Here is a 288,358-nt window from a genome sequence, read left to right as displayed (position 1 = left end):
AAAACAGGTCTTAAGTAGAAAGAACAATTCTTCCCAACAATTTCTAGTTTAACAGTTCTTATTAGTCCTCAACAAAGTCTGCTAGAACAAATAGCTGAATCTATGCTGCAGATATTTGTCACTCTTTAAGAATTCCAATCCCCTGTGCCTCAACCAACACATGGCCTCTTACCTGGAGAAAAAACAAAACGCATGTGCTAAGTTTCCCTGCTGTAGTCACAAATACAACTATGAAAATAAACCCTTGCAACACAGAAATTTATGGGGATGTATCACATGTCACTAATGGACCAAAAGTGTCTTCTGTAAGACCTTTCTTAACAGGGAGATTATTATTATGGACATTTGGATAATATGATATGGATCACTTATGCCTCTCCTGTCTGGTTGATTTTACTGGACAGCAATTGTTTTCAGAACTTTTGCTTCTTGAAAACTCTTTGGTGATTATGATAGACTGCATCAAGCTGAACACAAATATAACTTAAGATGTAGAAATATGGAGAAACATGAAATTTACTTTTATCAAATTTAGTGTGTTTAATTGCTTAATCAGGCTGACACATTGCATTAGTTCACGAATCTATAACAACATGCTTGTATGACTTTGTATGCTTGAAGTATGCCAATAACCAGATGGACGTATTTTGATGCTTTGTAGTTTCCAAGGACATTCTCAGCAGCATCCTTAATTGTTTTTTTTGCAAATTCTTCCAGCCCTAAAAGCAGATCTGGAAAGCTGTAGTCATTGATGGCATGGGTGGTTTGTAAACCAATAAAAATGCCTTCCTTAATCATGTGTCACACACATGCGCATGGGAGCAGCTAAAGGGCCTGAATGAGAGCAATTCCATGCCATACCAGGGGTGGTGGAGTGCACTAACTCTTTCTCTCATTTCTCTGCAGACCAGTTACGGGAAATTCTGCCTTGCCCTGATGACTCCACTTCTGGTTCCAGGCCCATTGATGACGTCACTTTCAGTCGCGGGCCCAATGACATCACTCCCAGTTTCAGCCCTACTGATAACGTCACTTCCGGCCCCCACCCCAATGACACCACTTCCGGGTCTGGCTCCAGTGATGACGTCACTTCCTCTGCTCTTCCTTAAAGCCGCCATCTTTGTGCAACCAAATCAGTTCAGTTGTGGACTCGAACCTGTACAAAACAGTACCTTACAATTATCCTTGCAGCCAGGAACAATTTATGGGTCGCTGCCCCAAACCTTTTTTTAGTGTGACTCTTTGTTGTGCTTATGCCACATGGTATTATTTCTGGAAACACCAGATACCAAAATCCCTCACCTTACTAGTATATCGCTTTCACAAAATTTTTCATCAGTACAAGTTTTACAGTCATATGAAAAAGTTTGGGAACCCCTCTTAATTCTTTGGATTTTTGTTTATCATTGGCTGAGCTTTCAAAGTAGCAACTTCCTTTTAATATATGACATGCCTTATGGAAACAGTGGTATTTCAGCAGTGACATTAAGTTTATTGGATTAACAGAAAATATACGATAGGCATTATAACAAAATTAGACATAATGTATAAATTTGGGCACCCCAACAGAGATAATTACATCAATATTAAGTTGAGCCTCCTTTTGCAAATATAACAGCCTCTAGACAACTCCTATAGCCTTTGATGAGTGTCTGGATTCTGGATGGAGGTATTTTTGACCATTCTTCCATACAAAATCTCTCCAGTTCAGTTAAATCTGATGGCTGCTGAGCATGGACAGCCTGCTTCAAATCATTCCATAGATTTTCGATGATATTCAAGTGAGTTGACTGTGATTGCCATTCCAGGACATTGTATTTCTCCCTCTGCATGAATGCCTTTGTAGATTTCAAACTGTGTTTTGGGTCATTGTCTTGTTGGAATATCCAACCCCTGCGTAACTTCAATTTTTTGACTGATGTTTTCACATTATCCTGAAGAATTTGTTGACATTGAGTTAAATTCAGTGGGATGGCACGGTGGTGCAGTGGGTAGTGCTGCTGCCTTGCAGTTAGGAGACCAGGGTCCTCTCTGCGTGGAGTTTGCATGTTCTCTCCGTGTTTGTGTGGGTTTCCTCCAGGTGCTCCGGTTTCCTCCCACAGTCCAAAGACATGTAGGTTAGGTGCATTGGTGATTCTAAATTGTCCCTAGTGTGTACTTAGTGTGTGGGTGTGTGTGTGTGTATGTGTGTGCGCCCTGCAGTAGGCTGGCGCCCTGCCCAGGGTCTGCTTCCTGCCTTGCACCCTGTGTTGGCTGGGATTGGCTCCAGCAGACCCCCGTGACCCTGTCGTTAGGATGTAGCGGGATGGATGATGGATGGATGGGTTGAATTCATCTGACCCTCAACTTTAACAAGGGCACCAGTTCCTGAACTAGACACACAGCCCCTGTGTTCTTCTTTCTCCATGCAAAGCACTTTTTGTTATGGCTAAATAACTCAATTTTTGTCTCATCAGTCCAAAGCACTTTGTTCCAAAATGAATATGGCTTTTTTAAATGAGCATTTGCATACAACAAGTGTCTCTGTTTGTGGAGTGACTGCAGAAAGGGCTTCTTTCTCATCACCCTGCCATACAGATGTTCTTTGTGCAAATTGCGCTGAATTATAGAATGATGTACAAATAAACCATCTGCACCAACATGTTCTTGCAGGTCTTTGGAGGTGATCTGTGGGTTGTCTGTAACCATTGTCACAATCCTGTGCATATGCCGCTTCTGTATTTTTCTTGGCCTGCCAGACCTACTGGGTTTAACAGCAACTGTGCCTGTGGCCTTCCATTTCCTGATTCCTTTCCTTACAGTTGAAACTGATAGTTTAAATCTCTGAGACCGGTTTTTGTAGCCTTCCCCTAAACCATGATACTGAACAATCTTTGTTTTTAGATCTTTTGAGAGTTGCTTTGAGGATCCCATGCTGTCACTCTTTAGAGGAGAGTCAAAGGGAAGCACAACTTGCAATTGACCACCTTAAATACCTTTTTCTCACGATTTGACACACCTGTCTATGAAGTTCAAGGCTTAATGAGCTAATCCAACCAATTTGGTGTTGCAAGTAATCAGTACTGAGCAGTTACATGCATTCAAATCAGCAAAATTACAAGGGTACCCAAGGTTTGGCACAGCCAGTTTTTCACATTTAATTTAATTTCATACAACTTAATTTAATTTAACTTAATACTGATACTCTGTATGTTCAATTCATCACAATAACTATTCATAGTGGCTCTAAAATCCGTACTGACCCCAACTCTCTCTTCTGTTTCTTTTTCCGGTTTCTTTGTGGTGGCGGCCTGCGCCACCACCACCTACTCAAAGCATCATGATGCACCAACATTGATGGACTGAAAGCCAGAAGTCTACGTGACCATCATCATCAGGTCCTTCGATGAAAACGCTAAATACAAAGAGGACTGTTTGACTTATGTTAGGTAGATTGCTCAGAGGGGACTGGGCGGTCTCATGGTCTGGAATCCCTACAGATTTTATTTTTCTTCTCCAGCTCTTGGAGTTTTTTTTTTGTTTTTTCTGTCCACCCTGGCCATCGGACCTTACTTATTCTATGTTAATTTATGTTGGCTTATGTTTATTTTTTATTGTGTCTTCTATTTTTCTATTCATTTTGTAAAGCACTTTGAGCTACATTTTTTTGTATGAATATGTGCTATATAAATAAATGTTGATTGATTGATTGAGCTAAATACTGTTTCACTAAAAATCTTTCTTTAGAAAACACCCCAGTACTCAGATGTTACTAGGAAATGAAAGACATGTCACTGTTATCTTTTTTGTTGAAAGTAGAGTAAATTATTATGCAGGCTGAGCGGGGTCCCCAAACTTTTTGATATGACTGTATAGCAAGTGAAAAGGTGGAAAAAATGATCTTTGTTGTAATTTATGTGACACACTTTTTTGCCTGGAACCAAATGATTATGGAAGTGCCACTTCTTTTTAATGTAACAAAACTCTTTAGCTTGGCTGCTCCATTCGCAAATGAAGCAACAGTACTTGGTATAGCCGAGCTGCATTTCTAGTGGATCATCATGGACCATAGATGTTCCAGGTTTAGTTGTTGTACTGTTTTTGGATAATTATGAGAGATAATCACAAAAATAGGTGATTATAATAAAACGATATGTGAACATTTAATAGTGATTTTTGTTATCAATGAGCCAAAATCCCTAAAGTTCTAAAGTTCTCAGGAAACAATTTCTTTGTGAATTTTAGTTTAAGGATAAGTTCAGCATTTGCCAACTGAAATTTTGTTACAAAGTTAAGCGCTTTCTGTAAATTAAAAAAAATATCTTACAATGGAGGGTGTTTGAGACATACAAGAAAAGCTTAAAAACTTACCAAATACATACATTTTTTAATCCAAGGTATTTCAAATTGCCTTTGTGTATTTTAACATAAATATGGAAGTTAATCAAAACAAAACTAAAAACGTGGTACGTAAACTGCACTTTAATTTTGGTTTTTCAAGAGAAAACCTCCCCCTGCGGGGAAGTGAAAGGTTGATGAGCAGGAAGACTAAGTCCCATATTTTGCATACAGGTGGTCTTGAATGAATATATGATTAATATAATTATCATAATATTAGTTTTTGCACAAAAATGTATAAACTATTTTACAATGTGTGTATGTATTTTCAAGACGCGGATCAGTACTTGACAACTGTCTAGGCTTAAAAAATGAATGTATTTGGTAAGTTTTTATGCTTTTCCTCTGTGCCCCATAGTCTACAATGTAAAGGCCCAAAGTGTGGGCAAAATATATTTTTTAATGAATGGAAAGCACTTAACTTTAGAAAACAAGTTTGTGCAGAAAATGATTCATATATCATGTTTGTGAAGAAATAACTTTGACTGGAAAAATACTGAACTTGTTCCTTTAAATTTTAATGTCGAATTTTTACTAACTTCTCCCTGTACTGGAAACAGAATGAATAAATGTCATTACAGCTCTACATCAATGTAAAAAGAAATTGACAAGCAGATCACAAACTGCCTATAAATCGGTCAAAAAGTCCAGCATAATCATTAAATCTGGTCAATAGTTGTTGTAAAGGTATATCTTAATAAATAATACTATTTTGTTATGAAACTTAAACTCTGTCTAAATTTCCAACATTACAGCATATCATAAAGTAAATGTCAAGTATAAGAATGGATACTTTTGCTCTTTACATGGCTCTTTAGGTGTCTCTGTATCCTTAAAAGGACTGCTAGTCGTTGCCACACTGTTTCCGACATTGAAGGCTTGCCATTTTTATAGGTGGCCCTGCAGCTGGCTTTTAAGCTGCTCATTTGCATGATGCAATGTTAGCTCATAAGGCTGATGACTAAATTCCTGGCTTATGTTACTTGTCAGTACCTTTATAAAATGAGCTTTAACAAGGTCAAAATTCAGAGCTAAATTTTTAAATAAGCTACAGTTATGTGGATGGAACAGATGTAGTGATCATAAAGTGATCACTGGATCAGTTCCATTCAACTGATTAATCCATCCATCCATTTTCTAACCCGCTGAATCCAAACACAGGGTCACGGGGGTCTGCTGGAGCCAATCCCAGCCAACACAGGGCACAAGGCAGGAACCAATCCTGGGCAGGGTGCCAACCCACCGCAGGACAACTGATTAGCAGTTTTTAAAATTTTGAGGGGCTAGGTTTACTTCTTCAGTTCATTATTTTCTCAGCCAAGATATGTCTAAGAGCGTTGGTATCCTTGCAGAGCTGAAATGCTGAAGAGTTGACAAAATAGCATGAAGGCACATAGCATAGAACTGGTGTGCCATTATTGACGTACATCTACCTTATTTTAAGGATAACTCTATATGGTGTGTCACACACATGCGAGTAGGAGGCAGCTACAGGGTCTGAGTAAGTGTAATAAAACATCCAACAAGGGGACGGCAGAGTGCGCTGACTGTCTTTCTCAGTTTCCTACAGACCTTTCCAGGGAAATCCTGCCAGGTTCCGGTGCCTCAGAAGACATCACTTCCGGAGCTGGCCCCTTTGCTGACATCACTTCCGAAGCCGGCCCCTTTGCTGATGTCACTTCCGAAGCCGGCCCCTTTGCTGACATCATTCCCGAAGCCAGCCCCTTTGCTGACATCACTTCTGGTTCTGGCCATTTTGATGACATCAGTTCCTCTACAGGCCTTTAAAGCCTCCATCTTGGGCTACTATAGTCAGTTCTGTTTTGGACTCTGTTATATGCACACCGTGCTACTTATTGCAACCCTTTTGCAGCTGGGAAAAACAATATACAGGTGGCTGCCCCAAACCTTTATGATGTCTTGGACTCTTGATTGTCACAGGTATTAATGCTAAGAATACTGAAACAGTCAAACAGAAAAGTTTACATGAATTTATCTTAACAGTGCTTTATAAAGTACAGCAATTGTAATATGAAGTAAAAGTCTCTTCCAAGCCAGGAGGCTCTTTTGAAACTTATACACTATTTTAATTTGCTTACCACAAGACTAGAATCCATTGACATGGATAAGTTACAGACAAGCATGACAAAACAGGAATATTATGTCAAAAATAATATCATATATCTTGCAGTGTGTCATTTGGAGTGTTGACTGAGATGCACTAATGGTATATCATTTCTTTTACAAAGCAGGCTTAAATAATTTAGCACAAGACAGTGTGCTGTACATTTTAATAAAAGTCACATTATGTGTCAGTATCTGAAGACTGTTTTTCTTTACAGACACAAATGTCAGAGCTCTCTAGTAAATTATTCTGGTAAGTAGTTTATTGAGGAATATTTACATTTATAAATTTAACTGATCCTTTTCTCCAATTGACTTACATGTGCATAGTGCAGTTGCTTACCCAGTCCCACAAGCATATCACCTGCATGTTAAGTGAGGTTAAGTGACTTTCTCAGGGTCACGCAATCAGTTTCTTGGAGGTATTGAATAAGTAGCCTTGCGCTTTACAGCCCAACACCTCAGTCACAAGGACACTGCTAACGCATTTGCTTAATCTGACATTACTAAAAGCTGTCAAGATATTCTTAGCATTTGCACGAGTATAAAAGAATCAATCTTATCTCATTAATATTAAATATTCATTTGAATGAAAAAAAAAAAATCTGGGAATCCAGCTGCTTGTCAAATAATTCAGAATGTTAGCAGTAGATGGGTGAAAGTTTGCAAACAGCAGCATGCCTGCTGAACTGGTGTTCAGTAACTGTTAAACAACAAAACAATCTATTTTCATAATGCTTAATATAACAAGGTGCCTGATACAACATAAAGCAGCAGACATTGGTAACAAATTACAAGCGAATGGTTCAATGCTGTTTTCTAAGTCCTTTGTAAAATATTAATTTGTGTCAGCAATTGTCAACTACAGCAAATAAAACCAATGTATCAATAAATGTAGTAAAACAATGCAAAAATACACAAAAACAACAAATCAAATAAATAATGGGTTAGTGACAATTTAGTGTACATTATTTATAAGTGCTTAGATGGATCAGCAACTTGTTCCGTGTGATGGAATATATATGGTGGAGAGAAGTACCATTCATTAAACAATGAGCTGAAAAGAATAATTGAGAAGGCATTTGAGTGCTGATGGGAAGCAGAATGTGCAATCTCAAGTCATTAGACAAATAAGACAAAATTGATGTAGTGCACACTTACATAAAAGAACTGGTGTGAGAAAAGAAAAATGGCTAGGATAAATTACAAGTAAATTACAGCGGAAAGTGGAGTGTTACGGGCACAGACAATTTTAAAAGGACATGCAAGAGATTCATGGAAGAACTCTATTGCAAGAATAACAAACCTGAAACAGACGAGGGAGTAACCTCTTGAACACTCAAAAAAATGTCTGAGCTCTGGAAAGGACTGTAGTCTTACAGTAATTTCTATACTTTATATACTGAACATCCATTTTGTGCCCTGGTATCTGTCCTTGCTTGGTGTTGGCAGTCTATAACCCAGTAATGGATAAAATGGGATAAGGAAATGGATATGTGGATAGTTTCCTTTAGTAGGTAATGTAAGGCTTGCATATTAGTATCAGTTTATCATTGCCATAGTGATGTTTTTTTATGTTAAAATCTTTGCAGTGCTTTGTGATATAATAATGAGAAGGGTATGGAATGAAATTAGTTTGGAAAAGGAAAAAAGTATTGAGAAGATAGATAGATAGATAGATAGATAGATAGATAGATAGATAGATAGATAGATAGATAGATAGATAGATAGATAGATAGATGATATGCTAAAAGTTAAAATAGTGTCAGCAATAAGGCATTTACAAATGGGTAAGGCATCTGAGTCCATACTGTAAGTGTGCTAGTAAAGAAAGGTCATGAGATGATGGGTAGGAAAATGACAAATAAAATGGAGGAGCACACTCAACAGCTCCTCAAGACACCACTAGTGAATCTTGAAAAAACAAAAACAAAGCAGATGCTATAATCAATTTAAAATAATGCTCAGGGTGCTGCTTATAAGATAGGACAGATACAAGCTTACTAAATGGAAAAACACAACTTGAACTAATGGAAAGATGCAGAAGGATGGAATCTTGAATAAGGGATTGCTTTTATATTTTGAAAATGCATGGAACACAGTGGAGATGAAGAAACTAATAGTAAGGCTGAACTAAAGAAGGATACATTAGCTATTGATGGTGCACAATGGTTAGCACTGCTCCAGGAGGATGGAATTATTTGTGGGTTTTTTTTCTAATTTTCCTCCTGTATCAAAAAATTTATATTAGTTGGGGATCCTAAATTGGCTGAGTGTGAGTTAGTGAGGGTGTGTCCATAAGTGTGTCTCGTGATGGGCTGTCATTCACTGTAATGGTATAACCTTCTATTTACTCTTAATTGGATTAAGTGATTTATTATTATTTTATGGTTATTTAGCTGATATCTTTACTTAATGCAACTTATAATAAGACTGTACATTAAAACTGTTTATATACATGTTTTGCTATTGGAGTGGGTGTAGAGCTACTTCATTACACATATGTACAAGTTTTAAAAAAAAAAAGATTTTTCAGTTGAAAAAACAGAAAATTAGAGAATGTGAAATAAACAGACTCGACACACTCCAAAAAAAGGTTTGTGGCAGCCACCCATATAATATCCCTGGCTGCAAAACGGTATGCAAATGGCACTGATGTGCATAGGTTGAAGTCTACAATTGAACAAAGTCAGCTTTAAAGGCCAGAACTGGAAGTGACATGGCGGAGCAGGAAATGACTTCTTCGGGGCACCAGAACCGGAAGTGACTTGTTCGAGTTGCTGGAACCAGAAGTGATGTTCTTCGGGTCACTGGAACCGGAAGTGATACCATCAAGGGTCAATCATGCAAGTTTTCCCATTTTTGGACTGCAGAGGCAACAGAAGGAGGTTTAGTGCACCCCGCAACCCCCTGGCCTGGTGTGGAATTACCTTCTCTTGGTCCATAGAGCTCCTTCCTACTTACACGTGTGTGACAAGACACAATGTAAAACCTTAATAAGTTGTGAACAAGCCACTACACCACACTGTCTGGATTTGGAAATGGATGGATGGTTGATTTAGCAGTAAGCTACCCATATAACAGAAAAAGAGGGATTATACCAGGAGTAGGGAAATTGGGACTGTAGCATGATAGCCTTGCAGATGTTAATAACCAATGGTAATGGTGAATGTCGCCATGGAAGGACGTAAGAGCTGAGCTTAATTAGGCAGACAATAATGTAATTATAAATAACTTTGAGCAATAACTGCAAAGATTGAATAGTGAGGTAAGTATTAGAGGTGCACTCTTAAAAATAAAGGTGCCAGAATGGTTCTTCATGGACATGCCACAGAAGAACCATTTTTGGTTCCCAAAAGACCCATTTACATGAAAGTTTCAGAGAAAAAAGCAACTTTTTTTTTTTATTAGATCCACAATAGGCTCCCTACAGTAAATAACTGAATAAATGGCAACAGATTTGTGAATTACCAGCGGGTCACGATTTTAGAAGGACTCTTGCTGCATACGTACAGTAACACACACTAAGTCCAGGTTTTCTTAATCTGTTAGTGTGCTGCTAGGCAGCCTATCAACATTATAGATTTTGGGTTGTTTCTCTATTTATTAGAAAGATTTTCAAAGCACAAAGAACCAACTCCTTATGCAAAGAACCAATACAAAATTAAATGGTGCTTTGTCAAGCAATGGTTCTGCGAGGAACCATGCAACCCTGTAAAAAGTCATAAAGTGCATTTAAAGAATCAAGAATGTATGAAGACCAATATCAAGAAGACAAAATCTATGAGTTTCAATGAAAGGTGAAAACATGTAGTCTTAACAGATGAGAGAGAGAAAGGGCTGAGCAGAAAGAGATGTTTTATAATTCAGTGTTCTGATTTTCATACTTCTTTCAAGCGCAAATCAAAATGGCCAAAGATGCATTTAACAGGAGAAAAGATCCATTAACTAAGCAATACAAATTATTTTTATATACAATACAATAGAACACTTCCCCATGGGAATCCTAAAATGCTATACAACACATAATAACATACAACAGAAACACAGAATATCATGCAATAAGACAAACATACATACAGTATATCTTGTAGGGTTAGTCAAATGAAACCCTTAAAATTGCAACCATAATTCTAAACACTGCACCATTGTCATGTAAGTCATTAACAATGACATCAAGAGTGTTCAGTAGGTGGAAGAATGGCACAGACGAGCTAAATGGTGTCATAGTAGTAGTATAACGATGCCAGTACCAAGGAGGAGCAGTCTTCTGTCATTCTCGTCATGAGCAGTGAAGGGTGAAACCCATCGAACTTCATGAGCAATGGTGATGCATGCCTGCCACTCCAGCAAGAGTACAAGTGGAGTAGGAAGCTCTGAAATGGTATGAGTCATGTGCCAGACTATCCTCGATGAATCAGACACACCAAGTAGTGACACAAGAGTAGACTGCAGAAGTTGATTGCATCATGATGGAAAATTGTCAAGTGATGGTGAGTGAAATAGCCACACGTCTGGATATTAGTTATGGTTCAGCAGACCAAATCATCCATGATGTGCTCCACTTCAACAAAATGTCTTCAAGGTGGGTGCCACAGCAGCTGACTCCAGAGATGAAACAACAACATGTTGATGCCTGTCCACAGCTTCTGTGGCACCTTGAAACAGAGGGTGATGGCTTCCTAAAAGGAATTGTCAGTGTGGATGAAACCTGGGTTCACTACCAACAGCCAGAAAGCAAGAGAAGCAAGAAATGACACCATCCCTCATCATAGTGTAAAAATAAGTGCATATGCAAAAAACAGAACCAAAAATAACTTGAAATGGGAGTTGCTTTACTTTTTTTTTAGAAGACTTGACAAGATCTCTTGGAATAAGATAAATAATCTTAAATATAAATTTCTTGAAAAGTCACTAAATCTCACAATAAGGAATACAGTTTAATGGCTTTATATAAATTTTTTCACTTGCTTAAATTTAATGTTTTGAAGTATACCACATCTTTGCACCACTCAAAGAGCCGCTAGGTGAAAAGTCTTTCAAATTAGATGAAGGGGGCAGAGGTTGTGCACAAGTGGCAGAGCATGAAGCCAAAATTATTTTTTTTCTAGATGAATCCATGCACTTTGTGAGTGCTGTATGACTTGATAGAGAATATGTAGAAAAATTACATAGTTGAATGACACCTTTGCTACAATAAACTTTGCAAAAAAAATCAAGGATTTCATTTGACTCACCCTAATACGTTTATAGGCATTGGGGCTGGCGCAGTCCTACTACATTTAGCACCTCTGACTCACAGATGCAGTGTTTTCGGTTCCGCTTTCACACACAGTTATTATTTGTAGGAATTTTCTACATATTTTTTTTCTCATGTCCAAAAGACGTGCATGTTTTGTTGAGTGTTGATTCTGAATTGTCCCATTGTGCATGTGCGTCAGTGGACTCGGTGAAGGATGGTGCCACACATGTGCGAGTAGAAGGAAACTGAGTGGACCAATTGGAGGTAATTACCCGCCAGGCCAGGGGGTGGCGGGGTGCACTAATCCTACTTCTGTTATCTCTGCAGGCCAGATATGGAAAACCTACCTGATTTATCATCAACTACAACACTTCCGGTTCCAATACCAAGAATGATGTCACTTCCAGTTCCGGCACCATGAAAGATGCCACTTCCAGTTCCAGCCACAGATGACGTCACTTCCGGTTTCGGCCTTAAATGCCGCCATCATCTCACGATTTGCTCAGGTTAGTCCAGGACTCATAACAATGCATATGAGTGCTTCTAACAAACCTTATTGCAGCCAGGGACAATATATGAGTGGCTGCCCTAAACTTTTTTGTGTGTGTCGAGGCTTTTCATTTCACAACAGGTATCCTGTCCAGTGCTACTTCCTGTTGAGATAGGCTTCATCCCCCTCAATCCTGAATTTGATTGAGCAGAATTGAGAATGTTATGTTATAAACGCTGTTTTTATTTGTTTTTTATGGTTTTTAATAGTAATAATACACTTAAATGGAAGATTATAAATATACTAAGGTAACGACAACTGTCATGTTACATACCAGTTCATAGAGATTCCTGTTAGGCCCAATTGTCAAAGTGTGCTTCACCTTGGTCAACAGACACTCCCAATTCTTCACTTTGTATAATATCTTGCAGTGAAAGAAGGTGTTTCTGATTTTCGGAGTGGATGTTGTGGAATCAGAGATTCAGCAGGACAACTTGAGCACTATTTATTTGGAGAGCAAAAGACAAATGGCAGAAAAAATGGGCATCACAAGTCTTTAACAGTGAAGAAGGACAGCCTCTCTGCTGATAAGATTTTAAACAGTGCAGACAGATTTTTACAATAGTTTTGAAATAAATCATAACACATTTCTTCCTGTCCCGACCCTCAGCCTCATATCCTTTTATGCAGTCACCCATGTCAGCCTCAACCATATCCATATATTTATTCCATATGGGACAGTCCTGCTTTTATGCAATGCCCTGCTTTTGAAGCTCACACCTAGTCCAAGTTATAGGTGTAGTTTGTACACATCTGTAAAGGTTCTCCAGCGGGTACTCCAGTTTTCCTCAGACATATTCAAAGGCATGAAGGTTAGTTGGTAATTGAACCAATGTGGATGTGTGTGTGTGAATGAGCCCTGCTGATATACGTGATGTCACTGAAAGAGGTTCCTCCACCTTGAATATGACTAAGCTGATTTGAGAATGCCCTTCTATGTTAATGACAAATGCTGGGTTGTTCGTTCTCTTGGTAATTCTTTCTTCACTCTGAGGGCACAATCCAAGGCCAAGGGAAATGCTTTAGAGAAACCACATGCCATTATAGGACACAAAAATGGAGGGGAATGCAGCCAGTCCCAATGATTTTCATTTTTTAAAAGGCAACATGAAGAGGCTCATCAGCAGCTCCAACTAGACAAGGCCATGATAAAATAGTGAGATGCCTGCTTTGATTTAAAGGCTGATGTTGGTGTAGCATTGCTCACACTGACACCTAGACCGTTACCAAAATCAGGGGCCATTTCACTAAAGGCACTGCCTCTCAGAGTAGCTTTTGTATCCTTTACAATTGTTACAATTGTAAAAAGGCTTATACTTTGTGATCTGAGGGTAAGAGAAAAAGTTTAAGATTTGGCAGATGCCACTTTTTAATCTTTCGATTTTGACAATAATTTCTTGCATCAGTAATGTGTTTGCCATTGTATATATGACTGTATTTCATTGTGTTGAATCACAGATATTGACAGCTTATTCTTTTGGCAAGATGTAAAACAGTTTAGTCAAATGGAAAAAATGTACAACTGTGTCTTTCATTTTGCTATGAGTCTACTAATTTAATTTTAAAGCATTTCGCTTTCAGTCTTTTAATTGAATGGCTCTGCTCAAGTTTGAAACAGCAGTGCCAAACCAGAGGCCTGGCTCAACAGGGTACTGAACATTTGTGGCTTACCAAATTTGCTGCTGGGAATCCAGAAATGTTCAGACCATTCAATATAGTTTAGACTTTCCAATTCTAACAAGAAGGAAGTAATACCAAAATCATATATAATCCCTTTGATGTGGCTTTCCTGGGTATATTTCTTTGATTTACCTGTTTATTTCAATATTTATTCATTGCTAAAATATTCAGACAGACAGTACTTGCTTAGGGAAAAATGTGCATGAATGCTGATCATTAAATGTGTTTCTTGTGTTAGAAGAAATAATTACTAGATAATTACGGAATTTAAATATCTTTCAGATTACAGAAAAAGAAATTACTGTGCATTTTTAATAGGATGACAAAATGTAAGAACTCAGAACAATTACAGTGAATACCCAGCTGGAATGTCATTCTCCTCCTCTAACAAGGGAATAATGTCATGTTTACTTGTCACTCAGGTTGCACAGGTACTGCCACATTTTGCACAATTAGAATGCAAATGTTATTCCAACATGATATTTAGATGGTTGTTGTCTATGTTGCGTGTAATGCAATACGTAACCAATTCTTTTTTTTTTTAAACTATACCTTTGTTATGCTAAAGTTTGAAACAAGTACTGTATGCATTCTTTATTTATTTATTTTGCCATTGTTGCCATTTTTTTTCTTTTAAAAATAGATCTCAGAAATATTTTAATGGAAGAAAAGGCGTTGAACACAACAATGCTGAGTGCCTACTGGGAAATGAAACCACATGCCACTGCTGAAGAGAAATGGACAGGAAATCAGATAGCAGCTTCTCAGACAAGAATACTTTTATGTCACAATGTTCAAAATTAAGGGCCTAAAGAGGCATGGATGTGTGGTTCTACACACGCACATAGTTAAAGTTCAAAATATCCATCCATCCCTCCTTTTTTAGATCTGTATAACTCAGTCCATAATACAGTGATAACCTAGATAGATAGATAGATAGATAGATAGATAGATAGATAGATAGATAGATAGATAGATAGATAGATAGATAGATACTAATTTAATCCTGAAGAAAATTGCAGAGTTTCAGCAGCAGACAAAAAGGCACAAATACACAATGAAAACTGTCATTTTCACCATTCAAAGGTGAGAGGTTGGTACTATGCTTTGATTGGTGGATCGTTGGTAGACGGGACATTCACAGTCACAATTTTGCACATCTATGAGCAAGAGGAATTGAAAGGCAAGCAAAGTACATGGTCTAATTTGTGTGTGTGTGTAAGTCTATGTTGTCAGACATGAGTACAACAAAAAGTGGCCAGAATTACTACACAAAGCAGTTACTTTAATTTAAGAAGCCCTGAATTCATTATCCACTAAGATGCCTGCTTATAAATGTGCCACTTGATGACCAAAGTTTTATATGCACTTTATCAACAATTCACCAATCAAAACACAATATATTCACTATTTCATTATTATTTTTTTTTTCAGTCCTCCCTGGCCATTGGACCTTACTTTTATTCTATGTTAATTAGTGTTCTCTGATTTTAATTCTTACTTTTTCTTTTTTCACTTTTTTCATCATGTAAAGCACTTTGAGCTACATTATTTGTATGAAAATATGCTATATAAATAAATGCTGTTGTTGTTTTAAAGCTCACCCTCTCTCCTTATGTTAGTTGAATAAATGAAGAAATAATTAAATACATACATAAAGAAATAAGCAACAAAAACGTATTTCCTGGTACATTTAATTATGTATGCTTGCATATCATCGTGTTTCTATCTATTTTTTGTTACGTTTTACAATACTTTTTTGTAGGTTATTTATTTATCTAATTTTGCCTGAAACTTTCCTCCTTAGTGAGTTAGAAAATCTAATGTTGGCGACATTTGTTTTTCTTTACTAATGGCAGATCAATGACTGATTCTTCTGATTGCTCGTACAGAAGGAAGGTAGCCAAACATGTGTGTATTGTATGTGTCTTTTATTATTGGATGCAAAGAATGTATAGACTATTGTGTGTTTCCCTAATTACCAGCAGTTCACATGAAGTATGTTAATCCCGACACAAATTATTGTTTTGTTAATATAATATGCGTTATCAACTGAGCTAATGTAATTAAGGTACGGTATTAGATTGTGTGTGATGTCTGATATATACAAGTAAACATTAACATTTAGCTGAACAGGACCTTTTTTTATTTGATTTTACTATAGGTCTGTTCTGGTGGGTAGCAGGGTAGAAGGGAAGGCCCAGGGTCCTGTGGTTTTGGGATCTGTTCCAGCTTCTACCCAAAGAAAAAGAAAACATGCAGACATAGGGAGAAGGTGAATACTACATAGGGACAATGTCCTGGTGCAGGATGCTGGATACATTTGGAGGCAGAGGCATCCATTGAACCAATCTTCACTCTATAATAATAGAAATGAAAATAATAATGATAATAAACAAGAAGGAACTTACAGTGGTAGAAGAACATGAACTATTTTTGTTAAACAACCCAGACTTTCCATATTAATTAAAAAAATGCTATAAAATCCCCTTGACCTGCACATATGGTGACTGGGATTTCCCATACACATGCCATCTATTTTGAGGTCACTGGTCTGCAATGATGATAGCAGAGAATTATTTTTACTACTGAGAGTGACAGTGATGATATTTTTAACCATATTGTGGTAAACACCTATTAATAACAAAAAGCTATAGAAATTTTTGCCATCCATGGGTCAATACTGTTGATACAGAGGATGAAAGAGAAACTTATCAGTGCTAATGAGCCAGATGACTAGCACATGGAAAGATCAGAATTAATTAAATTCTTTTTTTTTGAAGGGTTAATTTTTTTAGTTTAGGAAACATATTTCTGATAAAAAAAAATTCTGATTTCTTTTCAAACAGAGCCTGGCACAGTATTGTGAAAAAGTAAGGTACTTTTGTCACAACAGTTAGGCTCTAGCAGGAACTCAGGGACATGATGTACCAGGACCAAGAGTCAATGAGACAATAAGGGAGGCAGACCCAGTATACATAACAAGTAAAATGGTGAATTTATTGCAAAATGTTCATTGGAGACAATATAAAAAATGTACTCAAATGGTGAAATAATTAATTAAGATGAAAAAACAAGCCAGATAAAGGAATATTTATTAAAACAAATAAAAAAATTACATTCTTCACATCCCTCTTTGCAACTTCTATATTGGGAGTATACTTACTCTTCACATATGGTTTCTACTTGAATAAAAATTACAAAGTACATTTTTTGTGTTGTTTAAAATTTAAAGTTATATGGTCAGAACTTTAATTTAACTTTAACAGGCCGCATTAATTACAAAAATGAACATGTTAACTTACCCAGGCCTAGTTTTTATCTATTTACTAGCTGATTACCCAGTGGCTTTGCTCAATGGGTGCAAGGGAAAAAGATAAAATGTAGTATATAAATTACTAAATAGTAAAACATTAACATGTAATAAGTAAAGATACATTGAGCAGTACTGGAGTGCTTTCAGGTAAAGTACATTTTAAAGGCGCTATAACACAACAGGTAAGTAGCACTAACAGCAGATTAAATGTATTTGGATCATCTCTCGGTAGGAAAAGCTTGTAAAAGGCGCTACACGACCGCTGTGGTAAAGAAATAAAATTTTCTATGCGACCCTGCAAATTTCTGCCTGACAACCTTGCACTACATGCCTGTGATTTAAGAGAAAAGTTATTCTGAGAAATGTGGACGCTGCCCTTCCGTGCTTAATGGGCAGAAGATCCAAACAATTCCCAAGTCCAAAACTTAACATGAAGAGGTCTTCTTAGATGTAAACCCTCCATCTTCTTAAAAGAATTCATCACAAAAGCAACCTTGAATGTTGCGGGGTTTTAGTGACCTGAACTCACCTTAAGGGACAGTAAGTAGCCGTGCAGTGCAATTTACAAAGAGACTTTTGCTTCGATGGCGCCAATCACACTCATTCGCAAAAATTTCCAGTCTCCCAGGAGCCGACAGGGCACTCGAAGTGTCACAAACAATGCAAGAAAAGAACACACCGCCCGAAACTGCGAAGCTCTCGACCCGGCAGAGCAGCCCAACATTTTGTGCCTCTGAGCGTCCACTTTGTTCTCACGACCCCTCGCTGCTGAAGGCAATGTAGTCTTCACATTGTTTACAGCTCGGCGCAGTTAAAAAGTAGAAAGACGCAAAGCTGTTTTCCTCATCTCTTCTACTATCAAGTACTGCCAATTAAAAAAAAGTTATAATGTGGCAGTTTCCACGACAGTTACACGAACAAATAAATAAAACCTCTCTGTCAGAACGTGCCTGGCGGCGGACAGCTGAGCGCTGGAGTCCAGAGAGGAGGGCTGGGAGAGGGCGACACGGGGCGTACTTCTATGGGATAGATCGTGGGCGTGTTTGTATAGTATAACTCTCACACAAATAATAAAAATTCGTAAAGACGATATAAAAATGGTGTTCACAAGTGAAGTGATTAGATCGATCCTGTATTATAATATGTTCTGTGGTCATACATAATTTCCGTTTTGCGTGGTCATACATAATTTCCGTTTCAAAAGTGAAAAGAATTTTATATATATATAGATTGTTACATTTTACAATATTTTCAGTATTTTGTGAGATATTTATTTATTTGGTACTGTGTCTCTTTGGAGAATCCTTGGGTACTGCTGGTTTGACTTTGTTTCAAATTAGCGGATGCTCATGGAGTCCCAAAAGAGGCACATTACCTGCATTATGAGCAAGTGTCAGTTAAGGCACTATGGCTATGTGGCGTGATTCCCAGAGGGTGATTCGACTCACAGGAACCTCATTGTTTAGGACCCAAGCAGCTGGACCAGGTCAAGTGGACACTCATGAAACACCTGGCTGCAGCACATAAATAGTCATTTCCACAGGGTAGAACTGGACCACATGTCTGCCTGGGGGGGTTGCCAACCAGGATTTTGAGCTGTTTTGTCATTTAGGGGGTGTGGCAACGTGCTGTGCCAGTGTATGCTCCCCAACCTGACCTGACCTGTAGGAACTGAACACTTTAATTATGCCCTGATAATGTAAAACTATGGACAATAAAGAGGATGTACTTTCTCTACCAAATGTCTACATATCAAGAGTTGTTAAAGCTAACAAGAGGCCATTCTTTGACTTGCAGTTCCTTTGCTAAAGAAGGCATTGACTGGCTGCCATGTGATTTCCAGCTCTTTTATTTCCTTGGTATAAAGAGGAAGCGGCAAGTGCTTAGTTTATGAGCTCTGATCTTTCACTTCAAGCTTACTGTTAGAAATCTAGCTATAAGTATGCCAGACCCCTGCTTTAATATTCTGACTTAGATTTTTTAGCAGCTTAAAATACTGCCATTACCTGTACTGTATATGTTCAGACTGTAGCTCATGCAGCCCTGAATCTGTTCTCTCACAGAAAATTAAAACATCTCAGTCCAGTCTACTGTACTGTATTATTTGGAAGGCAAAGGTAGACCTGATCTCTTTGACCTACTTATGTGGTTCCCCTATTGGATATGACTTTAAGCTGATTTACCTTCTAATTAAAATATGACAAAGTCTGCCGTTTTTGCCCCATGGGCCAGGGGCTAATCTTGACTTTGATATCTTTAATAGACATGCATATTATTCCAATGGAGTGACAGTGCACTTGTGTTTTACAGATGAACTGGCATTCAAAGGCATATCAGCTTTCTACACTACACATACAAATTGCAAAGAACTGCTAAATCACAAGCCAATGTGTACACTGTAAATGATAACCTCATGCCTTGGGTGTCAGTGTTAGGAGAAAACGCCACATTGTAAGATAAGATCAGCTACATCTGAGGTTAATCTTGTTTTGTAGAACAATGCTGAACATAATTGGAGCACAACAACTCAGGGCCAGAACTCTAGACTAACTTATTTTCCAAATATGAAATATTTACACAATTCAGAAATGACACACTTCTGTAGTTTTTTTTTTCTTTAGTGAGTCCACATTTAGTCAAAGCTGTTAAGACCAAATTTTATTTGATAAAATAAAATGTCTTCTGTAATTGACAGGTGACCCACTAAAAGCTAGTTCCTTTCTGTCATGATGCATTATGCCTTCACACACTCCTAAATATGACAATTCATGACTGAAAATGTATGGATAGAAAATAGTGAAACACCTAAAGATGCCTGATTTCTTCCTTCTTACTGTTTCAAAATCATACTGTGCTACTCTAGGGAAATGCGAATTCAGCCTGGGACACCTGTGAAGTTATTTGGTTCTTAACACTAAAGTCCAGACAATTGGCTAACCACCTTTTTCTTCTTTCCTTCCAAAGTTAATTTTCTTTTTTGGTCAATTTTTTTTAACTTGATCCTTTATTATATCTTCTGTGATGTTCTGTATAATTAACACTACATACATGCATATAGCTTTTCATTTGTTACTGCAATGTTCATTGACTTCTAAATGGAATATTAGAAGCAAAGATTGACTGAGATGTATTGAACAAAAAAAGCTGTGTGATTTACATTTGTTGTATGATAACGTGATGTGCACATAGAAATGCTAAAGTATTTAAACATAAAAGCTGGGAGTCTTATATATTCTTGAGGTAAAAAAATGTAATAGAAATTCACCAGCAGATTTTCTGTTGTGGAATTGCTATACAGTATACTGTATTGTAGTTGTTTATGGCTGGGAAAGCATCTCACATGCAGTAACCTAATGACATTTTGCAAATCTTGCAGCAAACTGACCAAGATGATGTGGATATGAATTACTGTTAATTATAAACCATACCCAAGACTATTAGCTCAGTTTCTACCAAATGTTTCTATCTTGCCTGACGAAGGGGCCTGAGTTGCCTCGAAAGCTTGCATATTGTAATCTTTGTAGTTAGCCAATAAAAGGTGTCATTTTGCTTGGCTTTTCTTAGCACTCCATGCGAATTTTCACCTTTGCTATTCCTTCGTATGCATAGTTGCACCACAACGCACTTGCAATTCTTTTGTAGTTTAAGTGATCCTCTTCTGGCAAGAGTTGGTGCTTATCACTTTTCAGAGTAACTTATGTGGAGTACATCAAACAACACTAATATAAGGCAAGCATATGGAAAGAGCATATGTTCATCCATCCATTTTCATCCACATCCAATTCTGGATTTTTACAAGGTACACAGATGTTATCATATGTAAACTTTGGTTGTCTGAAGCAATGACTGGCTGAAACAAGGATAAATTTTGGGGTCCTAATCTGGCCGTCCCTGTTTACTTAACGGTTTATACTAAAACACTTGATGACATGGAAATGAAACATACACTGCTGCCACCACCAGAATAATATGACTAAAATAATAAAGACTGTTTCATCTGCCATCACGTTAAAGAGGAGCTCATTTGCTCTGGTCGATTGTGTAAGAAGTGACACCTGATTTTATTCCCCAAGGACTGAAAAGAAGAAGACAATACAATTAGTCTCAGTACCCCCTCTCGATTCGAGTGTATACTACATACCTGACTCTGATACACATGTGTGACAAAACTCACACTTAGTCATACAGGAAGAAATCCCCAATTAACTTAACATGGGATATATGGGTAATACAATGGAATACCTGGAGAAAAACTATTAAAAGAATGGTGAGAATGTGCAAACACCACCCAGGCGGGAATTCATCTAAGATTTGAACCCAGTTTCTTGGGCCTTTATTCTTTTATAAGACACAGAAATACATACATACTATACATATTTATTGTAAAGGAGGCTGTTGATAGAGTGGCAACACGGCTGGCATGGTTTGTGATAATATCTTGGACGGAAAGCCAGTATTGTGAAGGGGCAAAGTAGGACTGCCTGTGAGAGCAAGATGTTCCCCCAGTAATCTGGGTGACAGCATACCTCGAGCATTGCTCCAGTTTAGATTCCTTCAGTGCTGTATGGGAGATGTAGTTGAAGTGAACATCCCTGTTTGGAACCTCCATATTTGCTGGAGGAAGCTCTTTGGGAGGTGACCTTTCTGTCCTTATCCACTTTACTACCACTTTCCAAAGGTGTTTTACTAGATCTGGATCCAGTGACTAGGAACATCATTGTACTCATTGTCATGTTGATTAAATTTTGTGACAAAATGTATTAACATGCTGAAAGTAGCCATTAGAAGATGGGTGACTTGTGGCAATGTAGGGATGCACATGGTCAGCAAAAATACTCAAATAGGCCAAAGAGGCACTCAAAAAATTATAGGTTAGTATTAACAAGTGTGGTAAGAAAACATTCTCTACAGCATTACAGCCGCCTCCAGCAGCTTGGACTGTTAACACAAGGCAGATTGGATGCATGGATTCATGCTTTTGCTGCCAAAATCTGACCCTACCGTCTATGTGTCTCAGCAGAGGTTGAGATTCATCAGAGCAGGCTATGTTTTGTCCAGTCTTCAGCTGTCCAGTTTTGATAAGCATATGCCCACTGCAGCCTCACCTACCTGTTCTTGGCTGACAGAAATGGAACCCAACATGGTATTCTGCTGTTGTAACTCAACCACCGCAAGATTCTGTGTTGTGTATTCTGAGATATTTAAATGCTCATCACAGTTGTACAGAATTCTGCCAGCTCAAACAAGTCTGGCCACTCTCCTCTCATCAATAAGGCATTTCCATCCACAGAATTGCCACTCACTGGATGTTTTTTGTACCTTTCTGAATAAACCAAGAGTCTATTGTCGGTGAAAGTTACAGAAATATTCAAACCAGCCTGTCTAGCACCAGCAATCATGCCATGATCAAAATCACTGAGACAGGATTTTTCTCAGTTCTTGTCTTTGATGTGAACATTAGCTGAAGCTACTGACCAGTATCAGCTTGATTTATATGCATTATGCTGCATTTATAATTAGATAGTTGCATGCATAAGCAGGTGTACCAGTGCCTAATAATTTTCTCAGTGAGTTTACATATACAGAACATATATGTACTTTATATTGTATGTACACACACCTATATATATATATATATATATATATATATATATATAATGCATATTATTGTATAATATCCATCCATCCATTTTCCAACCCGCTGAATCAATATGCTGTATATATTTCTTATATATATATATGTGTGTGCGTGTGTGTGTGTGTACAGCAGGATCACAGGAACCAGGACTTATCCTTGCAAATTTGGCTAAAAGTGAGGAACCAAAGTTTGATGGGGTTATCAGTACATCTCAGACCGCACTCTTACTCACATTTACAGTTACTCCAGGCTACAGTGCATAACGTGTATCTTTCAAAAGTAGAAAGAAACCAGGGTACCTTGCAAAAGCTCTTTACAGACAATAGGAGAATATGGGAAGACCACCCAGAAAGTGACTAGACTCTAAATTTTATCTAGATATAAGGTGTCTGCATTAACTACTGTGGCATTATACAGGCCATACAACACAACTGTATGCAAATGTATTTTATTTAGTGTGTGCTTGGTGTGTGTGTGTGTGTGCCCTGCGGTGGGATGGCACCCTGCCCAGGGTTTGTTTCCTGCCTTGTGCCCTGTGTTGGCTGGGAGTGGCTCCAGCAGACCCCCGTGACCCTGTAGTTAGGATATAGTGGGTTGGATAATGGATAGATGGATGGATATATATATAAACATTTATTTAGATAGATAGATAGATAGATAGATAGATAGATAGATAGATAGATAGATAGATAGATAGGATATATAACTGATAGATAGATAGATAGATAGATAGATAGATAGATAGATAGATAGATAGATAGATAGATAGAAATGAAAGTCACTATATATCTGATAGATAGATAGATAGATAGATAGATAGATAGATAGATAGATAGATAGAAATGAAAGTCACTATATATCTGATAGATAGATAGATAGATAGATAGATAGATAGATAGATAGATAGATAGATAGATAGATAGATAGATAGATAGATAGATAGATATGCAGCTATAACAAACACAGTTATACTTTATTAAGCCTTTTTATATCCAATATCTCACAGCTCTCTGGTTTGATTTCTGAGCACGCCTTTCAATTTATTTGCTTCTGCTCTCCAGTGAACCCTTCATTCATTTCCTGAGTCTGCTTTTTAAATTTCTCACAGAGAGCCTGAGACCGGGACAACCTCCATTGCAGGGCACACTCCCACACTCACTCAGTTTGTGTAACATGCACATATATGGGATGTGGGAAGAATGCGGAGTGCCATGTGAACATGGCGAGAACTTTGAATTTGTACACAGTGACATGACCAAGATTTAAAACCAGATCCCTGACGCTGTGAAGCAGCAGTGCTAATCACTGTGCCACATTGCTGGCAATCAATCTCTTAGAAAATTCTACAAAAGCTTTCCCTTGCTGACTAGGTCCTTGGTGTAGGTTTTTGTAATTAGTAGGCTGTAAACACTCAGATTCCTGAATATATTAATGCTGCATAGGTTCAGACAAAGTCTGAGACTTAATAAATAATTTTTCATATGTTAATGTAGTAAATGTTCCTCTGGGAAGTTTAGTTCGGGTGAGAGTTACTCTTCTTTGATGTTATAATTAGGGCATTCCACTGTAAAAGTGTGTGTGCGTGTGTGTGTGTGTGCGCATGTTCATGCAATCTGAAACCAATATAAACAAGGGGGGCTTATAGTAAAAAGGGAGGATTACAGTATGTTAATGCCTCACTGTATTTATTACTTTCTTTAGCACACATTATAACTTATCTTAAAGAAATAACCATTTAATTTCTCATACTACCCTTGTGTTGCATGTTCATTAGCACATGCAAGTGAGAATTTCATTGTACTCTGCACATATTTCAATAATGAAGCTACAAACCTTTAAAGCTATGTACTGTACATTTGGTAAACAAATTTAAGAAGATTAAACTTAGCCTGCAAGAGGCTAACACTCTGAAATGCCAAATATTCCGAGTATAATGTGTGTGTTTCAAAATGCAGCAAGACACAATGCTAAGATATCTTTATATATTACTAAACAAAACATTCTGTAATGTGTTATTGCTCTGTACTATATACTATAGGCAGTGTATAAAAACACTTATTTCCCCTTGCATTTTACACAAATGGCACATCTTTGTAGACAGAAAATCCTTGGCAAAAATGTTGTAAATTATGTACCTGTTTTGTAATATCCTTCATTAGATAAATAAACAAAGCATGGCTTTCTCAATGCTGATGATCATGCAGCCCACCCCCTCTTTGCTTATTCAATATCATTATCACATGGTTCTTAATACATTGAAAGAAATGTTTTTTTTAATAGTCCATTTCCTGCTCTCTTTATTAAAGAAAACATTTGTAGTAATCTAAGTGACCTGAGTGTGATGAACCACTGCTAGACAGGACAGCAAACCAGGCCATTTTCTTTAAAAACAGCATTAAAAGTGCCATTAAGAACATAAATGAAAAATAAACTAAACCACAGAAGAGCTGTTTTTGTTCTTTAGACCAGTTATCCCATGGTAAAGTGGGTCTTTTTTCTCATCCATTACAGAACCTGCTTGTTCCAAATCAGAGACACAAAGGAGTCGCTGCCATTGTGTGCAGAGAAAGAAGCAACTCTGGATGGGGATGCTGGTCTATTGCAAGGCACAAGCATATACGCAGCTACACTTAACTCACTCCAATCCATTGTAGAGTCATCTTTAGAATCTGGAAGGACAACCACTTTTGTACATGTAAAGTGAAAAAAAGCAAACTGCAGATGACTCTGAGTAAACAAGTTGTGAGTCACTGTCCTTTACTGACTTGTTTTCGGTTTAGAACGCACCTCTAAATTCCTTTGCTAACTAGAAGCCTCCACCTAACAGCAGAAAATAAATTCACTAAGATTGAAGATAAATCCATAAAACATCACAAAGCAATTAAATGAGAACTTAGTGCTAATTTTGTGAATCAAACTTTATATCATATAGCACACTTCATAATGCGGAGTGTCACATGCACTTTAGTGCCATCTGAAGCCATAAGATAAAAACAAGAATGAACAGAATGTGTCATAACACTTACAGAATCCAAGGTGACCTTAATGTTTAAGACCAACAGCAAAAATACTGGATTACATTATCTTTCTGAAATCACAAACTATTCATAAAACCAAACCAATCACTATTAGAAACATGTTCTGTTTTATTAAAGTATCACTAAGCAAGCAATCGGTATGGGTCATGATTAGATACAAAATGCCACTGGTTTAATGCCCACCTCACTATGTAGCTTTATTTTTTGCTCATGATTTACATTTAAGAATGCGCTCTTCTTTAATCTCTGCTCTAGTGAAAACTATTTTAGAATGAATCGTATTATGTCACACTACATCAAGCACACAAAAAAAGCAACTGGTTACTAAATAAACCCCTATGCTATACAAGTCTAATCTGTTTTGTTCATGTAATTTAAGAGGTGTTTTCAGAACTTCTAAATGCATATCAGAAAGTTATCTTCATTTAATTTAAGTACTAGTATAACCCCATCATATGTACAGAGTGTAACATGAAAATGAATGTGTTCTGTTGATGGTAATGTAATCCAGGAGAGCTCAGTTTAAATTCTAATCTTGAACAACCCACCCATTGTTTAGTCACGTCTGGAAACATCATGTTAACATTTGTGTAGCAAGCCGATATAATGCCAACTTGAAAAATTAATTTGGAACCAAGAGAGTGATCAAATGTCAAGGTGTGAAACTCGGCGATGTTGTCTGCTTAGCAGGAAGACATAAACTTGTAAAACTTCACACATCCTTTCTGTTAAGCACAATGTGTTATACTTGGGGTCCACTGCGTAAGCAATCATGAGGAAGCATTATAGAAACTCAATGTTTCGTAACAGACTAGAGAGTGACACAAAAAAAGAAAGGAAAGTTAACTTTTTTCTAATCCAAAGGCTGCTGTAATCATTATAACTAAATATAAGTCATTTTAGTGGCAGAAAGTACATAATAATTTAGGAGAATTTCTCTGAAATCAGTTTAGGCAGCACATAACATTTCAGACATCAGACCTGGTTTAATTTAAACATAACAGTTTATTAAGAATAAGTGAAACTTGCGTGGTTTGTTAAGGTATAAAAAACTTTAAAAATACATATCATTTTAACTCGCCCATGGAGTGTACTAGATTTTTATTTTTCCAATTAGATTTCTGATCTCATTTTCTTCCACCTAAGTAAGAAGAGGAAACAAATTACTGTACATGAGCTTATGTGCAATGCATTTTATCAAATAAACCTACACAAAATCAGCATTGCCTTCCCTGGCTTCAAATTCTGTTCATTTGATGGATTGTCAATCTTTTTAAACCATCTGTGCACAGTACACGTTAAACACTGAAGGATTTGTCACTCATAGAGAGGCTAGAGATGCCATTCTGGGTTGTGAAAATAACACAATTGGTGGTACATCACCAGTATAGAAATCAGATAATTAATTTAAGGTGTTCAAGAATAAACACAATGGCAAAGTAAATGTTAGCGTGGACAGAATGCAATAATGTAGGAGTTGGACTGACATACCTGATGGGTGCTGTCATAACATTGTAGACTACCATGCTTCATCAGGATTCACATAGTGAGAAAACTGAAATCTCAGAGCTGCATTCTTTAAATAACATTTTTATAAAATGAAAGCAGCATATTTAAATGGTAATGTATAACTGAAAATGCTGAAGAAATAAATAACAGGAAGAGTCGCCTGGAGTGGGCATCCTCACAACATGCCCAAACAACCTCAACTGGCTTCTCTCAATCCAGAGGAACACAGACTCTCCTCTTAGGCTCTCCAGATTGGCTAGGCTTCTACCCCTACCACGAAGTGTCATCCCAGTGTAACAGGTGTTTAAAATAATAAGTTTAGTTGTTTGGAAATTCACCAAATCCTGATAACATTCTTTGTGTTGTATGATTTGCCGTTGTGTTCCTGTTATATTCCCCTATTACGTTTATTGTGTTAACATTACGTCATCAGCGTGAGCCTCTCCTAGAATTCATTGTGTTACTGTGAGAGGAGGAGGAGGAGTCACAGAGATTGAATAGTCATGTGTTATGTTCTCTGTTTTAATATTTCAGAGAACATTAAGAAATAAAGGGTGTTTGCATTACTCCTTCGCAGCAGTTTGTATACATATCACAACGCAGGAGTTTTGAGGGTTAACCGGAACCAAGGCCAGGACGCAGCAGTACAGCACGTGCGATGGAGAACGGTTGCATTGGCCTCCCTGCAAGGAATCCTCAATTCTGCAGTTTGAACTTGTGATCTCTTTCAGCCATTAACCAAACATTATGACCATGGTGAGAAGAATTAGATTGAAAATATATAGTTTTGTCTTTAGAATCTGCTTCTGCTTCACCACCACAGACCAGTACAGCCTCTGCAGAACAGCTGCCACAGCTAAAATCCACTTGTTGAACTCACATTCCCTTTTACTATCATTAGTGAACAAGATCCCGAGATAATGTAATTTCTCCAATAAAAGCTACTGTTCTTCTCTAACCTAGAGAGAACAATCCACTCTTTTCCAAGAGAGAACCATGACCTTAGACTTTGAGGTGCAGATCCTCATCCAGGCCTCTTCGCGCTCAGGCAACAAATTGCTTGAGTGCATGCTGAAGGTCACAGTCAGATCATACAAAAGAGGGCCACATCATCTCCATAAAGCAACAATAGCATTCAACTGCACAACCTCAGATCCTCAGATGTGTCTTGATATCTTGTGAATGAAAACCACAAACAGGAGTGGTGACAAGATGGAGCCCGACTTCAACAGTGAACAAATTTACAAATTTGACTTAATGTGGAGTATTCTGGTACAATTTTCACTTCACTCATATAGGGAATGCATAACATACAACAGCGGTCCTCTAGCCCCAATACCTCCAGCAAGACATGCCAAGGGACACTGTCATTTGCTTTTCACTAAATACTCTTCTGTATTAAAACATTGAATTTTCAGTAAGTCTAATTATTGGTCACCTTTCCAAATGTCCATGCACAAGACTAAGAGTTATTTATTGTATTTAGGTGCAGTCACCCTTTGGTTGCAATCACTAACTTGGGATGGTGATTGATGACCAAGTGTATCTGAAGGACCATGTTGCTACAGACTGTAGGTCTTGCAGATTTACTCTGTACAGTAGTCATAAGATCAGACCGTATTGACAGAATATGCAGCACATTGCCTGGTTCAGGCTTTGGTTTTGTCATGAATGGACTACTGCAACTCCCTGCTGACAGGAGCACTGGTATATATCACCAAGATTATTCAATATTCAGTGGCAGGTCTAGTGTTCAACCAGCTGGGTCACTTACATGTCATTCCTCTCTTCAAATCACTTCACTGGCTTTTTTGTAGTGGCACAAATTCAAATCCTTGATGCTGGCCTACAGAATAGTCAACAAGTGAGTGCCTATATATTTAAGGAGACACTTGTGAGGTCCAGTGCTCTTTCCCAACCACTCAGTTCTGCTGATAAACAGCGTCTGGTAATGCCACATCTGGGTGGTATCATATTTCAGTCCAGACTCTTTTCTTGCATAGCTCCTGGTTAGTGGAACAAGCTGACCACCTCCATCCAAATTGCTGACTCCTTCATTGTGTTTAAGAAGTGTTTGAAAACTCTCTTGTTTGGTGAATTTCCGTGTAACTAATGTGAGCTGTTAGGTTTTATAATCTAGACATTGTAACTTACTTGTATTTTATTTCTGAGCTCTTCACATCTTTACTCAATTATGTTGAACTCTTTGGATAAAAGAATCTACAAATCAAATAAATATAAATGAAGTTAAGGTTTACTTTCAAAATTAGACCCCTCCCACCATTTTCAAACATGTTCAATTGAGTTTAGAGAAACGGGACACATAGTGCATCCCAGTAGCAGTGGTTTAAGACTGAAATCATCCATCGACTGTGGTCCAGTCAAGAAAAACTAGTAAGAATTGATATTTATGTTAGAAATTTACTTTACTGCACCATAACAATCTTCCCGGTCTAGCTACAGTATATAATTTACAATTAGCTGGCTCGTTTTTTAAACCTACAACATGAGTCTGCATAAAGAACTCATATAAATAAATCAATCTGATTCCACCTTGAGTGTCAAAAACCAGAAGACAGCAGATTTAAAAATCATTCATAACAAGTTCTGTCCTGTTGAGTTGCTCCTGTAACATTAGTGCTGGGACTCAGACTAACCCTTCAAAATTAACCTCTGTAGGTGTGCTATATTTGTAACTTCAGACAAAAAGGGAATGTGGCACACCTTATTCTGCTCACTATAATCCAAATTACTAACATTTTGTGCTCCAGAGTTACAATCAATAAAATGTTCCTGGATACCAATACTAATCTTTTAGCTGCATAAATATTTTCAAGTTCAGTAAAAAAAAATCCACAAACTCTATAGATTTGAGGCCATTTTTAGAACCAAGCTAGATGTACATTATGATGAGCGAGGCCTCTCATTGGAACTCTCCACACCAGTGTTATTTTTGGCATGACAATTCTGCTGGGGCCATGCCAGAAATTTACTTTAAGTTTACAACCTTCTCTAACATTGTTAACATTAGCAGACCTAACTAATAATATCTTTCCATGTTTTGCTAATGACTAGCAAGACATGAAAGTTCACAAACCATTTGTGTCACAAAAAAACAAGCTATGGGATACATGTGCCCAGTCTGTTTCATTTGGCATCAGATCAATGTGGTGCCCTCTGACATCATCATCCTCTTCTAACAAAATACAGCAATACAGATTTAAATGTTAAATGAACTTCGTAACCATCCACTGACCAGGAAAATATTTTGGCTTTGAATTGCCTAAAGTAAAACACCAATGTTTCGTGTTTGGAATTGAATAACTTTGAAGTGAAAACAGACAAGCCACAATAACACGGAAAGAACACATAGACTACATACACTGCACAACTCGGACACAAGACTCATTGATTGTCTGGTAGCAGCACTAACCACTGTGCAGCCTGGTGTTAGCTGTTGTCACAAAAAAACAGATTCAAGAGTCATAAAATGGTTTGTGGCAGCCACCCTTATAATATTTCCTGGCTGCAAAAGAATAAATTGTTCACACTGATGTGCTCAGTGTGGAGTCCAAAACAAAACTGATGAGCTAGGTGGCTTTAAAGGCCAGCAAGGGAAGTGAGGTCATTCAGGGAGGAAGTGGAAGTGTCCTCATCCATATGCTTGGACCCGGAAGTGACGTCATCAAAAGGTCCGGAACCGGAAGGCTCTTCATTCATAGGGTTCCCACCTGAAGTGATGTCCTCAGAAGGGTCTGGACTAGAAGTGACATCATCAGAAGGCCCGGAACCAGAATTGACGTCATCAAGAACAGGCGGAATTTCCTGTGAACGTTCTGCAAGAAATTGAGAAAAAAAGGTCAGTGCACTCCACCTCCCCTGGTCTGGCGTGGAATTACTCTCATTTAAATTCTTTAGCTGCCTCCCATGCACACGTATGTAACACTGTACAGCAAGAGGCCAGCCAACAATTGAAAATTGTTCTTTCCACATCAGATTCCATGCTTCTTTCCTTGAAGTGCAGGCATTTTCAGAAACAATGCTGCCAGGCAGTCTTCCTCAGCACCGGCTGAAGAATAAGATGTTGCTCAGCCATATTCTGATCAGTACAATGTATTGTGCCCAGTGCATTCCTGAAATCAATCTGCTTTTTAAAATTATCCTGGCCAACCTTAATGGACCAATGGGTGCTGGACCTTTGGAACCTCTTTGCAGGTGTGTGTTACATACCCTTGACTAAAAAGCTCAGACTGGAACAGTAGACACACAATTAAAGAAAAAAAGGTTGCATACACATAAGGGTGAACTTAGAACACTGCAGGGCCAATGCAGCTAGCCCTATCAGATGGAAGCAGGCTTGCAGCAGCCAGCACAAAGAAGATTTTATCTTCTTCTTCTTTCGGCTGCTCCCGTTAGGGGTTGCCACAGCGGATCATCCAAAATTGTTTTCCACATATTGATTTGGCAAAATTTTACACCAGATGCCCTTCCTGATGTAAACCTCCCCATTTATCCGAGCTTGGGACCAGCACAAAGAAATTCACTGGTTTATGCAACCCCTGTGGCTGGGTTACAAAGAAAACTTTATATACTACAAAAAATAATATTTATCTAGATAAGAAAAGTGAGTTTATGATGGAATATTGGAAAAGCAAATTGCTTAGGAAGACAAAGTTGAGGGTTGTCATAAATACTTTTATAACAAAAAACCTTATTACTTGTTTTGTTCATCATCTGGTGTGGTTGTGGCCTGCTAACCGTTTATGCAGAAATGCCACTGTGTTACTAACAGTATAAATGTCAAGGAAGCCAAAATAAATACATTCATCAAAACACATAAGAAAGATAACATAAAGGGAGAATGCAAAAATAACCTATGAATGTACTGACCCACTGTCTACAAGGCAGTGTGGCTCACATCTCAAGGACTGCAAAAGTATGCAGTCGGTAATAACCAGAGAATGACCACAGCAATTATTTACCTTAAACAGAAACACTACCCTTCTTTTTTTAGTCTATCAGGAGGCATTTTGCCCTTCTTCCAACATGCTAAGGACTCTGTTATCCTTTACATTGAGGGTCACTTGTCCTCATGTATTCTGCAGAATTTTAGCTGCTTCTTTCCAGCTCTCACTTCCCTCTTCCCTTCTTTGGTGTCTCATCTTGTTGCCTTTCAGAGAAGACCAATACATTTTCAGAATGTATTACCCTTGAATTAACCCTACTCTGAACAATGGCATTAAAGTCTTACATATTCTTTTGACTTTCCTAAGTCCTTGTTTTGCCCTATCTCTGCCCATTAAACACTCTGAGCTTTCAAAGCAAATCATTGTACTACTACTTAGCAAGGCTATCTGTGACTAATTGAAACACTGTCTCATGAAGTTGTAAGTACTGCTTCCTTCAGCCAAAATACCATTATAAAAACTGTATAACTGAAAAATAAAATAAAGCTTTATTTCACAAAAAGTACATTTAAGGAAGTTTAGTTCAGTGTTCCTTGTGGCAACAATCACGACGACATTCAGTTTCCTCTTTACCTCCTGACCTCTATTCTGTTTCATTCACCAGCCATAGAATCAGTTCCTCCTACCAGCATGTTTTCCACTGAGTCAACAAACAGACTTTTGGCAAAGCTGGTTCTGAATACGAGAAAACATCCCCTTTGCCCAAACTATTAGCATTTGTCTTGAAATTTATCAATATGAATGTCTGAGTAGTATATTAGTTCAGTTCCATTGAAACTGCTCTGCAGCTTTTAAAATCATTTCACTCCTTGCTGTGATCTGGTGCTGGTTTTCAGTACTGTTTTGCTTTTAAATTTTAAATCCAAAAATAAATCATCACCTTTATACTGAGATGATAAACGTATCATTCTTTTACCCATAATTAATGCCAGATATTTTTTAATTATGCATATCAACATAGATCAAGTCTAGGCAACATGGTAAAGCAACTTAAGGGTCCGTGGCAATGCAGGAATTTCAATAAAAATAGTGAAGACTCAGATTGGGTGGGTGTGAGTGTGTGCCACTGGAAAGAAGTGTAGTCGCGGGGTGTGCAATGGGAAAATTGGCTGATTGCTCGCTCACGTACAAACAAAGCCAGTTTCCATTGATCTTCCACAGTCTGTTAAGCAAAGTACCTACACCCACAAGGTATTTAAGGATCTGACTAGGGCAGAGAAGGAATCGAGAAGGAGAATTAGATAAGAAAGGTGAAAAAGAGATGGGAAGGACAAAGTGAGGTGGATAGGTGAACAGGAGGCCATGTGGTGAGTGAGAGGAATGGCATTTCAGGGACGGGTTGCTCTTGTTGAGCATAGAGGGAACAGGAGCAACCAATGGCTTCACAAATCATCCTTTGGACACCAATTCATGGTGTTTGGATGATGAAGCCAGGCTTTTCTTGTCCCAGTGGGTTACTAACTGAGATGGCTGGGACAAAAGTCATTAATCGATGTCCATGCTTGAGGCTGGCTCAGTGAGAGGGGGAGACAAGTAAGAGAGTTGTACAGAGGCTTGCAGGAAGACAGAAAGAAATGTATCCCAGTTTAAAATCTATGTTTTTAAGCGTGATTCTAATTTTAACATTCTTTTTTGACTTATTTATGGATATGTTGATTTTAACTCCCACAAAAAAAAAATTTTTTTATGGATTATTCATTTATTTATTGGTGAAGATCTAAACTGCACTATTTATTTTGACTGTTTGGGAATAAAATAAAGCACCTTTGCACCAACTTGTTATTTGTGTCCTAATTGTACTAGTACATCTTCTGATCCTGAATACTGATGTCCTGGGAAATGGGTAATGCCAAGGCTGTGGGCACCTGGACCATTTCACTCAATGCATACATTATTATGAAACTGCCAGTGTCTTGTCTTGCACAGACTAGTGACAATAGTGCATTACCAACAACAGGCAATCGGGACAAACACACAGAGTCAATCTAATGTTAGGAGTGCTGATGCTCCTCTATCATTTGCTAGAACAGGAGGGAGGAAAAAAACTGAACATGCAGTATGGCTGAGGTCTTTGAGTTATCCCTTTTTTAAGCATCTTGTTTTAAGCATTTTGTTCTGTATGTCTTGGGCAGAAGAGAGCTGTTCACCAGTGACATTCTGAACAAAATTTAACATATGTCAACGTGTTGTAATGTCCTGAGGTGAATACCAGAGGGTTATACAGTGAGATTGGACATCACAGTGAAGCTGTAAAAAGATGGTGATTATTGACGAAAGCTCCTTGGCTTTTAATAGTTGTCTTTGCAAATGAATGTGTTGGAGAGCCTTCAGATCTCTGAGAGGTTTTATATCTCCTTCAACTCACTAGTAATGTTAACTCCAAGAAACTGAAACCTGCTGACCCTCTCCAACACATTCAATCCAGTGTTGATTTTTTCTGACATTAAGGAGCATATTTTTGTTTTGGTACAATGGTGTTGGTATTGCATGCATTTACAGTACCCTGAAAGAGTGGGCCAATCCGGATTTATTTATTTTTTCATATTATGGCAGTAAAAATGATCATAGTTTTGAATCAAGACCTAGCATAAGACAAGAAGGTCCCCAACTGAACAAATAATACAATTTACACATTTAAGAAGGTTGTAAAATACCAGCTAAACATTTCCTGTTTCATTTGATCAGCATCTGACAGATGAATGAATTTCAAGCAAGAACTGCTTGTTTCAGGCCTTGTTTCATATCACAATATTTTATGGCAGTTTAGGTCTGGGCTTTGATTAAGCCATGTTTTGTTTCCTTCACATTTTCTGACATAGACTTGTTTGTGTGTTTAGTATGACTGCGTGTGTTTCAGTTTTCTGCTTAAAGACAAGTGGCCTAACATTCTTCAAAATGATCACTTTAATACTGGCAAACCAAGACCTTATGGAGAGCAATCATACTTAACCACTGGTTGGAGGTTCTTATGATGGAATGCAATGTTAACTTTTCTCCACATCATATTTAACTAATCTGTCCTATTCTAAACCTCTGACGTTTATTTAGGTGTATTGTGAATTTATGCATCATAATCTTTTTGCTAGTAGTAATTCTTCTGCCACTCTTGTCAAATGTGAAACCAGGAATAATTAGAATTCAATTTTTTCCAATAGTTTGTTCTACCACAGATTTTGAGACACGGTATGACTTTTACAGGTGTATCTATAAGGGTTTAATAGCCTTAGTGCATCATGGAGTATGCCAGTGTGTCTTGTTGAAGTAGACGTGTGTTTTTTTGTTGTCACTGTTAGGTTCCGTTTGGTCTCTGCATTTTTGTTTTGAGTGCTATGTGAGTTTAACTGGTGTTAAGTCAAATCAATACTGATGAACATGGTGCTCCATTAAGAATGAATCTGGTCTCTCATCCTGTTCCTGATTTACACTGACAGCCTTTTCCTTATAATATTGCTTAGAGTCTTGGAGGAAATCTGTTTTGGAGACCTGAATTTCTGCTGCTTGCAGATGATGTGGTCTTTTTGGCCTCATACAACTCTGATATTTAGTATTCACTGGAGAAATTCACATTCAAGTGTGAAACAGTCAGGATGTGACTTAGCAACTCCAAATATGCAGTCAGAGTTTTCTTTGTGACTAAAATGAGAGCTGGTGTCCCAAATCAAAAAGTTTAAGTACTTGTGCATTTTCCTTCTCATTGAGGGTAGCTAATGACCAATAAGTTAATGTTGGCATTGTATATTGACCAATTTGCATTGCCCTTTTCGTCTTTAGCCATGGGCTGTGTGTAGTAAATTGTCACAGGAAAAGTATTATGTGCCTGGCATTGCATGCCTCCAAGGCCCTAACATAACAGTCACATCACTACATAGCTGGCTTAAAAACTAGGACGTAATTTTTCACAGATCCTTGTGAGTCATGTGTTGATCATTATTGTCAGAGATGGCTGACTCTTTTAGAGGCACTGGTTAGATGAGCTCAGAAAACTGAGATTTACTTGTTTAACTGTCACAAGTCAGCCTGCACTCAGCTCAGTCAATAACATCCACGTCTATAATGAATGTTGAATAATATACATTTTTGTTATTGCTGATCGCAGTTATTTATGGTGTACTGTTTCAAAAAACATATGTTTCCAAGCTTTAACATTAGCTGTATGTGTTTTGCCTTTGCATAAGACAAATGCTAAACTATATTATGTTGCTCGGGTTGGAGAATCCTGGTCAGCCGTGCACCCCTCTAGATGTAGATGGAATATTAAATAAGAAATAAATGAAATGATGTTGCTGTAAAATAGTCAGAAATCCAGGCTTGTCTATCTGTCTGCCTGTCTGTCTCTTTCTGCTGGTGTAATGGATACCTTTTGCTTGTACCCAGGTTTCCAGCTGCTCCAGAAAGTTCTGGGGTACAGGAGCAGACATTTGTATGACCAACCTGACACCAGCCTCCTTTAGTTACCTTTTTTTTTTAACCCCCAAGAGGAACAGATTCCTTATTCTAATTCCAGATCATAAGGGTAAAATGTAGGCTTTTACATACAGATACAAAAAAAAAAATTAACCAGCTCAATTTTATCATGAATAGTACAGTTTATTTTGGAAATTTAATTTGCCATCCAAAAATTATACTAATGAATAGCGGACTTATGTGCTTCTAATAGTTATAACTTGTATCTTTATACGTTTCACAGTATTTTAGACTGAAATTCTGCAAAATAATCAAGGCAGGCTAGTATATTATATTTTTCATTCCTGGGACTAAAAAGAAAAGTGTGACACTTCACAGCAAGAGATCAACAGATCTGCTAACCTGAGCATTTACACTGTGTGTGTTCAGATCAAAGTCAAGAAGAAAGACCTCACAATAACCACAAAAAATGTTGGCGGCTTAAGAAATTTGTACAGCGACGCGTCTGTTGATTTTGAAGGAGGACTTAATAATCTGATAAACATTTGAAAAGGTCAAACTGTCTCCAAAAATAATAATTTGATTAAAAACTAAACCATGAAGGTAGCATTTTAGAGACAGACTCTTTTTGGTGGTGCTGATTATTTTTCATTCTTTAAGATTTCAGAGTTCTCTATGCACACACAATTACAGGGCCTCATTAACATAAAACATAGCCAAAGGAAAATATACATATTTCTTTACATGAAGGCTGTACAATACTTTTTAGTGATTGTAGATCATCCATTGCTAACCAAGGACAAAGTATTTGACAGATTATATTTTGTATTGTTATATATTCTCATTAATCTTGAAAAAACTAAAAAGCTTATTTTAGTTTGTCCCTATCTAATATCTATCCAAGCCATATTCATAAGATACACTGTCATCTGGCTTTCCTTGTGCAACAACTTCTGATGGGTGTATCTTATTAAGGGAATTAAATAAAACCAAGTGATTTAAACAGCAATGACTGGGTGCAAACCATCAAAGAGTTTATCTCAATATCACCCATCAAGACCAGAATAAAACTACAAATAGTTTACAGCAGATAACAGAGTATATAATCATTGAAAGAATTAACGACACTGCCTTAGATGACTGTATATTTTCATTCAGATTAGGTAAACTAGGCTTACTCTTTATAATAAGTGTAATGAACTAAACATTTATCATCTAGGCACAGGTTCTTGAACATACCATCTAAATTAAAGATGAATTGTTGTACAGTGGAACCTCGGTTTGCGAGTAACTTGGTTTACGAGTGTTTTGCATGACAAGCTAAAATTTTTAATACATTTTGGCTTGATAAACGAGCGAGGTCTTGTAATAGTCGAGTAGTATGGATATGCTTTGTCTGCTGAGCGTAATGTGATCACAACTTAGCTGATGGTTCTTCGTGTGTGTGTGTCTGTGTGTGTGTCTCTCTTTCTCTTGCGCGCGTGTGTGTGTCTGTCTCTTTCTCTCTCTCTCTCGCTCTTGTGGGCAATCGTCTCCTATTCTCCGTCTGAGTCGGTGTGCCTCACTTATATAGTCAACCTCCATACGAGCCTATACTGTTTACTACAGCGTTGTGACTGTGTGTGTGTGTGTGTGCGCGCGCGCACGTGTGTATGCTGTGACGTGCAAGTCCCTGTCTTGCACCCCAAAACACCAAGCTGAGTCTCAGTACTTTAACAACACCAGCTTTATTCAGCTTGAAACAAAAACAGCGCAGTTATTTATTGTAGTGGGATCTGCCACTCTCCTGTACACAGACACAGCAGTCAGGCAGAGTCGTGGCCAAGCAGTACTGTGCCCTGTGCATTTATAATGTTCTTTGTTCCTTGTATCACCCATTGACGGCAGGCGCTTATAGCATGTCAGCGATCTTTACAGATTCGTTTTTACGGAAAACTGCTACAGCGCTGGGAGACTGCAATTGCTTTGGGACGCTCTTCCGCGTGTTGTCCTGTTGGGTGGAATCCCACAAGAGTTTAGAAACTCCCTCACACCAGCCATGATTCTTTTCAAAGGTAAAGTGCAGGGTAATTTGTTTTACACATTTTTACTTTATATTTTGTATTAATCATTTTTATATAAATAGTTTTGGGTTGTGGAACGAATCATCTGAGTTTCCATTATTTCTTATGGGGAAATTCACTTTGATATACGAGTGCTTTGGACTGCAAGCACGTTTCCAGAACGAATTATGCTCGCAAACCGAGGTTCCACTGTACTTCGGCATTGTGTTGTCATTGTGTTTACTGAGTAGATTACTAGCAAGTTATCAGTGGCATACTGTTTTTCTTATTTTTTTAATTGTGGTTCTTAAGAAACAGAAACATTTAAAGGAACACATCCTAACAAAATGTTCTTCCTTGTTATATCAATATAGCTTTTTTTATATATTTCATATGCCTTTCATTTAACTGTTTTGACAGAGCAATATACGTAAGTACAAAAAATGATTTATTTTTATTTTATCATATTTTGTATATAGGTTGCCCTTTGGTGCTTGTTTTTTATTAACTGTAAAAAAATGCACCAGCTCATGCTAACAATCATGCCAAATATGGATAGATTTAACAGGGAAGTCTCATTTTCCCAAGTATACATTTGAAACTCTGTTTCATCTTTGTGTTCTATTGAATTTATACTCTTGCCCATGATCATTATAAAAATCAAGGGCCTTATCTTCTCCCAATCTCTGAAGGATCAGCAATGCCACTTATGAAAAGGATGTTAGCCCACAATTGTAACAAATATTCTCATATAAGCCATACTGAACAAGTGTGTTCAGGATAACCAAACTGCATGTTGATAGTTTCTGAGAGGCACATATCTTTGGTAATTGGCAGAAGCAGTGCCTCTTACACCACTCCGTAAACATCACTCTTTGTTCATATGATACTAAACGTATGAGACAAGAAAAAAATAAAGGCTGAAAAATCAAATGACAGGAAAGAACAAACACATTGATAGCTACGGTGGATGCAGAAAGAATTCAGACCCCTACACTTTCTGCAGACTTTATTATGTTGTAGATTTAACTTTAAATAGGTAAATGTTCCATATATGCCCCCAAGTTTACACTCAATGACCCTTTTTTAATTTATTAAAAGTCAAAAACTTAAATCACTCAAAGTATTCAGCCCCTTAATCTTTGTAGACGTTCCTTTGGCAGTAAATACAATCTTGAATATTCTTGGGTTAAGTCTCTACAAGTTTTGCACACCTTGATTTGGACAGCTTCAAGCTCTGTCAGATAGGACAGGAAGTGCCTGTAAGTTCTATCTTCAGGTTTCTCCAAAGATGTTCTATAAGGTTTAAGTCTCTGCTTGGGCTGAGTCACTCAAGGACAGATAGTGGCTTGTCTCAAAGCCACTCTAGCATTGTCTTGTCTGTGTACTTTGGATCATTATTATGCTGAAGTACAAATTCAGTAGTTTGATGTTACGCTAACTCTGGAGCAGGTTTACTTCATGGGTCACTCTGTGTTTGGCTGCATTTTTCCTTCACTCAATTCCGACCAGTCCCCCTGGTCGTAGAATGCACTCCCGTAGAATGATGCTAACAGCACCACGCTTCACCACAGGGATGGTATTAGGCAGGTGATGAGCAATGCCTGCTCATAGACAGAGATTGTACATGGAGTTCTGCCCAAAGAGTACAAATTTTGTCTCATTAGAGCATAGAATCTTTTTCCTCATGTTCTTACAGTCCTTAAATGTAGGAGTTGGTCTGCTTTAAACATCTGATCAATGAAATAGCTATCCTTCCAACAGGACTACTGAAGCTCTGTTAGAGTGACCATTGAGTTCTTGGTCACCTACATGAACAAGGCCCTCTTGCCCAGTTACTCAATTTGGCCAGATCGCCAGCTCTAGGAAGGTTGTTCCAAAGCTCTTCCATTTCACAATTATTGAAGTTTCTGCTCCTGGAATCACTCAAAGTTCTATCTCTCTATGCCTCACCACAAATTTACCTTAGAAGTCTACAGAGAGTTCCTTGGACGTCATTAGTTAGTTTTTGTGCTGAAATGCAGTGTGAACTGTGGAACCTCATATACACGCGTGGGCACCTTTCTAAATGACATTTAATCAGTTCAGCTTGCTACAGGTGGACTCCAGTCAAGTTCTACACACACCTCAAGAATAAATAAAGCAAAAAAGGATTCACCTCACCATAATTTGGCATGCCACAGCGAGAGGTTTGAACACTTAAATAAATGAATGATTTCAGTTGTTGATGTTTAATAAATTTACATATCTTTCCAAAAACATTATGGGTTACTGAGTGTAAATAGGCAAAAATGGGAAATTTGTCTATTTAAAATGTAATTTACAACATGATAAAGTGTGCAGAAAGTGAAGGGGTCACTTTCAGAATCCACTGTATGACACCAAAGACAGCTCTAAATACAAATAGGTAATAGGTGCTACGATTTGTGTCTGTATTCAACTCTCTTGACCTTTGCTTTGCCTTTAGATCTTAGGCATGCCTGATTTTTTAACTTTCACTTTCCGCCAGTGTTGCTCAATCTTGCATGTCCAGTCTTACTTCTGTTTTTGTCTTGTTTGTAACAGTCTGTGTCCAATTTAAAAATTAGGCATTCTGTCTTTCATTTCAAGGATCAGTGATTCAGTGACGTTGCTTTTATGAAGCAGTTCCTAAAGTCATGTCAAGCAAGAGTTTGAAAATTTACAAAGAGCTTTTTTGTACTATTGCAGCAGTTTTTTTTAATAATAGAGAGATATAAAAAGACTGTGCTGCATTCAGTAGGCATTAGCAATATATTTGACTTATATTAAAAAAATGGCATTTACATTTACGTTTATTTACTTTGCAGATACTTTTATCCAAAGCGACTTACAACAGAGGTGAGCATACTGTAATTGAGTTACATTACACTAAGGCTTGTTTGTTCAGCAAGTTTAATAGGATAGGTAAAAAGACTTGATTGCCAGAAGTGAAAAGAGGTATTTACTAATAATTTATAGTCATAGATTATGATTGAGAAGACAATTATACTTCAACACCAAACTAACCAAGAATATAAAAGATTACAGAGCAAAGTGTTTTGTTTCCAATCAATTAGCCAGATATTCACAGAATAGAAGGGTCTTCAATTGCTTGTTAAATACATTGAGGGAATCAGCAGAATGGATGGAGGTGGGTAGGCCGTTCCACCAACTAGGAACTACACAGGAAAAGAGTCTGGATTGAGACTTGATACCACACAGTGGTGGCATCACCAATCACTGTTCCCTGTGAGACTTGAGTGGGTGAGAAGGAGCATAGCTCCTTACCAGTGTCTCCGTATGCTCAGGTGCTGACCCACTGACTGCTCTGTAAGCAAGCATCAGAGAATTGAACTTAATGCATGCTGCAGCAGGGATCCAATATAGCGACCTGAAGAGACGAGTGACATGTGCCCGTATCAGCTGGTTAAATACAAGACAGCTGCTGTGTTCTGGATCATCTGCAGCAAGTTGATAGCACACATGCGTACTCCTGCAAGAAGCGAGTTGCAGTAGTCCAGATGCGAGAAGACCAAAGCCTAGACCAGAAGTTGTGCTGCAAACTGTGTCAGAAAATTTCTTATCTTGTGGATGTTGCACAGTGTGAACCTGCATGAATGAGAAACAGTAGAAATGTGGTGAGAGAAAGATAGCTGCTCATCAATCACCACCCCAAGGTTGCGTACAGACTTGGAATGTGTTAGCAGCAGTGAGTCAAGCCTTACAGAGATTAGGAGTTGAATAAACTGGCTGGTAGGGATCACAAGAAGCAAGGCTTTGGCCAGGTTGAGCTATAGATGGTGGTCCATCATTGAGGTTGAGATATCAGAAAGATATGCAGAGACTCTAGCTGAATATTGTATTGTCCTCTGGAAGGAATGATAGGTACAACAGTCTATCATCAGCATAACACTGATAAGAAAACCCATGAGATTGGACAATGGATCAAAGCAAGGTGGTGTACAGAAAGAAAAGTAAAGGACCCAGCACTGACCCTTGGATACACCTGTGCATGTCTGGTATGCATTTGACAATTCTCCTCACCAGGACACACTGTAGGATCTACCCGAGATGTAGGACTCAAACCATATGAGAGCAGTTCTGTGATGCCAAGGTCAGAGAGGGAGGCAAGAAGGATGTCGTGGTTGACTGTGTCAAAGGCAAAAGAGAGATTTAGAAGTATTAGGACTGATGACATGTTGGTAGCAGTAGCAAATCGTAGCTGGTTGACCACCATTAGTAGAAGCGCCTCAGTCAAGTGGCTCCTGTTGATGCTGGACTTTTAATGGCATTTATTAAATTAATGACATTTAGTACAGGAAATGCTCATATATGGTGGGTGATGTCATTAGCTAAGTCTCTCCTTTGGACTGCTACTATATGCAATTTACATGTTAACGTAAAGATGACTCAATAATTGCCCTGTGGGAATGAGTGGAGGTTAGTATGTATCTAAGCCCTGTAGGTGACCAGCACCCTCTTCAGACATGAACCCACCTTGCCTCAATACTGCTAGGAAGGGCAATGGCTCTCTAAAACTCCTAAGTGGATAAACAGGCTGTAGAATGAAAGAGTCTTTCATTGTTTTGTGCAACTAAAGCTGTCAACTTGGTAGATGACATCGAAATAGCAATCATACAAAAGCAGCTAAAATTACGAACACATTTTGGAAAATTTTCAGAACAGCACAAGTAATTGAAAAATGCAAGATTATATAGATTATTACAACATGCAAAACATAACCATAAATTCAAAACAGGAGATGTAGGAAACAAACTTTAAACTGTTTGAAATGTCCAACATTTAGACATTGTGCAGAAGGAGTTTATTAAGGAAAATACATTGTTAGGTTATATAATAAAAACCACAACATATAAATCTAGCAAATGCACCATCAATTTTTAAAAGCATGCAGCTGTCCATCCATATTTTACTAAAACTACATTGCCTGTTTGGAGTTATGGGAAGCCGGTGTTCATTGCAGCAATGGAAGATCAAGTTGGAGGAGACACAAGGTCTTGGGACATCTCAGACGCACAGGGATTCCAGCTCGGCTATCGCCTCCAGCCCATGGAGATGCACTCTAGTCAACTGCTAGTGTCACTTATTCCATGGGTCATCTTTGTATGAAACTACACTGGAAGTAATTTTAGTTTTGTGGAAGAAAGACGACACTCAAAATCCATTTCAAAGACACCTTAGCTGAGAAAACTGAGGCCAATAGAAGGTGAGGTAGGAACACAGTGTGAAATGGCACTGCGAAGCCCCACTGCACTTGTGACTTGACACAGGATAAATTACAAGCTGATGTTGAAACATTTACTCTTCATAAGTGAACAAGATTTATTTAGATAATTTTAAATTTAACTTATGTAAAAGTTTAAGTGCAAACAACACCAGCTTGTCAATTTCCTAACAGACAGATATTATTAAATATGCTCAAGGTGAAATGTGCCAGAAAGCAAAAGGTGAATGACTGATTAAAACCACTGTTACATAACAGAAGTAAGACAATGTCATAATTATCCATAATAATGTAGGAAATAACACAAATGAAAGCAGTTATGTAAACCATGCAGAATCTTAAAAGAAAAGAGGATAAAGGACAGTTTTGAAGTAAAATTGGAGGAAGCATCTGTATGTGACACACTTTTTACTCCATTCAGAGGTGAAGATCTTTTTTAAACTTTGACATTTAGATTTTTTAAATAGTTTACTTGTCTTATGTTCTGATTATCAGTGTTTTGTCAGCTGACTGACATTCCAGAGTAAATAACTACAAAATCTGTGAAAATATTTAAAAAGACCCACATTAAATTGGACTTTTAAAGATACAGCATATCTTTAAAAGAGTAAGGAATACCTTGTGATTTAGAATAAGGAGTCATACTGGGATTCATTTACAGTTTTAAGACAGGCTTTTAAAACTAAAGGAAAAAATGAAGGTTGAGTGGAGACCTTTAAAATCCTTAAGGGGCTTAATTAAGCAGACTCAAACTGCCACATTATTGTTAGCAAGAGGGCATGAACAAGTTACATTTGTCACAGACTGAGAAAGACATGTTTACAAAGCAAAAAAGTGAAAAAGCGTCATGTCTTTTAAATGTAAGTGATAGTGCTATGAAATTTCCTTCTATGTGCAATACCAACGCATTGGCACTGAAAATGCAAATAATCAGCTTGTAAAGATTAATGAAAATGAACATGTAATCTGCTTTCTAAGCCCTCTTTTTATCCACAGGTAGTCAGAGCCTTTCACAGAGCCATATAAACAGTAACCTGTCCTGGACAGGAAAGCATTCAATAACTTAAAATTTGATTGAGAGATTCCAAATGGTTCAAAATACAGTACTTAGATTTATTTTCAGAATATGCTGATGTCTATTAAATGTACCACTTTGTATGGGGAAAGAAACTAATCCAACCAGAAAAATCCACACCAAAACAGAGGAAAACACACATAACTACATACACATACACTGAAATTGTTGAGACTCAAGCATTTCTCACTGATGCTGTGTAACATTCTGTTTACTACTGTATTCTACCATTCATTAAAGGCTTTAATAGTTAATTATATAATTACACTACAAAATAAACATAAGCCAAAAATAGACAAACAACTTTAAATGGGATAGTTGTTTTGCTTTTATTTAGCAAAAAAAAAAAAAATCTGCCAATGAGGTAAACAAAATTTACTTGACAAAATTTCTTAAGTTAAGCTAAATAATCATAAATACAAGAAAACAAGATTTACTGTCATAATATAAATGCTTTTTTTCACTTGCTCAGATTTTGTTTTTTGCAGTGCATGATCCATATTTTTTCACATTTTTCCCTCCTTCAATCATATTCTCTATTGAACTTTTAAAAACAGTTGACATACACTCACCTAAAGGATTATTAGGAGCACCATACTAATACGGTGTTTGACCCCCTTTCGCCTTCAGAACTGCCTTAATTCTACGTGGCATTGATTCAACAAGGTGCTGAAAGCATTCTTTAGAAATGTTGGCCCATATTGATAGGATAGCATCTTGCAGTTGATGGAGATTTGTGGGATGCACATCCAGGGCACGAAGCTCCCATTCCACCACATCCCAAAGATGCTCTATTGGGTTGAGATCTGGTGACTGTGGGGGCCATTTTAGTACAGTGAACTCATTGTCATGTTCAAGACACCGCTTTGTGACATGGTGCATTATCCTGCTGGAAGTAGCCATCAGAGGATGGGTACATGGTGGTCATGAAGGGATGGACATGGTCAGAAACAATGCTCAGGTAGCCCGTGGCATTTAAACGATGCCCAATTGGCACTAAGGGGCCTAAAGTGTGCCAAGAAAACATCCCCCACACCATTACACCACCACCACCAGCCTGCACAGTGGTAACAAGGCATGATGGATCCATGTTCTCATTCTGTTTATGCCAAATTCTGACTCTACCATTTGAATGTCTCAACAGAAATCGAGACTCATCAGACCAGGCAACATTTTTCCAGTCTTCATCTGTCCAATTTTGGTGAGCTCGTGCAAATTGTACCCTCTTTTTCCTATTTGTAGTGGAGATGAGTGGTACCCGGTGGGGTCTTCTGCTGTTGCAGCCCATCCGCCTCAAGGTTGTGCGTGTTGTGGCTTCACAAATGCTTTGCTGCATACCTCGGTTGTAACGAGTGGTTATTTCAGTCAAAGTTGCTCTTCTATCAGCTTGAATCAGTCGGCCCATTCTCCTCTGACCTCTAGCATCAACAAGGCATTTTCGCCCACAGGACTGCCGCATACTGGATGTTTTTCCCATTTCACACCATTCTTTGTAAACCCTAGAAATGGTTGTGCATGAAAATCCCAGTAACTGAGCAGATTGTGAAATACTCAGACCGGCCCGTCTGGCACCAACAACCATGCCATGCTCAAAATTGCTTAAATCACCTTTCTTTCCCATTCTGACATTCAGTTTGGAGTTCAGGAGATTGTCTTGACCAGGACCACACCCCTAAATGCATTGAAGCAACTGCCATGTGATTGGTTGATTAGATAATTTCATTAATGAGAAATTGAACAGGTGTTCCTAATAATCCTTTAGGTGAGTGTACATTTATAAGTAGACATAAAAAATTGTCTATATAAATAAAATCATAATGCGTAATGCTTTTTATGATTTAAAATGTAGCTTCATTTGTTGAGGAATTCCAAATGGCCCAAAATACTTGAAAATGCCAGCTTTCAGCAGTTAGCATGATTTGTAGTGCAAAAAAAAAAAACTCCATAGTCCAACTCTCTTTGTTTTTAAAAATTTTAATGGAGTTCAAAGCAAACAGTTCACACAGCAAATAAAGAAGATAGTTAATAATGCACACACAAAAAACTGGGAATGGTCTCCCCTTGACTTTCTCGTATACTCAGATATGAGGATGGATATTTGAGGAGTAAACCACAAGACAATGATTACATTTTTATATTATGAACATTAAAGAACCACCAGCAATAAATCAAATCAAATTAATAATATATTGAACAATTATTTTAAAAGTAAAGTTGAATAAATCAGACTCTGCTGCTGCATGAATAAAAGGTAAAGTACCACATCCGATTAGTGGAAATAGCCCAAAAGTTGATATAAATCTACGTTTTGTACCTAGTCCTTGTATGCAAAATTTGGTTGACCTAAGTGAAAGCGTACAGAAGTTATCATATTTACATACACATACACACACACACATAGACATAATTGATAAATTATCAAAATCTCGAAATGGAATTTTTGGAGGATTCCAATACTTTCCCAATACTTCATATACGAGAAAGTCAGGGAAGTCTAAAATGACGAGAGTCATCAAAATCTAAACATTGAATCTTTGAATGATTACTATACTTTCCCTATACTTCATATACGAAAAATAAAAAGAAAAAAGTTCTTCTTAAGACTTAAGCATCCAGGTTAAATATCTTCTCTTGACTAACGAAAAAGGTGAGGAGCATAGTGCACTTTTAATGGGTAAACCAAAACTGACACTATTGAAGCATGTCACTGTTCTGAAACTGTAGTTTACAGCAACAGTTATGGCAGTCAAAATGGATAAAATGCTAAAAAGGGAACTTCAAATACTCCTGCAACAATCTGCATTTTGGTCTGATGGTACCATAGTGGTACGTGGCAAAAGAAAACACTGAATTCAAAACCTTTTTTGGCAACAAAATCACAGTAAGAAGAGATCATTCATGACCTTCATGATGGAAATATGTCACATCTGCCATAAATCCAGCAAACCAAGCATCAAGAAGACTGAGCATAGAAAGCTTCATCAAAAGTGAATCATGGACACAAGGCCATAGTCTTCTACTGAAACCAGAATATGAGTGGCTGTGACGACCAGATCAAATGAATGATTCTCTCACTGAGGATGATCCAGTGATCAAAGTCTGTGCAGTTAACTTAACAAATATAAAAAAAATCACTGAACCTGTAACTAAACTTGTAACCCGTAGCATAGTTTCTTAAGTTTAAATAAATACTAATGCACTTAAAGGATGAAATAAATTTCAATTTGAGGTCAATCTGAATTTCAATCTGAAATATAACTCAGCAAAAAAAGAAACGTCCTCTGACTTTCAACTGTTTTTACTTTCAGTAAACTTAATGTGTAAATATTTGTATGAACACTAAAAGAGTCAACACCATAAGACATAAACTAAAATGTTTCACAATGTGTCCCTGAATGAAGGGAGGCTCAAAATCAAAAGTACCAGTCAGTATCTGGTGTGGCCACCAGCTGCTTGAAGTACTGCAGTGCATCTCCTCCTCATGGACTGGACCAGATTTGTCAGTTCTTGCTGTGAGATGTTACCCCACTTTTCCACCAAGGCACCTGCAAGTTCCTGGACATTTCTGGGGGGAATGGCCCTAGCCCTCACTCTGCGATCCAACAGGTCCCAGGGTGCTCAATTCCTCTGTGATAAACACGAATCCGTCCATCACCCCTGGTGAGACAAAACTGTGACTCATCAGTGAAGAGCACTTTTTGCCACTCCTGTCTGGTCCAGCGAAGGTGGGTTTGTGCCCATAGGCGGCGTTGTTGCTGGTGATGTCTGGTAAGGACCTGCCTTACAACAGGCCTACAATCCCTCAGTCCAGCCTCTCTCAGCCTATTGCGGACAGTCTGAGCACTGATGGAGGGATTGTGTGTTCCTGGTGTGACTCGGGCAGTTGTTGTGGCCATCCTGTACCTGTCACGCAGGTGTGATATTCGGATGTACCGATCCTGTGCAGGTATTGTTACACGTGGTCTTCCACTGCGAGGATGATCAGCTGTCCTTCCTGTCTCCCTGTAGCGCTGTCTTAGGCGTCTCACAGTGCGGACATGGCAATTTATTGCCCTAGCCACATCAGCAGTCCTCATGCCTCCCTGCAGCATGCCTAATGCACGTTCATGCAGATGAGCAGGGACCCTGGGCATCTTTCTTTGGGTGTTTTTCACAGTCGGTAGACAAGTCTCTTTAGTGTCCTGCGTTTTTAGAACTGTGACCTTAAATGCCTACTTTCTGTAAGCTGTTAAGGTCTTAACGACCATTCCACAGGTGCATGTTAATTAATTGATTATGGTTAATTGAACATGCATGGAAAACATTGTTTAAACCCTTTACAATGAAGATTTGTAAAGTTATTTGGATTTTTAAAACATTATTGTTGAAATACACAGTCCTGAAAAAGGGACGTTTCTTTTTTTGCTGAGTATATTTATTACGGAACACATGACAAAATATAAGTTGACATTAAAACCAAACCCAATTTCTTCAGATGATTTGACTAAAGCTGAAACACAACTCATCCACCTCAGTCAACAAAGGAAATATTGGCTGTAAAAAAATGTGTGTGATGGTGGGGTCCCCCAAAATCATTGCCAATGTGTGGAATACAAGTCACTTCAGGCCGCAGCAGTAGTGTGCTGGGGCTGACGGGAGGATGCCTTTTTGAAGTGTAGGACATTTTGTACTAAAAGATCTCATCTAAGACTGCAGATACAGCATTTTCTTCTCCACAAACCTGAACTGCAATTATATTGCCTTACTGGATTACATACCATTTTTCTCACAGTATGTCTTTTTGTATAAATGTGGGTTGTGTTTAGCAATGTTACATTTCCAAAAGGCATTTTATATTCACCTAGACCCTTTTCTAAGAGAATATACGTGTGTCCAAAAGAGGAGTATGAAGTTGCCAAACCCTTAAGGTGCAATGGTCATTTCTTCCTAAAAAAAAATTTAAAACTGTACTATGACCCATTTAGTTAGTTTCACTGTTGGGAAATCACATGCAAAAAAGATGTTTTGTGCCAATTTTGCAAAACTGTATACTAAAGGAAACTTGGTTGTTTGACTCATTACTACCTATTATACTGTGATGTTATATTTTACTTAATTTATGGCAGGACGTTTTGGTCACCAGCCAAGGGTAGTAGCAGTAGCAGTGTGGTGTATGTTAGTCAAGCAGGCAGATTTAATTGCACACATTGTACACATGACAATAACTCTGAAATGAACGGATGGCACTAAATTTTTTATCAAAGCAAAACCTAACATTTTATGAAAAAGCCATCACTATTACACATCTGTGTAATGTTATTCTTTAAACTTACTTATTGTATTATTATTTTTCTCTGCACAGCTCCATATCTTTTAATTTCTTTATCTTTATACTCTTACTAGGGCAGGAAGCCCCCTGGCACCTTTGGCGTCCAACCCCCAGTTGCAGCCAGAATATTAGTAAAATCTGTACAAAATAAAAATTATCATTTATTGAAGTCAAAATCATGAAATTCTAAAAATATGTAAAAGAAAAATGAATTATTATTTAACGGAGTAAATATCATAAAATAGAATAAAATATTTACTCTCTTACAGATTGGAGTATTCCCGTTAAACTAAGGTCCACTATGCTCGAAGAGTATTTATGAGACAAAATAAATGATCCATTCGTTTGAAGTGACATTCTTAAAGATAAAAACAATTAGTTAAAAAAATGACTTATTTAAATAACAGGAAAATCATGTGAAAACGGAAGTGGTGTGCAATGGGTCATTGTAACTTGACCTTCAGCTAACTAAATAATTTAAATACAAACAGTGGTGTTATGAATAGACAATTTTTTTTAATAGTTTGTTCTTGTGAAAGAAAGTTTACTCGACAAAAAATAAAAACCATGACTTTCTTGATATTTTTGTTTATAATTTAAAAACAGAATAAGTATCTGAAAATCTAACATCACATTAAAATTCGATAAATTGTGAAAAGAATGTTACCAAACACATATATGTAGGTTTTAAAATAAGCCGATTTAAAGTGTGACAAAAACCGCAACATAGAAACGTGACATAAAATCGTTGCACAAAATCGTTGCACTTTTAGGCTTAGAATTTTATATAGAGAGAGTAGATTAACACTAGAACTGTCTCTGCCTTAGCAAAACATGAATTTGAATTTGAATCTTGATAAGGCATGCCAAGTTGCTGATCAGAATATGGTAGGAGACTGAGGACACCATTAGTCACTTTTACTGTCTCTTGATGGTCGACATTTCTTCAATTACTTTTTATGACAAGACAGTTCTAATTTAAGGGTTTAATGCCAGTAAAGAGTCTAAACTGTATCAATTTAAAATCAACTTTGACTTAATTAACTTTGAATCACCTTTATAACGTTATCAAATACCGCCACTGGTACTATCTACTGTAATAATGTAGAGACCTGCAGCAATGTCTGTGAACTCAAATTTAACCAGCTGTTTATTTATTTTTTTAATCTGGAATTAAATATCTATTCAAGAAGTCACAATAAATCAAAATATACAAAAACAGTTGCATTATTGGTTTGAACAAAGCAAGGAGTTATAATGTTATGGTAATGGAGAACACAGAGAACAAATGCTTGATTCATGACAACAGAAAAACTGATAGCTATCAGAAAAGTAGTGTACCTCATGGATGGAACGCATGCTTTTGAACCAGCAATGACAAAAGAATTAACATTTAAAAAACACATAAATATTTACTTTCTTACCTTGACCCATTATACAAATACACTTGGGAAAATCTAGGAACCTTCTGTAGTGTGTAATATTCCAGTTATAATTTTATAAAAATGTAAGTTAAATCAAGGATTAATAGAATGCTTAAAGTAAAGAAAAATAAAATCAGTACATTCCTAAATAACATACTGTTATCCTCTAATAGGGCAGCACAGTAGTTAGTGTTACTGCCTTACACACACACACACACACACACACACACACACACACAAGCACATTCAGCATTCGGGGTTAGAATCCCACACTTATTCGTTGTCCATGTGGAATTTGTAACTTCTCCCCATGCCACTCCTAGTGACCTTCTGGGTACTTGGTTTTTATTTTTACATACACAAAGACTTTCAGGCTGGATAATTCATGAGGGCAAAGTAGTCCTACATGGGTGTGTTGAGGAAACCCTGCAATGGAAGGTGAAATAGTCAGGGTTTGTTACTGCCTTGCACCCAATGCTGCTGTGATAGCTTCCAGCCCCTCTGCAATCTTAAATTCAATGAAGCCAGTCTGAGAATGATGTTATTTTTGTAATCGGCACTAAAATAAATATTGACATTTTATTGTTCCTTTATCACAGCTTGATTTTTCATAATTTATAAGCATTATTATTTAATGGCTATTTAACTCAGTTGTTTGCAATACACATACAAACACACTAAATGTTTTGTGTTTTACAACAAGCACTTGAACAATTTAGTTATATTTATTGTGGTAATTGATATAATAATAATAATAATAATAATAATAATAATAATAATAATAATAATAATAATAATAATAAGGGGATTGGAGCTTGTCTTAGCAACACAAGGTAAGTTTTGCACACAAAGAAACACAGTCTCATTGAATACATTTTCACTTAGTTCGGTAGAAAGTAGGACTCTAGTGTCCTTCAAAACTCTGTGTTACTTTGGAGAAAGGAATAGGACTGGCAAACTTTGTTTTGCCAAATGGCCTGTTCTCATTGAAATTTTTAAAATGTTCATATTTGGATGGGACAATAGTACATCACATGGCCAATTTTCACACACGCTCACACTTTTAGAGAAGGCCAATTAGAATCACCAAATAACCTAGCATGAACACCTTTGGGATGTGGGAGGAATACTAGAATACTGGCATTACGTTTTATTTCTGATAACCAAAGTTGAAATACATGATAATGCAAAAATGAACATTTGACATGCTGGAAAAAATTAAGGTTATGCTGACCTGATGACAGTACCTGTAGATTGTAGGATGGGAGGCACAAAGACAATTAATTATTAAAGCCCAGGTCTAGAACAATGGGTCTACTACGCACACTGAGGCGGGAGAGGTAGCAACGTAGCACCCAAAAAAGGTGTAAGGTAATTCTAGCAAAAGAATTGAAATTAAAGACCTCTATTTCTTAAATGACTGACTAATTAATACTTAATTATATTTTAACGATGTAAAAAACCTGTCGGGTTTCTCTGTGAGCACAATGCAAGTGCCCACACATAACCATGCACTAATAAGGTTTTGATCTGACAGAAAACTTCTCTGAGGTGAAAGACTTTTATGTCAGTCTAGAGGTCATGCACTTTGATGTTTTTTCTAGTTTTCCATCTTCTGCGCTTCTCTAGCTTTTTTAATACTCTGTAACACCGGTTCACTTTACAGTTGTTACATCTTTAGAGTTTCCGGTTTCTTCTGTGTGTCACAGATACCTTATTATTATCTGAGGTGAGTGACATCTTATTTGTATACAGTTAAGTTGCAAACATATGTCGAAGGTTAGGATCTGAAGTCTTTAAATTGCTCCAAATAAAAACTAAACATAATTTTTCATGGCAGTGCAAGAACGCATTGGTTAAGAACTACTAATGTAGGAAAACAGTAACAGTTACAGATGTAATTGATTGAAAATATATGTATTTTTTAATCCTTTATTGAATAATACTAAGAATACTTTTACAAAAAAGATGTTTAATTGTATAAGATAGATAGATAGATAGATAGATAGATAGATAGATAGATAGATAGATAGATAGATAGATAGATAGATAGTGTGACGGACAGCCGGATCCCATGCCCGGCTGGGACGCCTCTGCTGCATACGTCCCGGGGGAGCCATCATGGACAGTCCCCCGGGCGCTTGGGGGCAGTCTCCCTGGCCGTGGATCCCTCCTCAATCTCCCCCATGGCTGCATGGGACATGGAGTCCACCATAGCCCGGTTGGGAGATGGGGTGGCCGCTAGGGGGTGCTGCGGAGAGCCAGCCGCCTCAAGGGACGATTTACCAGCCCCACCTGGAGGTGCAATTAAGACCAGCTGGTCAGGCACCTGGAGTACTTCCGGGTGGGCTATAAAGCGGGCCAACCTCTCTTCATTCTTGGCCAGAATCGGGAGGAAGAGGACGAGGTTGCCTGGGAGGAGTGGTGGTGGCAGAAAGGTTTGTTGGGAGTTTGTGTTTTGTGCTTTTGGGACTGTGTTGGGCTTGTGGGACACGGGGAAGACGTGCCCCCAGGCACCCCGGGGAAGGTATTGCACTGTCCATGGTGGCTCCCCCGGGACGTATGCAGCAGCAGAGGCGCCCCGACCGGGCATGGGACCTGGCTGTCCGTCACAGTATATATATATATATATATATATATATATATCCATCCATCCATTATCTAACCCGCTGAATCCAAACACAGGGTCACGGGGGTCTGCTGGAGCCAATCCCAGCCAACACAGGGTGCAAGGCAGGAAACAAACACCAGGCAGGGCACCAGCCCACCACAGGCCAAACACACACCAAGAGACAATTTAGGATCACCAATGCACCTAACCTGCATGTCTTTGGACTGTGGGAGGAAAAAGAAGTTCCCGGAGGAAACCCACATAGTCACGGGGAGAACATGCAAACTCCACACAGGGAGGACTCGGGTAGCGAACCTAGCTCTCCTAACTGCGAGGCAGCAGTGCTACCCACTGCGCCACTGTGCCGCCTGCATATATACAGTATATATATTGTGATGTGTGAGTCCCTGTCGTGCACACCAAAACACAAGGCTGAGTCTCAGTACATCTTGGGGGAAACTTGCGAGTGGCATACCTGGGCCAGACCGATAGCCATTGTTTGCCCAGGTGGGAGGTGACACTTCCGAATCAGATGTCCCAGTTGATCACAGTGAAAGCAGCTGCATTTAGTCCACACTATGGTGTTTCTCTGCATTACAGCATCATTCATTACACAAAGTTTTTTCCCAGCAATCAGGCAAGGGTCATGGTCATGTTAGTGGCCAAGTAATACTGTTCTCTGCATTTACAATATTCCTTGCATCACCCATCGATGGCAGATGGTCATAGCGTGGCCACGATCTTTTCAGATTTGTTTTCATGGCGAGCTGCCACAGTGGTGAGAACCGGCTGTTTCCCTGGCAACCGACAGGCTATCTTCTATAGACACGGCGATTGCACTTTGGGACGCTCCTTGTGTGTCATCCTGTTGGGAACATGCGCACACACATTATTGTCTGAACACACACCAGAAATGACTAAAAAGCAAAATTAATTAAAAAGAAATGAAACTTCTGACTTGGTAGTCACAGCCACAGTGAGGCATTATGTTGGTGTTTTGACGTTGGTATAAAGAAGCCCCAGTAGGGTCCTGTTGAATGATTCCTTGGCTGAAAGTCATCAGTATTAGTGTGTCATTTAGATCATGTGCCGAATTGTTCATAATGAGACTCAGCTTTGTATTAATTTTCTTCTTCGCTACTACTTTCGGGGTGCCCAGAACTGAGCTTGCCCTTTTAATTAGCTTGTTGATTCAGTAGGCCTCTCTTGAAGTGATGTTACCAGCACCCAACACACCACAGCATAAAAAAATTGCACTGGCCACAGAGATGTAGAAGATGTGAAAGACATCACTTCGCATATTAAAGGAACATAGCCTCCTAAAGAAAAAGAAACTGCTCTGGCCTTCCTTATATAGCTCCTCTGTGTTCCAAGACCAGTCCAACCTGTCATTAATGTGGCCCTTCGAATACTTGTAGGAGTGGACCACCTCCACATCCACCCCTTGAAAAGTGACTGGACATAGAGGCTCTTTGGAGTGGCGAAAATCAATAACCAGTTCCTTGGTTTTGCTTACGTTAAGATACAGACAATTCTCTTTGCAGAAAGAAACAAAGTCCTCTACCTGACTCCTATACTCTGCCTCATCTCTTTTAACAATATACCCCATAAGTGAGGATACGTAAGCAGAATTACAAATGGCATTATGACAAAAGAAATTGTAACATAACTTAATAATATTCTCTAATCCACAATAATCTAATTCAGTGCAGTGGGGGGTAAAGCCTAACCTGGCAGCATTGGTAATAGGGTAAGAGGCACCAGTCCAACACACACAGAGCATGGCTATACCAATAAAATTATAAAAGAAAAAATTTAGAAATGTTAATCAACACATATGACTTTGTTATTGTTGGAAAAAGACCACATACATTAAAAAACACTGAGACACAAGGAAAAGGTGCAAAGCCCATATAAACCGAAACTGGTCATGAAATTTGAAATCAGGATATTGGATCTATGAGGTAGAATTAACGGTATTCTTAGCAGAAAAATACAGAGATTGTGTTAACATTCTCAAAAACACATTGGCTCAATAACGTTACTGAAAATGTAGAAATTACAAATGCCTATCCTTGTAATGAAAACTATTTCATGCAACATTTAAGTGAACGATGAGAGAAAGCAATTCACCGATCAGCTGGCATACCTCTCTTCTTCCAAAGTGAATGGAACAGTTTGTTTAATTGTCACCCGTCTATGAAAGAATAACCAGTATAGCTTAGTTATTAAAGACACGCTTATCCATCCTAAATACTCAATTGCATAGTTTCACTCTCATCCTTAAACTATTAGTAACCAAAAATACTTGCTTCTTAACAATTCTTTCTCTGTATTACATCATCATTCATTACACAAAGATGTTTCCCTGCATGATTTTATAAAAAGCTGCCTAGAAGACACCCATGTCACATTCATGACAGTGGCCGACATACACGCATTACTTCTTTAAAGAAAATAGCTTTTCATTTGAAAGTAGCATTCAAAAGTGACATTAAAATAGCCTCAGCTATGAAAGGAGAATGCTATGTAAGTGAACAATTTAGTTTGTTTCTGTGACTTTTAGGTTTTATACTCAGCTGCTTAGTCTAACTATTTTTCAAAATGCCACCTACCAGTCACTAAAGCGCTGGTTGTCACCACATTACGCATTGGAGGTTTACCTAAATATAAGTTTGTATCCCATTGTCTAATTAAATTATTTGGTAAATAGACAGTTTAAGTTTACCACTTGCACGTTCCTGTCCTGCCATATTACCTGGACAACGTAAGCTTGAAAAAGTATAAAACATATTCATACTGGTGTAAATTTTGCCAGATACTCAGTGCTCACTATAAAACGTTTATTCACTTGTTTATATATTATTTTAATTTTAGAGGTGTTAGTTTAATGCCAATGTGAACACCAAGCAGGTAAAAAAGAGATAAAAGCATCATTTTTATTTAATGATGGCATTTCAATTTTTACCATTATTAAAACATCTTTGATTTCATGGTTATAGCTACAGAGAATATAAAAAGTCATACACATGAAGCAGCCCCAAACCATAGCAGGGCTCCCAGAAATGCATACAGTACCTGCATGCACATACACAAGGCAAGTTCGGTTTCATTGTTCAACATACTAGTGAGTCTTTAAATTTTGTAAACTAAACAGAATCCTCAGTGGAAACAAACAGTATACATGCATAAACATTTGATGCAGAAGGTACAGTAGTCTTCATTCAAACTGGCATTCAACCCCGTGAAGTAGGAAATGGGACTTTCTGAGCTACCATGCAATTTGTGTTGGATCAAGGGTACAGATCTCTCTTGATCCTCCTTTTTGTGGGTATAGGCTGCTTCTGTAAGAACCCCAGCTTAGGATCACAGACTTGGTATAATGAAAGGCTGTTTGCCTTCTATAAAATTAAGTACACTATGAATAATACAGTATATTTTAATTATTTGATCCACATCTTTGGAATCTTTACATGGTAATTGTCTTTAATATATTTGATTCATAGTCCCAAGGGTAACAGTCAGTTCTTGGCAGTAAACATTTCTGGTTGAGCAGAAGGTTTGGCTTTTAATGTAAATCCTACATAATAAGTAATTCCAAATGCCAACAGAGCTTGGGGCCTGGTTTGGTGCCCGGTTTTAGTGCCTACTGTATGGCATTTACAAATTCTCTTTGTGTTCACATGGGTTTCATCCACAGACTCCAATTTCCTCCCACAACTCTACTGAAACACTGAATTTAAATTAAGTTTATTTGTATCTGTGTATGTTTGCATCCAGAACTACAGTTTCTTGTTTTGGTTCCATTGCTGCTAGGTTAGGCTTTATTTTCCTCTTCCTGTTATCCTGATGATGTGCCCCTTAATATGGCTAGAATGAAAATGAGTGAGACGACAGCGATAAGACTAATGATGAAGTATGCAAACAACAAATCTCCAGTGTCACCCTGCTTATATATTCACTTTTTCATATCGTCTCTCTCTGTCTCTTTCTTTCCCTTACACATATATTATATGTGTGTGTATACACAATCAAAATAAAATATTTATATGTAATTAAATATAAACTGCTCAAAAAACTTAAAGGAACACTTTGAAAACGCATCAGATCTCAATGGGAAAAAAATCATGCAGATATCTAATTTGGACTAGGTAATGTGTTAGGAACGAAAGGATGCCACATCGTTTAATGGAAATGAAAATTATCAACCTACAGAGGGCTGAATTCAAAGACACCCCGAAAATCAAAGTGAAAAAAATATGCGTCAGGCTAGTCCATTTTGCCAAAATATCATTGCAGAGATTCAAAATCGTACTTAGTAGTTTGTATGGCCCCCACGTGCTTGTATGAATGCCTGACAACATCAGAGCTTGCTCCTAATGAGACGACGAATGGTGTCCTGCGGGATCTCCTACCAGATCTGGACCAGGGCATCTTTGAGCTCCTGGACAGTCTGAAGTTCAACCTGGCGGCATCAGATGGACTGAAACATAATGTCCCAGAGGTGTTGTTATGTATATGTAAGAAGTTAAGACTAAATATAAGGTCTATTTAATGTTACAAATAATTGCATTGAATGTGTGATGTGCCTGCACCTTGGTATTAAGGCGCACGTTACTGCTGGAACTGTGTACAGGAGTTCTATTGGATTTAGGTCTGGCGAGTGAGCGTGGGGACCAGTCAATGGTCTCAATTCCTTTATCCTCCAGGAATTGCCTGCATACCCTTGCCACATGAGGCCAGGCATTGTTGTGCACCAGGAGGAACCCAGGACCCACTGCACCAGCATGGGGTCTGACAATGGGTCCAAGGATTTCATCCTGATACCTAATGACAGTTAAGGTGTCATTGTCTAGCCTGTAGAGGTCTATGCGTCTCTCCATGGATATGCCTCCTCAGACAATCACTGACAACCCACCAAACCAGTCATGCTGAATGATGTTACAGGCAGCATAACGTTCTATGCGTCATCTCCAGACCCTTTCATGTCTGTCACATGTGCTCAGGGTAAACCTGCTCTCATCTGTGAAAGGCACAGGGTGCCAGTAGTGAACCTGCCACTTTTGGTATTCTATGGCAAATGCCAATCGAGGTCCATAGTGCCGGGCAGTGAGCACAGGGCTCACTAGAGGAAGTTGAGTCCTCAGGCCGCCCTCATAAAGTCTGTTTCTGATTGTTTGGTCAGAGACATTGACACCAGGGCCTGCTGGAGGTCATTTTGTAGGGCTCTGGCAGTGCTCATCCTGTTCCTCCTTACCCAAAGGAGCAGATACCGGTCCTGCTGATGGGTTAAGGACCTTCTACGGCCCTGTCCAACTCTCCAAGAGTAACTGCCTGTCTCCTGGAACCTCCTCCATGCCCTTGAGACTGAGCTGGGAGACACAACAAACCTTATGGCAATGTCTCGTATTGATTTGCCATCCTGGAGAAGTTGGACTACCTGTGCAACCTCTGTAGGGTCCAGGTATCGCCTCATGCTACCAGTAGTGACACTGACTGTAGCCAAATGCAAAACTAGTGAAGAAACAGTCAGAAAAGATGAGGAGGGAAAAATGCCAGTGGCCTCCACCTATTAAACCACTCCTGTTTTGGGAGTTGTCTCATTGATGCCCCTCTAGTGCATCTGTTGTTAATTTCATTAACACCAAAGCAGCTGAAACTGATTAACAACCTCCTCTGCTACTCAACTAACCAGATCAACATCCCAGATGTTTCATTGACTTGATGCTATACTCTGATTAAAAAGTGTTCCTTTCATTTTCATCTGAGCCGTATTAGATAGATAGAAAGATAGATAGATAGATAAAAGTCAAATTAAGAATTTTAATCAGTTAATACTATTTGCATTAATGAAAAAAATTGGCTGTTCCTTACTTTTTTTGGATACTTACTGTATGATTATATCTGATATTTACAATCTTTTACATAGATAGATAGATAGATAGATAGATAGATAGATAGATAGATAGATAGATAGAAGCACATTAAATAAATACACACTCACACACACACAAACACACACATACTATTGTCTGAACACACATCAGAATGACTAAAAAGGAAGACTTCTCTTATATGACCCTGTTGCATACTTAATAATATTTACTGTTATAGAAAAGTGCTTTTGCTTTGTTTAGCAATGGCTTATTGTGTCATGTACTATACTTTGACTGTATTTTTGAAGTTTTGTGCAGAGAGGACTACCAAAAAGAACCTTTCACTGTTCTGTAAGATATAACAATAAATTCAATGAAGATGAATGGGATATAAACGTATTAATTTTATCATTAGAAAAATCTGTTATCCTAAATAGTTAGCATTAAAAATGAAAATTACTTATTTTTGTGTGCTCAGGTTCTTCCTTTCAATTTATTTCTGAAATGTGACATACTGACTCTTGAATGTTATTGACCTGCTATTTCAATAAGGGGATGAGGTGAAGTAAACATGTAAAAATAGGCATTATCAGAAGTACTTTGTGCAACTGATGCAAAGGGTTACCATATTTCTTTTAGTAGATTTATTTGTCAAGGATAGCATTTAAAAAAAATCCAGGCAGCAAAATTTCATAGGTGAAAAGATCTCATGCACAATTAAAGGTCTAGGCACTTTAGCCTGTGATTGGCAGTCAAAAGCTTTATCTTGTACTAGACTTCAGTGTGTGGAGGCATGTTAAAGGATCTTATAAGTTCTTCTAGTCATAAAGAAGAATTCCTGTGACAGGTTGAAAGTCTGTCAATTGGTTGCCAGGGGCAAGGCCACAACTAGAAATGTGGATAAACCCACATTAATTCTATAGGAGAAAGAACAGAGATATATAGACAGCTGGAAAGGTTGTCATGCATATGAAAACATGTAAGCATAGGCACCACTATGGATAAGAACATCTTGTGAGTGTAATACATGTCTGGAGGCGCCACAGGAAACAAATATTACATGATGTCTATTCAAAGCGGACATCAAACCTCATAACTGAAGTGGCTAACATTGATGGTCTGTAATACTAGTGCTGCACTATGTGCCCCATGTCAGCGCCTCTGCCTCACAGAGCTGGTGCTACACAAATGCTTTCCTGGTATAGCAAGTTCATCCACAATCTTGACACTTATTTTTTTCATTCTGTATTGGTATGTAAAACATGATATATCAGAAAGACAAGCCACTTTTCTGTATGCAAAGACAAAACATCTGAACTACTTATTCTTTGTAGCTGCATTATATACATTGTACATTCAGCTGGGTGCTCATTGGTTCTCAGCTCTCACACACACATAGCCTGCCTTTACGACATGCATCAAAGTAAACCTTCTACAGACTGGTTACACTAAGTCTCTGCACGTGTCAGGCCACATGACTGGAGATTACAGGAGCATGCCATTTCCTGCTTCTGACTTAGTAAGATTATATAAATGAAGCTGTGACTGAAAATTGCTGGAAAAGTTAAGTAATGTGACAGGGCCTTTAGACAACCCATTTGCCTTTAAGTAAGCTAGAAGAGGTTAATGTAGGGCTGCTCTTGACCTGTGAAATTACTGCATTTCATGATGGAGTATAAAGCTACTTCCTGGGGATTTGGTTTCCTCAATTTCTTCAACATGGACACTTGAGACATCTGCTTACCCAACTGTCCTATTTTAATTTCATTTTATTTACTTTTTGGGATATTCTGCTTTTGCACATTATAGTAAGGATTCATATAAAATGCCACCATCCCATGCTGTTTAACTGCACTTTATCCTGCCATCACTTTGCAGTCTTTAATCTCCTTCAGATTGACTCTTCTGCATGGGATATAATCTACCTGTGTGCATCTTACTCAACTCTTCTACGTCACCTTATGTTCCTCCTTCATCTTAAAATACGTATTCACCACAGCCATGCCCTTCCTTTTTGCAAAATTACCTATCATCTGATCTTCTTTATTCCTCTCCTTGACACCATACCTACCCATCACCTCCTTGTCTCCTCTGTTTCCTTCACCAACATATCCATTGAAATTCACTCCAATCACCACTTGGGTACACTGTCCATCACTTCATCCAACTCACTCTAGAAATCTTCTTTCCCATCCATCGCACACCCAACTTGCAGGGCATATGCACTAACAACATCCATCATCACACCTCCAATTTCCAGCTTCATAATTATTACTCTGTCTGACACTCTTTTCACTTCTGAAACACTTTTGACATACTGTCTCTTCAGAATAATCTCTATAATCCCTACCCCATTTCTCCTCCCATCCATACCATGATAGAACAATTTGAATTCACCTCCGATCCACTTGGCCTTACTCCCCTTCCATTTAGTCTCTTGCATGCACAATATATCAACCTTTATTCTCTCCATCCTATCTGCTAACTCTCTCCCCTTACCAGTCATACTGCCAACATTCAAAGTTCCTACCCTCAGTTTCACTCTCTTTAACTTCCTCCTCTCCTCTTTCCACTGGACGTCTCCCACCTCTTCTCCTTCTTCAGCCAACAGTAGCCCAATTTCCGCCAGTACCCTGTTGGCTAGCAGTACTGGTGGCAGTCGTTGTTAATCCGGGACTCAACCAATCCAGTATGGAAATCTGTATTGTTGTCTGCATGTTGATCTGGCAAAATTTTACACCGGATGCCCTTCCTGATGTAACCCTCCCCATTTATCTGGGCTTCGGACCGGCTCGAAGAAACACATTGGTTTGTGCATCCCCTGTGGCAGGGTTTACTAATTTTAATGAAGGTTTAATTAATATTTCTAGATTGTAGAAACACATTTGAAGAATTTACTTATAGATGATTTTAGAAAAAATGGGAAAAGAATTTCAATTCAATTCAGATTTGTACATCACTCACAACCTTTTTGATAAACTTGGAATGCCACAACTTGACACAACCTTGTATACATGGGGCTGACAAGAACTCCGATGCTTCCTGAGATTAAAGATGTTATCACATTTTTACTGAGGGGAAAGCCTTTTGGCTCAGATGGATACATAAAATAATTTTTTAAAAGTACCAAATAGATTATTACATTAATGCAGTTATGTATGAACAAGGTAAAAAAAACTCTTCTTAAAAATGAAAGCAGGTCTTCCCAAAAAACTCAGAATATGAATGCTGCAAATTAATCTCATTATTGATAAATGATGCTATGATTATGGTGAAGTCCATAACAAGAAGAACTGAAAAATCCATTCTATCTGTAATTTGCAATTTCAAACAGGAATTGCTAATTTAAAACAAAAACTATTACTCCTTTAATGAATATTCCATTGTAATATATTTTTCTTCTTATAAAGGTCTTGCTATTTTTTCATGCAGAAAAGTTTTTAGGACCCACCTTATAGTTATGGTTTAAACCAGATTGTCAAATCAGTTTTATTGATAGCTAAAAACAACACTTTATATACCCAATACCAACCAGACTTTATCAACAAACAACTCCTGCTGCATTTTCTTTACAAATATAGGTATCTCTCTGCTCATCACAATCGTAAGTTTTCCCTCATGATTCTTTTGGAACTGCCTTTCCTCTTTATCACATTTTCTGTTCTGGGACATTGCAGTGGGATAGGAAAGCAAACAGTGGCCATGGGACTAAAATCAGCACTGATGGAAAAAATTCTTTCGATGCAGGAAGTCAATTGATGGCTGCAGTCCAGAAATTTGTGACATTGTGAATTTTTTTTGTGTAGTTTTGAGATTATACAATTGATCATTAATATACAAATTTGTGCATAGCTAATGTTTATAAAAATGTACTGTACCTACAATAACTTCCAACTCTGCTTCTTCACATACAGTATACTGCATGTGTTATTAGACTTTACAGGGAACCAGAATGGAATAAAGCTGTAATGGCTTAATTAGCTATGAAAAGGAAAACCTGAGTTTTAGCTCCTCTTTATAGCCTTTGTTTATTGTATTTACTACTACTAACTACTATAAATTAAGTAGGAGTCTGGTGGTTCAACATGCATTGGTACCAGTGTTTAAGACATTTTAAGAGTGAAATGCTACTCTCAGTTATGCCCTTGCAGGGTAATTAACTTTTCCAATTGTCCTTAAGCTGCAACATTTTCAGCACAATGGATATCTTCAGCATTATATATTAATTTGCATAATTTGAACGCTTGGATCTCATATTTAATCTTCCAGTAACTCATTTCTTCTATTATGCTAAAGTCAGAAATTTTGTTATAAGATACCTGCAAGGCTTCTCTAGGCCTCCTTCAAAATCAATGGTAGAAACTATACTGTCTTACAATAGTGACTATATTGAAGATACACACAGTATTTTCCTTGTGCTATGCTCTTTTTAAAATAATTTACTACTGGATGATCTGAGGAACCATTAGGAAATTGACCTCTCAATTAGAATTTGTGGTAAAGAATGTAAATCAGCCATTGACATGAAACAGTCCTCACCAGATTGTTCAAAGCATTGTGTACATGCTTTTGTTGGCTTCAATAGTCTAAAAGTACCCAGGTCAAGACTGTAGTTATGAGCAATACCATCAGATACCTGCTTGGCTTGGTCATCTACTTTGAGATTCCCCCACACCAAGACCAAACTGTGAAAACATCTTTGCCTATCTGTCACCCAGTATTGGAGTGACTATTTCCCTTACAGCAGTATTTGGAATATCAATGGATGGAATGACATTGTGTAGTGAAAAATGTGGTAAGATATTTATTTTGCTTGCTCGGCACCTTATCTCATTCAATTACAATTCAATTACAAAATCCTCATTTATTTCTACTATAACACATGGAAAAACAGATGTGACATTCCATTTAAAATTTCAAAAAATTAAATTTTCTATTTGAGGATCTACCGAAAACGTCTTTACAGTCCAGCAGGATGTTTAATAATGTTGTCATTAAGTAGGCATATTGGACCTCTGTTATCCTATTAAATGCTTTAATAGCATGAGTTGATGATTGAATTGACGTTGAATTTTGATATGAAATATGATTTTTATTACATGCCCAGAAACTTTTTATCAAGGTGGTAGTAAATCTGACTAATAAAAAATTTGTATTAATTAACTGAGATTAATTGAGTACAGACTCAGCAGAAATGTGTACTGTAAAAAAATAAATTTACAGTAAAGTACTGGCAGCTGTGGTTTCCAGAATTTTACCATAAAAAAGAAGGTGACAATAATTTTAGGTCTATGGTATAACTTTGTAGTAAATAACTGTTTTTCTTTACAACATATTCCAATAGAAGTGATTGTTTAACCATAACCTGGTATCCATGCACTGTAATAAATATGCCAATCAATAAACCATTATAAAATACTATCAGGATCAAACACCAAGTACACAGTTTACATCAGTAAAGTAACAACAACCAATAGCAAACACAGTATTATTTAATTATATACATTGAAAAGAATTCAATGTTTAAGGAAGTTAGGGCACATTGTCTGGTGGAGAAGTAAAGTTTGCTTTTGTGGAGTATGGTGTCCTACTGGTGTGCTAGCTTACTGAATACAACCCACATTAGTCCAGCTTCCATAACCTCAAAAAACCTTTGGCATGTGGGGAAAAATAAGTTTGTTAACTTAGTTTAAGTTTTTTCTACTTACTGTTCAAAGCTTTGTGTGGTTCACCAGGAACAATTCTGGTTAAAGGGGGTGTGTCCTTATGCAAATTTTGTAACTTCAGTGTTACTGAAGCAGAGCTTTACCGTTTTACATTTTACAGTTGTTTACCTTTGTTGTTTAACAGTTTTACACTATAAAATTTACAGAGATTTTCAGTGTAACTGTAATGTATCAGATAAAGGTATGTAGCATATTTTGAAGGTAGAAAAAATATTGCTTTTACAGAACGTAGATATAAAAATAATGTAATGTATTGTTTAAGATATACAGGTAATTTTCAGTAGAACATAAGATAACATTCCTATTTTTCAGAAAAGGTATTTTACTTTCACCATTTACAATACGTTTACATTTTTTACAGTGTGAGCACAAACTTAGTGAAAGGGGGCTACAATCTTGAAAGAGCTAGAAAAAGACAGGAGATGAGAATAGGAAGGCTTCGCCATAATTCTGCAGTGGGCAACTGGACAAACCACATATCGGATACACAGGGGTTTAAGACCTGTAAAGAATGAGCCAGAGGGGCATTAAGTTTTCTTTTTGTGTACCTCAGTTGAGCATTCTTCTTAATAATGTTGCCACTTTTCATATATTTCTGTCCCTCTTTTTTCACTTCTGGCTGTATACAGCTGGCAAGAGTGTTTACTTCTACCACATATGTGTTAAAAAGTGCCAGTACACATACTGTTACAATGTAATTTTGATATGGCATGCCAGACGTTCTACATAAGGGGTAAATATAATCTAAATATATTTAAAAAAGTGAAAATCCAAACATGAAAAACCTCTTTATCGCTTTTTTTAAACAAGTAATAACAAGTATGTAAGATTGTGTACATTAGTTTGGTTTGTTAACTACATTGAAATGAATGTTGCAGATTCTACACTGGCAGTTGCCAGGCTATTATTTAAAACCAGGACTCAGAAGCTATGGCTCTATTGTAGCCAGCAGAAACTATTACACTGTGCCATTTATATATTTATGCTGATAATTAAAAATTACCGACCATGATATAACACTTAGTACTATCATTGCAGTCATTGTATGTTTTTGAACAGTGAGGAATTGAATATTAAAAAATCAATAAATAATGATTACATGTTCAAAGATTATAATTTGCATTTCATCCATTTTCTGAACACAAGGAGAACAGAATCTACAAGACAGGGAACAGATGGAAACTGCCACAGATCCGTTGACCTCATGAGGCAAAACCATGCATCTATCTATCTATCTATCTATCTATCTATCTATCTATCTATCTATCTATCTATCTATCTATCTATCTATCTATCTATCTATCTATCTATCTATCTATCTATCTATCTATCTATCTATCTATCTATCTATCTATCTATCTATCTATCTACAGTATGTCTACCTTAATCAACTGGCATCTGTATGGGCTAATAAAAAAATACCATAAATAAATATTGCCTGGCATCAAATGTTGAGAAACATCAGGTCATAGAAATATCAGCAAGAAGTACAAAGAGCAAAACAAATGAGTAATTTCATCTGAGATGTTGTTAGAATTTTATTCATTTACACCAGCAGAGAAAACTGTTCACTGATTGTAGATGAACAGTGTGGAAAGAAACAGGATATTCTGCTGTCCACTTAAAGCTCTAGCTGAAGCAAGAACCGTAAAAATAATATTTTTTTTGGCTGATGGCCTCTGTAAATCTACCAGAGAACAAGGCCTTATTCTAAGTCTAGAATGAGTGGTAGTGTTTTCAGCTAGTCACACCTTAGTATTACCAAACCTAAATTAATCTGTACTTTTGCAATGTAATATAAAAATGTCAGATTCCACTAAGATCAGTTACAGCACAAGGAGCTAGAGCAAAAAAAAAAAAAAAAGGCTATCTGGTTTCTGCCATTCTGCCATTGCCTTTGTAACCTGTTTCTATCAGCTGTCCATCCATTACCACATAGTTTCCCCTCATACTGAAGCTATACTTACCCCTCGGAGGAATGTGCTTCTAGGAGTTGAATGAGAAAGACATAAAAAATTTCAAACCCCATTTTGACAGTATGCTTTTTAAACATCCTAAAAGTTCAGAAACTTTAAAGTAAAACAATATTTTTTTCAAGAATCTTTGAAATTATTTATTTCAAAATCCCAATGGCTAGCCAAGCTGGGAACATTGCACACCCACTCATTTTGCCATTTGGGTTGAGATACTTCCGTTTAATCATTTTAAAATTTCTTTTATTTTCATATATGAACAAAAACTGTTTATGGTTTTGGGAATGAAGGACATTTTTCTTGGACAGATGGTTAGGAAGGCTGTGTTCTTGGAAGGTTTTTTTTCTGTCTTATGAAAGCAAATTACTTTCCAATGAAGTGAGTTTTGGATAAGAGTGAAGATTCGTTTTTTCCATTTGGATCACTGTGTGCTTTTAGGGGCAATGATCCTGGATTTGCAAGCCAGTACTGACAAAGGTCTGCCTGTTAGTGATACCTATCAGTGCTAAATATACCACGGAGTGACAAGAGCAGGTGCTCGGGGGCCTGCCAGACACTTGCGCGAGCAGATCACAAATCTTACAGGTCAACAACTAAGTGGGGGGGAATAGAACTTCAGTCTTCAGTGTGGAGAGAGATCTGAGGAAAAACACAACCCAAATTGGGGGTTTTCTCTTCAAAGCCAGCTGGTCTGGCTTTATTTCTGTAGGATTTTTTTACCTGCTAAAGTGTGATCAACCGAACCCACAGCAGGTGCTGTTGGGTAAAACTTCCTGGTGAAGGCAACACTGGCACTGGTAAGTTTTGGCATGCATGGTCGCTTTTGTTACAGACAAAACAAAATTGGCAAAAAAAAAAATATATATCTCTTTGTAGCCCTTGCACATCAGCCTTTACGTTAGAGTTTTCTTTTTCTTTTTTTCAGAAAGTACATGAAGGCGCATGGGTTTGTAAAATGTATCAATAAATACTTTGAATGTATTTTCTTATTTTTCCTTCTTTAGAACTGAGATGCAACACTTTGAATTTTATAATATCTTAGTAACTGCAATGAGTGCACATACTTTGCATGTATATATACGCTAAACATACAGAACCATACTGTATATATATATATATATATAAAGCTATTTTTCATTTTCATGACCCATTGCTGTGGAGATTAATTATTTCTATATTCTCTCTAATGTCATTTTCCTTTTGATCAGACAAATGATTAAGACCACCTTACAATGTGCAGTGATCTGTTATTAAAATTTGTATGTCAAAATGTTGCTTGCTTTCAAATGCGCCTACCCCTGAGGTATATACCTAAGTGGCTACAGCAGACTTCAGCTTTAATTTATGTCTTGTAACCTACTGCTTAAATATGGCATTTCCAGCTGTGTAGTCAAATAGAAGAAACCTTTTTTAAAGTAATAGACATAACAGAAGCATGGAGAGACGTTTATTTTAAAACAAAGGGACTGCCAAGTAGGACCAAAAATCAATCATAACATTTATTCAGATGTCGGGTATATAATTTTTGTTTTTTTTGAAAGCCTAAAATCTTTTTTTGTTCCTTCCCTCACAAAATTTTATAAAGAAAATAGGCAAAACCTAAAGCATTAATACATTCTATATACCGGAGACAAATCGGTTTTATAGTGCATCTCTTTCATTTGCTTACTGATGGAATACACAATTGTCTTTAGAAAGGATTGTCGTGCCCCAGTTAGATAGAAGTTAGATTGGGAGAAACAAAGGCTTGCAAAGGTGGAATGTAAAATATAGCTGGGGGGAATATGTTAATTATTTACATGATTGAACCCCCCTTATTATAAACCTTAGGGAAAGAACATCTTTTTGATCTGAGAAAGATTAAAATATAGATTATGGGGTAGGTTTAAATTTTCTCTGAAGCATTCTTTGATTGAGTTTTGACTATGCAGGAGTTACATTTGAAGCAGAGTGGTAATATTAATACTTGGAAAAGAATGCATATCTTTCATTATGTTAGATACTTTATTAACTCAATTAATCTAACTAATGGACTGCAACCCTTCCTGGTAATATTGTACAAAATGCAGAAGACAACCATGAATGGTGTATTGTACCATATTCTGGTAAAGTCACTTCATGATATTTTAACTACAGAAAGCTCAAACCTGCAGAGTGCAAGAACAGTAATGTAAATGTCTTTAGTAGGTACAATGCATTTAGCTATTCTCGGCCTTTCACAACACTACAATTGCAAATATTTGAAGCATTTTTAATTAATTCAATTTATCTTAAAAGCTCATACTATATATCTCTAATGTTTCCATCGAGAATATCAAAATGCACTGTTTCTACTTAAACAAAAATCAAGTCTAGAGGAAAACAATCTCAAGCATTGTGTATTAGTTGAATAGACCGAATGCTGAATTTCCTGATATTCAAAACAAGACTATTTAGAAGTAAGCCATTGTTGAGCTCTAATATTTCCACATACAGTGCCCTTTTATGAACCTTCAATCTTTCAAAAGCATACAAAAAAGACAATTAAACTTACATGGGAACTACATTAAATCACAAGGGGAAACACATTTTTAAAAGACTAGTTGAAAGTAACTGCATTGCAAGTTACACTTTATAGCAACTGTTTCTTTATTTACTATTTTGTTGACTACCAGAGTTCTACAAACCTGACATTTACAAAATGTTTTCTAAATAAATTAATGGCAGCAGTCCAAGATAACAAAAGTGGACGCACAAGCAGCATGAACACTAGTTGCCAAGTATTAAAGATCAAAATGTTCAAATAAAGTTTAGCCATGGTTGCTTTTTGGCACTTTTTTTCATAATTTTACATTAACTGGGCATAACATTTCACTGTTCAATGCATAAAAAAGCATTTTAATAAATGTTTTGACTGTATTTATTTAGAAAACATAAATATCTTTTAATTAAAAGTAAGAAATGTATACAATATTCTAGACTGTTTGCAGACATTACTAAATTTAAGTTAATTTGCAAGTTTTTATTTGCAATTGAATTTTATGACACAGTGGCAGATAAGCAATTAACTATATAAGAAAATGCAATATAGATAATGTGCCAGAATAATAAAAATCAGTTTCCACTTGTAATATGATTATCTTACACTTGCAATAAAACTGTACTTACCATCCCTTTATTGTTATATTCAAAGTAAAAAAGAAAAACATTATTGCATTAGCTAATTTTTTCCTAACATAATGAAACAAAAAGTCAAAAATACCATTAAAGAAAATGAGATTTATATAATATTTTCAATTATTAAAAAAGTAGATACAGTATATGCTTACATAAATAAATTTACATGTACATATTGTAGGGTGTTTTGTTTCAACATTATTTTTCATGCTTTTTTACAATACACTTAATTTTTTAATTTACTTATATTGTAGTTTTATTGTGAGCTGAGCTAATAATTGGAAGTTCGCTTCATTAAAATAATTAGAACATGATTAAATATTGCAAACTTAATAGCCAAAAATTATTTACTGTGTATAACAGTTCTTATATTAATTGTACAGAATACATTTTTTATATAATTTCTGTAAATGCCAATACATGTAAAATCTTTAGAAAGGCATTGCAATATCTATACATTGTCATTAAAAATGTTTTGTTGTCTGTTGGACATCTGCCAGGCAATTTTAAATTATACATACCTTTATACGTTCATTGCAAATATGTCAATTAAGTATTAGGAGCAAATTCTTTTTAGAAAGAAAGACCAGAAAATGAATATAAAATGTCTGTCATTGTCAGAAAACATTACAAAATATCAAACTGTTAAGTCTTTCCTTAGACATTAGCTGCAAAGCCTCCTCACATTCAAAGATAAGCTGGAAAAGCTTAATGAGTACACTACAGAACAAAAAAATACAGTCATAGGTTTAGTGATGGAATGTATTTCAAATAGTCTGTTTACAATGTAATACATCTGTAATACAAAATCATAATATTTAAATGGTCCATTAAATGCATGTGATCTTCATGGGTGTAGATGCATAGGGGTCAGTTAACTTTTAAGAATTCCTAGTCCTATGACTTTTTGATGTTTAAATTGCATTGGTACCAGGAGTTATCAATTGTTCAAGCATAGTGTGTTGTTTGTAAAAGTTCTGCTACATTTGGAAAAGAAACATAAACAAAAATAATAAGAAGAAAAAAACTATTTTCAACATGCAGTATGATGGAAAAATATATTTGGTTTTGACTTATGAAGAATATGATCATTTTGACATATTTCATCATCTTGTTCAAGGTTATTTGTCCAAACTTAAATGAACTTGTGTCCTTATCCATATTTTGTCATACTGTTCCATTTTGTTCTTTTATAATCGTCAAAAGCATTTTCTGTCTATAGTAGCTATCACCACACATATCATATTTTACTTGTATTCAAGTGTATATTCAACCCCATGTTAGATGCATTTACTGCTGTTTAACATACAGTAAATACTAAAGTAATTTTCATTAAATACACAAAGTGTCATTGAGAAGTTATTTAGAAGATTAGAAGATAGCATGTCTTTAACGCATACTGTAATTGTATCTGCGTTAAGTGTGTTTGTGTATATATTTTATATAATACAATACTGGAGATACAGGAGTTAGATGTAGAGTTTCAATGAAAAAGCTGTATCTAAAACTGGCAAATAGAACCAAAAGGTCAAAACAGCAAAAAGTTTGGAATCATGAAGATATTCAACCTCTAATAGCTGTGTCCATAATTCTATTTTAAAATGCCCTTTTCACTGTTGGACACTAGTGTTTGCTGTGTAAAGTCCTTTATCTTGGTTAGATCTAATTAGCCCTCTTCTCTCAAGACAGTAATGGAAACATTTCTAGGAAGTCTTCAGATTGTTAGCAAACTGTCACTTGGAATAACATTCTGTTCAGAAAACAACAATAAACGGATGTTTTCCTTGAGAAAGCTGACTGTTCTGACCATGTTTGAATGAAGAATTGAACTGCACTAATGCAGGTAATTCTGGTAGCATCTGTAGTGATCCTGAGCTATCCTCACACCCTAGTATTACAAAGATGGGATATCAGAACAGGGTGAACACCAAGTACAACAACAAAGGAGGATATTGTGAAATACCTAATACACCACAATTACATACAGTACTTATACAAACAAATGACTCTAGCTACAACGTGGGGTGGCTAGTCCACTTTCTTAGATGTATTTTGACTATATTCCTTTATCATTTTCTTTAACGTAAAGCACCAAAACACCTTTTCCACACCCATACCTGTCTTCTTTTGTTGTTTGAGCCCTTACTAAAGAGTTACCTCTGAAATCTCCTGGAAGTTTCCCTTGTTTTCTTAGACAGTCAAGGCTGGGGGGCTGTTAAGTGGCAGGCCTGTTAAAGCCCACTGTGGCATTCCTTGTGTGATACTGGGTTATACAAAAATAAACTGTATTGTATTGTATTGTAACTCTTACTAGCACTATAGCTATATAGGACTGTAAAGTTATAGTCATAAACTACATATGTGTTTATTACAAGGTCCCAGGTGTTGACTAGAAGCCCATAACATTATAGTAAAGCATATATGGATCACAAAAAGCCATCCACCCCAACAGAACATCAGAACTCTAAAATATTACCTTCTAGTGACTTAGGGCAGCGTTTCTCAACCTTTACGTATTTGCGACCTGAGTTTTCATAACAGTTTTAATCGCGCCCACCCCCCCAACATTTTTTGAAAGGAGCCCACTAATACCAATTTGTTCTTTTTTAATTAATGATATATCATAGATGCATATTTTATTATACCTACTTAACTTTTATCGACATTTATCTAACTATATTTATTTTTCTAGTATCACAATGTAGTTTAAGTTAATTTGTTTTGGTTTCAATAGATGTATTTTTCATATTTTCAATTCTTTTTCACATCTTCGTGCCCCCCTTTTTTGTTACTTCGCTCCCCCCTAGGGGGGCCTGCCCCACAGTTTGAGAACCACCGACTTAGGGAATAACTGATATACCTGTGAATGGAAGTTACTCACTGACTCTTATTACCTTGTGCTCAGCTTTGTAAGGCCATATGTTTATCAGGTAACACTCATTGACTCATCCAGGCCAATGAAATTAACATGCATGTCCTTATGATGTGGTCAATAATCAGGATACCTCAAAAATGCACACAGTAACTGATGCCTTTTAAAATAAAGTAAGTCTAGGCCAGGCAATTTATATTTAATAAAGATAGTTTCCATTTTGCTAATCATATTATTGTTCTTTGCAAAGCAAGAAAAAAGCAGCAAAAAGTACACAGCATTAATATAACTGCGGCTTCGGATACAAAATGGAGAGAGTTTATTTAATTTGCCTAAATAATAGCCGGTTGCCTTGTGGGAAAAGTAGACTGAACTTCAAAAGGCAACAGATAGTTAGTTTGCATGATCACAGAACATATATATCTCAGACTTCCCTTACCCCAATATTGCCATTCTCCTTGCTTTCTTCTTGTTTTCACAGTGTAGACCTGTCTCTCAGTCTAGGTGTCTTTGTAAGATTACTTTACCTCAACAATTACTTTACTTTACTAGTTTTATTTAAAGTTCCCAGTAAACTTTTGCATTAAACTACTTTTAATAGATGCTCAAGTCAGTCTAAATTGTCTCTGATGTAGCTCTCCAAGAGTGTGCATCTTTATGTATATTTTAGGGGTGTAAGCTTCTATTCTTGGTGTAATTTTTAGGTAAGGGTGTGGGTTGGTCAATATGGAAAGTCCTACGTATATGCTTTTAGCTTCTTGACAGCTCTTGTAATTCAAAACCATAAATCTGTTAACATTTTGTTTATAAAAGTAGAAGTACAAAAGTGAATCTCAGCTAATCATTTTAATACGAAAGTTAAAAAAGCACACATGCCATGGGTGAAATAGGATTAAAGGACACATCAAGACAAAAGAAAACCCAACAGTCCATGTGAGCCTGGCTATAACTGGCTTGTGGGTCCTGTCAAGCAGGTGCAGTGGTTCATTTATTTCCTCACTTGGAAAGTACCAGTAAAAATCTTTCCTCACTTTCAGTTACTCTCTGTTTCAACAACCCAGCCTCTTCCTTCTGGCAATGAGCTTTTAACCCAGATTTTCTCCTAATTTCTGAGACAAAATACCATTTTCCTAGACCAGTCTTTAAAATTCACCCTTGGAGTCACTTCTCTATGAGTCCCTTGAATTAAATGCAGGAACAGGATCATTCTGATTTAGTTATAAGAACATCAAGCATAAGCTTCTTTTGCTGGCTCCATGACACCTGCGTCCCTTTTCTCTGTATAACCCAATAATGGAAGATACAAGTTCCCTCTCTCATGGGCAGCAGAGTTTCTTCTGCAAGTATTCTACTGCCACCTGTCAGCCTTTGGATTTTCCGGTCTCTAGCTACCCACTCCACAGCCCCTTATTCAGTAAAGAAATACGACAGCTGCCACCTAAGAGGTAGTTTCTTTTACCAGCATGAGTTTCTACTTAACAGACTATTGTTGTGGCCAGTTGGGCATACCATTACATGGTCTAGAAAAATTCCTTTCTAGTGACAATTGACAGATTAATTTGGCATACTGAAAGAACACCAAAATGTTATATTAATCGTAGCATGAGAAATAAAAATGGTGCATAAAAGGTAAGACATACTGTACACATGGTGTTATGGACACTAGAACCCCTAGGCATTTTCTTCACTATTACTCTGGATTATTGCCATTTTTTGCATTCTGTTTCCTATTTTAAACAAACCTTGAATGATGACAGGCGAGTTTCAAGAGAGAAGAATATGCATCATTACGTGGAGTAATAACTATTCAAAGAAGACACAATTCTTGGTCAGTTAACTGAAAGAATTCAAAGTATACAACTCAAAAAGTCAGTAATCAGCAGCTGCTGGCCTGGCTAACATTGTACTGTGTAGTTAATTCAATCTAGAAGTCACATAGGAGTAAGCTGTTCCCTGGCAACTAAGGAACGCACCAAGTACCATCTAATTGGCTATTACTCACTCAGTAATTGACAATAATTCACACAAACTTTATCTTACCAGACACAGACTATAAACAATTGAGCAAATGAAATGATTAGTTATTTCACTGTGTGTTTTACCCTCAAAGAATAAGAAAAAATCATGTTTGTCCCTAATTATTAAAATTCATTATGACTAAGCTTATATTAAATACTAGTCTATGCATATGGCCATGGTAAATGCAACAATTTTATGTTTATATAACACTATTCACATGATTACATGACTCAGAACATTGAAACAGAGAGCTAAACACAAAGACAATTATTCAGTAATGTATTCAAGTTAAAAGTGTACAAATAAGCAATAAAGGCACAAGAATTATTCATATGCTGAACATTCCAAACTAAATGGCACCTAAAAAGGAAAAGAAACTATCCAGCATGATCTAAATGCAAGAGAGAAAGAACCCCCTATAGACCCCCAAGTCTTCCCATTAACAAATGATGGATAGAAATAAGAGAGGTGGCTATTCACCCTTCACCTCCATGCCAGAATAACAAAATACAGAGACTATAAAGATAATGTATCCAAAATTGTATCTTAAGAGTAGGGGTCTATTATTTGACACTTTATAAAGCACTTTGAGCTACATTTTGTGTATGGAAATGTGCCATAGAAATAAATGTCCTAATTTACAAAAGTATTTTAAAGCTCTTACACATCATAAGATCAATCAAATAGGTAGAAGTTTTCAGGAGAACCTTCTTATTTATTAGTAATTAGAAATGTTTCATACATGGAGGTGTGCTCACAATTATTTCACAATTGGTAGGAATCACTTAAATTACGTAGTGAAATATATACTTTATAGAATTTTATCATAATTTGCCCCAGAAGAAAAAAAAAAATTACAAACCAGAACCTCACTTTTTAATCCACAGAAACAGCAAAAAAGTATTGCAATTCTCAGAGAAAAAACCAAGCTTAGGGACTATGTGTGTAGGAAGCCTGGGGTCGTTGGGGTCATTAATCACAAACTGCAAATTAGAAATATCCATCCATCCATTATCCAACCTGCTATATTCTAACACAGGCTCACAGGGGTCTGCTGGATCAAATCCCAGCCAACACAGGGCTCAAGGCAGGCAACAAACCCCAGGCAGAGCGCCAGCCCACTGCAGGGCGTGCACACACACACACCAAGCACACACTAGGGACAATTTAGGATCGCCAATGCACCTAACCTGCATTCTTTGGACTGTGGGAGGAAATTGGAGTACCCGAAAGAAACCCACACAGACACGGGGAGAACATGCAAAACTCCACACAGGGAGGACCCAGGAAGTGAACCCGGGTCTCCTAACTGCAAGGCAGAAGCGCTACCCACTGCACCACCGTGCCACCAATTACAAATATTTTAGAGAAAAAAAACTTTTGTAAGCATAAATATATATTAACTAACTGCAAACTCTTTCTTATGTCCACATACATCCATTTTCCAAAAATAATGAATCTATGCAAAACAATTAGAAAAACGCTAGACAGTATCAGGCACACAACTATGGAGAACTATCTGTGCCAGAATTAAATCTAATCTTGCTTTCCATGAGCATGCTGTACATTTATTGTTTTCATGTCGTATTTAAAAAGAAATGAATCATGAAACACAATGCAATGCACTCCATGTAGACTTTAACTGAAATGAAGTAACTTTGCTTTACCTTTAGTTAAGGAACATTCAGTGCTTGATCTAATGGACATGAATTACATGTAACAATATACTACAATATAAGTTTCTATTGAATTTCAAATTGACATATATATACTGTGCCATACTGAGAGCATGAAATATTTGATCTCTTTGTAATTAATTAAAAATCAGGCTAAACTTAAATACCTAAAACGAATATGCTTTGCATTTTAGTGTATTTTACATGTTGGATTGCATTTCATTTTGGCATGTATAATCCATACAGAACTGAAATCAAATCTGGTGAAATATTTATTACAGAGCACACTGACTCACATAGATACCCATACTCACTCATATCGGACCACCTTACGTAGAATGTGGATGAAAATCCACAGCATTCAAACACAACACCATGCAGATGTGAGAATAACTTACACTCAAATAGTGCTCAGGTCATTCTGAGCCTACTGGTTCCTTCTGTTTGTTTTGATACGTATCAGCAAGAAATACTAAACCTACTTTAAAACAACTGGGAAAGCTGCAGTCATTTTAAGGTTTCCTGGAAACACTAGCTGGTACCTACAGTTCCGTGTAGTACTCAAAAAAGCCATAATGGCACCAAGGCATTTTTTTGCTTTATAAAATAACTTTTTCAAAAATAAAGTTATTGTACACATATTAACTAAATTACAATGAATTATTTTCAAGCTTTTGGTGAAAAAGCCACTTTAATTTCCTTAAAAAATAGTGCATTGTATATGAAGAATAAAAACACTGAACAATAAAGACAAACAAGGGAAGTATGGAATGTTGGGGTCACATAATAGTTTTCCCCTTTAACATATATGTTTGTGTGGTATAGATTATGAAGGATTCTGCTTGTTAAGTCATAGTGTAGAGGCTATTTATCTTGAAATCAAATCTGTAACTGTTAGAAGTGCTTCCTGATTTTCTTGTATATACAATATCCCAGTCATCTTCTTTGAAAAATGTTTGGGATTGTTTTCACAGCACTCTTAACAAGGGTGTCATTAATATTAAACCTGTATGCATTTTAATATTATTTTTGATTATTTTAATGATTAATAATCTAGCCAAAGTAATAATGTTATGGTTGTCTTAGCCACATAATGATATGCCAAGAAGCACAATTTCTATATTTAAATTAGAGCGGGTTTCAATCTCATATCCTGGAGTTTCAGATTTTAATTCCAGTGACTTTCTCGTGTAGTAAACAATGCCTGCTGCTAGTGGAACACACTTCTCTTGCCTTGATTTTAATTGACTTGTTACTTGACTCTTTAAGATTCTGAATCCTAAATTATTTATTGTTACCTTATCCAGCAGCCAAATAAAAAGAGACAAACATTGAGCCAACAGATGACCAGCTAACTAACAAAAGAAAGCAATGATGATCTGAGAAATATTGATTTGCTTTGGTTCATAATAAATGTTGATTATTTTAGAAAAAAGAAAGTCAGCAGTTTTGGATATTTCTGGTGTAGTACAATAAAAGTACTAACAAACCACAGAATTAAATAATGTGTTTCATTAACAGAAAGAATTGGCTTCTAAAAATTTGTTGGCGTGAAAATGGTGGACCTTGAAGAGATTTGAGTCCCTGTGTTAGCTCGGTATTGTTGCATGCTAGTCAGTAACATTGCAGTTTGGCCCTTATTTGCTGGTGGCTTGTCCACAAGGCCAGGTGAAAAAAAGCATAAGAAAGGGAAAAAAGATGGAAAGAAACAACAGTATGAAAACAACAACAACAAATAAAACTTTTCTGTTATGGTTATGGAAGACATTAGATGATGTATCCTTTGTTTCCCTTTTTTGGAGTCAGAAATCTGGGGTTGGGAGGCATGGTGGCATAGTGGTAGCGCAGCTGCCTTGCAATAACGAGAATGAGATTTTTATCCTGGATTCTCCAAGAATACAGTTTGCATGTTCTCCACAAGGGTTTCCCCTGGGTACTCTGGATTCCTTCCGTAGTCCAAAGACATTCTGGTTAGGTGAATTGGCATTTCTAAATTGTTATTAGTGTGTGTTTGTGTGACATTGTGTTCACCATGCAATTGTCTGGCACCCTGTCCACGTATTGTTAAAAGCCTTGCGCCCAATGCTTGCTGCAGCTTAGACTCTGCTCAGGATAAGTAGGTTTATAAAATGGTTGGATGAATGGATAGAATCTTGGGTTCTGGATTGAGTCAGAGATACAGAAAGATTAAAGAAATACTCCACCAATTTAATAATATTCATTTCATCAGTTACTCAACCTGTGTAATTTGTAGTTCTGTTCAAGAAAATTATTAATCTTATATTTTTATAAAGAACAAAGGAAACTAAATTGGCATCTATGAAAACATCCATGAGAAAAGGTCAGATTACGCATGTTGTATAATCCACCTGCCACCTGCCAGATATCCAGTTTTACAGTAGGCTCCAGATATGTATTTTGGCTGAAATATTGTTAAACAACTACTTCTAGAAAATGTGTTTACTCACACTGAAGATAGTTAAAACAGAATTAAGCTTTTGAATTGAAGACCCACCTATCTTCTCATTAGCTGGTTGTTACGGCATAGTTTCAATACATTTTTATTGACCATTTGTGAAATTATAGCAGGGAATTGATCTTCTGTTTATTGAAGAATCTCAGATATACACAAATGTGATGCATATTTCCCACATGATAATATGTTTAGTCACTTTTCTTTAACTCTTAATCTCTAGTTGTACACATCGGTCTGACCACATTCCACAATACTAATGTCACAGGAACATGCTGTTAACCGATAAATACACTCTTTCTGACCAATGAACGAAAGGATGAGGAAGGTCTTCAATTCAAAATCTTGCTCTCATTTCAGCTCACTCCATTCTCAGGCTGAGAGGATTTTCCAAAAATGTTTAATTTACCAATATTTTAGCAAGAATATATATGTTTGGAATTAAGTAAGCATATGACTGAATACATGACATGTGGGTTACACGACTGGAGCAGCTTGAGTTTTTTTTATTGACATTTTGGTATTGTTTACTGTTGTTCAGCATTGGTCACCATTGATGCCTATGGTATCAATAACTTTGTTACTTTTATTTGCCATCAAAGCCATAAATACAAACAACCTGGTATAAGTACCAAATAAAAAAATGTATCTTGTTGTTGTGTGGAGTATTTCTTTAAGCTGTATGGCTTTTCCTTTTATGTTAGTGTTTTTTCAGTGCATGTTCTTTGTGAGCCATAGATCATCAGTTTTGTTTGATTCCTGTTATACTGAAACATTCTCAGTAACAGAAAGTTGTTTTTTTCTTCCAATATAGACATCCACATCACGCTAAAGTTCTGTTGTCCAGTTCTTCTGAAGCCCATTACGTAACTCTGTAACTCTGTATGTCACCTGTTCAGTCAGGATGGAGTTAATTTTGTATTATTTTCCTATTTAGCCAACTATTTAACACCCAGTGCTATCTTCTTGTTTTACTTTACAGTTACTTTATAGTTAAATAAGCCCCAGTTGAGTTAGCATATACTCATACTGCTTTGCTTTTATCTTGTCTGTGCTAACTCCAGCTATCACTTGTGGTGTGCTATCTACTTCTTTTTTGTTTGTTTGTGCAGCCAACCCTCTCTTAATGAATCAGGGTTTTGTTTTTTTTCTGTCCAATTTATAGTCTAGTTTAAAGACATCACATGTCCTGTTTGTCCAACTAGTTTATTGTTGCTTGCTTTTTATATTCTTGGTTTTGACCCTTCTGTCCTCTGACTGAAAGTCTGGGAGTTTTGTTGATTGTTATTAACTTTGTCTTTTCATTTTATGAGATTTGCTGTTTTTTGAGCAGTATACTTAATTCAGCAGGTAAACACAAAAGTTTGTTGTATTTTTTTCATCATGTTGGCTGTGTAAAAAAAGAGGAAGGATACAAAAGACAAATTTAGAGCACTTATTGTGATGTACAATCAGAGCACTCATCTACTGTAACACGCAGCTTACTTTAAAGCTAATTGATACCCTAAGCATAGCCCAACAATGGTGCCCACGTGGCCATTCCATTGCTTAACTGACAAGATATTAAGACTCCATAAATGCTGAAGATGAAATAACAGATTAAATCCTACCTTGTTTATGCCAAAATCAGTAAAAGAAATAATAAAATAAAGAGCTGAAGGATTTGTTACACAAATCATCTGATGAGTTAAATGCTAGCCAGACCCGGCCAGCTGTGTTTACACTTGATGGAAACAAACTCTTGCACCATGAGAAGGAAACAAATGTGATATCTTGATGGCACCTTAAAACCAAAGTTTTAAACTTGTCATTCACCATGCTAAAATGTTTTTTAATAAAGCAAATTAAAGTTAAACACTGCAATTATAAAACATTGGACTTGAGTCGAGTGTGGCATTGACAAGCATAAGAGCATAATAACCAGAGGAAAAAAACCCTGTGTTGTTCCCCTTCCCTTGGTGCCTTAAACGCACATGCTTGTTTTGGTTAATGGTTAATTCAGGGCTGGCAACACAGAGTCTAGAACAGTCAAGTGAGACAAACTTACAAACTACCCCTTACTTAATGAGACAGAGATGGAAAATTAAACCCAGAACAACTTTGGTTATTTAAGTGTATAATGCTGTAGACCCATTAATACTTTCAGGGGGAATTTTACTGTTTTTGTTTGGGGGTGGGGGTGTGTGTGTGTATTATTCACATGGGAATGCATTTGGAGGACATTAGAAAAATCACAGGTTTAACTCTTTGAGGGCAGAATATTTTTTTTTAAGTTTTCTGAAAATCATGCAAACCGAGGGTGTCACACATAAATCAGCATAAAACGTCTGCTGCTGCGCGAGACGCCTGTCTTGCTCGACGGTCAGCAGGGATGCACAGTGGGCCGGCTGCCTTGCTGTCTTTACGTGGAAGGTGGGTGATAGTGCTAGTCACTGTGAGGTGCAATTTGTCATTGTAAGCGGCTGTCCTGAAGGCGCATCAGCTACATGAAGGTGTTCTGCACCACAATGAGCTGGGGACTGATCAGCTGATGGTTTTCTTTATCCATCTCCAGATCACTTGCATCAAAATCAGTGATAATCTCCAAACCTCGTCTGCCTAGTATTTCACTTTGGTCAATGTTGTTTGAGAGGCTGTTTGCTGTTTGCTACTCTTTTAACGTGCAGGGAATCGAGGTCAGGGCAATGAAGAGAACGTTCCTTCTGACAAAAAGGGTCCAACTAAAATGTTGTGGCGAATTTTGTCAAAATTCCTCTGCCCCTGAGTGTTGACAAAAGTTGACATCCGCCCTGAAAGAGTTAAAATATTTGGGTTGGAAAACCAACAGTAGACTAAGAAGTACAACTTTATATACAATATATTCTAAGTATTTTCAATAAATACTTCTGTTTACATCTCAGCAGCATTTTGAAAACCATCATTAGAATGCGGGTATGGTTTTGAAATATGGGGTAGGAAAGCAATTCAATTGAAGCAAATTTAGATAAATTAACTATTCAGTTTACAAGCCCACTTATCTTGAGCTGGGTCAAGGGAAAGCTAAAGCCTGTCCCAGCAAGCATTGGGCACAAGGCAGGGACAACTCTTGGACAGGGTGCCAGTCCATCAAAGGGTCAATACACAAACCAATTTACCAATGCCAGGTCACTTAACTGGCATGCCTTTGGACTGTGGGTGAAATCCAGAGCACCCAATGGGAACCCACACAGACATAGAAAGAACATGCAAACTACACACGGTTAGCACCTGGGACAGGAACTCCAGTCTCCTTGCTGCAAGGCAGCAGTGCTACAACTGCACCACTGTGCCTCCCATATACAGACTATTTACCAAATATTGATAAAAAATGACTGTTGTTAGTATATAGAAATACACAAATAATATAACACAGTTTCTTACTTGCATTTTTATAATGACTTTGTTCATCTGTCTTCAAAGGGCTTCATTTTATTTCCTTGTTATTGGTTAGATGGATTCTTGTTTCTTTATTGATTTCTTTCTTGCATTTGTTATGAAGTAAAAATCATATAAGTACTGGCAAGCAGATCACCTCAAACTTCTTTTTTCAGATAAAACTTAGAAAAATGAATTAAAACAGCTGTTGATGGGCAAGTAATTTTTATACCCAACAGTTAGATTGCAAACTAAAGTGTTAATTAACAAACTGCAATATGGTGTGAGCTAGTGACAAACATATGGCTGATGACAGTGTTGAAAGAAGTTGTTATATGCTAGTCAACTTTATTGAAAGATCAAACTTTTCATTCACTCAGATTGGAGTGGAGGCAAAACTGTGTGGCTTTTTTCTCTTATGTATCATGTGTTCTTTATCTAATCAGCAACTGCAACAAGGCTTCCCATCCTATGGGTTTTAAGTCTCTAGAGAGTGCAGCACACGGGTAAAAGAGGTGCAAGACCAGAGAAACAAAACTTCAAGGTGGTTACCGAATGTATATGTAGATTTTTAATATGCAGGTCTGATATAAAGACAGAGGGAAATGAGAATAATTACATACTGTAGTATATATATATATATATATATATATATATATATATATATATATATATATATATATATATATATATATATATATATATATATATATATATCTCAAACCTGCTTAATAAAATTTAGGAATGTGGGCCTTTAAAAAACAAGATTAAAACAACAGGAGTATCCTGAGAACAATCCATTGATATAGAACACTGAGAAAATACAGTAGCTATATATTTATATACACAGTTCATTATGCCTGGCTTTATTTCAATTCTTTAAAATTTAGATTTTTTTGTTAGTTAATTTGCCTAGTTATACATTTCTAAGCAGTGCCAGTGTCCTAGCATTTCACACCATTAGATGAAGTGGAATTAAAAGGTTAGAAAACATTTTAACAATGTATTATTTAGATTGTTTATTTAAATAAATACATTGAACAAGAAAAGTAAAATATTTACAAAGCATTTTGAAAGAAACTGTAAATGCCATTTAAGTATGAATGTGTTCATTTAAAATGTATATTAGTGCAAAGACTCAAATACTAATTTGATAATAGTTTGTAATAGAGATACTGCGACTTTCAGTATGGCACTGCACTCTCCCCATTTATGATCTCATGTAAAGTGTACTGGCAATAAATCTATAGGTTCAAATGAAAGCTCACATTTCTCCACTCCAGCCATAACCCTTTTATACTGATACTTAAAAATACTACCATATATATCTTAAAGATTATGCACATAATTTACAAATATACAAATGACAAATGTTTTCTGAAGTCAAACCTGTAAATTCTGTTGTTTGTTGTATTGTCTGTTCCCGTAAAGCTGCCTCCGTATCTTTTCTTCATGTACTTTGAAATATCTACATAACCTGAGGACTAACATTCTGTGCAGATTTGTTTAATGTCTTGTGCACTGTGAAATGATTGGTTGACTTGAGAGTTTAAATAGTCGGTAAAATGAAGAGTCTCAATAATAGGAGCCTAAAAAAGCTTAGATGAGCAGAGCAATGTGTATTAAATTAAAACGAGAAAGGTTTGAAAGCAGAGCTTTTCTTAGTCAATAGCACAAACACATAGTTACACATAATGTACAAAAAATAACATTCAAAGATGCAACAACATATAAATGTATACGTACATACAGCTGACTGCGTATAAGCAATGGAGTCATTTGGCGGAAAGTATGCAGCGTGATTTCAGGAGCTATATGCACTGAAGAACTTGCAGCCGGAAGGCTAAAACTGAACAGTTTGATTTTTGAGGGCAAAGGCACTTGAGATTCTACAGCTGGGAGGTTTGAGTACCTGCAACATATTATATGTGTGTAAAGCAGTATTTACATTAATTTCTGTATGCAATTCTTTTTATATTAAGGCAATGCAGTTGTTTTTATTTTAGTGTCCTTAGACATTGTACAGGCTGGAGTTATGCACTGTAGCCATGCAGTACAGTGAGCCCAATGATGCTGCAAATTATTTAGTCCAAAGAGGAAAGCTCTTCCTCACCATGTATTTGTTTTCATGTATATTTTTAAGTATTACACATCCTTTTTGCATTTCCCATTAAAAAGGAAGACATATAGGCCTAAGCTCTCAGTGGACTGTTGTGTATTGGTCTGACTTCAAATTTTGAAAAAAGTCTCTTTCTGAAACCTTGCAATATCATTAAAAACAGAGCTCTCTCTTTTAACAAGTAGCACTTATTCAAAGTAATACATTACCAAGAAACGACCCTGTTCCAGCTTGTTAACCCGGACAGCTATTATTCAATTAACGGGTCAGAAAAAAATATTTTCTTTGTTTCCGATATTTGATTTTATGGGTCAGTTTGTATGAAGATTTAAAGGGATGAGTTTAATTTCCTATGGCTCGAATCCATCCATCCATCCATTATCCAACCCGCTATATACTAACTACAGGGTCACAGGGGTCTGCTGGAGCCAATCCCAGCCAACACAGGGCGCAAGGCAGGAAACAAACCCTGGGCAGGGCGCCAGCCCACCGCAGGGCGCGCACACACACACACACACCAAGCACATACTAGGGTCAATTTAGAATCGCCAAGGTTAAGAACTACTAATGTAGGAAAACAGTAAGAGTTACAGATGTAATAGACTGAAAATATATGTATTTTTTAATCCTTTATTGAATAATACTAAGAATACTATTACGAAGAAGATGTTTAATTGTATAGATAGATAGATAGATAGATAGATAGATAGATAGATAGATAGATAGATAGATAGATAGATAGATAGATAGATACTTTATTAATCCCAAGTGGAAATTCACATATAAATAGATAGATAGAAAATCTCTAAAATAATAAATACATAAATATATAAATATATATGTGTGTATATATATATACATATATATATATATATATATATATATATATATATATATATATATATATATATATATATATACTGTGTATATATATCCATCATCCAACTACAGGGTCATGGTGGTCTGCTGGAGCCAATCCCAGGGCGCAAGGCAGGAAACAAACCCCAGGCAGGGCACCAGCCCACCGCAGGGCACACACACACCAAGCACACACTAGGGACAATTTAGGATCGCCAATGCACCTAAACTGCATGTCTTTGGACTGTGGGAGGAAACCAGTGTACCCAGAGAAAACCCACACAGACATGGTATAACATGCAAACTCCACACAAAGAGAACCCGGGAAGCAAACCCAGGTCTTATGGCTCGAATGGACATCTTAGTATTTTTTAATTACTGCAATTATGGGGCGGCATGGTGGCGCAGTGGTAGCGCGCAGCCTCACAGTTAGGAAACCAGAGTTAACTTCCCAGGTCTTCCCAGCGTGGGTTTCCTCTAGGTCCTCCGGTTTCCTCCCACAGTCCAAAGACATGCAGGTTAGGTGCATTGGCAATTCTAAATTCTGCTTGGTGTGTGTATGTGTGTGTGTGCCCTGCGGTGGGCTGGCACCCTGCAAGGGGTTTGTTCCTGCCTTAAGCCCTGTGTTGGCTGGGATTTGCTCCAGCAGACCCCCGTGACCCTGTGTTAGGATATAGCGAGTTGGACAATGACTGACTGACTACTGCAACTATGTATGCACACATGATGTAAGTGAGGCTGGTATTTACATAATGAACTTAAGTTTGATACAACTGGTGGAAACATGTTTACTTGCAAATAATTTATCAACATTGCAAAAGCTAAACTAACATACTAATGATGAATGAGAAGGCTGCAGGGTGAAGGGACAATTCAAGATATTTACAGAATAAAATTATTCCACCTTATATTTAGAGGAAAACGATTTATCGTATGAACGGCAAAAAGTGTATAGATAAGAGTGTCACCCTGTGCTACTCTGTGTCAAGTAGGTTCCTCAAGTCACAAACGACTTCTTTGTAATAAATCACTTGTTTAGGGAGCCATTTTATTTTTATTTTTTATACTTTATTCCCATTATTCAAGTTGACTAAGATTGTATTTTTGATTAAAATAAATCCAAAAACATGGTAATCGTTACGCTTTAAAAAAATTGCAGATTCTAGTATTGTCAGTGTTGTGCTGAAAATGTCTTTCTTTGCCTGTTTAAGTGAATCTTACATGTGGTCTTTGCTTTTTTAATATGTTTTTCTTACCCTATTGATTTTTATTTAATCAAATATTTCTTTTGCGTCCATCTCTCCATTTTCTGTACTTGTTTTTATTATGTTTGGTGTTGCTAGGCAATGTTTTTTTCAGCAGCAATGGTGAAGCACTGTTGAAACTAGCACTATATGTGAAACTACTGTACAGCAGGGCCAAATATGTATGCATGAAATAATGAGATTGTGGGAGCGTTCATAAAGGAGGCACCTCAATAGGTAGTTGAGTCAGGTCCTCTGTAATATAATGTGACAAAGTTATCTGTGACTCACTCACCCCAGTCTCCATTATAAATAACCACGTAAAAGACTACTATCAAAAATGCACACTAAATTTGCCACTGTGTCACATCAGTCTATTTCATAACCATATAAACTGGCAATAATAATCTGCAGAATGTCCACTAACAAATATTTTTGATGTACTCTGTTCGTGATGGTTAAAAACATATGATTAAAGGGAGAAACAAATACATGGAAACATTTATAACTGATAGGATGACATTCAGTGTTCACGCTGTATCATTCATTTAGTTCTTAAAGTTTTTTGAAATTCACATTTCAGTTTTACTGCTGGTACTCAGAATCTTTTTTGGAAGGAAGGGCTTACTCATTTTCTGTTTTGAAAAGACTTCTTGCACTCTGGTCCTATACCTATGAGGAGTTTGAACATTCTCCCTGTGTCAGTGTGGGCTGTGGACTGTTATCTCTCACATTCTAAAAGTGTGGAATGTTAGGCTAACAGGCAATTCTAAATTGGCCCTATGAAAATGTGAATGAGGACATGTGTGTGAGTAGGCCATAACCGAAAGACACCCATCCAGAGGTGGACCTTCCCTTGCACCCCCTGTGACCCTGAATTAGATGATACAGGTTTGAGAATGCTATGTTATATTTGAGAACTGTGAAGAACTTGGTATGGTCATTACAGAGCCCTATACTCCTCCCAGCTGAAGATTTGAGATAATCAGCTGCCTTTTTTGACAGAACAGGACATGACCTTTCATTCTTAGCTGGACCTTGGCGGTCTTCTCTGCTGAACTACTACAGCTGTTATGCCTTGTGATGCATAGGGCCCATAAATGTACATAATGTTGATAATCTGGCCTAACTAGAACAATACAGAATTTGAGCACAATGATATTTTAATTGTATTCAACACATTTTACCATAGACGGGGCAGTGTTTAATGTAGTTTGATTGTATTATTGGAGGGAATGTGAAACATATTGCAAGAGTTAAGTCAAAAAGGCAGTCTCATCCCATGATAATCAATTTCATTGTACCCGCATAAATTCACAAAGCTAAAACATGTCTTAAACTAATAGCTGATCATGATAAAAATAAGGAATCTCTCTTAGATCAATGAGTATTTCCAAACAAAAACAGAACGAAAGTCAGAAGTATTACAGTAAATACACGCAGTACTTTGTGTTAATATGAACATTTACAGGCTACAGTAACTCAGTTACTCCTGGTAGCTTTAGATCTTACAAACGGGATATGAGACATGTATAGTCCCCGTAAAATATCCTCAGAACTGTAATTATTGCAAAGCCTTTACATTGCCTAAGAAATACATGACGACTGAGCATGTGTTTTAGAAATCCTGGCATTGTTACCTTTGTGGATTCGACCCGGACACAGACAGGCGGACATGTTGTTCTTCACTACAACACATTTTATTCACAATAATATTTACAATAAATGGTCACTCAGACCCAGTCCAAATAGTGCACAAACTCCAACACACAGTCCTGGCCACGCAATGCCTTCTTCTCGGGCAGCCTCCACTCTCCTCTCTTGCCTTGTCCTCTTCCACCCGACTCTAGCTCTGAATGAAGGGAGACGGCCCCTTTTATATTCTCCCGGATGAGCTCCAGGTGATTCCCGACACTCCTTCATTGGCCACGCCCCAGCGTGTCAGAAGTGTCGGTTGTTCGCCCGGCAGCTCTCCGGGCACCCTTTTAATTCTTCCCCCCAAGGCATTGGGCCACCTCCTGGCGGTGACCACGGGCCCCTACAGGGTGGGTCTTTCATGCCCTCAACCCGTGGACCCCAAAGCAACCAGGAAGGCGGCCCCCACGTGATCCAGGGTGGGCGTAGACCCACATGGTAAATGGTAAATGGCCTGTATTTGATATAGCGCCTACTAGAGTTCAAGAACCCCCCTAGGCGCTTCACAACACAACAGTCATTCAACCATTCACACACACATTCACACGCTGGTGATGATAAGCTACTTTGTAGCCACAGCTGCCCTGGGGCGCACTGACAGAGGCCAGGCTGCCGAATCCGGTCCCTCACGGCGTCCCGGCCAGGTCGTTGCCCCTGGCATCTCTGACACCTTTCTCTTAAAAACTGTTTTGCCCTTTAGCTGTGTAGTGCATGTTTAATAAACTGTTTTCTTTCTTGAACTAGATTTAATTTTTATGTCATTATCAAGCATGGGTTATCTGGGAAGCACATTTGAACATGCTTATTTTCAATTTACTTGTGTGTAGTTTTTCTTGCTGAGTACAAATCCAAAGTTTAGAAATCTGTTTACAACTAAATGCATAAACAATAAGTAAATAAATCATTCAGCCTTTATTTATACTTAATGTAAGACACAGTAAAGCAGAATTAATCTAATGGTTACAATATACAAATTGTGACAATCTAAATTTTAATTTTACTTTGAACCTGAGTAATGAACATCCAAACAGGGCAAGCACTGTAGATTTTTTTTAATAGAGGAAGAGGACCAGGATATGGAAGGATCAGATGATGCTGACAGAACTGAAGTCAAATAAATAAGACGAGGTCTGAGTACTAAGAAGAGCTAACTATACTGAACATCAAAGGCAAATTACAAAGCTAAAGTCTTGGTCGGAAACAAAGTCTTACTTTGTTTTTCTGTGCCTCTAACTAATACTAATAAAGTTCTTGTTTAGATTTCTTTTGTGAGGTACAGTAGCTGGGCATTGCAATTTTAAATAGCCATGACGCAATAACATAATGTGTCATGTGATGTCCACATCACATTACCATCAATAGCAATCATAAAAAGTATTACTATGACCTACAAAAATAATCCAAAATAGTGACGGTTTCTGCAGCACAACCCCCATTCAAAATGGCAAGGTGGTGACCTCACTCGAAATAACAAAAAATAAACAAACTGGTGTAAAAAAAATTAATGAGTATTCTATAAATGTAACAGATTAAGGAAGCACGAGCATCTTGCTCAAATATGTATTAATCGATAATGTCTCTTAGGTAAACAGGCCTCAAGACATTTAAAACTTTTCGTGCAATGCTGTACCGTGTTAGCCATTATGGATGTAGTGAGAAGTCAGGCATCATGACACCTTTTATTGGCTAACTAAAAAGATTATAATATGCAAGCTTTTGAGGCAACTGTAATCTTTTCAGTTAGCCAGTAAAATGTGTCATGTTGCTTGACTTCTCACTACATGCTAGAAGAAGGAATTTGATATCAGCCCTCATCTTAACTAGAAGCCAGTGTAAACTCTTAAGAAAAGAAGTAATATGACTGTCTTCCTACTTCTAGGAAAAATCCTTGAAGGATATTTTTGAATTCACTAAAACCCAAAAATAGAACAATGCGAGCAGTGTGTAAATAACACATTACAGTAGTCATTTAAACAAATACAGTAGTCATTTTCTCTGTATTCTTCATGATAATAAAGCCTTCATTTTTTGTATTCTTTCTCTACAAGATGTTGATTTTGATATAGTGTTGTAATGTGTGGGTTAAACCACTGACTGTTGTCAAAGACAACTCCTAACATGTGTGATGAATCAATTTAAACTCAAGTTTAGTGGATGAACTGGTTGCTATCATTCAATCAAGTAGTAATATGTCTGTCTTTATTTATATTTAATTATTCATCATTCTTCCAAATTTAACACATTTTTATTATTAATTAAAGTTATTAGGTTGTACGGAATGATGCATCCTGCAACTGAGTATTATCTGCATACTGTTTTTTAGGTATTTCTGCCAAGTAGCATGTACAGTCCCAGTGCTGAGTCCTGAAAAGTACTATATGTACAGGGCATTCGGATAATAGTTAAAAAGATTTTCTTCAGAAAGAGTACAATACACGTATACAAAGTAGTGTGGTATGGAGGCTTATAAAACTGTTTTTGAAAAAAATTAGGCAAACAGACCAATTGGAATGGTAGGTTTTAGTGTACTAATGTTGGAACTGAGTGATCATGTTTTTCTGTACATACAACATAAATACTGTAAGTATGAACTCAACCACACAAATACATTGCCTGACAATCCAACAGAATTTTAAAGGTTGCATAATAGTATAGTGTGTTCAAAAGTGTCAAAAGCTGTGATTAAATCTAGCAATATAATAACTGTAGCATTGCCTCCATCAAAAGACATTAGAATGTTGTAATATGACTAGGGCAAAAGCTGGAATGAAACCTTAGTGATAAGTTGTTATAAATAAAGTGAGACTGAAGCTGTGATCATATAACATTGTCAAGCACTTCAAAATGAAGAGATTAGATTAATCTTTAGTTTAAACTTTATGTGAGTATTTGAATATCTGAAATCTCTTCTGATTTTTTTTTTTCAAAAGCGATCTGACAGCCAACACTTTCAATGCACTATGGACTATGCCAGTCAGTAGAAGGCTACTGATAATTTTAAGAGCAGGTGCAACAAGAACAATGATTGAGCTTTTCACTCATTTAGGTTGAATTGGGTCTGAAGGACAGGTGGTAGGTTTCATTTTAAAAACAGAAGTTATGATTTCCTAGTTTGCTATGCTGAAATTACAAAATCAATTTTCACATAGACCACTAAGGATTGACACTGCGATACTATTCTTCTCTGATTACTATACTATACTATACAATACTATATTACTATGAAATATTATCTAGAGTTGGTGAAGGTGGATGATACTTGGGATCAACTGTACAGAGTAATGGGGATTGTGGAAGAGAGGTGAAAAAGAGAGTGCAGGCAGGGTGGAATGGGTAGAGAAGAGCATCAGGAGTGATTTGTGACAGACGGGTATTAGCAAGAGTGAAAGGGAAGGTCTACAGGACGATAGTGAGATGAGCTATGTTATATGGGTTGGAGACAGTGGCACTGACCAGAAAGTAGGAGACAGAGCTGGAGGTGGCAGAGTTAAAGATGCTAAGATTGCATTGGGTGTGATGAGGATGGATAGGATTAGAAATGAGTACATTAGAGGAGCAGCTCAAGTTGGCAAGTGACAAAGTCAGAGAGGCAAGATTGCGTTGGTTTGGACATGTACAGAGGAGAGATGCTGAGTATATTGGGAGAAGGATGTTAAAGATAGAGCCTGCCAGGGAAGATAAAAAGAGGAAGGGCTAAGAGAAGGTTTATGGATTTGGTGAGAGAGGACATGCAGGTGATCAGTGTAACAGAACAAGATGCAGAGGACAGAAAGAAGATGATCTGCTGTAGCAACCCTTAATGGGAGCAGCTGAAAGAAGAAGAAGAAAGATCATTGAAAAAGTTCATACATTCTATGCTACAAATATTTATTGGGATATTCCATGGCAGTTTTTGCCATTTATTGATTTCCCATTTGTGCATTTAGCTGCTATTCTAAACAGTCTGTTTTGATCTGGAATAATATTTAGAGCTGGCCAGAAAATGTATGCATGTGAATGTATGCATATATGCCGAAACCATTATTGTATATACAAAATTTGAATATGGAGATAGCAGGCTTTATTTTTTTAATGTTACAACATAATATAAACCCTCCTAATACAATTCAGTGTTGCTGGGGACTGTAGCCTATTCTGACAGTACAAATTAACAAACGGCTCTGGACATGGTGCCTGTTCATTGTAGGGCTTTTCTGGTTTTCTTTAGCTCTCTCTGCTTTACATATTGAACTTTAAATACTGTATCTATTGTGGATTCAGAAAGTATTCAGATCCCTACTCTTTCTGCACAATTTTTTGTTTTGCAAATGTAATTTTATATGGATAAAGTTTATATTTTTGCACATCAATCTACACTCAATAGTCCAAAATGACACAGTGAAAACCTGTTTTCAAAAAGGTTTACAAATTTATTAAAAATCAAAAACTGAGAATTCACATTCATATAAGTATTCAGGACTTTAAGGAAGTTCCTTGGCCAGCAATTACAGCTTTGAGTCTTCTTTGGTAAGTCTCTACAAGCTTTGAACATCTGGATTTGGGCAGTTTATCCCATTCTTCCTGGTAGATCCTCTCAAGCTACATCAGATTGGATGGGAAGCATCTTTAAACTGCCATCTTCAGGTCTCTTAAGAGATGTTTTGTCTGGCTTCAATATGGGCTTTGGCTGGGTCAATCAGAGACTTGTACCCAAGCCGCTCCAGTTTTGTCTTGGCTGTATACTTTGGGTCATTGCTGTGCTGAAAAATGACCTGTCACCTCAGTCTGAGGTTGTGTACACTCTGGAGCAGGTTTTCTTCAAGGTCCTCTCTGTATTTGGCTGCACTCATTCTTCCCTCAACTCTTCCTGTCCCTGCTACTGAGGGGCATTCCCATAGCATGATGCTGCCACCACCATGTTTTACCATAGGGATTGTATTAGACAGTTGAATAGCACTACTCAATCTTTGCCAGACATAATGGTTTGACATCTGCCCAAAGAGTTGTTTCGTCTCATCAGACCAGAGAATCCATTTTCTCATGCTCTGAGCTTCCTTTAAACTATCATTAACCTTTTACTTAAGAGTGACTTCTGTCTACTCACTCTAAAATAAACACCTGGTTGATGCAGTACGACTGAGTGGTCTGCCTTATGACAGGTTTTCCCAGCTCAGCAGACAACTTCTGAAGCTCTGTTAAAATGACCATTGGGTTCTTGGTCACCTTCCTGATTAAGGCCCTTCTTGCCCAGTTACTCTGTTTGACTGGGTGGACCTTTAGGAAGAATCCTGGTGGTTCCAAAATGGTTTTTGTACCCTAGCCCTGATCTATGCCTCACCACAATTTGATCCAACATGTCTAAAGAGAGTTCCTTGGAATTCATGGCTTGGTTTTTGTTCAGAAATGCAGAGTGAATTGTTGGACCTTAAATACTAAGGTGTGCGCCTCTTTAAATGATGTCCAATCAGTTGTGTTTGCCACAGGTGGACTATAGTCAAGTTATAGACACATCTCAAGGATAATTAAAGCAATCTACAATTTGAATGTGTCTGAATACTCTGAATAAATAAAAAAATTCAGTTTTTGATTTTTAATACCTTTCTGGAAACATGTTTTCTCTTTACCATTATAAGTTATTGATTTTAGACTGACGAGTAAAAATGACAAATTTATTAATTTGCAATTGGATCTACAACAAAATAACGTTTGCAGAAAGTAAAGGGATCTAAATACTTTATAAATTCACTGTATGACGATTAAATTATATTCCTTTTGATATTCTGTTCAATCTAATAGTCTTAGCAACATTTTTAAAATGTATCATAATGATATATACAAATAAATATAATCAAATAATTCCAGCAATTATCAAAACTGGACATGCCAGCACAGTAAAGAACAACAATAAATAAATCATATATTATATTACAGAAAGATATCTGCACCAGAATTTATATATGACTAAATAACTTGTTTAACATACATCATCTGATGATTAATAATAATATAAATCTATGAAATTAAAAGTACACAGGCTAAACAGAAACATTCAAAGTGTATTGCAAAATAATAATAGGCATAAAGAAAAAAAAGCACACAATAAGATAAATACCACCATCATTCAAATTCTGACTCAGCCCCATAAAGGAAAGTAACAGGAATATATGACTAATAATGCCCAAGGCTGGCAATGGAAAGGTGCAACCTATACAGCAAACCCCGAAGGCTCTGAAATTAATTATGGGATAAGTTGCAAATATCACTTGCCATACAACACAAGACCTTCCACACCACAGACTGCCGCTTTTAAATGTTGTACTTAATGATCCATTGATCCTCTCAAGTGAAAGTTTAAGAAGGACAAGTGGGAAGAGATAAAGAGGGAAAAAAGTCATTAGATTTCCAGCAGGCGTTGTAGAGGTATCTGTGCAGCAATCATACCCATAGAGACAAACATCCACTGGGTGGAAGTAAACGAAAGTGTAGAGAGGTGCAATTGCTTGAATATTTGAAGCAGGAGAGGGATGGTGATGGATAGAATGGTAAACATGAGGGTGAAGACCAGTATGCGGATACTAGAGGGCATCCCTAGAATATACATAAAAAAAGGTCTGGGGCATTCACAGAGCAAGAGTCGCAGTAGTGGTGTTTAGTAGTATTTATAGCATGGCACTTGTGAGGGGGTGACACATAACTGGATAAACTGATGACTGGGTATTTTTAAAGGAAGTGAGGAGTATTCTTAAAAACGGATTTCTAGGATATAGAGGGTGTAGAAGGAAGGTCTTACTGCCACATTGAGTAAATAAATTGTGTTTAATTGGATGAACTGTGTAAATTTACAGCTGCCACAGATTTCAAGAAAAGGGCTAGAGAACTACAAAAAGTATACAAAAAATGTAATGTCCAGAGCCCATGGTTCTCAGAAATATCCTCAAGAGTCAATGTCTGGGCAGCCCCAGTAAGGAAAGGATATGAATTTGCCACCAATACAAAAGACCAGACTGCTGAATATTGCAGTACAGTACTGTATATACTGTAAGTGCCACATTGGGGAGTATCCCAATTGCTTCTCAACATTATCTCAATATTATATCTCTCTGTTTTATGAGCCTGCTGTTTGCAATACAAGATCATAGGGGTAACATGGAAAGCAAGTCAAGAATGAACTTTGAGTCCACTGCTGGGCACACTCATGAACATATTTGTAATCACTAATGCCACTTAAACTAACACCTGTGTTGCTAAGTTGTGGGCAGAATACCAGAAAATCCTCTGAAAAGGTCAAAACTACAGGGAAAATGAGCTAACTCTACAACCCATTTTCTGGTGCCGTGAACCAGCAGTGTCAAACATTGTGCCAGCCTACTTTTGTCATTTTAGCTCTTCATCTCCATTTTCTTAAGATGAAAAGATAGATCCCCGTCAATTTCTTTCTCATAGCTTGTAATGCAAAATCCTGGAATGTGTGTACTAGTGATGTTTTGTCCTTCATCTAATGTGTACATCAGTCTGTAGAGGAACGTGTTCCACGCAATCCTCAGCATAAATCTATGCCTTTTATAACCATTTCTGTAAAATGTTTAGTTGTGATCAATCAGAACTCCACTAGGATACCAAACCCATTAGATTGTGCTCCCCAAAATCTGAATTTGTCCTAATCCAGTGGAACAGAGATATGATGTTATGCAGATATGAGTAGATACAATTAAAGATAAGTATTTAGCATTTTTTGTGTTGTTTATAGTGATTATTTTAATATCATCTTATTACTGGTAAAAGATCAGATTCTTTTTATTTGGTTTTGTGAATTTTCTTACTTGTATTTATGTGTGGGTTTTCTTGGGACACCTTGTAAATTCTCCGCACTGTTAAAAGAAGCAGAGGCCTGCTTAATCTCTAAATTACCCCTTAGGGCTGTTAGTTGTGTTGAAATGTATTGACACCTCCTCTATGTTGTAGTCCACCTACTTACAGTAAACAGGCCCCTCCAGAATGGAATAAAAAAGCTTATGGTAATGGCTGAATAGGTCTTTGATATTTTCACTTTGCCTAAAGCACCCTGGAAACTGTCAGAAGAAAGAACAAAAAAGTGGAGCTGGCGTTTGTATTTCGATTTATGTTAACTTATGCTTTTGTGCAGCATTTAGGCATATTTTCTCTCTCTCTGCACTCAGTGTGTCCCAGATGGCACAAATTAAATGAGTTTGAAGCACACCAGCAGATGTTGTTCTCCAGATGGTCCCATGGATGCTTAACAGTATTCAGATGTGGATTCTGTGCCAGCAGCAGCAATAGATACAACACATATTATATTGTAACCAAGTGCCATGTTTTCTGTGCTACTAAATTGTTGGCTGCTGAAAAGCTAACTTTTTTTGAAGCATGTTTTATTTTGAATGCAAGGTTTCAGTTCATTGCAGTGGATTCTGGTTAACATTTTACTGACAACAGAATAAATCCATGACACATCCACCTAATCATTAGTTATGAACAAATTGGCTTTTCCATTCCCCTTCTAAAAACTGAAAATACGCATTGAAGAAACCAAAGTTGCAGTAATGGACAAAAATGTAATTTAAAAATTTTTCTTGTCTGAGTAAAACTCTCTAAGAGATGAACAGGTGGTTGAGAGTTTTTATTAAGTAAACGAAAATGTCAGGAACGCTTGCATTTTCAAGCTTTCAGATCGTATGAAGCACCATGAATGTTAAAAGCTCATATTGAAATTAGAAAAACTGTAATGTTTTTCTTTCTTAAGTTGAAAGAAAATAAGAGATGTGAGAATTAAGTTAACATGGCTACTTTACATCAACCAGCACAAAATGAGGCTAACACTGAAACACTTACTTCCACTCCATATTATTCATATAAAAAGTAGAGTAATCAGACATCTCTAGGAAAGTATTTTATTTTTACTACATATGAAGAACAAATTAGGCTAGCCAAAGTACATGATGTGACCTCGGATTATTGGGCAAGTATTGGAACCCTCAAGTAAAGCTTTTCCTTCTACTTCTGCCTGTATAGTTATTATAATTGTTTTAGTCTGTAAATATTCCATCCTAAAGCTGTTTGACAGAAGCTAATTGTACTTTCTTTACCCAAAGTTGCTTTGTACTTTTAATAAATGGATACTTCCATTAATTAAACTAGTTGTTTCGTTTGAATTTTGTTTTTGTTAAGTATCCTCTTATGTGTAAAACCAGCTGTGAGCACCATTGTTGTTCATGAGGGGGAATGCATGTTATTAATGTCTGTTAGGCTCTTCAATGTCTTCAACATACAGCTGCAGAAATGAAAGGATTTCTCATGGAGTAAATGATTACAGTATGTATAAATGAGTGCATTTCACATCCTTCAACTCCTCATTCCTTGGCGTCCCGCCTTGTACCTATCACTTCCAGGAAACGCGCTGGCTGGCTGGCAGTGAACCTCACCAGAAATGAGGATGTATAGAAGATGAATCAACTAATGGATCAGATCTCAGCAGGTGCTTTGAAATCTGGTTTTAATACTCTGATGAATAATTTTGCGTCATGCAAACAACTCCACAATGTTTTCTTTCTATTTGTGTAAAATGCGTGACCTCATTTGGACTGCCGAGATTGCTTCGTAACAAAACAGGTTCTTCTGTAAGGTTTTATTGTATGCAATTTTCCATGTATGAAGAATATTATAAGAAATGATGATATACTGCACAATGCATGAACACCCTATTTGAAATGTTAGACTACTATAATTAATTTTTCTCACACTTACCTATTACTTGATCTTTAATATGTCATACTAATTCTTGTTGGATTTATGTCTTTACTTTGAACATTTAGCTCAAAATTCTGTCATTTGAATTTCAAGTTGTAGACAAACTATTGGCTGAATTAAGCCAAAACAAGATAAAGGTGCTGAACCTGAAAACAATTTCATTATACTTAAATAATCATTCCAGAGGATAACATGAATTCATCCAGACAAATCAGTGTAGTTAACTCAACTAATTTACCTGAAAGCTGAATTACATTCTCTGAAACACAAGCCAGTTCTGTGAACCAGCATTGACTGGACTGACAGTCTGAGTGAGAAAGTTTCGTAGTTACTCACTAAAGTAATTCTTAAAAGAAATCCACTTACAACTGAATGAAATTAATTAAGTTAATGTAAAGTACTAATTTTCATTAATTTATTAGTTAAATTTCCAAACCTTCTAATTTTATTACTGGCTGTTAGAACAAACTCTCAGCCTAAATAAAATAAATAATTGTAAAAATCCTAAAGTTTATAATGAAATAGTTTTAATAAAACTTTATTTTCATGGTACAGAACTCTCTTTCATGCCATTTAATATATAAAGTAATTGTTATTTTAGCTCATTCTAACAACATCACCTTGCCAACTCAATAAAAGAACACCCTAACAACCAAATTTATATCTTTGTTCTTTTTTATGAATTTAGAGTTTTTAAGATTTCATCTTTGATACGGTCGCTTTGTAATACATTTCCACCACAGTTTCACTTATACTGTACTTCATTTTATTCAGTTGTTCTTCATTTTTTATAGATTTGATTCAGAAATGCAGTTTAATTCACAACTTTTTTTATTAAATCAGGTCTACTTCAGCAAATCCATGACATGCTATAGTTAAAGTCACAAAGTGAATTAAATGTATGTCAGTGAGAGGGTTTGAATCAAGTTAGTTGAGTCAAATAAAGAGAATGCAAGTTCCTAACATGTGCCTTATGGATTCTCTTTGAAGCACTTAACAGTATTGTAGAACTCTGTGTTAAATGATGAAAGAATAATATGATACCGCACGTCTCATTATCGCAAGTTCCTTCTGTAGAACTGTCAGAGAATGCTGATTGACCTTGGGTAATCATACCTTGTGGCATGCCTTCATTACAAAACACTCTGAATAACCTATTTATTAAGCACACTTGTCTAGCTGGCTCTCAATTTGCCCTCAAACAGCATCAGATTTTTAGATCATGCAGTACAGACATACTAGTCAATGTCTACCCCAGTGTATTCGTTAGTACTCCACATTATTCATACAATTTCATCCCACAGACATTAGACTGGATTAAGATCTACTGCACAGGGAGGCTAAGTTGTTCTTGCCTTGTAGCTTTGAGCATTATTATGCTAAAAATCACTGGTAGGCAAACTCATACCATAAAAGTGTATTCCTGATCAGTATTAATTTTAATATATCCTGTGCTATTCAGTCTTTTCTCTTCTTGTATCAAGATTATGTTCAAGAGACAAAATTGGTTCTGCAAAGACATATCCAAACTACATGCAACACTCATCTATGGCCATTACAGGCCACAAGACTACTTCTAGATGGATGTTTTGAGTAATGAACCATTCTTGTATATTTTTTCAATTCCAAAATGATAGATGGATACATAGCTGATATATACTGTACATGTAACTCATTAATGGTCACTAAAATGTAATCAATAGTGCAGACTGATAATTAATGTGAATGCTTGAATAACAGTTTAATATCGCGCATGTAAAAAGTGTTACAAGTCTGGTGCTTCTGAGCACCCCAAGAAGAACACTTTGTGTATATTCTTATCGGTGCAAATTTCATTGAAGGATGATTCACTGGCACTTACTTCAAACAGCTGTGCACATACAGTATATAAAGTATATTGTTTTAACTGATTGAACAGTCATTTACATAGAAGGGTGGGCAAACCTAACATGGTACCACTTAAAATATTACACCTTTTGGCAATTAAAATAAAAAATGGGTCTCCTTTGGTCATAGCATTCACATTACAAATTCTCTCCTTGTCAGTGTTTTATATTTTGTCAGAACTTTTGCAAGCTTTACCTGGAACCTTATCTTTCCTCAAAGATTAATTATATAATTTGATTTACATTTATTTACCTGACGGTTGTGTTATGTTTGATTATCTTGTTTATGCTTATTTGTCGAGGTGCATGCTTGCTTTTTTTTTGTGGTTGTAATGGAAAGTGCAACAAAAGTAGACATAATACAGCAATACCTCTCAGGAACAAATTTACCCCAATGAAATGTCACATGGAAGTAGAGGCTGTCCTCAGAGCATTGGGTACAAAACAAGAATCAGTTCTGGACAAGGCAACTGCCTATCACACTGTGTAAACTAGGGATCAATTAAATGAATGGGAATTTTTTATAGTAACATTAAGAATAAGTATTCAGTCAAAAGCAGTCAAACAGACATTTTATTAGTAGGTTGATTAAATGCCAAGAGAGAATCAGGTAATGGAAACAGAGTGCAAACCTGACAGTTAAACTTCAAATGTGCCTTTTTACTCTTATCAATATTACAATTGCAGATTGACTTTGTAGATGAAGTAACTACAGTTGTTTATATATTAGACTACATCTGATCATTTAGAAAATGAATCCTAATAAAACCTCACTAAAAAGAAAAAAAGCAATGAACAAATTAAAAATGAACAGAGAAAAAGTACCAAGTACAGGCATTTGGAAGAGTAATAAAATGGCTGAAAGGAAATGGGCCTGCTATATTTTTTTATCCAAATTAGAAAAACTTTAACTTTTTGTAAAACTTTCATTTTTTTTTCACTGGTGTCTCATCCAGGGTTGCTTTCTGCATTATGTTTACTACTGGAATAAAATCCAGCCCTCAATAACCCTGTACTTGGATTAGATTATGTGAGTTTCTAAATTGATGCATGGATAAATTTCAACTTCTGACTTTTTTATTTTGTTTATAATTCTTACAGCATTGCAGGGACTGTTTTCTTTGGTGACAGATGCTGATTGTCAAACACATACACTAGAAGTGATGTTAGTGTGTGTTGCTAGAAGCATGACAAGTTATGATTAGTGTTATCTCTAAGCAATTGGATAATTTACGTGTCAGCTTCTTCCACACAGGTAACTATAAAGTTTTTTTTTTTAGGATTTTAATTGAGTATGGCTGAGTTATATTAAAATAATAAATTAATTACAAATGAAACACATGTTCAATTTTGCTATTTAAATTTTGGCAAAAGGCTTATAAGTCAAAGAATGTTAAAGCATTCAGAATGTGTGCTTCACACTTACTGGATCTGAACTGAATATTTAAATAATGAACAGGCAGGGTTAACAAATATATTTTTGATAAGAAACATTTAAAATTCTAAGACACCTTAAAATCACACTTAGAAAAGTCATTATCTGCATATTTAAGTTAAATTTACATATGAAAGTTCAACAGCAGTTAAATTAGTGTCATTTGCATGTGTATAAACTGTAAGTGTTTTATATCCAGAAGTTAAGGAGGGTATACTGGTTTTTCTTCCTGAATTTTTATGGCTTTAAAATATTCACATCTGATTAAGCCACAAATGGCCCTGAATTCACAGCTCTATTATAGACAGCTAAATACGAGAAAACACATCTATAAGGGTTGCCCAGAATGTTTTTAAACTGATTTTTTTTATTATAGCTAATTTCTTATAATAAATGTTTAAAGATACTCATCAGAGGACTCCATTTATTTTCTGCACTCCTTGTTTTTTCCATATATCCCCGGATAACTTAAGACTTGGTGACAATGAAAAACGAAGAGCACACATCCTCTTCTTGAGTCAGTCTGAACCAGTCTTACAACTTCTTTAATAGTCTCATCATCAATACCAATGGATGGGATAACTGAGGGCTCCTAAGAGGCAGAAATCGAAGGCAGCAAGATTGAGGTTATAGGGAAATTGGAGAAGAACTGTCCACTTGAGTTTTGTGACTTCTTCTTTTGTTGTGAGTGGTTGTGTGCTGTTATATTAATGGATGATTTTTACCAACATTATTCTGGGACTTTTTAATATATGAATACTTAAATCTGAGTTAACACTTTCACCACGTAGTAGAGTATCTACCAAAATTATCACTTTTGTACCCCAAAAAACACAGTTTCCATGTTTTTTTCTGCTGAAGAAGTAACCTTAACCTACTTCTTCCAGAAATAGGATGATACCACTAAAATGACTGTCTTTTGGTTTCTGGTTCAACATGAGGGATCAATGTTCCATTCCTACAGTTGATCACAAAAAAAGCTTTCATCCCAAACCTTATAATATGACAGCAATTAAACTTCATGGAACCCAATAAGCACACCATTTTGATTATCCTTAGACACCAATAATTTTGTTCTCACTACAATTTGGGACTGAATGCAAAGCTGCAAACATTCCAGTTACAATCAGTAAATTGATTTGGATGACTTCATCAGTACTTTGAAGCCATAGTAAAATGGCTATACATATATACGTGAAGTCTGTACATTTAACATTTACATTTTCTGTTAATTCTAAATGAAGCATTAAAAGGGTATGCGAAAATTTTTAGGACAATTTTTATATTACTAATAGGATAAATCATGGTGTTTGAAATGTGAAATTAATTTGTTTAATTTTTCTTTTTTTTTGCATGAGAATTTCCATCCATCCATCCATTATCCAACCTGCTATATCCTAACTACAGTGTCACGGGGGTCTGCTGGAGCCAATCCCAGCGAACACAGGACACAAGGCAGGAACAAACCCTAGGCAGGGCGCCAGCCCACCGCAGGCACGAGAATTTCTCATTGTTAATTTTTCTAATTGATATTTTAGCAATGGCATTTTTTTCTTGATGTAATATGGTCATTGCCATTGTGATTGGCCAGTTTGGCATTGGTAAAGCAATCGACAGGAAGTGTCAGGCAAGAGAGACTGAGACACACAATGGCAAGAAAAGGCATAGGGAGGGCGCTGAGAGTCACCTTAAAGAGATAAAGTATTTACAAGAATAGAAATTATGTTTTCACAGTAGGTAATAGTGGTCGTCAAAAAGCAGACAGGAGGTGACAAAGGAAATTGAAATGACAGCACCTGAGAAGCAGGATTCACGTGAATACACTCAAGAGAGGTTTAAACACACGTGAATACTGAGAAATAGAGTATGAGGAACACTGAAAGTACACGTAGGGCAAGAGATATCAAATCATAATTATTATAAAATGTATGCTATTACGTGTCATCGAAAAGAGATTTCAAATATCAAATAGTTTCAACTTTATTCTATTACCTGTCTTAGACAGATAACGTGAATAGTGACACTATAAACACCAGTAATGTTGTTGGTATTCATAACCATTGACAAGTTAAATAAAATATTCATTGTTGAGCTGCATATTGAACAAGCTGTCATAGTGCCACAGTGATTATTGCTGCAGCTTAACAACTCCAGCAGACTGAAACGCTGGCCCAGTCAGTGTGGTGTATGTTAGTATTTTCTAGATTAATCTGTTTTCTTCCCACACACACACATTGCAAATTGCTTTGGATCCTGCCTTGTACTGTATATAGTACTGCTAGTATAATCTCTGGTTCCACTAATACTAAAGTGGATTAAACAGATTAAATATTAGATGGACGGAAGGGATTTAGTAAAAGAAAATGTTAATAGGATTAATAGGACACCTTTTTATCTTTTAAGAATGGTCTTTAAGTTTCAAAACAACAAAATACATTAATTTAGCACAAAGCTAACCATTTTAAAAGGAGCTATACAACTGTGCAGCACAGACATAAATCACCTTTCCATTACATTAGTTAAACAATTATACGGTCAACAAAAGATGCCATGTAATGCTCATGGTCGTTCATCTATAATGCATAGAATGCCTTGTTTTCAGTGTTGCTTAACACATGTAATAGTCATAATGAACTACTATTTTAGAACTGAATACATTACCTTGGTGTTTGTTTAGTATTTAGTCTTGTGGGTCACTGTAAAACATTCATATTCATAATAAAATGATCATTCTCTTAATAAACTTGACATTCTTTAAGGATGTGAATTCATATATTATTACAAATGGATGAGAAGTATAAATGTAATATTTTCATCAATTATAAAAAAGAAAAATAAGTCACGATAAACAACATAGAAAATATATTACTTTTAAATAAAAAACGCCTTTGCTTTAAATTGGCTATATTAAACAAAGCTTTGACATCAATTTAAAATTAATCTACAGCCATCATGGAATCATTAACAAATTATTGAAACAAAAATTGTGATATAATGACAAACTTGTCAATGCTAAATACGTACTTAAAAATAAAAAAAAAATAGTGTATATTCTCTTCCTACTAAGGACCCATAGACAACTGTACTCCTTGACTTATTTTCCAGCTTTTTCACACTTTTGTACACTTGACTCACTGCCATTTTAAGTTGCTTTCAGCTGTATTTCTATGTGGCAATAAGAGAGCCCCCTTGGTCTGGACTGATTATTCACTTCACTGGAGCTGAAGACTGGTTATACAGTAGCTAATTTATGAAAATTCAATGCACAGCATATTTTAATGTCTTGCCCTTCATTTTCAGAAAAGCAAATGTATTTCACATACCTCAGTACTTCTCTTGGGATCTCTAAAAAATAGGTATCTAAGGGAAGTGGTACTTTTAAAATGAGACTTTGAATGTTAATGACTCAGGACATGAGAAACAGACATCTATTCACCTGGCTGTGTCAGCCTGATACATAATTAAGGTTACAATAACATTTGAAATGAGAGTCCTGAGTTCTGGTTATCGGGGCTTGGTGGCACGAACATCATATTACATTGAAGCATAACTGATGACAAGAAAGTAATCCTTAAAGAGGTTTATAGTCCAGCCATTGAGGAGACAGGACTATTGTCTTTTTTGCCATATGAGCTGGTCATTTTCCTTCTTGTAGCTCTGTACTTTGGATTACATATGGAGATGAGCAGCAGACCATGCATCCTTTAGTTGTTTTAATACAGTATTTGCAGACAATTTTGTTATAGACAATGCTATGACCTGTAAGTACAGCCATTATACTAACCTCAGCACCTAATGTTTAAACAGATTTTTATTTGTATGCAGCTTGAAGGTAGATGAATGTAGGCTTTATAAAATTAAAAGAAAAAATATGAGTTTGAATGTTTGTAATAAGAAGAATAATTTTTGCTGGATGCCTGTATAGCCTATGTCAGAGCGGATATTTTAAAAAGTCAAGCTAACTTATTAAAGATATAGAGGATTTACAAAGAAAACTAAATCAGCTGTTACCCACCAACCAATTCATTCTAGCATCTTAATTTTTGTCATGGCGCTAATAATGTAAGTAATATGCCATAAATAGAACACACTCTTCTTAGGTTCAAATTGATTTCTATGAGATGATCATTTGCCACACATACCAAGCATGATACCTTTGCCATATAGTAAATTACCTCTGCATCAGCCTTCCTAATGACTATAGATAAAGATATAGGATGAAAAGTTTCCTTAGAATTAATGAGCCAAATGATGAACCAAAACATAATGACACTCCTATATGAAGCAAAAGACAATGACTATCTCATAACAAATACACAGAAGACATGGGGAGGTAAGAAGACATGAGTGATTTTGATGAAGGTCTTATTGTTATAGCCAGACGGCTGGGTCAGAGCATTTCTGAAATAGCAAAGCTTGTAGTGTGCTCATGGTCAGTCATGGTGAGGACCTAATGACAGTGATCTAAGAGTGTAGACAACCACAAACCACTGACAGAGTGTTCTGCAGCCAAGACTCATCAATGCAAGAGGTCAATAAATGTTAGCCCATCTGGTACAAAACAAAAGATAAGCAACTGTCACACAAGTTGGAGATAATTTAATAATAGTTACAGTAGTAATGTTCCAGGGCTTCAAACCCTCCTGTGTATGGGATTGCATAGCTGGCCAGTCAGAGTGCTCATATTAACCCATGTCCACTGCTGAAAAACTGTCTACAATCGGCACACCAGCATTAAAACTGGAACTTGGATCAATGGAAAAAGGTTGCCTGGTTTTTATGTTCTATCATGTGCTGGAACAATAAGTCCGATCCATGGAAGCCACAGCTTACAGAATTTAGAAGTTTTGCTGCTAACGTACTGGTACCACATACCACAGGACACCTTCAGAGGTTTTGGGGGGACCAGGCCTCAGCAGATCTGAGCTGTTTTGCTGGCACATGGAGGGGCAACAGCATATTAGGTAGGCTGTCATAATGTTTTGGCTCATCAATGTGTACTGTATATATAAAAAGGTGTTCTTTGTTAAACACAGTAAATCCACTGATAGCCAATAGATACCATTTGTGAAAATGTGCTATGCTGTCTGCCAAACTCAAAAATTGACAGATTGTTGCATACACCTGGCAACATGCACTGGCAGCCCAGCTGACTGTAGTTGCCATGTATGTTGTCCCACCTCAATCCAGGCCAACTTCCAAATATTTGACTATCAATTAATAATAAGCATTGCAGTTTACTTTATGTCCAAATAATTCTATTCAGTTACACTTATTTTATTGATCAAATAGTTTTTCTTTACTTTTTGCATTTATTACCTTCTTTTCATTCTCTCATTTCATTTTTGAATTGTAAACCTTCATCACCCATCTGTCGTTCTGTCTAAAACATCAACACAAAACAACTTAATGTGAAATTTATTTTTGTTTATCTGTTTTAATTTTTTGCAGTGGGCTGGCGCCCTGCCCAGGGTTTGTTTCCTGCCTTGTGCCCTGTGTTGGCTGGAATTGGCTCCAGCAGACCCTCGTGACCCTGTAGTTAGTATATAGCGGGTTGGATAATGGATGGATGGCTGGATGGATTTTTAAATTTTTTTATCTCAGAATTGTTTTTTTTTTCTTTTTTCCTTAAAACGGTTGATAATTTTATAATCTAATGTCCCTACTTGAAACAGAAGCATAGTGATGGAAATATTTTACCTTATTAGTTTGAAAAACAAAATGACTAAATAATGTGTAGAAACTTGTCGTATTTGAATAATTTATTTACAATTTTCGTTTCCCTTTTACTGGATTGTTATTGGTATATTAGTAATTTCAAATTATTTTTAAAATACCGTTATGCATTAACGATTACGCTTGAAAATGTTTTTTTTCTTTGATTTGTCAATGAAAACAAGAAAGAAAGTTAAGAAAGAGGATAGCAAATAACATTTGATATAACCTTGGATAGGTCAACAGATGTCAAAGTGTAAGTGTATAAAACATAAGGGATGAAGTAGCTGTGAAATTTCCACAGACTTACTTTCATTATCACCTTATTGTGTAACAGAAATACAGAATTCTCAGTTGTAAATCATGCATGAGTAATTGCAAAAAACCTTTCACAGGTCTTTGGAAGACAAAGTTGCTGAAGTTCAGAGAGAAAAAGTAAATGGTAAATATGATAATGTGTTTTTTGTTTATAAGCTTTAATCAAATTGTTTCCCCAAATGAACTGCTATGATAGAAATTTCATACTTAGTTGATTAATAAATGTTAACTAAAATAAACATAAAAATAACAAATCCAGTAAATATTTTTTTGGTGAGTGCTGCCGTATTTTACTTTACATGCAATAAACCTGTGAATAAAGGAAATAAAAGTGAAGAATAAGATAAAAGGGTTGAATTTCAGTATTTGTGGATAGATAGATAGATAGATAGATAGATAGATAGATAGATAGATAGATAGATAGATAGATAGATAGATAGATAGATAGATTTTTTTCTATAGATAACTTAAGCAACCAAAAGAATTGGCAAACAATAATTATTTGTATCATAAAAGTATCACAAATTGTACATATATATTATGTATATATATGTTTTTTACTCTTGGTAAACTCATAATAATTATAAGGTTTCACCATACAGTCTGCTACCTACAAGTTCCTCTCTCCAATTAGAGACGAGTTAAAAATACATATATAGATTCTAAATAAATTCACCACCACCACTATCTCCCTTAAACATCCTGTATTTTTCACATACATTCACAACATTTCAAGACGTATACAGATGAACAGCAGTTTGATTGTTTATAAATACCAACAAAAAAGACAGATAGATAGATAGATAGATAGATAGATAGATAGATAGATAGATAGATAGACATTTTCTGGATTTATTTATAAAATTTCAGATTAATTTCAGAGACTAAAATAATCTTAACTGTTCTAAGTGTTTTAGAGTCTGAATACATGGAAATACGTGTTTGGGAAATTCTGAAAGACTTTATTAGTCAGGAAACTTATCATTATTGTTTAATGCTATTGTCTTTTATGAGGGAAAAAGCTATTGCATTTTAAGATATTCTTCATATTTTAGAAATATATGAATTGAAAAAATCTCCTCAACCTACATATGGAAACAACAGCAACCTAAAGCATTTGTGAGGCACATATTTCAGAAGACTGGAACAAAAATATTTTACTCTGGCCTTCCTTAAAACAAGACAAAAGAAATTTCAGTTTTTTGAAAAGTGTCAACTTTCATGAAGCAAGTTAACATGCAGAAACAAACTGTCTGTTGTGGCAGTGATATATTCTGCCAGAGCCTGCCAAGCAGACAAGCCTCATAAAACTCCTTCAAGATTTCTTAGAAGTCGAATGTAGTCAAAGGCAGATACATGACTGAAGCTAACACCTGCTGTACACAAACACCTTAGGGGACAAAATGTAAACAACACCTCAAAAGACTCATGGAACACTTTCCTATTTTGAGAATATTTACCTATATCGAAAATCTCAAGAGTAAGACAAATATCTGACAACATTATCATCTCTGACAGTCTCTTTGTATTGTCATGTGAGGAGCGTTTGTAGTGACTTTCAAAAACTTCATCTGAATTCCATTCAAAACCTGTACAAATGTGCTCACCATATGACAAGCAGACAGAAAGACTAAAGGTCTCTTTTCCACAAAGAGTGATTCTGGGGAAGCTGACAGCATAATGATTGTTAAAACATTGTATTATTTTGAAGTATAACATGAGATGTAATTAAGACAGCAAGCAATGCCTGACAAAGGAATATTTTCAAATTCATAATGCAAAATCCTGCACAAACATATGCTATGGTAATTTTCTACTTTGTTCAAATTGTGCATCTTACTGGCTAGTAAATATGAAACTTTCACAAATAGGCTTTCTTTACCATATTGGTAATAATAAACCTCACTCTTTGTTAGGTCACTGAAATGGTATGGTGGTTACCTCTATCTTCCCGGCACCTTACTAGCTATTCCATATTTCTCTGAGTTTACTCTGTAGCTTTAGTTTCTCATGTCACATTTTAATGAAAATGTATGAATTCTTACCTAATAATCCCGATTTAGATTTGGGAAGAAAACTTTGTGAGGAAGCATTGCTGCCTTCCAAATAGGCATGTCCTCTATTTCACATACAAAAATGTGGAATTTCCTCTTTATTGTACTATCATTATTAGTTGTACTGTATTATAAATATCTAAACAGGTAGAATACTTGGTATTAATTTTAAATGCAGTTATGATGACAGGTGACCATTTATCAAATTATGGAATTTTAAATGCACAAGATATTTGCCATTCATGTTTACATTATATAGTAAATTTAATAAAATAATTTAATATACAACTATTTGAATATTGTTTAGTATGTGAAATGTGTAGCTTTTTTCTTCAATTAAATCTCAAAATAATTCATTTACATTTATAGTAACAAATTATTTCTGTCTTACTGTTGAACCCTGTCATCATTTCTTAACCTCCTCAAGCTTGAATCAACTGTAGATAAAGTGCCAGTCCATTCCTGGGCACACTTGTGCACACACTGATAATACATTAGCTTAAAGTTACCAATTAATGTTACATGTAAATCTTGAGGATATGTTCTCAAACAGTAACCAGGCCAGGATTTGAACCTTTGAAATAGCCTTGCTAACCAGTGAGCCACTTTGAAACTCTTGTGTTGTGGCTTGGCTAATGTGACTTCAACTTTGTTGTTTTTATTTTCTCAAAAACTTTCTGTACTGTATACAGTGATCCCTCGTTATATCGCGCTTCGACTTTCGCGACTTCACTCCATTGCAGATATTAAATGTAAGCATATCTAAATAAATATCACGGATTTTTCACTGGTTCGTGGATTTCTGCAGACAATGAGTCATTTAATTTATGGTACATGCTTCCTCAGTTTGTTTGCCCAGTTGATTTCATACAAGGGACGCTATTGGTGGATGGCTGAGAAGCTACCCAATCAGAGCACGTATTACGTATTAAATAAAACTCCTCAACGATATACGATATGCTTCCTGCGCAGTGCTTCGCACACTTCAAAGCTCTAACAGCCCGTATTGATTTTTGATTGTTTGCTTTTCTCTGTCTCTCTCACTCTTTCTGACATTCTCTGCTCCTGACGGAGGGGGTGTGAGCAGAGGGGCTGTTTGCACAGAGGCTGTTTGCTTAATAGATACGGACACTCCCCTAAAAAATGCTGAGACTACCTTCACATTGATTCCTTCATTGAGGCCGCTTTATTGCCGGTGCTTCGTTTACTTAAACAGCCCTATTGATTTTTGATTGTTTACTTTTCTCTGTTTCTCTGACATTCTCTGCTCCTGATGGCACTCCTTTGAAGAGGAAGTTATGTTTGCATTCTTTTAATTGTGAGACGGAACTGCCATCTCTGTCTTGTCATAGAGCACAGTTTAAACTTTTGACTAAAGGGTGTTATTTCATGTCTAGAGGGCTCTAATAATGTTAAAAAACGTATTTAGAAGGTTGTAAACAGGTTTTCTATGCTCTTAACTGCAAAAATATTAGATTTATAAATAAAGAATCCTACTTCGTGGAAATCCATTTATCTGTCTGGACCGGATTAACCGCGATAAACGAGGGTTTACTGTATAACTGTGCGGAGAATATTTATAAACAGTGTGGGAGAGTTTCTAAGGGCTTAAAATATCTAAAAATAACCATACAAGCATATGGTTTCTATTTCGCGGATTTTCACCTATCGCGGGGACTTCTGGAACGCAACCCCCGCGATCGAGGAGGGATTACTGTATCTACAGTACATTATGAGGCTATTTCAGTAGGGATAATTCCATTCATAATAGAAACTCTCGGATAAAATAAAAAATATTCTCATTTTTGATATTGTCTTGTTCCAGAATATGATTGTATAAATCTGTACACTCTCTGTACTCTCTGTACTTTGTTCTTTCTATGCATTTTAATGTCAAGGATTTTATAGTCTCTTTCTTTCTTAATAACATTGAAAAAATGGTTTGGTTTAGAAAATGGTTAGATCTATGTGATTTTCAATGTTTATTTATATTGCACATTTTGATACATGAAAGTAGCCCAATATGCTTTACATTAATCGCTAGAACAATACAGTTACATAAAATAAAATAAAAAAGAAAAGAACAATCATTTATAAAAGGTCTTTTTAGACAGTAAAAATTAGAAAGTAAATGTTCAGCTTAATAAACAAATGTTAAGATCAGGTGGCTTTGTTGGATCTTGGAGTCAAAGCAAAAACTCCTGACTGGGAGGATGCCAGATAAAATAAATCTCTAAACTATATAACCACCTAAAAGCCAAATACTTCTGACCAGAATCTACATCAAGAGATCAAAAAAGCACTTGATATGTCAAAAGAGAAACCAAAATAAAAATTGCTAGAGAAGCCAAAACGAACAACAAGCTATTTTTTGTACTATTCAAATAAAAAGATGATAAAAGAGAATTTAAGAAACTCTTGGTGACACGAATTGAGAAATCATTCAAAATGAAAAGGAAATAGCAAATGAACTGAATAAATATTTCACACAAGTATGTAAAAAGGAAGAAACAAATGGAATAGCTCATGCAGAAGTAAAAACAAACTGAGAGTTCATAGATTTTAAAACAGAAGTATCAGATGTGGTTCAAGTCCCCAATACGTGGAAGACTAATAAAACCCCTGGACCTGGTGGAATATAACCAAGTGCACTGAAAGTAATGAAATATGTAATCTATAAACCCTTATTAGGCATATTTCAGCTGTCTCTTCAGAAAGGAAAAGTATCTGAGGATAGGAAAGTTGCAAATGTCACTCCTTCAAGAATGGAGACAAAATGGATCCTAGTAATTATAGACCAATTAGTTTTAGTACCATGCAAAATTATAGAAACTACAATAAATAAATAAGAAAATTACCTAAATGAAAGTAATATTCTAAATAGCAGCCAGTATGGATTTATGACATTAAAACTGGAGAGATGCAAGACACTGAGGAGGTAGCAAAAGGCCTGGACAACCTTCAGAACTGGGTGAACACATGGAATATGCAGTTTAATGTATAAAAACACAAAGTGCTACATGTGGGCAAAAGGAACATCAATTAGAAATACAAGATGGGAGACACTGTCATAAAGGAAGCAACCTCTGAAAAGGATTTAGGGGTATATGTTGATACAACATTTTCAACAACTAAGAAATGCACAGAAGCAGTTAAAAGAGCATATAAAATATTAGGTTTTATCATAAAAACTGTTGAATTTAACTAAAGGGACATTATGCTCCAACTATATAATGCACTAGTATGACCACATCTGGAGTACTGTACTATGTGCAGTTCCGGTTACCATGCTACAAGAAAAACATAGCAGCACTTGACACTGTGCAGAGGAGAGCAGCCAAGTGCATCCCAGGACTTAAGGACATGTCCTATTCTGACAGATCCAGAGAATTACAACTGATTAGTCTCACATAGAGGAGACTGTGTGGGGACCTAATCCAGGTATTTTAAATCCTTAAAGGCATTGATAAAGTACATCTAGAAACATTCTTTCAGCTTAAGAGTGAATCACATACTTGAGGACGTCAGTGGAAATTAAGGGGAAGTGCACTTCAAACTGAAGCCAGGAAGCACTTCTTTATACAAAGTGTTGTGGGACTCTGGAACAAACTACAGAATCATGTAGTTAAAGCAGAAGACTTGACAAAAACTGTTACTGGTTATATATTTAATGTGCATATCAGCAATAAATTCTGGGAAAAGTACATGTTTCTGGCAATTTTTAAGACAGGTAGCACCATGTGGTATTAACATATGAAATACATTTTCAGAATGTTTTAGTATCACTTTTACTGTTTATGCAGGCTGGTTATCTGAACAATAGAAGAAATCAAATAAACTTCACAATTTACAAATTAGCTCAAAAACAATTAAGAGTCACCAAGTAAAATATTACAAATATTATAAGAATTTAATATCTGCTATTATGAGATAGGTTGATGTGGTGGATAGCGCTGCCATCCAGCATTCTGGATTTGTATCTTGTGGTTGTCCATTGCCCAAATGGAGTTTTCACATTCTACCGGTGTGTGAGTGGTTTTCATTCCACACAATCAAAAACATGCAGATTAGATTAATTTGAATTTCAGAGTGATGGGTTAGTGGATTTGAGAATGTTCTAACTGTAAAATCACATGCGATAACTAAGAATTTCTTCTGTATCACCAGCAGAAAAGACGAAAACACTAAATTCTTGGTATTGCAGATATTGAAGGAAATACATAACCTATAGGTCTTAAAGATCCTTGAGACAAACAAATCTATAGCCACACCAGTTGACAGATCAGATTTGTACTCAGCAGTCCAACTCTGTCTAACTGGATTGTTGATGACCACTCAACCTGAAGAAAAGAAGTTCATGCATTATTAATGATATATGAAAGTATCAGTGTGGAATTCACTCAGGGAATTGAAAACATTGACAAATATCTCATAAATATGTGTTAAATAATCAGATCAGAATGTAAAATTTAAAAGATATAGTATTTGTAAACATGAATTAAAAATGTGTACTACAGAAAACAGTGTATTTACTTTGTGCAGGGTAAAAGTTTAATTTTTCTTACACTGCACACTCCCTGGTGAGAACTGTTTGAGAGTTTCCAATTTCACATGCTTATTTTGATAATTTTTGCCATAATGTTAAAAATGAAACATAAGCCTTTTGAGGCAATAAATCATAAGTTATGGTGAGAACCAAACTTTCACAAGTCTAACATTGGCGTGAAAACTGGTGGCCACTTAAAATATCATACCATAGCAATCATTACTTTTTAGTGGTTTCATGCTCTTATATTCACTTTGGGGTGCAAAGTAGACTGTGAAATATTCAACTTAATTCATATTTAAAAGCATGATGACATAAATCATTTTTTTAACTTGAGCATTATTTCCAAATAGAGGCTTATAATAGGAAGCACATAGAAAGCAAAGATCATAGACTATGCAGTGAACCATTAACTCTAGACATGCTGGCTGTCTTAATTGCTCACAGACAGTTCTCTTTTCTTCAATGGGCAAAAGGTCTCTCTCCTATTGCCAGAATGGAAAGAAAATTCAAGTACTTAATAAGAAAGTTTAAATAAATCATTGAGTTACTGTATGTTCACTATTTCCTATAATTGGGATTGTCTTCTCCAAGCTAAGCAGAGTTGGGATATTTTAACATAAGTTGCTCCATGGAATAGCCTTACAGGGGAAGTTTCCTCTTTTCTCTGACCTCTTTGTTTTGGTGATAACTCCCTTTAAAATCCTATTGTCCATCTGGAGCGTGTCCTGTAAGATGTAATTCCAGTTGCTTCCTGAAAAAAAAACAGAGTAGGCTTTAAGGTATCTGCATTTCTCAGTCCTCCTTTTCATGATTTTCTCTGTGCTTCCATCATATATTTTTGTATAAGGAAGTGGAGGTTAACAGCAACAGAGCCCCACAAAACAGTCTGACAGTGCAAAAGAACTAACTTGATTACAGCATATTCAATAGGAGTAGCAGTTGTAAAATATATAAATGAAAAAATGAAAATAAATTTGCAATCTATAAAAATTGCTGCACCTTAAGTAGTGGTCACTATGCTATTTTAATTTTTTTTTCTAAAATGAATTTAAGTAGGCTGTGATTAAAAGAAATCTTATTTTTTATAATACTGAGATAAATATTCTATCTGCTTCTGGATACAATGAAACTTTTTCTTTATTATGTTCTATGAACTGTACGTATGGATTAAACAAAATATTTTCTGGATGACAAAAACAATTATGGAAAAAGGAGGTTTCCATCAGTGATTAGTGCAAAGTAAACAGCTAAAAGTTTCTTCTTTTATATGGCATTGAAAGAATGCATTTAGACCGGAAAAAATGACCAAAGGAAGAATGGTGATGATAAGCACACAATGTACAGTGCAAGAGATTCAGATTTTCCCTTTGCTCTTAATTTTCCACAGTTAGCCACATATAGGCATGTTAAGTCTTTATTATTTTCTACAAATTATTACCAAGGATTAGATATTCTTTAGTTTTTGTAAAGTAGCATCTTGAATGATGATTGAACGGCAATCTTTATGAAAGTGGACAGCAAACAAGTAGTATAGTTAATTGTCGATGGACAACATACACCATCTTTCTCTCTGCTATATACACTGTGTATACCGATTGGTGTCTATCTACCTGACCAGGACAAAGCAGGAACTGTCATAGCTTTATAAGACAGCTAGCTAGATAGGGATAGGGAATAGTGATGGAGAATTTGGCTTTTTACAGATACTCATTAATAAATATATATTATGGTCTGAACACACAACAGAATGACTAAAAAGAAAGAAAACTAAAAAGAAAAATCTTCTGACTTCCCAGTTACAGTTACAGAGAGGCATCATGGAAATGTTTTGCTGTTATTATAAATGCACCCCAGTAGTGTTTCTATGTCTGCTGAATAATTTGTTGGCTGAAATTCCTCGGTGTTAGTGTGTCAAAGAGAGGATGTGAAGTATTGTTCATAATGGCACTCAGTTTTATTTTAATTCTCTCCATCGCTGCTTCTTCCAGTAAGTCCAGAGTGTGTCCCATAACAGAGCCTGCCCGTTTAATTTATTTGTTTACTTGTTGGGCCTCTCTTGATGTCATGTTACCAACCCAGCACACCACAGTTTAGACAAACTTTTTTGCCATTACAGAGTTGTAGAATATGTGAAGGATATTACATATTCTTAAAGGAAAACAGTCTTCTAAAAAAAAACAACCAGTCTACTCTGCCCTTTCTTACATGCTGTAGTTCTTCTGTGCTACAAGAAGTAAATTTCATGACACACATGGCACATCATGAATCGCATGGTTGAACAGAAGAGCTTGAGAAAAACATACACATATTAAATATAGATTAACATAAACAAATATGCTGCAATGGATACTCAAGGTGAACTACATCTGAGTGGCGATGTTTTTTTTTTTTTAACATTCTTCACTGTGTTGTGATAAAGCCTTGATGTTCTAATAATATATATTCAGAAATGCAGACATTAAAAATTTGCTTCTATGTATGAAAACTCTGGAATTCTCATCACCATCAGGGGGAAGGTCACTTGGTGACTCTAAATTAGAGGACAGCATTTAAAAGACCAACATTATTTTAATAATTTTAACAGGCTACAAGTTGCACAAATTAACCTGTAAATCTGAAGGTTATACTTTAACAGGCCTAGATATAGATGCCATATGGAAAAAAAAGTGCTAGGGTGCATAGCCTACAAATAAATAAAGTAACATTCTTAAACCTGCTCAATCCATGCCAGGGTGACAAGGAGCAGCAACCTCTCCTGACAGCGTCAGGTGCAGTACAGGTACCACCCTCAGACCGGGTGTAACTACACAGCAAGGACCACACATATGCATGCATGCACACACATACACACACACTCACTCACATGGAACTAATTAGCTTAATCCTAGGGGAGGTGGGATGTAAATTGAAGTACAAAAAGGAAATCCCACTCAGATATAGGAAGAATATAAAAATCTACATGCGGTTAATGACAAAGCACTGTATTTGAACATAGGAGGTTGTATTTTTGAGGCACTGTGCTAACCTCTGCACCAACATGCCACCACCAACTGATGAATTCAACTAAAAAATTAGGATAAATTAGCTAACAAATCTTAAAAATAAATATAGCTTCCATTTAACAAAAAGTCCCAGAAAGTAAATTACTCTAATCAAGATGTATTTTCACTTGGGACAGGATCCAGCAAATGCAGTGCATAAAGAACTCTTGGCCTTGATGAAAACTCTCCAAGTGAGACCTTGCTCCCAGATGGTGATGAAAACTCCCAGAGGCTCTGTTCTCACATGTAGAAGCAAATTCATAATGTCTGCTTTTCTGAATTTAAATTGTGAGAAAATGAATGCTTGAACACAACGTTCGAAGTATGTTAACAAAATCACAGTAGCTACTTTGGTTTGAGTGAAATTTTTAAATCTGTGCAGTGCAAATTTTGTTAGGTAAAAATGTTATATGGCTTCATCTTGCTTTCTTGGCAAACACGGTGGGAAAACCAATGAATGGCATGTTGGAGAATGCTTTATTCCCTTACCTTTAGAAAAATAGAGGTTTCTGGGAAAAAAAGCTTCCTAGTGCACTTTAAAATACAAAACAAAAGTATGCTTTGAGTACATGCATAATGTCTTTTTACTGTTCACAATTACTTAATTACCAGTTTTCTCCACTAGAATATGGGTAATAAATGCATGATGGAATACTATTTAAACAAGTTTTGCTTTGAAGGACTGGAGTATACTATAGAGAACAGCACTTAAATGTTAGTGTATCCATGGCAGTAAATGTACTGGATATATTAAAACACTTGTTAATTTGTTATTCACATTTTTAAACAATTGATAGGTTTATGGATATTTAACATTATAATATTTGCATGGTGTAGTATGAAAACATAAACGGTAACAATACAGTGTCTATCTGTAAAATACACACACACACACTCTTACACAAGGAGTATTTTTCGGTGTAGTACAGCGAATATCTTGTGACTCTCTCTGGTAAATGCGCCTTTATGGATTTTATAATAGGATGGATATAACAAGCACATCTAATCCGGGCCCTCTCGAGGGTTAAAGAGGAATGGGGTGTCGTACATTGAGATCCACCCCTTGATAATTCGAGCCAATAGCATTTCACATTGATGTAGAAAGTAAAGAATGAGAAAGACAGCTAACAAAAAAAAAAAAAAAAAACGTTCAAGATAAACAATGAATCATTGCCGTATGCTTATTGACACGGATAATTTAGCCTTGTTTGCTTGACTGCTTTAATTTTTATGTATACTTTTATGAACTTTTAGTGCATATACATAATTAATGCCTCGCAGTTTCCAGTTACTAATCGAAGACCAGTCAAATAAGTGCTAGTTTACCCGAATCTGCATTTACACTTTCCGAAGCTGAGTCTGGCAGTGGGGATACCTTTAAGCTAATTAACATCTGTATCCTCTTCAAATGAATATTATTATCTATGAACTAAGTGATTGTAATCACGACAGCTTTGGAATCAAGTGACATGTTATAACAAAGGAAATAATTAAAAAGAAAAAAAGCAATTCAGATGTGGATGAAATTCATTTTAACGGTGTTTACTTACCAGGACAAACACAACGAGTGTATTACAGTTATCATTTCTGAAGAGAAGACCGTTAGCGAGCACCCTAAAGCGGAGGGATACGGCTTTCTGTATCTTCGTCGACAAGGCGGAGCCGAGGTTTCCAGGAAGATGCGTGACAATTGGTATGCCAGCGCCATAATGCCACTGAGCCTCACCATCTCTGTCTCTTCTTCTTTACTCCTCTATTCTGACACCCACCGGCCGAAGAAAGCTGTTCTCCGACAGACTGTAACGGGACTTCTCAAAATATCTTATAGAAAGACCTGAACGCGGACATTTTAGTGTTCCTTTGTTACGTAGACACAAACTGCCTTTCAATGAGTAGCCCTGTTGTAACTTCGATTAACTCTTTAAAGAACAAACAGGCGAGTCTCGCCGCTTTCAAACAATAAAGGGATTTAAGTAAATTGATTTCCCAATGCTACCTGCGCTCTCTCTTTCTGTTTCGCATTCTCTCTCTCTCTCTATCTATTGTAGCCCGGATTATTTTGTTTTGTTATTGCCCCTTTGAATATGTAACACCATTAAAACAAATAATTTTAAATGGGGTAAAAGTTCCTCGTCATTTATATGAATGTCATGCAAATCACACACTCGTAGTTTCCAAGGTTCGTTAAGCGCATCATGCAGTGTGACATTTAGATATTATTACCAGTAGTCTTGGTGATGTTTTTTTCGACAAAAAGGACAGCCGAATTGTTAGAATTGTAGTAGTTTAGCTGATAAATGTGTACTGGCAAAGTCCAGTGTAATGTCAACTTTTTTTCGTGCTACTCACTCCACGTGCTCTGGCGCTCGCACCTCGCAGTGCTCACTACCTGTACATGACCACGCGCACGCACTAGTCCTACGGGGGCTGCAAGGTGTACACGACAGAAGAGCGATTGAGCGCAAAGAGGTTTATCAGCTTGCACTTGCATTTCTCATCATTGACAGCATCAGGACCTTGTTGTGGGTTGTAAACGGCGCTGCTTATGCACCGAGAGCATTTTCTGTTCAGTCTCGATTCAAGCAAGCCCCGTAGCACACAGCAGATGCTTAACCTCCTCAGTGAGATAAAAGCCAGGCGTGGTGAGAAGTGCTTATGCAGTTAGTTGTCGCTAATGGTTGCAAATAATACGACAGCATAGCTACATGAAACCGTCGTTTCTTTCTTTCTTTCTTTCTTTCTTTCTTTCTTTCTTTCTTTCTTTCTTTCTTTTAGATGTTTGTTTACAGTTTAGTAATCTATCTATCTGTCTGTCTGCTTACCTGCCTGCCTGCCTGTGTGTCTGTCATCATCATTATCATCATCATCATTACCAATTTTGTCCTATTCCTGCCAGGTGCCACAAGAAGGACCGGAACCTACTCAGTGCCCGCAAATGATACATACATCAGTCTGAAACTCCGAAAGAGAAGTCTGTTAAGTTGAAAGAGTGAAAGAGGCTTGCATACAGGACGACGAGAAGGCGGAGGGGAAGGGGTGAGCGAAGAGTCTTTAAAATGTCATTCTTCACGTTGCATATGTTTAAAAATAGTGTTTCTTTTGTAAAGTTAACGCAGAACAGTGACGTGTGATTTTGTAAAGCAGTTCATGTATCAGGAGTATGGGCCAACAGACCCTGATTAATTCTCAGGAGTTCCACAGTGTACCAGCTTATTGCAATTCGTTGCGGGTTATAAATTGCATATTCCGCCATTCATTTTTCCGGAATATGCTTAAAACCTTGTAAGGCCACGAAAGATGGAACTCAAGATCTCCACTGTTTCTACACAGTTTAATTAAATATTACAAAATGACATACAGTACATAACAATAAATGAGCATGTATGAAAATGATAAAATCTATCTATCTATCTAATTGCGAAATTGTGCATGCAGGTCCTACTTTTATAAACTAAGATCCATGGAAAAAAGTAAACATTTTTTCTTTATTTTGAGGCCCTATAAAGCGCGCAGATGTTCTCATTTGTAGAACTACTGTTACAAATGCCAGTCCCAAATAGCTGATTTTCTCAATAAACAAATACATACATAAGTGCATAGATACATTTTAAAGTGAAAATTTCAAATATACTTCAGTTTTAACTCACTTTCCACATGTATGCATGTTAGGTTAACCAACGTCCCTCAATTGGCCTTGTGTTCCTGAATGTGACCTTTTGTAGAACCGGACCCCCTTCTAAATTAGCTTCTGCCTTACCACCCAAGAAGCTAGGACATGGACCGTCCTCCGCAACGTTGAACTGGATTGAGAGGCTTCGAAAATGGACGGACGAATTTTTGAACATAATCGGGAAATTAAGAATGGTGCATTTATTGTCTGAAGGCATTCAAGAACAGATGTTTAATATTATATAACTTATCCACACATGAATTGTTGAATTCGGGATCACTGCTTGTATACAGAAACTAAAATAAACTTTTGAAAATCAAAATTTTACATCGAGCCGTTGTCTTAAACATTTAGTTTGAACGGGATAAAAAAATCGAACAGGTATCATTCAGTTGAAACACTGAAGCTGGATTTCAAATAAATAAAAATAACTTCGTTACTCTATGAATTGTGAGCTGTTATAATATTCTGCCTGACGCTGAAAAAAAGTCATACAGTGGGGCATCACCAGGCTCATTAACCTTGTTAATAAGTATTTCAAGGGGCTTGCCAATACAGTGCAGACACATAACTTGAGATTTGTGATTAAAGTTTGTAAATAGCAATTTACATCGTTTTGGGAAGCTGGCATCAGTGATCTGCGTGCAGTGCCACAATCTTGGATGCATTTATCGATCTTTTTAAGAGGAAAAAAATGACAGGCATTAGTCGCATTATCGAAATACAATAGTCTGGAAATGAAATCCCGCCCCTTTAGTCAAGAGTGAAACTGATTATTCCTCTCGCACTGGAAGAGCCGGAGGGAGAGACTCGGTTGGGATTGTGGGAGAGAAGAGCCACACCAGACCTCATCAAATCAGGCGGTTCTTTGCCTGGTGCGTCTTTTGCCTTTTGCTTCCTTCTTCCCGAAGCTTTCTGCGGAGGGGGGGCGGAGGCTGATACTTTACTCCCCCCTCTTTTCCTTAAGACACTGTCATTTCCTCAGCATTTCATGCCAGACGAGCGATCGGCTACTTTTGTTAACCCAATTTCAGAGGCACTTTCTTTCGTTCTTTCTGTCTGTCTTTCTTTCTTCCTTTCTGTCTTTCTTGCACATACTCTCATTTCGCTCCACGTTTGCCCGATCGAGTTTCTTTTCCTTCAGTTCTGTGGATTTTAAAGAGTTTTGCAAGACACTTTCATATTTGAAGAAAGAAAGGAGAGAAAAAAAAAGGTTTTCATGATTTTTGTACCAGGTGGAGGAGCCTACGACTGTCTTTTTGTCTGGCAACACTTATTTAACGGACCGGTTTCATGCACTATAAAGTAAGTAGCACAACTGAAGCCGTGCTCAGCGCGCTGTTATTAATAAGCTGTGTAGCGATGATTGTAAATCTACACCACTAACGTGCTTAGACCAAATGGTTTTTGCATTGCATCTGCGTTATGTCATTAGGCATCGCAGGCTAAGTGTTGTATAATTATAGCCGGCTTTTTAAAGCATGATATGAGCAACCGCTTTTTTGTTACTGAATCTCACAGTTTCGCAACAACATTAAAATCTAGTGTGCAGGAAAGGGATATAATTTCTGATGAATGAATATACAAATCTAGACCAAGTACTGTATACAGCAATGGGCTGGACTGAAGTGGAAGCCAGTGAGCATTTTTACCCGTTTGGGGAGCATTCAAGGACTGTCATGCGGTCTGTACAACCGTCGCAACCAGCTTCACTTTTTCTGTACTTCTACACACAAAGTGTACGTTTCATTTTAGAAACAGGATTCTCGGGTTCGAACTCTATAGTCTTTAAAATTTTGTAACTTTTTATCCAGTTTGATGATTTTCCACACTGTATATAGACAGCACAAGGGAAGTTAATATATAACTAACAAGGCATCTAATCATTTATATGCATGTGTGAGGGTAATGCGCTATATACATATGTCACATTCGTCTTGTGTGGATATATATATATATATATATATATATAACAAACGCTGTATGTGTACACACACATGCATGCATACTGTATATATGTGTATAAATATACATTATATATATATATATATATATATATATCTCAAATTTTTCACACACATGTCTACTGGATCAGTTATAAACACACCAGTATCGCACATTTTATTTGAAGCCTTATGTATATTATATAAAGCCTCATATTTGAAGGCTAATGTTTCATTATTGCTTATTTGAGATCAATCAGCACAGTATTTTATTATGTCAAGCTGTTCCTTATGAAGATCTTACAAACCCTAAAAGTTTGATAGAGCTAAGTGAATCGGAATGCAATTAAGCTGAAAAATCAGCCCCTGGGTTTGGCATTATTTGTGTTTCCACTTTCTTCACTGTAATTTGTAGTACTTTTTGTCTGGCCAAATATTATGTGGATCATGTTTAGCCTATTCCTCCATTCACTTACTTAAAATATAATGATCATGTGTTTCTTTAAATAACATTGTTTGCAGTTTTTGTTAATGGTTCCACATCTTTGAACATAATATTTTTTACATGTACTTATTATCTTACATACACTTATTTTGTCAGCAAGGGTAGAGGTTATGTATCTGCTTTAACTTTTTAATTCGACTTTTTTTTTAATAACAGGTGATCATACTTCTAATATTGTTATGCTTACACAGGGCTCTAGAAGATCTTGAACAAACAAGCAGTAGAATATTTTTCTTATTCTGTATAAATATATCTGTGCAAACTTGGTTTTTTAACATCTTAAACTCAACAAGACATATAATTATGGTAATTGCAATAACCAAAGTTGCCTTTTTATTTAGTTACATTACACAGACATAGAGGAGTTAGCTTTTTTAGTTATGTCAGGCAGAAAAGTGACTAGTTTTGTTTTTTTCTTGCTCTGCGTTTTGGGTTATTGTGCCTGCATAGTAAGTTGATTATGCAGTATAATAACAGTAATCCCAAGAGGTCTGACACTGATATGAAAATATTGCCACCTGTGAACTCACATTAGCTTTTCAATATATTTATAACATGTTTTAAAGATTGCACTTTTTACATCACTCTTAAGATATCCAGCCACATATGACTTTACTATTCATTTTCTAAAACCATTGTATCTTTTAACGGTTATCTGAATTGTTAGACTCACACAGTACATTTAATTTAGAATTGAAAGCTCTATTTGGAGATGCTTCTTTTTGTCAGGCTTCCATTGAAATAACGCATTAAAGCCAGAGTAAAGTTAAAAATAGTGTACTTTCACCCAGTGTTCATTTGTTAGTTGTGGCTATACCACATATACGCCCATGTTACATTTCTTGATCATTTAAAATTCAGCTAGTGCCCCATAAATATAACATTGCTTACCAATTACTTGAAACGTTCTTAACAAATGTAATCATTGTATCACACGGGATTTTACATACATCGTTGTGATCATGTCTGAAATAAATCACCGTCCTTACTGAAGAAAAAAACTTTTACAGACTTTTATTAGTGCATTACAAAGAAAAAGGGTCTATGTTACAATTGTAATGTAATCGGAAATGATGATATAATAAACTTATTTGAGAAAGTACTACAATGGCCTAAAAAAATATAAATCAATTTATTTTTGCAAATTTTTTCTGGTCACGTGGCTGGTTTTTCTTTTATACAGAAACTTTTTTATGAGAGTTGATCAATTTGCATAGCATAAACTAATATTAAATATGGGCAGTAAAATTAAGTTATATATAAGCATGGCATATTTCAAAATTACTTAAAGCCAACACATTTCCAGGCAACACTATGTAACGTGAAAAACAAAACAGCAGGGTTCTATATAAGATTATCACTGTTGTTAAGATAGAGACCCATGAGCTTTGACAAAGACCAAACTACAGTTAATGTGACTTTAGTTAGTTATTTGATATCTGGTGAAAAGAAATAATACAATTGTGTAGACACTGAGCAAGTGTAGGAGTATATTGTATTTGTTTTACTCACTCAGTTTATTTATGTTGTTTTTTTTTACATTATATTTGTCTTATGTTGTTATGCACTGTGTAAAAATGCAGTATATAATTTTTGGAGTTCATAGACTATAAAAAATACCCAAGTAATTTTTCATCTTTTACCTACCGTTCCTTTTTGTATGACACCGTCTTGGTTAGCAGTTGCCTGTTGCTCCTGATGGATTAACAGTAATCAGCTTAGATCTGAAGTAAATTTGCTGCATGTGGACAAATGATTAGACTGGTGTCTTTAGTGTAGTACTTTAATCTCAGATTCACAGTGACAGCAGTTCAGTTCGTTTTGTTCACAGTGACCTGTCATCTTTAGGAAATCAGTCTGGCCTTCACATGCAGTTCACAAAAACTAACAGTGACCACAGAGTCTTAGGTGCCTTACAAAAGAAGGATTAATGATTCTATGTGACTGTGATTGGTCAGTGGCGACAGCTGATTGCCATGGCATAGCACGACAGAGTTTGCTTTCGGCTATTTATTATGTAATTCTTTGACATCTGAATTACCAAGCCTTTATAACCTTTATGTAAAATAATTTCAAATGCGGTGGATTTAATGACAAGTACTTTATTAGGCATACATATATATTTTAATTATGTGAAGAATGTTATCTATTATATGTGTCGTTCCTTTTTAGTGCCTACATAAAGTGCTTTAGCACGTGATTCTTTATGGAAGGTTCTATTTAAAAAAAAACATTTTGTGCTTATAAATCTCTCATTGTCAGTCGATAAATGACTAAATTATTGTTGTTAACAATCAAGTTTAAGGCAAAATATTTGCTGCTGTGTATATAAAATACACTATTATATGGTCTGAAATTGATTGATAGACTAATTATGTATTTTTTTAATATTTTCACAATGATTGAAGTTCAGATAAGATATTACAGAAAATATTTTGACAATTTCATGATAAATTGCAGTCAATATGTTCTGGTAGTGAAAATGTCTCTTCTTTCTTTAGCTGGTGTGGTGTAAGTTCAGTATTGTATTTTTTTTGGTGTATAAATAACAGAATAAGGTGTCTTTTACAGTTAAGTGTATATAACATCACTGAGTGGGGTCTTGCTCATTAAGGAAAAGAGAAACCAAATACATCTTTAAAGAATACTTAACACAAGGTTTCGAGGCTCCGGTATATATTTTGTGCTTTATGTGTGGTAGTGCGTATGTGTAACACTGTCCACAGTACATAGTTCTTGGTTGTTATTGACCAGAACAACAAATCACTTTAATTAAAAACAGTAGGACTTAGTATTAGTATGGAGCGTTTTATGTGAATTTAAAAGAAAAGGTTGCAGGTATTGCTTTAGCTACATATCATTTATAGTAATGAATGTTAATTTTATATATATTTGTAAATGATTCTCCAGTAAAACTGTTATTTTACATTTTTCATAAAACATTTGTTATTAGTTCTGTATTTATCAAAATCATATACTGTACAAACATATGCATTATCACTTGATTGAAGACATTGCCAGATATTTGATTGCAAAACTTATTATCTGTGCCATTAGATCTTAATGTCACTCAGAAATTAATGCAAGTATAACTGAACATATTGTTTCATTATTTTATCAAAACAGAAAAGTAATTGCCCTACATATGTTAGTATCTATAGTTAATAAAGTATAAAAAAACAAAGATTTTTGTCAAGTAAAGGAGAAATGAAGAGTGAGTAAGGAAGGACATTTACGGCATCATAGCAACAAAAAAAAAGTAAATATTATTTATTGATGGCATTTATATTAAAAGCAGAAGGTGTAGTTAAAACCAATATGGCAAATAATCACTTACTGTCACATTTTAGGAATGGTACAGCTTGATAACAAGATGAAGAACTAAAACTGGAAAGTGAAATAAAATTTAGTCTGTTGTACAAAGTTGTTTTAAAGATCAATTTTTGGCACCCTAATTTTTTTCCTTAAACAAAATGGAGTTTTTTAGGGCCGTTAAGGTAAAGATTTTCAAGATTATGGAATTAGTTGTCTTGGTTTCAGAGAGAAAAAGTTAATTGCAGAATTTTGGAATTCTTTAGGGGAAGAGTTCTTTAATGTCACTATGGAACAGTATATTGTTTGTTATTTTTGATATATTAGTATTTGTTTATGCTTTACTTAATCGTGCACTGTGATTTTTTGCCCAATAATCAGAATATGATAAATGCATTTTTTATTACGAAAATCTTGGCATTTAACTCTTTGGAAAAATCCAAGTTTGAAAAGAATGAAAGAATATACATTTCAGAAATATGACTTAAACAAGTATGCAAATAACAGAAAATTTTCAGTAGCTGGCTTAGAGTCTCAGTCGGTTAGAAGTTGTGTGACAGTGTGCTAGTGCTCTGGGACCCCTCTTTTCTACCACAGGAGTGCCATTTATTTGTTTATTGCTCTTTGTTCTTGGATGCTTTTATCTTTTAATGCTGCTAGTGTGAGCTGATAATTATTTTTTTTTTGGTTCTTGTGGTTGTATAATATTCTATTGCACTCAACTGTACATGAAAGGCCCGTGTATGCCAAGAGTTTTAGAAGATGCAAACAGGTTATTGAGAAGTCCACTGGTTAAACTTAAAGAGCTTTACTAGCAGGTGTTTCTCTTTTTGCTGTTAACAAGGAGTCTATAATGCTTAAAGCCATTTCTTTATGAATACTTATAATTTAAAATAATACCAACAACAATGTTCTTTGAATTTATACAACAGAAGGTAGATTATAGACTGCTTTGCTACATGTGCTTGAGTGTTTTAGAAGTGAGGCAACTAGCCATGTCAAGTTTTGATTCACCATTCATACTTTTGTTGTTCAACCTCACTAAATAAGTACTACACTGAAATAAATGTGTGAAGTAAATTTTCACAGTTTTGCACAATAGTATAACCATGCAACCAATAGTGGAATAAGTAATATTTGTGTTGTAAATACCATAGCTGCAATATGCTAATTTTTTATTGTGACGTTTCAGACAAGCAAGTTAGATTTTCTAAAACCTTGGCCTTTTGCATCTATCAGCTGAAACCTTTTTTCAAATGAAAAAGTTCAGGTCTACTTGTTATGTATGCTTGTATTAGTCTGTTCTAGGAAATATTTCATACTGATGTGGTTTAGTGCCACTGCAGTATATATTTTTTGACTTATAAAGCTAGACTATGTGTGCTTCACAGACTACGCACCATGAAAAAAGTACGTAGGCAAAGTTCTTTTAAAACTAGTAAACCTGTAAGAGAACTGACAATATGGTGTTATTTTCTCAGTGTATTTACAATTGTCCACTTTATCAGCATTTTAAAAATGTTGACTTTTGCAAATTAATGTAACAGCAAAAACTAAGTTTACTTGCCACAGTTGTAGGATGGCCCTTTCGGTCTCGGTGAGTTTTTCGTAGGAGGTGAATTCTAACTATATTTGGTAAAAATTAGAAAGCAAGTTGAAGTGTAAAATAGACATTATTAATTAAGGAAATCAAATACCAGTTTTTCATTTAATAGGCATGTGGTAAAGTCTTTGGAAAATTTCTTTGCTTACTTAAATTTACTATATTATTTTTTTATTGTACTGACCGACCTCACAATGGCACTATTGCGTATAAAAGTAAGAATCAGGGAGTGGAGCTTCCATGCTTTGATCTTTTTCATGTGTTGAAATTTCCTTCAGGAATGTGCTGTCAAGTAAGTTGATGATGCTTTGCACCCTTTGCTGTGCAAGTGTGGGGTGTCCCATATGAAATGAGGTCTGGCCTTGGTCTTTTTTCATTGGTATCAGTCTCCGCCTCCTCAAGCTTAAGTTATGAATAAGTAAGTGAGGAGGAAAATGGGTAAAAGAGACTAAGTACATATTCTTTATGTGAATGCTAAATATTTTGTTGTTTACATGGGAGTTTCTAGAATACTTTTTGTGTCGATGACAAGCTGTGATTGGTGTCCTTATAACATAATATGTAGTTCTTTGAATATGTAAATCAACCCCATATTCAAATATGCATCTCTATTTGTAAGATATTTTAAGAGTGGTATACAAGTGCTTGGAATCTTTATGTTGTTTTGTAAAAGTAAATGATAACTTCAAGGCAAAATTTATGTTGTATGTACAGTATTGCTTTATTCAATTGTGGTAACACAGTGAAGTATTTACTTTTTGAAATAACATAATGTTGAGAATGATTTAAGGTTACTGTGAATCACATTTTACAATATAAATGGTTAATAATAGAAAATATATACTTACTAATTCTGAAATAGAAAAACATTTCTTTTAGAAATAAGTAAATTATTAGAAATTTAATATGTTAATTAACAGTGTGTTTATCATTTCTCAAGATGCTACAGTATCTGTTTGAATCATAAATATCAAAAACATTAATGTACATATAAGCAAAACTCTTTGCTCCTCTTCCTTGAAGCATGGTCACATTCATTGTAATTATAGCCTTCACAAATTCACAAGTCAGACCATAAGGATGTCTTTTTCTTTGTACCAAATTCTTTCTTTTTGTTCTTTGATACTTTGTATAAGATATATAAATTAGATGCCAAGGTGCACAAGTGGTGTTTTTCCACTGTCATCTGCCCCATTCCCAGCAGATGCACGCAATCTGCTCTGCTGTCACAAACAGGGTTTCGTTTGTGAAAAGAAAATGTCAGAACATGCCGTTGTCGTCACCCTTAAACCCTGCCTCAAGAGTGACAGAGTATACTCACTTAGTCTTCCCATTTCACCATCATTATGTTGTTATATAGTGCTTCTGTTCATCTCTAATTCGAATTTTCCTCACATAGCCTATAAAATCAAGTAGTCACCTGACTATGCATGTTATTTTAAATGAGAATTATGATGCAGAAAATGTGCTGATTGGTTGACTAGTGAATTGTGTATTGTATAATCACAGACTACACAGCTGTAATGCTCAATGATAAAGTGACCCAGTGTGGCTTTGTGTTTAAGTGTCAAGAAAGAGTGGAAAGTTACTGGAAATACCAGAGAGCAAGAGTAAGCAGGCTGAATAGCCTGACCGAATATTTATTTTTAAAGCACATTTTAAGGATTTTTATTTTAAACAAATTGTACTTTTATTTTACTCCGGCATAAAATTATGTCTTGAGACCTGCAAGCCATCTTACTGTTCATTCAAATCCAGCTTTCACTTTGTGTTTACTTCAGTTGGGCTTAGAAGTTACCCACATTTTTTGCCATCTTATTTGACAACCAACTATTTTCATTCAGGTCTTGTAGTGTGTTACATTTTGTACTTTTATTAAAGAATCGCCATGATATGTTATTTGGCATTTTCTTTAATAGTATTTTTATAATCACTGCATATTTGTGTCAACCCTTGTAGTGTTTTCACAGTGGGAAGAAAGCATTTTACAGATTTCCTAGTGGTTTCAAAAGCTTTGGTTTCTCCTTATAGCCATTAATCTGAATTGAAACAGGCAAGATCACCCTGGGATTTAAAGAGGTGGATATTTTTTAAAGCGTAAAGTAAAATGAATTTTGTCAAACTGTGTTTACTTTTATATTATGTTTGCCACTTCAGTGTTTCTCCTATGTGCAGTGATATAATAGATTAACTATTTTTTGCCAGGCCATTAAAAAGTTAGAAGAAAAAAAAATCTTCATCATTACATAAATAATTAATGATTGCTGCGCTATATTTGAGCCTTAAAACTGCATTTTGCTTCAAGGTTAGCATCACAGAAAGTAGTGAGCCATCGTTGTTTAAAGTGGCAGTTTAAGATTTAATGGATGCTTTTATTGGACTTTATAGACAACTTGATGGATAGACAAATAGGCTTTACTTACGGTAGTTTGATCCTTACATGTGAACAAACTAGTGCATTTGAACTGAAAATGACTCTAAATACTTGGACTTACTAAAAAGCTCTCACTACGCAGCACACTTTCATTCTTAAATAGTTTTTCTACTAGAAATAGATTTGGTATAAATCAATACACCTTTTAAGGCATATAAATAGCCTTTTTTGAGTTGCAAATTCCACCATTAATTTATTGGATGAGGAACTACATTTTATTATTATATTATTATGTTCTACTATAAAGCATACAGTAGAAAACAAAAAATGATTGCATTGTCCTCTAAATTTGTGTACACTAACTTAAGTGTCCAAAAGTATTTATGATTTATGTGCAGTTAACAAGTGTTTTACCTTTTGCATTACAGATGAACTGGATCATTTAATTGTGTATATTTATTATGTTTTATTGCCTACAAATAACTTTTCATGAAGTGTAAAAATGTATCCCGTATTTGCTGTATGTATGCTTTGCTTTTAATGTTGCTTTGAAAATCATAACATAATGTACACCATATAGAGTCTATAGCATTAAAGGGATGTAGGTGGATTATAGAAAAGGTCAGTGTATTGTTAAAACATACCTATGGTAATGTGTAATAATGTGGTGTTTATTGCATTATAAAAGAGTATGATTTGAGTAAAGACAAAAACGTGCATTTCTTCTTCACCGAATGTCTCCCCTCCACATGGCTTACATTGCATCTTCCGGACATGTTCCTGTAGATCAGGACAAAAACAGTAATATATTGATATCTGATTTACCTGGATTTATGTACCTGCCTGCGTATTAATATTTGATATTAAAATGATTATTTAAACAAGCGAGAAGTATTTTTTAAGTATGAATTAGCTACTAGATGCCAAGTTAGTGAGGTAAATATTTAGGTCTAAGAAGCATTTTATAATCTGTCTGTTTATTTTCCCACAAGGATAGCCTTCAGTTCCTGTCAAATTTTGTTATTATTTTTTTCATGTTAGGTGGGGTTAATAGTTTGATATCTTTTTTTAGGTAATTCTCATGTCAACTGGATCTGTCAAGAATAATGAAGTTGACATTACATTTTTAATAATGCCTGAGAATCTTGTCTTTAGTAAACAATGTTTTCAAGAACAGTAAAAAATGTTGACCTGTTCATATTGGGTTTAAAATATTAGTGTGTTGATTGGCAATGGTGATTTTGGCAAATTGTTTTGCACAGGTTAAAACTATGTTAGGCTACAATGAGAGATTCCTATCTCACTGTTTTATCTTGTGAACAGAAAGATGCTTATTCCATGTTCATTGTATTTGAATAGTTACAATAACAGACAAGAAGATAGGAGTATGCCTGTACTGTAAATAAACCATTTTCAATCTGATGCACTTCATTGCCAGTTATTTTGTTTAATGTGAAACTGCTGTGTGGAATGTGCACTCTTTCTTTGTGTCTGCTTGTTTTTTTGTCTTTGGACTCTGGTTTTCCTCTCTAAAAATGAGTCACTCTTATCTGGCCCAGCATGGGCGTTTATCTGATTGTGCTCTGTCATGGACAAGCGTCCTGTTTATTGTTCATTCCAGCATTGAACCTAGTGCTGCTGGGATTGGCTCTGGTATCCATTGATACCATATATTGGATTAGTCAGGATTTAAAAATGAATAGTTTTTACTAGGCATTGTAATATATATTATTTTTGGTATTAATAATTATGCAGTATCCCAACTATGAACTAAACACAAAGACATACAAAATAAATACAATAGTGCAACTTTTTTCAATCCAGCAAGTGAACAATACCTTTCTTGTGTCTGTAAAATGTTTTCTTCTTTGCATCATTGAGATTTTTTATCTTAGTAACTGAGTGCTGAACAATATACAAAATGTAGCAATAGCGCCTCACTTTGACTTACTAGGCATGTGCAGGCAGAAGACTATTTTACATGAATCTATCTATCTATCTATCTATCTATCTATCTATCTATCTATCTATCTATCTATCTATCTATCTATCTCTGTAAGTGTTATAGCCTTTCTTTAGTATGTAGTACTTAGAGCTTTTTATTCTAATTATCCTAATAGAGGATTTAGAATCCCAGTGCAGTTTGGAGTCTTAGGAGTCAACAGTAATACATTGGTGATTCTCTTACTTGCTGATCGTTATTAAGAAACCATAATCCTGCCATTAAAAATAAAAATGAATATACAAAATATATTTTATGTCACTGTTTACATGATTTTGATAAGCATGACTGTTTCAAAACTTTTTATTTTAACCATCCAGTAATTTGGTCATTTCCTATGTGAAGAGCCATGTAGCAATTGTTGATAAAATAAATAAATAAAAAATTGGTTATATTGTAACCATCCCTCTTAAAGCAGTCTGAATATAGTTCTGGGTTGTGGGTCTGGAGCCTAGTCTGATAGCAGCATTTACAAGGCAGGAACCCATCCTGAACAAAAGTTAAAAAAATCAACCCTTTGTCATTTAATTTCTTTTGGAAATAAAACAATTTATTGCCAAATATTACCTAAGAAAGCATTTGACAAATGAAGTGAAAAAAAAAAAAAATGTGGTACTTTAAATTTTGTGATCTTTTTATTTTTTTGCTGAAAAAAATAGTTTCTGATAGCTTAGAAGGTGATATTATTAATAGCATTCTTTAGTTGATCCATTGCCATGCTGTCTGTGTTGCCAGTCTCTATCACTGATAATAAAAGAAAAACAACTCCCTAGAACAAACTTAGCAATGAAAATAACCATTAGGCTCCCACAAGTATGTACTCTCGGGGTTAATTAGATTTGTAATTAGGTGTTTGTTTGTGATAATGCACAGCAGGAATGGTGTTGCATGAATATGGGAAAAAGAATTGACATTTAGGTCATTTATATGTTTATTTAGTTTGTCTAATTTATTTAATTGTACTTTGTTGCTAAAATCTCATGTTATAATGGGACCCATCAGCGTGGAAGCTCTGTGAATGAAATGGTGAGAAAGAAAAGGTTAGGACCTACACATGTTCAAGAGGGCGGGATGTGATTTGTTTCTCAGATGAGAAAATAAAATAAAAAGTAAAAAAAAAAACAATCCTGAGTTTTACCACTGGTGCTCTTAGCATCCAATGTATGCCCAGTCCTTTGCCCACTGGTGTCTGAATGGAAAAATATCTGGAGTTCTCCAGGCTGCATGTTTTGCTATCATTAGCTGGGGGACATTGGAGGTTATGTGAATATTGCAGCTGTGAAAAGGGCCCTGGGATTTGGAAACTCCACTGAGATCCTAATCTTCTATTTTGTTGATAGCATAAAGACCCTGAGAACCCCCTCTCCCCTGTTACCAAAGGCACTGATAAAAGAAAAAAAAAATGACCATTATGTGTTTATTTTAGCTACAAATGAAAGTGTAACATTTTACCAGTGTTTAAAAAACCAAAAATTAATTTATTTCCCGGGAAACAAAATTAATAAAGAAGTTGATTTAACTTTTTTTGTGGGCAGTTAAATTCCCTTAACTCGGCTCTGTGCCTGAACTAGTCTTAAGCAAAAATCTGCAGCAGCTGTTAAAAATACACAGTAAAGGAAGCTACAGTATGCAAATCATGTTGAGTCCTAATTGACAGAAAGCAGGGAAAATGCGTAGCTTTTCTTAATTTTTTTTTTTTCAAAACAGTCACAAGTAACTTTTGAAAAGCCCACATTGAATAACTGCTCCTGTTCTTAATTTAACCAGTAGGTTGTATTTATCTTTTTTTAATGGTCTATTAGAGAGTAGTTTGAAGTGCAAGGGGACTTGGCAACAGTAGTCCCCAAAGGCCATCTTAAGCACAGTGAGACTCAGTAATATCTGAAAATAGCACTTCAGCTAAATGATAGTCGAGCTTGAAGATGAAGCCGAGCTATTTGTGGCATGATACAATAACACTGCTTGGCTATACCAGGAAGAACCGTTTTGTTAAGCTAGAAATCTAAACTTTCAGAAAACAAATGTAGTAATTTAATATTTCTGCTTTTCCTAGGAGTTACGTATTTGCACATATTATCAGATAAACCATCTTCCAGCCCTGGTTGAGGTTTCTTTGAAAACTGTGCAGTTTTGATTTTCTACAGCTGTGCTCTGTCTTTAATCATATACTATCTTTTCTGGAGTCTTTCTGTAACAAATGTTAATTGGCTGCTTTCTGTGACAAATTATGAGCTCTTACTTTGATGAGGTTCAACTGTGATCATGCTGGAGTCGGATATGTGGCATTTCCAGCCCCTACTGGCTCCACAAACCGCCATAAACATCTGCACGTCACTGCACTGCTGAGTAATGAGAGGACTGGGTTTGGTCTTTTTTTTCCACCAGCATGATATAATGGAGTGCCACCTAAACATCAGAAGATCTGTGTTGTTAGGCAGTGCTGTCATTTAAACTTAAAAGTGGAATAGTGAGAGTTGCTAGTTGTGATAAAACACTATATTTCAGCCTGAAGCCGATTAAACGCAGGATTTTTTGTTTTATTTTAAATATTAAAAAATTGTTTATGCCTAATATCATTTATAAAGTGAAGGGAGGCTGAGCCTTTTCTAGATTTATACATGGAAGCTCTCAGCAAAACATGGTGCTGGCAAGGCTAAAATGGTTCTCTTCTGTATCTGTATATTGTAGGTGGTGCTGTTATTCAGATGATGAGTCAGTGAACCAAATTTGTATTTTGCTTTGTGGTCACACATGTTGAACAAAGATTTTTGGAATAAAAACTGTTTTAACACTTGAGCCCAGGCCAGAAAGCTGCATAGCTCTGCTGTTTCTTAAAGCCATCTGCTATTTGCAGGTTGTAGAAAGACAAACTGTCAGTTTGGGCAAACTTGTTAAATAGTAATGATTATAACATTTGCAGTAAAGCAAAAATAAAATCAAAGCATTTTACAGCTTCTTTCATTTTGTTTAATCCATGTATTTTCTGAAGCTACTTAGTCCAACAAAGTGTTTTGGAGTGCAGCATCTTAAAATTTAATTTGTATTCATATAGTGCCCCTTCACAGTTGGCTGGATAAGAGTACTGTGTAGAGAGCCAAATTCAAACTGGTACAGAATTAGTAATTAACCAAGCTAGTCATTATTAAGGGCAGCATGGGGGAATACGGTGATGGCAAGCGAGGCAATATCATGACTCCAAGGATGTAGGTTCAGTTCCTGTGTATGGTCTATGTACATTTTTCACATTCCCTTCATGTCTTGAAGTTTTATCCAGATACTTTGATTGTCCGTTATATTCAAATTCAAAGTCAGACTCTGTGAAAGAATTGGTTTACATGCAGCATCATCCTGTCACAGGTTACACTGACATTTAACCTTGCATGAACATCCTCGGGATCTGAGGGGAAAACCAGAGTACTCTGTGGAAACCCCCAATAGAAACAACTAGAATGCACAAACTCTACCTAGGCAGTGTCCATGCCAGAATTTAGACTGAGGACCAAGGTAAGTGTACTACCCATTGTGCGACCTAGCCAAACAGACAGTCTTCTTAGGTTAATTAATTGCCTGGTTGGCCTGGTGTTGGGTCGTATGGGAGTGTGCCAAGCGATGGATCTGCATCCTATCCAGGGCTGCTTCCTGTCTTGTATGTGATGCTTCTAGAACAGATTTTAACTCTTTACGATTCCTAACTGAACAAAGAAGATTCATAAAATGGACAAATGAATGGATGAAAAGATAGGAGGCAGCACGGTAGCACAGTGGGTACCGCTGCTGCCTCACAGTTAGGAGATCCGGGTTCGCTTCCCGGGTCCTCCCTGCGTGGAGTTTGCATGTTCTCCCCGTGTCTGTGTGGGATTCCGCCCAAAGACATGCAGGTTAGGTGCGTTGGTGATTCTAACTTGTGCTTGGTGTGTGTGTGCTTCCTGTGGTTTGTTTCCTGCCTTGTACCCTGTGTTGGCTGGGATTGGCTCCAGCAGACCTGTAGTTAGGATATAGCAGGTTGGGTAATGGATGGATGGATGAAAAGGTAGTATGTATTATATCAGCATACATGCACTGGGTAAAAAGAAGGTGACTGTTTAGCATGAGCATGAGACTGAAAGTTTGTGCATAGGTATATTTGTTTGCTCAGTACTATAAACAATATGTTATCTGGAAAAGGGTCAATTGTTGAATTCTCCCTAGTCTAACTAGAATAGAGGATTTCAAGACTGTGAGAGAGACTGGTGATTGATAACATCATGTGAAATAAACACACTCATGTCTGAATCCAGTTGAGCAGCAAAGTCTGAAACTACTTCTTCCAGTGTCCTCAATGAAGTATGATTTAGGTGACCCTTAAATGCGATCAACATCCCTTCACCTCCTAGCATGCATGTTGTTCTGTTAGCACCTGGTGGTTCCACACTCTAATAAGTGACTTTTTATGAAATTTTCTGTTATTTTGGGTACAGTGCGAATATGCTTATATTTTCAAAACTACCTAATCCAGTTCAGGGTCAATAGGTCAGAGCCTACCACATCACTATTACTACAAGGAAGGAGCAGTATGCACTGAAAAAGAGCATATTTTTACCTAGAATCATTTGGCTAAAACAATGTACTGGAAGCTACAAAGTCATATATTTATTACCAGCAAATACTTTTATATGCCACCTCACTTGCCTTTGCAATTGTGTAAAATGTAATCTAAACTTTATGTTAGGAATGTACAGTGTAACTTGAATTTACAGACAACAGTCACTTATTAACGAAGACCATTTGCTTTTCTCTTACTAACGTACTGTTTTCGTTTTCATAATCTTTATGGTAGACCACACTTGTAGTTTACTTTAAAATAAGTTTAGCTTACCGTGGTAATTTGAAATGATATATAATCATCTTCCCACAGAATGTTTGTTAAATCATTTAGTCAATTTTGTCACTGGTGCTTTGTATTTTTCTTGCATAAAACTTGCATAACATTCTATTACCCAATCAGTCCAGTTCAGGGTAATGGGGGACCAGAGCCTATTCTGGCAAAACTGACTACAAGGGAGGAAACTACCTTTCACAAGGCCCACTCACACACAAGAAACACTCATGCTCACACTCACACAGAGGATAATTTAGAATCAATAGTCAACCTATCCAGTATGCCTTCTTATATGAAGGAGGCAACCCAAAGAACCCAGTGGAAAACCCACTCAGACACAGGGAGAGTGTGCAGCCTCAAACCAGCAACAGCCTGGTCCAGAATGCAAATGAAGGAACCTGGAGTTGTGAGGTGGCAGCACTATTCACTCCGCCACTGCGTTCTACTTTTGAAAAATATAACTTTTGTGCTCTTTGTGTGTGTGTGTGTGTTTGTGTGTAAATATGGTACTGAAGATATTTCTAAGATTTCTTCTTGGATGTTGTGTCTTGTGCTACAGTTGTTTGCTTGTTTGAATAAACACTATTTGAAGAAAGTGCGAGCAAAACAGTTGCCTTAGTATGTTGTCCCATTTGTTCTTCAGATCTGCGTAGTAGGATTTCTCAGTGGCGCAAGCAGGTGTTGGGAGCCTTGGAATAAAGAAAGCCAGATGTTAACAAGAGCAGCTAAAGTCTCATGGGGGTGTTTTTAATTCAGCTGTCTAATGCGTTGTGCATTTACTATATCTATGAGCTACCAGCCTGATTTATTAATGCAGCTTCCTTCTAAGGCAATAGAACTTTGTTTTATAGCATAATACCATTTTGAGCATATGTGAAAAAATTAGAGCAGAAATTAAGGTTAGGAAAGGTTAACTCAATTTGTTATGCTCTGGTAATGCAAGTTTGAAGCTTGGTACTATGGAGATGATTTGGGTGAATACAGACCCTTCAGGACGTACAGTAAATGATTTTATTTATTTATTTATTGCTATGAAGGGTATTCAGAATAAAAAGGAAGTGAGTTGCCCTACTTTCAGAATTGTCTTCAGAATTAATTTAAAATGCAGTATTTGTATATTTTAAAGTTGCTGTAAATGATCACTTATACCTTCCACATGCATTCACCTATCCATCCATTTTTGGGCTGTTTAATCCAATTCAGGAACTTATAATGCCTTCCCAATAGATTTAAAAATGGCATTAGTCTTAATGAAAGGTGAAATATTTCCAGATATGCAGTGTAAACAAGTACTTTATATATTTGTGAGAATTTATCAGCTCTAAATTGCCAATCAACTGAAATTGGTTCTGCAGCCTCTAAAATGGTTCGATATTAAGCTGAAGAGTCACTTAAGCAGCATGTATTCACTTTCATCTGTTGCATCTGACTCACCTTATTAGCTACCAACTGAAAATTATATAGTTTATTTTCACAAGATTTTCTGTGTGCAATTACAGTAGTATAATGAAATACAGGAGAATCACACGTTAGAAGAAATATATGGGGGGAATATTTAGCGCCACAGGATAAGAATCACAGTCGTAAAAACTGAAGTGGGTTTTGGAGGCCTGTAAGCCTTGTGGCTTAATTGGGGTCAGTTGGGAACATTTAATAATTGCTGTCAGAAGATCAAATTTAATTCTCTTTTTCACAGGAACGCTGTGGGGTAGAGTTAAACAAATTGTCATCTGAGATTTAGAAATGAACAAAGCTTTAATTAGGCTGATTAGAATGCTGGAAATGTGAGATGAAGTAATCAGAGAATCGACTAGCCATGAACTGAGAAGACGTGTGCTGGGTGACAATCTCTCTGAATGATTCTGTTGTACATTATGTACAGTAAGTTACATGCTCGCAGGTAGCACACATTAACAAAACTGCAAACATATCATAGCTCTACAAGTACTGACTGCTAGAAAATGTCATATTCTCAAACCTGTGAAAATGCCTTTATTAATGTTAAATAACTTTCTTTTCGTTGACAAATAATGTTTTTCTAATATCCTAGAAATGTATTTACTAAAATGAAAAGAAACTTTTACCTTGGTGTGATCTCAGTACTATTATTATGTAGCCATCTGTGTCTATTTATAGGAAATGAATATACCCTATGTTTAAAGTGTTTGAAGTGGTCATCTTTATGAATATTGGAAAATATGGGTTTTGCATCCTTGATCTCATGTCTGCATAGACATGACAGTAGGCAAAAGACTTTTGCTTTGGCTTTGTGAAAGATACATAATTAGAGCTTCATGAAGCTTGGTTTATATTTCTGAAATCTTTGGAACATCACAGCAGTGGTTGCACCTGGAACTTGGTAGAGAACTGTGATGTGAGATAGTGGTTTTTTGTGAGCTAGCAAACATTTTAGGGGTTTACCTTTGTGGTTTTTAATCCCATGCTATCTCACATCTTGCAGTTTAAATCATTAGATGAAGTGACGAAATCATCATTTAAAATGTTGGTGACACTTAATCTTATCATGTGTGGATTGTGTGAATAGTTTTTACTTTGATGCATTCATTTTTAAGGAGTCATATTTTTGTGTGATAGAAAATGGCAATAGTGCATTGTGGATTGTTTAATTGTTTTTGTATTGATTTTATACTGGTAGTATAAGTAAAAATACATAATTTAGCATGTGGCAGGGTGTTACTCTATATATTGTGTATAACAGTATGGACTGTTTCTAAAACTAGATAAATCTTTTTGTATCATAGGAAGTAGCATGTTATTAAGTAAAATCCCTTTAGAAGCAAGAAAAATATACCTATAACTGTACTGTTAGTTATCAGACATAACATATGGTTATCAGGTTAGTCATGGGCATCACAGTTTGCCTATTATGAGTCAAGTGACTCTCTTTTCAATAGTTTTTTTTTGGTAAAAGAGTTACATGCGGTACCATTAAGTTTAGATATGTCTCGAGCTTTCAAATAATTTTAACAAATTTCTTTGTATTTGTATTATACTATATTGACTTACAAAATTGGCAGCATTATGGAAGTAATAATTACCAAATAAAATGTTTCAAAATACATTGGTTTGTCTTATGAAGCTTATATTGCTAAGTGTGAACATATTCGGCAATAGGAACATGCCACACATCAAAATTTTTACACAGCACTCATTCATTTGTTTTACAAACCTGTTTTTTCCAGTATGGCTCAGTGATGGTAAGTCAAGCATTTGGGTACACATTGGAAAGACCTGAAGAATATTTACAGCTTTTTTGAGTTTTTTGTTTTTTATAGAATGTACACTCACTGGCCACTTATTAGGTACACTTTGTTAGTACTAGGTTGGACCCCCTTTTGCCTTCAGAATTTCAGTAATTCTCAATGGCATAGATTCAGCAAGGTGCTGGAAACATTCCTCAGGGATTTTGGTCCATATTGACATGATAACATCATGCAGTTGCTGTAGATGTGTTGGCTGCACATCCATGATGCAAATCTTCCATTCCACCACATCCCAAAGGTGCTCTATTGGATTGAGATCTGGTGACTGTGGAAGCCATTTGAGTGCAGTGAACTCATTGTCATGTTCAAGAAACCAGTCTGAGATGATTTGAGCTTTCTGACATGGTGCGTTATCCTGATGGAAATAGCCATTAGGAAATGTGTACACTGTGGTCATAAAGGGATGGGCATGGTCAGCATAAGTACTCTGGTAGGCTGTGACATTTAAACAATGCTCAGTTCGTACTAAGGGGCTCAAAGTGTGCCATGAAAATACCCCCCACAGCATTACACTGCCTTCATCAGCCTGAACCATTAATACAAGTCAGGATGGATCCATGCTTTCATGTTGTTGATACCAAATTCTGACCCTACCATATGAATATCACAGCAGAAAATGAGAATCATCAGACCAGACAATGTTTTTCTAGTCTTCTATTTTCCAATTTTGGTGTGCCCACGCAAATTGTAGCCTCAGCTGCCGGGTCTTAGCTAACATGATTGGCACACCGTGTGGTCATTTACTGCTGTAGTCCATTTGCTTCAAGGTTTGACGTGTTGTGCATTCATAGATGTTTTTCCGTATATGTCGTTTTAATGAGTAGATATTTCAGTTACTGTTGCCTTTCTTTCATCTCAAACCAGTCTGGCTATTCACCTCTGACCTCCGGCATCAACAAGACATTTTCACCCAGACAACTGCCCTTTCTTGGACCTTTCTATGTAAACCCTAGAGTTGGTTGTGTGTGACAATTCCAGTAGATGACCAGTTTCTGAAATACTCAAACCAGCCCATCTGGCACCAACATCCATGCCACGTTCAAAGTCACTTGTCACCTTTCCTCCCCATTCTGCCTAAATGCGTTGAGTTGGTGCCATATGATTGGCTGATTAGATATTAGTGTTAACAAGCAGTTGAACAGATGTACTGTACCTAATAGTGGCTGGTGAGTATATTTGTACAATCTTGTATAAAATGTACAGTATAAATGAAATAAAGTTAGATGTAAAAAGGAAAGTGCAGTGAAAGACATTTTTTTCGGAAGAAGGAATATCTATTCATCTATTTCATGGACACACAGAAATGGATGCATAATTTAAATTATCTCTGCATAGTACAGCAGTTGATTTTAGGGCACAGTCATCAGTATCAAGCAAGTGCTTGCCTTGGTGTAACTGAGAGTCCCTGCTTAATTCACAAAATGTCCAAGTTGGGATTTGAAATTAAGCATTTTGGAGCTCTGAAGCAGTCAAGATGCTGCTGTTCCATAACTGTTTTGTAGGGCATAGAATGCTAAACACTTTGGTCATTCAACTTGTTTTTAAAGCTTTACATTTTTCAACTGCATTATTATATATCCTGTGTATACAGTGTTAGACCATTCCAGCCTTCTATTATTATGGTTGTCATGATGTGTTCTTCCATATAGTATAATTGCTATAGTTTTCCAAGAGGGTGTGCTCACATGTATCTTATCAGAAAACGTGTGTTGCTGACTGAGATCTTAGTAGAACCTACAGAGTATGGATACATCCTTAACTTAATATGAAAGGTCATACAATAATTTTTTTCTTAGATTTTTTTTAGATAACAAATTTGAGTGTGACAGTGCTTATGTAAAGGGAAGCATTTGTGTTGTTAGATGAAATACCTGTATGGGACACAAGTAACATTACTGCTGTACATCTGTAGCAAACATTATATAGTACTTGTTTTATTAATAAAGGATTAAAAAAGTAAGATGTGAATACATGGAAGGAGCTGAAAGCAGTGACATTTGAGTAAGTAAACGTTTCAAATCAAGCAATAATATAACATAAGGTGTTTCCATTCATCAAATTATTGCTTAATAGTTCCTGATTTTTGTGTTTCCAAACTATTTATCTGAAATGTAAAGATTACATTTGGCCATACTACTAGACAATGGGTTACATACTGATAATCCTTTATGAGTAATATAGTTTAGAAGGCAATTTAAAACAGAATAAAGTATTTTAGTCAAAGTAGGAATGAACAATGTTACAACAAACATTTGGCAACACTTCTGTGTATGTGAGTAGTATACAGAAACAGCATAAAGAAAAGACAATAAAGGTTTGGATTTCTGTCTGCAGATTTCCTACTTTTTCCATATTGTCCAACACTTTCACAAGCCTATAGACTCATTTTCAAGGTGACGCTAGTGAACAGTGCAGGATTATGGATAAGGGAAAGACATTGCACTGTAGAGCACAGTATGGGGTGATGAACCTTACATGATATCTGTAGATAGTGACATAATGTAAAAACTAGGTGGTAGCTTACATGAGCACAGGCAAAATATTCATATTCAATACTGAAGACATGTTGGTTAGAATTATTATTTCAAAGGCAGGAACTCTGACTCAGCAGCAGCAATGAAAGGGCCAGAGTTCAAACTGCACTTTCCTTTTTTTTTTTTTTTCTTTTTTTTTTTTTTAAATTACCACATTCCTTGTATTTATGGTTAAACTATATTCTGTACTTTTTTTAATGACAAAGAGATTCTAACAATGGAATGTTTTTTTTTTGGATTTGATTAGGCATGATTGTAGTTGTTCTAACCAATAATGTTTTTTCATTTTTTTTGGATGCTGGAAGTGATTATTTGCTGTGTGATAGTCCGCACAATACATGTTTTTATTACCCATGCAGTGATGCTAACAGCTTTGCGTTTTGTTGTAATGATGCAGATGAAAAGACCAATACAATCAGTATGATGAATAATAGTTGTTGAATCTATCTATCTATCTAATCATTGTATTATACCGTTGTCTTCATCTCGTATGATGATATCATTACAGTAGAGTATTACAAACACATAGCACATATATATTCTTAATGTAATAAAGTGAAAAAAAATGACAGAAAACCAATTAAACTAATCAGTGCTTCCTTATTGTTTCAGAATGAGGCTTAGAGTGGTGGTCTTCAAGCCAGTTGTCATGAAGTATCATTTCTTTTTTTGTCCTTGGGAAGTTTTTGTGATGGGACCAGATCTGTGTTCTCAGCTGTCACCTTTACTGTTTTGATTGATACATTTCCCTTGCCACCACTAAACTGCAAACTTGCAGCTGTCTGCTAAAGAGACAAAAGTAGAAACAGTGTCACTTTGTCACTTTCAGGCTTATTTATTTATTTTTTTCTGTTGATGATGTGCTAGAATTAAGAGATTTATAATAGTCAAGCAGAGCCTTTTCAACATTGGTGCTAAAACTTCTTTCATTATTTTACTTTATGTGAGCACTAGTTAAAGTTTGGTACATTTTTATATTTACAAGGCTTTGAATGAAACCCTAGAGATCTAACATAAGCATTTGCTAGCATGAACATGGATACAGACCACTTAAACAATGAGCTTACTGAAAGCCAGCTTGTACCATTGGTCAGCCTGTAGCACTTTAATAAAATGCATCCCTTTAATCCCTGGACACTCTTTGTACCATGTCTGCTGTCATACAAGTCATAAAGCCAGTATTGTTTGTAGATGCCTAGCTACCTGAACAGCAATGGAAAAGAAGGTTATTCTGACAGATCTCAAAAAGATAGTGATAAAGCAGTCCAGTGATACTTTTAAATAGTAATGCCATGCTTATTTCAAGGAATGCTTGTCTGTCTCTAAGCACTTAGAGACTTCTTAAATGTACCATTCAAAATGGTTAAATACTGGGTTTGTTGACATAAAGGCAGAATTCTCAAAAGTGGAACTGATATGGCTAGCAGAGGTTTATTTTTAATTTGTTTATAAATATCTGTACCTCAAAAGCAAGATCTCCTTTTCATTTTGCAACACAGTAAACTTTCGTTTTGAAGTGTACCAGAATAATTGGTCAACAAAGCACCTCTGACTATTGTTATACTTGCAAGACATGAGTAACAAGATACAGAAGCATAATAACCAGCTGAGCTAAAGTCCAAACTTCTAGTGTTGTCATACATCAACAGACACGGATATTGAATCTGGTGTTAATTCATCACACTCAGTAATGGTATTCTTAGTTCTGAGGCAATCTGTAAAAGAGATCTAAAATGTTAGGGTTTATGTTTTTGTCCGCCACAAATTGCCTCCTAGGTGAGATCAAACCCTGGCTCTCATGTTTTAGCTTTAGTGCAGAGTGCAGACACAGGCATCCTGCTTAGCTGAGCTAAATGAAGCACTGTGTAGCCCATTTAGCTAACGCTGTTATAAGTAACCTCACTTCACCATAGTAGAATGGTTTATTAGACACTGATGCAGCATTCATAAATACAAACTATAAAAAAGAAAAAGTCCAGGAAAATGCTTACCATGTCCCTCATCACCATAGCATATTTTATTTTTCCATTGCTTAGTAGTTCTACACATAATTTTACTTGTAAATGGGCAAACTTAAATTCAGTTTTATTTTACATTTGAAAGACACACTTGGTGTGTATAGCGTCCAATGAAATTTGAAGGAGATCAATCAATATGCACTATAAACCTGAATCAGTAGTTTTTAATAAATATGTTTTGTCCACTATCCATAAAAAGAAAGTCCCTACATGTCTTTCACCACATAAAACATCTATTTGTACATTTTCTGAATCTGCTTTTTCTAGGACAGGTACACAAGATGTGTATCCCTACAGACAGGAACCAATCTTCAAGGGCTCCCGGCCCGTTGGAGAACATATTCAACCACACTAAACCCAATATTCACCTATACTGGGAAAACTTAAAGTTGCAGGCTAATATTAAAAGCAAATCTTTGGTTTGTGAGAGAATATTAGAGTAACTAAACAAAATCAACACCAATACCCAGAGAACATGCTACCTCCATAACTTTCTTAAACATACCTTATATCCATATAGAATCTTTCATTCTGCTCTTCACTCACTACTACAAGTTTTTTGCGGAAAATGCAAATGCAAAATTGAAATTTGAGACTCATGTTGCAACAGAATTCTTTAAACTTAACCACTACATTTTTCACAATTTCTTTATATTTCTTTTGGATCCTTATTGTTACCTAAACATACAAATTACTTCCTTAAGCGATACCAAAGATTCTCGTTCCATTTTGTTCACCACACTATCAAATTTTGCATCAGTTTAGCCTTAGACAAACCAAGAAACGTTTGGCACAACCACATAAAACAGTGTCCATCTTTTGATAATGCTTTGACAAACTACTTCATTAAACCAATGATAAGGTTTATTATGAAACGGTGGTAGCAGCACTTTACCTGGATCCACTATAGCCAAGTTTCCATCCAGTTTTTTGCGACGTTTTGTTATCGACAAACAGAATATACGTAAAAAAAAATGTGCGAAATTTGCTGTCTCCAGCCTATTTCCATCCAACTGGCTTTTTATCGATAAAATGGTGTGCGTGATGACGTCATCCCCCCCAAAACGAACTGTCGCATAAGTTTTGTTGTATCGCGAAAAAAAATCTGCCCGTGAGCCGTTTCCATACATAATTTTGTGTATGTCGCAAATTATCTACCTTTTGTTTTCCACGTTACACCCCCTCCACTAAACAAAGAAACAAAAAAATGGAGAGATTATTTAGACAGTTTTTTGAAATTTGCCAGCTTACTGTTATTTCAGTTTCACAAATAATTGGAATTGTACATAATATCCGAAGACGATAGCAGAATGAAGCAGTTGCTTGTTCAATAGCCCTAGAGCTCGAAGAAAGTACCCCAGTGCGACGAAACCCACGGGTATGGGAGAGACGACGAAATAAGACCTTCTGGGAGGAGGTGGTGGAGAGACACTTTACAGAAAGTCTCTGGCTGCAACATTTTAGAATGAAACGGCCAACGTTTTGAGATGTTGTGTGGATTCATCAGTCCTGATGTTGCGCCAATCACAGGTTGCCATCGGCCACCGGTTCCAACCCAAAAGCGGATTGCCATCGCCCTTTACAAGCTGGCAACCTGCGCCGAGTATAGAGTAGTTGGAGAAACTTTCGGGGTTGGTAAAACTACCATCCATCGATGTGTATATGCTGTGTGCACCGCAATTAAAGAAAAATTAATGCGGTGTTATATCAGACTTCCGACTGTAGCGGAGGCCAATGAAATTGCATACCGCAATTCCTTGGTGCATCTTGTGCCACAGATTTACGGTGCGCTGGATGGTACGCATGTGCCTTTCTTCCCCGACGGAAGGCTACCGCGATTACATTAATCGCAAAGGGTGGCCATCTATTGTTCTCCAGGCCCTTGTTGATGACAGGTGCATGATACGAGACATTTGTGTTGGCACTCCTGGAAGTGCTCATGATGCAGATGTGTTTGCAGCATCGGATCTGTACAGGTGAGTCTACCTTTCAACATCCCTTCTCTGTGCGATAACAACTGAATTAGTACTGTAACCTGCTTCCCTTAAGGTTTTTAATTAAAACTGAAATTTGAACTAATACAAAATAACGACGTTTAATAAAAAAAAAACTAAAGTTAATATTAATGAGAGAATTTCTCATATATGCTAAAACATCTGCCATTTAATAATAAGAAAAAAATGTTTAGATAATGAAACACACGGTTTATTAAATATTTTGACTGGCACAGTAAACTACCTTTGCGGTTTTTGTATTATTTAGTAATCCTGAGAGACACCCCCAGGCTACAGTTGATGCGGAGGGAGTTCGGGTACCCCTTTTAGTAGCAGGAGCCCCAGCCTATCCGCTACTGCATTGGCTCATCACGAGAAATAACGAGGCTCTTCATCAGACCATGCGAACCGCTTCGCTATTCTCGTTTTGATTGCACGTGATGAAAATGTATCATGTGACACATTTATTTGTGTTAAAGCCCTTTTTTTCCGATAAAAAATGTTTCCAATGTAGTTTTTGAGACATCTGAAGTATCGATATGGAATTTATGCGCTAAAGTTAAACGGAAAAATATTATGTCGACATGTACAACATTTTATCGATAATTAGCATTTCCATCAGCTAAAATTTGAAGCGCTAAATATTTTTTCGCAAAAACTCCTTGGATGGAAACCTGGCTTATGTTATGTCTGATGATGTTTTTGGCACCAGGCTGTAGCATTTTTTCTGGCTGGCCATTGGTTTTGAACCAAACATAAATTCTTGGCTCTACTGTCTCACAGAGAAAACCTGGACTTCTAATGGCTTCACATGTTGCTGCAGGCTCCTGACTCATCACCATGTTCAATTCTAGCTATATTGTGACTTTATAATCAAATAAAATAACTGTTTTGTTTTATATATAGGGAAATATTAAATTCAAATTATCAAAAAAATAAAGTACTGATTAATTCTAATTCAAAAACGAAAAAAAAAAACATAGAATTGACAGCTGAAAAAATGCTTTGTGAAAAAAATCTGTTGGAGAAAAATGTTTTTCATTTTTGATTTCTGCTCCCAATAATATATAAAAATCACTTTCATGGTATTCAGTTGGTGTTTTTAGTTTTCCCTTTCCCTAAAGCCAGAAGACCAGCTGCTGTCAGGCTGGTTTTCATATGATACCAGGCAATATGTAATATATTACATTTTGTTGACTGTGGCTACATATAGGGTGTATTACTTACTGAAGAAATACTGTGCATCTACTTTTACATATTAAAATGGGTTTCAGAAAATACACTGTTTTATGCTTTTAGACATTGTTAAATATAATTGCCTCAATCCATCAATTTTAAATATTTAATTTTTCTTACAATTTTTCTTCAGTACAACCATCTAAATGGTTCTTGCTAGTTTTTGATGTGTGCGGTCAATACATTAATTTATTATTTTTCCTCCATTAGAGCTGTAAATACGTAATCAAAATTGATTAGTTATTTGGGGCTTAATAAAAAATAAGGATGGTCTTCAAAAAGAAGGTGTGTTCAGAATGTGATGATTTAAATTATTTTGAAAATATGCTCTATGCTAGTTCTCAACAACATAAGACTATGTGGTTATATACATCAGCAATCAGCAGGTGACAAATTTAACGTAGAGTAAGGCCGTACACTTTTTTGGAATTTAAAAAGTCATGTTAGCTTTGTCAGCAAAAGGAGAGCTAAAATAAATCTTGCTAAAATTTTTAATTGAACATATTTAAATGAGGGCACTCTAGTCACATAGTGGCTAGTACTGCTGTTTCACATATTTAGAAACCAGGTCTTTGTGGAGTTTGCACATTCTCACCCAGGTCTCCATTGGATTTCCCCTGAGTATTCCATTTTTCACATGCTACTATAAAATGCCCAGTGGGAGTGAGTGAGGGTGTATAAGGGTGTCCTGTGATAATCTGTTTTTTATATTAATTATATGATAGGACTTCATTGTGTAACTGAAACCTAACCCTAATATGAACAACTTGAAAAATGAGCATTTTTCTGAGTTCTCATATGTACTCCTACTGTTGTTTTGAAAAGTACATTACTGCTACATATTGTATATGCTGCGCACTAGCATGGAGTCTCTAAATGCTTTATGGCAAAGGTCATATCAATATGCTTTACTAGAATGTGACAAAAGGACAACCCAGAAGTATAAATCTGGGGTCTTTTTGAAACTTGATCATATATTTACCTGTTTCTTGAATGCAGGTTAATTATTGATTCCTAGTTGCATTCAATGTTTTTTTTAAAAAAGCTTTAACCACACACTTTGCCATCTTTCTTTTGAAAAGCACAGATTCCTGTACAAATTGTGCATATGGAGAGAGGCTTAAATGAGCCAATTAAATATTTAATTACATTGTAGACCTCATGATTCATTTCTTAATATGTCTAACTGCTGCAGTTGTATAGAATGATTTTTCAAATTTGCCACATTATTAATTTTATTGGAACTCAGCCACATTACTAAAAGATTTTTTTTTCTTGTGGAAGATGAGATGAGCATTAATAAAAGTAGAAATGTGTTATGAGAACATTAAAAAAAAAACAAGAAAATTTTGTCCCTTAAAGTAAAACCAGAGTCTTTCTCGGTGGCATATTTTACATATAATAAGGATTTAGTCTATTGGCTTCCTAAATAAAATGTCTTTTTGTACCTAGATCTTTCCTTTTTCCTTTCAAATGCATTTACAAAGAGGATAACGAAAAACGTCATTCAGAGTGTGATGTATACATCAAAGTCTTGGGGCATTTAGGTGACTGAAATGTAAAAACGATGACTAAGACTTGAAATGATAAAAGACTCACTGCCTACACATCTTTGGAGCAGAGTACCGCTTATTCTGTTTCATGTGCAACACAGAAGGATATTACCGGCTAAATAGAAGGTGCTTTCCTAAGGCTTAGTATAGTTTAAAGGGATACTTCTGTCTGAATATACAGTACATGCATGTATTTGAGTGCATGAGAGTCAAAGAAACTGTAGATGCTTCATAAAGCACATTACTGTCTTTGTGCAAAGGCAAGAAAGAAAACTGGTGGAGCACAATACTGCAGAGCTAGCTTCCCATTGAAGTACTGAGAGACACCTCTGTTCTTTTTATCCTTTTCAGATACTATAATCTTTTGTTCTGGTGCAGCCTTATGTAATATTTTCAATGTCTATATATTTGTTCATGAGTTGTTTTGTTGAGTGGGTATGGGATGACAATGATAAAAAAAATGTGCATGCTGTTTTCTTTACTATTTTGCATTTCTCTAGACTGGAGTTGTGAGGCTTAAATGTATGAGAAAAAGATGTCATACCGTTTTATTTATTTATTTTTTTGCTGTTTAGTTATAGTATTTATCTCAGTAAAGCTGTCAATTACAGATGGTTGGAAAATTTTTCAAGGGACGTGTCCTCAATCATTATTTCATATTAAATTTGGATAGCCAAGCTTGAGGTAGCTCATAAAAATGACTCCTGTAGTTTTTTTTTGTGATGATTATTGTTTTTTCTGAACCTATGTAGAATACTACCTACAAAAGTAACATTCCCTTGTGCATGGAGACAAGTGGTAGTGAGGCAATAAGATATGCAGTAGGGAGCAACTGGTGATCAAGAATAAATGACAAAATAGCTAGTGGCACGTTACTTATATTTATACCACCCAGTGACCATTTCAGAAAGAAGGACAGTAAATAATGTATGCTAAATTATCAGTTATCTGGCCTATTAAGACTAGAGTTGCTCATTATAGTAACTGGAACGTGAATTTGTTTTCCTTTGTATTCCTTTGGGATTTTCAGATAAACTAAAATGGACCCACTAACAAAAAAATGCATTCCAGCTGAAGAGCTGAGCAGCGTTTTGCACACTGTGTTTTCATATGCTGTGCATTCAGTGCATCAGATGTATAAAGTCTTCTTAAATTAAGTCTTTTTATATTTTTCTGTCTCTTGCCAGTTGCTGACTTTATGTAAAGATAGCTTCTCTTAATGGCTTTCAGTGTTCTTATTAATATAAACACTACTGTGAAGTTGTAACACAGTTAAATACTTTTAAATGATCCGACTTAATAAAAAAAAACATTTAGTACTTCCCCCCCTTTTTCAAAAATACATTGCAGTCAGTAGTCAGTTCTATGCGGGCATAAATTCTGTAAAAAAAAAAACAAAGTTTGTTCTGCAGCTAAATCACAAATTCTGCAAAGTCTAAGTAGATTTCATATTTTTTGGTATGTTCTTCATTTCTGTTCTCATAAGATGGCTAAATGTATTTCTGTTCTGATGCTAAAGCACAAAAGTCCATTCCTTACATAAAGGATTTATTTTCTGTTGCTAGTAAGTATGAGACAGGCTAACTGTTTTGTTAGAACTAGTCCTAAATGCCCTATAGACCAAGAAATGTAAGAAGAAAAGCTGATAAACGAGCAACAATGAGGTGTAAGACACACGATTCTGTCAAAATCTTAGGATAGTAACTGTGCTGCCAGAAAGACATGCTTTTATTAAAGTTAGTTTTGCACTAAGTGCAAAAATGTGTTTTATAAATAACTACAACAAAACAGTGATAATGATACAGTTTTGGTGGAGCTCTTTCAATTTAAACCATCCTTTGGATAATTATCAGAGTAAGACAGTTAAAGGACTCTGCAGCCCAATCAAAGCAGACAGTTTCTAGTCTGGAGAAGGAAGTGGGAGAGTTTTGGTTCCCATTTTGCACTTTCTGGAACAGTTTAGGGAAGGAAGCACCTTTACACCTTTTGTTGTTTGTGGTTTCTGATGTCACATCCTTCCGTGACCACTGTATGCATGTTTCCTGTCATTCTGTCAGGCTGGTCTGAGTAAATGGTAAGCAGTGGACTTACAAGAAGCTCTGCAAAACTCATCCAATCGATGTACTTCCTACTTTGGACTTAAATCTTCCTTCTGTCAGCATAGAAAGCTTCTGCCAAACTGTAAAATGCTCAGCAGATTGCCCATTGAAAGTTCCTCTTTTTATAATTGATATTGAGGCAAGCTCACAATTTGTAACGAATAATGAACTCATTCTTGTTTTAGTAATTTCAGCTTTACTGAAAGATCAAAAAACTATTCTTGGTTTCTCAAATATCAACTAATTCATTGCATATAATTTTGTAGGTCGAAGAGTTGCAGCTTTATTGTGATAGCATGTGCTATTATAATTCCAGTGCCAAAAATGCAAGTCTGCAGCACCCATAATGCACGCTGTCGCCACCATACTGTAATAACACAGATGCATACACACACAATTTAAAGTATTTTTTTAGTCACAGTTTTATTAACAGAACTGTGAATCATAGGCAGATCGAAGGAATCCAACATATGAGCAATATTCTTGAGCTATGCCATATCCACCACTTCCAGAAGGCAAACAGAGAATGAAGCACAGACATGTCACAGTAGAAAAGACTAACAGAAGGGATTCAAAGTAAAATGGAACAAAGCAAGTGAAATGTGACAAGGATTTCCCATAATTATGTGTTTCTATCTATCTATCTATCTATCTATCTATCTATCTATCTATCTATCTATCTATCTATCTATCTATCTATCTATCTATCTATCTATCTATAATAATATTAGTGGTTGACAGATATGTATAGTGCATATAAACTGGAAATGTGGTATTGATGCATGGCATCCTATTTTACTGTATATTGAATCTAGCCTTGATATTGTTGTAGGCTTAAGCACCATGTGACCCCCCTTATCTAAAAAGTGGACTCAGAAAAGGGGTAAATGGATAAATTAATCTGGGAATATAATATTATGTTTCTACCTTGTATCATAAATCACAAATATTTTTCTTTCCTTTTTCATTAAAATGGTTTGACATTGACAGGTTGTCTACATATATTAAAATGTCTTTTTTTTTCAAGCTAATTCTCAAATTTAAGGATATTTAAAGCTGTTTCTTTACTTTTATGATACTTTTTGCAGTTTCTACCCATCTAGTATTACTAAATTCACAAAAAAAACTTGCATATGTATAATATGAGATAATAACAACATTGTCTTTGTTTTATTTTTATTACATTGCCTAATAGTGATCCACACACCATGAAACACTTAAACCGTCAGTAAAAAAAGTGACACAAAAGTATATATGGTGTACACCACATTCTATTCTATCCTTTTTTGTGAATCTTACCAAAAATGTCTTTGTTAATACTCAAATATAGTTTTCTACTGGTTTTGTATTATTTTTATTTTAATACAAATACTGCAATACTTTTTCTTGTCTTTGGGTGTTTTATTTTTATTCTAGCATGGAGAAAATATGACATTTGTCTGTCAAAAAGCCTTGCTGACAGCATAGCAAAATGTCAAATACAAGCATGCATTTTCCTTTATCCTCTTAACCCTGTATTAAATTTTGCCTATATTTAGAGCAAATAATTTAAAAACCAACATAAACTACAAAGAATACACATAAGCTTATAGGGTTTAGGTCACACTTTCAGAGTCACATGGACTTGCATTGAACAGCTGGTTGATAGCTGCACGTCAGTACTCCTATCTTACCAAAGCAGACACAGTTGAAAGTATACCGGATATTCAGAGCTATTTTCCATAATGACATTAGGTACACCATATCTAACCTCTTTCTTAATTTAAGAATGTCTGTCAATGATGAACATGAAGTTCAGTAACAAATGCAGCAAATATGTATTAATAATTTCCCATTTATCAAATACATAACTGTATTAAAATATAATGAATTGAATTATAAAACTAGTAGTGATACTTTTTTTTTTTTTTTTTTTTACAAAAGCCCTGCTGCACTGTTACAGTTCTAAAGTATTTTATCAAAAACTGTTTTTATCCTCAAACTACTTTTTTCATAGTGGTATAAATGTTTTTCACTGTCATTGTTTCAAGTGGATGTTGGTAGCAAATTCATTGCAGATGTCTAAAAGAAAGAAATTCATGTGAGTCAGGATAATGACCTAGTAAAGTTGCAAGAAAAACAACCAAGCCTCAGTCTAATCAATCACTGTATGATCTATTAAGGCTAAATCCTTAAGCGGAAGAAAAGAGAAACAAAAAGGCAGTCGTCTCTGCTGTATTAATAAACAACATTTAAGTAAATGTTAAGTGACAATAAACTCCACAAAAGCAGGGTAGCATTTTGCAATATGTTAAAACATATCATTTCAATATAGAATAGATAATATAAAGCTCTATAATGAGATTTTTTTGAGATAAGATTGTTCATCCTGATACATTTTCAGTCTGTCTTCAATGAGATACATGTCATTTTTTTTAACATTTGGCTTAAAATATCATTGGTTTTTGTTGATATAGGTTTTCAGACTGTTTTTATTCAGCTCTTATAGAAAGCACTTTCATCTGTTATTTTATTTTATATTATTTTATACTTGTGCTTCCATGAGTCTTATTAATACCCAGGCTAGGAGCACCTCAAGCTAATGATCAATATTTATTCATTTTATATCTTTTTTCAAATGAACACTCTTGTAAAGAGGCAGGTCAGCTTTCTAGCCAGGATGAATAGCCCTTTAGCTAATTCTCAAACAGCACTTCAATTCCTTAAGAACGAGCTTCTTGCTGCTGAGTGGGTCTATCCTGCTTAAATACCCCCAGAAGTATCCTGACCTTTAAAGCAGCTCTGCTCCTAGCTAACTCTGTTACAACTCCAATAAGCTATCCACACTGACCTTCCACCCGACTCAGTGAGCAGCAGCTTGGACGAGTGTGGCATATTAAGCCGATCGTGCCATCAGGTTCAATTCAAAGAAAGGAAAACCTAATTGTTCCATATGCATTTTGTACGGATTAGTGTATTAGCTTACAGTTCCAGAGAAAGCCCTTTAGCTTCTGTTTAGTCTCACATGTGTGCTGGCTATTTGCAGTTTTTTTTGTTGTTGTGGTTGTGAGAGGTAAGAGCATAATGCATTACTATGTACAATATTTTATTGACATTCGATAGTTTTTTTAAAATGTGTACTTTAGAACATCTTTTGCATTTTTAAACAAATGTACCTACATAAAGAAGGGCATTTTATTTTTTTTCTGCGTTAATGTACTGTTTTGTTTATGCTTCATACGTTATAAATAAAAAGCTCAACAAACTGATTAAGTGCATAGTGTTATGTGCAATATGCTAGTTTAGCACATTTGATAAATTTAAAGTTAACTTCTATTATTGTACTTTTGAAATAAAGATTAAGCATAGTTTTTAACATATTTAAAGCATAGTTATTAACATATTATGTGTTTTTTTTTTCACTTAACTGGTGTTCAGATCAGGGATAAATAGATATTGCGTCAGCTTAGTTATGTAAGATGCTGATGGAATCTGCCAATATTGTGGGAAAAAAAGGTACAGAATGATATGCTCACAGTTAGAGTATTGTAAAATTGTACAACAGAGAGACAAGACAAGAAGTTTATGAGAACTCTGGAACATTAGCTTATGTGCCCTTAGACTGGACAGGGCACGAAGGTGAGGGTTGCTGATGAGTTATTTCCAATTAGTATTTTTTTCTGATTAACAAATTGACATTTGGTAGTATGTATGCATATGCATGAATTTCTGGAAAGCAGTAATGTTTAACTTGATGTATTTGGATTTTGTTTTTCATTGAATTGGAAGACCGATTAAGATGTATACCAGTGGAGCTTTAAATTAAATAGCCTGTTTTGCTTTTGCTAATTTAGATATTACTAGGTGTGTTCCTTAGTATATGATGAAAAATGTGACTGATTTGTATTCAAAAACTTTGAGTTTTCTCATGTGTAGAAAATTTCTTAGCGGCCCTAAGCTATTTTTAACCGAGTATATTTTAAGCGGAAGGTGTTATTAGAAAAATTGGCTGCATGGATTAATTGCAAAGTGCACTTATTTCCAACACAGAAAAGTAAAACTGATTACAGGTGGTGTTTTTTGAAGTACAATTTCTCATATTCTTTTTTAAATGCCAAAAGTATAATTTGTAGTAAATTGTAATTGTATAATTAAAATATCCCTACATTTATAATATTTACTTTTTGAGTATTTACTCTATCACTCTTTACTGAAACTGACCATCTGCCTTCCTCCCTTGTGGACTATAGATGTTTGGCATCTTTTGGGGGAAGTTACTCTATGTTAACAGGTTATTAAATTTACACTTGATGCCTTTTAATGTATATTTGTTTTATCATTTTATTGATTTATTGTTTACATTGAACAAATGAACTATCTTAAAAAATAAGACAACCCAATCCAGCATTGTCATGAAGGTATGGCATTTGCAGTCCTTGAGTCCTTCAAAACCCGTAAATAAAACTTATAAATTTTTTTTAAATGTTGGTTTCATGGAACATGCAAGGATTTTGCTTATAATAAAATTAATTCTACGAAATCTTTAATTGAACGATGCAAATAGATTTAATGCATGTTGGACCTCTGTGAGAGTAAATATTAGCTCAATTTTTAATTTTATTCTTAAATACTGGTATTTTTTAATCTGGTGAATTTTAAGAAGCTGTATAAATCATTCAGTAAATATTGCTAGATCGGTCAACAAATGAGAACAGTATTGTCAACCAATAAGTAATTATTTACATGTAGACTTAAATCATAATAATATAGATTTATGATAACAGTTTTGCCAACAAGAAAAAAGATGTTTTTCAGACTTGAAAATGGAAGTGTGCTGTATAAGAGTAAATTGAACATAAACTTAAATTAAGTCAGATGAGTCTACTGTGATTTTGTCAAATTCCACATATATATATATGTAATCATGAATTTCACTGATATGGAAAAACGGAGTTTAGTATAACTCAGAATAATGATGTACTGTGTAATTCCATCATTATACTTAAAAGCATACAAGTGATTATGTCAGAGAGCACAGGGCGGGGTCAAGAAAAGAACTGTAAAAAATTAAGTTTTATTTTATCACCTGTACAAAATTCTGTTATTTCCCTCCTATACTTTCATTGTCTCCTTAGATGTGTTTATGTTGAAAAGTATTGTTGTTTAAAGGCCCTGAATTAAATGCGAATTCAATTTGCCATGCTTTATTGGTTATGTCATGCAAGGCATCATTGTAGGTGTAGCAGCTGAGCTGGTACAGAGATTAAATTATTTCCCTCTGCTCACAAAAAGACCAACCATTTAGCCTGATTGTTTGAGTAGTAGCTGTCTTGTAGAGTGCCTGGAAGAAAGGAGTATGTACAGCTAAGAAACTGAGCTACAGTCAAAGATGAATCATTAGTATTGACCCAAAATCCCTACATTGTGTGGCCAAATATTTATTTATATTCAGTGCTTTCACATTAAAAGCATCTCTTTCTGAAATTGTGTTTGTTTCTGTTTAAACTTTTCTGTACAGATGGAGGAAACTGGGGCAGAATGGTAGAGTAGATTTCTAATTTGATGCTGATTTTTGAACTATGTCCTGGAGCAATTTCTCTGAGGCACTGGCATGTTCATGAATTGTGTGATTCAGGTGTCCCTAAATTGTCTCCTACAGACCAACATCATAGGTTTGGTTACAGGTTATGGTTACATCCATATAGACACATAAATATTGTATTTAACTGCTATGACACCTCTTATATCTATGGTGAGGTGATGTTATCAGTTGGTAAGTGAGAGTCAGGAAAACATACTGCTTGTGCTCTGCAAAAAGAGACATACAATTGTCTGAACCAATGTAGTGCTGCAGATAACATATACTTGCAGTTTCTTTAGCTTATCTTATTTTTGTCCTTGGTTTCATGTATTATTGGCAGTTGTGTTCATTCACCTTGTTTTGATCAGACACAATCTTGTCAAAATTGTGAATATTACAGCTTTGAGACAAAACAATATTTTATATGCTTGTCATTAACTATCTGTAGTAAGTAAGGAAACAAGACTTGTATAGCAAAGAAAAACATTTGATACAATTTATTTTGTGATTAATATGAAGCTTTACTTTTTCAGGAGCAGATGTTGGAATATTTGAATTAAAAGAAAAAAGTGAAGAAGGAAAGGCTGGTTTTGAAAAAAGACAGTAGGAGAAGAAGATAAACATACAGTACTACAGGGAAAAGAGAGGAGAAGAAGCGACGGGGATTATGGGGAGAAAAAAGATTCAGATCACACGGATAATGGATGAGCGTAATAGACAAGTGAGTGATATGTGTTTGTCAAGATAATTTTTATTTTTGACAGATGACACTTAATGTTATACTATATTTAAATTATATATCCAAATAATTCTTCTATACACTTGCTTTGAAAAATAAATTCACAGGTCTTTCAACTGTTTGTAAATATAGCTTTTTAAGCATTTTTTTGACTTGGTGTTCTTCCACTTTAAAAAGTATTTAATCTTATTGACTTGACTGAAGTGGCTGGAAGGTAAGTCAGTAATGCATTATGGAAATTTTTATGCAGTGAGAGTATAATATATAGACCATAAGTAAAGTCAGGCAAGACCGATAATACAAATATTTCGCAGCCTACTGTGAAAGGAGTGGACATCCAACATTGTAAATGTTTGCAACACTGGTTATAGAGAGATGTTGGCAAACTTTAAAAATATCAACAGTCCAAAAATGGTACAGTGAGATACGAAGTAGGCCCAGAGCATTTTAAAGAATGTTGTTGTAAATTTAACTTGTAAAATACAAGTAGATAATAGAATTAAAAATACTATGGCATAGATTAAGAACTGTAGTCTTAAAAATGTCTTGAAAGATTAAAAAAAAAAACTCTATACATAGCATTTTCTGAAACTGTTGGATCAAGTAAGAGTACAAGGCAAGAACCAGCCCTGGATGCTTCAATGCATGGCACACACACCCAGAGTCGCTCAAATGATGTACATTTAGAGCTGCTGATTAACCTGACATGAAAGCGTAATTGGTGTAAACAGAGTAATTCAGCACAGACAGTGACCAGGCTCGGAATTAAACCTAGATCCCTGGAGATGTGAACTAAAACTAATAAGCAATCATGCAGACAGTGGGAATTTGGCATTATATGCAAATTCTGTATAAATTTATATATAGACACAAACACAGCAGCCACTACACTAAGCACACCTATGTAGTACCAGGGTACTCCTTTGCCTATAAAGCAGCATGAATTCTGGAGACTGGGTTTTATAATTGTGCCTTCTAGAAACAAATAAAAAGAAACATTCTATTAAGTAGCACATTGTAACATAATGCATCATATAAGGACTTTATTAAAGCCCATGACCATTTACTCATTTATTTTTCTAACCTTTCAATTCCAGTGTTTCTTTTTTTTTTTTACTTCCTCTGTATCAAGATTCTGAATAAATTATTTGACTTGAAGTTTGACATCACCTTTGATGTTTGTTGCTTTTGTTCAGTTACTCATGCACCATTTAAAATTTGTCCTGATTATGTTTTATCTTTACCCTACTGTTTGCTACATTTCTGTTGTATGCATTAACTCTATTTTATCCAACATTCACTTTTTTTGATGCTTGGAAAAGACATTTCAGGTGGCGTTCTGGTTGCCTCCTTCCTGTTCATGATTATTGTTAATGGGTGTGTTCTTTTCAATATGGATTACCCTTTTTGAGTTGTCTAACCCAAACAACATTGTGGATAATTGTACCATTGTAGTTTTCTGCAGAATTTAATATCCTGTTCCTGCCTTGTCTTGAAAGGTCTGAATTTCGAGGACTGTGTTGTATATTTTTATCTACTTTGAAATGACATTAAAAGATATAATCTGTCTTGTACAAAATAGGGAAAAAAGAAACAAAGTAAAATTAGTTTTCATTTTTTCATTTAGAACAGCTAATTATGACACTATGACACTTCATAGTCAGTGTAACCTGGTAACTCTTTTGTGTATCATATATTTAATATTGCATATAATTAATCATTCTTTAAATGTAAATTTGACCATAGCAGTCCTGTAGAAAGTTGGTCCCTGCATTTTTATCCATCATATAGTATATGAATTAATATTAATACATTTAAACATCCTATTTACAAAGGTTCTCAGCTTTCATTTAAAATGCCTATTAAAGCATTTATAGCTATAGTCAGATTGAATTCTAATGCTATTTGAACTGTTCTGGCTAGACTGTATAGTGCAGTGCCTTGACATGGCATTGTGTGTGGCATTAGAACATATAACTGCATGTATTATTCATGTTATATGTTAACACTGGACTGAGGACATGCTAATTCATATATAATGAAGTTCTCTTTAACTAGTATACAGTATTGTCCCAAGCAAAGGTTAAAAAAAAGAAAACACCAAGGTGCACAACCTCTTTTTGTATTTCCCAATCATGTATCTATACTCAGCAATTCATTTAAATCACCTTTTTAAATTGCAAATTTAAGTTTAAAAAATACAATATTGTTTACAAGAAGAGTTGACAATAGAGTAGCCGATATCTAATACAGATATTGGGAGGCATGATGGTACAACAATTTGTAAAGCTATCCACGGGTCCTGTTTCAGTATTGAGACTTGATTCCCGCTACATTGAGTTTATCCATTGTTGCTGTATTTGTGTGAGTTTCTTCTGAGTTTCATCATACATTCCATAAATGTGTTATTAGATTGATTAACAATTACAGATTGCTTAACCTTGTATAAGAATGGTTCTCCAATGCAAGGCCCTTTACAAAATACACAATACTATTAAACAAAACAAGACAACTAAGGTAAATTTAAGAAAATAGAAATGCAGTATGTGATCATGTAAATATAGTGATAGGAAATTTTAAGGAACAGTTTGAATTGCAACGGACTGACGTACCATCTAAAACTAGTTCTTATCGTGCACCCATTGCAGATGGGAAAGGACTTGCAGCTTTACAAATTCCATCCATCTATCCATCTATTATCTGTCCCGCTATATCCTAACTACAGGGGGTCTGCTGGAGTCAATACCAGCCAACAGAGGGGGCAAGGCAGGAAACAAACCCTGTGCAGGGTGCCAGCCCACCGCAGGGCACACACACACACACCAATCACACACTAGCGACAATTTACAGTGCACCTAACCTGCATGTCTTTGGACTGTGGGAGGAAACCCACGCAGGCACGGGGAGAACATGCAAGCTCCACACAGGGAGGACCCGGGAAGCAAACCCGGGTCTCCTAACTGCAAGGCAGCAGTGCTACCACTGCACCACAGTGCCACCCCACTTTACAACAGGGAAAAGTCAAAATAGTTTTGTAAATTCTTTATGATGGTATTTATTATAAAAAAAACTTGAATATTGTTACAGGAATTTGAGAATCTTTAGTGTATTTCCTCAGTATATTTAGTCACCAGTTAACAAAAATAAATTTTGTAGGACATTTACACATATTGAATGGTGTGCTGTCATGGACTGTAGTTGGTTGGAAATTTAATTAATGAAGCCTTTAATTACAAAAGACAGGTAATAGCTTTTCCTCATGCAATTATTCATTCATGTCTTTGAATAAAATGTGTTTCTAAGATTCAGCTGTTTTCTTATGAACGCACACACACATACAATATGTTGCAAACAATATACCCATACCCTGCAATTCTGTGGGGAGATAAAATATGTCAGGACATCAATAAGTGCCAAACAGTAACCAACCCTGCGCAGAACAGTAGCCCATTGCAAGGCACATTCACATGCACATTTGTCCTTTGCAATGCACTTTTACTCTCAACCAACAATATGGCAGTGTATTTTTTAATGTGCAAACTGAAGTCCAGAACAAAACCAGAGTGAATAGTTGGAGAGTTTGCAAACAGTCAGCAGAATTCATCTCATTTAGAAAGTGGAACCAGGATCCAAAGTCAGTGAGGCTGTAGCACTTTTTGCTGTGCCACTATACCATCACTCATCACAACACATTTTCAGATGTTATTGATGATGTCTTAGATAAATATATTACACCTGTCGTTGTATACATGAGGTTGTTTTATTTAGAACAAGTTTTTGGGCTTTGAATTAATAGATAATTGAGCAAAATATTTTTTTCAACTCTAGAAGACAGATAGTCGGTATCTGTAGAGGTACATCAGCGCAGCAGGTATTGATTGGTCAATAAACGTAAATACATTTTTAAACTTGTCAAAGTAGTACAAATGCAGAACCAAGCAAAACAATTTTTAATAAAAGCTTATTCTCATATAAATTACACAAAATCTGCTTATTAATCTAAGGATTTCTAAGCAGAAAAAAATTTATCTTTTTGATGTTTGAGGCATTATATGCCCTAAATGGTAAATATGTAAAATATTTTTTTTTCTTTAAAAACATACTCACTCTTTAGTTCTTCCTATAAACTTCTTTAAAACAGAATCATGTAAAAAGAAGAACATTCGTTGAGGGAAACATCAATAAAGTTAAATTTAGGTCATGTTAGGTTTAACATAAAAAATGGTTTGAGAGTATCAAATAGTATTAATGTGTGAAAAGGGGAGAACTGCATTTTAATAAATGAAGACAGTAAATGGATTGCCATTGTATGCTTAGTGGATTTTAAAATTCCTACTTTTCAGATGTTTTTTCATAGAGCCTTAGAGTGTTTTAATGCAATCCTATCAAAAGTGAAGCATGTAGGTTCACGGTTTTTAAGTTTCATTAAGTGCATTTTAGTAATCTCAATATGGCATGGCTAAGTTATGTTCAGAGTATATATGAAGATTTAAGGAACCCTTGCCCTTCTGCACAACTGATTACTTAGGAGTGTTACAGCCACTTATATGCAACATTTATTTAGAACATCAACAATTACCACTGTATAAATAAAGAAAATAGCAAAGCATCTATATATTTTTTATACTGCCGTATGCATATCTATATGTACTAGACCTTGTTACAATGATGCTTTTGTGTATTTTCTGCCAGGTGAATTGGATCTTTATAGCTAATTCAGAAAGCTGTATAAAGGTCTCTTAAATAAATGTCAGGTATTCACCTACAAAATACCACAAAATTAATTAATGACACATAGTAATTTGATCATATTAATGTGGCTCCAAGGGAAAGACATCACGCCTTCCTAGTCTTGAACCAAGCAGATCCTTGATACTTCAGAGCTTATTGGATTATTACAGTATTCATTTTATAGGGTGAAATGAGGCAACTTAGTGATCCTGCTGTTACAGGACATAGCAAGTCTTCCTGAATGTTGTTTTGTTCCTGAAGTGATGTATAGCACTCAAAAGACATTCCAAATGATGTCATATGACAAAAAGTGTAGTGTGATTCTCAAACAGTTGCTCAAAAGTCAATGTGTTAATAACATAACATTAAGTAACATTCTCAAACCTGCTTAATCCAATACAGGATCATAGGGGCATTGTGCACTTATATGGTTATCCACACTGAGCTAAGTTAACCAAACCAGGGAGTCTTTGGGGATGTTTGATAAAACTGAAATACATGGAGGATAAACCATACAGTTATGGAGTAAACGTGCCAAAGCCACACAGACACTGACCAGACTCAGACTGAGAACACTGAATTCTTGAGGAAATAGTGTTAACCCACTGCACCATCCTACTATGTTAATATGTCAATTTGTAACTGCTATAGTTATGGATAGAAAACAAAAATGTATTTGCACTTCTTTTTCTTTTATTTTGCAATCTAAAGTTAAAATTAACATTGAAATTTGGCTGTTTTTAAACAGTGCATGAGTTTTGTGGTATGCATAATCCTAAATTGAAGCAAAATGTTACTGATCAAAAATGTATTCATTGTGTTGTACCTGTTCCATATTTTGTAAAACAAATATATGTTTAAGAAACAATCCTGTGCGGCAATATACTGGATACGATTCATGTTCATACTCAGTAGAAAAATAATACTGTTATCAGTGCTAAATCAGTAAAAGTGACTGGTGATTGAGCCAATATAAATTTAAAACACACAGAGTTGTTTTTCTATGAATGTTTAATTGTGTATTATAAAGAAACTTTAAATCATTTCTGTCTAAAAAGGCAATCATACTATAATAATAACTCACCCTGAATTAAATTAGTACGCTTGTAATATGAGACTGTCTTGGTGTGGAGCAATAAAGAGTGAAAATGTTGAGACAGTATTTTCTTACACAGTTTTAAACTTGAGATTGAATGGTCATATGTTATTAGTTCAGCATTGCCGAACCATAAACCTGTAATAGATACAGGACTACACAAAAAAAATGTCGCTCTTGATATTGTGCCAGCAAAGAGTAATGACAGAAGGTGGGTTATCTTCAGTGGTAAAAGAAAGATTCCATGATGAAATTGACTTATGTGGTTGTCCGGATGAAAAATGCTGTGATGCACTTACTATATTGTTCACATGTGAAGAAGCGGTCGAAAACACCCTGAAACATAAGAGTTGATGCTCTTTAGTTAGTCAGGTGCAGTACTTAACAAATCCAATCTTACTTAAATGCAAATTCACAATTTAGATATGATTGCTGTCATGGTAAACACTACATTAATATATAAAAAAAATCTGTTTTATAGACCTGCTGCATCTGAGTGTTGTGTTCCTCAAGGCAATGAAACATTAAAGCGGAAATTTCAAATGCAGTATATGATGTCGGTTTCACAGTATCATCTATAGTGCACTCGCAAGTAAGAAAAAAAAAACCAGCTATGATGCATTTACGCAGGAAGTTGCATTATTTGTAGTTTACACCGGAGTTCCTTGGGAGTTGTTATATGCAATCTTGTGTTAAGGAAGCTTTATAGGCAAAAGACTGAACTAATGAAAAAGCATAGATGTTAGTTTGAATGCTGTTTTTTTTTTTACTCATTTTTGAGCAAAGCATAGTGAAGCTGCAGACTTGTCTTATAAGAGAGAGAGTGTGTGTGTGTGTATATATATATACATTAAACCCACATGCTTAATATTGTATAGGTTCCCCTCGTGCTGCCAAAACAGCTCTGACCAGTCAAGACATGGACTCCACAAGAGCTCTAAAGTGTTCTGTGGTATCTGGCACCAAGACATTAGCAGCAGATCTTTTAAATCCTGTAAGCTGCAAGGTGGGGAATCCATAGATCAGACTCTTTTTCATGATCCTCAAACTATTCCTGAACATTTCTTTTCAGTATGGCAGGTTACATTATCCTGCTGAAAGAGACCACTTCCAACGGGGAATACTGTTTTCATGAAGAAGTGTGCATATGATCTGCAACAATCTTTAGGCATGTGCTACATGCCAAACTAACATCCATATGAATGCCAAGACCCAGGTTTTCCCAGCAGAGCATTGCCCAGAGCATCACACTGCCTCCCCTGCGTTTTCCAATAGTGCATCTTGCTGCAATCTGTTTCCTAGGTAAACAATGCACATAAATCAAGCCATCCACATGGTCTAAAAGAAAACATGATTTTAACAGATCAGGCCACCTTTTTAAATTGTTCAATGGTCCAGTTCTGACACTCATTATAGGTACTTTTAGCTGTGGACAGGGGTCAACATTGGCACTGTGACCAGTCTGGGTATAGGCAGTCACATACTCAGTAATCTATGATGCACTTTTTGTTCTGACACCATTCTCTCATGGCCAGCATCTAGTTTTTCAGCAATTTGTACAACAGTAGCTCTTCTATGGGATCTGACCAGATGGGTTAGCCTTTACTCCCAATGCTCATTAATTAGACTTGGCCACACATGACCACGCAAGTCATGTTTCTTGGAGCACTTTTGATAGGTGCTAACCATTGCATACTGGGAACACCTTGTGAGACCTGACATTTTTGAGATACTCTGACCCAGTCATCAAGCCATCACAATTTAGCCCATTTCAACATTGCTCAGATCCATATGCTTGCCTGTTTTTCCTGCTTCCTATCACATGACTTTCAAGAACGGACTGTTCACTTGCTGCCTAATATATCCAACATTTTGACAGGTTCCACTGTAATGAGATAATGTTGTTCATTCTCCTGTCAGCAGTGGTTTTAATGTTGTGATTGATTGGTGTATAGATAGATAGATAGATAGATAGATAGATAGTGCCTTGTTCAAATCCAAGTCCTGAACACTGTCAAATATGAAATGTAGGCACTGGGGAATTTTTATTTTTTATCTCTGTCTGCATGGGTTTTTCTCTGGATTTTCTGGTTTCCATCCCACATAACCAAAATGTTAATGGTACAATAATTTCCCTCTCTTAATTTTCCAAATGTGAGAGAGTGCAAATATTTGTTTTAACGTTACTCTGCAGTGGACGCACTCAATCCAAGACTGATTCCTGTCCTGTGCCCAATACTAGTAGAAGAGACTCAAGAGCTCTATAACCCAGTAATGGATAACATGCTAATATAAGGGTGTCACAGTGGTGCTGTGGTTAGCATTACTGCTTCATTGATTGGTTTGTGAGTATGCGTGTCCACCAATGGACTTTCATCTTGTCCTGGATTATTTCTGCCTTGTGCAATATGCCATCACCCTGCAAACCTAAATTGGATTAAGCCACTTTAAAATATATGTTTGTATGCTGTACAGTATTTGCCCTTATGTGCTCTGTATAGGTTATTATTTTCTTAGTTTTGTAATTTTTTTGGCTTAAATGAAAAAATATACCTAATGAATAAAAGATGCCTGTCTGTAGTTTTTTTTTTTATTCTAAACCACTGTTGTTAAATTCAATTAACTGTCATTGTAGAAGTTAATGACATTTACAGAATTATCATGGAATAGTTAATTTTTCTAATTCCAAATCCTAATATCAATTTACATCAGTGAAATCCATATCTTCACTCATTTACAGCACTAAAGCTGATCCCTGTTACTGTAACACTAGGATCACATTTGCATTGGTTTAAGGACAGTCTCCACAAACTGGAAAAATTCCTTGTAACTTTGTAACTAAGTAAGTCTGTAATAGAATATAAACGGGGAGTCAGGAAATGATGACTTAGTTTGACTTGTATTTCAGGCTGAATCATGAAATTAATTATTAATGCTAAGCTATGTGCACATCTAATCAGCACTGGCATCTAAGTGGATATTCAGCATGGATCTTGATGTGGGAAGTTCTGATTTACAATTCTGCTTGACTTTGATAAAATACCTTACAAGCATTTAATTTTTAATCTCTCAGCTACAGGTATTCACGGCACTATGTGCAGACTGGTGCAGCCAAACTGTTTTTCCCTCGGGTTTTAAAAAAATGTAGAAAGTGTAGGACCATTCAGTCAGGTTGTGGGTACTACTAAAAATGGGGCATATGAGTTACAGTACTACATGATAGATTTACCTATGACATTGTAATTGTGGGGACAGCAGATGATCTAAATCTTAAATTATTGTTGAATTGAATACAGATAAAATATAAATTGTTGGAAGGAAAAGTGCTCCATGCAAACAGTTCCTTTATTCACTTTCAGTTTATCTTAATGGTTCATCCATATTTTTCATCTTCTGATGCTAGAGTACTTTGCATTGCATTAATTACCTCTATGTTACCAGCAACTCCTCTACTTCTGAACTAATTACAATAATTGCTGCATATTATTGAACCAAGTTATAAATGCATGTCATGGATGTTCTCATAGTTAATGCTCACATACCATATAGATGCTTTACGTGTTTATATGCCTCTGGTAGAGATACCATAACAGTTTTACCGAACACTTACACTAAAATTCATTTTTCTACATGTTCTTTTAACTAAAATAACTTTAGTAATATAGCATTCTTTTACCATTTATTGAAAATGTGAAATTAATTTTCATCAGCATTCATGGTAACTTTTGTGCTTCTTCAGTTTTAATACTTTGGTGGCTTGTTTAATTTTAACATAATACCATGTATGTTAATATTTTATATTTTGCCCTTGAAAAAAACATTTATTTGTACCAATCAAATTGCATTAGCAGCAATCTGATATTAGATATGGAGATCAAAATTTTGTTGTTATCCTTTGTTTGGGATTTTGTTGCATTATTTAAATAATGCACTATATGACTACTGATAGACATAACTTAAAATAAGTACTAGAAAGTAGTGCGTCTGAAAATCTCAGTGCATGCAACCGTAATGTAGCTGACAAGGCATGTAATATTAAGTTATAAGTAAGTTATACTGGTAAGAATATTTATGAAATACCAAAAATGTGCTGGTTTTAGTCTATGTATTACAACAGGATGTCAACCACAAAGAATACTTAGTGCTTAAATCTGCTCACTGTATGTTTGAAGAAAGGCAGAAGGAATTGTTTATTGTAAGAAAACATATAAATATATATTTGAGTAATTTTTCTTTAAATATTTTATTATTACATTTTTACTAGTACATAGTAGCACTTTAAGAAATAGACAGCTTAAACAGCTGGTCATTTTTTATTTATAATACAGAACAAACTGAAAAAAATGTTTTTTGAGCGCTGGTCGTATTAAAGGTAACAAAGTGATGAGATAGTGTTAATAATCTATATATAATTGAGTGCTTCCTACTTGGCACCTCAGTCTCAAATTAAATTTCAGATAACATCGTCAATTCTAGCCAACGTTGCCCCCTTGTTGTTTTGAATATTGACTTTTTTAGTTTTGGCAGGGGCTAATCTTTTAAATTCCACCAGTGCCCACTTATATTCAGTATACTTATGGAGGTGACCTTCAATAAAACTATATGCTGATTTTAATTGAAAGGCTAGGAATTGTTAACCAATCCTAGACTTGAACTGTCTGCCATTATAGCAAATAGAGAATCTGTTTTTCTACTGAGACATGTAGTGACCTAGAGTAATTTAACTTTAAGTCCATTAGTCTCCCAAAACACCTCTTTCAATTTGGTGGACTTCCTGTTCTGGTGGCCTGTTAAATTACAGGATACCACTGTCTGTTTGCTCACTTTTAAAGATGCTCTTTAGTCAGTAGTATACACTCCTTTCTTTATATGGACTCTTACAGGCTCTTTCCCAACCCTATACCACTTTTGTACCCTTTCCTCTTCTTTTTGCCATCTGTGCAACCTGTTGCAAGACCAACATACAGCACACCTTTTAGACAAGATTGTAATAAAAAAAAAATTTTGAAAAGCATAAAATATCTAGTATAATCAGATTGCTGTGATACTTTGGCTATTCTATCCTTTACTATATATTGCATTTCTTCAGGAAACTGGAAATGAATGAATAAGGAACAAAGCATAAACTTTAAAGTGAAAAATTAAAACAATCATATTATAAATAATTTTCTGTGTAACTTAGTTGAAAGGTCAATTCATATGGCTTATGTCTATTGTTTTTAAAATCAGCAAAAATAGTTTTACTGTGAACATAATTTATTTGAAAAAAATGACAATAACAAAACTGTGCTAACATAAACCTCAAATCCTTGTAACAAACCAGTATGTCTTTATAAAATTATAACGAGTCAACTTGCTAAAAGCATTACTCAATGTGTTTATTTGTCAATTACATATTTATGATATTCCAGGTATCAGTCTCAGATGATCTCCATACACCAAGTAGCCCTTTGTAGTTTTTACCAACTTGGCCTTACCTATTTCATAGGTTTTTGTAAGAATTTTAAAACACATAACTAGGAAGTCAGAGTAAAGTGTCCAGGAAAAATACAAACTATATTAATTGTAAACAATAATTGAACAGGAAGTTGTCTCAGTCCTTATGATTTTAAAGTGATCAGTAAAATTCACTGAGGTTCATTTTTTCAATTAAACCTTGAAAAGGAAGGGCAATATAAAAAGGAGTTTTTATTTGTGAGACGGAGAGAAAAGAAAAAGGAGCTGAAAAGAGGGAAATAAGAGATCAAAATATACAAAGAAAGAACAGTTAAAAAGCTGTAAACTGCAAAACCAATGCTGTCAGGCTGCTATGCCATACTTTTAATGTAATTCAAGACCGTAAAAGATGCCTCACCACATGTTAACAGAGTTGTGTAGGGTGTTCATACGAGAAAACAATATCACACTTGGGTTGGTATTACTGTTAAAATGAGTTGCAGGAGAGACTTTTGATTGTATCTGTATGCCGTATGCAGGGCATGGAATACTTGGAGATTGCTTCATGGTTTCTAGACATTGACTACTAAAGGGAGGTCTAAGCAAAGAGACAAGCTGCTGTATGATGCTGTGTATTCTCTATAATCTTATTAACCTTTTTCCTGTTTTTAATAAGCCGCTGTTTTTCCATAAGTTTTGACACTTCTGCAAATTTTGATAGATAAACAGATACGGTAGATATACTTTACATGTATATTTTAGTGAATATATACAATGGAAAATGATTATGTTTTGCTGTTTTTGAGAAACTGAATTATATTACGAAATCATTTAATTTTTAAAAATGCCTAAGTCACACAAATATTAATGTATGCCTTCTTATTCCCCAAAGTCTCGTTTTCATAAATTCTGTTATTACTCTCAACAGTACTAATCCTCTCGATTCTCAAGACATTTTAATAATAATGTTGTGAAACTGACTCTGTTGTTTTCTTGACCACTTGTATTGAACTAAGGCATATGGACATTTTGAGTAGTTTAGGGTATATTTCATGTTGGTTTCTTTTACAATTTAAACAGGAAGTGCAGCACTTTAGTTGTACTAAACGTTGTTAGAAAAATATTTTACATCCTGCCAGCTGTTGGTGTTACTTTGAGATTCTTCGCTCAAGCCCTTTCTTCTTATTATTATTATTTCTGTAAATCACAAAGAGATTTGGTGCTTGGAGGTACCTTATTTTGTGTTGTGAGAGAAAGTGGGTTTTAATGACACCATGCAAATATAGTTCTATAGTTATATCCTAGGTTTAAAGTAGTAATGTAATGCCTACATTGAGTTTTTAAAGCGTTTTTAATTTGGTACATCTAGAGATTACTACTAAAAAGGTCCTTTTTATACTACTTTACTCATTCTAGTCTATTCAAAGTGATATACATCATCATGATTGTTGATTTTTCACAAGTATACACTTGTTTGTTGGACCTCTTTAATTTTATTATCCTAGGTGTGGTGCTTGTTGAATATCTGGTGAAACGAGTTTACCTTAATAAAAAAAAAAAAAATCAGTATCAGTCCTTCTGTCTCCTGTACTAAAAGGACTGCTGAATATACTGTACCTGAAAGTACAGTAATGAAAAACTTCTCTGATACTAAAATGTTTCTATTTTCTATGTACTAAAGTAATTTAAGGTACCTCTCTTATTATAAGGGCTTGGTTGTACTCAGTTTTCTATGCTACATTGTAATACATTAAATAAAGAAAAACAAAAAATATGACACTGTATTATAGATGTCATTGTTTGGAGTTTTGCTGAAACTGTGGTTTGTCCAATAAAGCTTATTCTTAGAGAAAGCTCATAGAAGAAGTCCAGTATTTTTTTTCTGTTCCTAATGATAATTGTCCATAAGGGAGGTGAAGAAACTAAAGTATTTTCCTTCTGAAAAATTAACCAATGATAGCTCATACATTAGGTAACTATTATTTTTTATTTATTTTATTTCAACTTTTCTAGTCCAAATTTATAATAAATAATTTCAATTTTTGTGTATACGTCGTATACTGGTAATTATTCTTTTCGTTTTAACTTTACCAGGGCTACATCCCATTTTGATTCTGTTTCATTACCACTAGGTGAATGTGAATAGGATCTCTCCCATTCAGTGTTTGCCTTTTGAGCCTTTTTATTCATCAATTTATCCATGATCTAAATTAATTAATTTGTCCTGACATAGTGTGATGGGAACATTAAGTCCAAGATACCAAAGCCAGCCTTGGATGGACCTTCACTCTATCTCTTTGCTGACTCGTACATACTGACAATCATTCATTGGAGATGTCAGAGACAAAACCTGCATAGACATTGGGAAGAACATGCACACAGTCAGTCCAGAATCAAACAAGAATCAAGGAAATTTACCTCCAACACCTCATTTGCAGGGTTGAACCAACGGTAAAACATCAAGCCACCACAAGTATCAGACAGGCAAGCAAGGCATACTAGAGGCTACATCATGCAATTGTGATTGCAGTGTTGAGGACACAGAGTTCACTTCTGACTTAATTTGTGACCTGGAATAGCTATCAACGGACCTGGCATAGCTATAGGTAAAACATTGTACAGATACACAGAATTGTCTGCTGTATTTTATATTTAAGAAGCTGTCTGTGCGCGCCAGTTTATTAAAATGGTTATTTATGATAATATACCATTTGTAACTTATGCAATTATATCCATTTTATTCTTCCATCCGACCTAATAAACATAGTCCCACATACTTCCAAGTTGTATTCCTGTTAGATATCCTCAACAAAGGAAGCTAAGAAATGTGATTAACAAATGAACAAGTAATATAAAAGACCAAAAAGCAGATTCTTATTTATATCACAATTTCATTGTACAACAAAATTGAGAGTGAGACAAAAGTCAAACTATTTCATGTTCATTTTCTGAGAATGATTTATTGCACTTATACACTGGAACAAGTGTTTGAATAAAAAAAATCTAATTGATCTTGAAAATAGTTAGAAAATTGAAATGAACAACATTTTTAATGTCTAGTATGACATTTCATTAATTTTTATATCCTATAGGTAAAATATATCACTTAACTGATACAGGTTAATTAACTTGATCTTATCAAGTCTATAAAAATGAAATGCTGGGGAGTAATTATAAACCACCAGGTCTAGAGCAGCATGGAAGTTCAACCACATACTTTGCATTCAACAGTTTCTAGAAGAAATGTTGGTATGTGAAATATTTTAGCCAGCTAACAGTTCTAATAATGTATCTGAATAATGCACATTGTCTTAAAGTTAATTTGATTGCATGTATTGTTATTTTTTGCATATTGTAGGGTATTCAATTGTAGTGGGTTTTCTAGTAAGTAATGTGTTTTCCATCACGTGGAGTTCTGAATAACACTAAGACCAAATTGTTGTGATGTGTTTGTATATTAGTGCTCATTGAGTAGTTATTTTTCAGTTTCTGTTTTTGGTTGATATTTTGCCTGTTTACATCTATGACTTGCTAGTTTAATGTTTTTTTCAGTGTATAAATTGACTTTCAGCTTGATGTCTTATATGCAAAGCTTAGAAATTAGCTGTTGAGGTATAGCTCCTTTCAGCTAAAAGTGGTTTGCATACTACCTGTGGTTATTATAGATTTTCTCCCTGCTTTTAAATTTGCTACATTCAGAAGGTTTGCTATTTTGATTACTGAAAACATGCAAATACCTTCACAAACCACAAAAAAAAGAATAAAAAAGCTTTTTCAGATTACTAGACCCCTTCTGTTCAAACAAAGCAACGCTGCATGGTTTTTTTTGTTTTTTTTTGTGAATAGATAGACCAGTTTCTCATGATGACTATAGGAATTGATGGTCATGATAAGCAAAGGAATGCTAAAGAGGAAGTACCACAAAGAGGAAGTAACTATGTGCAGGAAGGCCAACATGGAGTCTACCCACCCACAGTACCCCCTGCTGCTGGTTTCCCATACTAATTTTGGTCAGATTTACATCTATTTATATGAAAGTACAAACTGAAGTCCCAATGTGAAAATGTGTTTACCTCTTGCAGTGATATCAGATTTTTTCAGTACAGAAGCAAAGAAGCATAGAGATAAATTTAGCATAAGAAAAGTAATGAGGCACTTGGGTACTCATTTGTCTTACCTATTTACTATGCATTTTTATTATTTTGTTGTTAGCAATTAGTAGTTTAGAAATATTTTGCTATTGATTGATATGAATTAACACTGAGAAAAATTTTGTTAGTATTAGTTTTAGAACCTCAGAGTCACCACATTCTAGCATTTAAATGAGGTATTTCTGAAGCATGGTATTGCTACAGGGCATTTATTTTAATCAAACCGTGCTGTTTTCTTAAACTGCAAACATGAAGGATTAATCATAGTACTTGATAGTCAAATTTGTATAGGTTTTGAGAAACAAATAAAGGCACTCTGATTTTTAACATATATATGAAATATATTTATTTCTTTTCTGCTTAATTTCCTTTAAAGTGTTTGTGTTAGTAACTGCCACTTTTTTGTTTTTACTTTATTAAATTAAATAAAAATACATAAAGTGCAGTACTGAAATTGAAATAATTTATATGTGCAGTAGTTAGTTCTGTTGCACATCATTTATGTATCCATTTAAACTACGCAGTAAAAAAAATTTGTAATTCCAAATAAAGAGAACTTTGACGGTACTAGAATACTGTTAAGTAACCTGTTTGTTATACAGTATATTCCTTCAGCTATCAACATTAGCTAATGCATTAGGTTTAGAATAATCATGCAGTCTCCAATTTTGTTTTATTTTAAAGGATTTTAGTTGTTTTTTTAAATAGAATACTATAATTAAATGGGTAAAGGCCGACTGATAATGCATTTTTCTATGTATGTGAAAACAAAACAATCATTTTGATTATTTGGCTTACATATTTACATACTAACATTACATTACTTTGTCAATTATTTAATTTTTAATGGTGTGCTATCCTGTGAAACTTTATGATTATGTACTATCTTTTACACAAGCAAAATCTTTCTCTGTATGTTTATGTGACTGTACTCTTATTGAGTATTTATTAAGTCATTCACTGCCAACTACGTGTATAAGTGATTCAGTTGAACAAGACATTCGGCAGCTGTTCAGTTTTCTAATATTCACTGAGCATTGAAATGCCCACCCCAACAAATGCAGTGGAGGCTCTGATGGGAGTTCTTACAAGCTCAACTCCTGTAGCATTGATAAGAATTTTAAAAATAAAATGCTGTCTGTCAATCAAATGTCACTAAGTTCAAATCTTACATTTTCAAAAAAGGGCTTGTTAAGCAGTGTGGACCTACAGATACTAGTTGATTATTCGATGAAGTCGTTGTTCACTTTCAGAAGAAGTTGGTCAGAAATCCAACCATACTTTGTTACACCTCCTAATAATCTTTTAGTGTCAGTAAAAACATAGCTGGTTAATGAGCATTCAAAAGGTAATTTGAGTATTATTGTCAACTTGTAACATGAAGATATTAAAGTGAGAATATATATCTGTGTGTACCTTTGAATGTTAAGTAGTTAAAGGCCACTGGAGCAATTACAACTGACTATTGTTTATGTCAACTGATAAGTCATAGACTATTAATTCCTGTGGCTAATATTTTGTCCACAGTTTAATTTCTTAAAAAAGAAATAGAGAGAGAGAAAGAAAGAGAGAGTTATTGTACCTTTCAGCATAATAACAGGATAGATAAGGTGATACCAGAAAACACAACACTTAAAAAAACAGCAACAGCAAGACATCCAGACCATGACAGAAGCTGCTTCATTGAAACATCATCATATATTAAGTCCTGGCCATATGCTGTCAGATCTTTTCATTATTATTAATTGAAACATCAGTTAACATTTTCGTTAATAAGCTGTCTTGATGATACAAACTTGCTGTGCTACATAGTAGGTGACTGTTTTGAAACATATACAGTCAAGGAATGTAATTCACATTCATTAAAACCATTTTAGCTGCACTCATGCACTAACCAATGTTTCCAACCTTATATCTGCACCATTATTAGCATACACTGTAAAATTAATACATCTTACTAAGAGTCATAAAAAATGGGAAATCACCAAAATAAACCCTGCTGTTGATGGAAAATAGTGTTAATGGTTTGTATTTATTTATTACAGAAATTAGAAAGAAAGAAAAAGAGAGAGAAAGAAAGAAAAAGAAAACATTTAAAACAGTAAAAATACAAAGGGGTAATTGTTGACTATATTAATTAATAAAATATAGCTGGCATTCCTGTGAACCCCATTAACAATACAACTTATGTTTTGCCAAGTACCTTTTAGCTATAGAGTGGAGAATAAAGAGACACTGTTCCCAAAGGCAACATCATGAAGGGTGCTGGGACAAATAGCTGACATTCATCCTTGTTATGAAGTTTCTTTTGGGAGGCCCTGGGGGAGAGAAGGCTGGAGATAGGAAGTAGAACTGAAGCCATTGTTGAAGGGTAAGGAGTTGTACTCTTCCTGTTATGAGAGGAAATGCAGACAAATGTGCTTCCTGGCCTTCTGTGCAACAGAGAATTAAGTTATCATTGACCTTTCTCTTAAGTGCAAAGGGGCTTTCATTGCCTGGGTAAACATGTTTTCCCTTTGAAATGGTCACTGTGTATACCTGCATGTTCTTCTAAGAGTCACTAAAAAAGGCTTCATTTCAGAATAACTGAAAAACAAGAAGAGCTCAGATAACCATGGCTTGGTAGCCTATATTAAGCAGAGTTAAATACAGTATATATTTCACAAGGGCTAATGGGGAGCTTGTAATTGCTCACGGATTGTAAATAAGACTGATTTACTGCATTTTCATCTCTGAAAACCATTTATTCACATCTTGTAAAATGTTAATATTTTTGACACTTTTGAAAATAGGCACATTTATTTTCGTATTTACTTTTCTTCTGTGTTTCTAACTTGGATATACTGGATATTCAACTTATATATATATATATGTATATGTATATATATATGTATATGTAGGTGTGTGTGTGTGTACAGTATGTAAATTATTTTGAATTGTAATTCATCAATAAATGCACTAATCCAGCATTGATTCTAGAACCAAATATCTTAGTCAAGGGTGGTATCTTCTGTGCTCTTTGAGAGAAGCCCCAGGCAGGCATGGGAATACTTGTAAGTTTCTGGCTGAGTACCATAAAGTCGCCTCAAAGAAATTTTGAATTACAGGAAGGAAAACATTGACTCTTGGGTGCTTACTCAAAAATATTCAGAGATTTTTGTCTTTTTCCTGGTTTTGAATCTGCCTAGAGATTTTTTTAATTGGACTTCTGTGTAAGTTATGGATTGTCCATAATGATTACAGTTTTTGAACACAAAGATACAGGCCTCATCCACATGTATTTGGGTGAGTTTACGTGCTCCGTTTTAAAAAATATCCTGTCCACATGAAAACGTAAAAATCCACTGTCCGGAGCACAAAACAGGCAGATAACAAAAAGAATGTCTATCAGCCATTTTTTTTTCCAGATATGTGTAAAAAGTCCCGTTTAACAAGGTTAATGCCAGCACTACTTTAGCTACAACCACAATTGCACAGGATTGCCTCATGTAAACAAAACAGATAATGGTGCACATACTGATGTAATTCAAAGAAGATTCCGGCACACACACTGATGTTACAAGCCAAAAACTCAGTTTTCCCTATCTACATATAAACAGGGAAGATGGAGTTTTTAAACATCATCGCCCTGGAAGGAGTTTTTGAAAAGGTCAGGGACCTAAAACACAGTTTGCATGTGGATGAAAGGCCAAAATGCATACAAAAAGCTATGTTTCAAAAATTAACCAGGTACGTGTGGACAGGGTCCAAGACAGGTTTTTGTGGTTGTAGAATACCTTTAGGCAGAGGTCAGTTATTAACTTGTGGTTATGTCAGCTGACCTGTACTGAAGTAAAAAAGGTATAGAGTTTTCACTTTATTACCTTTTGGTGATGAGTTGGCTAAGACACATGGATCATCTGCTGGAAAGACCTGGAAGAAACAAACATGTAACAAACGTATACTGGCAAAGATGCTTCTGTTTGGTTAAAGTTAAATTCTGAACCCTGGACAATCTTCTGCATCTGAGAAGAATTCAGGGACTTCGAGTCTAAATGTACCATATTGAAGACCTCAGTGGGAGAACTGCAAGGAATAGTGACTAGACATTTTTCAGTGCCTGTCATGGCAGTGGCCCTTAGTGTGAAACTGTTTGATTAAATATATCATACAATGTTATCAAAAGGGCTTGAAGACTGAGGTGAAGCAGCTACAGTAAAGCCCATAGCCTGTATATAGATGGTGTTTGCTGAGGCCATGGAAATGACTTTTGTTCTTCCTGAAAGAGATTCTGGAAAACTCTTTGACAACTCTGGAAAATAGGTGGCCTATTACCCAGCAGTGCTCAGGATGAAAATGTTGGCCTCAGCTGGGCACATTGACGTAATACTTTAAAGAATTTGTGACGCCCATGAATATGTCCAAATAGCTTGGAGAATTGGTTGTTGGATCCCTCGTTATGATTAAGATAGCCACTCTACCTAAGGTGGAGTTTAGGCAAAGTAAAAGAATAACCAAGACAAAAAGAAAGTTAAAAAAAAAATAGCAAAGTTTGAGGCAAAGGTCAAAATGCTAAAGATAAACTAAACTCAATGTGCAAATTGGAGTTACACACAACTATTTTAAGACTTCAAATCAAAAAAGAGTCCCTTAACACCGCAAACGTTTTCTTTGTTTTATATACAGAGTCTTGGACAATCAGGAAGCGTCCTATAACGATGACATCATGCGTCATGACTTTGGTTGTCATGCAGTAGCAAAGAGGCTAGCAACAGTACACAAACAAAAATGATGGTACTCAGCCCACAAGAAAACAAAATGGTAACATACCAAGAAATTAAATATTTTTAAGATCATCAGAATGATCTTAAATCAATGAGATAATAAAATAAATTAATTCCTCATATTATAAACCCACTGATGGAAAGAAAACATGAAAAATAACACATGCAGCCAATCCAGAGGAAAATTACATATATTCCAAATTCATGACAATTGCAGTGATTAAAAGCTCCTTCATGGCAGAGTTGGAGGGGAGGGTGAGATACAATCAGAAACACTTTGTGGAGATTCTGTCTGATAGTTGAAGCTTAGATCAAGAATTCTATCTTGCTTGTTGAACAGTGGATGAACTCTTTGTCCTTGCTCATTTACTTGAAGGGCCATAGGAATTTCTGAGCCATGCGCATGTGTTTTGCAGACATGGAAAAAGCTCATGACTATACACTGCAGCCATTTATGGCAGATATTTTAAGAGTACTGGGTGTGTGCATTTGTGTAAAAAGAGCTGTGTTTGCATTCTTGACGTTAAACTGAGACACAGACATTGAATTATGCCTGGGAATGAGTCTTGTCTCCTCTACTATTCATGATTTTAATGTAGAGATATCATAGCACAGACAAGGCTCATCGAGTATATGGTTTATAAACTTAAAGGTTTCATCTGTGTTGTTTCAAGATAATTTTGTTCCCTTGACTTGACCAAACTATGCTATTTAGTGCATAATAGAATGGTTTACACTTTAGTGTGATGTGGCTGGGGCAAGAATTAGTTAACTTCAAATAAGGGTGAACAGCTGCACCAAGTGGAGGAGTCAAGTGTTTCCTATTCACAAATGAAGGTAGAGGTAGTTGTGAAATTGATGAATGAATGCTTCAGTGTTGGGAGTTTTGCCAACATTGTACTGGACTGTGAGTGTGAAGAAGTAGCAAAGTCCTCTGATAAAGTTTTCAATTTACCTGTTCAGGCCTCTGAAAAAGTATTTAATTAATCTGTTAGTGTCAATCCCCAAATTACAGTACAGTTTCTGTGTACTGAGCAAAAGAACATGATCAAAGGTACAAGTTGAAAAAATGATGTTTCTACACAAGGTTGCATGGCTCACTTTCTGCAATAGGGCAAGGAGCTTGTCCATACAGGAGGACCATAGAGTAGAACTGCTGCTTCTCTGGATGAAGAGGAACCAGTTGATTTAATTGGGGCATATATTGTATTTAGAATTTCCTCTGGACACCTCCCTGAGGAGGTGTACAAGACACATGAAGATGACCTAGGACAGACTCAGTGCATTTTAGAAATAATATTTTATCTTATCAACTGGCTTGGTATTGTCTCCTCTTTCTGCTCATGTCCATGTGCTCTTTTGGGTAGTTTCATTAGACTTGCACATTGCTGGATTGCTCTAAAATATAAAGAAATATTTCTAGAGGCGTGTCATTCTTTTGGAAATTACTATGGAATGCTTTACATATGCTGTATATATGTCTAAACTAAAATAGTCCGATTTTATATATAATGTTATTCTAACTAGTAAAAATCTACTATACTGTATGTAACCTACATATAAACAGTTTATTTTGAATCATTCTGTCAGAAAAGAAATAACTGGAATAATAGACTGCTCTGTTTGTAACAGTAGCCATTGCATTATCCAAAGTCTAAATGAATACACAGTGCTATATGAGATGCTAGCAGATTCTTACTGCTCAATGAGCCAGCCCACATTTTTACTGAGTACACAAAATTCAGATATATTTTATAAGCTTGTTTTAGTGTAAAACAGAGTAAAATTGTTCTTAACTTTTTTTTAACCTCAAACAAATTATGGAGTAGATTGTGAAAAAATAGGTGTTTGGAAATAACATAATACCAAATGTCACAATGAAGTCTAAGGTGTTGGATTTTTTTTTGTAGGTTCAGATTACTCTCAGTAGATCAATGAAAATGAACTCCAAAACTGATAAAATAGATTTGATTTCTTTCAATGTTTAGCAGAATTAAAAATACTACAGATTTGTTTTATGTGATTTTTACCACTCTTTTTTCCTGATGTGAAATGTATTAAAGCAGGCATTTCATTGAAAACTAGTGATAGTTTTTTATTAATTTTACAAATCATCATATTGCTACTAATAAAAATAAAAAGTTCTGTTCAACAGATATTAAGGACCAAATATTTACATTACATGTATATTGATAGCACACAGCAGAAGTAGTGCTTTTCTCTAAAAATAGTCCCTGCAAAGAGTCTCACTTTCATGTAAACCAACTTGCTGTGGTGTCATTTCATAGACTACATGAGGTTTCTTTGAGTAAGTATATGCAACTGAAACTTAAGAGACTGCAGAGGTCTGGTAATTTATAGCTATGAATGAACCAACAGCATAATATCAGTATAAATTGTCATTGTCACTGGTAGGGACATTGATGTGTAAAAACATTTTTTGGCAATGCTATCCTTATGTAAACCTACTCAAATAGTGTTCTTCTCATGTTTGTGTGTTTGGTACATTTAACCTCAAATTGTTTAAAGTTTTGCCTTCCTTAATTTAATTCTATAGAACCCCAAATCAGTGGAGAGTATGCTAGATGTTCATTTGACGTTTGTGAGAAATGTGTTGCAAGTCTGAGTACAGAGTACTTCGCATGCAGAGACAGCTCTTTGAGCAGGTACAGACTGACTGCTGAGATCAGAGAACCTTGAATGTCACACTTTTACTGTCATAAGCAGCTGGGAATCAAAAGGAAACCATTACAGTATATCAAACAGCTGACTTTAGTGACTTCTCTCATTTTCAAATAAAAGAACAAATGGATAGTGGCCATTTTAGTTTTTTATTGACATTTATAATAATATTTGGTTGTTTATATACATCATGCCTCTATCTTCCTCCCTTTTATAATCCAGTGCTATTGGAGTCACCTTGCATTTCCTTCTTCAGAAGGTGTATACAGTACCAGTGTTGAATGCCTTTTAAACTTTACTTTAAATTGTACTATAAGCATGCAGTTTACTGTAATAGCTAAGTTTAACTTACTTTAAGTAAACAGCAAAATAGTGGGGTATATAATTTTTTTTTTTTTCAGAAAATCTTTCCTTTTTTAACAAATCAGTTCTAAGGAATTGATTGTATAAAAAAAGAGGAAGGTTTGGTTTTCTGTGTTCATTAGTCACTAGGAACATGAGTTGTTGCTCATCAAAAACTCTTTGAATGCAGTCTTTAACTGTTTCATAACAATATTTTGGTTTTCATACTGAGGTTTGCAGTTGTTTTCAGGGAGATTATGTTAAACACTTAATTCTCTTTTTTTCTGCTTTATAGCCATGAATCTTTTTATTTTAAATTGAAATATTCTTTTTCACTTAACTCCTTATGTATGTAAGTTACATGTTTTCTACATGCTTCTGTTGGTTCCTTCTGAAGATTCCACAGTCAAAATACATACTTAGATTTTACCTGATGATTCTAAATTGTTTCACTGGGGCATGTAATAGTGCATTGGGACTGGCCGGTTCTTTGCTTGAGCCATTACTACCAGAATTAGCCATGACTCACATGACCATCACTGCGTAAAAAGAAGTTATAGGATAAGATAACATTAGTACTTTAATTTTTGCTTATACACAATTTAACTATATGGTGCACTGTTTAAGTAGATGGAATAAATAATTTTGAATCAGTTTGTTTTCCTGTCAGTTTAAACAAGTCTGCTTCTTTATGTGTACTGTGGAAGCTGCTCCGGACACAGAAAGGCAGACATGTCAATGTCACCGAACACATGTTTATTTACATCCATTATAACAAACCCAAAGTCCCCACAAAGTCCTGGCCACAACAATGCCTTCCTTCTTCAGGCCACCTCTTTCCCTCTCCTTCTAGACCTTGTCTGTACTCCTCCCAACTCCAACCATCATATGTAGGGAGGCAGCTCCTTTTATAAGCACCTGGATGTGCTCCAGGTGTTTTCCGGGAACCTCCCACCGACACGCCCCAGTGTGGCAGAAGTGCTGGCTGCATCCCCAGAAGCACTCCGGATGTCCCTGCTCTTCTTCTGGCGGAAGTGCTGAGGTCCAGGGCTCCGAAGGCATAGGGGCACCCCCTGGCGTTGACCACGGGCCCCTACAGGGTGGAGCTACAAAGCTCTGTACCCGTGGCCCCCAAAGGTACCAGGGTGGTCGCCCCCACATGGTCTGGGGAAGGCGCAAGCCCTCCTCCGGTCCTCCTGGCCGTCCCGGCCTGGTCGCCACTTCCAGCCATCTCTGACAGTACTCATTATGTATGTAGTAATCTGATATGTCTGTATTTGTATCCAACTATGAGCTTGACATAGCACTCTGCACCAGCACTTAAAAATAAAAAATAAACTGATTTCAATTTAATTGAATATTGTCACAGTAGTTAGCATATTTGCCTTACAGCTCTAAAGTTCATAATTCAAACCCCAGTCTTGACACTGTTTGTGTGGAGTTTGAGTGGATACTCTGTCTTTCTCCCCATTTCCAGAGACATTTAAGCTTGCTTTTATTGCTGACTCTCAATTAGCCCCATGAGTTTCTGAGTATGAATGATCTCTAAAATGGATTAGCACCTTGCCCGTGGTCACTTGCTGCCTTTCACCCAGAACTATAGGGATTGCCTTTGGCCTGTCACGACCCTGTCTTTGGAGTAATCGGGTTAGGAAAATGAAAGAATTAATCCAGTATTCCATCAATGACCCATAAAATATTTCTTTGCAAACTCATGTAGTCATGCAAAAAATACATTTTAATTATCCGCAAACATGGCTAATTATTAGGAGCTTGCATATGAAGGTCTGGTGTTTGCCTTTATTAACTGAGCAAGTCTAAGTCTTTCTCCACTGTTGGCATTTTCCAAATGCAATAGTTGTCAACTGCAGTACCTGGAAAATATTTATTTGCTTTCTATTTTAATATCATCAGCATATTCTGTTAATCAACCTGTCATCTGTCTTCATGATTAATTAGATGCGAGTTGTCCAACTGGTTATCTATATGCAGGTGATATAATTTTTTTTTCCTCCTTAATAGAAGGCATATACAGGTAGTTTGTAAAAGTCTGTTAAAACTCTCATTTCTAGTTTTTACACCATTTGTATTGTTAACAGATGTAGATGTTGGAGCGTTAATAGAAGGCTTATAGTTTGTAAAAGTCTGTTAAACTCTTATTTCTAATTTTTTAAGTATTTTTATTGTTGACAGAAGTAGATTTTGGGGCATTAATAATGGTTGAGTGGAGAAACACATCAAGTTCTAAAAGTATTTTATGATAAATGATTAGACTTTATGTTCCACAGTACTGTAAATGCTAGCTTCAGGTACATGGTTTTTAAACTCAACATTCTAAGATCCCATGAACTCTAAAACTAATGTTACTATTGTCAATATATGCTGAGTGTTTTTTTTTTCTTGGCACTCAGGTTCTGTCGAACACTTCAAATATAATTTTGACCAGTATGATGAGTCAGGAATGCGCTTGGGTGTGCCCAGCATTGGATTAGCAATCCATCTTGATTACTTCGCATTCATTCTCTCTAGGATTGTATCTGTTATCTGTGGACATGTACAGTAAACAGTTTCAGGTTCAGAACAGGGAGCGATGTTCAGTTTGAATCATTCCATTTTTGGAAGAAACAGACAATAAGATAATTTAAGATAGAAGTTCATTAGAGCAATTATGGACAAGGAAAGAGTTCCAAGAAGGGCACATAATGAAGCCGATTGTCTTGTTTTACAAGTTACAGAAAAGGTGATCAGAACACCCAAAACCTGAATTAATTCAATATCAATTGTTTCAAATAAAATAGTAAATCTTTAAAATTGGAAGAGTTCTTACATGAAGAATTTCAGTAGACGATAAGCAGTAAACATCATGTTTGATTTTAGAGCTTTGTCATTGAGAAGCAAATTGTTGAAACTTATGTGTCAACAAATATCTGTGGAATTAAATGATCACTGAATACTTTATGTTAGAACACTTGAAGTATCAGTCTAAACTAGCTGTATTTTAATTTTTACCTAAACCTTTTTTTTGTTTGTTTAAAGCAATGAAGTTGTTACTTTTGTGTAGCATTTAATGCAAGTGATGCTTCTCTGTATGCTTATTTGACACACTGCTCACACATTTTGGCCATAGTAGATTTTTTAATCCCAGTGCTTTACGGGTATTTGTTTCTTTTCCATTTTACAGCTCTAACTTACTTAGTGTAGATCATATCTCTGAATTAATACTATTTGCACATCTAATAAAAAATTAACTAAGAGGATGATATCTTCTAGCACATAACCTACATACATACAGTAATAAGCAATATATTGTACACTGCTGGTTACACATAGCCTGTTATAATCTGGTTATTCATATAACAGGGAAATATGAACTTATTAATTGGTATGCATAGAAAAAGTAATAGATAGGGAACCCAAATATACAAAAACTCTGCTCTAGTTTAGGACATTTAATAGGTATCGAATTCAATACGCTATAAAAATGTCTAAAACTATTGCAATATAAAACAATAACAAACTGAGCAAACTTTATCACATCATTTTCCTTTGCAGTATATTTAAACAGAAATGTGACTTTTTGAAAAAAAAAAAAGGTGAGGGGATCAGGATGTCCGCCTAAATGATCTTTAGGTAATACTAATGCATTTTCTTCTGTTGGTCTACAAATAGAAATACTAATAGTTTAGGTATGTTGAAATAACTTTGCAAATAAACAGCTAACAGAAAGGTACTGCCTTCATAGCATTATTTGTAAATTTAATCTGAATGCATGAAAAAATACAGTGGTGATTAAAATCTTGATGTTATATATTTATGATTGTGTTTTTGCCTGCTTTCTATCTGTAGGTGACATTTACAAAGAGGAAGTTTGGTTTAATGAAGAAGGCCTATGAACTGAGTGTTCTTTGTGACTGTGAGATAGCCCTCATCATCTTCAACAGCACAAACAAATTGTTTCAGTATGCCAGCACGGATATGGATAAAGTACTGCTGAAATACACAGAGTATAATGAGCCACATGAGAGTCGAACCAATTCAGACATTGTAGAGGTGAGTAATTTCCCTTAGATCATGAGAGAAGACTACCATATTCGTTTTTTAAATTCAAGTCTTAGTGCAAACTTCATACATTTGTTTTGTCCTATTATAATGTGAAAGAAAAGTAAATTACAACGTAAAAACATTACACTATTTGTCCTCCTATATTAAGGAAATTAACAGGTATTCTTTTAGAATAAAAAAATATTAACACTTTTGCATTATGACGATTATGTCTGCTTTCATACAGAGCAGAAAAATTGATGCATTGTGCTATACACAGCTGACCTAATTGAATGTTCCTTTAGATTAGGAAGCCATGATAGTTTTTTTCATTGCAGGATTGTAATGCAATTTCTTCCCATTTGTAACAGGTACATGCTTTTAATTTACTATTGTACAATATTAATTCACTGCATTGTCTTAAAAGCTTATTTATGTCTAGTTGAGTTACATGTTTTCATAATATACCTTTTGTAAACATTCTTGTTTTTGCACTTTAGGTGTAGTCTTGAAGTGGCATATACAGTGTTGCATAATTTTTTAAAATAATTTATAATTTCCTCAAATAATAACCTCTTCATGGTAAGCTCATGGTTTCCATCACAATTAACAGTGTTTTGTTCATTTTTGAGCTTGGGAGCTTAAAGAAAATAAGCTGGAATGTTTATTGCTTAACTTTGGACTTCATAGAAAGTCTTCTTTGAAGTGGATAGCCTGTCCATGTCAGTCACGCTATTGTTCTCCCTGCATCCAAGGGAGGGCTGCCAAGGCAACATTGGGGCAGGATGAGAGACTTGGAATGCAAACAAAGGCAAAGATATCTTCCTCGGCTTACGTAGGCTGTTGTTTGAAACTGTATGGACTAAAGGTTGCCCGTCATCTTAACGATTTGTTTTCCAAAATTCAGTAGAAGTCCAACAAAGCTTATAGCCAGTGCCTTAAAATTCATTTGTTATTTGATCCATCAGTCTGGATTTTCAAACAATTGTATAGTATTGTGGAACATGGACCCATGAATTGATGCAAGCCATGATCCAATATAACTTTTATTAGGAGGAAACCAGAGCCTTAGGAAATTACTTGATGTTAAAGTGGATAAAACATCCAGTATTAGTACAGAAGATAATCTAGTCAGAATTTCAACCTGCTAAATTTGTAGTTAAAGTTCATAAAAGAAATAAATGGTATAAAGAATTGTCTTTATACCAGGAAACCAACAGCAAAATGCTCTCGCTAGATTCAGTGTCATTATTTAATCTTAGATGACCTGGAAACCCTCAGGTCTGACCTTTTAATAATAACAACAATAATAACATTGGAAATGAATTGAGCAATTCCAAAAACAGTATCAATATGATTTTAATTTCAGGAATCTGTCGAGAGCACAAAAGTATTACAAACAACACATAATCATACATTTGACAATCATATTTTCAAGTGCACTTTATTTATTTATTTTTTATTTTACTTTATTAATCCCGAAGGAAATTACTTGTTTTTTCGCATACCCCTTGGGGTCAGGGTGCAGGGTCAGCCATTGTACAGTGCCCCTGGAGCAATTGAAGGTTAAGGGCCTTGCTCAAGGGCCCAGCAGAGTAGGATCTCTTTTGGCAGTGACAGGGATTCAAACCGGCAACCTTCAGGATACCAGTTTAAATCCTTAGCCTCAGAGCCACCACTCCACCCCAATAACAGAAAAGAAATAAAACAAAAATCAAATGCATGATGAGCTTAATATTTTTTAAGCTGATTTGAAAAGGCCGTTATGTTCTGAACTGTTTTATTTGGGGTATGGGAGGCTACCATTAGCCAGAAATGATTATATGGAAATGACAATAAATGCCTGGATAGTTGTGGCAGTGACAATTCTGAAATAATTAGGGACTCAAAGATGTGTGTTCCCCTTAAATATCAGCAAAAGTAAGACCCTGTAAAGTTGTCCTTATAATTAAACTTCGCATTACTCTTTAATTTCTGTATTCACTTATTGTGTTAGACATTTGCAGAGAACTGGAAGCTGTTTGAATAGCATTTGTCTCTAGGCAGGAACCCCGGATTGGGGGACAGTCCACCAAATGACATATTCGTACATCCAATTACTGTCACTCATACTAGACAAACTTTTTTTCACAATTGGTGTCTGGAGTGTCTGTATGAAAAACATCACTGACACTAGGTGAATATACTTAAGCAGAACATTCAAATTCCTATTAACAGTGCACTGGAAACATCCTTTGCGTCACATGTGAAGGATGTAGCTGTAAATGTTGGTTAGAAGTATAGTGTTTATGACCTAGTCTCTTTAAGGACAAAACAATATATCCTCTACAATCCCAAGATCAATTTAACCTTGTTACATAACTAGCTTAAGGACATCGGGACAAGTGAGGTATTCTGTTGCAGGACTTAACTGTAACTCCTTGGTTCATGCTTCTTTAGTGCTTATGATAACTACTGCACAACTCTGAGGGCACGTGTATGCTCAACAGTTGGAGAACAGGTGCTATTCAGTTAAATCTCCGGCTGGTCGATAAGAAGTAACACATAAGGTCAGATATCCAACTGGAATGTTAAATGTTGATTGTCTTTTTCATCTGGTCATTCTTTACCACTTTCAGTTTAATATTTTTGTAGTTTACCTAAGTAAAATCACAAAGACTATATATACTAATAATTTCATAAAATATGTGAAATTTGTTTGGTAGAAGTGCACCTAAAACAATCACCTGATACTTTATATTTTTCCCTTTCTCCCATTTCCTAGTTCAAAGATGTATGAATAATTTTATAGTATGATGAGGAAATATGGTGAATCCTTAGTATTCTAACATTGTTGCAAACCATCAAGGTGAAGTACTGTATCTGAAGAAAAGGAACAGTTACTTAATAAATCTGCTCATTTATGTTGGGGCTGCACTGCTTCAGTGGCAGCTGACGCAAAGTTTGTCCAGCCATGGTGAAGATTATGCAGTCTCATGGCAGGAGGGAAGAGTTCTGCAGTATATATGCGTGTGGGTGGCTGAAAAGAGCCTTTTATATTAACAATAAAGCTCTGTGTAATTAGCATGTCTTTGGTTGATAATTAGCGCTGTTGCTACAATGGGACAGGGGCTTGTGAAAGCTCTTCAGAGATGTTTATACAGACTGAAGAGCTTTACTCTCAGCAAGCTTTTATAGCTGCCTTATTCTTCACAGTGTCATTCTAACTGCACTTTTTCTCCATACACCATAATGAAAAATGGCATGACATTTGCCAGAGTGGCTCTTATATTTTTCAAAATCTGAAAAATTATTGTCCAGCTTGGTTTAGCAGAATGCAATGTAAAATCGACTTCCTTCAGGTTCTTTTAATGTAGGTCTGAGATGCAAAAAAAAAATAAAAATCTCTTCTTACAGAAAGCTTTACTTGCTCCCAATAAGTAGCAAATGCAAGATCACTACCTAACTTACACAATCAGAGATACATACTGAAAACAAACCCCTGACAGATCAGAATATGAATGAAAGAAAACTGAAATACTATAGTATGAAAAACTTGTTATCTGCAGTCTTTTTAAATTTTCATGTCTGCTAACTGCAGTAGTGTAAAGTGGTTGAATGTTTATTTCTGTGTTGATGTTCAAGGGTTTAAAAACATTATTTTTCACCAATGAAGCTTTTCAGGATCAACATATTGTACATATATGTTTATATAAGGTGTTATTAATGTTTCTAATTATTTTGTCCCATACATTCATACATTTTGTTCATTTTCTTCATATCAGTACTACAGGCAGCTAAATGGGATTTCCTCCCATTATAGGGCATGCAAAGTTGCATACTCACTTACAACATGGTGCTATAGAAATTCAGTCAACAAGAGTGCCTTTAGGTGATGAAAGAAATGTGAAACCATTAAGAACAGAGAACACATTCAAAATAAACAGAAGACATTCAAATCCACAACTGAATGTAAGACTCAAATGGTGTGAGGTGGCAATGTTACTTGTCACCTCATAATCTGACATATTTTTGAATCAATATCCATATTATATAGTCTTAAAGTTTGAATTGCTATTGTGAAGAACAGGGCCTTGCAGATATAATACATTTATTACTAGGTAAGTCATTGTATGCAACTGTTACAAATTCAATGCCTCCTTTTTAACAAGAAGACAACTCCAGATTCTATGCTTGTACCATGTTAGTGATACCTGGTTATCAGGGTGTAAATATAAATTGAACTATATTTTAGATGGGAAAACTTCAATTCTGATATTTATCCTCCCACACAATTTGTCTTTGGCAATTAATATTATTAATTATGGTCAGGTGTAATTGATGCCAACATGTTATAAATTTAAATTAAATATATCTGTTTCAAGAAACAATGCAAGTGCACTAGCCTCATAAGAAATGCAGAGATCTTGAAGATCATTATCTGCTTGACAGAGCAAGAAATGGGATGCTTTTCTTGTTTTCAATAAAAACTATTCTGCAGCACCACACAGTTATACCACTCTTAAGTGTTTCATCAGAGGGCTGTGCTTGATTACCTCCAAACTGGACAATCTTTTATAATCTTTTTATAATTTTTTTATTACTGTTTTTTTTTTTAATTAGAATTAATAGCCAATGATTACACCAATTACTGCCATAGCATTTCTTGTAGGTCTTGACTTGGTTTGTTGGCCTCATATAGATTTCACGTTTCACACTCGATGATATTTTAAATCTAATTTTAAAATTCTGCACCTTCTGAAAACCACTACCTGAAAGATGAACAATATATTTATAGGCTCTAAAAATGTGTTCCACTTTTATAAATGACGCTAAAGTTCCACTGTTACTTTAAAAAATGTCAGATTAGTTTAGCAGCTGTTAAATATCTAGTCAGTTAAGCTTTATTATGGTTGTGCTTTTAATAGTTTGTAATATAATAAAGCAATTAACCTTACTATGTATGATTGCTCTCTTATTATTTTTCGTGTGTATATATATAACATATAAACATATATCATAGGCTTGCACAGAATCCATATACAGTATATTCTTGGTCTGGATGCGCTCTTTACTGTGATGGTTCATGCTTGTGCCTGATTGTGCCAGAATAGTCCTCTATTTTAATAGTCTTGAACTAGATTTAGTGGGTTTGCTTATGAATTGCTGGCTGGATGAATGAATGGAAGGAGAATACATATACTGTATGTAAGCATGAGGTATAAGAATCAAAGATGTTTTTTGTTGTCATGGTACTGGATGCAAACTAAGATTTTTTTGTAAGCGGTATTTATATAGCTGATGAAAACAAAATATATTTCACTTGTGTTTAGCTTTATTTTGAGGTACCATTTTGGGGTTTGAACCAAATGCTAGAACTGCCGAAAGAATCATACAAATAATGATAAGGATATCTATTTTAGAACTTCAAATTGGGAAATCGGGTGTACCCTTTAAGAAGGGATTACTGAGACAAGGATTACACAGATACATGTGTCTCTGGCATTCCTTGTTAAGATTATCAACCTCTTGTTTAGGTAGGAAATCCAGATTTCACATGACACACCATGAGGATATAGAACATTGTCTTAAAGCAATATAGCAATCCTGTTTCCTTGATTATCTTAATCTGAATTATCTCTCTTAAATCTTTCAAACTAACAGCAGATTCTAGTTTCCCCCCTGTCCACAGATGTCTGAATGTGAATGAGTAGAAGAGAAGAAAAAAAATCTGTTAATTATTTCCAGAGGTCGCAGTGTTAATGGCTAGCTGCAGGGTTAATGAGATTCTGTAAAGTCTTTTTGTTAACATGTAGTGCCTTGTGTGCCTGCTTTCTTTCTCCAGTAAATGAGGGCCAGTGTGTAAAGATGATATTTAAATTAGTAAATGGTAACTGTTTCTATAGGTAAAAGAAGAAGTAAATGTGCTAGAGGTAGCCTACTTTAGCAGTCCTAACCAGCAGAAGAATTTGGTTTTAAGTATTAGTATTCACATATCATGCTTTATTACAGTATACAGTTGGTATGTTATGCTTATTTTATGAGTTGATGCATTCATTACAATTGTTTAATAGTAGTTTTTAATGTAAGTAATAGCATTTGAACTCTTAACATCTGGAATATCGCAAAAGCTCCAAATAAATAATTTTATTTTACACCTTATATGCAAATAGTAGGTGGTGTCATGGTGTAATGGCTATTGCTGCTGCCTCTGCTTCAAGGACCTATTTGCTGGGAATAGCACATTATAAAATACAGGTTTGTTTTGGCTGATGCACCACCTTTTCATCCAGTTTTCCACTTTTGAACCATACATGACTATATATTATATGCAGCTTTGTTTGCTGACTCTCAAACTTATATTTCACTCATATTTTTTGTCATAAACATATCAGTTTTATTTCTAATCACAGTATGTTTCACATTGTTTTCCTCATAGGCCTGTTTTTCTTTCAGGAGTATAACCATTGCAGATACTATTTACCTTAGATTGAAAAGAAAATTTAGAAAACTTTTCTAATAAATAATGTAGATATACTCCAAAACATATAACCAGATATATGCATATATATCTATATATGTATGGTATATTCTTTCACTGCATGTGTAGAAGTAGAGGAAAATGACAGTTGCCACAAAATATTTATTTTTTCATGTTGTTGTTTTAAGTGTTGATAGCCACTGATGAGGTGTTTGTCTGTGATTAATTTGCATGTTTTTCTTAGGTCTGTATGAATTTTCTCTGGATATTCTGGCTTTAAACCAAAGATATGCAGGTTAACTTGATTTGATGGCATGAAATGTGTGTGTGTGTTCCTTATGATAGACTGGCATTCTGCCCAAGGTTGAATCCTGCTTAGTGTTCACTTATTCCCAGATAGTATCTGACTCTCCAATAGAATAAACAAATTCAGAAAAGACTCGAAGGGTCTAATAAATATTATAATGTATATACTACCTTTCATTACACAAAGTCAAATGTGTTTCACCGAACAGAAGATACATTAATAATGTAAAACTATAACCTACTTCAAAAGAAAAACCTGAAAATGAAAGATTATTTTGTATTTAGCTATTCTCTGCATGCCTTCATGGGTTCTTCGGTTTTTATTTCCCGTTGTTGTTAGTTTAATTAGGAAGCTTATATTAGTTATTTGCAAACATTTGATTCAGTGTACACAGCAAAAAATGTGTCCTGTCTGGGAGTTAGTACCTGCCTAATACTAGTACTGGTGTATTCGCCAGCTCTCCATGCCATTGGATAAATGGGTTTGGAAGAAATATAAATGGTTTTCTGTGTGATTCACCAATAAAGCACTGCAGTTCGTTCTTCATTTTATCTCATGCATGACAGCTAAAGTTCCAGTATTCTTTCGATTAAGCTCTCAGAGTATGGCTTATTTTGTATTTGATTTTGGGTGTTGCAGAGGTGGTCTGCCAGTCAGTTACAGTTGCATTAAGAAAAATAGTATTAGTATTAGTAAAGTCAAATCAGACCTTTAGAGATCCGGGGCTGTTGAGCCAGCCTTGGAAAATATGTGTGTCTTAATTATTTTAAAAACCCTGTGGGCTGTTTCATACAAACGAGACATGACAGATCACAGCTGTTCACACCTGAATATAAGGCAGTGCAGCAAGTATAATTCCATCTTAAACAATATAAGTGCAAGAACTAATCTACATTGGGATAGTTGACATACAGGTACAGTATATGTACTGTAGACATAGGAAAGTTTCTCAGGTGGTTGACAAATACATAACTTATCAGAGTACCTTGGGAAATATTTGTAAAAAAAAAATTGTTATTCCAGAAAGATTAATTGCTTATTTCATCTTTCCATACCTGGATTTTGACAAAAAATGTAGAAAAGTCAAATTCAATGGTGAAAACTTAACATTTTTTATACAACAACTGCATGTTACTTTTTAATCAAAATAAATGTGTTTATCCTGGTAGAAAGTTTCATCATTTTCTTATGAGCTTCTGCTAGGAAAGTTGGAAGGTTTATAAAAAGTGTGATTTGGATCACATAGCAACATCTTGTTGTATTTTGGTCAGATTGCCAGAGGGTAGGGCTATTTTTATAGCTCTTGAATACGTTTTTTTTCCTGTCTCAGATTGGAAGCAGCTGAAACGCCTGCAGATGCATGTTAAAACTAGCTCGTTTGCAAGCTATGTGCCTGCAAGCTGACTCCATCTCCCCTCCTCCTTTTGTTTTTTTTTTTCTTTTTGTTGTATTCTTTCCCTAATAAACGCCTCATAACCGGTAGTTGTCTAAAAATAGAAGGCAGCACAACTAAAAATAGCTTGGCTCATAGTCCTGCCAAGGAAAATGGGGAAGAATAGGCGTGGAATAGCAGACTGAGTAATCCAGCTCTATTCATTCAGAGATCCCTCCTGAGAATGTGCTGCACGATAAAGTGCCCTTGAAAACCACTGGCTCAAGCCTCAGTCTTCAGACTACTGGGTGCCAATAAACATTTTAGCCCAAGGATACATTTTTTTTGCTCTCTATCTGAAATTGTAAACACTTAAGAAATGAAAGGCACACTTTTGTTTTCAGGAGGCTAAATGGCTAAAGGAAATTTCAGTCATAATCAGCAGTAGCCTCCACCCCAGCTTTTCTTTTTTAAATGCTGATTTGTTACTAATGTCTTCTCTCTGTTTGAGTTGGTCCCTGAGGGTTTGGCTTTTGGAGGTGAAGAAAGAATTTAAAAAGTCTGATTCCATGGTTGTTTTTCAGAATTGCTCGCTGCTTTGTCATACCACTTATTAAATATTTTCATGGTGGGCTTAATATCACATGCAAGAACTTGCATAGACAACACCCAAGTTTCAGTCAGCACTGTTAAGCTGTGATAATTGTAGTGCAGTAGTGTGTGACATTGCTATTTATTTTTGTTTTGTTTTAATTTTTGAGTGTTTATTGTTTAAAGCAATCAGATAAAATCACTGTGGGGTGGTTGCCATGGGGAATGTATAAATATTGAAGTTATATCTTAAACAGGAAACGGGATGAGTTCTTAAGACAATCAATTTGAAGTTTAAAAATTATAAATCTATACTTTATATGCACTTTATCTTTGGACAGATTAGTTTTAACTTAAATACTAGCATCCTATTCTCTGTGGGCTCCTGACATATGACAGCTACTTCCTTCTTTGACTGCAACTATGTGCACTAGTAACCAAAGTAGGTAATTTTTTAAAAAAATGTTTCTATATTTTAGATATTTTTTGATACTAAAACAGTCTTTATATTGTATAGCTCCTTGGTTAAAATAGGTATTTTAAAGTACATATTTTTACAAAATTGCTGTTTATATAATTGAAAAAAATTCATGATAAGTGACATACTCTAGGTCAAATTCTGAATTAATGTGTGACTTGTAACTTAGTGGCTGCATAGGTTAATCATCTAAAACCTTAAAGAAGGTTTCTTATATTTTTTTGATTTGAGCACTCACTGATCAATATTTAAGAACACGATAAGAGTAAAAAAAAGTATTGAGTAGCTTTTTATCAGGATTTATAGTTTTTTTTTTTTTTTACCAAGATATGAATTAATCAGGTTCAGAAAATTGATAATTGTTCTTATAAATGAAGTGTCTTTTCCCATATTTAGTTCAAACAAAATGTAAGATGACTTGAATCTTATACATTTATTAATCTTGTTGTTCTCCGCATAAGCAATGGCCATTGAAATCCGATGCAATCTATGCTGCACCTTTCACTGCTCTCAGGTGATGAACATGTAGTTACTGTCATCAACCACCAAGTTTTACCTTTCACTTAGGCTATAATAATGACATTATACATATTTTATTAACATTCTAATTTTGGAGAAGTGTGGCACTGTGGTGGACACCTTAGCTAAGTGACTCTCTGTCCACACATCCTTTCCATGGTCATGTGAGTTTACTTCATGTACTGTGGTTTCCTCCCTCATCCCAAACATATGTATTGACCTGGTATGACAGAATGTGTGTGACTGTGCTGAATGGTAGACTAGAATTGCATTCTTGATTGATCCTTGCTTTGCACCGGATACAGCTCAGATAGTCTGTACCTTCCTATGACCTTGTAAATGAGAATTTCAAAAATGGGTCTATAGATAATTACTGAACAGTATTAAACCACTGATTAATTCACAAAACGTTGTTAAATCTGGAAAATAGTAAATACATAGGCTTACTTGGTAAAATGATGATAATTTTCATTTAAATAAACATTATTTTTCACTTTTAAATGTACCGATTGACAAAAAAAATTCCAACCTGACTTTTTTGTCACAATTAATAGAGTTGTGGGAGGCTGAGACATTGATGTCTACATATTGTGCTTCTCCCCAGCCTTGTCTAATCAATGACCATATCACTTTTATAACTATTATTTAAAGCTGTTTTGATTTTTGTCCATTTTTTCCTTAAGTATTCATCCTTTGACTTCTGCAAGGTTTTGTCCTCATACCTTTGGATTAATTTGTGACATAAACCAATCACCTTGTCATCAGGAGTTATGGAAGTTATTATGCAGACCATCTTTTTTTAACTGCCTGAGGTGTGAATGGAAAAAAATGACATTTTTTCAAATAGTAACCTTTTTATATTTTACATAACTCTGAGCTATTTTCATTTGCTTTCTAGCCAAATAATGAAGAAAATAAACTGTGGTATGATGGAGTGTATCCTATGTAACAGAACTTCCATAGAGAGCTGTAATAGCCATACATTTCTCCAGAAATGTAGGATTAGCAGGATGAACCGTGATTTTACAAAAGGCTACAGAACCATGAGACAGCTAATCTTTGTGCCACCATATCATCCTATGCTATTTTATAATTTTCATGAATTTGAAATGTCAGATTAATCAGGGATTAGTGGTTCTGAAACACTAAAAAGCACCAGACTTTATTCGTGAGAACTACACTTGTAAATTGCCAGTGTATATAATTTCTGAGTGTATGCAAGATCTTATTTAATTCACATTGTTAAATCTTTTTTTTTTTTTTTTTTGCATAATTGTTTAAAGTGATTGTATGACTGACATTCATACACGTTTCTTTTCAAAGCTGTTTCATGCATATGTTTGTAGTTGCCATTAGTGTTTCAAGGCTACATTACATTTTGCAGTGATATCTACCTTCGTTGTGTATAATTAATTACAAAACAGCAGCAATTACAAAGAAGCCAAACAGGTGCAAATTACTTTATAGTAATTGCTTCCTGGGAGTATGTATGTATAATCTACTTAAAAGTTCTACTTTAAAAGTAAGAACAGGTCAGCTTGTTTCAAGTATTTAGATAAGCAATAATAAATGAGAAAGTGATGTATAACTAGATGTCTTTGACAAATGTTGCTTTGTAGTCAACTTGGAATCTACAAATATTAGTTCAAAAACTTCACAACTGTTACCTTTCCCAATTTTAAAGATTTTGACTAAAGAGTAATGAGAGGAACTTGCAATCCAGAGTTCACAGCTGGCAACCCTGAATTAGATTACCTAGGCTACATAAAGGTCATGCTATTTTGATCATACTTACATCAAACATAAAAGGGACAATAAAGGCTAAATGCATTTGTACATTTCTTGTTACTGCTATTATTATGTTTAAGAAATAAAGCATTATACTGTACATAGAGACTGACTGATTTAAAACTGCAAAGTTATCAATCAATAAAGAACAATTTAAAAGAAAGCACATGAAGCATAGTACATTATCTAATCCCAAAGCTAAATGAAAAATTAGAACTTGAACAAAATAGTTGGTTGAGTCAGTACAAATGAAGTTATCCAGAGGGAAAACAGGGAGTTAGGAAACTAAAGCAAATGGCAACATGGTTGTAATGTGTTGTGTCTTCAAGAGGAGATTGAAAAAAGCACACAGACAGCATATGGGATGGTCTTGGGAAGCTCGTTTCAGAGCTTGTAGACAAGACTTGAAAAATATCTTGTTGGAAAAGCAAAAGAGAGGACAATGGTGAAAGGAGACCAAAGAGTAAAAGTGTTAAAGAGCAGAATGATGCTAGGACCACTAGCTCAAAGCAAGTGTTTTCAGCTTGATGCAAACTGTAACTTAAAGCCATTTAAAGGTAGAGAAGCAAAGAAATACAATAGTGTAGATGAAATGGTGCTGCATTCTGGAGGAATTGGAGAGACTAGAGAGCAGTTATTTTAAAAGTGTCTCTCTAAGATATTTACCTGATATTAGCTACTATTCCTAATACATGTAATGCAGTACCTAAAAAGAATTTTGCTTTACTTTTACAAAAGACTGATTAAAAAAATGCTATCGGTATGTCATAAAGAAGCAGCGGTTGTGAATGGGCATTTGTTGTAGTCTTTCTTAGAAAATGCCTTCACCAACAACATATCTTATCAATGCAAGGAAAAAAAACAGTGGCCAAATGGAACATTTTCAAATTTATAAGGTTTGATAATAAACATTACTAATAGAAAAATGTAAATTTATTTTAGGTTGTCATTTATGCTATAAACATATTTGAAAGCTGCATTTTGTTTACAAAAGCTGCATGCCTGTTCCTTTTTGATATTTTCTACAATTGAACAGAACGGGTTGCTTTAACATTGATTAATCTGTTGTTGTGCATGACTTGGATTGTTAATTGTGCATAATCACGGTGATTCTGCTATCTTCAAAGGGCATGGTTTTTATAGTTTACTTATTGTTTAGTTGAGTTTAATATAATAAGGCAAACATTTTTAAAATAACAAGCATGTTACATGTTAAGTTGCACAGTAGTATCATATCACATCTAAATTCCAAAGCAGCAGTTAGCTATGAAATACCTACTATAATGCATTTTTATTTGCCTATGTTTTATTTACCAATTGATAAGATTAAATTGATTCAGAACAATCAGCATGGAAAAATGAGCTGGAAGTTTGATGTTAATAAAGTGGCTTAGCATAAACTACAACTAATCATTCTTCTACAAATAATGACTGAGCCATTCACAGGTGAACATCTGTCAATGATAACTTCAGTAACTAATCACCTGCGAGTTAAACATCTGGTCTGTGAGATGGTGGGAGTCTGTGTTCAGTGATTATTTGTTCGTTGGATTGGAAAAATATTTTGAAATTGTTAATTGTATGGCAGATGTGTGAAACACAATGTACTCTTAGTCCTCTCTGAAAGACCATGAATTTGCATGAGTGTTGCATATCTCTCCACAGATAATTTTGCACTCTTCAGAATATTTTAATCCTGCGTGATTTTTTTGGATGTCCAGCAGGTTGCATCAAGATCTGCTATCATTCTTATAAATTATTGATATTGAGGATATACAGTAGGTGCTATGTATATGCAACAGCCAGTTTTTAGGAGGAATGCATGTCTGAATGCATTCAAAAGCTGCAGTGTTCAGATTTTTTTCCATTTAAAATCTTTGTCTGATATCTAGCAATTTTACAGCATATAATGAAACAGTTTATCAGTTTATTCTCCTTTTTAGTCACCTTCATTATTCCTAACCTAAGTTTATACAGCTTTGATTGTTTTCCAGTCTTTTATTGGTCTGTTTGTATGTGGCCAGTGATGAATGTAATCCTAGCCAAAGAATGCTTTCTCCTGAAGTGAGCAGCAAGTATCAGCTGGAATGAAAGTGATGTTTTTAGTGGGTATTGTGTGATATGCATTCATGCTTCTTAGTTATTAGGTCATTACTGCCCCTTGTCAGATGTACACTTCTGCATGTTACATTGTGTGAATGAGGTTTTATAATGAAATACAGTGAGAATTGAATAATCTAATAAAAGCTGATTCAGGAAAATAGCTGCAGAGAGTGACTGGAGATAAGTGCAAGACCTTGAAATATCTGGAGACTTTATAAACCTTGAGACTCTACAGTTTGTGTAACATTTATATTGTTTAAACTGCAAATACTGTTAATTTGTTTATCTGTTGTTTTCATTTTCCTCTGTAGTGAGAAGTCAAGCAAAATGACACCTTCCATTGGCTAACTAAAAAGATTACAATATGCAAGCTTTCAAGGCAACTCAAGCTCCTTCTTCAGGCAAAATGTAATACAAAAACTGGAGTTCCTTCTGTTTATTTACACACTAGGACAAATAACAACATTGGAAAACCTTTAAGTGAGACATCTTAAATGTAAAAAATTAATACACCCCTTCAGGCTAAGATTCATTTAGCAAGAGAGGAGAACAATGTATAGTCAAGATCGTTGGATAAGATAACTGTTCAACAAAGTCTTTTTTAGTTTTCTCTTTAAATTCTGAAAGTTTTGCCAAAAATAAACATTCTTTTCTTCCAATGAAGGTTAAACATGCCACTATTACATGTTAACTTTGTTAAAGTAAATAATTATAAATGATATTTTTATTATATTGACTTTCTTCCAGCTCAGTGTAGACTACGCTGCATAACAACAGCAAGTGGCAGCCAACTTGCTCCTTATTTCTTGAAGACTGTGTTAAAAAATTAATAGTTTTTTAGCTTATTACTAACATGTCACCATGTACAATGAACTGTTGAGAGTAGCCAGTTTATACCCAGTCTTTCCCTAACATTCTGTACTTTACATGAATATAATAACATAATATATTAATATATATAATATACAATAAAGGAATTTCATGCGGTCACCCTACAGGACAAGATTAATATTTTTTACTAAAGAATACCATGCCAATCTTCATTGTGAAAGTTATATTTAAACTGACCACAGTTTAAATTATACTCTTTTTCAGTTTCATCCGGGAGACAGTTCAAATCCCAGCACCTGTGCATTTTTTTTTCCTTTTAGTTTGTGTTGTTGTCCCCAGATACTTCATTTTTCTTTTGACACTGTAGAGTTATGCATGTTACATTAACTAGCAAGCCTAAACCGGCCCAATGTGCATGACTTTGCCCTGTGGTAGACATCCATGATTGGTTACTGCCTGAAACCCCATAACTCTAAACTTAGATTAAGGTTCAATAAATGGATGGTGGATGAATTTACAAAAGCAGAAATTAAGTGAGTTGTTCAGGGTCACACAACCATGCCCAAGCCATTACATCACCCTGCCTTTCTTTACAAGTCATTTGACCGATGTAACAGATATGACCCACCAAACACATTGAATTCTGTACTGGCATGTAGAGTAATGAAAATAACATTCCTCAACTCAAGCTATATTGTAGCTGCTTCTTCTATTATAGTCATATAGTGGAATGCTTGAGTTGATCATGTCCATTCTCATTGGTCATGCACTCTTTCATTAGGTAAAAATGGCAAATGAACAAAATTGCAAAGAAAAATTAATAAAATTGGGAAAAATGAAAAAGAGCACAAGTCCCTTTCTTTTAAACAACAAACATTTCACCTTTTCTCACTTGCCCCATCACACTTTAATTAACATCAGTACATGAATTTTCCCACAACTTAATAAGCTTTGCATTGCCTCAGTTCATTTCTAGACATCACATTTCCTGGATATAATGGGTGTAGGCTTTCTACTCAGCCCCCCACCCAGACTTCAATTGTCTCATGTCAGGGTCGCCTGAAAAAGTCTTTGACCATTTTGCAGATGCTGCCTCCCAGTAGCACTAACCTTTACTGCATTCCTAAGCAAGCATACATGTAATAAATTTAATTGAGAAGGAGTCAAGGGTTACCCACCTCTGGCCTTCTGGGAGGCCCTGTTGACCCCTAAAGAGGATCAGCATTGAGCCAGCACCTGATTACAAATGCAGAACATAATCTGTCGTAAAGAGGTATCACAGTAGTGCCTAATTGAGAATCTTTCCTCTGTCATTACTTTTTTGTAAACATAATGGAAAAACTTGTGTAGTTACTAAGGGTCAGACGCCAGAGTATTGTTGTATTGAATGCCACTTCCTTTCCTGTAATGCTGATTGTGATAAGGCTCTACAGACAAAAACTGGTAATTGATGAAGGGAGTTGTGACTTAGAAAAGAATCAGATTCCTTGTATCTCCATACATTGTCTATTCTAAAGCCCCTTCCCTTCATTGTAAAGCATTTTGTTCATTTCTCTTGTTGGGGCCCTGTGCGCCTGTCTGAAAAGAAGTAAGACCACAAGTGACTTCTTTATCCAGTTACACTGAGTGGCCTTGTGCTAGTGTCATGTATTACCAATTATTTAAGAAGAATTACCAGATTGTTTCTTTGTAGACATTAAAAAGCGCACACTGTTTGCTATAGTGCTTCTCTGAGTCCAGGATGAAAATCACTCCATAGCCAAAAGGATTTTTTTTATTTTAGAAAGAAATAAAGTATGTAGGCAAAAAAGAGAACTTCACATTTTCTTGTGAATATGTGTCTTTAGGAAACCTGTTATACAGCATATATACTGGTATGTAATGTACAGTCGATATTGCCTTTCTATACTGTGCGGTGTCATCAAGCCCCAAAACACCAGGCACGACTAGATGAACACAGTCCCAGGTTCAAATGACTGCTTTTATTTTCACAAATAGCTTTAATAGGTATTTTCAGTCAGTCCAGCAAAGTACAGTACGTAATTGTTAGATTATGTTAAATTCCAATCCTTACATTTCCTCTATTTCCACTTCCTCCTGACTCCCTAGGTGAGGAAGGTGGGCTCCTTTAAGGCCGGACCCAGAAGAACTTAAGGTGACGCAGTATTGCACATTTGGTTCAGGCAGAGCAGGCATAAAGTAGCAGAAACCTGCTCCAGCAGTGCCCCCTGGTGACCCCCAGGGCACCCAACAGGGCTGTTCTATGGGAGACCAAACTGGAGACACACCAAAGGAGCACTGCCACCTAGTCAACTGGGGGACTGTTTGCCCCCATGGGCAGTCTCCCATTGTCCTTCCATTATCTTACACCTGAGGCAGAGGACAGCATTCATCCAGGCCGGTACACTAATCAGTCTTGCTGCTCCCTCCAGCATGGTGTCCTTCTGGCCAGGCAAATAATGACCTTCAGTCCACTTTTACTTTACCTTTTATTTTAATTTCATAACCCGTACACTGAACTAAAAGTAAAGCAAGTCTGTCTACCTGTCTACTCCTAAGTCATCTTAGCCTTGGTAGTAGTATACTGGTTTTTTTTCTTACCTCACCATTTCTCTTTAAAGATGACAGACAGAGAAAAAGATTTTAGGGTTGACAAATTTTCAATAAATAACAATAACAAAATAAAATGGCTGTAACTGCCAGAACCCTCAAATGCAACATTGCATTCTATATAGCTTATAGGACCTACATGATTATGAAACTTCAAAAAAATATATTAATCTTTTACTGGCTTGATTGCCATTGTTATGTGTGATAAGATGTAAAATGTTCTCTTTAAGAGGGCTTAATTACTTTCTATTTACCCCTTATGCCAGATGATTGTAGCAGATCTAATAAATGATAGAAGATAGCTTTGCAGCTTCATTAGTGCCATACCATATCTTTTGTAGATAGATACATGGAATAGAAAAATGAAAATTGTGAGTTTTAAAAAATTTTTAATACAAGATTACTGTCTGAAAAATTAAAATAGTGTAGCAGCATGGTACCCAAGAAACTAGTCTGTAGCCTACAACTTTGATGGTACAGTTTCCAACATTGTCTCTTTGTCTGATCTCAGGTGAATCTCTTAATTTGATGGTACTGTAGTGTTAAGACTATGAAAGCGTATGTAAATTTTTGATAACGACATGTTGTAAATAAATCCACGTGAATGAGTTTTAGTTAAAGCTTGCTTTGGGTCATCCACTGTATCCAAATAAGGAGATTTAATTGGCGGTGTTCACAAATGGGTTAAGTAGTTCATCATTCTGACTATTCATACACATTTTAAAACTTATCCAGTGTGAAGCCACCATAACCCGGACACACATGGACAGGACACAGGTTCAACACAGCACCCTGTTTATTTACAGCTTAACATGCACAAAACACCAACACCGCAACACATCTATATACAATCCTTCTTGCCAGAGGGGACTGGGCAGTCTCGTGGTCTGGAACCCCTACAGATTTTATTTTTTTTCTCCAGCTTTTGGAGTTTTTTTTTTTTTTTTTCTGTCCACCCAGGCCATCGGACCTTACTTATTCTATGTTAATTAATGTTGACTTATGTTTATTTTTTATTGTGTCTTCTATTTTTCTATTCATTTTGTAAAGCACTTTGAGCTACATTTTTTTGTATGAAAATGTGCTATATAAATAAATGTTGATTGATTGATTGATTAATTGCCACCTGTCCATCTGCCTCCACTCCTCCTCAGACTTTGTCTTCTTCCTCCCGACTCTGGCTCTTCCATGGAGTGAGGTGGCTCCTCTTATTTAGGTCTTGGGTGTGTTCCAGGTGACTCATCAGTATTACCTGGAATCACTCCCAAGAACGCTGGAGGTCCCCTATAGGGCTCTGCAGCTCCCTCTGCCGGCCCCCACAGAATCCAACAAGGCTTCACCAAACTCTGGCTCCCAACATGCCCTGCGGGAAACCTTGGTGCCACAGCCACCCAGGATGAATGCCCTCTAGTGTCCCAATGGAGTTATTGCCTCCCCAGTGCCCTCTCCCCTAGTCCTTCCACTCTGTTGGTGTCCCGGCCAGGTAGTGGCTATGGCTGCCCATCACACCAACTTATGTTATACAGTATGGATATCTTACTGTATGTAATATATATTGCCATGTTTTCAAATATTAAATCCAATCTTTACCTTCTTCTTTTGTTTGATACCATAGTGTATTGTTTTGTTTTCATTTAAGACAAGTTATTAATTATACTAAAACACATTTTAATGATTTACCAATAAATAAGAAGGTGTTACTGCCATATTATCTTAGTTATTGACAAATTATTTAGAAATGTATAGCCAGCTAATAGTCTATACCGTTACTCAATTATGCATGCTCAAGATTTAAAACGTACTGCATAAAATCAAAAGTAATTTAAAAAGCACAGATAACCAGGAAAAATTGTAATCATTAGTTAAACGGTGTCAAAAGCCAGTTGACCCAGCGGTAGGGATATTAGCTTTCATGAGAATTAGCTGTTAGTCAAATACAGTAAGTTTAGTAAGAAAGTGTAATGAAATTTATTCTCATGTGTATGAAAATCAAAATTTCCATTTCTCAAATTCTAAATTATATTTCCAGGAGATATGGCCAGGATTGTGTTAGCCATGTTGGCCAAACAAGAATGTGCAATAAGTGCACTGACCCTCATGTTTATTTTCTCAGCAGAGTCTCCTTCGTGTGTAGAGCTGAGTGAGACTGGTGTCTACTGTAACAGCCTTAGATTTCCACTTCTTAATATTGTAATAAAAACGATGAAAAATTAGTGCTCATCAAAGTGTGAGGCAGGTGCGTAGATAGGTTTCTTACTTTCACATCTGAAGTTCTTACTTTCATATCTGAAGTTCACATAGCCAAGGGGGCTTCTGTGACTGCAGACGTAAGAAAAAGTATGTCGGTCTTAGTCCTTTTGACCTCCAGCTAATGAGATATAATACTAGCTGAATGCTCTACAAAGATTAGTTGTTACAAACTGGGAGAAAGCAGAAGACTCTTTATTGATTGGGAAGACGTCTGAATGGAAACAGAAGCAGAGAAGGAGGTATAGTATTACAGAAATGGGTAGAATCCTGGTTATAGTCAGTCAGCCTGGAAACACATGACAACAGTTAAAAGGTTGTTTATATCCTCATCTGCTGTTCTCCTTTTGATGATGATTTTTTGATTTTGATATGTTTTTATAATCCCTGAGGGTAAATTGTCTATTTGCATGACCTTTGAGGGTCAAAGTACAGGATCATCCCCATTTCTCATGTAAATATGCATGCGCTATATTCTGTTTTACATTTGCTAGAATTGTTTTTCCTCCTGCATCTGAATCACATATGTGTTAACTTGATTAACAGCAACAATTTGGCATGGGTGAGTGTGGGTTTCAGTCTTATGCCTGATAGGGACAGCCCCATAGCACAGGTGATATAGTTTAAGTAGTTGCTTAGAGTGTCAGTGTTGCAAGACTGCATAAATGCAGTATCAGCATGAGGAAGAGGTAATTTATGTGGTTGCCTCAGGGATGTCACTTTGTGTAGGATGCATGGATGTGTTATGCAAGGACCTTTCTTATGTGCAGTCTTTAAAAGCATAGATAACCATTTCAGTATTTTTAACTTCTATTAACATGATTTCCCTTTGCTTTTGTCATTATGGTTGAATATACTGTACTACAATGAGTGGAAGTTATGAACAAATGTTTTTTAATAGTCTCATTAGCTTACTTTTCGAGTTGCAGTTTGAATAGTTACATTATAGTGATTGTGCAATTTGGAACAAGTTCAGTTAATTTTTCTTTTTATTGTAGACAACTGAAAAGAAGAACTGTCAAATGATTACAAATAAGTTTTAATTAAGATGGATATCATGACGTTATTAATAACTTCATGGTTGAGATTTAGTTAAGAATTCAAGGTGTGTTTAAGGGTTTATCTGCAGTTCTCCTTACTACTGCCTTCTTCAGCTGTAAATTCCAAGCGAAGTCATGAGCGATACCAGTCTACATGCTGTCCTTGCCATACAGATAGAAGCAGGAGTCTCTCCCACAAATGGTCCAAATAATGCTATCTCCAAAATGGAGATACTGAGTCATTCTTTGTTGTCTACAGAACTTATGGTTATGAGTCATCCTCTCCTTAGATGTCACAGACATGATGCAGAGGGGGAAGGGCATATTTCAGTCTACTAGGAGTGTACACAGGATCAATGCCAAGATTCACATAACGCCCTGATATGGTGCCTAACCTTCCAAGCTCTTTTTATATGCAGCATAGTCTCTTTTTTCTCTTGAATTATATTATTGCAAGCATCTGATACAATATAATGTTTCCAGAATAGCTTTTCATAAAGTAAACCTTTTTGATATTTCAACCACATTCCAAAGTGTGCAGTAACATAACAGCATGTTGTAAAATTCAAATGTAGAGTCTAGCCAAGTCCTAGTATTTGATGAGGAATCCTAAATTGAGTGGTAAGTCAGTGTCGCCACCACTGCTCTTGTCAAGGTAGACATGTCCATGGTATCAAATGGCCGGCGAACCTGAGAATATCAGCAGAAGACTGACAATCCTAACCTCACATCTTTAGGAATCTTTATTACAAAGTTCATACACCCTGGCAGAAAAATGCATAATTGGTTAGATTGGATCAAAAGGCACTTTGTCACATTTCAGTCCTGTGGAAACATTAAGTTGTTTAAAGCATTGTAATAGATGGGTTAAGTCACTCATTTTCCAGCTGAAAGCCAAAGAGAGAAAAAAGGGGTCACTTTGTTTGAATTAACTGATAGCAGAAAAAAACACATTTAAGCAGGTTTACTGTATGTCATCAAGCTTCACTTCATTACAAACGTATAAGGATCTTTTGAACTTTGTATATGTAGTTAGGTGTTTCAATGGATTTTAAAAATGTTACTGATAGATAGATAGATAGATAGATAGATAGATAGATAGATAGATAGATAGATAGATAGATAGATAGATAGATAGATAGATACTTTATTAATCCCAGGGGGTGTAGATGAAAAATTCATAGCTTAGCCGTGGTATTTGATAATCTACCGAGTTAGATAAGTAAGTTTGAAAATGAAGAGAAGGCAATATATGAAGCTAAAATATATACTTAAGTGGCGGGGGCACCCTGCTTGGGATCACCCACTAAATTCTAGAGTGAAATGTAGACTATGGTGCGTTTCTGTACAAATATGCACATAATTTGGTGGACATAGGCTCAACAGTGTGGATTTGTTTACCGGTCAAATACAAACATTTATTGGTGAGGGACAATAATAGAATAAATGCTGTACTGTACCGCTCCATTCTCTGCTGGCACAGAAATGCAAACATTCATACCGGTAGTGAAAACAGAATTACTTTGGTTTTAATATTTATAGTTGGTTAAAATCTAGTAATCAGCTTTCTTTGTTAAACAATTGTCTTGTTTTTTTTTATTTTTTTTTTATGTTATGTTAATTATTGAACGTCACGGAAAACACATTTCTTTTTTTTTGGCATTAATGCATGATTTGTGATTCTCAGTGTAATAATTGAAACAGTTCACTAAATCTATTATGTGTATCAAATAATTAAAGCTATTTTTGATGCAACCCCTTCTGACATTGAACAGAGGAACAAGGAATGTTTGTTAAAAAGTGAATTTTTAGTCAGTTCATTAATTTTGGTTGTTAAAATCACTTGTTGATTTCTTTGTTCCATTATTGTACCATTCAGACAGTTCAAAGAAGAAAAATATATAAAAAATTACCAATATGATTCTTTAAAATGATGCACAGCTGTTATAGATTCAGTGGAGAAAACCATTGGCAGCAGCCCAGTTCATAAAATGCTATATAAAAGGGTTTTGTTCATAGGAGGTTAAATATGGTGGCTTCAAAAGTTATCCACAGCATATGAAAATTAATTGCTGTTAACTGCACTGCTGCTTTGTACATGTTAAAACTAAACTTAATAAAATAAAATGATTTTTTGTTTGTAGTGCAGAGTTTTCTATTGTTCTGTGATGGAATTCTCACTGGAGCCTAGATAAGGTACATTTATTATGGAAAGAGAATTCATCATTATTATTAAAGAAACTATTTATGCAAAGTCTAATTATATTTTATATTCAGATGTTCTGAAATACTATGGTTAGATTTTGATTATTGTGAACCCCCTTTATTTTCATTTCTTGTACTACACAAAATCCCACTAAAATATTTGCAAGTATGAGTTATCAACCCTATACAATCTAGCATAATCTCCTCAGATCTGCTTAATCCAGTCCCAGGTTGCACGGGACTATAATTTATGCCTGCAGCATTGGTCTCAAATCAGCCTTGGTTGGGATGCCAGTTCATCACAGTGTTTAGTTCATACTTTGGGAAATCATTGCATCTAATGAACTGAACACGAGTAGGTTTGAATAGGAGCATTTCTGATAAGAATATGTGAAAACTGGAAGTAGGAGAGTATGTATATCTGCCCTGGCCCTGTGAGTTATTATAGTAGCTCCATACTACTTCAAGTAGTGCTAAGTTCTAATTGGCAAACTGGATGTTCTTTGGTCTTTTTCATGTTTTTGAGGGATTTTATCCAGGGAAGAAAAGTAACTACAGTAACTGAAAAACTATAATGCCCTTTTGAGTGTGGTATTTTTCAAAGTACACTTTACCAAATCAAGGAGCTGCTAGTGTTATCTTAAACTGATAACTCAATGTTGTATTTTAAGTGATTTAACTTTTTAATCTCTTACAAATGTAATGAGAATAATATTTAATTTTCAGTCTCTGAGGATTCTGAAATAACTAACATTTTAACTTTTTCTTTTCAGAAAGGGCTCATTAAAAATCTAATACTATATATGAATCCATGTATCCATTAACTGTATCAGCTGTGTCCACATTAGGGGAGTGTGGGGTGGAGCCTATCTTGGTGACTTTGAGCATAAAGAAAGATCCTACTGAGAAAAAGAAGCCAGTCCTTCAGAAGGCACACAAACTCTCTCATTCATACATTTTACAGTTGCCAGTTAAGCTAAGTTACATATAATTGATATCTGGAAACTTACATAGACAGATAGTATGTGAATGTGAATCCAGCCTCCTGAATAAGTAAAAGTACTAACTACTGCGCCAGCCACAATTTCTGTAATGCTAAGTATATTGAAATACTGGATAGCAATTTTGAGTATTTCATTTGAGTTTTGCTTGGTTGGCTATCTTTCCTAAAAACTATATTTTTCTCATGCTCAGCTGACAGGTAACAGGAAATTATTGACACCACATTTGCGACAGTCCTTTGGTGAACTGAAAAAACAACAGGTGGCTTCACTAACCACAGTTCTTGCCCCTAAATGCACACAGGGGATGCTATTTACTCTTACCATCTAGTTGCTTGGTGTCTAACAGTTTGAAACATAGTAAAGAATCTGATCTTGCTCTGCTCCACTACTCTTAAACGTTGTAGGGTTAGCCAACTGTACTGACTGTGTTTGATTGTCCTATTAGAGCATATGCAGAAATCATGTACAACGCATGCTACCAAGTTTATTGCCTTCAGTTTATAATAGGGGTCATGTATTTAGAAATAAAATGGCTCAAAAATGGTCCTCAGTATTGTCTTTAATCACTAGTTGTATAGCTTTAAATTTGTATAATGCCTAATGTATTTGACTCTTCAGAAAATAATAAATGACAACACTTTATCAGCTATTTCAGTGCATATTGAATTGCTGCCATATAGGGCTTCAAAAGGAATGTGTAGAACAAGAAAACCAAAGAGAATAACAGATGTCTGCGGTGGGCTGGCGCCCTGCCCAGGGCAGGTTCCTGCCTTGTGCCCTGTGTTGGCTGGGATTGGCTCCAGCAGACCCCTGTGACCCTGTGGTTAGGATATAGCAGGCTGGATAATGGGTGGATGGATGGATGGAATAACAGATGTGCATAATGGTAAATGATGTAAAGCTAAACTGCATATATTTGACGTATTTGAAATCACACCATATTGTGATGTATGGTACCTGGCTAACAAGGAGCTCACAGGAGCAAGGACAATACCAACCTTGTGCAGGGCTGGATGCAGATCTGTAGAGAGACCACTGCACTGGCAGAGACAGAACACTTCAGCACACCATTGAGAGAGAATAGGGTGGGATCTGGGGTGTTTGACCTCCACATGCAAGAGCATTATTAGAGTAGAAACACCTTTTTGGGCAACTGAATACGAGAAAGACGTTGATGTCATAGTGTAAGCCAAAGAAAGAAATTCCTCACAGTGGCTACAGGGCTGAAATTGCATTTGTAAATTATAACAATGACATACACATTGTGAATAAGTAAAAAAGCTATGAAAGGTGGGAAATAAACCTGAATACCTCCTTTCTGAAGGTCGGCAACATATTGAGTTTAATGTGCTTGACATTTTTGTCATTTAGCAGCTAAACATTAAATATTGTCAAACTCAACATTGTACAAATCTTCTGAACTCAGAAGTAGTCTCTTTTTCTCTTTAGAAGAAGGAACCACTGACAGACATCAAGGCTTTTTAGATTCGTGTCTTGCAGTTTTGCTCATACTGTGTCTAAAGTATGTACAGGTGCTGGTCATAAAATTAGAATATCATGACAAAGTTGATTTATTTCAGTAATTCCATTCAAAAAGTGAAACTTGTATATTAGATTCATTCATTACACACAGACTGATGTATTTCAAATGTTTATTTCTTTTAACTTTGATGATTATAACTGACAACTAATGAAAGTCCCAAATTCAGTATCTCGGGAAAATTAGAATATCAATTAAGACCAATGCAAAAAAAGGATTTTTAGAAATGTTGACCAACTGAAAGGTATGAACATGAAAAGTATGAGCACGCACAGCACTCAATATTTAGTTGGGGCTCCTTTGGCCTGGATTACTGCAGCAATGCGGCGTGGTATGGAGTTGATCAGTCTGTGGCACTGCCTCAGGGGTTATGAGAGCCCATGTTGCTCTGATAGTGGCCTTCAGCTCTTCTGAATTGTTGGGTCTGGCGTATTGCATCTTCCTCTTCACAATACCCCATAGATTTTATATGGGGTTAAGGTCAGGCGACTTTGCTGGCCAATCAAGAACAGGGATACCATGGTCCTTAAACCAGGTACTGGTAGCTTTGGCACTGTGTGCAGGTGCCAGGTCCTGTTGGAAAATGAAATCTGCATCTCCATAAAGTTCGTCAGCAGCAGGAAGCATGAAGTGCTCTAAAACTTCCTGGTAGACGACTGCGTTGACCTTGGACCTCAGAAAAAACAATGGACTAACACCAGCAGATGGCATGGCACCCCAAACCATCACTGACTATGGAAACTTTACACTGGACCTCAAGCAATGTGGATTCTGTGCCTCTCCTCTCTTCCTCTAGACTCTGAGACCTTGATTTCCAAAGGAAATGCAAAATTTACTTTCATCAGAGAACATAACTTTGGACCACTCAGCAGCAGTCTAGTCCTTTTTGTCTTTAGCCCAGGCGAGGCTTCTGACGCTGTCTCTTGTTCAAGAGTGGCTTGACACAAGGAATGCGACAGCTGAAACCCATGTCTTGCATACATCTGTGCGTGGTGGTTCTTGAAGCACTGACTCCAGCTGCAGTCCACTCTTTGTGAATCTCCCCCACAGTTTTGAATGGGTTTTGTTTCACAATCCTCTCCAGGGTGCGGTTATCCCTATTGCTTGTACACTTTTTTCTACCACATCTTGTCCTTCCCTTCGCCTCTCTGTTAATGTGCTTGGACACAGAGCTCTGTGAACAGCCAGCCTCTTTAGCAATGACCTTTTGTGTCTTGCCCTCCTTGTGCAAGGTGTCAATGGTCGTCTTTTGGACAACTGTCAAGTCAGCAGTCTTCCCCATAATTGTGTAGCCTACAAAACTAGACTGAGAGACCATTTAAAGGCTTTTGCAGGTGTTTTGAGTTAATTAGCTGATTAGAGTGTGGCACCAGGTGTCTTCAATATTGAACCTTTTCACAATTTTCCGAGATACTGAATTTGAGACTTTCATTAGTTATCAGTTATAATCATCAAAATTAAAATAAATAAACATTTGAAATACATCAGTCTGTGTGTAATGAATGAATCTAATATACAAGTTTCACTTTTCAAATGGAATAACTGAAATAAATCAACTTTGTCATGATATTCTAATTTTATGACCAGCACCTGTAGATAGTTCAAGTCACACCTGCTTTAAACACAGGTAGTGTTTTTCACACAACTTGAAAATTTAACTGCTTTTCGATAGGTACCTTCTAAAATCCATGTTTTCATTAACCTATATTTTAAGTTAAAACATAGCAGTTTGACTGAAAAAGATAGTACTGCATTAAAGTTATTGTTATATTAAACACTGAAGTCTTAGAGTTCTTATGGCTTGATATGTCTATAATGAAGATCCTACAACATCCTAGATTGGTATATAACAGCAAATAGAATAAAAACTTTGCATCTATTTTTCTGTTTGAAACATGGTGAAAAGAGAGAAAGCCAGATAATATGTACTGATGCTCAGAAGTATTTATGTAGTGTCATGGATGGCCGGGGCCCCTGCCCGGCTGGGACACCTCTGCCTTGGAAGGACCTGGGGAGCAAGTGTGGACAGAGCATCACCTTCCCCGGAACGCTAGATGGCAAAACCCCTGGATGGCATCGATACCTCGGACTCCCGCAGGGCTTCATTGAAATTGGAGTTTGTTACAGCCCTGTTGGGGTCCAGGGGTGCTGCCAGAATGTGCTACAATTGTCCCTGAGCCTATGTGGGAGGTTCTTCCACCACAACCGGAAGTGCTGCCGGAAGCAGGCCAACGAGCACCTGGAGCATTTTCGGGTGACCTGTATAAGGGACCAGCAGACACTACTCCGGAGGCCAGAGTCAGGAGGAGAGGGACTAAGCTTGCTGGAGAGGAGTGGAGTAGATAAGAGATTTGATTGGTGTTATTTGAGTTTGTGCTTAGTGTGGGACTGTGTTGTGTCTGTGGGTACGGGGAAGACGTAGCCCACAGACAAATAAAAGTTTTTTTCTTTTATAAGTCTGCCTCCTGTGCCTGTCTGTGTCAGGTTGGCACCCATATAGTTCCTTCTGTTAAAGTAGGCATTATCATTTATTTATAGAAGGAAAAAATCTGATAGTAAATCCAATATGGAATTTAAAATAAATAAAGATACTTAGAATTTTCTTGGTGTGTACCTGAAGTGGAGTATGCTGATATAGAGTTTAGAGGAGAGTGGGGAAAAACTGTGGTTGGGGTGGGAAAGTAGCTACCTGAGGAGATAACAGAGAGGTTGAAAGATTAAGTGCTAAGGAGATTTGAAAACTATGTTTAAGAGTCAGTTCATTTTTTTCTTACTTACAGTAAACTGATGGATGTGTTTTAAAATCTAATAGAGCTATAGTTAAAAAGTCAGTTCAATTAAATTAAAATTAATGTAGACCAAAGGTCTATAGGCGACAGTATTGTTTAAGGTACGATACTATCTATGTAATGTACAGGCTCTTGCCGTAGCAGAAAATTACGTGGGTGGTGGTACTAGATTAAAATGGAAACACTGGACAAGAACTTTGGTGAGGTGAATGACAAAAGAATATCATGAGAGACTTTGGGGAAAAGAACTCCGGTGGAAAGTTCAGTTGGAAGCAACAATACTGTGAATGGGGGTGAAAGGAGATGATGAGTGGAATATTCTTTTGGTACATGCTGCTTTTCAAGTGGTAACACATAAATATGAAAATGTTTGCTGAACTTTCCAAAGATGGTGTTTCTAATTTTTTTTTTAATATTGTACATTTTTTCCTATTTTTAGAAAAGCACCCTGATGCAGTTGTACTCTGAACTCTATTAAGATTATGCAAAAATTAGTGCATTTCAATGGTTGCTTTTATAAACTCTACTGTAACACTGTTCTGTAGTCAGATATTGAGTGTTTCAAGACTTTTATTAACACTCAGCAGCATTGATACCTTAATGTAAGAATTCCATCATCTCTACTAAGGGTGGATGTTACTGTTGACATAATCTGTTCAGAGACAGAAACAAGAGCAGATATCATATTTATGGGAAAACCTGCTTATTGTGTTTTGCAACAGCAGGGGATGCAGATAAAGCAACAATCAAAACTTCAGAGTACTGGATGTTATGCAGATATATGATGGTTGATGGATGGCAGATGGAATGAAGTGCAGGATTAGGTGCTTTCATTTTTTATGATTGTTTTTCTATTGGTGTAATGTGTATTAATAATTGAAAAAAAGAAAGCAGATAAAAATTATACGTAAACTAGAATATTATCAGTTCAGTCTGGTAAAGGAAAACCGTTTGAACTCTTATTAGAGTAACAGTGCATGTAATTAAATTGTTTAATTCAAGCAGTATTGTCATTTTATACTGTACAGTGAACAGAGTATCCATTGTAAAGTGATGTTATGGTTACCCTGCATACAAACCTTTTCTTTTCATTACATGGATCACACTGAAGACTGCGTGTATTGTATTTGTATTCATTTATATGATTAAGTTGACATTACGTTTATAAATTGTGTAACGAAAGATAAAATATACTATGGAAAACTATTACTAAATTTTTATTATTTCAGTTCTATTTTTCTAAAGTTGTCATTGGTCCTGTGAAATGTATGAATGTAGTATGCAACATTTTCACATATCAAATCATTAAGATTTGATTGCCATGCCATCATTGAAACCATAACTGTTTTGGAACAATATTGTATAATATCTTAGCACAATGACATTAGTAACTTATTCTGCTTGTAGCCAGAATGCTACTTTGTATTCATTAGCACAGGCTGTAAATGCTAAATGTTTGAGTTACATGCTTGTGAATGTTTAGGGTACAGTCACTAGTGAAATTAATTTATTAGCCAGAAAAATTCACTTGATATACCTTTGTATTGCACACATGCCTTTTCCTTTTGGCAGTTATGACACATTGCTGTTACATAGATCAGAAAACATGTCTCATCATTTCATGTCTGAGAGTACTTTTAATATTTACCCAAATCATATAAGGGAGTTAAACAGCTAACAAACATATATAGGATGTAGAATTTGGAAAAAGCAAATTATAACATAAAAACTCTTTTGAGCCAGATTTATTAAGACAGTTGATGGATTCTATATATTTTATATCATCCTGTTCATGCATTCAGTATAATTCTAATTATAGTATGCACAGAACATCATTAAAATATGAAACAATATTGATACATCCATCCATCCATTTTCCAACCCGCTGAATCGAATAGGGTCACGGGGTCTGCTGAGCCAATCCCAGCCAACACAGGGCACAAGGCAGGAACCAATCCTGGGCAGGGTGCCAACCCACCACAGGACACACACAAACACACCCACACACCAAGCACACACTAGGGCCAATTCAGAATCGCCAATCCACCTAACCTGCATGTCTTTGGATTGTGGGAGGAAACACAATATTGATATATCTGTTGAAATTTTCTGATTTCTTTTAGTTAGAAATAATTACAACAAGTTAGAAATAATTACAACAAACAGTATATTTCTTTATCTGCAAGTTGTTTGTTTCTTTTTATTCCTCACTAGAAAATAATCAAAATGATTATAAGTTTAAATATGATAGCTCACTTAACAGGATCTAAGAGTGGAAGTGTGACATTAACATCACAAATGATAGAACTCGTAGCATTACACCTACTTTTTATTCCATGAAAATTATAAACAACAGCCATTTCCATATGTCAGGAAAAAATAAATCACATAGATGTACAGTATTTGGTGGGTAATAAAGTAACATAGTGGTTAGCACTGCAGCCTCTTTGCCCCAGAGTCCTGGGTTAAAATTCCAGCCTGATTGCTGTTTGTGTGGCACTAGCATATTCTTCCTACGTCTGTGTAGTTTATTCACTGGTTACTCCAGTGTACCTCTCACTTCCCAAAGACGTGTGTTAGCTTACCTGGCAAGTCAACTAGCCTGGTAAGAGTGATAGTACATGTACTTGCTGTAATTGGCAGTATTAAGGTAACTTCCATCTCCATCTGGATTAATCAGATTTGATATTTATTGTTGAATCTGTCATGGTGTATTTGTTGTGTAATCCATGTCATTGTTTGTGTTTTTTATTGATTGTTTTTTTTTTGCTTTGAATTCATATCTTATGAACTTTAAAAGGGTGACAAAGTGTTTACTACTTACTATTTCAAAGTTGATAAGGAATATAATGTTCCTTAAATTGGCAGTGAAAGACCAGTCACAAACTTATATATACAGTGCTTGGGGACACCTCTGTGCACAACAGTAGTTTTGTTCTTTTTTTCTTCAGTTAAAACCAAAAAAAAAAAAGGACAAAAATGAGTAGCATAAACAAACATAAAACAAACCAAAGTTCTCTCACCTAATTTTGGCTCTTAACTGCCAGGGGCATACACTTACCCTCAGTCCACAGACACTGTGTCTTAAGAACTTAGTATTCTGCAACTCATCTCTCTTCTTCTCTCTGTCTGTCTCTGTCTTTGCCAGTTCAGCTTTGTCCCAAAATCTTCCTCTACAGTAAGTGCAAAGGCTGTCTGGCAGGTAACAGCCATTAAACCTCCTCGCTGAAGGGTAGAACTCCAGAATTACTCCAATGACCAATAACGTTCAAAAGTCATGGACTGTTGCCACAAAGCTTCCTTATGAAGTTCCAGGTTTGCCTACATCCCTGAGCCCTAAGTCCTAATTAAAGGATCAGTCACTTTAGGTATTTACATATGGCCTGTAATATGCAATGAGGTTTTATTTCTCCCTGTGGGAACCCTATGCTGCAATCTCTCCCATGTTGTGCCCCATGAAGTATTTACTCCAGGGGAACCCTTTATGGAATATTCCCTCAGTAGCCACTTAACCACACTGGTAGTTGGATTACTTTGCAGTTAGCACTGTACGTCCCTCCCCTGTTGTGTGTCTGTAATAAGCCTCTTCTGTCCCAGCTGCCCTTTGCCAAATGGGAAACCTGTGTCAATATACGGTACACAGATAAACAGATTTGTGTACCAAAATTGGAAAATTAAAATTTATTTCAGTTTGTTTTATTGGAATGGCATGTGCCCTTTATGTGACTTTTATAACTATATTATTGTTGTGCTTTCCCAATTTTAACAAATGATAAATTTGCAATTTTAAATTTTATTTGCACTCCTATTTAATACTTTTTGCCTGTTTTAAGTATAAAGGTTTATACTTAATTTTAGTTTAAATTAATATCACATTTTACAATTTTCCATGTTGTGATGTAATTAGTAAAAATAAAACATTTAAATCCAAAATGTATTGCATATACTTATGTATTGCTACATGAGCATTAAAAACTAAATATATAATGTATTGATTGCGTATGCATATACAGTACTTGTAACAGCTAAACCCTTAAATATCTAGAAATGAATAGCATGTTTTAATTGTAAAAATGATTGCAGTATTGTTTTTATTTATCACCCCATTCCATTCAAACGAAGCATGTTCTCCCTTTTGTCTTGTGGGCTCTGGTTTCTTTCCATAGTACAAAGACATGTAGATTTATAGGACACTAAATCTGCTTGTTGTGAGTTTCTGCCACTTTTAGTTTGGTTCCTGCCCTGTGTCTTGTACTGATGGCTGAGTGCATCTTTGCAATAAAAAGACAGATTAAGGAAATAGGGGAAGATCATATGAAAAACTTCTAAACCTTTCACTCCTGACCTTTTTGTGAGTCGAATACGGTTTGTAATCATATTGAGAGAACAATGGCTTCTGAAGCCTATAAATATACAGTCTTGCATATGGAGTATACAGTATATGTTGCATTTGTGCTACATTACACCAGTGCTTTGCTAATTAAACAGTTCAGTGTTCATGCATTAAACTGATTTTGTATACATTTTACATGGCATCCGTGGATGCTAAATTATTCATCAGATCGGTTTAAAATATAATTGAATTATATGATGTGAAGTCTGATTAGTTTATGTATGTGAAATTTTATTTATATTAATATTTTTTATTAAAGAGCGAAAGTTGAAAACGATGTTTTTTACTGCAGTAAATGGTCATTTCTTGTAATACAGTGCATTTGAGCATAATGTTTGTACCTTTTAGTTATTTCTTGCTTGCTTCTCACTAGAAATAATCAATGTTAATCTGATATGGTGAATCACATTTCTAGCAAGATATGTGGACAATGCTTTTTCAGATACAATATTTAAAGGCAATCTAAAAGATGATATTTTAACAGTTTTTCACAATTGGATTACTGCAAAGTGCCATCAGAGATTAGTAAAGAAGGTGATTTAGTGGAGCAGCATAAAACACAGGCAGAGAATAGGACAGGTTTCTATTCTGCTGAAGAAAAATAAATGTTTTAGTGGTTAGAGGCTATTAAATGATTACATTTCTACGCTTGGTTGTGATCCAATGAGCAATGTTTAAATATTGACAGGAATCTGTCATCCAGGTTCCTGGAATCATTCACTAGGATCAGAAATAGAAAAAAAAAAGCCATTACATGACATCTTATTTTAGAACAAAATCATCTTTTTTACTTTGTTTGCTTGCTTGTGGCATGTAAGTGAACTGTTTTATATTGAGTACCATTAGGAGGACTAAATTACCACCAGCATTTGTTTAACATTTGAAAAGTGAGGATTCATAAAATTATAAACTGATCAATTGAAACGGTTTATAGGGCTTTACTGAAATATCGTTCTGTTATTTATTTTAACTTTCTAAAGGAATGAATTGAAAATATTAGCATAATGAACACCAAAGTAAAATGCACAGATTTAGAGATAGCATGCAGGTGTGTTTAAATGCAAATATGTGTGTGCGTGTGTGTGTGTGTGTGTGCATATAGGGAGTGGATTAAAAAACACAATTAGGGTCTGGTATGCTCATGGCATAGACTTGAGTGAGTTGTTTGCCATGAAAGGCCATGGACTGGCGTCAGATGGACCAGCTGTACAGCCTGCGCCAGCCTTGTAATGTACACCCACAGCTACAAATCTTGAGCTGAAGGTTACAGATGATGGGAATATGTAGGACACCATGTCTACATTCTGCTTGGCACAAAGCTCTGCCCTGACAAGTAGAGCCATGAGGGAAATTGATGAGGAAGGAGTTTAATTAGGAGCAGAGCTCAAAGGGGAAAGCAGGGAATAAAGGAACAGAGTTCTCTCTCTCTCTCACTCTCTTCTACTCTTTCTACTCTTTCGCTTTATTTCTGCCTGGCTCTATACATATTTCTTTACATTTTCCCATTTTGCTTATATCACAATCAATTTTGCTGTTAAAGTAAAAGGATTTTGTAAGAAAAAGAAATATTGTTTGTCTTCTTGCTTCTTTCTTTGATGAGTACATTTTTGTTAGTAATATATTAGCTTGCTAGACATAGATTAAAAAAATATACATTCAAAATAATTCCTATTTTCATTTCTGATATCTAAATCTTTGATAATTGTATTATGATAATTATAGCAATTTAGAAACATTTCTTTTTGGTTTAACATATTTCTGACTTTTTTATATATTAGCAAGCACAATACATTTTTTAATTTGTAATAAGAAGAGGTAACCTATTTTATTCATGTGAAATCCATTCAAAAAGTGTCTGAATGGGATATAAATGCAGGAAAGTAAGAAAAGCCCATTATGGCACCGCGTAAAAGCATTTGTAAAATTTCCTTTATTTATTATATAAATGTGTTCATTGAAATACACTATGGTATACAGAGTTGCTGATCCTAAATATAGTATAATAGTGAATTGTAATTAAAATCAGTTTTAATACAATATAGCTATATTCAACATTAAGTAAAAATAATTTAATGTCTGAAGTTATAGGAATATCTTTTGACCTCATCTTTCAATCATTTATTACCAGACTACATTAACTAGGCAATGAATAAGATGACAGTATTTGTGTATGTATAACATAGGAGGGATGCCCGAGCAGAGGTTGTGTCAGATGGCTGGAAAAGAATGAGTATGACCCCAAAGGATGCTGTGGATAGTGGAGGAAAATGATTTGAGGGGCAACTGCCTCATCTGGGTTAACCCAGAAAATGGCTGTCAAACTGGTAAAGATGATGATAATGATGATGATATAGAGAATGGTATAATGGTATAGTTTCAGAAGACTAGATTTAATTTCTTGTCCAGTTACCGTCAGTGTGCAGTTCCTACACCCCCTCACTGAATGTGGTGACTCCAATATTCATTCAAAAGATGTGTATGTTAGGATAATTGGGAAATCCAAATTAGGCACATATGACTGTGTGCATGAGTTCATTACGTGATGTACTGGAGTTCTGCCCTTGGCTAATTCAGCCTTGTTTCCAAAGTGAACATAAGATAGTGTTTTTGAAGAATTTGTTGTGCAACATGTACTGTCTTGAGGGATAGTTGTCCTGTACAATAAGAGTAATCATTAAGCACATATAACCAGTTCCACTCGTGAGTTTAGGAGGTACTCTTTCAGCAATTAAATAATTTATAATGATTTTCATATATGTTCAAAGTGAGCATTCACTTTTCCATAGCCAATGGATATCACTTTAGCATGTGCACAATGTGGTAATCAAAGTTATTGATTCTGACATGTGCATTGTTGTCACCCATTAAACTGCAAGTAATAAACTTATGAAACTTTCATACAGGATTGATGACTATACTTTATTCAACAGAGTGATAGTGAACCAGTCAAAAGCTATGGGACTGACAAATACTGTAGAATGATAAAAATGATTAAAAGTGGGATTTATTTCTATTTTATATGCTAAGATTTAGCTTTTTTTAAAATGAGATGCATTCCCCATTTCCTAACTCAAACTATTCAGTTTTTATTCCAAAAATTATATACCTAAATGCATTTTAAAATAGAAATCTTTCTGTATGATAACACCACAACAAACCAGTCACCTCAGGTCTATTACTTGTGATGTAGATTTTGACATTATTGAATGTGAATAAATACTGTAGAAATATAAGGTTACAGGCTTCCTTCCTGTACTTCAGACCAGCTGAGAATGCAAGAATGCAAAGTCAGAAATATAAAACTTTTTTTTTACCTAAGCGTATTTATTTATTCAACATTTTGGAATAAACATTTCAGAATAAACATTTTTTTTTCTTTGTGTAACAAATGACATTAGTGCCTTATAGTAAAGTGCCACATTTTTGTTTTGAACATTTGACACATGGCACTGGACTGAAAAATAAGTAATCCAAGTGGTTGAATGCCACGCAGGGATGAAGAGAAAACAAGCCTTCTATGGTGAGGCTTCTTAGCTGTCAGTTGTGATTGGCTGCTTTTTGGCATCCCTTTCTACCAAGCTAGACAACAGGTGCAGACCCGCTGACAGGTGTGAATAACTCGCATGAGTAAAATTGCTGATGGCTAGTGATGTAGCCGCATGCTGGGTTGTAAACTGCTGAGCTCCAAGAGAAAGCAATGCCAAACTGCATACCTACTGATCACTTGATGCTGGCGCTTTCCAAGCTGCTTTAGAAATCCCCCATAACTGAGTTATCTATCCTAATACTGTTGCAATCAATGTTGTCTGTCAAAAAGTGAGGTTTTGTGACACTGTCAATAGGGCAAAAGTTTTAAAGGTATATGTATATATGTGTGTGTCTGTATGTGTGTAAAGACAGTTAGATGAGATTTACTGTAGATGATCTCATTTGAAATTCTATCCTCATATTGTCAACATTGATCCAATTAGTGTAAACATGTAAAATAACATGAATATTCTTCATAATTGCTAAATTTAAAAAAAAAATCTTTTGATTTTGTATTTATTCATCCATTCATTCATTTTCTTAACCTGCTTATTTCTATTCAGGGTCATGTGGAGCCTTAACCAGTCCCACTATTTGATGCAGTACCATACCAAAACCGGTTTCTGCCCCTCAGCAGTAGGTCACTGTATATTTGAATGCGTATTTTTGCATTTATCAGTCTATTTGTAACATTGATCCACCTCATTATTAAAATCCTTACAGTAAAAATGAAAGTTTTTTGGCTTAAAAGAAACTGTACCATACCATTTTCTAAACCTAATCCATCACAGTGTGAACAAACATACACGCACATACACAGCAGGATCAACTTAGCAACATCAGTCCACCTGACCTGTATGACTTTGGACTGTGGATGGAAACCCATGTACACACAGGGATAACATGCAGACTCCATGCAGAGAGGACCTGGGATGCAAACCCTGGTCTCCTTACTGCAAGACAACAGCGCTACCACTACGCCACTGTGCCACTCTAAAAGAAACTGTCAAAATAAATTAATTTGATTAAGTAATTGTAACTGAAATTAATAATAATTAAAATGTGACTGAAAAGCCTGCCAATTTCTTTATCTTATTTTCCATTTTTTTTAAACACCACTGATTATTTAACATTTGTGAAAAGCCTGTAAAGACTGCTCTTCTCCTTTCACCATGAGTTGAAAATATTGTGACTATAAAGTAAGAATCTTCTTGTTTTGTGTGCTTGACTACAGGGTCGAGGCATTAATGAGATTCTGTTTAGGTTAAAATATAACATCTTTAGGCTAAAGTATTTGATCTAGCTGTGTGAGAGTAAGAATTTGAGTGCATTCAGTTTTAGTTTATGTGAATCCAGCCCTCAGATGCTGCTAAAAAAACACACATACAGGAAGCACACTGGCATGTGATGTCTATGCCAGAAATACAAGCATGAAGAATTTAGAGTTTCTAATAGTACAAGTTACAAATTGGGAATAGTTAAGTATAGAATGATTTCATATACATCTCTGTTCATTTCTTTGAAAATGGGTATCTTGGAATTATTATGATTGTGCATTGTAAATTAGTAGAATAAGCTAAAGACAAAGCATGTCATGTGGCTATGCTTTATCATCACACATCAAATGTAGGCTTTCATAAAGTAAATTTAATTACTGTAGTCTCAAGCAAACACTGACACAAAGGCATCTAGAGTAATGAGAACACAGTAATCAACGTTCAGATAGCTGTCCAGTGATAATATTCCCTTATGTTAATCTTCCTTTATTAAGCCAAGCCAATGTGAAAGGGAATGATTAACTGTCTCTTAAAAATGCTTTGGTCTTGCAGTCTTACGATCAGATGTCTGTCTTCCAGCTGTAAGAGTTTGTTACATTCTAAATGACTTGTCACCTAACAGTCTTCCTTTTTTATCTGTTTTTGAATAACAAAGTAGTGGGTGCTGGACATACAAATTCATAGACTTCATATATATGAAATCTATCAAAGATAAATGCATGGTTAAAAATGATATGGCAACAGAAGGGCATTTTCTCCAGTTAACCTCACACATTTTGATAAAGTTTTGAAGAAGACACAGTAAGAATCATCTTCATTCTTAATTTCTTTGCAGTAATACAAGAATATTTAATATTTTTAAGAACATCTTATTTGGTAAAGAATTTGTGCAGTAACTGGCAGCGTGCTGTTGACTTGTTATCTATAGGTAAGCTTTATTTCTATTAGAAGGTGGCCACCAGGTGGAAACAGATGGTAATTGCTGTTTTTTGCAAAGTGTATAAGGGTAAAGATGATTTCATTGGGTTTGGTGATATAAGGGTTTTACTTTTAGTTGCTGGCATTTTAGGCATGGATATCATTTTTACTTCAATTCTTTTCTGTTTTGGTGAATTTTAAAATAACTCTTTTAAGTACAGCACAGACATTTTTTTTCAACCTAACTCTGTTTTAATTTCTACATTTGAATGTCAGTCTGTAAGTTGCTTTTGGAGATGCACTAGCAAAAACTTGAAACTATAAAAATTATTTATTTCAGACATTGAGAAAGAAAGGCCTTAATGGTTGTGACAGTCCTGATCCCGATGCTGATGATTCAGTAGGTCACAGTCCCGAGTCTGATGACAAGTACAGAAAAATTAATGAAGATATTGATCTAATGATCAACAGACAAAGATTATGTGTAAGTATTCCTGACCCTTGCCTTTTTATTTTTTATTTTTTTCTGGTATTTCCCTGAACCCGGCAGGCATTGAGCAAGAAGGAGAACAAGGGTTGTGACAGTCCTGATCCTGACTCCTATTACAGTATTACCCCACGCACTGAAGAAAAATACAAATCAATTAATGAAGAATTTGATAATATGATCAAGAATCTTAAAATGCCCGTAAGTACTAGAGACAGCTGGTCTGCCGCTCTCTGATGCAGCAAATTGTCTTAACCCTGCTAGTGTGGGTGTTCTTATATCCTAAATTACTAAATTCACCATTATATTTTTCTTAGTTTCTCCTCAATAATGAAATTTTAAAAAATCTGTGGCCACTTTATTAGGTACACCTGCCTTTTTTGGCTTTGTTCACAGCTTAGTCAGTGACAGCATCACGTGTACAGGCACCACTATTAAGGCAGGTTGGGAGGAACCAGTAGATCGTATGTGTGTGTGTGTGTGTGTGTGCAATTTGAAGGAAGAATGGAAATTAATAGATTGGGAACTACTAAAAATTTCATACATGACAGTGGCAAAGGTGTATTGACACTAAGGCATACCACAAAACATCAGGCCAATGGTAGTCCTGTGATTAAAAACAGACTGCTAGTGGAAGAGGCCCATGGAGATAGGCACAACAGATAAGAAACATATTACCTTCATTCCCCTCACAGCTAAATATTAGAAGAAGAATAAGCATACAGTATTACACACAAATATTTGTTCATGGCAGAAAACAACCCAAAAAGAAGATTCATTTGCAGTGGGTTAGCACAAACACTGGTTATTAAAGAATCAGAAAAACATTCCTTGGTTTAAGTAATCTCAGTTCCTGCTCAGTCATGGTTATGCAAGGACCAGAATTTTGCAAAAACCTATGAATCCAGGGGGCCATTCTGCAAAGAGTCAACAATACAGACTGGTGATTTTATGTTGTGAATGGGATGTGCTTTTATCTTACACACTGTCATTCAACATACAAATACAGCAACATTTGAATTACCACTAGATAGCTGAAGTGAATTGATTTTCATCAGATTTCAATTCATTCAGACATTTGTGGATTGAAATGTTCAACGGTCATGGGGCACACTGGTGTTGACATGCACCAGCATTTTTGTCACACAAATTTGTTCAATCCACACGTCAACAAATTTAGCTGATTCAAGGGTGATCTTACTATTAGTCAGATGTATTTAATAAAGTGGCTTATAAGTGTTTACTTCTGTAATTTGATTAATTTGCTACAATTTTAATCAGAAAAGGACTTTTTGTAATTGGATGACAAGATGATTTAACTGATTTTCAAGGAGGAAATTCAAATATATAAATTTTATTGTAGCAGCAACGTTTCCATCTACTAGTAGTATATCAAAATTACAAAAGTTAAATCATAAAATGATTACATGATACTGGCATGTAAAGATAACCTCACTGACCTACACTTAAAGGGTTAAAGCTAGCTATGGGCTGCCGTGTCAGATTCATGCATGAGGCATTTCTCACTGAGTTATAATCTTTTAGCATGTTAAGGTGAATTTAACCTAAGCCCACAAGACCCCAATTTACTGAATTAGAAATAACGCCAACTGCCCCACCACCACTATCCATGTCCTAATGCTTTTTTCAAAACAAAAATTAATGTTTAACACTCATAAGCCGTGCCAGGCAGTTAAAACAAAAAATGTTTTTAATTTTATATTCTGCATGTGTTTTCCATTTGCAAAACTTGTAAACCTGCTTATACCAAATGCATTTTGTACATTTGTTCCCAAACCTCTGTTCTACTCTTTTTGGCAGAATGATTCAAATAAATGTCAAATAAAAGGCAATTCAGTGCTCCCATGAGAAATGATATAGTTGGCCGGATGAAAGAGCTTCCTCTGCCTTGTGATAATGAAGTCTCTTCGTTCACTTTAACTTGTTCAAAACCCAAATACAACAATAAAATAAAGTTTATAGGTTTAGCCAGAGTTGTGTTAGACTGTAGAAAATGACCCTCAAAAATCCTATGTAAAAGTTAATATAGTTGGTATTAAAAAATATTATTCATTAACTATTTAAATTTTATTATTTTGATAAAGTCTTTGAGCACTAGATAAGAAAATTGCTGTAATAAATTAGATATATCGTGAAGGAAATGCAAGTTAAAAGTTAAACTGTGGAAGTGAATAAGAAAAAGAAAATGAGCATTTTGTTTGCAGCCGTTCAGAATGTGGTTACTATGGTTGTGAAGTATAGGGTGTTCAGATTCCAAAGCTGGATGTGATCATTTTACACAGGAAGGATGGCACCATCCAAATGACAGCCTACTGAAGGACCAAGTGTACAAGTTGAAGCATATTCATCTGATACCACTGCGCCCACTCGACCACAAAACGAGGCATGGCAAGCAGGCAGGCAGGGATTCTGTAAAAGAAAACTAAAATGGATAAAATGGTGAAAAAGAAAGGCTTGTCCAGACAATAATTAAAGAGTTGCACAAACTCTGTCTGATGTGCTTCAGAAAAAACAGTGTAGAATTTGGGGTGAACATTAACTCACTCACTGGAGCTCCTGCTCACTGCTAAAATTAGAAAGAGGGCCTGGCTATGGTTAAGCATTAGATATGGCGACACGGATTTGTTATTGTTGATTAGTTATGACATTTTATTGCATCTATATCATCAACTACAGAAAAAAAAAGTTTATTTCGCACATAGTAATTTATTTATTTGTACTATCAGAAGCATCTAAACAAGGAATTTGTTTGAAATTAGCTTTTTTTTTTGTTAAAGCATGGGTTTGTAAGCATTTTGGTTTTCATGTCATTTTTGGCTCTATTAATACTGATGAGCATTTGTTACAAAATAATACATGTTGCACTAAGGAACCCAGACATGTCCCGATGTTGTGTCATATGAAGGTATTTGATCAGCCTCTTGGAGACATCTGCTGGTGGATGCTGCAGAAGTATAAAACTGAAAATAAATGATTTTAAAGAAATGTAACAAATTCCACACAAAAGGAAACACAAGGAATTTTTTAACATTTTGAAGAGTAGAGCTTGCCTTAAAATACAAACAAAACAAGTTCCTAAAGGTTGTTTGTTAGAAATTAATGCCTTTTTAAAATCTAGTGTAGGAAATATACAGTATAGTTTATAGTCACATTAATTCAGAAATAGAAACTAAACCAATAATAAACTTGAATGTTTGGCAGAAGGATTTACAGTATTTGCAGAATTACAGTGGGTTTCGTATTTTTTCAATAGTTTATAGAAAGCATTAGATGAACTTGGTGAGTTTTCATATGGAATATAAAAGTAAAATAATAAGAATGAAAACTTCAATGTTGATGGTGAAATATAATTATTTGCACTACTATTCATCTCATTAATTCTAATGTGCAGGCAGTTCAGCCTTCAAACTATGAGATGCCAGTTTCAATCCCGGTGACCAACCCAAACAGCCTGATATACAGCCATCCTGGCAGCTCTTTGGGAAACCACAACCTGCTGCCATTGGCTCACCCATCCTTGCAAAGAAACAGCATGTCTCCAGGTGTAACGCATCGGCCACCTAGTGCAGGCAACCCAGGTAGGTTATTTCATAATCCATATTCTTCATATTTTTACAGGTCATTTGATACTCTGTTTATGGTGAAAAAGTGTGCGGCTTTGAAGTGTTTTCTGGATAAACAAATTGCCAAATGTACTATATAATAGGTAGGCTACTGGTAACTTTCAAAATCTTGCATGCAATACACATTCAACAAGCATTTTTATATACTGACAGGTTAAATATTTAAAATTCAGTAAACTAAATAGATTACCCTAGTGTTAGCATAACCATTGTAGGTGGTAGTAAATGAAGTTTTATTGTAAATAAATGTAATGTATTTTACATTGAAAGTCAAAATATTAGGTATAACTGTGTTGTAAGTTGGTTTTAAACAGTGAAAGATTAGGGCATTCTGGAGCTTGATTACTCTTTACAACCAGATACATTGTTTTTAAATTCTATAGGATGTTGGGTTACAGTATGTACCTTGCTGTATGAAGTATAAACCAAATGTGGTTATACTAAAGCATTGTAGTTGACTTGCAGAGCCATAGTTTAAATGTGTGTATTGCATAAAGGGTATAACAGCACTACATAAGGAGGTCTACATAAATTCCAGGATTGTTGTATATGAACTGTGTGGAAGGACTGAAGTTGAATCTTTTTTATCTTAAACAGAAATGGTTAGATGCCAGAAGTGTTAAATATCAAAAAAGGGAGTAAGTTGGACACCAGCTGTTATTTAAACTAATGTCTTCGACAGAAAGTCCCAGATTGAAGATGGCTAAGGATGGAGTCCATACAGATGTTAAAAAGTATTATTTTTGCAGAGAGATGAAGTTAAATGGAACAAGCTAATCCAAAGTGATTTCAGCCCTATATTAATACCCTATATTAAATGCATTCTGTCACACTACAGTGTCATCCATCTCTAACTAAAGTATTTGATTCTGTTTATAGGCAACTTTTGTTCAGGAATTCTTTGTTTTCTAAAACTGCTCCTCAGTCAGCTTGCTGACTACAGGATAAACCATTACAGAAAAGCACAATATTCATATACTGTCCTTTTTATTCTGAACAAAGGTAGCAGCACTAATATCATTTTCCTTGTCAACTAGCAATATTTAGTTGATCAGCTGGTTTAGAACATTAGTAGAAAGATTTATAGTTCTCAAATACAGGTCTGAATGCACTCTGAAATCCAATAGAAGTACAAAGCTTTGTAATTGAGCCTGCGGCTGCTTTTAAAATCTCAGATCAACCACAAAAACTACCTTTTATGCGTTGTCCTTTATATGTGATGTGAACATTGATGCCATGCTGCATGTGATGACATTGCAGTACTCTAGATTTAGTAATGTGTGTAAGTATAGGTTTTTGAGAATAATGTATAAAATTCAATATATAGTACATAATGGTTTCATAGTTGTTTTTATTTTTAATAATACATGGATGTAATAGCCATCAGAATAATGGCAAAAAAAAACTTTACACATTCTTAAAATAAAAGCATCTGCACTCATTTAAGCAAGCTCCCTATCATTTTTTTTTCTTCTTCTAAAATCTGTAGTTTTGAGGGTTGGCATTCTAGAACTAAAATGTTAGTGAAGCCAGTGATTTGATTAAAAACACTAACTTGAGATATTCACTTCATAGATTGAATTTCTAATGTGAAATCTGTGGCCAGTTTAATCTTTCAGTTGGTTTGTTTTTATTGTCTAAAAGCCGTATTTTTTTCTTCTGGTCAGCTGCCTTGTGCCCATGCCGTGAGCAGCATGATTATCTTTGGCTTCCTGATGCAATTTGCTTCAGATTACAGGAGCAAAACAAAATATGTTTTTTGGCAGTGAAAGCAATACCTAAACCACACAGATTCTGCCTTTAAAAATATATAATTTTTCTTGGACTGTTTCATAAGCTCAGAAAGTCTTTTTTTTCTAGAATGTGTCGATGGAAATTGGTAAAAGTATTTTTTTTTATGTAAGCTTGTCATTAGGGGAATATTTGTTGAAAGGACAGAGCTAGACCTGCCATACTTGATGAATATTATAGCAAAAATGACTTAAATTTACAATAATAACAAAGAGTTTCCCTGAACAGTTTTATTTTTTAATCTTAGGTGGCCTGTTGGGTGCAGACCTCACAACTGGTGCTGGCACCAGTGCTGGTAAGTGCCTTAATGTGCCACTCATTATGCATGTAAAAGTTCAATTTAAAACAGTGACATAGACTAAGAATCACCTAAGCATGTTTTTAAACATATACAGTATATATATATATATATATATATATATATATATATATATATATATATATATATACATATATATATATATATATATATATATATATATATACACACACATAAATATGTCATTTTTTTATACTACTCTGAACGTTGAAGAAGCATGTAAAAAAATAAAAGTATCAACTAAAAGCATGCATTAATTGCTTAAAGTTTTAAAATTGAGAATATTAATGTGCCAGTATGTACAGATGGCAAAATAACATGTGACAATTATATTTCCATTCATTCCCTGAAGAGTGGAGTGGCAGATAAGACTTTATTTAATTAAAATGTTCTCAAAAATTGCAGTACATTTTTCAAAAATAATTTGTTTACTTACCACGTAATATAGTCACATAGTAAGCAGCTCTGTAATGGACTGGCATCCCATCTGAATTAAAGTCCTGCCTTGAGCTCGGAGTCGCCTAGCTAGGACCTAGCTCCCACAAAACATTAATGAAATAAGCAGCTTTGAAAATTAATACATTTCAAAGAAATATTATTTTAATCATAATGTGACCATTTACCACATTGGATATTAAACCGCAAAGCTGCCTGTTCTTTCTACATCTCTAGCTTGGGGCTTGTAGTGGTCCTGCATTTTTCCATTTTTCATTGGAGCACACCAGCAGTAAATGGTGCCTATCAGGTATTGCTGTCTGATGTAATGCTAGAAAATCATCCTGATTGAAACTGCAAGGAGGTATCTCTCACCAATCTAATGTATGTATATCATACAGGTAACCCCATCCCACCACCATCAATTAATAAATCGGGTAAAATTTTTAACACATCAGGAGGAGAATTAAGAAGTTAACAAAAACACAGATTACCAACATTTATTTGTTTCCGCTGCAGGTACTACTCTATCTAGCCATGTAAACCAGTACAATTTACTTAAACTATTACATAGTAACATTTTAAAATAGATACACAATGACTCTGTATTTGTACAGCTACGTGTGATAACATTTGCTAAAGAAAAAAACAATATATAAAATAAAGTTTTGTTATTTCTATTAATAGAAATAGTTAATCTCCACTAAAATCATCTTCTCCCTTTCATTTAAGACATTAAAAACCAGAAAATGTGAATAGAACTATAGGACATCCATTTGCAGTCACCAAAAAAAAACAAATATAGCAAGTAAAATGACCCACTTCTGCTTGTTCCCACCATAACAACATCTAATTGTTGATGTACGTGCTGTTTTCACTTGTTAGGGAGAGGAAGGACAGCTGAACCTAGTCACACAACAAGTGTCACCTATATTCATCAATTTTCTCAATATAGTTTGTCTATTGTATAGTCAGAAAGAGCCCATTTCTATGATGGCAACATTAAGACACATAACAGGAACCCAACTATGAATGAGACACAAATCCATCACAAAACCCATTGTTATAAGAATAACCAAGAAACATTGGAAAGGTTTGGGGCAGCCACCCGTATAATATTTCCCGACTGTGAAATCGATTAAAAAGAACAGACTTGTTCACACGACCAAGTCCAAAACAGAACTGACTATTGTCTTAAGATGGCAGCTTTTAAATGCTTGTAGAGGATGTGATGTCATCTGGACCGGAAGCGGAAGTGACGTCGTTGGTTGCCCCAGAACCAGGCGGGATTTCCTGAAAATGGTCTGCAAGGAATTGAGTGAGAGAATCGGTGCACTTCGCCACCCCCTGGTCAGGGCAAGGAATTACATCTATTCAGGCCCTTTAGTTATCCCCTAAACACACGTGTGTGACACCATGCATCCACACACTCACACCCATGCATATCAGGCATATTTACCCAAACATGGACATTTTTGGAATGCAGGGAGAATGTAGTCTCAGTTCAGACATTGACTAAACCAGGAATCAAGCCCATATTCTTTAAGCAGTGAGCCAATACCACTAACCATTGTTTCACTACGCCATCCCCCTCACCCACACAGTCTTGATATATCGTGGGACATTGTTGCTTTATTTCTGGGGCTCCAAATATACAAAATAGGACCACTTTTTATCTGGCTGTAGTTTCCCAGTAACAACTACTAGAAGGATTTTCATTTTATACCAGCCAGGCCCACTTTCGGCCAACAAAGGTCCACTGGTTGCTTTGTGAATTCTTATCACAGCTTCTTTCCAGCAAACCTTTAAACCAACCAAAATATGCAGAATTGCAGAAAGACTTACAAACAGTGTTTTATATGGATGTGAAATATCGACAAGCATATGATTGTAAATGAGGTGAAATAAAAGATGTTATTAATTAATGCAGGGAGTTTGATTTAAACATGTCAGTTTTGTATGTTTTCACCAGAGGCTTATGTTAGGTCACGACAAATATGTAATCTGTTTGTTTTAATTATTATTTTTCGTATGTGTTGTTAGTATAATCAATAAGGGAACACAAAAACTGCATTTGCCTTATGAAAGGAGTTTTAAAAGCAAATAATACATTTGAAAATAGGAGTTCCATGATTTTGTTACAGTCAGAGCAGACATAAGATACAGTACTATAATTAGAATCGAACCTAAATTTACTTGAAAAAATGCATAGTGGTAGCAAAGCCTGTTGTTTATCTTGAGTTGCATGCAGTGACAGGATAGACGCTCCACAGTGGAAAAGGATAAGCAGAAGGTCAAAAAGAGGTTTGACCGTCTAGGCCATGTGTCATCGACTAGACAAAAGTACCATTTTTAGCATGCATTCTCTTTGCCAAATACTGAGAAACAACCATTAAATGTATTCCTTCTTAGAAGAACAGAAGGCACTGTTGTTACTTTATGTGCTGACTGAATAAAAGAGAGATGTCAATTAAGAAATTATCCTGGAATATCATTACTTCTTGGTTTTCAGATAAACACTTTTTTATTCAGCCATTTTTCAACACTGCCCAGCATATGTTTCAAAAAATGTAGACATGTCATTTGTGTTAAAGCTTTAAAAATAAAGAGTTCATTATTGACAATACAGCCTAGACGTTATCATATTTTGAAAAGGTTGCCAAGAAATGACTAGTGATGATTTAAACTCAAATACTTATTCTGGTGTTTACCTATATATAATGTTATGCAGGTTTTTAATTGAAGTCACTTAGAATAGTAAAAATTTTGACTTTTAAAATTTAAATAGTAAAACACGGTACAAACATAGTGGGCAAGTCTCATTTATTGTTTTATTCTTTTTGAGTCTATATAAGGAGCCCTGTGGTAATATGTATTTGTTAAGTTTTACTAAATCTTTTGACATTATCTTTCCAAGCCGATCTAAATATTTAGAAATGTATATTTTAGATTTTTATAAAATATAAATAAATATATCTACATTTATATTTTATTGATCCTAAAATTATGAGTGTCAAAATGAAATAACTGGGCGGTGGAATGACTTTAAAACACATGAAAAATGTGCTTCTTTTTCAACAGCAGAAAATGGAGACATTTACCTTGGTTCAGAATATGTTGTGTAGCATGGAGCCAGTTATTTTGTTAGTTTATTATGCTGAGTAACTTCCTTAAAGCCACCCACACATTTACCTCAGTTTTTTTCCTAGGACGGAAATAAAACTTTTGCAAACGATAGAGATATTTACTTGGGATTGCTCTTAACCAAAATTATCCACACACACAGTTCTCATATTCATTTTTAAGGTACATTATGGTTAAATGTTGAGACCACTCCAGTGCAAACATTTTGATCTTACCAGCTGGTAAAAGTGTCTGATGAGGTTCCTGCAAACTTTGAGCATCTTCAAAGTCAAAAAATTGTTTTCAGACTCCACTGAGAGGAGGTTTTTGCATGATCTTTGCTACCTAACAATAAATTTACACATTGTATGAAAATGAAAGATGTACGACCTGCTGATACATGATGACTAAAACAAAACTGACAGTTTTTTTAGCTCTATGTCTAAAAAGAGAGATAGGCCAATGTGTTAAAGTTGCACTTAAATATATACAGTAGTGTGCTAGAATACGTTAAAATCAATGCAGCCATCAAATCCTTCCTTGCATTATTCTGTCATTTGATTTTTTTTAGGTTTGCTCCATGTTTTTCGCCCCATGTTTTGCCAAATGTTAATTGTGGTCTCCCCTTGCTAGAATTTAAATTATTACTGTGCAATGTATATATATTGAATTGTCTGCCAATCAGTTATTTTTCTGTATTTTTCTTTTACTTAAACTCACAAATATCATGAACAAGCAACATTTCAGAATTTTTAAGCTATAATGAATCATACGTACAGTTTCTTTTGAGGCTGCACAATACCATATTGCATTTTTACAGGAATACTAGCTTGCACCGTGTTATGTGAGAAGCATCAGGCATATTTGTCCTGAATGAATATTTACATGTTACATTTAACCCACTGAGCAGCAGCAGACAAGCAAGTTGCTTCCATAATTCATAGAATAGACCAAGAGAGGCCTCTACTTAAAACATAGTAGTGAATGACTCTTCATTCTATCAAAGCACCAGCAAGCCTCAGACCAAAAAATGTCTTCACTGAACCTGACATTATTTGTAAATTGTGTATGACGCTATATAATACCCAAGTATCAGCATTCCGAATATCCAAGACTTTCTTGAGTGTCCCAATGATATTATTTGTAAATTTCTCAGCTTATATAATATGAAAGGCTGAAAGTTGGGTGAATTTAGTACATGTTTGTGTATTGCCAAAATCACTTTATCATTTTATAGTACTTTAATACTGTGTCCTTTCAACTATTCTGTTTCTAAAAAGTAACTTTTAACTTTAGGTCAAAGTAAAGTATTTACTGTATTTGTTTACTATTGTTACTCAATTTCCATTCAACAAAATTCAAATATACTTGGCCAATAAAACTGAGTTAGTATTTTTGCTGAACAGGAGAGTGAGAGATTCAGTGGCTATATCAGACTGCGCAGTGGTTTAAGTAATTTGTCTAAATTAATGCCCCATGTTAGAAGAGCATATTTCCATTCCGTATTTGTGTGTCTGAAAGGAGAGACTGGAGGTTGGCTGAATGTTTAGGTATTATACGGGGCTATCCAAAGCTTTTTGGTGCTTGATCTGTGCTTCATTGACCTGTATCCACAATTCTCAAGGCAGACTTAGGGGTAGTTGAGCTTGAACTTGTCACCAAATTGCAATAATAAATGGCATTTAATCATATCAGTCAGTGTACCATCAAAGGATATAATGCTTTTACTTTTGATACCAGTTGCTACAGTGAAATCAGGACAAATGTATGTGGATCAATTTTGCTTACCAGTAGCTTTTGTTTGAATTCAGCAATAATCACTTTTAGAATGCAAAAAAAACATTCATTATTTTATATATCTAACATATAGCGTACCAAAACTTGTGATTCCAAACATGAAATCAATTTTTATTATTGTTAAAGAAACAAAAATAATGAAATCTGCTTAATGAACCTTTAGTGTATTTCTTCCTTTACACGGTTCAGGTTTTATGATCAGCAAAACAGGTACTATCAATAAGGCAATATTTTTATTTTAAAAATTACAAACTGTAATTTTTTTCTTGTTTTTTTGTGTTACATTATGTTGTCAATGAACTCATTATTTAATAAGATTATTAAACTCATATTGAAGAGCATTTCACATTTTAAAAAGTGATACATGTGAAAATTAAAGTGAAATCTTGAAGGAATAACCAAAAATGAATATGCCTCTAATAAAACGTAAATATAGAATTAAAAGCAGCCATAATAGAGCATGTTAAAAACCAATACTTTTGCAAATTTTAAACACCTACATTTAAAAAATAAAATAAAGCATTAATTATCATTATGCCACTCTGCTCAAAGTGATTTACAAAACCTTTAGAAAAAAGTATAGTAAAAAATAATGCATAAATAAATGTTGTAGATTTAGACAGTGCAGTAGGAAGACATACAACAATAGAAAAGACAAAAAACAGGGAATGAAAAAGTGATTCATTGTTTATGTCTATTTATCCATAGAGAAGAGATGGACTTTTATTTGAAGGTCAGTGCACTTATGGGAGCCCCTAATAAACATACATGTTATAGTCAGAGCATCCCAGATTTTTTTTTTGTTCTGTAGTTATCACAAATAAAATAATGAGACTTTCATGCATTGGAAGGCAACTTAATGATGATGCCAGTTGTTGCTCAGATTTTATGGCGTAAGCATTGTAGTTGGGTTATGATTACAAATATACAGTACCTCAAAAACATGAAACAATATGTAACATTATAATAAGGTTACATTGAGATTGTGACAATGTTGAGAGTAATTTGCAAATATAGTGTAATATATGATTTTCTTGCTAGAGGAACAATAGTAAAGGTACTTTTAATTTTTTTTTTCCCCCAAACCACTCCACTGTTCCTAAAATATCTCTAGATGCTGGCTCTTTTTCACACAAGATATACAATATATTATCCTATAAATAAATTTTAGAATATTCTGTGAAGCATTTACTGTCAATTAGTGTAGTTCCATATCAGTGAACTTGCTTTCCTCTGTATATTGCCTTCTTTTTCAACATATTCAGCATTCAGAATTTTTTTTCTGAATTATTCTAAGATGAACTGAAATACCATTAATGTTGTTTTATTTGGAGCAGGAGTCACAGTTTTATTGTATGCATTAAAAACAGTAAATTAAGACTTCCTTAAGAAATGCAGGCAATATTGAAGGTGTTTCCATGGAAACAAACACACTTGTTACAGCAGTTGAGTGATTAATTTGAAATAATAGTGTGGCAGATGTAAGCAAGAGCAGAGGCGTTCCTGATAGGAACCTTTGTTAACACTAACAGTGGGAGTGAGAGTGACAACAGTAGGTTCTCTCAATCTAGAAGGGAAAATAGCATACCAGTGCTCATACAGTCTCTGGGGTACTCAACAGAAATAAACCAAGAGTCTTAATGTAGCAAAGGCAGCACAAAGCTCAACAGAATTACTTTTTTTCACCTCTCCAACATGTTCGAACTGTTACACCTTACCGCTTGTTTCAACTCTCCACCTACTGTATGCACAAGCACACCAAACTCTTTTACCTTTCAAATGTTACCACTAAAATGTTCAAAAATGTTTGCTTGTGTTTCTAAAATATGTTGATCTGTGCAACTATAGTCCAGTTTTAGGGTTACAGGAGGCTTCAGCCTGTCCTGGTATACTGGTATACAAGGCAGGTGCTAAACCCACCTTTGGCGACAGTTGTTCACACTGCACACTCATACATACACCTTCATTAAGTCAAAGTGAATGAATTTAAAGTAGCCAGTTAACTAATTACACATATGTTTGGAAAGATGGAGGGGAAATTTAGAGCACCTACACAGAAAATTTTGCAGGCACATGTAGAGTATTAATACTGTTTATGAATGGAACAGAGTCTCCAAGAGCTGGGAGGAAGCACCATTGAAGCTCAGTTTTACTCTAAACAATATTTAGAATGTCTGAATTTGATTAATTACATCTGAGAATGAGATGAACCCACATTTTCCAGTACTGGCCCATGGAGAGTTGAAACCAGAAGTACTGGGTGTAAGGAAGATGCCGTTCCATCATAGGACATAATTCTGTATAAACACCCACAAACACTATCAGTTCTGTCAGGTGAATTTGAAACTACCAGTGCATGAATTTTATAGTACTTGAATACCCAAGAAAGGCTTATGGAAACATGTAAAGAAAATTCAAACTCGAAACAAGTTGTTTCTGTGCTTCTGATGGAACTCGGGCCCCTGAAGTTGTAAAGCAGCAACACACCTTGTGGTAGAACCCAGGTAAATGAATTTTTAAGGTAGCAACACCAACAGTGATGCCAACCCATATCAGAAGCTGAGAAGAATCACAGCTCAGGATTTTTTTTAATATAATATGGTATTCTATACATTATAGTGTTTAAAAATATAATAATTAAAGAAGTATATGGCAACATATTTGACTTGGCACAATAAGCCCAATAGTTTCCCAGGACACTATGTTGGAATAATCAGGAAAACCATTGACGAGAACAGGACATTCTGCCCAATGAAGCTTGCCAAACCTATCCACCTAATTTTTCCAAAATGCTGTCGTTTAGTTAGATATTCAGCATATGTTACTTTTCATTTTATGGTACTAACCCGGCATTATAAAGTGCTTTGATATACATAACCATGTGAATTTAAATTATCTCCTAGTATTTTTCTGTTGTAATTTAGTCTTGCAATTGTATATCTCCTTTTCAAGTTACAAATTGTAACTTGAAAACTGTCATTTAAAAACAAAACCCATGCTTCAAATTAAACAAAAATGTAAGGTTACATTTTTTAGGAGAACATCTGTCTTTCGTTTTCTAGTAATATATGATTAGAAAATGTATTTGCATCTGACATATCATTCCTCCCACTTTTAAGTGGGGCATGGATTCTGTCACTTTGCACTCAGACTTTAAAAGAAAGTAAATGCAGATGCCAGCTCCTGAGAACTTCCCAAGTTGGCCAGAAAAAAACAGGATGGGAGCTTTAAAAAGTTTGCATAAATACATGGTTTAAAGCAGATAAAGTGATTGATCTGGTAGAGTTGTTTGCCCCTGACAGACTTACTGTGTTTTGATTAAATGTATTTTTTTTTTTTTGCATTTCTGATTTCTCTAGGATAGATTCCAGCTCCCCATGAATTTATAATGGAAAAGGGATTTCTGGAAAATGGATGAAAAAATACATATATATTTTTTATCAAATCCCATATGGTAGTTAATAATTTCAAAAATAAATTGTTTTTAGAATGAACCCAGGCATTTCTGTAGCCCTGGACTGTTTAGAGAAAAGTCCTACCATCTTACTTACACACATTTTATATTTCATATTCAGTGGTATTGTCTTGTCACTTTAATAAGCTACATTTTTTATTTTTTGTTTAACAAATTAATGTATAACTTGAGGCATACGCTGATCATTTAATATGAAGTTGCAATTATAAGAAACTGGAATTAATTAATCTTCAGTATCAATTAAGACATCTGAAGAATGTACTGCAAGTACCAGTAAAGTTTTACATTTTGTAAAATTGTGCTATTTTGGTAACTCATAGAACTTGCAGGACACACACACACACACATACACAAAAAACCCTAATACTTTTCCAGAAACACAGGACATTGCTCTGAAATGTGGTAGCTATTCCACTTTGCCAATTAAATGCATTTCTTAAAGTCTTTTTTCCCCACCACCTTGTCTGCTCTTCTGTTTGTGGTTGCATGTTTTCTCTGCTACTGAGAGGATTATTATTTCAACTCAAATCCAGCCTCTCTGTTATCCATATGGGTAACTCATGTGCCTGTCAAATCATCCAGGTCAGTGGTTATTCCAGAAATGAATCTCCAAAGTCTCCAGATTCAAACATTACTGGAACTCAGTGCAAACCCAGATGTTTACTCCCTTTAATTTGTAAGGCTGCGTAGGAGCCTTGTTCTACTAGCTCACAGGGCCCCCAGATTTCTTGATTGTCATTACTTTTCTAAGGAATAAACAGGATTTAGGGCATTTTTTTGTGCCAGTCTCCAGATAAACTTCCCATAACAAAGTGTCCCCATAATGTCACAATCTGGCACTTACTGTACTTTTTTGAAATGGGGCTGCTGCCCTCTAGTGGTATCTGTTAGTTTAAAAAAAAGCCTTCTGGAAAGGTGCTCCTCTGTTTTTTGTTGGACTCTTGATATATTGCCTTGCTGTAACTTTAACCTATTGTTCAGTTATAACCTTTTGTTCTTGTGTACCACTGTCACAGCAAATGTGCCTATTTTACATTAAAAATCAATACATATACTGTATTTATATAGTTCAAACAGAACCTTATTTACACTTTAAATGTCATTTTAATACTGTTTGCATTGTACGGTAGAATGGATGGATTGCATTTGATGGACCAATATGTTTTCTGTATCATATACAGTATGCTATATTAACAGACTGTGTTTGTTCCGTTTCACAAATTGTGCCAAGGTCTTAGTTCTGTCCTGCACATAATCTTTGTATAGATAGATAGATAGATAGATAGATAGATAGATAGATAGATAGATACTTTATTAATCCCAAGGGGAAATTCACATATTGCCAATATTAACTATTTCAAAAATAAATATACAAATAAATTGAAGCAACATATCATTATAAATACAACAAGATTATAGTGCTTTTCACAAAATATCACATTGTGGGCACAGTCTGAAAATGTAAGAGCTATAACTATTTAAAATGAATGAAATATCAGTCAAGTCAAAAGAGACAGAAAAATATTAGTGGACATAAATGTAGTTTTCACTAGATATACAGTAGTTTCAAAATGTTACTTGTATACAAGAATTTATTTTTTGTTGGAGTTTTTGTAATTAAATGGTAGACAACATAAGAAAAAATGAGTCTTTTATAAACTCGTGGCTTATTTTAGGATTATTGAATAGGTTATATTATTTGCAATTTTCACTCCTTTTAAGAGAAGAAAGCCTATGGTCTGTAATTCTTGTATCATTAAGAACATGCAAGAAACCACAGTGTGAACAAGTAGGCCATTTGGTGGATGTTAATAATTATATTACATTGCTACAGATAGCTGATAAACTGTGATGTGCAACTTAGAACTTCTCACTTAGTAATGCAATTGCTATATTGTACCACAGCACATTGACAGACTTTTTCATACTTCCTTCCTTATCATGAAAAAATCTGAGAAACTAGGACTGATACTTTTTTTTGTATGGTTTACTATTGATGTGGATTTGCTATTCCAGCTGAAGAAGACTGCATGGTTTTCAGACCAAGTATGATTTCTAAAGTTTGGCCTCACCACTAGTCTTGTACAGCTATGACGAATGTACATTCTCAGTATATATTCAAAAAGATAAAGTGAAATGGACAAATATAAGTGTTGTCTTATGCAAGATGTATTTTAGCATATGAACCAAAGTTTTTTTTCTTCTATAATGTTCATGATATAATCAAAATGTGGATTGTTTGCTAGGGCAAAAATGTGTACCTTACTCAATTTAAATGTATATGGATAATAAAAGAATACCAAAGAAGTCCACAATTATCAGGTTTAGTTATTACTTCAATATATGTTGTGGCCAGCAGGGGATGCACCAGCTCCCCAAACCTGACACAGTCAGGCACGAGGCACAAGTCCAGCACAACACAAATGCTTTATTTAGTGAGCAACTCTTCCCAAATCCTTTCCCTCAGCACAATCACGGGGTAAAGCATGAGTAAGCACAGTAACAACAGCACAAAGCACACTCTGCAACCCTTTGTTTTCTCTCTGTCTCTGTGTCTGTCTTTGTCTTCCACCTCCAATCCTTCTCCAGTAAGATTTGTCCTCCACCTCCCAACTCTGGGAGGCAGCGGGCTTCTTTTATGCTGCACCTGGGAGTACTTCTGGTGGCGCAATAGTGTGGTACAGAATCACATCCAGGTGAGGCGGAAGACCAACAAAGTAAGGCTCCGCAATCCACTCAGCACCCCCTGGTGGCATCCAGGGAACCCAACAAGGCTGTGCCAAAGTCCAACTCCCATGAAGCCCTGTGGGAACCTGCAGTACCATAGCGACCCAAGTGGCTAATGCCCTGTGCATGTTCTCTCCCCTGCTCCTTCCATTACAGAGATGTTCTGACTGGATAAGGACGCCGGCCATCTGCAACAATGTTAAATTTTAATATATTAATTATATAATATATGCCAGTTTAGTTGCTTATAAAAATATTTAAATAATGAAGATCCATATTTTATTGTGCCCAATGAAATGAAAGAATCATATCTTGTTTAAAAATGCATATTTTCTATCCCCAATTGTACTGAAGTGGGGACACAATAAAATAATGAATATTTGTAATGAATGTAAATCTCAAATTCAGATGGAATAATTCTTTTTGGATTCATCATGTTTGAGAATCACATCCTAAAGCACAGATGAGTGCACAGAAATAGAACACTTCGAAAGTGGTCAGATCTTGTCCAATCAGGGGTGCCTAAAGCAGGTATATACATAACAAACTCAAAGACTCAAGTCAAAATATTTAAACACTCACAATACTTTCCTAAAGTACAACTATGATATATATTTATATATATATACTGTATATAGTGTGAGTCAAAATTATGTTAACACTAATGGATTATTTTTATTTCGACCACACCTTTCCAGGTCGATGGATAGGTTGTGGTGGACCATTACCATGGCCTCCACACTCCCCTGAATTGACACCCTGTGGTTTCTGGTTATGGGGTATGGTGAAGGAGCGCGTGTATAGCAGGAAAGTTTGTGATATCAATGACCAGAAGGGCAGAATACGGACTGTGGTATCATTTGTTCCCCGCAAACTGTGTGTCCGGGCTTTAAATGGTACTGCTGTTTGTTGGTTTTGGTGTGTTGAACATGATGGCGAACAGGTTGAGACATTCCTGTAAATCATCTTGCATATATGAAGTATGATTTGTGGATAAATTGTTTCCACCATTCAAATTATGACTCACCCTGTATATAGTATATCTGTAGAGAAAAATCTTCAGGGACAATTTTAAAATGCTGGCAAAACTGGTAATTTTTTTAACTATTGTATCCACAGAATTGCATCCCTCAACACACACACAGACATTGCTCTGAAAGCTGTGAAATCTTTTGCAGAATTGTAAAAAATATCTAAATCTCTTGAAAACTTTTGACCTTGTTACAGTCCTTTCCCAATGGTATATGTAGGGAAACTATGAAATGTTAACTTTGTTTGTAGGTAGGGATTGTGGATATCTGGGCAATAAGAGAAATGGGGAAAAAAGCCAATTTGGAAAGTAATCAAAATAAATTCCTATATATTAAGCATAGAGTATGCATTTAAAGAGGTAAACCTAGTCTCCTGCTTCAGAAATTTCATTTTATGTATTTTTAAGTAAAAAATGGCCAAATACACCCATTTAAGAAAGAAATGATGGTTTCTTTGACTTACTGCAGGAGATGATTGTGCTGATTTTCACATTTTATATGTGATTATTAGAAACGTGAAGTAGAGAAAAACATTTGTTGATTCAGTTATAAAGGTTTGGTAGGAGGCTGGACAAATTGAAACAAAGCTTCACATCTGCAGAGATCTCTGTTTAGTCCCCAAATTCCTCACTGCCTATGTTTGCACGTTTTTACCAAAATTGTGTGGGATTTTCTGGACGTTACAGCTTGCCATTACTTCCCAGAGATCCGTAATGTTAAGTTGACTTCTGATTATAAATTGGCCCAGTGTAAGTGAATAGTCTGCAAAACCATCCTTTACTGTACCAGATGTTGCCAGGATATCGTACAGGATTCAGTTTTTCATCTAATATCTAAGGTGTTCTTCTCATACAGGAAATGGGTATGGAAATCATCGTAACTCACCAGGTTTGCTGGTCTCGCCTGGAAGCATGAACAAGAACTTGCAAGCAAAATCACCGCCCCCAATGAACCTGGGGATGAATAACCGCAAGCCAGACCTCCGAGTGCTCATTCCACCAGGCTCCAAGAACACAATGCCATCAATAGTAAGAATCTTGTATTATTATGATCCAATATGTTATTCTATTAATTTTAGAAGTAATATACAGTCTGTAAATCTAAGAAATATGTAATGGTGTTCCAGTTCCAGGTTCATTGTTTGAATGTTATCTGTGTAGTTTTTTTGTATTCTCCCTGTGGTCGTGTGGATTTATGTTTGAAATTCTGTTTTAAAATGAAAGGGCATTTCTAAACCAACTTAGTTTGTTTTTGTGCAGAGTCTTCTTGCCTTGGGCTCCCATGAGCCCAGACAGATTACCATTGTAACAAAAACAAGTGGTCAAAACTTGTAAACTGTGTGGAAGAGTTAATGCTTAATTCTTGTGATGTAATAAGTTGAATAGTGTCAAAAAAGATAAATGATTTGCAAAAATGGTATACTCCAAGGAAAATACGTCTTTATATACAGAGGGTATTTAAATGTAAATAGTAGGGTTTAAATTAACAGAAACAAAACATGGTCATGCCTATATTATTTAGAAGACCCATAATCAGGTAGTTTTGAGGTAGTTATTTACTGTTTATCTATACTTACCAGCTTCCAAAATATGCTTGTTTTACTACATCATTTTACAATGAATATAAACCAAGTTTCTTTTGTGTACATTTTTTCCCAACATGAGTTTAGAGATTTATGTTCATTGACACAATGGCTGACCTGGCATGCAAAATTGTGATATTCATCCTGACTGCTTAGCGGCCCGGGTAAACAGCCTACAGCAGGATATGTAACCTAAGTGTTTGAATCTACTAGGTTAAGTGTTCTATGTCACTGCCCCAACACGGTGAATTATTTTTATTGATATTTATTTCTATAAGCAACTCTGTGTATTTCTATTGCTTAGGTACAGTACAGCAGAATGAGAGTAATTGACCAAAACATTGTGTTCAAGCACTAGCCTCACTATATTTTGTGGCACTATGGATTTGGTCATCAGATTGTAACCCAAATTCCCCAAAACATTTGGCAGTGTTAATAAGAACAGGAACAGAATGATCACGAAATATTTGGAAGCAGCCATTCAGGCTTCAGTCATAAAGCACAACAGTGTTATAATAGGCCCATTCATTGTGCATGTTAAACCAAAAATGTAACTTAATTAACAAAGGCTCTAATGCAGAAGTATTGTTGAGGGCCATTCACATAATAATGTTTTGAAATGCACTTAGAAATAAGCAGAAGCTTTGTACAAAAGCATGAGCAAAACTAGAAAGTGGACTACTTCCTGTTATCAGTAGATCTAAATGTTTACAAATACAGAAATGAAATTGACAATTTGTTTAAATATTAAAATATTAAATTCTCCTGGAAAAAGTTAAAAAAAAGTTGCAAAACTCTAGAGTATTGTCTTAATTTGGTGTTTACATTATAAACAGTCAATAACCCGGAATTGTCAGCATTCTGACCAAACAGAGGCTGCTAAATGTAATATAGTTTGCTGCATTAGAAAGAATACTAGACAATGTTTCTAAAATACAAGCCCACTTTTACTTCACTTAACTAAATAAACTAATTATTACTTATTGCTCCCTTTCTGTGCTGTCAGTCAGAGGATGTTGACCTGCTGTTGGTAAGTGGGAGCATTTTTTACCCTACAGTCACAGCATCAACCCCTTAGTTCACCAGGGAATATTCTGAAAATGCTACTAATGATTTCATGCATGTGGCTTAGCACTTTAACCACAATAGAAGATGCAAGTCTGCCATCTTCTGACCAATTGATGAACTACACTATATTCTGCAGAGATAATCACTCCAAATCAGATTTAGAGCATTTATGTTTTACTCTCTAGGCATATGTGAAAATCAATAGTCTATTTTTGTATTTGAATAGCACTTTGCACGCTGAATAACAAATCCTGTAGCTGGTTATACACCTTTTGAGTTTTTCATTCTTTCCTTTTGCTACCAAAATTAAGTAACCATTTTTTTAACTTGTGCTGCTCTTGTTGCCATGGAGACAGTGATGCAAAATGTTACTATGGTGACCGATAGTCTCCAAAAGTGTTGTAAATGATAGGGTTGGCAAAGTTCAGTGGAGCCGCATGTTAAATGATTAATTTAAATTTGAATTTTTGAAAGGCTAAAAACAAATGTTCTTTTTGTCCTTTGTTCAAGTTAGAAATGTATTAAATCAAATTTGTAAATATTTGTTCTTAAAGTTCCGTTTCATATGTATTATTGCAGAATCAGAGAATAAATAACTCACAGTCTGCACAATCATTGGCTACCCCTGTGGTTTCTGTAGCAACGCCTACTTTACCAGGGCAAGGAATGGGTGGATACCCATCAGCCATTTCTACTACATATGGTACTGGTAAGTATGACTGACTTTTTAACAGAGAACACATACACTATGGTCCAAGACAGACTACACTATTGTATAATATTGTGATGAGTTAATATGTATTAACAGCCCCCTAAATAGTTGCCATGCAACTAAAGTAAATCGACGTTTCTATGGATCAGATATATCTACTATCAATTTTAGTTAATAAATCTTATTTCATTTCCGTAACAGAATATAATTCAAACTAATCTTACTTTATTAAATAAATGATTATATTATGAAAAGAGTCATCCACTTGTATCGCTGTATCTATATGTGTAGACACATTGTGCATAACTCTATTTACATTAAGAATGTGTACTTTTACATTTTCCTCTCTATTACTAAAAAGATTGTGTTATGTTACCATCCTTCAGATGAGACATATAAAATGAGATCCGGACTCCCTAAAAGAATCATGGGCATCTTTTGTAAAGACTTGGTTGTTTCCTGATGTCCTGACTAAATTGCCCATTACAGCCTGGTCATTCTGGACTCCTAATCATCCCCTATCTCTAACTGGCTAACTGTCTATTACTCCCCATCACCACCAATAATTAATGTCTGATGAGCATACTGGTGCAAAATGACTGCTGCCGCATCTTCCAGGTAGATGCTAACCATTGGTTGTGGTTTAAGAGACAGCCCCCTGCAATCTATGTAAAACACTTTGAACAACTTGAAAAGCACCATATAAATGAAATATCTTCTTCTTTTTCTTATGTTGTTATTCACATGTCTGAAAAGTCATGTAACACACATAAACAGTATATTATATACCTGTACATAATCTCATACAGTATATATACAGTATATTGGATTGACGAAAGTCCAAGTTGAGTGAGTTGAACCAGTGAAGCTATCTTTTTATAGATTATGACTCTTTCATTGATTTTTACTTTGCTGAAAATGCTTAGTCTTTTAATTGATAACCCTTCTTGTGATATATTTCAGCACATAGTTTTAATTGACCCGTGATTTTCCTCTCTGTTGTATTCTTAAAAAGAAAAAAGTGCATTCATCCATTTTATTCTTTTATGTTCTGTAATTGCAGAATATTCATTGACCAGTGCAGACTTATCGTCACTCTCAGGATTCAACAGTGCTAGCACTCTTCATTTGGGATCAGTGACAGGCTGGCAACAACAACATTTGCAAAACATGCAGCATTCAGCTCTTGGCCAGTTAGGGTAAATATACTCTATACTTAGCTGCTCTTATCTTTTGTTTTTGTCTGTGTGTTTTCCATTTTTTCTGCCTGCTTTTTTCAATGCAAGGTCATGGTAAGCTGAGCCTGTCATGGCAGCAATGGGTGCACCTTGGCAAGAACCATGTGACTCACTCACATCATCTAATTCATAGTTGCCAATCAAACTGACAGTATGTCTGTAAACTGTAGAAGTAAACCAGATATTTCAGAGCCAATCCATGCAAACATGTGAGTAACATACACACTCGAAACTGAATGCAGTCCATGTGGAAAATAAGCCTGAGTCCCAGCACTATGCGTGCACAAGAAATAAAATAAAATGAAGTGTTACAGTAGCACAGTTGTCCGTATTGTGTCTTTGGAGTGAACAGTTCCCATCTTTGAATTTCTTTATGAAGATGCATGTTATACTTATGTTCATCTAACGTTGATCTCTCAGCTGTGTTGTTGGTTATTTAATTTTCCTAGATTGATCTTGTGGATTTGTGCGCATAAGACTGAGAAGGTCTATCTGTGCATCCTACCACATGTACAATTATCTTGCACCTGGTCAACATTGCTTGTATGCAGTCATTGATAGAACAAAGTATCTCATGATGGGGGAAGAGTAACGAAAAAAAGATGAAGATTAGATTTAAAATATCTGTCAATAAATTAGAATATTTGGACACCTTGGTAATAAATTATTAGAAGCATGAATTTGTATGCATACATGTTTATGAAGACACACATTTATATAGAATGTACTATTAAATAAAAAATACTCAATAAATATTATCTTTTGTTTCGTGCCATTTTAATTGTTTAGTTAAGCGTTCAAGTCACTCAAAAAAGAACAAAACAGCTTTTACACAAAAACTGCCAAAATAGATTTATACTAAGGAAAGACAAGAATCCATCTATCTGCCTTTTCATTGTGTCACTAAATTAAGGTCATGGAAAACTGGTGCATATACTGACAGCACTGGGCTTAAGAAAGGAACCAAATCTGGATGGGATGCCAGTCCAGTGTAGGGCACATGCACACATTCCCTCACCAGCACCAGACTGACTCCATAAACTCAGAGTTTACGTATTCAGTGTAATAGGACACCATACATACGGTTTGTACGCATTTAAGCTTATTTAGGAACTTAATGCTTATTTGTGTATTTTGTATTCAATGAATCAATTTAAATCTTGTTTAATATGAAGATTAGTGAGCTTTAAACAACTGCCACAGTATATAAGGAGTTGTTAAGAAAGCATAGGTCATATTTTATCATAGAAAAGTGTAATACTTCTATTTTTCTAATAATTAAAAAAAAATTCTTTGTTTTAATATCTAGCTATCAGAAGTGAACATTCAAATACATCTGCATTATAAAACATATTTATTTTAGCAGTCATAAGGGAAAATACTGGCAATCTGGTTAACCAGAAACACTTTACACTGCTGACATAGATCTGATGTCTTCCTTATATACTTGCCCTTCATCTGGTTTTGATTTTCTTCCTCTAGTCCAGTGCTTCTCAATTATTTTCTGTCATGCCCCCCCTAGGAAGAAGAAAACATCTTGTGCCCCCCACGCGACTATAAATAGTATCATTTGTCTATAAAATTGTTATAAGTACACCTCTGCATAACATTGTATCCTTATTAACGTATAAGAGAATAAAAAAAGAAAGAAATATGGACCAATTTAAAACAAAGAATAGCTTTATTAAATGTAACAGAAAAGATTTAAAGTGCATTCTAAATTCAAAAAAAATTTAAAAGAAAAATAAAAAAGCATGTTCCCCGAGGTCAAACGCACCCCCCTTAATGGAGCCCCACTATTTGAGAAACACTGCTCTAGTCCATCAGATACACTTAATTAATTTAAACATTTCTTCTAGGGAAAAAAATATATTTTAGGTTTAAAATCCCATTATTTGTAATTTATGCAAAAATATGTGCGTTTATAATAAATATTATTGTAGTGATAGCATTTAAATGTAATATTTTGTTCTATTATTTCATCAAGCCCATAGGTTTCGATTAACTTTCTATGAAAGGGTTACTTTATTTGTTTTTCTTATCTGTTTCAACTTTATTTCACTAGTTCATATTATTTTACTCTTCTCTTTTTTTTAAGATTTTCAAAAAATTGTTATAAATTAAAGTTTTTAATTGTTATCAAATTAAAAGTTATAAAATAGGGCCTGTCCAATAATATCAAGTACCAACATATCGGGCCATATTTGGTCTCTATATCAGCATCAGTTGAACCTCCACCAATGTTACGAAGGTGAAATTCCTCCAATCACATTCATTAGGTTATTTTTTTTAGTATAAGAATTCCACAGTTTGAAAATTCAGCATTAACAGTGTACATGCTAAATGATTCCATTTGCTAAAAAGCGCTAAGCTTTACACACATTCATTGTTATGAAAATAATAATTCAAATTTTTATGGAGAATGTTTAAAATCATTCATTTACATTACTTACTGTTAATTAATAATTTCCATGGTAAAATGCTGTTATTCCATATGTTTTTATGTTTCCCCATTGTCTTCACCCCTGCCAAAATGGTTTTTGCACAGCCTACTCTAGGAATGCACAAGGTTTTCCCTTATTAATTAAGATCATCTCTGTTTCAAAAGTCACGTCAAGTTTCACCTTCAAATTATTAGACATTTTTCTGTTTATGCCACAGGGATTGCTTGAAATGCATGTACACTGTGAGAGTGAGATAAACATTCCTCCATTAGAATTTTTTTTTATTTTTGTATATCAAAGTGATATAGTACTGTTTTTAAATGTCAAAACTTTCCAATATTATGATCTATGATTTGTGCCCTTATGTTGTTTATGTTATTAAATTGCATTATATATTAAACATAAACACACTCTATTAGTCCATCAAGTGCTCCCGGTAGAACTGTTTGTACTTATAATTTCAATTACCTCACTATAAACTTGCACTACAACCATAATATTGCACAACCTGAGCCACTTTATGAACCGTTTGCACTGTCCATTGTTTTTTATCATATTATTTTATAGGAAAATTCATTTATGGAGAAGTGACATATTGAGTCTCATTGTACCATACAATAACAATAAAGGAATTCAGTTCAATTCAATTCAATTCAATTCAAATACTTCTTTTACAATGGTTGTCCATTTACTTTCCTAGTTTACTGTCATAGCTTATTCTCCTTCCTTGCACTTGACTTCTTGCATTTGAAATCTACTAATATGAGAGATTGGCATCCATGTTATGACAAGTAGGAGTTTGGGAGATGAGTAAATTTAAACATTCCACTAAACTCTCAAGTCTAATAAACAGGTACTGTTTCATTTAGAAGTCATAATTTGTGTAAATCAAACTGATAAAGCTTTTAAAAGTTAAACAAGAGTAAAAGTAAATAAATAAACTTGAATATGCCTGTGATAAGCACAGTCCTGGTTGTATAACAATAATGTTGTTCATTAAATAATACATATTATTAGATTAGATTAAATTAGATACATTTTATTAATCCCATGCACAAATTTACCCATTTACATAAATATAAATCAGTTTATATTTCAGTTTAATTAATCTAATTAATACAAGAATCTCTCAGGATACATGCATGTCCACTGATTCATTTATTAATTAAAAAAAAAATTCCTACGTCGTGTAATCATCAGAATAGAGTCCATAATTCAAGACTTTTTGCTGTTAGTGAAGTTTATATTTATGCCAGCAAGGTTTTTAGCATTATCTGTATGAGCTTCAATTTACCAATTAAGTATTTGTGCACATGGCACCTGCCGTGTCCACTTAAGACAGAGTGACAAACATCAGATTTCTCTATGCTTTGTGTTTATTAAATAACAAAACAAAAACTAGCATTTAATCTGTTTGAATGTTAAATTAAAACATGTTCACCTACTCATAAAAACACAATACAATAAACTTTTTCTTTTCATTCACATTTTTATCTTGGAAAACCTAATAAACACACCTGGAATATTGGTACAGAATGTATCGATAATCTGTTGTCTTTGCTGCCCACATATTAATATCAGTATTGGTCTAAAAAATCTCTTATTAGTCGGGCACCAAAAGTAATAGTGTTCTATTTCGACTTGTTGATGCAGTGCATAGTGTTAGTGACTCAAGGGTCTACCTTCCTGGGTTAAAAATATTGTGCACAGTAAGTTCTGTATGTGGAGTTTGTACAGTCTGCTTGTTTCTGTGTGTGTTATCCTCAGGTTACTCAGGTTTTCAATCCACATCTAAAACAACATGCAAGCTGGTTTGATTGGTGACACCATATTGGCTATAGACAAATAGTGGGGGGGGGGTCTTAGTGACCCATCCAAGGTTGGTTCTTGCCTTCCACCCAATGCTTCAAGAGTAGTCTCTGTCACCTCAAAACCCTGAATTATATATAACGCTTTTCAGATTGTACGTACTGTATATCTATGTTCTGTTCTAACTCTCATAAAAGAGGAATTCTTTATTTTTTTCTTCTCTTATGTACATAGCAGCTTCTTTTTGGATTATTAAGACATTTTTTAATAATTGTAGAACTTACTTTCAGATAATAGCATGGTGTTTTTTGTTTCTTTTTATTATTCTGTATTTCATTGCTTTTTGTTTTGCGAAATATTGTTATTATTGCCTTCTTCTATACATTTGTTTACAATTATCTGCCTATCTTCTTTCTTACTCCACATTTCTTAAGTCCTTCCTTTATAAATTGAATAATATGGTGTACAAAAACTCAACTGACCCTATCTTCCACATAAGAGCTTTCAAAGATTGTTCGTAAAAATGTAACTTTAGCGTAAAGTAATCCAGTCTCAGACTGTGGGAGCTGAATGTAGTTCGAGTTTTCCAAATCCACCTTAACACAACCGGCTTATACAGAGACAATGCCTTTAGACATAAGGCAGGGACCAGGTCTAGATGTGACAAACTCAGGAATACACCCACATTCACTCACACCAGGCCAGACGAGAATTGCTGGGGTACCTTTTATGAAGGGCAAGAGTACCCAGAAAACCAACATGAGCACAAAGTGAATTTTTAAATCCTGTATAAACAGTGACCAGGCAGGAAATTAAACCTGGATTCTTGGAGCTTTGAAACCACCTGCTATCATTAATACTTACAATAAGTAGAATGAATGTCATGAATGGAGTTCACTCCAAATGGATGATTCAGATAAGCACACTTACACATAAAACATTTGTTATGAAGTGATGCTAAAATTGTTTATTTTTGTTCAGCTTTCCTTTTATTCATTTAATGATACTTTTTTACAACATTAAGTATATTTACTACCCATTCAGCTTCTGAAATACAAGAAATTGTTTTCACAGGAAATTTTAAGTAACCAACCACCAAGTTGACAATTCAAACTATTCACATACTTACACAGTATCGCACTATTTCCATGGATGCTATAATTTCACTAGGTTAAACATTACCTTTTATTAAAAACATCAACTATAGAGAATGTGAAATTTGACCAAGTATTGTATTTATATAAACTATTTAGTAATTCTAAGCAATGACTACCATTTAATCAATATACTGTATATTATGCTATTGTTATACTTAACATTTTTCAGAATCAATTCTGACAATTTAATTACTATAATTTACCTCTTGCTTTGACTGATAAATGTCACACTGGTGTTATACACCAGGATAAAGGAATATTTATAGTTAGTAGTATTATAATTTACACCCAAAACACATACGTTTAATATACATATTTATTTATAGAAAACACAAGCACTACATCAACTTTGTGTGCTGTATGGTTTGACTTTCCATCGGACATGTAAGTATTGTAGGATTAGAGGGCGGTGCATGGCCATGTAGGGTCCTCACTCTGTAACTGGGTTTCCTTTCCTTCTACAGACCTTGCAATAGCACTCACTTATCTCAGAGTTCAAATCTCTCCCTGCCTTCTACTCAAAGCCTCAACATCAAGTCAGAACCTGTTTCTCCTCCTAGAGACCGAACCACCACGCCATCTGGGTACCCACAGCCGCACTCACGCCACGACTCCGGAAGGTCTCCTGTTGACAGCCTGAGCAGCTGCAGTAGTTCCTACGAAGGCAGTGACCGTGAAGATCACAGGAATGACTTCCACTCGCCAATTGGACTTGCCAGGCCCTCAACAGATGAAAGAGAAAGCCCCTCTGTCAAGCGTGTGAGGCTCTCTGAAGGATGGGCGACATGATAGAATAGCTGTGTTTTTTTTTTTTTGTTTTTTTTTCCCTTGCAGCGTGTGTGTGCTATACATTTAATGGGGTAACATTATTATGGGGAATGGGTTGGGGGCGGGTGAAAACTGTGGGCTGGAGGGGTGGGGGGGAACCTATGCATTATTTGTGCTGTGTGTTGACAGAAAAAAAGTCAGGTACTCTGTTTTGTAAAAGTACTTTTAACTTGCCTCAGTTATATAAAAATGAATACAATGAAAGCATACATTGCTGAGATAACAGCCTAGCACTTGAGTTGTACAACTAAACACTTGTACAGAGTAGGTTTTATTGCTAACTTGTTTTCCTTGCTGTACTCCCTTGCAAAATGTATGTTGCAATAGATAGTGTCATGTTGCAGGTTCAACGTATTTACATGTAAATAGAGGGGTGGGGATGGGGGGTTTTAAAATTTGCCAGACTTTGCAGATTTATTTACTGAAAGAGAAAGCTGTTATGCAACGTTTAAAGAAAATGTACAGATGTTGTGACAGACCCAGTACCCAGAGACCTTTTATAAGAGAGGCCACCAAATATATCTGCCAGAATTTAAGTATAGCCATTTGTTTTATGGCGCTTAGTTCTAAAAAAATTAATAAACAAGTAAAATGAAATTGAAAAAGTGGACCACACATGTATAAATAGCAAAATAAAATTAAAGATACTCAGAAGTTATAATTTATTATTAAAACCTGGGTCTGCATTACAATATTACCTATAAATGAGATGTACATTACATTTTGCTTATATTTTCATAAAAAGAGGAAAAAATTGCAAAGCATTTGTGGCTTTTTGTAGTTAATCCAAGCCAGAATGTGTTTTTTTATAGCTTCGCTAATTAAATGAAGAAGACGGTCATAGACATAAAGAAGGTAAATGAGCTTTTTTGTATAGAAAAAAGCACTACTCTAAGCCATGAAAATAAAATTTAAAATAAAAATCCACGCTTTGCTGAACAAAGTAACTGTTTTCTCTTTGTAGACAATTTTTTTTTGTTTAAAAAAGTGTATTTCTAATTATATATAATATTAAGAATCTTCTAAAACAAATCTGTGAAATGAATAAGCTTGTGTATACCTTTCATACATACATTTTATATGACTATATATATATGTATATATATATATAAATAACTTTATATAGAGTATCTATATATATATATTTGTATATATATAGTCATAGCAAGCATTGTTTTACCTTATTAGTGGGGATATATTATATTTGTGCAGTTGCACATTTCAGTATCAAATGTTTGCTTTTTTTTCTTTCGTTTATTACAAAATCGGACACACTTTTTATTTTAATAATAGTAACCAGCCAAAACAATCCTTTCATCATATTGAGTGTATGGAACAGTCCTTTTGTAGCAATATCTTGCTATTATATGACTGGCAGTTATCCATTGTGTATAACTAAAGCTTCAGCTTAATAACAGTGACCAATGAAAAAAACATAAACTATGTAAATAACATCTGGAGTGAAGTGGAAACATCCAAATAACAAGGTTTCTGAAATGGTTGGTAGGTCTCTTGTTATGTTTTCTCTTTTTAGTCCCAAGCCAAAAGTTGAATTATCACTAAATATTTATCCAAGTGTATATTGCTAAAGTTGTTTTTTTTATTACCTACACAATCCACATTTTCACCACATACCCATACTTCAAATCTTTCGCAAAACTTGTGTCTGTTATTGAAAAGAAAAAAGAAAAATAAATATTCAGAATAAATTAATATATTAAACTTTTGTTGATCTCAGGTATTCTGTGTATTTAGCTATGAAGTCTTTTGACTTTTATGTGACTGAACTTGTAATCTGTTTGGACAATGGTGACACAAATGGATGCCAGTCAGCCCGTTGTGTTCCCCTAATCAATGTATACTTGAAAAGATGGCAGCAAAAACAATTAAGAAAAAACAAGGAGCTGGTTACCGAAAGAGAAGCACAACTCTCATCAGCATCAGCCCCTTATTTATTTATTTTACTATTATTTCTATTTTTTAATTATTAGCAAAATAAAAGCTATCATATTCTTTCTTGTCAAACTTGGCATTATCCAGTTTATTTAATTGCTATGCGTAGCATTACTTTTTATTCAATTCTGGGGCAGAGCCCTGATTTAATGTTCTCATTCATTGAATGAGACAGCACAAAGTTAGTTGAATATAAATTTAAGAAAATACAATACCAAAGTTTTCTTAAGTTACAATTTTTTAAAGCAAATTCCAGGGCTTAGTATTATGTACACACACAATGTTTTCTGCTTTTACCTTTAAGCACATAACACCTAAATATGTGACGTTTACAACCTGATCTATAAATGTATGAATTAAAAATTGATAGAACCATATATACATTTTATATACACAGATAAACATGCACACACAGAGGTTCTTAGAATATGATTAGAACTTTTCATTAGCAAAGTTCTGCAACTACCTAGTCAGGTTGTGAACTTTATATGTTTGATGTTACTCTGGGAATATAGTGGTTCATTATGGAATAATAATAGTCATGATGTCTTCCTTTGTCCAGGCATTGGTCAGTTAATCTGGCCTCTTCCCTCTAACATCTACTGTATGCTTCTTCTACAATCAGTACTGTTTTGACCTTGCTTATATTTATCTTTTTATTAAACATATGCCAATTGTCTCAATCAGCATTTGGAATTCTATATGCATTTACAAAAAGGATAAATTGGACAATATATATTATCAATTATTGCTTGTGCCGCCTGATTTTTAGAAGATAAAAGGTAAAATATGAGATGCAATTTTTGTCTCCTTGGTAATGCTGGTTTCCTCCCACAACAGATTTTTAAAAAAGGACTGATAGAATAAAGATTTACTATTTGATAACCATGAAAACTTTAGGTCACACATGAAGACTATTGTCAATATATTTTAACCAAAGAAAAGAGAGCAATCCAGGATTACTTTCTTAAATAAATCATTTTTATTGGACTACTCTCTTTGCTCATACCTCAATAATTCATGTAGTACCTGAAAAAAAACACAAAAGGTCAATTCTGTGAAGGATGATATGTTGCATTTACTGGCAAAAATTAAGAAACGTACATGTCAATATTTTCAAAAGTATTTCATAACTTCTTGCATTAAACCCACAGAATTCTTGGATTGCTCCAGCTGGTTTTATATTTCATTTCTTCTTCTTGTTTTTGTTTGTATTGTTTTCTGAAAATTGTGTCCATGAAAACAGTAGTACAAAATGTAGCTTGTAGTAAAAAAAAAAAATACAAAAATGGGGAAATGATAATGTTTGAGGCAAAACTAGAAAAAGAGGCTTACAGCGGCATAAGCTGGACTTTGTCGCCACTTGAAAACAAGATGTTATTACTAAATTAAACCACATCTGTTTATCTCAAGGGACTTAATTCAGCTGTATGTAGAGAATAAAATGGGAAAATATTAAAATTTCTCCTGCTGGAACATAAGGTATTATTTGTATTTTGCAGACAATTAAGTAAAGATACTGGCTTTTTTAGTTGCCTGAAGTCTTGGTGTGATTGATTGATTGATTGATTAATTGATTATTGTCATATTTATTTCTACATGGGCTGATATGTGTGACACACACATTTGTTTCTTTTTAAATATGTGACTTAAAATTTTAATTATGCAAACATTTGAGGTTACTATCAAGAAATGAAAGATAATCACTGAACTAATGCAACCTTTTTTACACTTTCATTAACATTTGAAGATTGTATCACACAAACTGTGTTACTACTGTACAGCTTTGTAAATTTAAATTATAGTTTCATTTAATACATTTATTTAAAATTATAGCATTCTTAATACAAAACATGTTTACAACTGCATAAAGTAAGGGCTCTTAGAAGTGCTGTTCTCTTTTTAGTTCATTAGAGGAGAAATCCAGTTGTTTCATAACATCATCTGGAAGAATCTCATAAACAATCTGGATTGGCTGTTACTCAGGTTTTGGTTTAATGGAAAGACACAGCTACAGAAAAACATTGTACAGTGTATTAGTGAACTTAAACCCAGCTAACATATACCGTCACTACTGACTACAACACTGTACATACTACATCAAGTGCTAAAAATGTTTAAAAAGTATGTCCAAATTACAGATTTTACATCATCAATGTGGGGACTGTTCCGAACAAGCTTTCACAAGTTTCCAGTTGTTTAGCACTTAAACATTTCGATGACATTTTGAACTGTTTTTCTTAATACCTTAAAAATCAAAAAAAATCTGAAAGTATCCTTATGTACACATAATGGTTTGGAAATATAAATAAGAATCATTCAATAGGACACTGAAGCACCTTGTGCCAGCAGACCACCTTGTTTGTCCCATGATCCAGAATATTCAACTGACTGAAAAGTCCTTCCATGAGAATGTCAATCAAATCATAATTTGTTGATTGAGATTAAAGAATGACCTAGGGTTGGAAAATGACTGACCTAAAGTATAAATATTGCTTTCGTTCAAATCTAGTAAATGAGAAGGACACGACATATAAAGAACAACATTGCCTTGCTCATGAGACTTTGTTATACTATAAAAAAAAATAAAAACAATGACTTAAGAAAGAAATTATGTATTTTAGGAATAAGATGACTATGCAGCATCATTTATAACTCATTGGAACTGACTTTGCATCCTAAGACATGAATGTACCAAACTATGCAAGGAAATGCACGTTACTATTAAACCCCTAAAGACTGGTGACTGGTGCCAAGCACTCATGTGTGTCAGTTTTCTAATTGTGTGGCCTTTACACCTACATGCGTTTGTGGAGAACATTGTAAAGAATGATTCACCTAGCTGTGCTACATTTACCCACTACTGTTCAATTTATGAAACAGCAGGTACATGTTGTATTTTTTAAAATTAGTTCTTTTCACTGATTATTTATTTTATCCCTTGTTGCATCCTGACATTCCCTCATACATTGTTCATGAGCCACCAGCAAGTTGTTTCTGAATCCTTCTTCAAATTTGTCCTTGCAATTAATATTTTAACATCAGTGGAAACTGATATTCCTTGATCAGCAAAATGTTAACTACTTGGTTAAATTGGGAACCACAACTATGGGAAAGCATGTTCTTTCAATTTCATAATTTATTTCTAAATTCTAGAACTGTTTACTAATTTTTAGTCTTTAGCATGAAGTTGTTACACTTCAGGAGAAATACACTACACAAATCTATTCCAAAACACTGATTCTGAGGAATGAAGAAACATTTAAAGTTTGAGTGAGAGTCAGCATGAAGGGAATTAGGCTAAATAAAGGTAAGATGAATTACACAAATGGTAAACATACTGTATATAGAAAAGCTGTAGAAACTCAGAACAAGCTTCTCCTGGATCTTTATGACATTCTTCAACACCCAGAATCACTGAGAATGTATGCCCAGATCCTCTAACTCTTGTACCAATCAGTCCTTATGTTACTGGCTAATGGATTTTCTTTTTGAAAGAAAGCAGATGGTAAAGACAAAAATCTCAAAGTTTCTCAGGCTGCATACATGTGCCCCAGGGCATTTTGTCTTCTTATCACTCTTTTATTGATTGTACATAAATAATTACATTTTACATGCTGATTCTTTAATAATAGTCAGTTTTGTTGAAGAAACTACTCATTTCCATCATTTCACAAATTGTGAGTCTGTATATAGGAAGGAGGAAACAGAATCGGTTTATCCTTGGTGTATTCTTCATAATCTGGACTTGCAGTAAATGTCAGTAAAACAAAAGAGTTGGTTCTGAACCTTAAGACTGGAAAAAATAACTGGCTTCTTTATACATCAAATACACAGAATGACAAGGAAGAGGAGAATTTCACATTTCTAGACACCACCATTTACAGTAGTATAATGTGGGTGAGGTTTTTTTTGTCAAGAAAGCTCTCCACAAATGTCACAGGTCCATATTTGAAAGTGTATGGATGTACTTTATCACAGAGTGGTGTATGTCATGTCTGAAATGAGCTGTTACCCAACAATGGATTCAGTCTACTTTTGCAGACTGAAACATCTGCCCTCTCTTCATTCTCCTTGTGTCTAGAAAATAGCTTGGGTCAACCAAGGCTGAACTACTACATTTTATAATAATACTTATCCAGAATCAGAAAGATACATGCACTTAACATCTTGAGTCATCTACAATACTTTGATGAATATATTTTAGTGTGTTTGTGTTAAATTGGTTGTGTGTGAGCTGTCTGGGAATGGTGAGTACTGTTGAATGTACTGTATGTTGTATGCTTTATTTATTTAAGCTTCATTGAATCAAAGTCCATGCAGATAATGTTGTTTTGGCTATAGAGTATTTACATTAATTGTGACATATGTGCACAGTAAATCACATTATCATCACAGCAAAGTGTTAGCAAACAAGAAAATAACTTCAATAATGTATATTGATCTCTTCTTAGTTTCTGAGAATGGAATTTATCACCACCATATTTTGCTCGACTTTCAAAAGTGCCAAATTCCTGGTTTAGGAGAGATTCATGGAATTTAATTTGTTATCCTAACATTGAAGTAAATTTGTATTTTTATAGTTGTATTGCTTAATTTCACTTCTTCTTCTCTTGTTTCCGGGGTAAGGCAGTGTTTGACACTCTTGCTTCACAGCCCAGGCAGACTACAGCATACTGTATGTTGCAGTTTTGGTCTGGTTGCAGTCAGTGTTATAACTATAATATTCTCTGCCTATTTTTCTCTTCACATCTTAAAGACATTTAACATAATATATAGTAGGGATATTTTTGATGAAGTAATTGTACACTGAAATTTGAATGGGTAGGCCCAGAGATATTCAACATCGAGTTTAGAAGCCTATCTGATATTTTACCAGTCCAGGCAGGGTTAAACCAACGGTTTTGATTGTCAATTTTATGTTTCTGGGTTAAGAAAGACATATTGTTAGATCGTATCATAGATTACTACCACCACTTCTACACATATAACAACGCACTGCATTGTGGGTTGAATGTTGTTTGGCTGAGCAAAGTGTTGCATTCATGGTCTGTGTTGCTATAGGAATTTATACTGGAATTTCTGAAGGCTTGCAAAATGTGTTTGCTTTTCTCTGAGGTTTTGGTGGAACCACAGGCTGGCCCACTCAGAGTTTGCTTCTGGACTGCATTTGAATAGGCCGGCACTACTACATTGTGGGAACTAATAAGGAAAATACTAACAAAGCTCTTGCAGACTATATATTAAACAAGTCTTCACAGTTTTGTTGGACAAATTTTCTTTTTGGTCGTTGAATCTTCTATTCACTCAGTTGTTGTAGCTTACGCTTGGTCAGTGTAACACAGTGCTAGAATAAAATGGAAAACGTTAAAATTGCAGACTGATGACTGCTTTAAGCCCAGTCTGCAAAACAAACATCCTGAAATGTGCACCTCCCCAAATATGCAGAGTTTTAATAGGTTTTACACCCCATAGGTATCCTATATTATTGCCCTATTGATTTGTTTCCAAAAGATTTCATTTTAATTAACTGATGAATTTATTAATTTTTTTAGTCAACCTGAATATAAAAATGCCAGAGTATGATAGATGCAGACTGAGTGAAACAGAAAGACTATGGGAAGCCATTCTTTTACCTTCTAAGAAAATGGTGTGTTACTGCACTAATTTCAGGTTTTGCATTCTTCTCCTTCTGTTCAGTTTGTCTACATGTTGTGACATGTGAGTTTCTGTCTTGCACGCCAAAACACGAGGCTGAGTCTCGGTACTTATCAAAAACAACTTTATATAGCTTGAAACAGGAACAGGATGGTCATTTATTGTAGTACCATCTACCACTCTCCTATCACAGACATAGCAATCAGGCAGGGTCGTGGCCAGGTTAGTGACCAAAGAATCCTGTTCCCTGCATTTATAATGTTCCTGCAACACCCATCAATGGCAAGCACTTATAGCACAATCACAATGGACTCCAATCTGCTTTAGCTGCAAGGTGCTGTAGCGTTGGAAGCCCACGGTTGCCCCGGCAACTGATAAACTGTCTTCCACAGACACAGAGATCGTGCTTCAGGATACTCTTCAGCGTCTCGTCCCATTGGGGGGAGTCCCAAAAGAGTTTAGAAACCTTACGGTGTACCATAGATAAAATTGCTGAGAATACTGTAAAAGAGTCAATATTTCATCTTCAAGCTTATAAGAAATTTACAAGTTTAAAGCACTCCAAATATAGTTTGTGCACAACATGATGTCTGTCTATATGTCAGGATATTAGATAAGATTAGATTAGATAAAATGTATTAATCCCATCAGAAAATGTAGATACATACAGCCACAGAAACATAAAAAGCAAGGATACAGACTCACAAGACAAATAATACAGCCACTTAATCAATCAATAAATAAATTAATAAGCAGAAACTTTACATTGGGTAAACATTGAATTGCCTGATAGCAGTGGGCAGAAAAGACCTCCAGAGATGCTTCTTAGCACATCATTTTTGGAATGAGCCTGTGACTTAAACTGCTTCAAAAGAGCACCACCTGGAGGAGCATCCATTTTTACCTTCATCCTCTTTTCCACAACAGCTTCCAGTGTGTCCAGGGTTCTCCCTGTGATGGTGCAGGCTTTCCTAGTAGGTTTGTTCAGGCATTCTGGTTCTTTTCAGCTCTGGTTGCTTTCCTCAAGAGACTGTAGCCTAGAACACCACACTGGCTACAATGGGCTGGTAGAACATTTCCAGCAGCTGGCTACAAATATCAAAAGACCTTAGTCTCCTTAGCAAGTACAGTCTGCTATGACCCTTCTTGTGCAACGCCACTGTGTTGTCAGAATCAGAATAAGAATCAGAATCAAAATCACTTTTATTTCCCAGTAATTAGTGTACAGGAATTTGACTCAGTCCAGTTTGTTGTTTATGTTAACCCCAAAGTTCTTGTAGCTCTGCACCACTTCCACATCCTTCCCCTGAATGGTGACTGGTATCAAAGGTTTCTTGTCATGCTGGAAGTCCACCAACAGCTCTTTTGTCTTCCTGATGTTGAGTTGCAGGTTGTTGTCCCTGCACCAGAAGATGAAGTCCTCCACAACCTTCCTGTACTCATCTCCATTATTAATACAGCCTATGATGGACGAGTTATCTGAAAATTTCTGTAGATGGCAAGGACTGGCATTGTGATGGAAGAGTAAACAGAAAGGGAGACAGGACAGTTGCATGAGGTGCTTCAGTATTACACATTACCATTTCTGAAACACAGTCCCTCAGCCTCACAAATTACTGACTTTTGGTCAGGTGATCCATGATCCAGAAGATTGATTATAGGGGTTAACATTCAAAATCTTCAGCTTTTTCTCCAGTCGATGAGTCAGAATGGTGTTAAAAGCACTGAAAAATTCAAACCACGTTATCCTGACTGTGGTGCCAGCTTTGTCCCAGTGGAATTAGGCTCTTTGGAGCATGTAGATGATAGCATCCTCCATACCTACAGTCAGATCCATAAGTATTTGGACAGTGACACAATTACCATAATTTTGGCTCTGTACAACACAGCAATGAATTTGGAATAAAGCAATCATTATGTGATTGAAGTGTAGACTTTCAGCTTTAATTTCTGGGGTTTATCAAAATTATTGTATGAGCTGTTTAGGAGTGATACACATTTTATACATGGTCCCCCTATTTTAAAGGCCGCAAAAGTATTTGGACAAACTAACATAATCATAAATATAATGATTATTTTCGATATAAGGCTGAAAATCCTTTACAGGCAATGACTGCCTAAAGTCTGATACCCTTGGCCATCTCAAAATGCTGGGTTTCCACCCTAGTGATTCTTTGACAGGCCTTTACTGCAGCTGTCTTCAGTTGTTTGGACTTTTGTCTTCAACAAGTGAAATGCATGCCCAATTGGGTTTAGGTCAGTTGATTGACTAGGCCTTTAAATAATCGTCCACTACTTTGCATTTAAAAGCACTGGGTTTGCTTTCACAGGATGTTTTGACTCATTGTCCATCTGTACTGTGGAGCATCGTCCTATCAGTTTTGCAGGATTTGGCTAAATCTCAGCAGATAGTATAGCCCTGTTCACTTCAGAATTCATCTTGCTACTCCAGCCAGCAGTCATATCATCAATAAACACTAGCCAGTGCCATAATACTGCCTCCACCGTGTTTCACAGATGATGTCGTATTCATCGGATAATGAGCTGTTTCTTCTCTTCTCCATACTGCTCTTTCCATCATCCTGGTACATATTGACATTAGTTTCCTTTGCCGACAGAAAATTTTTCAACAACATGACATTGTTTTAAAATGTTTCTGGTAAAGTCTACTCTGCCCTTTCTATGCTTGAGGTTTACCAATGGTTTTTGCACTTTGTAGTAAACCCTCTCTATTTACTTTCATGAAGTCTCCTCTTAATTGCAGACTTCGTCAGTGATAGGTCTACCTCCCAGAGAGTGTTCCTGGTTTAACTAAATGTTGTGAAGGGGTTTTTCTTCACCAAAGAAAGAATTCTACAGTCATCCAGCACAATTGTATTCCACGATTGTCCAGGTCTTCTGGAGCTGCTGAGCTCACCAGTGCCATCCTTCTTTTTAAGAATGTTCCAAATGGTTTATCTGACCACTCGCCATGTGTATGCTCTCTCTAAAGGGTTTGTGTTGTTTATTCAGTCTAATGGTGGCCTATTTTTGCTTGCATGCACAGCTCTTTGGACCTTGTATTGAGAGTTCACAGTGACAGATTCCAAACACAAATTCCACACTTGGACTCAATTTTAGACCTTTTACAAGCTTAATAGTTAATGAATTGATGAGGGAACTGCTCTCACCTAGCTATTGAACAGCTTGTTAGTCATGTCAGGTTGGGGAGCATGCACTGGTACAGTGTTTGTCACACCCACCACACAATGAAACAGCTCAGGATCCAGGTTGGCAACCCTCCCAGGCAGACACACAGTTCCATCTCTGGAAATGACCCTCTATCTGCCGCAGCCAGGTGTTATGTGGGCGTCCCCTTGGCCTGGTCCAACCACTTGGGTCCTCAACATTGAGGATCCTGCGAGCCGGAATCACCCTCGGGGAATCGTGCCACATGGTAACGTGCCTCATTCGGGACTCCATGAACAATGCTCGTTCAACACAAAGTCAAACCTGTGGTACCTAAGGATTCTCCGAAGAGACCAGTACCAACAGAGTCCAGTCTTCAATGCAGGTAACTGGATAGCATCCATGTCTCACAATCATATAGCAATACAGGAAGCATCAGGACTCTAAAGACTTGGACCTTCGTCCTTTTGCATAGATATCAGGGGGGCCGCACACCCCTTTCCAGAGACCTCATGACCCCCCATGCTCTTCCAGTCCGTCTGCTGACTTCGTAGGAAGAGTCACCAGAGACATGAATGTCACTGCCAAGGTAAGTAAGCCACTCGCCAAGGTTGACACTCTCTCAGCAGACAGACAAACTGTTGATGGCTGTGCCTAAGAGGTCATTAAATGCCTGGATCTTGGTTTTTATCCAGGACACTCACAAGCCCAGACACTCAGACTCAGGAGAGTCTTGTTAGTCAAATGAAAATAGGGGGACCATGTAAAAAATGTCTTTCATTCCTAAACAGATTATACAATATTTTTGGCATACTCCTTAAATTAAAGCTGAAAGATGATTGCTTTATTTCAAACTCATTGTGGTGGGGTACAGAGCCAAAATTATGAAAATTGTGTCACTGTCCAACTACTTATGGACCTGACTATATGTATCTGACAGGCAAACTGCAAAGGATCCAGATGTTTTGAAATAAAGATTTGTGGCTGTTTTAGGATCAGCTTCTCAAAGGTCTTCATATTGTAAGAACAACTAGTCTGTAGTCCTTAGGATCACTGGAATGGGATTACACAGGATGTTTTGTACAACTGGGGAACCTTCTGCAAATTCAGGGAAAGAGAGAACAAGTGCTGAAGGATCCTTCAGAGCTGGCCAGCATATGTGTTCAACAACCTGAGGCTGATTCCATTTAGTCCTGCAGCCTTATTTAGGCACTGTTTTCCCTGCTCTGCTCACTTGATCAACACAGACATACAATCCAGGAAATGGAATGGAGCTGGAGACCATAGGTGGGATGTCATTGTAGGGGAATGTTGTGCATGGTGCAGATTTCAGTTGTAACCCCCTCAGCTTGTACACAATGGCTAGAAGTGTTGGGGGAAGACTATACTGGCAAGAATGAGTCAAACCTATTGAAGAACTGGTTCAGTTCATTAACTCTGTTCTTGTTCCCTCCCTCTGCATGTTTTGCAGCCTGCTTGTAGCCAGTGACAACTTGTGCTCCAGTTTATCTCTGTAGTGAGCTTTCACCTCAGTAATGAATGCAAATCATTATCTCCAGACCTGAATCTGCAGACATGGTAACCAGAAAACAAATCTTTCAATACAAATGAAAAACAGAACAGTTAATAGCATTGTTAAATGCTTAAAACCTCTTAACTGCCTCTAGACAGAGGCAACCTCTGCTCCTTAGGGACAAGCTGACTGATATGGGAGTAGACTCACACCTGATGGCATGGGTCGTGGACTATCTTACAGACAGACCTCAATACGTGCGTCTTGGGAACTGCAGGTCTGACATTGTGTGCAGCAATACAGGGGCGCCGCAGGGGACTGTACTTTCTCCGGTCCTGTTCAATCTATATACATCAGACTTCCAATACGACTCAAGAGTCCTGCCACGTGCAAAAGTTCGCTGATGACACTGCTGTCGTGGGCTGCATCAGGAGTGGGCTGGAGGAGGAGTACAGGAAGCTAATCAAAGACTTTGTTAAATGGTGTGACTCAAACCACTTACACCTAAACACCAGCAAGACCATGGAACTGGTGGTGGAGTTTAGAAGGCCCAGGCCCCTCATGGACCCCGTGATCATCAGAGGAGACTGTGTGCAGAGGGTTCAGACCTATAAATACCTGGGAGTGCAGCTGGATGACAAATTGGACTGGACTGCCAATACTGATGCTCTGTGTAAGAAAGGTCAGAGCCGACTATACTTCCTTAGAAGGTTGGCATCCTTCAACATCTGCAATAAAATGTTGCAGATGTTCTACCAGACGGTTGTGGTGAGTGCCCTCTTCTACGCGGTGGTGTGCTGGGGATGCAGCATAAAGAAGAAGGACGTCTGACGCCTGGACAAACTAGTGAGGAAGGCAGGCTCTATTGTAGGAATAAAGCAGGACAGTTTAACATCTGTGGCAGAGCGACGGGCACTAAGCAAACTCCTGTCAATCATGAAGAATCCACTGCATCCACTGAACAGTGTCATTTCCAGGCAGAGAAGTAGCTTCAGTGACAGACTGCTGTCACTGTCCTGCTCCGCTGACAGACTGAGAAAAATCGTTCCTCACCCACACTTTGCCACTCTTCAATTCCACCCGGTGGGGATAAATGTTAACATTATTCAAAGTTATTGTCTGTTTTTACATGCATATTTTATTATTCTTTAAATTAATATATATATATTTTTTTGTATCAGTATACTGCTGCTGGATTATGTGAATTTCCCCTTGGGATTAATAAAGTATCTATCTATCTATCTATCTAATTCTTTTGATTTTACAATATACAGTAAGCATTGTAGTTTTGTTTGTGTGTTTTTACTAAAATTATGTCTCATTTATACAATTAATGAAGGAGAATTCACCCAGAGGTGCTTCTTCAATGTCAGTCCTTAACAAAAATAACTGGACTGCAATATTTTACTCAAAATGTAAAGGTTTATGCCTCTGTAGAGAAGAATTTACATTCATTTAATTTGGATAAGTTGGGGTATACAATGAAGAAGAAGGCTAAAAATCATTAAAATCAGTTCATATTGATGCAGCTTTGTAATTAGTGCTTTTATTAACAGGGTCAGGAACAAATGAAATATAATTCAATGGTGATCTTAAATTGTTCCATTTACCTGGGTAATAATTACATTTTGTTTATGAATTCCAGAAGTAATAATTACAAACAATGCAGGACAGTGAGAGTGTGTTGGAATTATTACATTTTGGTAAAGTGCTTTCATCTCTTTTGGAAAGCCCAGAAAATATTTTGTACAGGCGGTTATTAAAACTATTTTTTCATAGTTTATAGTTAGGTCATTCAAACATTGTCTGAATGAAAAGTGTTTGACAGGCATTTGTAAAGGAATACTATAATTGTGCTTGATTCTATTGTAACAAACTAACAACAGACAAAGTCCACATTGCTGTCAAGGTAAAATTTGTTATTCCACAAAGAACTTGATTGACTGAATGGTTTTCTTTCCATTATCATATCTCTCTTTCTAAGAGAAATGGATTTGGTTATATACAATAAAAAAAGTGACAAAAATATTAGAAAATAAGAAAGAGAAAGGAAAATACACTGTGAACCACAAAGAGATCCCTTGCTTCATTACGAGATGCATGCAAATTTAATTCTATCTAGTCCACTATTTACAATTCTAGAAGGTCTTGTATAATTGTTGGTATAAAGGACTTTTCATTCTGCATGGCAGAGTTCTATCAATTGTCAAACTGCTAAAATGGAGTTTACAATGGAAAGGATGAGCAGGATCATTTTAAGGATTTAATTAAGTGTAAGATTGACATGTTTTCTGTGGAGATCTGCTAAACGAGTGAGGATCTCAACAACACAAGAGGACTTTGAAATAGGACTGCTGCATTTGTATGACTGGAGGAGCCATTTGAGGTGGTTCAGAAAGGGAGAAAACTGTGAAAATGGTTGAAGGATTATATCACTGAGATTGCAGGAATGAAAAATATCCCAGAAAGACCTGGGGCCCCATGTGTAATGCCGTGTGCAGAATTTACACTAAAACATGGCCTACGGACAAATGTGGAAAAGTGCGTACGCGCAAAAAAATCCAGATGTACAAAACCGTGCGTAAGCCAACTTCCACACACTTCAGCTCCATAAATCCCGGTCAGCATGAAAAGTACCACTTGTGCACATACCTTCCGTCCCACCCCAACATCTCCCATAATTTTGCATATTGTAATATGCAAATCAATATAAATATCACCTTCCATTTGGCATTTGGTTAAACGAAAATGGCAAAAGCACAGGAAAAAAAATGTCAGTGAATCCGAAGTGGAGGCAAGGAAAAACGAATTTGTTGGCTTAAGCAATGGTATAAACAACAAAAGGAAGTTCAAGTGATACAGAGTGGCGGAGAAACTCAAAAAAAACTTGGAGAAATCAAGTCACACAGTGTCCAAAATAAAAAAGTAATGGTCAGATATCACAGTCACAGTGAGAAGGCAAGTCGTAGCCCACCATTTGAGTGTCATATGGAAGCATATTAGGGTACAAAGAAAAGAAAAAAAAATAGGGACACAGTGAAAAAAACAAAAAATTTGAAATGTCCACTTTAATCTTGTAGTTTATTTTGTCATTAAAGTAGAACATCATAAACTTAATCTTAAAATCAATGTTTAATTTGCTAGAGTTTCTCAGATCCCATCGTAACTAAAGTAGCACGTTAAATGTTTCGTATTCTATGTGTTCTAATGTGTACTGTATTTTTTTTTAATCATCATGTACTTCTCAAATGGGTTTTCTCCTATGCCGACAGGACACAGAATACATTACATTCATGATATTACAGCTCTCTGAACAATTTAAATGCTAAGATGTAAACTTGATATAATTAAAGCATGTATTAAACATGGGGGCATGGTGGCACAGTGGTAGCGGTGACCTGGTGCCTGTCCAGTTGTTCCTGCCTCCAGTAAGATGCTTGCTGGGACATGTATTATATTCAATAAAATAATTTATTGTAGCAGTACTGCCTGTTTCAAATGTACCAACCCCCAATTCCTGTCGTTCCTTTTTTTCTGCACGTAATTAATCGTTCTACAGTAAGCACTGTAATAAATGTCAAGCTATCGGTAAGCTGAGACCGCTAATTCTTCACAGCTTTTAAAAAACATTGAAATATCTTTGTAGTACAAGTTTAATTATTCCGTCCATCTATCCATCCAAGGTTGCGCCAGTGCCAGCAAGCACACAGCACACAGCATGAAGCAGGAACAATCCCTGGATGGAGCAAAATCTCATTGCTGCCACTGTGCCCACACATTTAATTATTAACAGATCACATTATTTAAATGAAGTTAAAAATGTATCTATAATGTAACATCCATACTTTGCTGCATTTCATCTTGCAGAAAATGATATCAAGATCTCTAAGCAGATAGCTCTTGGAAATCTAAATCGACTTAGAAGCCAGTTGTCATCATCTGTAAATGCGTACTCTCTTCTATTGAATTGAATTGAATTCATTTATTTTTATTGTATGGTAGGTACAATGAGATTCAATATGTAAATCCTCAATAAAGGTAAGTTTAAAGCTGATAAGTTTACTACATAAACTTTATAACCCTAAAATTTGAAAAGCATAAAACATTAGTTTTTTCATTCATCCATTTACAAATAAACTTAACTTTATGATAGTCAATGCAGCAACAAAGTTAATAGGGTACACACAATTTCCATTTCCCCAATAACATATTCCTGTTCTTCATTTTAAAGCTTGTGTACACACAAAAAGAGGCTTGAAATAGCCATTTGCAACTTCCACCACAAACATTAGGATTTATAAAAGAAAACTTGAAGCAAAAGCTTGCGTATATATATTTACAGCAGCTCTGACCCATGTGTACTATGATGTGTAGATCACCAACTTGCATAAGAAAAAAGGAGGTGAGTCCAGTTTACCGAGACAAATAGGCTGTACTGTAGTGAAGACAGGAACAGTCATATCATTTAATCAAACAGAAGGGTTTAGTTGAGTGTCATTGCAAAGGTCCTGGGGGCAGAGTACACAGCATTTCGGAGAAACTGGGAAATGATGACACCCTTGATCAAGCAGGGAAATGCAGTCAAATTAACTAAATGATAACTGGCTGACCCTCATTGATTCATATGGCCTGTACAAATTATTGTACTGTATAACAGCAATCATGTCATTACATGTCCTGGATGATAATGGCCGCCTGATTAGACGATTGTGACTTACATCTTTGTCAGACTCCCAGAGCACAGGGAAGAGGCGGTATAATGCTGCACATGATCTTGTCTTAATTGGGTTCTGAGCATAGACATAGAATTACTAGATGCCGCATGATCAGCAGCATCATACGTCAACGTCGCCGCCATATTGCTAGTGGCACTGCTGTGGAGGGAAGTAATGGATAAAGATGCCTCACGAATGTACTGCTTGGGATTGTACAAACCGCTGTATGCTCTAAACCAGATCCCGAGGGATTACATTTCATAGGTAAGGCTGAGCAATTGTTTTGGTAATATTTGGCCATTAGAAAATCCCGTTTTATAATCTTGGCACTCAAGGTCACCTTACAATAAAATTAACACTAGAATTACCAGAGCCTACGAAAAAACTCGTAGATCCGGCCCACCTTAAATCCATTCGCACCTCTCCGCCATCGTCCTTTGTCCTGTAAATGTGCCGATAAAGACAATTTGCAAGCAGCCAGATATTCCATCCCCCCACCGATTCAGAACATGCACAAACTACCCCAGCTCATGCCTTGATTGATTATCTGGGAGTGAAGTGGAGTTTTAGAGTGGAAATAATAGATCGTTATTTGGAACACACGCATTTCATGTGTTCCGTTTCTACAGTAATCTGTGTAAACACATTTTTAAAACAGAAATGTTTTTCATATTTTAGTAGTGAATGACAAAATGTAGGCATAAACTATAGAATGCATGAAGCCTGAAGTCCAAACATCAAGTAAACACTTTCACAAAAGGTTCAAAAAAGAGACAACAGCATCCATAGTGCAGTGGTAAGATTTGCTGACTTGTAATCAAGAGACCCCGGTTCGTTCCCGACTCACTTCTATATTTGCCGTTTTCAGTAGTGACCTGCTCTTATTGTTAATATTATACAGTACACACATACACTTGGTTTGTGTCTGTAACACATGGTGTATATTTATAGGACTTGTAAAAGTTACCTTTTTTTTCACTTTTATTCTCTCTAAATCACAATCACGATACATACTAAGGGATCTGACGCTGTTAGTTTTTATTTGAAATTGGGAATAACTGGAGATGTGAATGATGTTTTGAGATAATGGAACTGGACATTCTCTCATCTGGAGGGATTAAAGCTGACACACAAACGCTGGTGAATCTGCCTTCTTCGTATCTCACCGTCACTTGATTTTTTGAGTGTTCCTGCTCACGCTAAATTAGTATGCACCTTATGGTCTATGATGTAAAAAAAAAACAAAAAAAAACAGAGACATACAACATACAGAGACATACGGATGCAACATTATTCATATTAGTCATTCATTCGCATAACATCTTGCGGTTTGTCATCAGTTACCACGTGTTTTTTTTTTTCCCGATCTTGCCAGTCCCCACATGTTGCTGTATGCTGTTTCTTTTGTATACCAGGACATGCAGAGGAAAGAATAGTACAAAGCAGTAACTTCAGCGTTATATGCAATCATCAGATTCAAATGCTAACAATTCACACACACGCAAGGATCATCCTTCCTACATTTACAACATGTGTACCTGTTACAATGTACACACAGCTCTCTATGCTGTGGTTTCTATTACACACCTGAAAGAAAGAGACAATATATGTGAAAATATCATCGCACTAATGCAATATAATTTGAAAATGAACAGCGTCAGATTGGTTGTGAATTTATGCTGGCGCTGTTACTTAGAGTCAGATCAGGAGCTTATTTAGTGCGCGCAAGAACATGAACGGGGGTCACCGAGAAAAGAAGAGTGTTCATGACTCAGCTTGCAGATGAACTTCGTTGTCGCATCTTACTAGAAAAGACGATGGAAAAAAAAAGGAGGATTCAACATCGACAAGCTTCTGTTCCAGACAGCCGCTTTCCCCAGGAAAGTAAACTTAGTCACAGACAGGTGTCACCCCACCCCGCCCCTCCTGATCTGACTCTAAGAGTCAGGATCGAACCATGGACTCTTGATTACAAGTCAGCAAATCTTACCGCTGCACCACAGAAGCTGTTGTCTTTTCTTTGAACCTTTTGTGAAAGTGTATACTTGATCTTTGGACTTCAGGCTTCATACATTCTATAGTTTATGCCTACATTTTGTCATTTACTACTAAAATATGAAAAATGTTTCTGTTTAAAAATGTGTTTGCACAGATTACTGTAGAAACGGAACACACATGAAATGCGTGTGTTACAAATAATGATCTATTATTTCCACTCTAAAACTCCACTTCACTCCCAGATAGTCAATCGAGGCATGAGCTGGGTGTAGTTCGTTCATGTTCTAAGTCGGTGGGGGGATGGAATAGCTGGCTGCTTGCAGCTTGTCTTTATCGGCACATTTAGAGGACAAAAGACGCTGGCGGAGAGGTGCGAACAGATTTAAAGTGGGCCCAGTCTACGAGTTTTTTCGTAGGCTCTGGTAATTCTAGTGTTAAAAAACATTAGTAAATTTAAAACAAAAGAATGATAAATCTAAATTCTAAATTCACAATTGGTATGCCAGTTTGAAAAGATATGTTTTGAGGGCAGTTTTAAAATGAGTTATTGAATCAAGCTGACGTATATGAGAGGGAAGAGAATTCCCGAGTTGAGGAGCACTATGAGAGACGTTCGAGCTCCCATGGCACTGAGTCTGATGTGTAATACAGAAAGTAGAGCTGCAGATGGGGATCTGAGTGAGCAAGAGGAGTGCAAGTCTGTATGAGATCAGTGAGGCTGTGGAGAGCCTTAAATGTTAAGAGCAGTATTTTGTATTGTATTCAGTAGTGAACAGGGAGCCAGTGAAGTTGAGAGAGAATAGGTGTAATATGTTCAGTGGATTTAGAACAGCAGGTTATTATCCTGGTAGCAAAATTTTGAATAAGCTGTAAGTGATGGATACGTTTTTGTGGGATGCCAGATAGAATAGCATTACAGCAATCTATATGTGAGGTGACTCGGACATTAACCAATACTTCAGTATTGTGTTGTGTAAGAACAGGACAAAGTCTAGAAATGTTTTGGAGATGGAAGAAGGCAGTCCGAGAAATGTTACTTATATAGGAGGAATTATTTAATAATAATAATTATTATTATTAATACTTAATAATTACCATTATTAGTGTATAAATGGATATAAATAATTGCATGTAAATGATTGGCCAAAATTTGTAGTAGGTAAACAATACTGTTTTAAGTGTTATTTTACAAAGTATTTTCATCAGAAAACCTGGTTTCCATTTCTACCTGTGTTAGTTTAAATGGCACTTTTGCCACTCGCAATAGGGTGGACGCGCTGACATATTGTGTCGACTGGGAAACACAGTAAATGCGGCGTCTATCTATATATGTCTATAGTTCAGAGCACATCAGGAAGGAGAAGCTACTGTACCAGCCAATGAAGTCATGCAGCATTATTACTGCATATGTATGAGGTTGATTAGCATACTCCATATATGAATGTTTCAGAATGGTATTCAAGGCATGCTAATGTGCACATATTCACAAGATGATTGTGATTTATAAACGGTAATTTGGAAAGAAATGTACACACACAAATTTTAGAACTCTGATTTATTTTTTTTGGCTATCTATTTAGAGAGGCAAAATATTTACTGTAACATTACACATTGTTTAAAAAGTAAAGCCAGCTGCCATTCAGAGAAACACACTTGCCCTTGGATGCATCTGTGATTAGGCACAATGCACTTATAAATAAGTATTGTATACAGTATATATTGTGATGGGCAGCCTTGGCCATTACCTTGCCAGGATGCCAACAGAATGTTGCTGGCCTGTACACTGGTACTGTGAGTGCTGTGCAGAGAGGAGACAGGACTGCTGAGATTTTCCCAGTTGATTCTGGGGTTCGTCAGGGGTGTGTTCTTGCTCCTACTATGTTCAATGCTTATATGGACTGGGTGTTGGGCAAGGTCGTGGGGTCTAGCGGCTATGGGGCATCTGTTGGTGAAGAAAGATTCACGGATCTTGACTTTGCTGACGATGCTGTGATCTTCACGGAGTCAATAGAGGCTCTGATCGGGGTGCTGGAGAGACTAAGCAAGGAGTCTGAGTGTCTGGGCTTGTGAGAGCCTTTAATGACCTCTAGGGCACAGCTATCAGCAGTGTGTCTGTTTGCGGAGAGAGTGTTGACCTTGTTGAGAGGTTTACTTACCCTGGCAGTGACATTCATGTCTCTGGTGAGTCTTCCTGTGAAGTCAGTAGACGGATTGGGAGAGCATGGGGGATTATGAGGTCACTGGAAAGGGGTGTGTAGCGCTCCCGATATCTATGCAAAAGGACAAAGGTCCAAGTCTTTAGAGCTTCCTGTCTTGCTATATGGTGGTGAGACATGGATGCTATCCAGTGACCTGGCTGCAGCAGATGGAGGGTCATTTCCGGAGGGTAGGACTGGACTGCGTGTCTGTCTGGGGAGTTGCCAACCGGGATCCCGAGTTGTTTCGCCGTGTAGTGGGTGTGGCAATGCACTGTACCAGTGCATGCTCCCCAAATTGACTTGGCTTACTCTACCAAACTTTATTTTTTACTACACCTGATTGCAGTATCATTTTCTCATTATGATGGTCTCTTTTTCACACCCATAGCCTCTCATTCACAGAATCTACCACTAGTGCATTCAGAAATAGCTACCAGAATAGAAATCTCAATGAACATTTCCTAGTTTTGAACTTATATACAAAGTTAGAATAGGTCAGCATAAACTTGGCTCGTTCATTGCCACCTCCTTTTTTATCCTGTGGACTTATCTGATGTCAGATAGTAAACGAATTACACAATAAAACTGGTAAAATGAAAGCACTGTACTGACCATTATCTGTGTGAAGTTTACTCCTTATCCTCTTACACAGATGGGTTATAGTCTGGTACACTGGTTTCCTCCTCCATCTCAAAGACATGAATATTAGTTTTATTAAACCTGTGTCTGTGACAGAGATGTGTTGATGAGTGTCCATTGTGATGGACTGGCAAGCTGTTTAAAGCTCTTTCCTATTTTGCTTCAGGTGCTGCCATGAAAAGAATATAAGAACTTAAGAAATTTTAAAATAAGATGAGAACATTCAGTCTTTCACCACAGTAGATGGATGAATGAATGGAGTCTTTTTAGAACCAGTATTATAGTGATAAGAAAGCAGCATTCCAATTAATGCGAATTTATGCATTCCAGACTTTCTCAACGCATCATTTTATACTTTATGTAAAAATACATTCACAATTATCAGTAATCATGAATATCACTAAGTTAGTACCATTAAGTGTTTTGTCCAGTCAATAAATGGACAATTTGATGTAAATGCATAGTTAAATTAAAGAGGAGAGGTTGGGAACAAGCACTAATACAGTATATTACCGCACCCACCACATAATGAACCACCTCCGGATCCCAAATTCGGACCCAAGTGCAGCCGTACAACAGGTGACACCCCCACACCACACCAGTTAGAATAGTGTACCAGTGTGAGGTTTTTTTTTACAGTTGCCAGAGTGCCAGTCCTGAGTTTTCCCTGCAAGTTGGAGGACCTGCTGGCAGGGCTGGACGCAGGTTAACGTCATACCTATAGCAGAGTAATTCCAGTTTTAGGGTTTTGCTCAAGGGCCCTACAGAGTTAATCTCTTCTGGGATCTGTGGGATTCAAACCGGAAGCCGTACGAACAGATCCCTAGCCTCACAGCCACCACTCAGTTATATTAAAGGACAGTAATTATTTTTGTCACCTCAAATCAAAGCAATTTTAAGTCTCTATCTTCTACAATGTTACAGGTGAACATAGGAAGATAAAAAAAAAACTACCAAACTAGAGAAAATACCTGTAAATTGGTTCTGTGAATTGGACCATTTATAGTTCAATTATATTTATATACCTTTTCTGATAGACTACCTGAACCCACTGCATTTTGCCTATTGGACAAAGATTGGAGTGGAGGATGCAATTATCTATCTGCTCCACAAGGCTTCTACTCACCTTGACAAAGCTGGTGGCACTGTGTAGATTATGTTTCCATCCCCTTCAATACCATCCAGCCATCCCTGTTAAGGGATAAATTCAGAAATATGCAGATGGTTGAGCCTGTGGTGACCTCGATAATGAACCATCTGATGGGCAGATTGCAGTTTGTGAGATTCAAGGACTGTGTCTCTGATGTGGATATGAGAAACAGTGGAGTACCACAAGGACCAGTCCTGTCTCCTTTTCTCTTCACTCTGTACACCCCCAACTATAAAAACAGCACCAGGTCATGTCACTTGCAGAATTTCTCAGATGATTCTGCACTTATGGGGTGTATTGATAAAGGGAATGAGAGTATAGGAGTCAGGTGGAGAACTTTGCTTGATTGTCTGCACCTTAACATCAGCAAAACCAAGGAACTGATTATTGACTTTTGCTGCACCAAAGAACCTCTGTGTCACTATTTATGGAGTGGATGTAGAATTGGTTCACTCTTACAGGTGTTTGGGGGTCCACATTAGTTACAAGTTGGACTGGTCTTGGAACATAGAGGAACTATATAAGAAAGAGGAGAGTAGTGTCATTTTCCTTAGGAGACTGCTTCCTTAATATGGGAAGTGAAATCCTTCACATTTACTACAGTTTGTTGATGGCCAGTGCAGCTTTTTATGCTGAGATATGTTGGGCTGGTAACATCACTTAAAGATAGGCTCACCAAATCAACACAGCTAATAAAAGGGCAAGCTCAGTTATAGGATGCACTCTGAACCCCTGGAGATAGCAGCAAAGGAGTGAATTGAAACAAAAATAAGTGTCATTATGAACAATGCTGCACATCTTCTGTCCGACACACTAACACTGAGGATTTTCAGCTAACAAATTATTCAGCAGAAGTGTGTCAAAAGATGCTACAGGACTCCTTTATACCAACAGCAAAATGACAGCATAATGCCTCGCTGTGACTGTCATAGCCAAGTCAGAAGTTTTCTTTGTTTTTAATGTTCTTGCTTTTTAGTCATTCTGTTGAGTGTTCAGACGATATTGTTTGTGTGTATTTATTTTTTTTATTTATGCATTTATTTATATAAACAGCTTCAGTAAAAAGCCAAATTTCCCCCGGGGACAAATACAGTCCTAAAGTTTTGCCTTTCATGACCCTTCAAGCTGTCTCTGTACATTTTTTCTTACCTTCAACTGCGTATAGATTTACTCTTCATTACAACATCATGTATTTATAGTGGCTATTACTAGTTATTCTTCAACAGTCTGTTACATTTGAACTTTTAAAACACATTAATTGCACACACAACATCAAGAATGTGAGGTCTTCAAAGGTCTGAGAAAGTGCTACCCTTTAGAATTTCCGATTAAGACAGAAGTTTAACTTGCCTTTGGACTATAATTTAAAAGCAAAACTAAAAAACTGGAATCATTTAACAATACTTGATTTAAATTGTATTGCCCTGAAAAATTTGACTGAGATGACTGAGCGCACCTGTAGATTTGTAGATTTAAAAATCGTTCTGTTTTTATGTCTAACTTGGGAGTAGTAAATGTGCCATATTGTATTTGTATTATCTGGACTTGATTAAGATTTTTATTTTTTGTTGTTCTTATGTGTTGAGTATGTTTTTGGTTTTGGTCATGCAATGGTTTATTCTCAAACTCCTGACAGATTTATTGTGTTGTACAAGACCCTGTCAATGGCAACAGGTGCAACTTTCTCTGGTAGATCTGCTCAGCGTTTAACCAAAGCTCATGTTGTGTTCACCTCGAGGCACAATAACAGAGAAGAGAAGTACTGTGGCTACAAACAGGGAAAACCCAGGTTTTAGGGCAGATAAAGATACAAGACCCCATAGACCAAAGACATGCAGGTTAGGTGCATTGGCGATTCTAAATTGTGCTTGGTGTGTGTGTGCGCACTTCCTGCTGGCACCCTGCCCAGGGTGTTTCCTGCCTTGTGCCCTGTGTAGGCTGGGATTGGCTCCAGCAGACACCCGTGATCCTGCAGTTAAGATATAGCAGGTTGGATAACGGATGGATGGAAAGAAACAAGACAGGCACAGCCATTCAATTTTTGAAATTTAGTAATTTATTGAAATTTGCAATCACTGAACATTGTGTGTTATGTAATTAATTATATTTGATCTAAAAAATCCCCATAAAAATCTGTTTTGCATGAGTAGTGATCACTTGTGCTTTACAGGAAACCTAATGTGATAGCCTTACAACATAGGGATGGGTGTAATGTTTCCTTAATCTACTAGTATCTAAAAATACTAACAATATTGGTTCATTTTTTGATTTTCTGCAAAAATGCACTTTTGCTGCTTATGTGCATTAAATATCCAGGTGATGATTTGCTGTAAAAAGCCTTTCAATCAAAAATTCTAGTAAACAAGGAGTAATGAGGGGATAAGGGCAAGTAAAAAGACTGTTGTGATTAATAGTGAGTGCAGAGGTGAAACGAAAAGTATCTTCAATCAGGATATGACCAAACATTGCAGGAAAGGATCAGGTTCACTCTTTTTGTTCTTTGTTATTTAAGTTAGATATATTGCATATCTGTTCATTTTTATAATGATTATATGGGACAGCCATTTAACAAAGTAAATTGTGCACAAAGGACACCACACCAGACAACTGGGGTTTCCTTTGTATTTTGAAAGCAAAGATTCAGTTTCAATGGGAAGAGCTTCTTTTTGTGTAAAACTTTTTTGAAAGATCAAAATTGCTATTTCTATCATCTTGTAGAATGTACAATTACTGTAATGGGTTAAATTATAATTTTATTAATCCTTGAATATTACAAACATAGGAAGAAACATACGATCATGCTTGATTTTCCGCCACACACCATTAATTTGCATGTGTCTTCTTCTAGACCTAAATTCAGGAGTAACAATGTACATTCGACCCTTGACATACAACCGGCCTGACATGCAAACAACTTGATTTATGACCAACATTTTTGTTTTGATTTACGACCAACATCTTGCGTTACGACCCGAATGCGGTCACGTGTATCCGCTTGTGCGATTGTAAACAAACAGCTGAGAGCGTTCATAAGCGTCAGTCCGAGCCCAGATACATGTGTTTGTGAACGTAATTTCGGTCAGTGCAGTGATTTATCTATATATATAATTCACTAAGACCATGGCAAGCAAGACGCATAATTGCTAAGGAAGGAATAGAAGGTAACGAAGGTAAAGAAAGTGATTGTTAAGGGATGTTAGCTAGCGGGCTGGCGCGGCACATGATGATGTCATCGGGCACTGGGTTGCTTTGGAGTGTATTATTACAGCAGTTCACAACATGGCCAGCTTTGAACTGAGTGCTCGACTGCTGTCATTATTAACTTGAGAAACAACGATCACAATCGAAACGAAGAAGGAAATTGTGCGGAAATATGAGATTTATTTTCAAATAAAATTGTTTTTTGTACTACCCCAATTCCAAAAATGTTGGAATGCCGTGCAAAATGTAAATAAAAACAGCAGGCAATAATCTGCACAAATTTCATAAACCCATATTTTATTCACAATTGAACACAGAAAACATATAAAATGTTAAAAGTGAGACATGTTGAAAGTGGGATATTAGCTCATTTTGAATTTGATGGCAGCAACACATCTCAAAAAAGTTGGGACGAAGGCAACAAAAGGCTGGAAAAGCAAGAAGTACAAAAACAAGCAAATGCAGGAACATTTTGCAGCTAATTAGGTTAATTGGCAACATGTCAGTAGCACGATTGGGTATAAAAAGAGCATCTTAGAGAGGAAGAGTTTCTCAGAAGTGAAGATGGCAGAGGTTCACCAATCTGAATAAAACTGCTTTTAGAAATTGAGTAACAATTCCAGAATAATGTTCCTCAACATAAAATTGCAAAGACTTTGAATATCTCATCATCTGCCGTACATAATATCACCAAAAGATTCTGAGAATCTGGACAAATCTCTGTACGCAAGGGGCAAGGCTCAAAATCAGTATTGGAATCCATTGATCTTTGGGACCTCAGGTGGCACTGCATTAAAATTATTCAGCATTCTGTCATAGAAATCAGTGCCTCGGCTCAGGAACACTTCCAGAAATCATTCTCTGTGAACACAGTGCACCATGCCATCCAAAAATGCAGGTTAAAGATTTATTATGCAAAGAAGAAGCCATGTGTGAACATGATCCAGAAGAGTAGCAATTTTCTCTGGGCCAAAGCTCATTTAAAATGTACTGAGGCAAAGTGGAAAACTGTTCTGTGGTCAGATGAATCGAAATTTGAAATTCTTTTTGGAAAGCATCATCTGGACTAAAGAGGAGTGGGACCACCCGCCTTGTTAACAGCGCTCCATTCAAAAGCCTGCATCTCTAATGGTATGGGGGTGCATTAGTGCCTATGGACATGGCAGTTTGCACATCTGGAAAGGCACCATCAATGCTAAAATGTATAGACAAGTTTTAGAGCAACGTACTGTATGCTTCCATCCAGATGATGTTGTTTTCAGAAAAGTCCTTGCATATTTCAGCATGACAATCCTAGACTACATACTGCACTTATTACAACAGCATGGCTTTCTACTCGGAGTCCTGGTGCTGAACTGGCCTTCCTGCAGTCCACACCTTTCACCAATTGAAAACATTTGGCGCATCAAGAAATGAAAAATATGACAAAGAAGACACAGGACTGTTGAGCAGCTAGAATCCTATATCAGACAAGAATGGTACAAAATTCCTCTCCCAAAAGTCCAGCAACGTCTTCTTAGTTCCCAGATGTTTATGGATGGTTATTAAAAGAAGAGGGGATGCTACACAATGGTAAACATGGCCTTGTCTCAACTTTTTAGAGATGTATTGCTGCCATTCAAAATTTGGGTTTATGAGATTTTCAAATCATTGCATTCTGTTTTAATTTACATTTTACACAGCATCCTAACTTTTTTGGATTTGGGGTTGTAAATTTGCAGTAAATTACAAGCAACTGAATTAACTTTACAGTTAACATTATATTTAACATATAAAAATTCAGGAAATTACTGTAATTCAACAGAAGCATACTGCTACATCATATTCATGTTGTGGTATAGTTAACTGTGAGGTCACTCTATAGTATTGTATTTTTGTTGTAATATGTTACAGTAAAATATCGTGAAGGCAATGCAATTAGGAGCCAGTAATTTATTATAAATTTACATTCAATTTTCTTACAGTGTATTCTTGTTCAATCAGACATATAATATATACATCTGGAGACAATCTTGAGTGATTGTGCCTAAACATGAGAGGTAACAATTAGACGGCTCAGTGAGTGTCACATTTCTAAACCAAACCAACACCGCATGAAGGCAGTGCTCAAAGTAGGGCAGTGTTTCTGAAATTCAAATGGCACTGGTCTCTTCTGTCACCTGATCTTACAGAGGGCAAGCTTCTGATTACGATAGCTGAACAGTCTCCTAAAGAGACACTAATAACACATATAAGAGAACAAATTGCATGTATTAAAAATAAACATAACCTTTTACAATATTACCTTTCTGTAATATCAGATTGTACACTGGCATTCAAAGACATCAATAGACAAGTGGTAAAAAGGAATAATACATTGTCATGGGTGCTTTGTGTGCTTTCTTCAGTTAAGATAATCTAATAGTTGATGTAAGGTTGAAAGAACTGGCACCTGAGTTCATGAAAATATGAACAGCAAATAATGCCTCCAAACTAAAAGGTGTCAAAAGAAAATAAAAAGAACTGCCATTAGGAGAGCTGATAATGAAGAGCCATAGGAGATATAGATTTCTGTATTCAAAACACTGGAATCAACAAATCTGCCTAACATCACCAGTAGAAGCATGAATGATGCTGCACAACGTCTAAATGAATAACTAAAGTAAGTGAACATTATTCTGTAATTGGGAATGCAAACATGCCAGGCCAGATGTTGTCACAGCATTTTAACGCATAGTACATACCTAGAGCGCAATGCTTACCTAAGCTCTGTTGGCTGTTGTTATGCCATATAGTGATGCAATAGTCAAAATGACAGAAAGATATTGCAGCAAATGATAGCACTTCCCAAACCCATGAAGCCAAGTACCTTGGCTGATCTACATGTGGTTATGTGTGCGACTGTCTACTCTCACGCAGTGCTCATTACAACGCGCAAATTAATCATTAAGCTCCAGTTACCTTGTGCTACTGAGCTCCTGAATGGATAAAAGCAATTTCAGCTTTTTATTTTTTCTCAGGATCAGGTGTTTAGTTTCTTTTGATCTCTTTCTAAAACCCTGGAGGGATTGGCTGGCGTGTGTTTTTGGAAGAAGCCATGTGGACAGAGCCTTTGCAGCAGCAGATTTTGCTGGTGTTTGTTATAAACATTTTAACAAGCTTTCCCCAGATGTGTATTGTCATCTGAATAACAATTGCTTACATCTTATCAAGCAATCACATGAAGCTCTGGCAGTCAGTTGGTCAGCAATGTGGTGATGAGAAGTTTTGTTAATTCTCATATTGGCTTCTGATAAGGTTGCCAGTATAAAAATTCTGTAGGGTAGTAACTTATATAGCAGCACCTTCCAGTACACAGTGGAACTATAACTTTAAATTACATTTTCAACCTATTCAATCTAATTCAGGGTCAAAGGTGTACACATCTTATTGTGGCAGCATGAAGTAAAAAGTTTGAACCAACCCAGAACAGAACACCGGTGCATCTCAGGGACCACTCATCTACAAACCTAGCACTCACAATTTCAGGGGAGCTGATTTAGAAATACCTAACGTGCATGTGCTGTATGTGGGACATGGGAGAAAACCCAGTAAACCTTGAGGAAGCCCTACACAAAAATGAACAGAATAACAATTGTAAAGTCCACACATGTAGGAACTGGGTGTGAGATCTGTAGCTTACCTATGGACTTACCATGGATCTTTAAAAATGAACTTAAAGGCAACAGGAGTCACTTAGAGAAAAATTACAAATGGCATTTAAAACCAAACCAAGTGATCCATTCCTCTGTCAAGTTTTAACCAATAATGTTCACAATTTGAGATGGCTTTATAGCTATTAAAGCTCAACAAAAGTTAAAGCAAGCCAACACTTCATACATGGCTTCCTGAAAACAATGAACAGAAAAAAGTAAGACTAACCATGAGTCCCGCTCCCTGCTGTCACTTAAACAAGCCTCCATTGTATATAGTCTGCAGTTATACATACTCAGTGCATGCAATGTATTCCTATTTGGTATCATAATCTTATTATTGGTGATATAAAATACACTGTGCTCATGTGTGATATGAAAGGTTCTACAAATATTTAAACGATGATTGATGGTTGCTGCTGCAACACAGCTCCAACACTCCACGCTAGGATTATTGGTGACTCCAAACATACTGTACCTGTGTGAATGTTTCCTAAGATGGGATGATGTCCTGTGCACAGTTAGCTGCTACTTAGTATTTGATCCTATCTAAATTGATCTTTGCTCCTTCAATTTTTGAAGGCTCCATTCTGTCAGTTTCTACCTAACAATATATTGTCCCATGTGTGAGCATGGGAGGCAGCTGAAGGGCTCACAAAGGGATAATTCCATGCCAGACCAGGGGTTGGTAGAGTGCACTGATCCTTCCTTATTTTCATTGGCAGACCAACCATGGGAAATTTCGTCTCAACTCGACAATGTCACTTCCGGCTTCCGGATCCAACCCCTGATGATGTCACTTCCAGTTCCTGCCCAGATGAAATCAGTTCTCCTACCCGGCTTTAAAACCACCATGTTTGCCTGTCTGTACTGTTCTGTGTTGGACTGAAGTCTGTTAAGACCTGTACCATTTTGAACCACAAACCTCTGTATTAGCAGCCAATCTCAAGTATACGGGTGCCTGCCCCCAAACTATTCTCTGTGTTGTGTATAATCCTTTCACAAGATATACAGGGTGGCCCACGAAAAAGTGGCCCAACCTCTACCAAGATGACTGCATTACATGGTGAAGAGAAAAGTGATCAAATTTGGTACTCACATTTACAGAAGATGCTGAAAGTAATCTCCTTGTGCGTCAATACAATACTGTCAATACTGCAGCCAACTATCGGGCGGAAGACGAGACGGGAGTCGTCTTGGTGGAGGTGGACCACCCGTATATATATATATATATATTGTGAAATAGGACGGCCCGGACACATACAGGCGGACACCGTTTCAGTCATCACCCCATGTTTATTTACAGTATTTACAAATATCAAGTGCACCGCCACCAAACCCCCAGTTCCCCAAAGTCAATATCCACTGTCTTCACACGCAAATCAGTCGGGCCTCTCCTCGCCTCTTCTGCCACAACCTCGTCTTCCTCCTCACCTGACTCCAGGCTTGATTGCAGGACGGCGGCTCCTTAAATAGGCGGCTGATTGCCGACCGCCCCCAGCCACCTGTGACAGTACTCCCCTGCTAGCTGGGACCTCCCGGGACCAGCGGACCATTAGGCGAGGACGAAAACACCTCGGCGTCCAGCCGACACATTGCAGCCTAGGGCCCGACCCTGTAAATAAAACAGAAAAGCAAGGGGCTGGGACGTTGCCCTGACGCAGCCCCTCGGCTCATCTTCTCAGCTGGGCCAACGTTCTCTGTTCCGATTGGCCCCCTGATGCTCCTTCTTTCAGCTTCCCTGTACGGCAATTCCGCAGTCCCCGCCTCCACAGAGGACGGCCCTTTGTGGGATGTGCACACCCAGCGGCACATCCTCCCATGTCAGAGGAACTGGCTTCCCCAAGCCGCTTCCTCCGTTTAATGTGGGACGCTGCGGCGGTTTGGATCTGCCCATTGTAAGATCTGGAGCTTCACAGGGTCGGTCTCACTTACCTTCCCCGCTGCGCCTCTCCGTCCAGGAGCTCCCACAGTGCGCCGATCCTCTCTTGCCTGCGCCTCTCGATCCGACACCACTGCTGTCCCTCCTGACTCCAGTATCTCCACCCGGAGGGCACATCGTTCGGCCGGCGGCGACAGCACAAGGTGCAGTTCTTCTTGCAGTTCCTATAAAATCGCCGCCAAGGAGAGCAGAGCAGCCGGCGATGGGCTTACCTTGCGAGTAGTTCCACCTACAGACTGCTCTCTATGGGCCTTTCCCTGCGGCCCACTCGGGTTTCCTGGGTGCATGGGACGGACATTCCCTGCTCTCGCCTTCGACCAATCGCCGGCAAGAGAACAGGACACGCTGTCCAATCCCGTGCGTGTAATGAGGAGGGACTTCTGGTCGGCCTTCTCACTTTCCTCTCTCACAGGAGAGCGTCTCTCCAGGCAGCTCAGCTGCTGCTGCGGCTTCTGCAGCCACAGCCTCACCTTCTCGGCAGCCTCCTTCCTGGGCCCGGTGAAACGCCCCTTAATCACAAAGTCCACCAATGGACCTCCACTGGTCCAAGCTGCACTTCGTTGCTGCGGGGTTGGGTGCACGCTGCCCCTGAGGCACATGGGTGGGTTCCCCTGTTGTGCCGGGCCTTTCACAGACTTGATCAGGAATACAGGTCCCCACCTCGACCCAGGTGGAGCATCCTGCCGACTACGCCACTGTGAAATAGGACGACCCGGACACACACAGGCGGATACCGTTTCAGTCATCACCCCATGTTTATTTACAGTATTTACAAATATCAAGTGCACCACCACCAAACCCCCAGTTTCCCAAAGTCAATAACCACTGTCTTCACATGCAAATCACTCGGGCCTCTTCTCGCCTCCTCTGCCACAACCTTGTCTTCCTCCTCACCCGATTCCAGCCTTGATTGCAGGGCGGCGGCTGATTGCCGACCGCACCCAGCCACTTGTGACAATATATATATATATATATTATAACAAAGGCACTATATAGGCACCTGACCCGACACAGATGGACACGGAGGCACGTATAAAATGCACACAGATTTTATTTTTCTTCACCCGTGGGTGCACGTCTTCCCCGTGATCCACAGGCAATACACAGTCCCAAATACTACACACTGAACCACAACACACTCTTCTTCCTCTACCACCACGCCTCCTCAAGTTTCGTTTCCTTTCTCCCAACTCTGGCTCCCCGAGTGGTGGTAGCTGGCCCTTTTTATAACCCACCCAGAAGTGTTCTAGGTGCTTGACCACCTGGTCCTAATTGCACCTCCGGGTGGGGCTGAAGATTCATCCGGCCAGGCTGCTGAGTCCATGCAGCTCCCCCTAGTGGCCATCCGAGACCCCAACCAGGCTGTGGAGGACTCCATCTCCAATGGAGCCCTGCGGGTGGTTGGGGAATCAACGTCAGCCAGGGAGGCTGCCACCAAGCATCCTGGGGGAGGTACTGGAACATAAGCAGCAGGGGCGTCCCTGCCGGGAATGGGACCCGGCTGTCCTTCACTATATATATATAGGTGTGGCAGAAAAGTAATGAGACTGATTTTTTTATTTACCAAAGTTTTTATTTTTTTCAAACATCAATGTTATCCCCTTCAAAGTAGTTCCTTGGGCAGCTAAACACCGATGGAGACGTTGTTCCCACTGTTGATAGCAGCGCTGGAAGTCTTCAACCGGTATGGTCTTCAGCATGTCCGTTACACTCTTTTGGATGTTTTCTAAAGTCCCGAAATGACGTCCTTTGAGGACATTTTTCAGTTTAGGAAAAAGGAAAAAGTCACATGGACTGAGGTCAGGTGAATAAGGGGGCTGGGGAACCACAGGAATGCCTTTTGAGGTCAAAAATTCTGTTATGGAGAGGGCAGTTTTTCGGCATCATTTTGGCACAGACCTTTCGCATGTGCAAATGTTCAGTCAAAATTTGATGAACGGTAAATCTGTTCAAATTTACTTGTTCACTCAACATTCTTAATGTTAAA

General features: G+C 35.9%; 1 protein-coding gene across 10 annotated transcripts; it reads left to right on the top strand.

Moving 5' to 3' along the window:
- Positions 1-68,738: 68,738 nt before the first annotated feature.
- mef2cb (myocyte enhancer factor 2cb) lies at positions 68,739-258,054 on the top strand. Of its 10 annotated transcripts, XM_039759318.1 has the most exons (13): positions 102,432-102,515; positions 108,806-108,852; positions 121,269-121,408; positions 159,451-159,638; positions 186,704-186,907; positions 225,239-225,298; positions 225,449-225,586; positions 228,798-228,984; positions 231,068-231,115; positions 244,583-244,755; positions 246,957-247,086; positions 248,153-248,288; positions 254,202-258,054. In XM_039759318.1, exons 4-13 carry the CDS (start codon positions 159,585-159,587, stop codon positions 254,524-254,526), a joined length of 1,455 nt encoding a protein of 484 aa, XP_039615252.1. In that variant the 5' UTR covers positions 102,432-102,515; positions 108,806-108,852; positions 121,269-121,408; positions 159,451-159,584; the 3' UTR covers positions 254,527-258,054. The 10 variants fall into 10 exon arrangements, with proteins under 10 accessions (XP_039615251.1, XP_039615255.1, XP_039615258.1 ...); XM_039759317.1 differs by lacking the exons at positions 102,432-102,515; positions 108,806-108,852 and adding an exon at positions 68,739-68,922; XM_039759319.1 differs by lacking the exons at positions 102,432-102,515; positions 108,806-108,852 and adding an exon at positions 120,993-121,014.
- The last annotated feature ends 30,304 nt before the right edge of the window (positions 258,055-288,358 follow it).

The sequence above is a fragment of the Polypterus senegalus genome, chromosome 7 (assembly GCF_016835505.1).
Source record: "Polypterus senegalus isolate Bchr_013 chromosome 7, ASM1683550v1, whole genome shotgun sequence".
Classification (NCBI taxonomy): domain Eukaryota; kingdom Metazoa; phylum Chordata; class Cladistia; order Polypteriformes; family Polypteridae; genus Polypterus; species Polypterus senegalus.
This window is presented reverse-complemented; position numbering and strand designations above follow the sequence as displayed.

Bases quoted from the DNA above. Each gene is read 5' to 3' on its own strand.
- mef2cb (XM_039759321.1), top strand. From the start codon at position 159,585: ATGGGGAGAAAAAAGATTCAGATCACACGGATAATGGATGAGCGTAAT. The intron at 159,639-186,703 runs GTGAGTGATATG...TTCTATCTGTAG, and splicing joins TGGATGAGCGTAATAGACAA to GTGACATTTACAAAGAGGAA. The intron at 247,087-248,152 runs GTAAGTATGACT...CTGTAATTGCAG, and splicing joins TTCTACTACATATGGTACTG to AATATTCATTGACCAGTGCA.